The sequence below is a fragment of the Cheilinus undulatus genome, linkage group 21 (assembly GCF_018320785.1).
Source record: "Cheilinus undulatus linkage group 21, ASM1832078v1, whole genome shotgun sequence".
Lineage (NCBI taxonomy): Eukaryota > Metazoa > Chordata > Actinopteri > Labriformes > Labridae > Cheilinus > Cheilinus undulatus.
This window is the reverse complement of record NC_054885.1, coordinates 4,455,072-4,698,290: the sequence shown is the minus strand read 5'-3', so window position 1 is coordinate 4,698,290 and position 243,219 is coordinate 4,455,072. Positions and strand designations below refer to the sequence as shown.

The 243,219-nt window shown below is 40.2% G+C and overlaps 6 protein-coding genes and 1 long non-coding RNA gene across 10 annotated transcripts; 3 read left to right on the top strand and 4 right to left on the bottom strand.

Moving 5' to 3' along the window:
- Positions 1-25,715: 25,715 nt before the first annotated feature.
- Positions 25,716-51,109, top strand: rtbdn (retbindin). The gene is made up of 6 exons (XM_041816939.1): positions 25,716-25,928; positions 30,160-30,332; positions 33,759-33,858; positions 36,261-36,389; positions 37,691-37,787; positions 46,362-51,109. The coding sequence occupies exons 2-6, from the start codon at positions 30,170-30,172 to the stop codon at positions 46,698-46,700; spliced, it is 828 nt and encodes a 275-aa protein (XP_041672873.1). The 5' UTR covers positions 25,716-25,928; positions 30,160-30,169; the 3' UTR covers positions 46,701-51,109.
- A 14,420-nt stretch (positions 51,110-65,529) lies between these two features.
- On the bottom strand, positions 65,530-67,580 carry junbb (JunB proto-oncogene, AP-1 transcription factor subunit b). The gene is made up of 2 exons (XM_041778495.1): positions 66,765-67,580; positions 65,530-66,390 (listed from the first exon to the last, which is right to left on the bottom strand). Exons 1-2 carry the CDS (start codon positions 67,271-67,273, stop codon positions 65,940-65,942), a joined length of 960 nt encoding a protein of 319 aa, XP_041634429.1. The 5' UTR covers positions 67,274-67,580; the 3' UTR covers positions 65,530-65,939.
- A 2,943-nt stretch (positions 67,581-70,523) lies between these two features.
- Positions 70,524-153,322, bottom strand: LOC121503795. 2 transcript variants are annotated; one of them, XR_005991395.1, is made up of 3 exons: positions 152,992-153,322; positions 84,002-84,302; positions 70,524-70,770 (listed from the first exon to the last, which is right to left on the bottom strand). It is a non-coding gene; the product is annotated as an uncharacterized LOC121503795 (long non-coding RNA). The 2 variants fall into 2 exon arrangements; XR_005991396.1 differs by lacking the exon at positions 70,524-70,770 and adding an exon at positions 83,823-83,910.
- A 12,481-nt stretch (positions 153,323-165,803) lies between these two features.
- Positions 165,804-200,208, top strand: hook2 (hook microtubule-tethering protein 2). The gene is made up of 24 exons (XM_041777861.1): positions 165,804-165,916; positions 166,005-166,053; positions 171,587-171,669; positions 172,471-172,543; positions 172,669-172,719; positions 172,797-172,929; positions 177,256-177,323; positions 177,618-177,683; positions 177,821-177,901; positions 182,295-182,461; positions 183,959-184,099; positions 187,131-187,332; positions 187,485-187,595; positions 188,943-189,030; positions 189,288-189,354; positions 192,584-192,721; positions 195,793-195,880; positions 196,118-196,123; positions 196,274-196,308; positions 196,397-196,479; positions 196,564-196,667; positions 198,005-198,112; positions 198,201-198,272; positions 198,528-200,208. Exons 1-24 carry the CDS (start codon positions 165,891-165,893, stop codon positions 198,654-198,656), a joined length of 2,169 nt encoding a protein of 722 aa, XP_041633795.1. The 5' UTR covers positions 165,804-165,890; the 3' UTR covers positions 198,657-200,208.
- A 4,493-nt stretch (positions 200,209-204,701) lies between these two features.
- On the top strand, positions 204,702-209,049 carry trir (telomerase RNA component interacting RNase). The gene is made up of 3 exons (XM_041817052.1): positions 204,702-205,509; positions 205,848-205,919; positions 208,605-209,049. Exons 1-3 carry the CDS (start codon positions 205,189-205,191, stop codon positions 208,710-208,712), a joined length of 501 nt encoding a protein of 166 aa, XP_041672986.1. The 5' UTR covers positions 204,702-205,188; the 3' UTR covers positions 208,713-209,049.
- An 835-nt stretch (positions 209,050-209,884) lies between these two features.
- Positions 209,885-232,203, bottom strand: ubn2b (ubinuclein 2b). 2 transcript variants are annotated; one of them, XM_041817050.1, is made up of 17 exons: positions 231,528-232,203; positions 226,597-226,725; positions 226,233-226,334; positions 225,767-225,898; positions 225,544-225,650; positions 223,772-224,267; positions 223,175-223,245; positions 222,937-223,066; positions 222,493-222,599; positions 222,284-222,394; positions 221,835-221,978; positions 221,663-221,713; positions 221,539-221,584; positions 218,713-219,990; positions 215,732-215,936; positions 215,066-215,134; positions 209,885-210,442 (listed from the first exon to the last, which is right to left on the bottom strand). In XM_041817050.1, the coding sequence occupies exons 1-17, from the start codon at positions 231,846-231,848 to the stop codon at positions 210,396-210,398; spliced, it is 3,546 nt and encodes a 1,181-aa protein (XP_041672984.1). In that variant the 5' UTR covers positions 231,849-232,203; the 3' UTR covers positions 209,885-210,395. The 2 variants fall into 2 exon arrangements, with proteins under 2 accessions (XP_041672984.1, XP_041672985.1); XM_041817051.1 differs by lacking the exon at positions 215,066-215,134.
- Positions 232,204-235,258: 3,055 nt separating this feature from the next.
- On the bottom strand, positions 235,259-238,693 carry rpsa (ribosomal protein SA). Of its 2 annotated transcripts, none has more exons than XM_041816879.1 (8): positions 238,549-238,693; positions 237,161-237,331; positions 236,964-237,082; positions 236,403-236,648; positions 236,012-236,140; positions 235,606-235,765; positions 235,482-235,517; positions 235,259-235,397 (listed from the first exon to the last, which is right to left on the bottom strand). In XM_041816879.1, the coding sequence occupies exons 1-8, from the start codon at positions 238,676-238,678 to the stop codon at positions 235,303-235,305; spliced, it is 1,086 nt and encodes a 361-aa protein (XP_041672813.1). In that variant the 5' UTR covers positions 238,679-238,693; the 3' UTR covers positions 235,259-235,302. The 2 variants fall into 2 exon arrangements, with proteins under 2 accessions (XP_041672813.1, XP_041672814.1); XM_041816880.1 differs by having other exon boundaries at positions 235,497-235,517.
- Positions 238,694-243,219: the final 4,526 nt, after the last annotated feature.

Sequence of the window (243,219 nt, the reverse complement as noted above, 5' to 3'; positions counted from 1 at the left end):
CAGTAATTATCCAATAGGAGGCTTATACCTATTTGCTTAGTTAAATCCAAGTGGCGACTTTTCTTTGTCCAGGCAGTGTAGTTTTCATTAAGTCTTTTTTCCCCTGACCTAAATGAGACAGTAACTAATAAAAACAAGTGCACATGGACAAAAACTAAAACTAAATTTACTTACATTTTAGTCAACAAATAAAAACGAGACGAAAGTGTTTGACAGAGGCCTAATTTTGTCATGTAGAAAGTCGGGGTAAGTTAGGCATATATCCAGCCACAGCTACTTTGGCTGTGTGGAAAGGTGGGATGAGATATGGGGGAGATCCAATCACAACTGCTTTTGCTGCGTGGTGGCGGGGTAAGATCCAGTCAGTCGACTAAATTTACTGTAAATTTCGTCTAAAACAAAAACAATTTAGACGACTAAATTATGACTAAAATTAAAAGATGTTCCCAGACAGTGCAGTATTGTTTTTTTTAACCTGAAATGTGGCAAAATACCAATTTCATACATTGTTTTTGCAGCAGAAATTTCATGCTCTACACATTGTGCAAATATACAGGTGTCTTTTTTTTCAAAATACTTTTCCTGTTCGTGTATATGATTTGTTGATCAAAATGAGAATAACATAAAAAAAAATCTTTATCAAATTTGCTATATGAGCCAAAATCACAATTACACTTTTTTTTCAAATCTTTCATCCCTAGTTTAATTTACCTAGTATTGCATGGCTTATAATTTAGAATGATTTATTGCTTATGTTTGTTGAATTTTACATAAGATGAGGAACCTTAAAGTAATCATATATTGAATCACAATCGCAATATTAGGGGGAAAAAATCATAGATTATTTTCTCAAATCGTTCAGCCCCTTACACCACTTACTTTTACAGCCTTTTGTTGCCCCGTCCCTACTTTTTTGAAATGTGTTGCTGCCATCAAATTCAAAAAGAGCTTGTTTTCTTCATGAAATGGTAAAATGTCTCAGTTTAACATCTGAAATGTTGTTTATGTTCTATTGTGACTTAAATATGGGTTTATGAGATGTGCAAACCATTGCATTCTGTTTTTATTACATGTTACACAGCGTCCTAACTTTTTTTGGAATTGGGGTTGTATGAAGAGTAAATGCTCACCTATATGTGAGTATCAGGATGCAGGTCACTGACGTCAGGTCAGGGTGTCAAACTAGATGGAAGTTGCATGAAAAGTTCACATGTGCTGGTCTCGTCTACTCATGGGACGTCCTGGATGCATCGTTGATTATGTCAAACTTAAAGAGCGTTTGTTCACATTTAGACATTTTTAGAATGAGATGCAACAAAGCAACCAGGCTGAAATCTGGCTAAAATTGTGTAATGTGATCTGGTCTTTATCAGTAATAAGTTACCTGCCATCAAGGTAGCTTCCCATCCCTAAGTATGCAGAGCTTTTAACCTTAACAGAGGGGAATTCACCACATGTATGTCTTAGCTCAGATAAACACGAGCCAGGCAGCAGAGTGAGTTTCACTCTGCCAATTGTGCAGCATAAAGCTATTTCAGTCTGAATAAATCAATCCACTATCCCTATGACCTTTGTGACCCGGAAAGCAGGATTATTGTGAGAGGAGAAAAACATATCTGCATCAAATAAAGCCTACCAATTTACATGAATAAAATCTACTGCAAATGTGAGCATATTATAATATGTGTTTGCAGAGGGCTGACTTGCTGTCAGCCTGGAAACTATGGTTGAATAAGAATAGATGGATGAGCATGACTGGTGCAAACAAAGCCCCACTGGTCAGCTCGATGTTTCCACCCATGACATTATTTCTGTGATTGACAGGCCGTTGGTCCTTTGGCAGCAGAGCCGTTGCGTAATGCTGCAGGGATTAGGACTTTCCCACACTTTTTATGTAACATATGGTCCGAGCTGCACACATCGCCATGACCTCATCAGTGCCAGACGCAGCGAGAGATCTGCAGCAGAGCGGCGTCCAAACTCTGCCCCTGCTGACCCATTAGAACGGAAATGAGAAGGAAGACTGCAGGAACGCTGCTGTTGTTTTAGCAAAAACTCCTGTACCCATTTTTATCCCGCCTTATAGCTGTGGACATAAATATAAAACACAGCCATGCACATTCAAGAATAGTCATGTGGAGACAAGGCCGCCTATAAGGAGGGAAAGATGGCCCAGCCAAACTGGGGGCCAGCAAAATCATGGTCCATTTTAAAGTTAAGCTGTGGTATTTCATATTTAACCTGAATAATAACCACTCTCATCAAAAAACAAATATCGTTTTGGTTTATTTAGCTGGTAAAAAGGGTTAGATGTGGCAGAAATAGGCAGAAACTGGCAAAAATTGGCATATCAAATTGTGAAATGTGGTGTAAGAAGTGGTAAAGAGGGGTTAATAGTGGCAATACTGGGTCAACAGAGCCAACAAGAGGCAGAGAGCGGCAAGGTTTGGTTTAGAAGTGGGAAAAACAGGCAGAAAAAAGTGGTGGAAAGAGTTTAAACTCTTGTGAGGCCTGGACATTGATGGTCAGAGGTGCCGACTGGACTCCTTTGTGACGACTTCTCTGTGTCGCATTTTTGGGTATCGTTGGCAAGACTGTGTGTCCAATGCCGACATGGTAAGGGGAGCAAGGATGGGACGGGTCGGCTGCTGGATACAGGAGTGGCAGCTGTGCTTCTGTGGGCACCTGGAGTTCTTCCCCATCCCTGATCCAGCTCACCAAATTCAGGGTGCCCAGCTGGGAGGATACCTAAGGAGACGGGGCATCAGCCTGTCACAGGCCTGGGTGATGGTGAAGTATCGAACTGACATATGCTCCCATAACTGACCTGGTTCTGTCTGGACCACCAGTCAGAAAAACCCTGGACTTTCAGAAAACACAGCTGATAAATGAAGCCACGCAAAAGTGCCAGAGTGTGCATTTATCTCTAAATAACTGTCAAAGAAATAACACAGTGGTGACGATGCTGAATTTAAGGTTTAAAAAGGCTGAAGAGGAATGATGAACTTCAACTGCTTGGACAGCAATTGTCTGACAGACAAATAAGACTAGATACTACAGATGTCCTACTGTGATTTTTCTCCCTCGCCGTGACAGAACGGCTCCCAGATAAACAGATCTAGTCTGAAAGAGCCCCAGTAAGCAGGTCGTTACTTGTTAGACTAAATGGAGCTGTCAGGATCGTCTTACTGGCAGTAAGAGAGCCATGTTGTCTGAGCACTGCTGGTTTTTTCTTTGTTCTGTGGAAACCCTCACAAACAGACCCTGTCAGCACCCTCACCGTGAAGCCTTTCAGGCCCTTTTAGCTGTCAAAGTCACGAGCGATGTGTCTGTCGCAGCGAGGCTGCTGGCAGCAGAGCTTATTGATTCCTGCTGCGGCTTGGGCTGAAGTGGGCCGACTGTAAAAACCCAAACAGAGGTGGAAGCGTGTCTGCGGAGACAGTCTTCGCTGAGCCTCATAATGTCGTCATTACGGCCACTGCAGGATGAAGGGCTGGGGCAGAGCGGAGGCTGAACACAGAGGGGATGCTGCTCTAATACCCTCTTACATAAGGATTTTGTAATCACTTTGAGTTTGGACTCTAACAGCTGCTCAGTTTTGTCTGGAACAAGAGAGGATGTTTTCCTGAAGGACAACCCGTCCCCATTATATCACCTAAAAACAGACTCTAACCCTCTCTTTAAAGCACATATAAACATTTTCATCCAACAAATGGATGGATCACATGACTGGATACAAAAGAGGTCACTCCTAGTGCCATGAGAGAAAGATCAATGCGTATTTTATGATTGGTTTTTAGCATCTTTTAAGAACTATTTCAGTGTCACCGCCTAGAACAGGGGTGTCAAACTCAATCACAGCAGGGGCCAAATTTTAAATTTGGGTCCAACCTGAGGGCCGAACAGTGTCAACATTTAACCAGACACTGTCAACCTCATTTTCAGCAGCAATGACTTATGGGGGCAAAAAACATTGATAATAAATGATTTTGAGATTTAAAAAGTAAGTTTAAAGGCTCAAAATCTGAGATAAAAATTCAAACTCACCTGCTCAAAAGGCATTTAACTCAAAACCATGTTTTCTAAAGGCAAATGTATAAGAAAGAAAGTTTAAATCATGATTCTTAAGGGTCAAAACATGAAATAAAAATGTGAATTCATGAGTTTTAAAGGTCAAATTATGAGATAACTTTCAAAATCATTGGTTAAAATGTCAAAGCCTGAGAAAAAATAAATAAATTTTGAGTTTCACAGGTCAAAATATTACTTAGAACTTAAGACTGAGGGCACAAAAGATCAACTTATGAGACCAATGAAAGTAAAGAGAGAGAAAATTATGAGGTCAAAATATTACTCAAAATTATTAAATTGAAAATCAATTAAGGTTAAAAATAAGATAAAAGTTCAAAAATATGAATTGAAAAGGTCAAAATATGAAAAAAAAAGTAAAAACCACAACTTTGCCGGATAACTGAGATGCAAAATCAAGAAAATGAAATTTATTTCCCCACATTCCTGACTTTTTATCTATTTACAGTGCTTCACAAATTAATTAGACCACCTGTCATGTTTGTCTCAGAGACCATCCAGCATCATGAAGTGCTTTAATGCGGACTCTTTCATTTTCACTGAGCTCTCCACGTTTTACCATTTTGAACAGGAATGAGGAATTTCAAACTGAATTCACCCAAATTTGAGCCGGCTCACTGGGCTTCTCTGAGAAGTCAGAAATGAATCAAGCATAACATTCAACCAGTAAAACTCATTTTTCTGTTCAAGAATTCAAGTAAATAACTATAATTTGACATATTAATCAAGAAATATTAATGTGCTTTAATATTTTTTCAGTTTTGTTTTTTGTAAATCAGTAAATTTGAAAATTCATGGATAACAATAAAAATTATATTTTAGCATTAAAAATATCATTTGGGTTAAAGAGCTTCTACATATTGGTGTATTAACCATTGCAGAAACATCAAAAATGATTTTGGTAATTACCAATGCTGTTCATTTAGGGCAGCTATGGCATAAACCTTACTTTGGGTGGTGTAATAAATTTGTTTAGCACTGTATTTTAACTTCTTCTCATTTTTATGACAGAACTAGGATATTTTAAATCATCAGGGTTAGGTTTACATGTTTAAACTGGAGCAAACTGCAGACTGCAGCATGTCTGTGTATGGAGCTATTATTGTTGCAAAACTATTTGCAAATGTGTGTGGAGATTTGCAAATGCGTTTGCCAATTTGTATAAAGATTTGCAAATCTACTTGTCAATTAAACTAGAGATATTAGGGCTGGTTAGGCTGGAGATTTATGGAGCTATTATTGTTGCAAAACTGCAAATGCGTACAAAGATCTGAAAATGTAGAGATAGATTTGCAAATGTGTGGACAAATTCACAAATGTCTGTACAGACATGCAAATGCGTGCAAAGATTTGCAAATGTGTACAAAGATCCACACATGCATGCACAGATCTGAAAATGTGCAGACTAGTTTGTAATTGTGGAGTTCGTTTATTGTGGTTCAGAAAACTCACTATTTTTGCTTCAAGTTGTCAAAATGCTCATAAGCCATCAGTTACAAGCCTCTCAACTGGCTGTCATACACATGTGACTGTTGCAACACTTCTGTCACGCACGATCTACAAATGTGTACTCAGATCTGTAAGTGTAAAAGCACTGGGCTTTGTTGCCCTCAGTGCAGGCTCACAGGCAAGGCTGCCTTCCTCATAACATAGGCAACACACGGATGGAATGCAGCAGATTTGTGCATGCATTTGTGGATCTTTGTACAGTTTTGCAAATCTTTTTCAGGTTTGCAAATCTTTACACACATTTGCAGATCTGTACACACATTTATTGATTTGTCCACTTATTTGCAAATCTATCTGTGCATTTTCAGATCTTTGAACGCATTTGCAAATCATTTTGCTACAATAATAGCTCCATAAATCTCCAGCCCTAATATCACTAATTTAATTGACAAGTAGATCTGATGTTGATTTTAACCATTTAGAAGACTAAACAGTCTTAGTCTGATACTTACTGCGGCTGTCGTTTTTTTTTCTAACCTGATGCTTGCCATACACCACCTCTATTATCAAATCATGAAATTTAAAAACTAATGAAAAAATCTACAGATCTTTAAACATAAAGCTGCAAAATAAAGGGATGTTTCTGAAACCTGCTGTCTCTTTTTCTATATTCCTCCACCTTTTATAAAAGAATCAAAACAATTAAATATTAATAATTTTAGTTAAAACACTGGGTATTTGGGAAGAAGCCCAGGGACAGGAAAATTTGAAGACCTAGCAACAGCGAGGAGGGTGGGGCTCAACAAAGAGTGACTTCACACTTCTTTGTCTCGTTTCTTCCTTTACTGAAGGATGAATTAACATTAATAAAATCATGAAAAATTATTTTAATATTGCATCCTCCCTCTGGTGCTGCTGACATGTTGGAGATTAAAGATTTTCACGCCTACAAAAACAATCGTTTTGATTATTTGGATCTAAATTGTGGGTTATGGTGATAGTTCTCTGCTCCAGTGATTTAAGGAGGAAATAACACACACATGGCTTCATCACGCACACACACATAAACACACACACGGTATGAGAGCAGATGGGACACTGATGCTTTCCGGGTCACAGCTTCCTCTCCTCCAGCTGCAGCATGGATAAAAAAAAATCAACTGTACAGAGGCCAACTCTGAGTGAACCCAGCATCAGCACAATGACTTATTTATGTAACAAGTACACACTTTAATTATGAATAAAAATCACTCAGTCATGGATCAGGTGTTACCACTGCAGTGGAGGCTTACAAAAGAAGTTTCTGTTTTTATTAGGATCTAGAATCTTTATCACCAGTTTTTGCTCACAGTATTTAGAGCTGGAGCACCGACCTAGGATCAGCAAGGACCCTACTGTATTTGTATGCATCATATTTCTGGCAGAGGAGTTGCTAATGTGGAGGCTTTAACACACTCAAAAACTCACTTAACTCTACAGGAAGTTGCCCCCCAGTGTTTGTATTTTGTTGGAATCGTGAAAGTCCATTAAGCAGGGGCCCTAAACACGAGATAGGGGACTGGGTAAGGGCTACATGCATGAAAATCGGTACACACATGCATCATGATTAGATGAATGAAAAAGCCTCTTGGGGCCATCGTCTAAAATTTACAGGAAGCGCACTACAAACAGCTAAGTGTCAAATTTTGGCATTTTTGGACGATTTGCAAGTTTCATATTTTGATGAACTACTTCAAGGGATTCCAGCCGATTGACTCCAGAATTATTTTGCTTCTACTAGACAACCTGGAGATCAAAACCTGTAAGAACTGTGAGTTTTCACAATAGGGCAGGGCCATGACAGGAGCCCAGACTTAAACCACTTTTTGTACATTTTTTCCAAAGAAAATTCACCAAAAATGTCTTATAACTACTTAATGCTTTTGTCAATAACCACCAAACTTCACAGTGATGATCACACACTGATCCTGAATACATTCAATACAATCAATATAATGTGTTTGTCACAGCGCCCCCTTCTGACAACAAAACATTTCTGCATCTGATTTTTTAAATCTTCTTTAAATATTCAGCCCCTAAACACCATTCAGCCTAGGCTTGTGATTTTTGGTCTGCACATGGGTCACCATAAGACCTGCAAAAAAGTCTCTTGGACCCATGCCCAAATCCCAACAGGAAGTCCACCAGCTTCCTCCCAATTTCAAAATAAGGCATTTTTGATGGTGCCAAAAAAGTTAACCCTATCATAACTTTAGTACACAATATTCTGCGATCTTCTGCTCTTAATTGCAAGAGATTGGCGTCACACTGAGCATGCTCACATGCAAACATCTTGGCATAGCGCCCCCTACTGGGAACAGCAAGTGGCACAAATGGGCCATGTCTCCATTCCTCTTATTGTCCTGTTGAGCTCTGATTTGAAAGAAAGGCCTCAATAATTGGCCACAACACAGACATGTTTCATTGAAGGATGTCTCATTGGTGATAGAGAGCATTTCAATATCTCGCCAATTAGACAGGAAGTATGTGAAACTCTCAAAGCAAACATCTGCATTCAAATCACATGTAGGATCAAGGTCTGCCCATCAAAATATTCAAAGGTGTTTCATCGTTTTGATGTAGCACCCCCACTGACAACAGGTGACAGGAAGTGACAGGAAGTATGAATGTTTTTATGAAGCTAAAAAAGAAAATCTGAAGACGATACTGAGCTCATTGTGCTAAAAAGCAGCAAAAAGACTTTAAAATTTCTTTTGTATTTCACTTATATTTGCAGGAAAGTGCTATTTGTACCACACCAAAAAGTGTGCAGACTCTTAACAACTGGGTCAGATTCATTTCTAGAGTTTCTTTTGGGTGAATCATAAGTTTGTGTGGACTTTTAGCATATGTAGATGTGCAAACATGCACACAGATGAACTGCTTGTGTTTAGGAGACCCTGCATCGATTACAGCTATCAAGAAGATGTCTGTCCTGTCCTGTTTGGCTTGTATTTTATAATCATTACAGTGAAGCTGTGTGACTTTCTGAGGGTAATTCTTCCTGTAAACTCAAATAGATCACACCTCTGCCTCCTAGTGGTAAGAAACATAACTACAACTGCATATCTGCTGCACGGTGCTGTCTTTGTTTTCTCTGAGCAATGAATGAAATTAATTAAACCATGTAATCTATATTTATCTTCCCTCATAGTCCTCTGTGTGCTTCCTGTTGGATTAAACATCAATAATCCAGATTTACAAGTATATTTATTGATGTTTTCCCTCCGGTTTGATTTAATTTGTGTTTGATTTGATTCCTTCAGGATATATCCTTGTCTAATCCATGATGCTTAGAGGATGTTGGAGCAATGTTTGGGTCTATTTTCACACTGAATGTCATTCCCTGTATCAGATAAATCAGAATGAGTTCATCTTAATCCGTAAGACGATCAGAGGGTTATGATAAAGGCAGAATTACACGCACACTGACTGCTGCCTCATTAAATTAAGGTGTGTGACTTTTAAATCTGGAGGTTTGTGTTGATATTTCTAATAAAAAGAGATGTTTTTGATCGTTCTGGTCTTTATCTAATAAGGTCGAGAGTTGAGTAGAGGAGGGTCAAATTGTTTCCTGTCCCGTCTTTGTGCCCCAGTCTCTAATTACACCCACAGGCTGACGTCACCAATTAAAAGACTAGACGGCGGCAGCAGCGAGGGCATTCTGGGTAATCTTGCTGGCCTGGGTGTCTCATCTTTAAATCTGGAGGTGCCAGTCCTGCTGGCAGCCTCGAGGCCGGCCCAGCGGGAAGTCTCTAAAGCTCCTCAGAGCTGGAGCACGGCGCTGCCCCGTAAGAGGATTGTTTCATTCAGTCAGGCCAAAACTCACAGATGAACATTATCAGAGCGACACAGCAAAGACAAACACGGCACAGTCAGTAGATGCTGAACACTGAGATAGACGACAGCAGAATATTAAAATGTATACTAATACGAGCAAAAATCAAGCAAAACGATTTTTTTAAAAGCTTCAGTAATTTTTAATTTGAATAAATATGAGATACTTGTGCAGGAATGAAAGGATAAACATTCAGTGAGGGACCCTTACTCTGAATTAGGCCCCTACAGATGAGGACAAAATTAATACTCTAACCATGACGATGTAGTTTTTCTAAAGTATTTCCCAGGTGCTTTAAAGCTGGAAATTTTAAGACAAATTTTCCAATCATCCTAGTTTTATTTACTCAGATACTAAGAGTCAGTTGTGCTTATTTTTGCTGGATAAAAGCCTTTGTTGAGAACATTTTAAAATCAGTATGTTTACTTCTACTTAAACCAGAATAACAGTGCTTTTTCTTGAATGTTCTGACCAGTGATACTCAACATGTGGCTTTGGAGCCACATGTGGTTCTTTTGTGATTATTTGTGGCTCTTTAATGTCTTAATTTTAAATATTATCCCCCCAGAAAACCTTAAAAAAGGGAAACCTTTTTGCCATTCTCACCATTTATGCCACTTTTCACCTATTTAAGCTACCCTTTGCCATTAAATATCCCTTTTTCCTTTTTTTGGCCATTTTTGCTCTTTGTTTTTGCCACTTTTCCCCAATTTGTTCCACTTTTTTTTTCCCATTTTTGCCCTTTTTATAACTTTTTTTTTTGCCACTTTCTGCCCATTTAAGCTACCTTTTGCCATTAGAATACCACTTGTTTCCTTTTTCACACATTTTTGCCTCTTTATTTTGGCACTTTCACCCATTTAGGCTACCTTTTGCCATTAAAATACTACTTTTTTCCTATTTTTTGGCTATTTTGCAACTTCTTTTTGCCATTTTTTCCCATTTTTGCCCTTTTTATAACCATTTTTGCCACTTTTTGCCCATTTAAGCTACCTTTTTTGCACTTTCTTTTTGCCACTTTCCCCACATTTCCCAGTTTTTTGCCATTAGATACCACTTATTTCCTTTTTCACACATTTTTGCCTCTTCTTTTTGCCATTTTTCAGCCATTTAAGCTACCTTTTGCTATTACATACCACTTGTTTCCTATTTTTTGCGCATTTTTGCTACTCTTGACTGCTTTTTTTGCCACTCATTTTTGTCACTTTCATTTTTACTACTTTCTGACATTTTTTTTCCCGTTTTCACCCCATTTTTGCTTCTTTTGACTATTTATGCCACCTTTAACTTATTTTTATTACTACTTTAAGCCATTTTTGCCACTTTTCACCACATAGATTGTGGCTCTTGCAAAGGTATTTTTCAACAATTTGGCTCTCTGGTTGAGCAGGGTGGAGTGACACTGTTGTAGACAGTCCCTGCTGGCCTTCTTTTGGTCGTTCTTCCATTGATTGTTGGGGTTTTTCTTGTCAGACACACTTGCACCATGAGTGAAGTTATCCACTGAGTTAGGATATGTGAGTATAGCTGGCTTTTTTAGTGCTAGCAGTGCTTATTTCTAATTCATATCCAATGCAGTCCAGCGCTCTGAGTGCTCAGTGCTCTGGGCAGAAAAAACACCTTCAGTGTCAGCTGTTTTTGTTGCAGTGCTTTAAGCGCTCTCAGCTGAAAGCTGTTCAACTTTAGGAACAGCACTGCTCTCATCAGTGTCACTTCTCCCTCACGTGATAATCAGGACTTCTGAAATCGGGACTGAATCTGACAAATACAGAAGAGAAACTGATCTGACTTGTCTGCGTCTTTTTTCGAGGGTAGTTTGAGATCTGCAGCTGCTGCCTGTGTCAGGACAGGATTCATTTACAGTGAAAAGGGAAATATAAAAACGCACAGAGCTTTTTTAGAACATCATAGATTCTACCAAGGAATGTGGGATATATTTTTTGTAATGTAGCAATAATAAAAGCGCTCTAAAAATCACATCATCAGCACTGCCCACACAAAAAAAGCAGTCACACGCTCCTAGAGTTTGCACCTTGACTTTAGGTGCTCCTAAAGGACATATAGCCTAGTCTTCAGCAGTTGTATTGCCTTGCTAAGAGGTTTCCTCTCTGTTCTTTCCAGAGGAGACCTTCTTCACCACAGATTTTCAAGAGTTAAAATATTTAACACTTTAAAAGTGTAGTTTAACTATATATAGAGTGGACCAATATAGACATTTTTGAAGTGTTAAATTTAACTCTATATGAGTTTAATTAACTGTTCTTTTTTTGCTGTGTATTTTCCTTTATTATAGAGGTGTGACTTTACTGAACAATCTGGTTGGAGACCTGTTTAATTTTTTTCTTGTCAAAAAGGAAAGACCAGATTTTACTGTACTAACCTGACACACCAGATGGATTTGTTTTACACCTCCATCTGGTAAACCACTCATAGACAGCGATTAGGAAAGGGAAGAGCGTTTGAAAAAAACTCAGATGGTGATTGGATGAACGTTCTGTCTGTCACATCTTTACGGGCCAATCAGAGCAACAAAACACATGACGTAGCCACTACCATGTCTTCCGCCATATTTGCACCGGCCTCTTGCTGCTGCTTGCTATGTCAGGACTCTGCCGCCCCTGAAAGTACCGCCCCTCATCGCTGATTGATCCAGTCACTTTCTAACCGGGCCCAAACGGTTCAGAGCTTTGCAAGATGGATTCACCAGTGAGAAACACGGAAACGGGTGAATTCATCTGCTTTGCAAGGTTACATCTCTTCAGTATCTATTCAGAACTCAGTACTCTGGGGTTCTGGAGGTCTTTAGACACATCTCTCACTAGTTTTCTTTCCAGTCTTTGAAATCTTTCTCTTCCTACCTCTGCCAGACTGGTTCTGGACTGTGTGGCTCTCTTCTTCATGATCCTTCTCACTCCTGTTCTTGACTCTTGGAAATGCTGTGATAACTTTGTAGATCCTTCTCCTGCTTTGTGAGCATCAACAATTCTTTTTCTCCAGTCTAAACTGGTTTCTTCTCTCAGTTTGACTTGATTTTACAAGTGGGGTTTTGTGAAATGAATCAAAGTGTTTTAAATTTTTCAGATACTTGAGTCCTTTCTTTTAATTCACGAGGCAGTCGTTGGTCCTGAAAAGTCCTGGCTCTGTATGACAGCAATGTTGAGACACTGCAGAGAGATCAGGGAAGTGAAATAGCAGCGGTGTTTGTCTTTGAATCTGCTCCCTGAAGGTGACATTTCAGGAGAGGGATGGGACAAACACAGTTGTTTGTCTGGATATTGTTCTTCCATCCATCTGTGGCTGCAGAGTTTGAGCTTTTAATACAAACATGATCCCGTCTGAACGCCTGTCATGACACACGTCAGCAACAAAAGCAGCACCCGCACAGCTCAGACGTTTCCTCAAAGACATCGTCCAGGCCGATCACGTCTCAGTCTCATCCTCTGTTTGCGTTTCTGTTTCCGCCTCCTGATTTCCTTCAGCTGCGAAGAGGAAATGAGAAACAACAAACAACAGACTGCTTCTCTGAAAGCAATAATCTGGATATGAAAGCGAGGATGAGGAAGACAACAATGTATAAAAAGAGCTGCCGTGAAGATGAAACAGGAAGTTATTATCAGGCTTAGATTGATCATAAAGGTGCAGAGTCTAAAACGAGAATTAATGCCAAGAAATGACACTGAACACTAAAGCAGTCTCATGAAGTTAAAGCCCATAAAGGTGGGCTACTATTCACATTCATAGAGGTATTAATACAACCATGTTTACCAAAAAAGTTTGGATACCGTATCTAATGTTAAAACCCTATTTTTGATGGAAACAGCATATTAAATGAGTAAAATAAGCAAATATAAGTCAAATCTCATGCCAGCAACATGTGTCAAAAAAGGGCCATGTTTATCCCTTTGTGGTGTTACTCTGTAAAAGTTTGGGCACTAAAGGGGTGATATTCTGTGGTATAAAAGTACATTTTTCCTGCCTAAACCACCAACGACTTAATTATACAAACATCCCATATTTACACCTGAAATAGACTGATATTTACAGCCAAAATAGGTTGATTTAAAGCCAATAAAGACTTTTTTACAACTGATATAGACAGATTTTTACTGTCAGCAAAGGCCAATATATACAGCCAATATAGGATGATATTTACAGTAAAGTTTAGATATTTATAGCTAAAATATATGACAATATTTACAGCCAATATAGACTGATATTTACAGTTGATTTAAGCTGATATTTAATGGCCAGTATTGGCCAAAAAACAGCTGATTTAGGCTAATATTTACAGCCAGCAGAGGCTGAATTTACAACTAATATATACCTCATTTTAAAGCCATAATACAGCTGATATAGGCATATATTTTAAACAACTATTGGCTGATTTATGGGTCCATATATACAGCTGATATAGGCCGATATGAAAAGCCAAAATAGTTGATTTACAGCCGATAAAGCCTGATGTAGACAGCCAACAACAGGCCAATATTAATACCCCTTATAGGGTGATATTTACAGTTTATTTAGGCCAATATTTAAACCCAGTATAGGCCAATATTTACATCTGATATAGGCTTATATTTACAACTGATATGGGAAAATATTCACAGATAAAATAGACTGATATTTACAGCTGACAGGCCAATATTTACAGCCTACACAGGGCAAAATTTGCATTATGTAAGCTGATGATAACTGTAGAAATAGGCCAATATTTACCACAAATAAAGGCTAATATTTAGAGCCCATATATCAACCAATATAGGCCGATGCACAGCTGATAAAGGCTAATATTTACATATGATTTAGACAAATTTTTACAGCCACCATAGGCTGATATTTATATTTGATTCATGCCCATATTTACAGCTTATATAGGCCAGTGTTTACAGCTGATATAGGCTGATATTTACAGCCCATATAGGCCAATGTTTACAGCTGATATAGGCTGATATTTACAGCCCATATAGGCCAATGTTTACAGCTGATATAGGCTGATATTTACAGCCCATATAGGCCAATGTTTACAGCTGATATAGGCTGATATTTACAGCCCATATAGGCCAATGTACAGTTGATACAGGCTGATATTTACACATGGTATAGAAAAATTTTGAAAGCCACCATAGGCCAGTCAATATGGACTGATATTTATAGCTGATATAGTCCGACATTTGAAGCTGATATATCCTCAAATTTACAGCCAATACAGGCTCATATTTACAGCCAATATAGACCAATTTCTACAGCAGACAGACAGGGGACATTTCTGAAAATGTTGAAACTTCACTCAAACTGTGTGAGCTGTTAAAAAGGACAGACAGGTAAGCATATAATTTCCCTTCCAGTTAATCTCAGTTTATAACGTATAGCCTTCAATCCTCTTTGAAGATTACCTTCCACATTCCTGTGCTGAATATCTTCCCTCAACACTTTGGTTATATATAAATATAACCTGACAGCCTATGCACAACTTTATCCCTATTTCCAAGCCAAAATAGTGTTAAACTGTGCTGTTTTCATGAGATGCTATTGGTGCTTCATCAAAGTTTAGAATGAGAATTTGACGAGGACTGTGGGCCTAAACTGATGGTGAATAACAGGAATTGGGCAAATCAAGTTGTAATTCTGGTGCTGACTAGCTGAGAAATGATTTTAACCATTTAACCAGATAATGCATCCTTAGTTTTAGCAGGAAAAATAATCTAGGTTAAAATTATTTATTATTTAGGTCCAAACTTGATGTTTTAAAGGCATTTTTACTGCATTAGGACATTTCCAGATGCTGTTATAGACAGCCTGTCTTTGGCGCTGACCTTGGTCCTGAAATACAAGCACACTCAGACTGAGTGACTTCCGCTCGTCTATTATCGCCTCCCCAGCTGTACAGTTCACACCCCAGACAGTAGACCTTGTTAAATCTGTCCGTGTCCTCACAGGTGTTGTTGACGTACTCTGGCACCCAGCTGAGCCTGAGGATTTGGCGTGTCCAAACGAGGCCGAGTACATAAAGAGGATGAGGTAACGTTGTGTTCAGACAGACAGAAGCACTGATACTGAATTCACAGACACTTCCAGGAGCTGAAGGAGCCGTCAGGAGACATGGAGCCCATCACGCAGACCGCCACGGCAGCAGTCCCTCACTATCAGAGGCAGGGTTGGAAGTTTGCAGTGAAGAGAGGAGCTTCGTCACAGTTTGTGGGGAGCACCATCATGGTTTTGTCGACTTACGCTGTCGCTACTCTGACTATGAACTTTGGCAAAAACCTCCAGGAGCGAAGGTGCAGATCAAATGGCAACTAACAACATCAGACTCAACCTCTTCTGCAAAGAAAGGACAAAAGAGCTGAAGCAAACTTTTTTACCTCATCTCAGGTGGCTCCAGCCAACTCAGCTCAACTCTGCTGATGAATTTCAATCAAGAGATCAACTCAGCCTGCAAGTCTTGGTCCTGGCTGTGGATGAACAGCAGTGACAAGGCATCAAAACCTTACATGCAGTGCCACATTTAACCACAAGATGGAGCACTGGGACTTCCTCCCTCAACAACAAACCACAGGATCTCAGAAAATCCTCTGCCAGCTCTTCGACACAGGATGGAGATGCTATTGAACACAACCTTACCATGCATTACAATAGAAGTGTATGCAAATGCTTTTTGAGTGACAGTCAAAATTTTAATACCTGTCTGTTTTTTAGGATGTTTTTCTATTCCTTTGTGTCTGAGTGACAGCAAATTTAAGATGTCTGTTTTGTGAATAAATTCATTTTCTTGGATGTTTGTCTGCTGATAGAAAAGAAAATCACATCTGAATGACTTTGGATCAAAATACTGTCATTGAATAAAGGATGAAACACATGCAGATTCTTTTTCTGTAATGGTTTGTTGTCATCACAACCTTGATGTGATGCAAACTAAGGCTGTCAAAGCTCAAATACTATCATACTTTTTTAATTCAGTACCATTTTAAGGTCATATAATCTCCATTATTTCAACAATCAGTGGGATAATAGAGGACCGATTCTAACACAAGAGAAAGATGGAGCTCATCTATTGCCACAGACTGGCAAATAGATTCTTTAGCAACTCACAGAGATGCAAAAACATTTGTTAACTATTTTTTCTTCTTTCTAAATAATCAATACATAACCACCATGCATGCACAAGAGAGACATCTTCAATAGGAGGTCCCTCCAGAGATTGCACCCTTTAAAAAGCAATGTCTTGTGTAAAATATTAAGCTTTTCATTTACCGTTTTAGCTTTTTTTTTTGCTGGGGATAATACCCCGTACTTCTGCACGTGCAACTCACCTGCAGGCTTGCAGAAAATCAAGTGCAATATTTCAATGACAAATGGTTTTTTTTTTTGCCATCTTTGCACAAAGAACTGCTGCAGGGTGGGGTGACCCCTCTGCCAACACTACCACTTTGTTGTTGTGTAGGAAATACTGACCTTTAAACTCCAAAATATAACTGTTCACCCTCTAATCCAAGTGCAGGTTTGCACCAAATTTGACAAAAATCTCTCAATGCATTCTTGAAACATTGTGCTCAGCAGATGTGAGATTACAGCGACCTTTGACCACCAAAATCTAGTCAGGTCGTTCTTGAGTTAGAGCGGACGTTGGTACAACCTTTGGAGAAAATCCCCCTGAGTGTTTTTGAAATACCACATTCACAAGAATGGTCTGGGAGGACGGACAAATGAACAACATAAAAACTGCCTCTGGCTCTGGTTGCTCGTGCAGAGGCATGAAAATCAGAGATGTGCCTGTTGTGATACCAATGTTTAAAATCTGACTGTATAGCTGTTGCAGTGGTTTAGGACACCCACTCCCATTCCTCATTTTGCCTCGATTGAGTAAGCCCACTTCTAAATAAAGGTATACCAAATCAAGACTATTCTGCACTGGATTGCAGAAACCATCACTCCTTTTGGGGTCTATTCCAATATTCTCTTTTGCATTTGACCATGAAAACAGATCAGAGTTTGTCCAACAGGCGGCTCAATAGAGAAAGCTCCTCTCCGAGTCAGCAGTGCGGTGTGTCAGATGCCAGAATCAGATTGACTGTCACTGGACACAACGGATAAATATTGGCCCCTGATATCTGTTTGTGCTGCATTGTTTTCCCATTGTGGATGTTTGCCAAATGTGGTGATTTTTGCTGATGTAGAACAAATGGATGCGTGCACCCCTAATAAAAATAATTAGCACATCTGTCTCATGAAACAAAGAGGAGCACATCTAAAATTGTGCAACTAACTGTGCAACTTAGGAAATGCATAGGAGTTTTCTTTTTTCAAATTGAATGCAAGAAATTAACCAATACTGGATGCAAAGGACTTGTACTAAAGGCAGACATAGACTCATAATAATCTGGCTTAAAATCACTCAGCATTCGTAATGTTTGATTAAAAAAAACAGCAGTAATAATCAGATTCTTTTTTCAGCTGGTCCTCTGGAAACTACGGTGGCCCTGAAGGGCAAAAGGAATAAATATTTCAAAAGCACAAAATATATTTCACAAAACACAAAAACATTTCACAAACAAAAATAAATTATTAACTGGACTCATCCTCAAAAAAAAAAAAAAAAAACAATCACTAAACACCTGTGGAAAAACAACACAAAAGTGTGGATTTCATCAAATAACGAGCATAGTGACCGCGTTTACATGGACATGAGTATCTCAGTTATGAGTCATATCCCGGTTTTTATCAGATTTGCATCACACCGACACTTTCTGCTCGTGACCAAATTTGCAATGGAAAATTTGTACGACAAATTTGCTGACAAAATATCCCCAAACTGCAGCAAAAGCTCTGGTAATGCAGCAGTTAGGCAGCCTCTTCCTGACAAACCCTTTAGTTTTATTATTGAATTTCTTTTCTTGTATGTAACTCACTTATTTTACCTTCTTACTTTAATACTCTTACTAGTTTCAGCTAGCATTTCTAACAGTTTTGCCATTAATTTATTGCTACAGTAATAATTCAACTACAGTGTTTTACATTGAGCTAACTATTTTAGGCTGTTAGGCTACTTCAAGCTAGCTTGTATGACAGTTTTCCATTTGTTTCTAGCTACTAGCTTTGTCAACTGTTAACCCACTTTATTTTGGTCAAAGCTGAGTGTAAGATACCATTATTCAAATCACTACAGGGGTAAGCTGTTTTAATCATTTTCCCAATTAAAAAAAATACTTAAAAGTGTTAAACTGACTTTTTTGATCATTATTCCATAGAATAAATGTTAGGCAACTTTTAAATCATTTATATAATGGCTTTGGCTCCTCAACTTTGGAATGACCTCCCCGAGGAGATAGGGCTGGCAGATTTGGTGACATCTTTTAAATCACTCCTTAAAACTCACTTTTACAGACCTGCTTTTATGTGATGTCCCTTCGATGTATCGATTTTATCACTTCTCTTGTATTTACACTGCTATTCTTACTATTTTTATAATTTTACACCCTTCTTTCTTATCTCATGTCTTTACTTCAATATCTCATCTTTACCTACCTAAATCTCACTCACCTGTCCTCTTTCTATTATATTTCTGTCTTGAATCTCACCATTATTTTATCCCCACTGATGTGATGTCCTCATCATCTTCATCATCTTCTTGTATTTGTTTGATTGTTTGTTTGAATATACAGTGCTTAACAAATTTATTAGACCACCCTAATCCTAACCAGAGTCAGGTTTATGTCACAGCTGCCCTAAATGAACAGCACTGGTAATTACCAAAATCATTTTTTATGTTTCTGCAATGGTTAATACACCAATATGTAGAAGCTCTTTAACCCAAATGATATTTTTAATGCTAAAATAGAATTATTATTGTTGTCCATAGAGTTTCAAATTTACTGATTTACAAAAAAACTGAAAAAATATTAAAGCACATTAATATTTCTTGATTAATATGTCAAATTAAAGTTATTTACTTGCATTCCTGAACAGAAAAATGAGTTTTACTGGTTGAATGTTATGCTTGATTCATTTCTGACTTCTCAGAGAAGCCCAGTGAGCCGGCTCAAATTTGGGTGAATTCAGTTTGAAATCCCTCATTCCTGTTCAAAATGGTAAAACATGGAGAGCTCATTGAAAAATACATTTGTTAAGCACTGTATGTTATAAGGCTGAACGATTTTTGGAAAATAAAATAATCTAATTGCAATTTTTTCCCCCCAACATTGCAATTTAATATGCAATTTTTTTAGGGTGCTAATCTGATGTGTTGTTCAACAAAAATAAGCAAGAAATCGTTCCACATTATAACAAGTACAATATTAGTTTAGTTAAACTAGGGATAAACGATTTAGAAAAAAATATATATTGAGATTTTGGCTCATGTAGCGAAATTGATATCAACTCCTATATTGAAGGGGAAGATAATCATTTTTCATATTATTTTCTATCATTATTATTTTGATGAGGAAAAACATACATGAACAAAAAAAGTAATATTTTTGTAAAAAGAAAAATAAGTGAAGACACTTGAATGTTTGGACTATGTGTAGAGCATAAAAGATGAAAAAAGACTGTATTAAATTGGTATTTTGACACGTTTCAGGTTGAGGAAATCTTTTGTGTTCATCTGGCCAATATTTACAGCTGATATATAGAGCCAAAATATTGGCTCTAAATATCAGCAGAATTTTTCCTTACTTTGCACAAAGATAAGTAAAAGTTAGACTCTCCTAGTTTTGTCTGTTGACCCACTAGGAGAACTAGTGCTCGTTTCTGGATTAAATCCCAGTAAATCCTTAGCTGGACTGACCCCTAAGTCAGTCCAACTACATAAAACTCAGACAATGCCCCTTTTTCTTGAAGATGTAAATATTATCCGTCACATTTAGCTCTTTCAATCATCCGCTCTCCTCCTAATTAGTCATCACAAACAAATTTGTGACTGAAATTCACAAACAGCTACTTCTTTCATTAAAATGTTATGTGGAGCTGCAGGCGTCTGCAGAAGTAGGCTACACCCCAGGGTGCAATTACTCTTTGTTGGGAATCCCTGCCACACAAGCCAAGTTTAATTCCCGAAGCCCTCTAGAGTTTCATGACAGGTTCTCCGCCTCTCACCTCTCTTTTCCAAACTTCATGATAGTTAAAGTGCCTTCCTGGAGAAATAGGCCAGTGGAACAACAACTGAAAGAAACTCTAACAGGCGGAAATGAGTGTTTGTCAGTTAGCGAGTCGACAGGGATGGTTGGCTGACACTGTGTGCCAGCGGAGGGGCGGCCTAAGGCTGGAGCGCAGGCAGTGACCCAACCCTGATAAATGAGAACGACAACAAGGGTACACACAGAGCAGCGATGGACTGCTTTGTCCTTGTTCTCTCTGTTCCATGAATAGCCTTAGCACAAAGGATATCGTTATTTCTCCTCTAATTACCAGATGGAGAGCTGTTTGTCTGCCTCTCGCTCCTCTGCTCTCACCCCCAGAAATAAAGTGTTCAGTGGGATGACCCTCAGCGGTTATGAAACAGTCTGCTGGACAACAGGCCCCTAGCGAGCCCTCATTTCCTCCTTCAGCTCGTGCGGTATGAAACCATTTTTATCTATGCTGATTTAACACCGATTCGTCTCGTCGCTTCCTCCTGCTTCTGCATGTTTCTGTTGCCAAAACTAATCACGTCCAAGACATGTCACCAATTTCACATCTCGGTTTTAGGCAGACGTATCTAGGCCACGCAAGAGACTCTCCATCTGCTCTTCTGTGGCCAAAAGCCTTGGAGGTCACTCAGAGAGGGAGAGAGAGAGAGATGCGCCCGGCCGGGGATTAGACTGCAGCACCGGGTCCAAGAGGAGGTGAGATTAAAGCCAGGAAAATAACACACAAACACACACCATGGAAAAAACGCACACTGCTTGGCCACACTCATGGGGCTCAGTCAGTCTGAAGAATTAAGAACAACTTCAGGGGGTTATTTGTTTCACACTAACATTCATGTATGCAAGGGATATTTACGAGCATTTTAAATCACCAAAAATAGCTTCAATATATGAAGAGAAATGTGCAAAACTTTGAAAAGATGCAAAATATGTTCCCATGCTCATGCTACGACCTTCAGTTTATAATACTCTTTTATTCTGCTGCAGGTTTAAGGGTTTTAGAGCAGAAAATCCTTTTTAGTATGAAGACAAAGGCACAGATAAATAATAAAATGGGCATTTTAATTCAGTGAGACAGCCCTAGTTTGATAGTGATCTGCCTTCAGGGTGTTTCATAAGAAGAGAAGTAGAGATTTTTAGTCCATCTCCACAGGGATGTGCGTTTCAAGGAAATTATTGTCCCTAACTCTCTGGTAATCATTCGTAGAAACATTTAGATTTCTCACAGAAGGAACAGAGTTTACTTCTGAGTTTATTAGCTTTTGGGTAAAGCATAATAGACGCTGCTGTTGATAGACTAACATTCAACGTGGCGTCATGGTCATTATAATTTCAGAAATGATCTGTTTAACTTGACAGTTCTATGTAAAATAGACCATACAGTTAATAATGTACCTTAACTGATTTATTCAGTGTGACAGACAACACACAAGCTATCAGTGCTCTTCTTCTCTTGCATTAATAAAGTTAAGTCTTTAGGTTCTTCTCAAACTGTTGCTATACCACAGCATGATCCAAGCTAAACGCTGCACTGGCAGCAGCCATTGCTATCGGCATCCAATGCAACTAAACCCCACCCGTAGCCACTGGTTTGTTCTCCTGAATTGGTCCGATCAGTTTCCAGGGGTGTGGGTGGGGGCCAGAGTCAAGCTTGACACATAAGTCAAATGTTGCTCGCTAGCCAAGGTCAAGCTGGATGGCTTTTTTTTTTTTGTCCAGGCCTTTTCAACCCTGGTGATGCACCCACGGACCACTGGTGGTTTCTGGGCCCTTGGGACATCCACAGCACAACCATGGGCTTGTGGCAACCCTACTAATCATCATGGTACCCTAGGCCAGGGGTTCTCAAACTTTTCAGCTCGTGACCCCCAAATTAAGGGTGCCAGAGACTAGGGACCCCCACTGTACCTGAGGGTGGTAGAAGCATAGTTGAACACAGCCTTGTACATTCAAGAACAGTCATATGTAGAGTCACATTTTCAGGATTTTTTAAAGCTTTATTAGAGCATAAATCTCACCAAATGACCATGTTTTTATTTTACATTTAATTAATTTTATGCATATGTATTTTTATGAAAATGGGTACACAATTTTGGATCTTTTAAAAATATTCTTTGTTTTTCTGGTGACTCCCTCCCTTGGGGTCTCGACCCCCAGGTTGAGAACCACTGCCCTTGGCCACGCTGGCTCTCCTCATCCGTCTCTTAATCTGCCATAAAGGTGTGGACTTCCTTATTTTTCAATTGATTATTTTCCCATACCCCTGGTAACATGCAAGGACATCCAGAACACTTCAGGGTTGTGTGAATCCTTCTTACTGCCCTGCGGTTCCTTCAGGCAGGCTTACTCGCCATTACGAGTTACTTCAACCTCAGTTTTTGGTCCAAACATGCCTAAACGTTCTGCATAGTGCTGTATATCACTTACAGCAGTGGTTCTCAACCTACATTGGGGTCGGGATCCCCATGGGGGTCGCGAAACACTGAAAGGGGGTCTCCAGATGCCCTAAAAAAATTATGAATATTTTTAAAATTACACTGTTGCCACTGTACACCAATTTTGCCAAATTTTAAGCCCTTTCATCATTTTTTTCCATCAATTTTAACACAATACTGCCATTTAACACCTATTTTTGTCCATTTTAAACCATTTCTGCCTGTTTTTGTCACTTCTAAACCAATTCTTGCCTCTTGTGCCTAATGTTGCCTTTGTTGACCCATTATTGCTACTGTTAATTTTTCCCATTTTAACCACATTTCTGTATCAGATATGCCCATTTTTGCTAGTTTAACCAACTTCTGTCAGTATCTGCCTATTTTTCCGTTCTCAGTTAACCCTCTTTTGCCAATTTATAGCAATTTTTTTAATCCAATTTTACCAAGTTTCCACCTATTTTTGCCCGTTTAAAGCCATTTCAGCGACTTTTTAACTCCCTGTAACCACTATTTATGCCCATTTTTGCCTTTTATTCAGTTATTTCTTGCCATTTGCAAATTTACTTATTTTTGCCACTTCTAATCCATTTCTGCTACTTTTAAAATCCAATTTCATCACCTTTTCCACTATGATTTTACCATTATTAGCCCATTTTAGCTATTTTTAACCAGTGTTAATGAAGGCTGAATAATTTCCACAAAAAATCTAATTGCGATTTTTTTCCCCAATATTGCAATTGCGATTTAGTATGTGAGTCTTCTAGGTTACTCAACTTGTGCATTTGTACAACAATTTGTGCAACAATTTCAAGCAATAAATCATTCTATATCATAACCTTCAATCATTCAGGAACACTCATCATACATTTAACTATTTTACTGCAAAATGGATACAATAGAGTTTAACTTGGCGGAGAAGGCTCTGCTCTAAAGATGCTCCCTGGGTTAGTCAAGCAGCATGCTTTGACTTTTTCAAGGAGTGCACAGCTAGAAACCCTCATATGGATAGATACATAAATGACAATGTGCATTAAAAACAAAGAAATAAGGAGCGCAGATGGTCGAGTGGTTTAAGGCGCTACCCGTGTACGCAGGCGGCCCGGGTTCAAATCCGGCCTGTGGCCCTTCATCGCATGTCTCTCCCCACTCTCTTCCCTGCTTCCAAGTCTATCCACTGTCCTTCCTCTATCAAATAAAGGCATGAAAAAGCCCAAAAATAAAACTTAAAAAAAAAAAAAGAAATTATTCTATAAGCAATTCATCTGTAGTAGCATGAATCTGAATAGGAGGGTGCAACAAGCTTTAAGCTATAAAGGAGGCAGCTAGGGTGGAGGAGGTGAAGCCACAGCTGGGAGTATGAACTAATGCAAGCTTCATCAGTATTAGAATGAACTAGTTATTTCTGCTCATGTTGCAAATTTAAAACCCATTGCTTTATTAAAGGGGATTATCATTTCAATGTCACTTATTTTGACTAAAACAAAACATACGTAAAACATGAAAAGGAGGATTTTTTTAAACCATTTTTTAAAACGTGACTCTTGAATTATTGCATTATGTGCATAAAATCTCTGCTGCTGCAAAAAAGGAATGCATTAAACTGCTATTTTGACACATTTCAATTTCAAGAAATTTTGCAACTTCTGTGATCTGTAAACTGCAGCAGGCCATATTGTGATTTAATCTAGTTTGTGATTGATTGCCCAGCCTGAATGTTAATTATTTTTTTAACAAAAGGGCTTAACATTTTTAAGAAGGCAATATACTACACAAATGATTGAAGAAAGATATTTGTTTCTTTGATAAAAGTAGTTATTTTCTCAGGTTAAAGTATGGATATCACTGCTTAACTTTACAATAGGCTGTGATTTTGCTGGCCCCCAGTTTGGCTGAGCCCCAAGAAAGCTCTCCCATTTGGGCACCCTCGTCTGCAAATGACTTAATTCTTAATTGTACAAGGCTGTGATCACCTCCAGGTAACAGTGGGGGTCCTCGGTCTCTGGCACCTTTATTTTGAGGGTCGCGGGCTGAAAAGGTTGAGAATCACTGACTTACAGGACAAAACATTGGCAATTTCACCGTTGAACAAGTCTCTACCTGCCATTTTTGTACTAAAGAGGTAAACTAGGAGGATAAAATCTCCAATCTAACAAACTTTACTGCAGTGGTTTATTGGAAACGCGCCAGTCATCCAGTATTATAAAAGAGATAAAATGAACTCTTATGTAATTTCGTGGCCTTACTTGCAAGGTCACCAGCTCTGGGTTAAATGATACAAAATAGTGCTCTGTGGTAACAATGAGCCCCCTCGAGTTCACTGTGTTCTCTGTCCTCAGCAGAACGTACAGTATTAATACTCAGCCTTCTCTGACCCCGCCATGTGGAAAAAGCCCTGATCTGGGGGGAGGGAGGGGGAGCGAGGGAGGACAGGTGTGACTCAGCAGCACCTTTATTTGATACCTTTAAAAATGGAGGGCAGCATCTCTCCATGTGGGTTTGAGAAATCTTTTCTGTGCTTCAGTGTTGTTTTGATTAACGGGGATGGAAGGCTGTCAGCAAGGAGGATTTGGTAAACATCTCACGGGAGATTAACAAGGAGGGAGTCTTTTCAGCGTGTGTGTTTGTGTGCAGGAGAGAGAGAGAGAGAGAGAGAGAGAGAGAGAGGGAGGACTTCCCAGCGTGGGGCAGAGGGAGGGGGTGAGCTGCCTGGTGGAAAGGACCGAGATGTCCTTCATATAAACCGGTGACAGAGTGTCGAGCGGCGGTTACAGGGATCACAGCGCAGCACGCAGAGAGAGAGAGAGAGAGAGAGAGAGGAGGACGTAGGAGCAACGAGAGGAGCCGCTGGATTTACAGCACAACACCAGAGAGACGGAGGAGAGACTCAGCTACAGGAGAGCTTTAAAAAGAGAGGAAACTAATCCACACTGAGCATCTTTAACCCACCGACAGGTAGGAAATACACAATGATCCTGGACTGATTTTACCACAAAGATTAAGAATGATATGCTCTGTTAGGATGCTACATTATTAAGGATATATCAGTAAATCTGAACTGTTATTTGGGCTGTATTATAAAATATTGTGGCACAGCTGCTACAGCCAATGACAAAAATACTCTGAAGTGCCTGGAGGTCAGTGAAAACTCACTAATGAGCATCACCACACTCCATAAGGGGGGGAAGATGGTTTTTTTTTTGGCAATTTATCCTCAAGGTTAATCTGACAACTCTGAATTTAATGCATTTTAACTCTTGTCTTATTTTAAGGTCAAAAACGCCCCGCCTCAGTCAGTGTTCTTCACTTTTGTCGCTCTTCTTTTTCATTTTTATCTCATGTTGTTTATTCACAATGTAGGTAGGAGAGAAAATGAGTGGTTTTAGTTGAAATCCTCATTTTGCATTAAAGATTTATTCACAATATCCCTATTCTTTGTGAAAAACTTCAATTCATCTTGTGATGGGGAGGTTGCATGAACAAAATGTGTTTAGAAAAGTGAAAAAAAGGCATTTTGATCAAATACAGAACCTACAGTGTGCCTTGCATTGCTTTTTTATGAAGAAGTTTGATTTTTTTAATCATATATTTTGGATTTAACTTCTTTTTTTACTCATGCAAACACCTCTAAACAACATGAATTGAGCACCTGTACGGGCACTATGAGGACTCAGCAGCACTTCTGCTCTTAACTTGACCGTTCCCTTTAAAAAAATGCATTTATGGCAGTTCATGCACATTTCTGTGACGTTTTAAATCTGTATGACTATCTCTTACAAAAATACCATTGCAGTAACTTAAGCAGTATAATACCAACAATAAACCCTCCATAGAAGACAACCACCTTACACTTAAATGTCTCTGCAGGGTGTGGAGTGAAAGTTTAGTTTATTTGTAGACGTCTTATATCCCTGAGATGTTCCTGTCACAAGCAAGGGATAAACGTAAGACCCCATGACCTTGACCTCTGACCTCCAAAATCTAATCACTTCATCCTTGAGTCATAGCGGACGTAAGTGTGAAGTTTAAGAAAATCCTTTCAACAACTCGAACAGACGGATGGACAGAAAACTGAAATACCTCAGGCTCTGGCTGTCACTGGTATTTAGGTATAAAAATATTTGCTCTGATAAATATATGACTACAATGATGCCTGTAGAAAAAGGAGTGGTTTCTGGTGATTAAGGGCAGTGATTCTGCACTGTAAAGAGAGAAAACTCAAATATCAACCAGGTTTGTGATGAATGATAAGTTGTTTGTTAATGCAAAGAAAGATTTGGGGCTTTAAATCTGATTTAGCTGCAGAGATCAGTCTTTTTCACCCTTAGGACAGAGGCAGTAAACCTAATATCAACACTACACAGGGTTTATGAAGGATTATTCCCATATCAATTCAAACCTTTATTCTGAGAAGGACGTTGAGGTTTCCCTGATTTTTAATGACACAGAGATGCAGAAAGAAACTCGTATAATGAATCACAAAACAACAGAAGAATAGATATCACATAAAAAGGTTAGAAGAATGACAGAAACAAAGTTATTCTGTCAGTTCTCCTTTTCCTGGGTTTTAAAACTGCTTGAACTTGCAGCTACCAGAGCATTTATTTTAATAAAATAACCAAAAGTACAAAAAGATATTTTCTAAGGGGTTAAACGCTGTAATACTCGATGTTTAAACCTTATTTTGTTTTTAAAGCTTAGGGATAGCACAAATCAACTCCTTGACTATGAACTACGGCTGGACAATTTAGAGTAAAAATATAATCTCTATATGTTTTTTTTCCTTTGGCCAAAAAAACCTGGTACAACAGTCACAATACCAGAACCATAAACTTAATAATTCTAGTAAAAATCAAAATATACTGTAACTTGTTCCATACCACAGCAACTTAAATTTGAAGTCACAGACGCCCAATATGTGATGATTTTTTGTTTTTAAGTTGTTAAAAATGCAAACTTTTACACACTTGGAGAAAATGACCTCTACACTGCATCTCCAAAAGGAAAGAGGAGAGAAATATTGGAAAAAATGGGATTTCCATAAATGAATAAATTCCTTATTTTCATTTCAGATTGTCAGACTAGGTTCATAGGCGCTGTGTGTTGTGTCGTTTATGTTTACTTTTATAATTTTGAGATTGTATTGTACCTACCCTCGTCCTCATCTGCTTTATGTTCATTTATATCAAAAATAAAAAAATAAAAGATTATAAAAAATGTTATACACTTAAAAACCACGTGTTTTAATATAATGAAATTCAGATTAATAATGATCAGTGGTATCAAAAAGTCTAAAATGAATTTCGCCCTTTCTTCTTACCAGTTGCCTCGTTTTTTTCCAAATGTTGCCAATACATTTGTGCAATTTACACATTCTGCAAGAGTTTTCATGCAATTTTTGATCATTCTAAACAACACATCACTCAATATTGGATTTCTAGGACTTCTATTTTCATTACTACATATCAATATGATTTGATTTTTTCTTCTAATGATAATGAATACAATGATAATTTCCATTTAGACCAAATATTTCAAACTGATCATTTTGAGTTTTATAAGCGTATTAGAGTCAAACCACAGAGCTTTAGACCTGACATCTATTGTGCTTTTCTTGGCTCAAGATAATCTGAATGTATGAAAGGATATTGTCTTACTCTATTTATCTTTAAATTATATTGATATATCTTGAAATGTGATATATCTGCCAGCCCTACCAAGAGCTATACATTCAGATTTGCTGTAAAGTGTTAATAGTATAAAGATAGCCATGAAAATAAGTTTAAACTGGAAATAAGGAACCAAAACTCCCTGTATTTCTGCCATTTTCACTACTACTTGATTTTTCTAACATGTGTATATGTTAATCTAGTTATGTGAGGTCAGGCTCACTCCTGACCTGTTTAGGACCATGTTGCGACGTCGGGCAGATTTCTTAAATTCGTGACATGTAGGCTACACATCGGTCCGCCTGCCCGTCAGATTAAACATACAACCACGCATGTCATCCTGCTCAGCACGGTGCTTCAGTCCCACCTAATTAGCCTCACCCTGGCTGTACTGGGTCACCACATACAGAGATAAACAGGCTGAGAAGGACGTCTTACTCGCACATCATTACTCACCATAGGGCTGGGAAATATGTCAGGATTTTAGATGTATCAGTAGAATTTTAAACAAGATATAGACAGTATTGTTTATATCAATTTAGTTTATGTGGCATTTGAATAACATTACAAATGTCTTCTGACTTTATCCGTCCATTTTTGAGTGCAATGTTAAATTACTTAATTAATGATCCCAGGCCTAATGCTCTGTGTAAAGATTACTGCAGTCAGGCCTAGAAATATATTTGAAATGTTTGGTCTAAACGGGGAATTGTCTTTTCAGTTATTTAATTGAATTTAGGAGCATTTTTTATCACTAGAAGAAATCAAATGATACCTGCTACCATTGCAAAAACAGGAGTCCTAGACACCCTATACTGGGAAGTCAATTACTGTTAATAATCACAAACTGCAGTCAAACTCCTGTATATTAATTGTGCAAAAACATTGGAATGTTTGGAAAAAGAAGACGTGGATGTGGTTAGGAGCGAAGGTGCTTGCCAGTTCCGCCTACTTTTCCAAATCTCACCGACGTTTTAGTGCAATTAAGACAGTTCTCTGTATTTTTGGTGGAAACTCTGAATACATTTTTGCTCCTTCTTAAACCAGCAATCATCACAATAATGTAAATTAAATCATAGATATTGATCATTTGAAAATGTTATACAATTGTGGCATATGTACAGGAGTTTGTCTGCATTTTTTGATAACCTAAATAGAAAAATGTTCCAATATTGGTTTTCTGCATCTTCTTTTTTGTTGCTATTGTATCAACAGGTTTTAGTTTGGTTTGATTTTACTAGAAACTATTAAAAGTTTATAATTCTGTTTATTAGTTAAGATAAATATTGTGTATTACCGTTCAGCTAAAAATATCAACAGCAGGAACAACTTTATATACATAGTTCACACCTCATTCATGTATAAATGGAAGTTTTGTGTTTGTTTTAAAAAGAATGATTAATGCTATTAAACTAATAAATGCCTGATTAAAACTAACTCTAAAAAATGTTTATTGCCGCATCCTCAGCTTCATTTGGAACTCACTGGAACTGTCCATTGTGCTGATCTCTTTTCAGACCTGTAAACATGGCGGTGACCTTTCACCTTCTGCTGCTGATCTGCTCATATTTGACGGCTGCTCTCATTGGTGGAGCTCAGAGCTCAGAGGGGGTGTGTCTTCAAGACGGAAAGCACAAGGCCACGCCCAGCCCAGAGCCACACCTGAGGGAGTGTGGGCTGTACGCTGACAGTGAGTGACTGTTGTTTTGGTTTGATTCACAGAGGACTGTGAGAAAACCATTTTACATGACTTTGGAGCTATTTAAGGACCTCTCATTGCCCAATACTGCAGCATTTTTAGGTTTTATTTCTCAGGTTCCTGTATGTTCAGGTGTTGTGTGTCATGTGTGTGTCCTATATTATTCTGCCACTGACATAGAGCTGCCAAACTTCATTTTTATCATTTCTATACCAGTGGAAATAAAGATCTATTCTTGTCTAAATCTGATTAAATACAGATCAAGTTTTTCTCTCTACTGTTGCCCAGTTTTTTGCTTTTGGCAGCTTTATGTTAGTGATCTGTTAATATATTACTAGCAGTGAAGTCCAAACTGCTCTGGGCTGATTTCCTGTATTTGGCTGATTATCTGTCTGTTTTTTTTAAACTGACAGCCTCATCTCATGCATCTGATTGACCTAATGTCACAAGGAATAAGCAATCAACACTGAAGTCACACTTTCACAGAGCACCACTTCCTGTTTTCCCACTGCTTGCCCAGTTTCATTTCTAGTGTTTTTAATTTTACTTTATTATTTTTAATCACTGTTATTCAACGTATACAAGTTATCAAGCAGTCTCCCTCTTTAGCTTCTGAGCTATAATTTGGCTACAAAGTAATCCAAAAGTGACTGCATAAATATTCACCCCCCCTTAAAGTGACTGCCCTAAATCAACAGAGGTTCAGCCAAGTGGTGCCAGTAGTCTTAAAATTAGTGAAATGGGGATCACCTGAGTGCAGCGAATGTGTCTCAGTGATTGCAGTATAAAGACACCTGTGTCTGGAAGGTCAAGTCACTGGTAGCCAGTATTCCTGGCTTCCATTACATCAGGAAGGCAAAAGAACACTCCAAGCAAGTCAGAGAAAAGTTTATTGAAAAGTATAAGTTAGGGGGTGGATGCAAAAATATTTCCAAGGCTCTGAACATCCTCCAGAGTTCAGATAAATCCATCAACAAGAAATGAAGGAATATGGCACATGTGTGAATCTGCCTAGATCAGACCATCCTCACAAACAGAGTGAGCGTGCAAGAAGGAGACTAGAGAGAGAGGCCACCAAGACACCTATGACTACTCTGAAGGAGCTCCAAGCTTCAGCAGCTGAGATGGGAGAGACACCAGTCAAAGCTTTATGGGAGAGTGGCAAAGAGAAAGACACTGTTGAAGAAAACTCAGACTCCAGAAGGCATGTGGGAGACTCCATGGTCAAGAGGAAGGAAGTTCTTTGGTCTGATGAGACTAAAATGGAGCTTTTAGGCCATCAGATGAGACAGCAAACACTTGACATCACCACAAACACACCATCCCCACTGTGGAGCACGGTGGTGGCAGCGTCATGCCGTGGGGATGCTTCTCGGCAGCCAGCTCTGGCAGGCTTGGTTGAAGATTTATGTTTCTGCAAGACAATGAGCCGAAGCATACAGAGAAAGCTGCAGAGAAATGGGTGAAAGACAGCAAGGAAAATGTTCTGGGGTGGCTGAGTCAAAGCTCAGACCTCAATCTAAAAAAAGAATTTGTGGAAAGACTTATAGAGGGCTGTTCATCTCTGATTAAGCTGTTTTGCTCAAGCAGTATGGAGTAAAATAGCAGTGTCCAGATGTGCAATCCTGATTGAGACCTATCCACACAAATCTGTTTTCGCTTTGCACTTTGACAGTTATTTTTATTTTTTTAGTCAAAAAAGCCATACCATATTGATCATGATTGATTTATAAAATCATAGGAGGGGTTAAACATCCAAGGGGGTGAGTACTTTTAATAAGCACTGTATGTGGGAAAAATTAAAAATTCATTCCAAACCAAAGCTCAGGTCTCTCCCAGACTGCTTCAGAGGAAATTACACCTCCTAATTTAGTGTAATTTGTATGCAAGTGGTCATGAGTTTGAATAGGAAATATTTGTTGCTTTTTATGCAAGAACACCAGTCATTTTCCAGACATTAGAGCTAGACATACAGTGCTTAAAAAATGTATGAGACCACCCTAACCCTAACCAAAGTAAGGTTTATGCCACAGCTGCCCTAAATTAACAGCATTGTAATTACCAAAATCATTTTTTATGTTTCTGCAATGGTTAATACACCAATATGTAGAAGCTCTTTAACTCAAATGATATTTTTAATGCTAAAATATAATTATTGTTGTTATCCATGAATTTTCAAATTTACTGATTTACAAAAAACTGAAAAAATACTAAAGCACATTATCATTTCTTGATTAAAATGTAAAATTATAGTTATTTACTTGCATTCCTGACAGAAAAATGAGTTTTAGTGGTTGAATGTTATGCTTGATTCATTTCTGACTTCTCAGAGAAGCCCAGTGAGCCGGCTCAAATTTGGGTGAATTCAGTTTGAAATTCCTCATTCCTGTTCAAAATGGTAAAACGTGGAGAGCTCACTGAAAATGAAAGAGTCCGCATTAAAGCACTTCATGATGCTGGATGGTCTCTGAGACAAATATGACAGGTGGTCTAATACATTTGTTAAGCACTGTACATAAAGTATGGAAATGCTGGCCTCTTAAGATATCTGATACCGCTGATTCAGTGCAGTCTGTAAAGTGTAAATTGGATTAATAAGGTGTTAAATTGCACCTGAGCTGTGAGGGTCTGTGGCACATATGAAGGTGTCAGCGAGTCCAGCTGTGTAAATTAATGTCCTAATGAGCGCCCTTGTTACACATTTTCTCTTCTTTCCTGCTCAGAGCTCCTATCGCTACATGTCACTTTCACACATTCATACACAGATGGCAGAGGGTGCAACTCAAATGTGTCAGTCACACTGATCTAAATATATTCACACTGTGATGGTTTTGCCTTCAGAGCAGCTCCTTAGCCAGCAACACTCCAGCACGTAGAGAGCAGGAGCAGGCATCACCCCGCCGATCCATCGATTACAAAAGGACCCTCTCTATCAGCCAGCCTCAGCTGCCAGTGAATTAATTACTGCAGCAGCAGGTTTCGGACTGTCTGGAGCTGTTATGCTGAAAATGGTATTGCATCTGCAGAGTCTGAGCTTCATTATTAAGTGGAGAAAGAGCCGCCCTCTCTCCTCCCTGCCTGTCTTTTATATGTAGTCTGTAGTGAATGCTGTCAGCATGATCACTCGGCCCTGCAGCAGAGAGGAGGTGCTAACAGCTCCTCTACAATTAGGCACATTTAACCAGCACGGAGTGGCACAGCTCTACAGGTGTGCGAATGCTACTAGCATAAAATCCATTGTTAATCAGACCTGGATGGATACTGGGCAGTTAGTGATGAGATGTGATGCACCACTCTGGTGCTATCACCTGCAGGGATCCGGTCTTTGTGAGTCCGACTCTATGTATTGTCAAGCTGTGATGAAAATTTAGAGTGTAATCTCCTGACTGAATGTGTTTCTGTCTTTGCCGCCGACAGATAGCTGCTGCACGGATGAAAACATCCAGGATATCTCTCACATTCCCACCGACACCAACAAGAATGAACCCTGGGACAAATGTGGACCCCTGAGCACCGAGTAAGTCTCAAAGACTGGACCACATAAATCCTTTAATCACAGCTTTTTTAATTTCACACTGCATTATCCATAATGTGTATATCCTTTATTCTAAATTGACTTCATGGCTCTGTATTTAAAAAGTAAATGGACTTGAGCTTGTATTTATAGCTTTCTTGTGACATTATGCAATCATGGAAATGTCCCAAAGTGGGAAAGATCAGCTTCCTACTGCTTTAAACTAGAGTTCACAGTTTTGGTTGCAGAAAAAAGGTTATTTCTCTGTAATTTAACCTGTGGGGTACCTCAAGGATCCATTCTAGGTCCTGTTCTGTTCTCCATTTACATGCCACCTCAGAAACACAACCTCTTGTATCACTTCTAGGCCGATGACACTCAGCTTTATCTCTCAACCATTCTCAGGTCTCTCCAGGGATGTTTGATAGGGTTCAAGTCAAGACTGGTCCACTCTAGGGTCATTTTCACACCTGATAGTCTGGGGGACTCGGTCCATTTTGGAACAGGAATGGCAACATTGTTGCACTTTCCTTTGGTTTGGTTCACATTCACACCGCTCTCTTGGTCAAACAGACCAAACTGTCTGAACACCTACAACCTCTGCCCGCTAGGGGCGCTGTCGCCACGAACAAACGGCGACCACATCTCCACATGGGATCTCTGGAGCTCAGTCAGAGTGACCATGGTCGCCTTTCTTACTAAGGCCCATCTCCTCTGATTACTCAGTTTGGCCAAGTAACCAGCTCTAGGAAGAGTCCTAGCTGTGCCACGCTTCTTCCATTGGAGGAGGCCACTGTACTCTAGGGCAGCGGTTCTCAACCTTTTCAGCTTGAGACCCCCAAAATAAGGGTGCCAGAGACCGGGGACCCCCACTGTACCTGAAGGTGACTGAACACAGCCATGCACAGAATTAAAATACTTTAAAAAGAGCTAAAATTGGTTAATAATGGCAAAAAAATGTTGGTAAAGGTGGTGAAACTAGATTTTAAAAGTAGCAGAAATGGGTAAGAAATGCCAAAAATTAGATATAAGTAGCAAAAAATGGCAAAAATTGGTTAAATTGGCAAAAATGGGCATATCAAGTGGTAAAAGGAGATTTAAAAGTGGCTCAAATGGCGTTGAAGTGGTAAAAATAAGTGGAAATTTGGTGAAACAGGATGAAAATTGATACAAACTGGCAAAAAAGGGTTAGCAGAGGCCAAAATAGTCAGAAACAGGCAAAAATGTGGCTTAAAAAGTGGTAAAAGAGGTTAATAGCAGCAATAATGTGTCAACAGTGCCAACGATAGTCAGAGAGTTACAAGATTTGGTTTAAAAGTGGCAAAAACAGGCAGAAGAAAGTGGTGGAAAGGGTTAAAAATTGACAAAAAAATTGGTTTTAAGTTGAAAAAATATGTTAAAATTGGTAAAATTGGTGTAAAATGGAACAGTGTGATTCAAAAATGTTCTTAGAGGCATCTGGAGGACCCCCTCTCAGTGTCTTGCCACCCCAAATGGGGTCCCGACCCCAACCCCCCAAGGGGTTGAGAACCCCTGCTCTAGGGAACCTTCATAGCAGCAGAATTTTTTGCAGCCTTCCCTAGATCTGTGGCTTGACCTTTGGCCAGTTCATGGGAGCTAGAACTAACAATAAGGAATTGGGATTGGACTTAATTTCATGGGCTCTACAGACTTGAAACAATCAGATAATTCAAAGAACTTTACATTACAAAATGAGAGTACAAACTGCACCATAAGGAACATGAAAAAAGAAAATGCATGTAAAAATCTGTGAAATACATGAATGCAGTTGGTCAGTGGTTAAAATTATGTGACTTTACTTTGTTCATGACGAGTTTATTCATCTGTTTATTCTACCTTCTTGACCCCCGTCGTGCAGCGGATGGCGGTACGACAAACAAACAGGTTCTTCTAGAAGTTTCCTCCCACTGAAAGGAAGTCTTTTCTTGCCACTTGTCCCATGCAGTGGCTCATTTAGGATTTATGTCGGATCTCTTTAAAAACACGCTGAAAAAGTACAATCTGACCTATGTTTAAAGTGGCTTAAGGTATCTTTAGCTGTTGTTTGGCACCATATAAACAACAAGTGATTTAATTGATTAATCCCGCCACTACCGTCTAGGCTGGATTTATCTCTGTGTTAATGGGTTAATCCCGGAGTAGTACAAGATACCTTGGAGCAGAATTAGGGCAGAGTGGCAAAAAAAGGACAGGAGAAGGATGTCGGAAAAAGTATTAGCACAAGGAAAGAGCTTCTCAGAGACCCACACAGGGGATTAGAGACATCAAACTGCATTAAAATACCAATGTTAACTCCTCTGTGGAGTCATCTTCAGCTGACTCAGGCTTTAAGGTCAGTAAAAGTTCACTTTGTTTGCCTGACTGTTCCCCGTCTCTTTTTTCAGGTGTGAAGGCTTCCTGAAGCGCGTGTCATGTTTTTACCGCTGCTCCCCAGACGCCGCCCGCTGGCCGCACCCCCACCGCCGCTCCTACATCCAGGCCGTCCCGCTCTGCCACAGCTTCTGCCGTGACTGGTGAGGCCGCAAAAACACGACTAAAACAAACTAAAACAACCCCAAAACAGAACGAGTGTCTGTCTGTACGAGGTGTCAGGAGAGAGATTATCAGCCAGTGGAACAAGAGCAGACTGTGCTCTATGTCACAGGTAATAAGGTCACATAAATCAGGGTTTTCTTACAAAGTAGGGAAGCAAAACTCCAGAGATGGTGTTCAAAGAAACCTCTGAGGATTCCTGGGGAAATAAGAAAGAGCCTTGAGTCGTGTTATCTCTGATTTTAGACACAAATAGGACTCTTTACCAGCACACCCTCAGGATAGTTCAAGATAAGTTTAAGACTCTTCTGTGATATTTTAACACCACTTAGATAGAAATTTAACAGCCTCAGTGGGCCTATTAGTTAAACCATGAATTACATAACCTGAAATTAGTATTGGTAGTTAGATATTGATAGAAACTCCAAAAAATGGATTAGGTTATAAACATTTTAAAGATTATAAATTAATTTACTGGATGGAAATTATGCACAAAGATGCTCTCAATCAAAGCAAAAGTCAACAGTAAAGGTTGCAGGGAATTATGGGAGTTATTCCCTGCTACTTCAGCCCCACCCTCCAATAATAGAAAACAAACCGATACAGCAGCAGAACAGCAGCTTCTAGCTGCAGTTCATGCTTCCTTTAGTTTTTAATGCATTTTAAAATTCCACTACTTTGCATTCAAAACTGTTTTTGTAATTTTTACTTTTTTGTATTGTTCAAAACCAAATCTGTTTTTATAGGCTGATCAAAAATGTTAGCATGAACTAAAGCAGTGAAAAAAGAACTTGGATGGATTGAAAAGGAAATAAAGGAACAGTAAAAGGTAAATGTTTGATATCACAAGATGAGATTGACTTCTGACTTGTCCACTGAGCTGTCTGTGATTTTTTTTAAAAGTGAAATGAGACTTAAGGAGCAGTGGTGCTCTTATTTTTCATCACTAAGGCTGCAGGGAGACGCTGACGAAGTATAATCAAAGTGTGCTGAAAGGAAAAAAAGGAAAAATGTTTGCACTGATTGGGAACACTAGTTAATTAAGAGGATTAATCCTACAGTCATATCGGCTGCTCTATGCAATATTCTGAACTACTTTTTCTTCCCTTAGGATATTTAAAGATAGAAATCAAACCCCTAGTTTATCAGACACTCAAGAACTTGTGCTTGGAATGCAAAACTCTAAAACTTGGTTAAGCTCATCTTTAAAATTCAGGCTAGCTGTGCAACGGCTATTTCACACAAAAATACACATTTTCATAGGTTGCATCTGTGTCTCTAGGTTCGACGCCTGCAGGATGGACCTGACATGTGCTCGTAACTGGGCCAGAGACCCCAGAGGACAAAACTGCACTGGAAACTGTGTCCAGTACCAGCAGGTAGGCCTGGAACTAGGGCATTTATGATCCACTGCCCACATAACTTTTGTTTGTTTGAGCATCCTGACTTAGCAGGCGATATTGTCCATCCAACATTTTTCCCCCATCTCTTCTTTGGCTTTTCTGGGTTTAAATCCTTTTTTACAGACCTTAAAGCTCAGCATCTGAACCATGTCAGTGCAGGAAGGAGGTCAAACACTGAGAGTGTGGAGTGTAAAGTTAGCAGAGTGGGTAGTGAAGGGTTAACGGTGCAGGGCAGTGCTGTGGTCTGAAGCATGAAAAGGCCTGACCTGCTCCAGTGAACAGAGACCAGCAGAATGGTTCAGAAAGAGAACGAATTTATCCATCTATCTATCATCTAATTTCTTTCTTTTTCAATTTTTATTACAATATCTTACATTACTTTTAATTTCATGCAAATACCCTCCACTAAATTCTCATTCATTTTTATGCTCCTAATACTGATCTACTGTCTTATCTTTGTCTTCTCTTTCCTTTCATTCTTTTTCTGTCTATCCTAAAGTCTTTCTCACTTCCTCTATATTTTCTGGTGTGCTTCTTCCATAAAATGAAACCAGTTCAAACCATTCAGACATCAAATATTCAGCTAAGTTAGGACAACATTAGTCATGACTTTTCTAAGGTATGACATTCAAACTTTTAGAGATATTCAGCCATTTCTAAAAAAGTTGGGACAATTAAAATGAGTGGATGGGACGTTCTAAACAGGCACATTTGTGTTTGGTAGATTATTTCCTTGTTGTAACAGTGCTTCTTGACAATAAATCTTATACCAGTGGAAAGCCTGTCAATTTCCCTTTTAAATGGTGCCACATTTATAAGGAACATGTATTTGTGGGATGAGCAGCAGAGCTGAGTATGTGGGTTGCACCCATGAAAAATTAGTCAAATCTTCTCTCTTTAACAGCTTATTCTGCTGTTTCTATTGACTTGTTTTGAGCTTCTGGTACCCTCAGAAGGTGCCTGAATCAGACCTGATTGTCAGCACCTGTGAGCATGGGCCCTGCTGAAGAATCGACATGCCATGTTTGTGTGATCTTGATAGGACTGGCGAAATTGGGCACCTTCAAGCTGGTGTTACACAAAAAACAAGTTGCGGCATCATTTGGAGTGAGCCCTAGAACCATCTCCAAACTGGGAGATGTCAGTAATAGGCCGCAGTGGGCATCCAAAGAAGACTGTTTCCTTACCCTATCAGCACTCAGGAACCATAGGCTGTCAACTAAAGATTTGCAGGATGACAACTCTCTGCCCAAACAATCCAGAACAGACTGCATGCAGGTAATCTCCAGTCTCATAGGGCTGCCATGACTGCCCTTCAGTGTCAGACTGTTTATGCTGGTGTCAGCAACACATGCACTGGAACCTGAACATGTAGAGGAATGTTATGTTCAGTGATGAGTCCAGCAGCTGGATTATAAGGTCAAAGTGAGGAGAGGACGTGGTAACACCATGCTGATTGCTGGACCAATAAAGTAACATCTTTTGGTGGAGGCAGTGTGATAAAAAACAATGCCTGTGTCCGAAATCACTCCCTATTCACTTTATAGTGCACTATATAGTGAATACGCCATTTTGTAGTAGTGTCCAAATTCTGAGTGAGTATTGTTATTCACTATATAGTGCACTCATTCTATCCCACAATGCATTTTGAAAAGTGGTGAGCAACCGATGGTCTCTAGCCCAGCAATATTTACAATCGTGCATAGCGGTTGCTGCTCTCAAACATGACGGACGAATGAGAGGAGCAGAGGAACACATATAAAAACTTTATTTAATACTTTTTTGTTTATTGGTTTTAACCAAATCTGTAAGAAACTGTTGAGGATTTAAAACAGAGTAACTCTGAGGGTTACAAGATATGAGACCATCATCTTTAAGCAAAAACAAGTTACATTACACAAAAAATGTACACTATTTTGCCACTAAAGACACAAGCTTTTTTATCTCTTATTATTTCTATTTTTGGGGGAAAATACATCACATTTAGTGCCAATTTTCAGTGAAATTCTACAGTTAATTTCAATCCTCAGCCGTTGTCATCGAAATCTACGAGCCGTCGCTGCTAAACGTTCGAATTGTGAGACGTAACCTCCTTAGCAGAGGTAATAAACAGGCTCTCCAACGAGATAAGATTTATTTCCAAGAGGCATTGTTACAGCAAAGAAATAATCTACCATACACACGTTTTCTTAATGTTTGTGCAAAGCTTACATTTCAGATTAACATTGTTTCTGTTGATCCAAACATCATAACTTCACTGTTTCAGTCCACTCATCTTTATTTTCGTCCTTCTCGTCTCCCATCTCTTCATCCATCTAAATATCTGCCTGTCTTTCCTGTTTTCGTTTTCTGTTTCTTGTCTGTAGATCTGATAGATTATTCTAATGCATCCGACAAACTGAATTTTTGTGTCATTGTTTCTGTAAACGTTAGTGCTTTGTGTGCTTGTTTAGTCCAGCTTTCATTTCAGGCACTGCTAATGACCCAACATGAGCTCCAGTAAATTTAAGTAGCTTTTAAATCAGAGAGTATTTGAACAAGTCACGAATACAGAAATGACTCACTGCTTTCTTCACGTCCATGTTAGAGAGACTAAAAACAAAGATCTGCCTCTAGAAATGATTTTGGAGGTCACAGCTGCAAAGGATGCTTTTTGTTTTCGAGCAGCTTTATGGTGTAACCTTACTGCATTTTTGTGGGCTGCATTGAGAGTGAAAAAAAAGGAAAAATTCCCATTAAAACTGCTGTAACTGCATGATTTTTAGGCTTTACAAACATAGAAGACAGTTCAGTAGAAAAAAAAACTCATTAAAGTCTTTAAAAACCCTGAAAAGTTCCCCTGATGTGTGAATACCAAATGTTGGCATGACTTTGTTTGGAATAAATACTCTAATACAGTCAGGGTTTGTAAATGCTCTCTGCAGTAGACATCAATTTGCATAGAGACGAGCTAATGCATTTAAAGGCACACATAGGCAGAGACATTCACCCACTGCATGCAGAAATCCCTGCGGCTCTCCCTCTCGCTCTCTCTCTCTCTCTTTGTCCTCTTTGGTAACATTATTTAGCAGCCAAGGTCTTATTTATCCAGGAGAGACACTCTTTCTGCTCCGGGGTTTTGTTAGAACGGTGTTTTATCAGAACAGAGACGCTGTGAATGTAGAGGCAGATACTTTTAGTATAAAACACATTAAGAGAAGCACCTGTGAGTCAGATATGGTGGTCGATAATCTGAGGAAGAAGAACGGGGTCTTGTGAAATGTTATCTGATTAAATCTTATAGATTACTCAAGTTTTAATTACAGTTAAGATTCTGGCTTTCATGAAATCATCTTGTAAACCCAGATTTTATCCACAGTAGAACATAAACAACATATCAGATGTTAAAACTGAGACATTTACCATTTCTTGAAAAACATTAGCTCATTTTGAATCCGATTGCAGCAACACATCTCACAAAAGTAGGGACGGGGCGGCCATGTTTACCATTGCATAGTACCACCTCTTCTTTTAACATCAGTCTGTAAACATCTGGGAAGTGAGGAGACCTGTTGCTGGATTTTTTGGGAGAGGAATGCTGTCCCATTTTTGTCTGTTGTAGGATTCCAGCTGGGTCTTCGTGCCAGATTTTTCCTGTTATGAGGCTCAAAATGTTTTCTACTGGTGAAAGGTCTGGACTGCAGACAGACCAGTTCAGGACCCAGACACTACTTTTGTGAAGCCATGGTGTTGTGATGGATGTGGTATGTGGTTTAGCATTATCTTGCTGAAATAGTCTAGGCCTTCCCTGAAAGAGACGTTGTCTGGTTGGGAGCATATGTTGCTTTAAAACCTCTCTCTACTTTCCAGCATTGATAGTTCCTTTCCAGATGTTAGAGCTGCCCACGCCATAGGCACTAATGCAACCCCATACCATCAGAGATGCAGGCTTTAGAGCTGAGCCAGGAGAACAAGCTGGATGATCCCTGGTCTGTGGTTAAAAAAAAAAAAATTGTGATTCCTCTGACCACAGAACAGTTTTCCATGTTTCCTCAGTCCATTTTAAATGAACTATGGCCCAGAGAAGGCAGTGGTGTTTCTAGATCCTGTTCACATTTGGCTTCTTCTTTGCATGATCCAGATTTAACTTTGATTTGTGGATGGCATGGCCAAGTGTTCCTGAGTAGGGCTGGGCAGTTAATTGAAAATTAGATTAACTTGCAATATGGCCAGCTGAAATTTTCAAATCACAGAAGGTGCAATATTTCTATGACCGAAAATTTGTGTTATAATAGTTTAAAACTTTTTTTGCATCAGAGATGTTATGCATTACATATCATGCAATCATTTAAGTGCCATTTTTTTAGAATAGTCTACAAAATTATTTAAATTATTAAATATAAGTATGACAAAAACCCTTCAATGCAACAATTTATATCCTATGAGAGTCAAAATCATCAGAATATGATATATATATATATATATATTTTTTTTTTTTAGATTTATTTTGGACTTTTTGGTGCCTTTATTCAACAGAGGAGGATGGTGGATAGAGTCAGAAATGGGACAAGAGTGAGGAGAGACATGCAGCAAAGGGCAACAGGCCGGATTCAAACCTGGGCCACCTGCACACATGACCGCTAGGCCAGCTGCATGCCTCAGCATGGGATTTTTTTAAAGAATCGTTCAGCCCTTGTTTAGGAATAAAAGAAAGAAATAATCGCGTATCGAATCACAATCGCAATATTGTGGGAAAAAAAAATCGCAATTTCCCAAATTGTGCATCCTTATTCCTCAGCCCATGCACTGACTTCCAGCACAGAATCATGACTGTTTTTAATGCAGTGGCCCCTAAGGGCCCCAAGATCATGTGCATCCAACATGAATTGCAATATCCATTTATTTGTTGCAGAATGGTTAATGTCTGCCCATCTTTACCTCTGAGAGACTCTACCTCTCTAAAATGCTCCTTTTATACCCAGTTATGCTACTTAACCTATGTAGTTGCAAAATGCTTCTTTCATTAGCCGGTTTTTCATTAGCAACTCTTACTTTTCCAGCATTTTAGTTGCCTTGTCCCTACTTTTTTGAGATGTGTTGCTGCCATCAAACTAAAAATAGCTAATATTTTCATGAAATGTGTCAGCTTCATTATCTGATATGTTGTTTTTGTTCTATTGTGAAAAAATTGTGGGTTTATGAGATATTAAAGTCATTGCATTCTGTTTTATAACTACATTTTGCCTAGCGCCCAAACTTTTTTGGAATAGGGGTTTTATATCCATTATTATATTCCAATATCATGCCAGTCATACTGTGCATTCCCAGTGATTATTTTGGGAGTCACAATACGAATGTTTCATGCTGCTATCTCTCTAATCAACTTCAGGAACTCTTGTAACTCTCACAGTGGAAAAAGAAAAATCTTCCTCTAAATTTTTTGCTCCTAAACAGCTCAGTGGTTAAAGCCCTCTCTCTTTGTGCTCCTCTTCACTCCAGGTGAAATGTCGTGAGGTTTGGGACAGAGGAAGGCAGAAATAGAAAAGATAAGGACGTGAAGGATAGAGCCCCAGGAAATTTCACCGTCTCACTTATTCGATCTCACCGTGTCGTCTAAAGCCACTTATGATTGTTCTGAATTAGCGTTGGCAGCTAACCCTGTCTGCCCGCCCGCCCGGGGAAGGACAGAGATGTGTGTGTGTAGGTGTGTTTAGGCCCTTGTGTGTATTATATGGTGGGAGAGATAACACCCGAGTGTCAGACGGAGGGTATACAGTGTGCAGTGGAGAGAAATCCTCTTTGTCCTCTGAACACGGTAAATATATTACAGCTTTTTCCTCTGCAAGCGCCCGGTGTGACTCAGTTTTTAATCCCCCAACAGACAGGAGGATGAAAGGAAGCAGACGCTGTTGTGGGGGGGTGGAGAGGTGATGAAAAAGAGAAGAAGAGGAGATAAACAAACAAAGAGGGCAGCAATAAACAAGAGAGGAAGAGAAGCATCGGGGAGATAAAGTGGAAGTGAAGTCAGGGACAAAGCCAGCTATAGAGGGAGACAGAGCGGTGACTTGGCAGCACATCTTAATGAGAGTGTATGAGGCTGTCAACAGAGGCAGAATGGGAGCTTTAACACATGTGAGTTTGAAACTTCACTAATTAGCTTTGCCAACTATGTCTAAGTGTGTATGTGTCGGTGCTTTTACAGTTAAACAGCTTAAACACTGAATGCTGATTTGTTTTTTTGCAGCGTTGTGCAGTATTTCCTTTAATCCGCCAACGTTTCTTATTAGAGAGGAGTGTCGTTTTTCATGCTCCAGGAAACAGAACGCTTGTGTCAGCAGGATTTGGAGTTTTCCTACTTCATAAATAATGAGCGCTGTGATGAATCTACTGTCAGATAGAAATAAAGACGACCAGTGAGGTTAGTTTTAAACTCTCAAATCTTCTCTGTGACAGAAATTCATCCTACCTAAACAGAGAGTTTGAGAACTGCACCACCAGCAGGCTCTGAAAATCCACCCCACTCTCCAACTTTCAGAAAATGTGTGCTGAAACAAGCCGTTCTCAGATTTTCCCCTCATGATGTCATGTGGGGAGTTAGCCCCCCCTCACGTTGGCCCTCCCAGCTTGGAAAAAGGATCCGCCCTCCTCTCCTGATCCTGAGAGGAGGATCAGGAGAGCCACATCCATTTCCTGAGAGGGGCGGAGTCAGACAGCTCCGTAACATTTAAAGCCACAGACACAGAAACAGCAGAAACAGAGGGATTTTGACATGCAGAAATCATGATCTTTCAAAGATGATGTCAGACACTAGTTTAGCTCAGTTGGTAGAGCAGGCTCTATATACTGAGGTTATAGTCTTCAATGCACTAGTTGTGGGGGATTGGTTTCTGGTCTCAGCACATGTTTGGTGCATTCTACCTGCCTCTCTTCAGCTGTCCTATCTAATAAAGGCAAAAAGCCTTATTCAAAAAAAAGGTGCCAAAACAGGTTCATCGGTGTAGGCATTTCAGAGGTAAAATTCCACATGTTGTACCTTTAAGCAGGCAAAGCCGTTCAGATATCAGCCTGAGCTCTCCAAGGCCGTCATGTCTGATCATTTGCTCTCGGGGTTTTTGTGCAGAGGAGGTGAGGAGCGTTACAAAAGCAGACAGAAGCTGCGTTGGAGAGCAGCTGCCAGGTGCCTGCAGGCTGCTTCTAAACACCTGGCAGAGGGTGTTTGTTTTCAAGGCCAGCACTGCCCTCAGAGGCCAAAATCAATTATTCCAGTGGATGTTTACAAGCAAACATGGGATGCACTTGATGAATGTTGCAGGAAAAAATAAGAGCAATACAGTGAAACTAGTTCAATACTACTGCAAACCAGTGTGGGAAAGTACAACATATTTACACCAACATTAAACTCTGATGGTGTGGTTGGTAGATTCAGTAAGCAGCTGTGCTGAACACTGACTACTTTAACATTTTATTTTCAATATTTCTGTACCAAGGTGGTCAGTGTTTATGCATTTATCAGGATGTGATTAAGGGAAGAAATGATCACATTAAATGTTTAAATCATCAATCACATGATACTTTAAGCAGCACTAAACTTTTGTTACTGTAGCATTGCTGCAGCTGGTGATTTTACATGGTCTTCTGCTCTGTGGCTGAGTTGCTGTTGTTCCTAAACTCTTCCTCTTTCTAATAATATCACTTACACTTGACTGTGGAATATCCGGCAGGGATGACATTTCACCAACTGTCTCATTGCAAAGGTGGCATCCATTACAGAACTACGCTTGAAGCTCTTCAGAACGATCCATTTGGGATCACTTATGTTTGCAAATCGAGACTGCATGGCAACAGGTCTGATTGAAATGCCTGGATACACCATTAGCAGATATGGCCAAATACTTTCGTCCACATAGTGTAGATCAGTTCTTGCAAGGGGAACATAATCTCAAAGCGGGTCAGTGTTGTGCATCAAATTAAACCTGCTGGCTTGGAAAAACCTCCATGCTCTCACAGGCTTCAGCTGCTGCAGCCATGGAGGGGAAATGTCGCCCCCTGCTGGCCAAGTGAAATAATGCAATGCACAACACCAAGAGGCTTAATCTAAGCAGCAACACTTCCAGCTCTGCACATTCAGAATAAATATTTTACTGCACAGTTATTTTGGTTTGAATCACAAGACCAGCTCAAAAATACCCTGTTTTATTTTCTTCTGTGTGATTTTTATGGTTTGATTAAATTCTGTTTGAATGTTCTCTCTTTTAATGTGATTTTCCTTCCTTTTCCTGATGCTTTGAAGTTTCTGTAAGCTCCTTTCTTGCTGCTGAAAGGTACTTCATAAATCAGCCTGCCTTGATAAAAGGAGATTACCTTGTACCAGAGGTGATGATGGAGAAACTGATCTTTTTGAGATCCATCTTTTTGTGCATAAAGACTTAAAGTGGTTTCTTTGAGTCTGTGGCAGTTTCTTTTTGATACTTCAGGTAGATTTAAGAAGATGAGATGCAGCTTACCTCTATCTTCTCCCCAAAGGAGGAAAACAACTCCTCTTATAGATTTTGTGTTCATTTCTATGTTTAGATGTACCAGCACGGCAGGGACCTCTGCGAGAGCCTGTGGGGGGACGCCTTCATGACCGTGGAGGACGAGACCGAGGACTCCGGAGCGGAGGGCGGCGGCAGCCGTCCCTGCGGCTGCCTGACCCTGAGCCCCTCAGACAAAGACGTGATCGCCGCCCTGAGGGCCCAGCAGGATGACCCCGAGGAGCTGGACACCACCAAGAGCGGCCTGCCACAGTACCGCGCCCCCTGCCAGACCAAGCTGCCCCTGCCAACCCGGAGCATCAGGAAGGGGAACTCAGTGCTGCGTAAACGCTCCATCGAGGTGGAAGACGTGGAGGGGAGCGGGAGCGGCCTGTAGGGAGGAGGCATAGATAGAACGTTTAGGGGTTCTTGTTTAGATCCTAATGCAGAACTTATCTGGAGTTTGATCCTCTAACTAACCTTAGACCACAAACCGATCTCCTGCTTTCATTATCATCACATTCTGCATTAAATCTGGTGAGTTATCTGAACTTTTACAGACCAAACTTACAAAATTAAACTTTTAAGGCAAACTGAGTCAAATCTTACAGGGGGATTCTTGTGTTTTTCATCCTGGAGTCTGTTATAAACTATATGTTAGGGTTTGTAAATAATCCGTTAGTTCTAAAGGCTTGCATTTGGTTGCTTTAGCTTCGAATATCAGACTTCCATCACACTGTCTCCTTATGTTTAGACACAGAGGTGGGCACGCTTCATCAAAATATAACCAATAACAGCTGATCTGTTAGTTAACTTTATTAGGAATCATGTTCGTGAACAGAGCAGCTGTAGTTCGATGTTAGGAGATCCGTTCGGTGTCGACCATCATTCAGTTATATATCTATCTATATTTGACCTCTGCCTCCTTCCTCTAAAGCTTTATTCTCACATGCAGCCCTGACATCAGGGCATGCTCATTCACACTTGTCCCTCAGGAAGTTTTCCTGCAGTTCGCCCTTCAGTCTGCAGATGAGGGAGGGAAAAATTAGGAAGCGTGCAAGGAAATTTGCTGTCTGCGTGCAGATCACCCAGGGAATTTTCAGGAGCTTGTGCAAGTGTGAACAGGGCTTTAATCTGCTCAACATTAACAGAAATAAGCATTAATGTTAGTGTTAAAAACTTTATAAAGTCCAGCGATCAGCCACTGGGTCATCAGTGTGTTTAATTCTCGTTAGCAAAAAAAAAAACTGCTGTGTTTAAATATCACGCCATGCACAACAAGAAAGTTCAGATTCTTAAAACTGTGAGCATTTAAAGGTCCAACAACTCAGAAGCCACAATCTAAGCACCCGTCAGACCACTGACGAACAAAAGCAATAAGGTCTGAAAACCAGAAAAGTCACATTAAAGGATTTATTTAGCAGCACGCAACCTTACAGTTTAACAAGTCTTCTTCAGGATCGTCTGAGCATGGGGCGCAGGTGGACGAGTGGTTTAAGGTGCGCCCCATGTATGCGGACGGCCCGGGTTCGAATCCGGCCTGAGGCCCTTCACCGCATGTCTCTCCCTCGCTCTCGTCTCTGTTTCCAACTCTATCCCCCGTCCTCCTCTATCAAATAAAGGCACAAAATAAACCTTAAAAAAAAAAAAATCGTTTGAGCATGTTGGCCTGAAACATCACTAAATAATCCTTCAACAGCAGTTTCCTGGTGTGCAGACCTTCTTTATTCTTGTTCCTTTTTGCACCCACCAGAGATGTGGGCATCTTTTTTTGACATCCTACTAAGAGTCACTAAAAGCTCATTAGAAGATCTGTCCTCTCCTGTTCATACCACTCCAACAAAACGGTCCTGCTGCATCAGACAGAATCTCCAAGCTCGGTTGTGGTGAAAAAGCAAATCCCCTGCTGCGCTGGGCTGCCATGCCAAGTCAAGCCAAGCCGCTCAAATTTAATGGAAAAGCCTCACAAGATCCAACACGTCACATCCATAAAGATTCACAGATCTCCAATCATAATAAATAATAGAAACTTTTCTTGATTCAGTCTGAAAGTATGCAGCCTTATGTAGGTGAAGCAGCTTTTCAAAATAAGAGTTTCTGGGGCTAAGAGGAGCATTTTTGGCTGTTACATGAGGTTGCACGCTTTCTTACTTTGTAACTGCCATTAAAAGAGACTTAAATGAACAGAAGTTAACATGCATGTTAGAAATTAAGAGAAGACTGAATGCTGGGTGGAGATGGCTCTCATAGAATAGATCCTGCAACCAGACGTACCGGTAGCAGGAATTATTCCTGGTCTTGGCGCTGTGGTCTCTTCAGCTAGTCTATCAAATAAAGGAAAAAAATTCTTAAAATAAAATAAATGAAAAGCTTAATGGGAATAATAAAGGGATAACTGAACGTGTGCTCATCTCTGAGTTTAGGTTTTTATTGTTAATAAAAGCTAAAAAAGTAATAAAACTAGATCGCCAAAAACATCTTTGAGAACTCAAACAACAATAAAACAAGGCTTTACAACAAACATTAACTGAAACTGTACTTTGTGTTTACAGAAACTTAATAAAATCTAATAAAATTGTAGAGAAAATGTCTGTTATTTCATTGTTGTCAATTTATTTCATGTTTGCTGAGTATTTGAGTGGATTTTTATCTATTGTAAGGTTTTTAGCTCTGCTTTTTACACATTTGTTCATATTTTGTATTTGTACATATTTTACAAACATTTTCTCACTGTTTCGGTTCTTCAGTCTGACAAAGAAAAAACAAAGAAAGTAGTGAATCTAACAAACCAGCATTTAAAACTGAAATGTGCAAACAAAAAGTAAAAATTGAACAAAACTTCAAAGCTATGAAAACTTTAGTAGGAGTTAACTATTGGCTAATTATTGTAGGATTCCACTGCAGCGCTGTTCAACACTAACAACAATCTGAGCCTGTACGCCGTAAAAACATGCACTTTTATGAACTTTACTTTTCACCTGTAATTGCCCCAAAGGAATACATCCTAGTCTTTACAGCTGTGATGCAGCACAGCAAGTCTGACGCTGTTTACAATCTACCCGTCATTTACAAACACAAAAGAGGATCCAGGTTGAAAAATATAAGAATTCCCCCTTTATTTCTAACAATATTTAAGGTAAATATCCTCGTTTCTGCAAGGGCTCTGACCTAAGTGACATGTCATGTCATTTTTCACATTTGATGCACAAGCATTGAATTGCAAGCCGTAAAGAGGATAGTTTTCCTTTTTTTAATTGCATATCTGGTATAAGGTTTTAATACCAGAGTCTGACTCTTAGCTATGATACTAGTAAAACTCTGTCGTATAAAAACCTCTGCTTGTATCAGTATCACAGTGGGAAAAAGAGCTGCCCTAGGCACCAAATGTTGGGTGATTTCTTGATTTTAAATTCCATTAATTGCAGGAAAAGTCCTGCACGCTGTTGAAGTTGCATCCAACATTGCTGGAATTTTGTGCAACTAAGAGTGGTTTCACATTAGAGACCTACCCTGCAAAAACTTTAATCTTAGTGAGTGGATTTGTCTGATTTCAAGAACAAATTTACTTGTTAAATGTCTTGAATTGTGGCAGACAAACTACCTAAGAAAATACATTCAATTTAATGAGGCTTAAGCAAAATCATGCTTGTTTTATAGGCAGAATTTTTTACTTATTAAAAGCCTGTAGAATGTTGTTTTATGCTTCTAATATTTTTGAAATTCTGCAAATCTACTTCCTCAGATTTATTTATTCTGAGTGTTTCCTAACTGAGCAAAGGTATTGGGCCCAAGTCTGGGACACTTGTATGGTTCTGTCTCAGGCACAGTAGGGGGGATTATGAATGCAACTGTGCTCAAGTATGGGGTACTAATCAGTGAGGAGTGTTATAAAACCATCGTATCTGTGCAGCATTGCCTCATTTTATTGTCTGAGCTACACAGTACATGCAGAAGTAGGAAGGAGGGCATCCTTGGCATCTTAAAAATAATGAAAACATCTTTAGTAGCCTGCAGGATGGACTGCCTTGTCTGCACGGAGCACAGACAAATCTAAGCGTGAGCAGCTGCATGAGCTGCTTCCTCTTTCCTCTTTTTGCAGATTTGCAAACCATGCATGCATTTCCGCATGCATCACATGCACAAGCCTGAGCATGAGGAGCATGAGATGATGTGAAAGAAGACCATCGGGGGGGAGATTGCACTTGGGCATAGTACGAAACAATCATGCAGCATGTGAAATTATTCTTAGACTCTTTAGGGGTGTTAACTTTTGGTTGAAATAGAACTGATAGTGGTCCACTCCTGCTCTTTATTCCTAGTTTTCGACTCTCTCCACTGTCCTGTCTTTCCAGTAAAGGCATAAAAGCCCCTAAAAAAGCCTTTAAAAAGTTACGACTTAAGTCTTTTTGAAAGCTTCTGTACTTTTTAACTCCATAGATCATTAAAGCAAAAGTAATTCTGCTATTTTAGAACATGGTATCATAATTTTATTAAACGTGACCTGTATAAAAGTTCTGTTTGACTCAAACGAATCACCAGTGTTGTGACAAAGATGTATGGACTCCTACAGTATTGAGTCAAACCTGATTATCCAGCAGAGTATTCATGGCAGTATTGTTCCTATTATGTACCTGCAACAGCACTTAAACTAGCCTGCTACTCCTCATAGACACCGACTTTAATCTGTGCAGTAGTCGACCATTGGGTACTGTTGTGATGCTGTCGTACACTTTCTAATGGAAATAGTGATTAAAATATGAATGTAACCTAGGCTTTCTAAACGTAAAGGAAACGATGGAGGAATAAAAGTAGACTTGGGATAGGAAAATATATTTAAAGAGTCATCAGATGATGATGTTTCCATTATTCAGTCTTGTATCTGTTAAAGTTCTGTGTTTCTTTTATAACTACAGTATGTTGTGTGTTCCAGCAGTCAGGCTCCGTTAGACTTAAATGTTTTGTATAAAAGGAAATCGTCTGGTTTGTGGTAACTTTGCTGATTTTGGTGTTTCTGTGCTTTACATTTAAAATAAAGACGACATTTCTAAAAGCTGTCCTCAGACTCTCGTTCTTCTGACCACACTCCGAATGTAAAGTCTGCCACCAGGGGGCTCTCAATCAAAACAAAAACAAACGTACGGTGTATTACAGTGGTTTTCAAACTTTTTTCACCCAACGCCCACCTGAGATCGAGTCAAAAGCTTACAGCACACCAAATCTAACGCATGCAAATAGCCCTGTTAATTCTTGTTGAGTCAGGAACACTCTTGAGTACATTTTACCATTTTATTGCAAAATGGATCTTCAGTTTTACCTGGCAGAGAAGGCTCCGCTCTAAAGATGCTCCCTGAGTTAGTCAAGAACAAGGTTGAATTTACTGGGAGTGCGTGGTTAAAACCTTCACCTAGAATCATGAAAGACAATGCGTATTAAATACAATAAAGTTAGTTCAAAAGTATTTTACCCAAAGTAGTATGAATCTGAATATGAGGGTGCAACAAGCTTTATGCCATAAAGGAGGAGGCTGGGGTGGAGGAGGTGCATCAGCATTAAAGCAAGCATTAGTGAAAAATACTTCATATTTAAATGCACCGCTGTGTCAAGACAAAGAGTTGTGATTGGCTGTGGGAGCTGGGAGGCCATCAGCTGATCACGGCTGGGCGTACGACTACCATATCCTGCATGAATTAACGCTGGGTTTCATTTATATATTATCTTCAGTCATTGTACAGTTAAATAAATGATGCATTGTTATACAAAGGTACACCTAGATTTGCACCATTTGAGAACCACTGGTGTATTTACTACACATTTGGTTTGGTTTCTTAAAGAGTTTTATATAAATCCTGTAAACAATGGCAGTAAACAGCCGACGATGGCTGCAGGTGATCATGATAATAAGGCCAAACATCACTGATATTTTCCATCAAAATGAAGCTCAGTGAAGCTCAGACTGGCTCTGTGTGGTTGTTTTATGCTCTAAAGATAATTCTGTTGAAACACGATGCTACCCTCGCTACTCTGTTAAAGTCCTAATCACAGAATACAAATGACAAACAGAGTAAAGAGAATTAAATAAACGCTGCTCTGCTCACATATCAGCTGAGGAGCAGAACAATGAAAGGATCTTATCTCTTTAATTTGTTTCTGTATCATTTCAGCCTTTATTCAGAGACGCTGGTGAAACATATTGTTAAACAAATAAGAAACGGCTTTCTGTGAGGCCAAAATGTGACCTACAAAACTGAAGCTCCCTCTTCATTTCACTTATTAGCTCTCAGACACAAAGAGGATCTAAATATAGCTAAATCTGTATTCATGTCTATGTCAGGGGTCAACTCCATTTACATGAGGGCCGGCTTTTTCTTGACAGACTCTGTGGGGGCCGGACATTAAAATAAACTAAACTAAAATCCTTATTTAGTCTAACATATTCTTGTAAAAATATTATTTCTTTCAAAAATGAATGGAACTTTAAGCTTTTAATAGTGAGGCATTATACTAATCACCTATACTACAGCCAGCCACAAGGGGGCGATTGAGATATGTTGGCTACATATTTCTGGAGCCCCCTTGTTGTCTGTCACTGAGTTTGATGCTAGTAAGCTGCATCATGATTGGTCAGATACACAGGCAGGAAACAGATCTTTTATGTAGATTCTCAGAGACCAATCTTGCACCTTAAAGAGGCTTAAAAATGCAGCTTTAATCAAGACAGGAATGATAAGTTGTTTTTTTTACCATGCCAAACTACAGAATTAAAATACCTGAAAGTTGCTAAATTGTAGGTTTTATTCAAACTTTAAGAAAAAAGTTAAACAAAAGCCTGCCATATTTTTTCCTTCTCAAATTTTCTGAATTAAATGATCCTCCATGGGCCAGATGGGAAGCCTCATGGTAGCAACACATCTCAAAAAAGTAGGGACGGTGCAAACAAAATGCTGGAAAAGAAAGGGGCACTAATGAAAAACAGCTGGATGAGCTTTTTGTAACAAATCTTGCCACTATAACTGGCAGGATGTCTGTCCGTCTGTATCAATTTGCATGATACACCATTGCTCCAAGTGTCCTTGATTCCTCTTAGAATTCTTCTTGGGTGTACTAGCTTGAAACTGGCGCCATAGAAAAATCTTAAATATGTACAAATTTTTAAAAAACCTTTCGCTTCAGTTTGCCCCACTCCCCTTCCCCCTGATGCCTTTGCCATCCTCTCCTCCCTGTATAACACATACGCTAATTCGCCATGGTGTCAAAGAGGAGAAGGCCTTTGCTCAGCTTCATCAGTCTGCTGTATAGGTCTGCATTGGGAGTGGGATCCTGCAGGACCCAACGCAAATCTTGAGGGAGCTGGCGGTAATGTTTAGAAATGTTCAGAGCAGGATTGAGAAAAGAGTCCAGTGCAGGGCTCTAGTTAGGTTAAATAGGCACAGGTCAATCACAAGACTAAGTATAAAAGAAGCATTTTAGAGAGGCAGAGTCTCTCAGAGGTTCATCAATCGACAAAGCACACAGTCCATAATATCATCAAAAGATGCAGAGAATCTGGAGAAATTTCTGTGAGCAAGGCACAAGGCTGAAGGGGCCCTCAGGGGCCACTGCAATAAAAAGAGGCATGGTTCTGTACTGTAAATCACTGCATGGGCTCAGGAACACTTCCAGAAATCACTGTCTCAGTTCTAAAGCCCGCATCTCTGATGGTATGGGGTTGCAGTAGAGCCTATGGCGTGGTGACGGTAATTTTCTGTTGTCCAGAATGGTTGTGTGTGTCTTTGTTTGACCGTGCATCTCTTTTGGATTAGGGTCCATAAACTATATTTACACCAGGGCCCAAAATAAACTTGCTATGAAACTCCTAATGAGTCACTGAAACTACTTAGTTTGATTCATGTGTGCTCATAGATGAGAGGGTCTGAACAGCACAGCATTTATCAGTGTGCTGCTCCTGTGTTCATCCACAAGATGGCAGTGTTCCCCTAATAAACCATGCAAACTACATTATTTATGCCCTCACTGGTGTTCAGCATGAGTGGATGTGGACCTGCTTAAGGGTCCACTCATCAGTTGTTATGTCATTACAATAAAAAACTTAAATATTTATAAAAGTCTGACCACAGAATCGTTATTTTTTGGAGCTTTTAGGATTGATTTATCTAATTAGCATTTAAAGTTACCAGGTCTTTATTTTCTTTGTGCCTTTTATTATCCACATGCTGCTGTGATCTACACTCACCATCCACTTTATTAGGTACACCTGTTCAACAGCTTATTATTGCATTTATCTAATCGGCCAATCACAGGGCAGCAGCCAGTGGATTTAGGTATGTAGACATGATGAAACCGACGTGCTGAAGTTCAGATCTACTGGCTAAAATGCCTCATTTATGGCAGATGTCAGCGGTCAGAGGAGACTGGTTAGAGCAACAATAACTCCAATAATTACAACTGAGGTATGCAGAAGATTATCTCTGAGCACACAGGAGGTCAAATCTTGAAGCAGATTGGACGTTTTCTGACTGGGCTGATCTGAGTAGGTGTGCTCATAAAATTAAAATAAATAAAATTTATTTACCCGGTCTGATTTCTGCTAACATTCACATTAAAACAGCTGATCCTGCAGTATCCTACTGATGCTTTATTCCAGTATAGGTGGGGGCCGTGGCCCTTGAAAGGGCCCAACGCTTAGCAAAGGATGGAAAATTTTGTGAAAGACTTTCTCACTTAAAATATAGGGTTAATAAACATCACATGTTGCAACACCTAAGACAAAGGAAAGTGTGATGATTCATGTCTTGCCCTCTGTTTCACCTGTAAAAGGTGAGTAATTAAGAAGCTACACCTGTTTTGACGTGACCTACCTGTGTGAGAAAGCTTTTAAAGTGCTGAGCGATCAATCAAGATTAAATTTTAAAAAAACATTTCAGCCTGACCACAGCATAATTGTGATAAGATAATTACTTTGCCACATGTTTGTTTTATTTCACAGGCTTTGACACCTGGTAATTCTTTCAGAGCTTGTAATGAGATTTTGGTGTTAAAAGTGACTCTCCATTGAATAAATCACTCAGTGAGTAATTGTGTTTTATAACTGTGACCTGAAACCGATCCAGAGTTCAGGACCTTAGGTAAGGGTTGGAACGAAGACCGACCGGTAGACCGAAAGCTTTGCCTTCTGGCTCGGCTCCCTCTTCACCACAACGGTCTGGCTCAGCGCCCGCAGTGCTGCTGACGCTCCACCGATCAGGCTCCCGTTTGACACCTGAACTCCTTCACCTGAGGCAGAGACTCACTCCACACCTGGAGAGAACAATCCACCGTTTTAGATCAGTGTTCATTTTGACAGCAATTTTTGGTTTTGGTCTTTTGCTTAAATACCTTTCAACTTTAGTCACATTTTAGTCAATTTAACCCTTTAGAGCAGGGGTGTCAAACTCAGGCTATCTCAAACTTGGACCTTCTATACCCATGATTTTAAATTTCAGCGTATATTTTGACCTTTAAAATGCCTGATTTTGAATTCTATCCCATATTTTGACCTATAAAACTTGTGTTTTTATATTTACCTTTTAAAAACTTTATTTTGACTTTTAATAATGTGTTCTGACCTGTTTAACTAATAAGTTTGACTTTCTTTCTCAGATTTTGAGCCTTTAAATTTATAATTTGGACATTTTTAAATCTCAAAATCATGTATCATCAGTGCTAAGGTTTTTTTTTCCATATTTCATTACTGGTGAAAACGAGGTTGATGGTTTATGGTTAAATGTAGACCCTGTTACGCTCTCCAGTTGGACCTAAATTCAGAATCCGGCTCCTGCTGTGACTGAGTTTGACACCCCTGCTAAAGAGTTTTAGTCGATGAAAACTAAAAAACATTTTAGTCTTGATTTAGTCCATAAGAAGTCCTCACATTTTAGTCACCCTTTAGTCCAAGCGTTTACTCTCTTGCCTAAATCTGGTACCAGACCATAGTACTGTGTTCTCTGCACCCTGCCAAACCTCAGGTCCCTGCTTTCTACAGCTGAGAGGTAAAAGAGATACAGATGCATTGTTTTTGACAGATTTACCCATAGTGGAAAAATGTCATGGGTTTTTATTGTCTGAAGAAATCTAAACTACATTTTAGTCTAGTTTTAGTCTTCAAAGATCTATTTTTGGCCAGTCTTAGTCTAGTCTCATGGAAAAAGGCTGTTAAAAATTTATATTCATAGTTTTCATCGATAAAATTAACACTGGTTTAATAAAGGTTAAATGATTCTGAAATCACTGTGAAAAAATTTGAATAAAGATTCACCTCACAATAAGCCAAGATGTTAAAACGCCTTCATAAAAGTGCTAAAACGCCGCTAAACTGTGCTTTTCTGGCTGCAGCAAACTTCCCTCAAACTGCCTGCTTAAAAAACATCCCCCTCCCTGGAGTTCTCCATCAAACTGAAGCTGTAACTTTGTGCTCAAACTTGTGCGTAGCCTCAGATGGCCGCGGTGAGGTGGGAGGAATATTCATGCTCTTCTCGAGGAGATAACAGAGCAGAGAGGAGGCCTGTTGTGTGTCTGTCTGTGGGAGGGGAAGGGGGCTCGCGGAGAGGAAAAAAATCAAACCCACCCAGAGCTCTTCATACGTCACTGTTCGCATCACAGATGTTCCCACAGACACTCAGTGTGGGTTGTGGGCCGAGGCGTGTGGAGAGCCAGTATGGCTTCGACTGGCTTGTGTTTTTTTGGACTGTGTGGCGCAGCATTAGAATAAGTAGGCCTGCTGTGTGCGTAAACGGAGACTCAAAATGATATTTACAAGTTTTCCTTTGAGTAGGAACCCAGGAGAGAGGAGATGTGAGGCTGCTGACCCTGATGACTCTTTGTACATATTTATTTATAATCTATGGAAAACAAACACTTCTCACCTTCAGGTCAAAGCTTGTGTGCAGGAGTGGAAAGATAAATAACATTTACTCTAGTTCAGTGTTACTCAGCCCTCCTCAACCAAAGAGCCAAATTGTTGAAAAATACCTTTGCAGGCGCCACGATCTAAGTAGTGAAAAGAGGCAATAAAAATAAGTTAAAGCTGGCAAAATAGGTGAAAAAGCTGCAAAAACATGGCCAAAAATGAGTGAACAGGGGTAAAATAGGCAGAAAATGGCAAAAACCGGGTCAGACGTGACAAAAAAATGTGGAGAATTGTGGCAGAAATGGGTGAGACATGACAAAAATGACTTACAGGTGGCAACAATGAAAAAAAGCAGTAAAAAAAGCAGGGGAAAATCAGAGAAAATAACTAAAAATGGCAAAAAGCAGCAAAAATGTATGAGAAAATGAGTGTAAAATAACTAAAATTGGCCAAAAGCAGCTGAAAGGTACAAGAAAATGAGTATAAAATAACTAAAATTGGCAAAAAGCAGTACAAAGGTGGAGGAAAATGGGGAAAAGTGGCATGTAATAACAAGAGGCACCTTAAATGGGCAAAAAAAATTGTGAAAAGCAGGATAAAAAGGCAAACTGGTGAAAAAGGGCAAATATGGGATAAAAGTGGCAAAAAAGGGTTAAAAAATGGCACAAAAAAAGCAAATAAGGGCAATGAAAATATACAGACAAAAATAAAGATTGACAATTAAAGCCTGCTGTATAAGTGTGGGAAATAAATTGCAGTAGATAATTCTGAGGTCAAAGTTTCCCTTTTTAATGGTTTTTCCGGGGGAATAATATTTGAAATTTAGACATAAAAGAGCCACAGATCCTCACAAAAGAGCCACATGTGGGTCTAGAGCCACGCGTTGAGTATCACTGCTCTAATTATTGTTATTGAGCAGCTTTCTGAGCCGGTTTTAAAACAGGGATGCTACTTTTACTCACGGAGATTTGGGGAAAAGGGTTAGACTTTGATATATTTTAAAGTGCATCTTCTACTGAGACAAAAAATAAACACTAAATAATAAAAAGAGGAGCCCAAAGAAAACTGCTGACCTCTTTTATTCAGGGTTTCCTGAGGGCCCAAGCATCTAAAAACTAAACTAAAAAAGACAGAAATGACTAAAATGTGACTAAAACTAAAACTAAGACTAAAATTGAAAATAGCCGCCAAAATTAACACTGCATGACACCTGATTTAGGGGCTTCTACATAACTAGCCTATAGTGGGTGTAGTGAAGGGGTGGCGTCTTTTTTCCTAAAAGGGTTTTTTTATGCAGTTTCTCCTCTCATTTTTGTGAAAATGAGTTTCAAGGTTAAATTTGGACAGCTGTATTGGGAGTGCAGTGCAAACCGAGAGCCAGCAGTTTCATTGTTGAAATTGGGAATTGGGAAATCAGAAAATTCCTGAGAACAAGAAAAAGGATGAAGTAAAATCAGAAACAAGATGTTGGCATGGAAATTTGTTATCCTTGTAGGTGTGTTGGCAAACTTTTTCACTGTTGCATTATTTTACTCTTTATATAAAACTCTGGTAAATTCAATTTTTGCATAGAACAATGACAATGATGTGTGTTTGTTTCTAAACATAAAGAAAGAAAGGCATTTAGATGACTTGTACTGACAAAGATGGACGAGAAACTCACTTTTTTGCAGCCAATGTGAATAATTCATTTTCATCAACACGTACAAACCTGGCACATGTGGAATGAGACAAAACACATGCTCTGTTTTCCTGATAAAGTCAAGTTCTCCCTTCATAAAGCACTTCTCCTTGTACATTTTAATAAAGACTACAGTGAATTGTGTCATATTTTGCTGGTAGAAACATTCAGTAAGACAGCAGGGTTTAAGTTTTGTTGTGAATTGTCAAGTACAGGCCTAAGTCCTGTATGGTGACACGCCAGATGGATTTGTTTCACACATCCATCTGGAAAACCTTCAATACTAGGCGTTTGGGAAAGGGCAGAGGATTTGGAAAAAACTCGGAGATTGATTGGATCTGTCACATCTTTACGGGCCAATCAGAGCAACAAAACGCCAGATGTAGCTGCGACCGAGGTGCGCGTGCGCAGCTACCGAGGAATAACGCCAACCATGGCGCCTGTAGACATGTCAGTACACGACTTTGTCAAAAAGAAAACAACTCACTGCTGTTCTTTGTTCTTTTAATGGAGAGATGTCGTCAAGTTCTGATAAAACTGGCACTTTAGCAGCATCCACGCTAATCTCTTCCTCCATAATTGCACCAGTCTCTTGGCGCTGCTTGCTTACGTCATGACTTCGCCGTGTCGGAAAGTACTGCCCCTCGTCGCTGATTGGTCCTGTCACTTTCTAACCCGGTCCAAACAGTTCAGACAGGAGCTTTCCAAGATGGATTCAACAGTGAGAAACATGGAAACGGGCGTATCCATCTGCTTTTCAAGGTTTGAAGTCCTGCACATTTATGTTTAAAACTTAGACTACAGTCTTTTCACAGCCATAGGCAGCCATTTCATTTGTTGGGTTGGTTCAGAATTATTGGCTGTTGCTATCTAAAAGGGAGACGGCTTATTTATTTGAATCTCCAGCTTTGTTTCATTAACAGAAAGTTTTGTATTTGCTACTGTAGATTGCTTTAATCAAGAACTGTGAATTAGACTCATATGGCTGTAAAGTAAATTGCAGAAATAATAAATTTTAGCATGTATTTTTTAAATTCATTTGTTCCCAAAAGGTTTAGCGTTATAATTTTGAACAACCAAGGGGTTATACTACAACTATATGTACAACTATATAACATTATCCCCATTTTTGACACTTCTTTTTGACACTTTTATCCTGCTTTCTCCTATTTTTTTTATCATTTTTCCATCTTTTTTTCTGATTTTTGCCAATATTAGTCACTTTTCACACATTTTTGCCACTTTTGGACAATTTTTGCCACTTTCTGCCCTTCTTTGCCCCCTTTTTTCCACTTTTCTCCCATTTGAGCTGCCTTTTGAAATGAAATGCCTTTTTTTTGCCCATTTCCCCACCTTTTTGCTGATTTTTGCCCATTTTAGTCACTTTTCACTCATTTTTTTGCCTCGGTTTTGCCACTTTTGGACCATTTTTGCCACCTGTTACTCTTTTTTTTAACCACTTCTCACCCATTTTGCCACTTTCTGCCCATTTTTGCCACTTTTCTCTCAGTGTTTGTTGCTTTTGGCCCATTTTTTAAAAACTTTTATCCTGCTTTTGCAATTTTTTGCCCCTTCTTGCCTATATTTTGTTACTTCTCACCCATTTAAGCTGCCTTTTGCAGTTAAATTCCTACTTAGGTCCCACGTTTACATCCTTTTTTCTGATTTTTGCCCATTTTGGTCACTTTCCACACATTTTTTGCAACATTTTTGCCATCTGTTACTAATTTTTTTTGCCACTTCTCACCAATTTTTGCCACTTTCTGCCCTTTTTTACCCCCTTTTTTTCCACTTTCGCCCCTTTAAGCTGCCTTTTGCAATTAAATGCCATTTTTTCCCATTTAGCCCAACTTTTTTCTGATTTTTTGCCACTTTTTGACTATTTTTTGCAACCTTTACCTTATTTTTTTAGTCACTTTCCACCCATTTTGACCATATTCTGCCCTTTTTTGCCACTTTTCTCCCAGTGTTTGCAGCTTTTTGACAGCTTTGCCACCCTTAACTTATTTTAATTGCCACTTTTCACCACTTCGATTGTGCAAATGTATTTTTCAACCCTTTGGCTCTAGTTGAGCAGGGTTGAGTAACACTTCACTAAATGCTAAGAAAAGTAAATAAAACCACACTCTTAATTATGGGCTTCTCAAGGGCCCCTTACTACTGTGGGCCGGGGTAATCAGTACCCTTTTCCCCCCTGTACTACACCCCTGGATGAGGCGATCAGCTTGGATGCAGCTGTCACTGTGTGCTGAGCACAGAATTAAACATGGGGTTCCACAGGGGTCAATATTCAGCCCACTGGTGCAATTAATCTCCATTTTTGTTGCATTTTCCCTTTTCCCAGTTCCCCTTGGTTTTGCACTTTCTACTAGGGCTGGGCAATTAATCATAAATTAGATTAAATCGCAATTTGGCATGCTGCAATTTTCAAATCATAGACAGTGCAATATTTCCTTAACCTGAAAAGTGTCAAAATAACCAGTTTGATACAATCTTTTTTTTATGCTTTACACATCATTCAAACATTCAAGTGTCTTTTTTATTTTTATTTTTTTGACAAAAATCCTACTTTTCTTGCTCATTTATTTATTTTTCTTCATCAAAATGAGAATAATATGAGAAATGATCACCCCCTTCAATATAGCAATTGATATCAAATTGGTTATACGAGCCAAAATCGCAGGATGATATCTTTTTCTAAATTGTTTATCTCTAGTTTAACTTATCTAATATTGTGCTTGTTATAATATAGAATGATTTCTTGCTTATGTTTGTTGAACAACACATAAAATGAGGAACCTAAATAATCGCAAATTAAATCTCAATCGCAATATTGTGGGAAAAAAATTGCAATTAGATTATTTTTACAAATCGTTCAGCCCTACTTTCTACTGTCCTAAACTAAGAGTAACTGACTTCCTCTTTAAATATAGACCTGCTTTTATTTGAAAAGTAAATACAGAGCTTAAGGTGGATTGAACCTTATGACATCACCTTATATGGAAAAAGGAACTTGCGATGGATCTTCAAGGAAATGAGAAGTAAAAAGGTAAATGTTTGATGGCTCAAGGTTCAGATGACTCTGACTCATCCCCTGAGCTGTTTGAGAGTTTCCAAAGTGAAACGAGACCACTGTGGCTGCAGAGAGATGCTGACGTGGACTAAACAAAGACTGCTAAAGGGACAATAAAGCACGAGATAAATCAGTGCACTAATGACGGCTGTGATTAATGTGGTGATGCTGACAGCCATTTTTAAGAGGGTGGAAAACATAAAACCAAAAACATGGCTTTACTTTGTTGAAGTATTCCCACCAGTGGTTTAGGGCAGTGGTTCTCAACGTTGGGGTCGGGACCCCCATGGGGGTGGCGAGACACTGAGAGGGGGGGTCGCAAGATGCCCTAAAAGAACAAAGAAAATTTACTAAATTACAGTGTTGCCACTTTACACCAATTTTGCTCATCTTTAACCTGTTTTTATCACTTTTTCCCACCAATTTTGCCAATTTTAACACATTTTTGCCACTTAAATCCCATTTTAAACTTTAAACTTTATCAAATTTTTGCCACTTCTGACCAATTTCTGCTACTTTTAGAATACAATTTCAACACCTTTTCACAATATTTGCCATTATTAACATAATTTAGCCATTTTTTAACCCTTTTATTTCTGTTTTTAGCAAAAGGGATTTTTAAGAAGGCTATCTACCACACAAATGAATAAAAAATGTACTTCCTTTTTGTAAGAGTGGTTATTTTTCAGGTTAAAGCTCAGGCGGCCTTGTCTGCACAAGATGCTTGACTGTGCATGGATGTGTTCAACCACCTTCAGGTTCAGTGGGGGTCCCCAGTCTCTTGCACCTTTATTTTGGGGGTCCTGGACTGAAAAGGTTGACAACCACTGGTTCAGGGATATCAGAAGTTGTCTCTCTTGCAGTCTTCCACCCCTGTTCTGTGTTTTTTTAGTAACGTTTCTTTCCTATCATGAATATTTAAAACAGACTGCAGTGAGAAGACAACATCCCCTGAAATAAAGGTTTCTCAATAAAAGGGTTCAGAAAATGAGAGCCTGCGTGGGCGGGGTGTGTGATCATGGCAGAAAACAGAGGAGTTGTTATTGGTGGAAATGAGACTAAACTACGTGTGAGATGAAAGGAGGTTAAAGTCTTATTTCTCCAAAACAGGCTGGTGTGAAACCCGCAGACTTCTCCGCGTTAGAAGTGGTTTCATATTTTCATTTGATGCTTGTTTTTGTTCGTCTGGATCCCATGAACACCTTCACTGACCACCGAGGCATCTACTGACTCATTCACCCACTCCACGCGGGACTTTCCTCTGCCTTTTGAGCCCCTGCCTGGTGGCGCGCGCATATTTCTCCTCTGAAGCGTCCCGCCGGAATGTTATCCTTGGCAGCTCGCGCTTCTCCACGCGGCTACACAGATGCTCCCGCGCTAAGGACGCCCACGCCTTCTTTCATTACCCACCCCTCACGCTGAGACGCCCCCGACATTCCTGAAGCTGCTGTCACTTCCCCTCGTGCGCGGATATTTTAACTGAACTGCCATTTCAAGCTCTGGCACACGGTTCTCGATCATGGTTTCGTTTAACAGCCCACTTTTGACATTTTTATCTCCTTCCGCGTGATCTTTGGCCTCTACTTCCTGATAGCAAAGCTGCTCTTTGCTCCCCTCGTGCATGAAAGTTGCTCAATAACTAAAGGAAATTCCGCCACCCTCACGAGCCTCGCAGGTTGTTATCGATACAAAAGAAGGAGGGATCGATTTTTACCTGGGCGGGGGTTCCCAGAAATCCTCCCCTGTGACGCAGTATGCAGCAACATGCCCGTAAATGGACATGCCCGTGCGTAATAAGGAAAGGCCTACGTGCGTGCGTGCGTGCGTGCGCTACGCTCTCTGCGTAAAAAAGCTGAGAACAGAGTGTGCTTGGTGGGAGTTGGAATAACTGTTATGAAATGAAGGAAACTGCCTTATATGTGGCTCTGGTTTGATTTACATTATAGTGTATTATAAAATAAGACTGAAGACTCAGTCTTCAGGAGCTTTAGCGCACTTTTGGACATCTGGATACCTGATTTTAGCTCATTTTACTACATTCTTTCAGTTCCTATTTTGGCTAAATGTAATTTCCTTCCTTCCTTCCTTCCTTCCTTGTATCTTATATTTTTAAACATTTTATGTAAATATCTTTTATAGCTCTAAATGTTATGTCTTGGGTTGCCTTGTGCAGTGGTTCTCAACCTTTTCAGCCCAGGACCCCCAAAATACAGGGGCCATAGACCAGGGACTCCCACTGTACCTGAAGGTGGTTAAACACAGCCATGAACATTCAAGAATAGTCATGTGGAGACAAGGCTGCCCATAAAGAGGGATAAAGGGGAAGGTTTCTGGGATCCAGCCAAACTGGAGGTCAGCAAAATCATGGTCTGTTGGGAAGTTAAGCTTAAAATGAAATAACTTTTGTTAAAAACATATTTAAAATGGTTTTAAAAATTGCTTAATTAGTGAATAATGGCAAAAAATGGTGAAAACGGTGTTGAAATTGGATTTTTAAAGAATATAAATTGGTTAAAAGTGGCAAAAATGAGATAAAAGTGGCCAAAAAATAACCAAAAATGGATTGAATTGGCAAGAATGGGTACAAAAAGTGGTAAAAATAGATTAAAAAGTGGCTGTAACGAGGCAAAAATAGGCAGAAAGTGGCAAGAATTGGTTTAGAAGTGACAAAAACAGGCAGAAAAAAGTGGAGGAAAGGGTATAAAATTGACAGAAATGGGTTTTAAGTGGCAAAAATGTACTAAAATTGGCAAATCTGGTGCTAAAAAGTGATGAAAAGGGTTAAAAATTGGTAAAATTGGTGTAAAGTGGCAACACTGTAATTTTAAAAATATTGGGTTTTTTTCAAGGCATCTGGTGACCCCCTCTCAGTGTCTCTTGACCCCCAATGGGGTCCCAACCCCTAGGTTGCGAACCACTGGCCTTGTGTATGAATTGTGCTCTTGAAATAAACTCACCTCACCTTGCCTTGGCTATACCGGTCTAGGGTCGGTCTCAAATGAGCTGAATCTTCATGTGAATGATGTGAGCCAGCCCCCATTTAAGAGGCTTTTTCCACTTCTTGTTGTGATTAAATACACAGCATATTAACGGGATGATCTTGGCGCCACACTGCTTGGCCACAGGCACGCTTTTGGTGGCATGGTTTTGTAGCAAACAACATGTAAAGTGGTGTTATTCTGGTAATTATGTGGTTTAGTTTAACTATGAGAAAGAACTGCAGGGCTCCAAAAGTCCAAGTTGCACCAAAGTACAACTTGGGCTTTTGGAGCCCTGCAGACATTTTTCTTCCTTATTTCATGTTTTTCTTTCTGCTCAGCACTTGCCCTCTCCAGGTTGGAAGTGCATCTTAAGACTTTCCTGCAACAAGTTTAATTGTAATGAATAATTAGAGTAAGAGTCAAGCACCAATATGAACCACAGGTCAAAAGATTGCTGAGTTTGTCTGATGTTAAGAAGCCAAAATGGTGCCAAATCCAGAGCCGTTTGGGATCTTATCACTGCAGCTTAGTCAGATGATCCGGATCACCAAAAAGAGCTGGATTACCATCACTAACCCAGTGAAATGAGACTAAACAAACACTTGATCGTTTCATTTAAAGACACTTTACTTAAATACACATCACAAATAAAAAAAGACAGTGTAAACATTGGACATCATCGATTTGTCTGGATCAACCAGACAAACCAAATAATTTACAGAAAGAATAAATGCAGCATTGCATGACAATAGTTGCAAAAGTACAAAGAAATACAATAATCATTCCCATTTTCTACCATCAGTAGAGCAGACTCTGCTCAGTCCGGATGCTGCCCTGTTTAAATGGTTCTTTGAGTGATGTCCAGCATCCCGAAGTACCATTTCTGTCAGTCTTTAGCGAGTCCTCACACACAGGCCTCAGTGCTGACCACACATCAGCTGTTCTCCCAGTGCTGCATGCAGATCATGACTCCAGTGTTTTTACTTTCAGTCTGTTTTAGAATTTTCAGTCTCTGCTGTTTAAAACGCCTCCATCTTGCTCGTGAGCATCAGCTGACAGCCGCTGCTCACGTGCGTCAGGACCTTCTGTTTGAGCTGGGCCACCTGATCTCGGAGCACGGACGCCGTGTTGGACAGCCCGGCGTTGTCGCTCTTCAGGACCTTCACCTTCTCCTCCAGCCGGGCGATGCGCTCCAGCTTGCGCCGCCTGCACTTGGTGGCGGCTAGCCGGTTCCTCAGCCTCTTGCGCTCAGCCTTGATCCTCTCCTGGGTCTCCAGGTCGATGGGGGACATTGGGGGAGAGCCGTCGCTGCTGAGGAGGTCCGGCACGGTTTGAGGTTCCTCTTTGAGGGCCACCAGCCGCTGCGGGTGGATGCCTGAGCCCGGGAGGGAGTGCTGGAAGGGCTGCGTGGAGGTGTGCGGGTGGCTCTGCTGGTGTGGAGGGAGGTAGCTGATAGTGGCTGTGGGGTAGCTGGAGGAGAAAGGAGAAGAGGAAGGTTATTATCACTGACAAGAATAAGGAAATGATAATGTTAAAAAACTAGAAATTACTTCTAACTAATGAGCCTGTGCTTGCAAAACTACATAAATAATATATAAATGTCTTTCTATCACATGCATTTGCTTACAGTATGTCTCCAGCATTGCAATTTTAATTTTGCATGATGCTGGCTGCAAAAGTTACAACTTTTGCCCCTTTTTTATGCTATATTCTAAATGATAGTTGCTTATATTCTTTCCATTAGCCATTTAGGATTCATAAACAGAAGTAAAACCTATCAAATCTGCATAAAATGCATTTAAAGCTAAAATGATATTTTAAAAATGGTCGAAACTGATATTCACCTTGCAGAAGAGATGGTGGTGTTGGGGCAGTATGCACTCAGAGTGGTGTAGATGGGAGGCTCAGGCTGCAGGCTGGAGCCGAAAACGCTTGATGGCGCTGCAGAACACGTCGTCACTCCTCCGGCTCCGATGGAGACGTTCGGAGGAGGCATCTGGTTCATCTTGTGCAGCTCGTCCAGAGCTTTAACGAAGCCCTCCGCGAACCCCTCCTGCTCTTCAGTGATGCCCCGGTTGTAGAAGTATTGTCCGGGGGTGGGAGACGTGATCACCCCGTTACTGTTTTGGATGATGAGCCTCTCCAGCTCCGGGGACGCGAGCTTCAGGGACCCCACGTCCTGCTGGTACGGCTCGGGCTCTCTCAGCTGGGATTTCAGGTTGCGATAAGGCTCTGTCAAGTTCAAATTCATATTCTGCTTTAGCACTTTGTAGTCGTGCATGGCTGCATCTGAGTGGCCGTAAGCCAGAAAAGAGTCGTCATGATAAAAAGGCTGTTCCATCTTTGTAGACATGTAAAAAATGTGAGCTTACCAGCTTCTTTTAGAAACACAGTGTCCGTTAATCAACAATGTCAGCAGACACAAGCATCAACTCAGGCACAGGCGTCTCTCTTTCTCTTTACTGTGTCCCAAATGAATTAAAAATCACTCCAAAAGGCGAAAAAGTCCAAAGTCCGAGTGCAACCGTCGCTCAGTGTTAATGTTTGTGTCCAGTGTCCAGTTTCTGTTTCCTTGATCTGTCCTCTGAGGGGAATCTTTAACTCTCAATCCTCTGTTGCTGTGGTGCTCTTGGGTACTTGTTGAGGTGTGTTCAGAGAAACCGAGTTTCCCCTTTTTATAAAGGCATGAGCACGCGCTGGCTGCCAGAGCGAAGCTGCGCTCTGATTGGCCAGTGGGGCTTGTTATCCCCGCCCCACTGAGGGAGACGTCAAGTGACGCTAATGCCGGGAAGAGGCGACTGTAAACAAGCCTGTAGGCAAGACAGAGCACCGAGGAGGGACCACAACGGAGCCTGGTGTCACAAATAGAACCGTATACCTTACTTCAGCATCTTTTTACACATTTACAACCTGAATAAGCGGAGGGAAAACGAAAAGGCTGCTCTTTTAACTCTCTTCATTTGTGAATTTCCGCTGTTAAACCCCCTAAAACAAGCTAATTTTTAATGTTTACGTCAATTCAAATTTCCCCAGACTTCCATACAAGTAGAATCACCCGTTTGTTTCTGTTTCCCTATCCTTTAGACGTGAAAAACAGCCGATACAAAAGACCGGACCACAGCAGAGGAAGTTCTCCGACCTTATATGGGCATGATGACGTACAAGTTCCTCTCCGGGAGAACCGGAAAGCCACACCCACCCGGGCCTCATTCCAGCAGCAATCCTGCTCCTGTCTAAACCCCAACCGAGTGCGAGTTAGTGAGGGACTTTCTGTCTCAGCAGGGAGAATACATCTGTAAACAATAAAGGGTAGAAAACCTCCCATAGAATGTTCGTTTCCTGTGTCTGACTGGGCGTTAAAATCTAGTGACAGACACTGGCAGGGAGTACGGACATAAATGGAGCAGGCACAGGTACATTAAAGGTATTTAATAAGGGGGAAATAAACATGAGACTAAAGGGGTCTGGACACAAATGCATAACCAAGATTAGAGACAAAAAAAGCCATAACAATAAAAAGGTTAAAGACTGAGACACCCAAGGTTAAGGGTAACTACAGTGCCTATGAGAAAGTTTACACTTTTGTTGATTTTTATTAATCAATCACAGTCAATTTGGCCTTTTTAAAAAAAAAAAAAAAAAACCCTGTTCAGTGTCAAAGTGAAAACAGATTTCTGCAAAGCAATGTCAATTAAATAAAAATACATAAGGAAAAATAAGTGACTGCTTAAGTATTCACCCCCTTTAAAGTGACTGACCTAATTCAACTGAGGTCCAGCCATCTGGTGCTAGTAGTCTCACAGATATTGAAATGATCACCTGAGTGAATGTGTCTCAGTGATTGTAGTATGAAGACACCTGTGTCTGGAAGGTCCAGTCACTGGGTGATCAGTATTCCTGGCTACCATTACACCATGAAGACAAAGTCAGGGGATGGATACATTTACATGGTTCAGTCAAATCCATCTCAAGAAATGGAAGAAACATGGCACATGTGTAAACCTGCCTAGATCAGGCCGTCCTCAAACTGAGTGAGGCCATCAAGAAACCGATGACTACTCTGATGTTTCACAGTATATTTTTGCATTTCATAAGGTATGCTTTGGTGTCATAACAAAGCTTGTGCAATTCATCCTTTATAATTCCAGCTAAAACCAGTAAAACAAAAAAGCCCCTATCTGGTAATACCCAAATTAAACTGAATGCTGTGTGTGAAGCATTTGGAGTACAAGCACAGACAAGGTGTCTTTAGAAAGGTAACACTCTGAAGTTTCTTCCCAAACTGCCAGACTCACTGAATCTTCTACTGATATTTAGTAATACAACAAATAAACAAACATACTTTTTCCTGTCTGAATTTGTATTGATAAACAGACCTGTATGTGACTGTAACTGGGCATTTTTCACTTGAAAGCTCAACTGGACTAAAGCATGAAGCCTTAGCTAGTTCAGATCCAAAGCTGATAAGAACAGAACAAAAAAATGAGGATTTTACACCTTTTTTTATGAGGAAAAGTCTGAGTGTTTTAAACTGGAGCCTCCAAAAGGAATGGTAGAACATTTGTCTATATAGCATTGCTAATAATTGCTTGGAAAGACATTATTACAGCAAATTCAGAGGACGATTGAGACAACAAATTTGATATTATCGAATCAGTCCATGCATCTTTATGGATGTAATAATGTTTTTAGACTTCTTTAGAGCTTCTAATGTGAGCTGTCACTGATGTTATAGTTTGCTTTTAGCCTGAGAAAAGCACTAATAGTGTCTGCTCTGGTGGTTTTATCCTGGATTGGTTGACATGGTCAGAACCCTGAGAATCACAGCTTTCTAGTGTTGTAGAATATATGATATATTTATAAATAGTCTTTTGTAAATAGTGGAAAAGTTAAGAAAAAAAACAGCTGCTCATCCATCAGTGGGCCCTCAGATTTTAAAGAGGTTACATCTTTTGTCTTCTATGAAATGTTTTTGTTTTATTAATCTTGTTGCAAACATATGAGTTTCATTAACTAGTTCTGGATCTCCTAACATGGGGGCTGTTGCTGATTTAAATTTTTATGTGTTTTTTCATTAATGTTTTTTTTGTTGTTGTTTTTTCCTGATGTTGCGGGGGCTGCAGCTGAGCGAAACGTTATCTGCAGTTAACCTTCAGAGACCCCATACTGGGATGTCCTTCTACTGCACTGGTGTATCTTTTGTTGATCCTCTTGGTTTTCCGTAACAGTCTGAGTACTTGTGCTCTTATCATATCAGATGTCCTGGTTTCTTCTTGAACAGGATGAGAAAATACAGTAGAGGAACATTTGCATACTCATGTTTGTTTTGTAGACTACATGTAGGGACACATACAGTGTCTTGTTTCAGTTTCTTTTTGCCGTGTATTGTCTTGTTCTTGTTGCTCTTAATAGTTCAACAATTACCAAGGGATCACATCATAGCAGACTGTTTTGTCTTTTGAATTTTCTCAATAGAAAGAGGTTAAAAAATAACTTTAATGTGTAAAGTGATGCCCTAAATTTCAGCTTTGTGTCACAATGCTGTGGTAATATGTGGAAATAGTCATATTAGGAAATGAAGTCTTAGATGTCTTGGCCTCTGAAAAAACAATCCTTTATTTTCCTCTGTGAAGGATTTGTGGTTTGAACAGCACACAGAGGAAGGAAATGTGATTCCTCAACGGTGCACCTGTCTCAGTAGTGGAGAAGGGAACCTTTGTCTGCTGTTTATAATTCTTCCAACGCCCACGCACACAAATGCCTCCAACGATGTATCCCATATCCATGCACAGACAGAACGAGTCAGGTAGGATGCTTCGCTTCAGCGGGCGTTTAATCCTCTGGCTGCACCTGAGGTATAATGTAAGATCATGTTCAACAGTCGTTTATACCAGAAAAACATCAAAATGTAGATGTGGTGGAGACGAGGCCAGAGGAGAGTACACAAGATACAACTGAATAAAAATATAGAAACAAGTACAGGATCAATATGGATGTCTTACCTTTTTTTATATCTGATGTACGCCCACACATCTAGTCCTTTTCACTGTCTCGGCTCAAATATGCTCTATTGGAAATTCTGGCAATTAACTGCCATTAAAGCAATCATTTGACAGTATGACTTATTGATACTACTGCATCTGCTCTGTGTAGCCTATCTATAATAACAGTCATACTTTGTCTGCTCATTTCAACCAGCTATAATACTTTCAGCTAAGTATTTCAAATATTAAACACGACTTCTCCAACATATTTCAATTTTCAACCATTAGTTTAAACTAACTGCTGTTCAGCCATTGTTTTAATCAACAGAAGAAGCCATACTTTAAGCTAATTATTTGAAATGTTTACTTTTAGTATGGGCTAACTTATCAACTGTAAGGCCATTAATTGGAGCTAGCTACTTTACCCTTTTAGCTAATACTGTAATCTTACAATGTAAATGGTTGAGGCGTTACTTTAAACTAACAACTCAAATTTGAATGATCCCTTTAAGCTAACAACTACAACTTTTTAGCCATGACTTTAAGCTAGCTTCTTCAATTTGTAACAATAACTTGAGCTAACTATTTCAATTTCTTGTGCTTCCTTTAAACCAGCTACCACAACTTTTTAGCCTTTAATTTGAGCTACCTAAAACAGCCTTTAATAACTATAAGCTAAATATGCTTATTTCTACCTTCTGTGAGCCACGACTTCAATTTTAAGCCTTTTGATTTATTGTTGCCACGACAAATTTAAACTCTTACTCTCAGCTAATTATTCTGATTTCTAGTGCCTGCTTTTAGTTAGCCACTACAACTGTTTAGCCTTCTTTAAACCAGCCACAAAAATGTTAAAGCTATTACTTTAAGCTAATTTTGACAATTTCTTGAGCCTTCTTTGAGGTAGCTTCATAAATCTTTTAGCTTTTAATTTAAGCTAAGCTAACATACTTCATCAGATACTAGAAAACAGTTATTCTAATTTCAAGTGCCTACTTTTGAGCTTTTTATTAAGCTGAATTTTCACATTTTTTGTGCTTACTTTAAGCTAGCTACTTCCATCTTTCAGCCTTTGATTTAAGCCAGCTTCTGAAACCTTAAACGTTAATTTAAAGCTAACTTTTTAAAATTTAGTGCTTACTTTTACCTTGCTACAACTACTTTTTAGCCATTACTTTCAGCTAGCTCCTACAACTTTTTAGCCATTACTTTTGGCAAACATAAACAACTCTTTAGCCATTACTTAGAGCTAGCTTCTACAAATTCTTAGCAATTATTTTGAGCAAACATAAAAAACTCTTTAGCCATTACTTTGAGCTAGCTCCTACAACTTTTTAGCCATTATTTTCAGCAAACATAAACAACTCTTTAGCCATTACTTTGAGCTAGCTTCTACAACTTTTTAGCCATTATTTTAAACTAGCTCCTACAACTTCTTAGCAGTTAATTTTAGCAAACATAAACAACTCTTTAGCCATTACTTTGAGCTAGCTCCTACAACTTTTTAGCCATTACCTTAAGCTAGGTTCTACAATTTTTAAGCCAATACTTTAAGCTCGTATTGGATGGCAAAATTTCAACATTTCAGTTACTAGTTAATGCTAATAACTTCAACTTTTAAGTTATTACTTTTAGCTTGGTAGCTTAGCCAGCTTAGCCATGACTTTAAGGTAAATATACTGCTGAGTTGTCATTACTTTAAGCCCAGGGTGTCCAAACTGTTTCCATTGGGGGCCACATACAGAAATTTTAAGGATGGCGTGGCCACTTATATAATATCTCACCTCATTATTAACATTAGTAAAACTATTCTAATGTTGGTTAAGATATGCTCAGTGATAAGGCATGCTTAAATGGCTAGTTGATGGCTGACAAGGCAAATGGCCAATCATTTAAAGGATTTTGGGGAGACCAATCAGATTTCAGGGGGCCAAGTCAGTCTGGCTACCAGACATCATTGGTGCTGCTATTTGCTGCTGTAATCCATTACACCATTATAAATCAAGACATGTTATTATTTGTTTCAAAAATTTTTTCTATTTATATTTTTGTCTCAATTTAGTCCTAAAAACAGCCGTAAATCCTAGTCAAAATGTTTGTTTACAATATTAGCATGGTAGCACTGCCTCGATTCAAAACTAAGAAGTATAATACAGTGCAGCACAAGCTTCGTGCTCTATTGAGGGCTATATTTAATTTATTTTAAAGAATTCTTGTTTAGCAAACTGTATCTAAATGTTTTTTCAGACTTTCAGCCAAAAAATCCAACCATGTAATGCTTAGCAAGCTAAGTATACCAACAATTTATCACACTTTTTTGCCAACTATGTAAGCTGCTATCATTTTAGTTGACTTTGTCAACAATTAATAGCATTTTTAGCTAGGTTTATACACTTTTTAACATAGGATTTTACCTGTTTATCACAGTTTTAGCTCACAGTTTCCACTGTTATTCATACCTTTTACAGTTTCAATGGTTTAATGTACCTTAAATAACAACTTCAGCTGTTTAAATGCTGCTTAAAATGCTTAAAACTCCAATTACCTAATAACAAGTTCAAGCAAAATACTTAAGTGTGTCTGTTCTGCTGTTAAGTTTTCATACGAAGTTGCTATGTGTGGAAACAACTGCCTTGCTGGTTATTAACAGTTAAGTCAGGATTAACGTCACGCCCATTTGGAAAACAACTTAGAAGTTCTATCGTCCTTGTCCCACATAAATATTATTTTTTTAGAACATAATTAAAGGCACCATTTTATGATTTTTCAAAATGTAGACCATCAATTAAGACGTGAAATTTGAGTAAACAATACCAGACCCAACAAACTGCCAAAACAAACAACAGCGTCATCATATTTGCTTGTTTCCTAATAAGTGCAGCCACACCTTTTGGTTATTCAACCTTCATATTCTCATCCAACAAATATTACAGAGCTTGTAAGTGACTTTCTCTGGGGAAGGGGGCCTGTTAAATCTTTCTACACCCTTTGGCAGCAAACAGTCAAACTACCCTGTAACAACATGTATGTGTAGGGAAAAAAGCACATATGTAGATATTTGCTCCAACAGATGTGTTTTTTTATGTCCTGGCCTGAAGGGAATAATCCTGTTAGGGCAGAAGTTACTCAACATGTTTTTAAAAACGTCACAGAAAGGAGAATGCAAATCTTCTTGACATGATTTGGAGGGCTTGCAGAAGTGTGACATCACTTGCAGGGTCTCCATGCCGGATGATAATAGCTTTAAATCAGGTAATTCTCTGGCATTTGGAGCGACTATTTTAATTCTATGCCTTTTTGTCAGTATCCATGGGAATATGAATAAACAGAGGAAAACAACAGTTCCTGGCAGTGTTATGCCTCCACTTTGCCACCTCCCTTATAAATTCTATTCTCTGAGCAGCTGCCTGTCTCTGCTGCTGCTCAGGCTTTAGTTTTATTCAGCGTTGCGGTGGAGGTTGACCACAGGTTCACTGACATTCTGGCAGAGCACCACAGTGTAGGGTCCAGAGCGGTGAGTGTTTACGGGAACACTCGTGAGGTGGCAGCGTGCCACGGTGCCAAATGTTCGTCAAAAACACTCCCAACCAGTGGGAGAGAAATGTGTGAACGCTGAGGCAGATGTACGATGTGTTATAGATTCATATGTGATATTGTTTTTGTCCTGAGCAATCAGTATTAGTCAGCCCATTAATTATAAACAGGAGTGCTGTGAATTCTGGGTGGATTCAGCTGCAAACAATGGCATTTGGTGAAACATTTCAGTTATCAGGTTTTTTCAGCTGAAATGTGGCCGGTATCTTAGTCACATCTTGATCAGTCACATCTTTGTTTAGTCTGTTTAGATATAGAGTCCTTCTGTGCAAAGAAGTACAGAAATTCCTCCTCTTACTTCTGCTTTTCCCCCACAGACGTCCAACTTATCAGCAAACACTATTTAGTTTAGCTTAAATGGAGAAGAAAGGCTGTGGTGAGTTTTGAGGTCGTGTAATTGTTGGAAATCTTAAAGGAGAGGGATGATGATCAGGCCAGATGACCTGACTTCTGCCTTCTGAAATCGAATCAGATCTTCCTTGAGTCAGAGTGGACATTTATGCAAAGTTTGAAGAAAATTCCTCAAAGCATTCTTGGGATATCACGTCACAGGAATGGCTTAGATGGGGAAAAAAGCCTCCAGCCTGACTATCAATGGCAAAAAGGTGTAAAAACACACAAATAGCAAAGATAGATGTTGCACAGTGAAGAAAGCAGAGGTGGAAAAAGTGCAAGACTATTTGCTGGAATAAAAGTACAGCTGCTTTGATTAATATTTATTCAAGCAGGAGAAAAAGTGATGGTCTATAAATCTATTCAAGTAAATATGCAAATTTGACGCCTTGCCAAGGACACGCCCTTTGACGAAGGCTAAATTCCTGTAACACATTTCATCATCCATGACTCATCTAGCTGTACGCCAACGTACAAGTTGATTGGATGAAATCCCTAGTTAGAGTTAGTCTAGATATGACCCCCGGAAATGGCCAAAAATGGCCAAATTTTGACTTTCTTTTTCCAAAATGGCAGATTTCCTGTTGGAGATAGAGTGTCGGCCCTTGAGGCTTTTTTGTAGATCTCCCCAAGCTGCATCAGCACACAAAGTTTTAAAGATCTAAGACAAAGTTAAAGTAGGGGGCTTGAACTTTGAAAACTGTTAGGTGGCACTAACGCACTAGGACAATTCTGAGTGGCCAACCTGGAGACCCAAAAAGTATCAACATTTTCCAAAGATTCCTAAGACACGAGATGATGATGGCAAATATTGATAATAAGAAAATCTCTATCAGACACAATTAGGTCCTCTTACCACTAGGTGCTTGGGCCTTAATTAATTTAAAGTTTACTCAAAGTACCAGATAGCTACTTTTTATGTGTGAGGGGTTTGCACTGTAAAGTATGCTCTTTTCTTAGGTCGTTTTCACGCCCGATAGTCTGGAGGGCTCAGTCCGTTTTGGAACGTAAATTGCAGCATTGTTAAACTTTACTTGCGTTTGGTTCGCATTCACACTGCTATTAGTCAAATGGGCCAAACCGTCTGAACACCTACAACCTCTGCCCATTAGTGGTGCTGTCGTCACAAACATGGCGACCAAGAAGAAAAGACAGGCGCAACGAAACCAGAAATCCATTTCCTTGCGCCTGTCTTTTTTCCACATAAACAATGAAAAAGCATTGAATTTACGCTTTGTCTTTGGGTTTCTGCTTTTGCACTGGGGCATAACGAGCAGCCAGCGAGGTGGTGAGCTGCCCAGCATGTCGTTCTTTACATGAGATGAATAAATCAGCACCGACTACGACATGTTGCTATGGCTACACAGACGCCAAGCGAGGTACCGACATGTATTTGAGTGTATTAAATCACATATAAATCCGTGTATTACTACACTTTATTCCACTTCCTGCCTTTGGTTCGCAAGTTGGTCCTCTTAGCTTTCACACCTCAAACGAACCGCACCAGAGTTCTTTGGAAGCGGACCGAGACCCCCTGTTTTCAAGTGGGCCAAAGTCTGCTTGTTTGGTCTGCAGAGTTGGTGTGAGCTTTCCAAACAAACTGGACTATCCAGGAAAACAGACCAGAGTTTGTTCAAAGCAGACTGGTGTGAATGCACCATTACTATGCAATACCAACAAGAGAATATATATCTCCAACAAGGTTGTGTAGGCAAAGTCACACCCTCATAATAAAGTGAAATGCAACAGCTGTTCTCTTGTTATGTGCTACTGAAATTAAAGCCGAACTACTCACCAGTGCCATGGTGTTGACAGAAAGCTTGGACCTCCTTGTTTTTGTTTTAATTTGTTTATTCAGTAAAGGAAGCTTTTTAAGATGTAGAGAAGAACAAAACTTACCTTAAATCTATTTAGGTCAAAGTAACATTCCTGATTTTAACAACCACTCAAAAACAGTACAAGTGTGCAAAAAGTTGGTTCCCAGTAGGTTCTCAATTATCAAGGTTTTTGTTATCCAAATCTTGGTCCAAATAGCAGGAACTAGACTTGACTGAAGTTCTTTAAAGGTTGGTGAAATCCACGCAGTTTCAGAGAAAGTAGAGTCAGGATAAGCGGTCAGGATCATACTAGGTGTGTGGCCAGTCTGTTGGCCAAGATTGGACAAGAGTTTTGTTGCGTAATCTGACATGGTGTCACTGTAAAAGTTTAAAAAAAATGGTGCCGTCTGAGCTGGCTTAAGACGTTTTGCATCTTGTCAATCTCTTAAAGAGGCATCTTTAAGACATTCAGTCAAGTCCAGTAGTCCCCCTTTGGATCAAGATTTACAAGTACCAAAAAACTAGTCAGTCATGGTAATGTAATCATATGTGAATGGTTACTTTCCATCCCTGTAGGAAGATGCTAAAATTGCCACTGAAATAGCAATGTCACAAAACTAAAGAGAAATACATCACTGTCTTGCAGAAATCAATTCATACACAAAAAACTGTTAACTGATAAATGCAGTAATAATGACAACATGGTCTAGATTGGCCTTTTATGGAAAATAGGTGCTTCTAGGATAAGAAATGGCCTTAGAAATGTGGGCTGTAGCTTAGAGTCATGGTCAAAGAAGTGGCTATAAAAACCGCAACTCCATATACTTAAAGCTCAGTTTCTGCAATGCTAAACACGTTTTATTTCCAGCAAATTCAGCAGAATTGAACTCCCCAGTTATTATGTTGTTCATATGCTTTTATTATGAAACAGCCATATCGGTAACAGCGCCATTAGTTTAAGCTGCAAGCAATAATGTAAGAACTGAACAGACTTATAAGAATATCTTTCTGTGAGTTAAGCCTCTCATCACGAGATTGTTTTAGGGAAAAAGAGTAATATAACTGAATCACAACTCTCTTACAGAAAGAGCAAAAAGAATTTATACAGATTTCATATTGCTCACCTGTGCAAAATAGCTGGAGCACAGCATTTGTTTTTAGGCATATTTTGCAACATTTTAAAAAGAAAGATTTGTTCCAGCTTGTTCATTCTGTGCCCCTCAATCATGTTGAGAATGGACCTTTTAACATTTACGAGGATGAAGATGTAAAGCTTGACAGGCTGAGTGAAACTGCAGCAGTGAATTTGCTCGAAAGTAAGTCTAGATGTACTCTAACTGCTCCAGGATTTTCTGTCTAGTCTAGTATATGCATATTTTTTGGGCAACCGTTCAAAGAGTTCCAGGGCAGGACGAGCCGCTTGGCAACAGACTCGGATTTAACAGCCGGGATCGCATGGACGGGCGCCAGAACCGGCTGAGTGTTACCTGCTCTGGTTCCTGGGTGAGTTTGGGAGAGGCAAGGCCCGAGGCGGGAAATGTTTACCGCAACATTAAGCAGAGCATGTCCGTGTGAATGAGCACGTATATCACTTAGGGAGGAGTGTGCATGAGTGAATATTTTTGACCACAATGTGAACATCTGCATGAAGGGAGGAGACGATGGACTTAAAGTGGAATTTTTGTCTCTGTTGTCTCCCACATCCCATCTGCAAAAGGGAATCTACAGAACTTCTTCAGTAAACAATAAAGGATGGATTTATGTCTCTTTTAATAATGTCTGCAAAGGAGATTAAGGAATTTTTTACTACATTAGTGCACAAACAAGTGGATTTAAGCTCTGTTGACTGGTTTTTACATACAGGAAAATCCCCTTAATTTCATCGCCCTATAGATTCTGTCTTTAACAAAGCAGGCTTTCACAATAAGATGCTTATGGTGAGGATTGAGCTCTTCTCCTCCTCTTCTCAACTGTCCCATTGTGTCTCACCACCTCTGCACAACTCTCCTTTTGTCAGAGCCGGGCAGCAGCCTACTCGTCGTCTGCTTTCGGACAGCGCGGGGCCCTTTTGGTTGGCGCTCTGTGACTCAGAGCAGCCAGGGCCAATCAGAGGTCACAGCCCCGAGCTCGCGCCTCGCTTCAGCGTCTTTCCTCTGACCTTCGCAACTCTTCCAAACACCCACTCAGCAGAAAAGGAGTCGGGGTTATCGCAGGGAGAGCGGCTAGGCAAAGGGAAGGAGAAAGACAGGCTCAGTCAGATGAGGTTTGTTTGCGGCTGACTCCTCTGTTTGGACATAATGGGGCCTCTCATCCATAGCGCTGCTGTTCTCCTTTGTGACTGTGGCCACTCTATTGCCAGGTCTATTAATAGAGGGATCCATCATGGTTTACATCACCATCATTATCATCCTTGTCAACATCACATGATGGTGTTTTCCTCCTCTCCACCCAAGATGATGCTGATCTTTTAACACTTGGCCTGCTGATGTTACTCACAACCTAATCTCTGTTTACAGAGTCTAAATTTAAATGTAGAATATGTAATCAGGTTAGGTTTTAGCATGGGCACAATTGGTGCTAACTCTGTATGATGTGCTTTGGTTTATGCAGGAGAAACCGTCTGTTAGGAGGACTAAAAAGGGCACAAAGCTGATCCCACAAGTGTTGAATGAGGTTAAGGTCAGGGCTGCTGGCAGGCCATTTCATCCTCTCAACTCCTAAACTCTGGAGGCAGTCTCTGATGAACTCCGCTCTGTGTGGGCCAGTGTTGTCACCTTGGAGAACAGAGTTTAGTCCCAGACTGTGGAGCTATGGGATTGCCACTGGTTGTAGAATCTCATCTCGATATCCTTCTGCATTGAGATTGACTCAGATGATTACAAGCCTTATTTTTCCAGTAAGGGAGATGCCGCTCCACACCAAGTTGTTACTCTTGTCTTGGCAGTCATGGCCAGCCTTTGAGACTGGAGATTGGCTGTGTGCAGTCTGTTCCGGATTGTCTGGGCGGCCATATTGTCCTGCAAACCTTGACTACAAATCTGTAGAAGACAGCCTGCGGTTCCTGAGTGCTGACAGGGTGAGGAAACATCTTCTTGGCCTTCAGTTTGGAGATGGTACTAGGGTTAACTCCAAATATTGCGGCAGCTTGAAGTTGCCCTATCACAGGCCCATGATCGGCAGCACCTGGGGGTACTAGAACCTCAAAACAAGAGTCAATAGCAACAGCAAAAAATCTGTTTGGCATGAACAGGAAAGAATTGGCACATTTTTCATGGGTGTAACCAACATACTCAGCTCTGCTGCTTATCCCACAAATGCATGTTCCTTACAAATGTAGCTCCATTTAAAAGTGAAATAAACAGGTGTTACAGCAGTGTAAGATTAATTGCCAAGAAGCATTGTAAACACAAATTAACCTACTTTTCTGCCAAGTTTATATTGTTTTACAGTGCCAGTGTGTTATAATCTCATCACAGGAAGTGCAATGTTAGTTACACAGCCTGAAGCATGCCATGCTGCCACTTCTGTGTTTATTCGGCAAACCAAAACCACAAATTTCTCTTTTTATGACCAAAGTCTCTGATATCACCATCAGCAGGCAGAGAACTGAGCACTGTGTATGCAGAGTCTGTGTGTGTGCGCTGCATGGACATTTAGGCATCTTCCATCACAGAAACACCGGCTTGATGCTCGAGGCAGACACCTTTTGCTAAGCCCCGCCCCATTATCTCATTCTAACAATCAGCACACTGTCCAAGCTGCATCATGATGTTATTTCAGCAAATGTAAGACCCGTTAATGTGAGTAAATCCCAGGAAAATCTCTCTCCTTCAGGTTCATACTGTTAAAATAATCCAGAGTGAAGCTTCTCTGAAACGTATCATTTACAGGATACAAAACTGAGACTCATCAGAAACAGTTGAACAAGGGATTAATCCAGAGGATGTTATAAACTAAGTGCTTGTGCAAGTGTGAAAACAGCTGCATCAGAGTCCTTACTTTTTATTGATCTGCTCTCACAGAACAGAGGAACTGAAAATATGTTACCAAAGACATTTACCATAACTCTACTGAGACTTCATTTCCAAAGAAGTAATAAAACTAAAAAAGTGAACGTTGATAGGAAGGATTTTGTAGACATGATACCCAGGAATCTGACTTTTACTTTCACTCTGAGTGTGTTAAAGTTTTATTTTTAGTATCACATGTTTCTTGAGAGAATAGTCAGGCTGGGGGCTGCGCTGTTTCAGTTTCTCTTATTCAGTCCTGAGTAAATTATCCTTTAACGCGTTATATTGTAGTGAAACTGCACCATTATAATTGTGAGCATATCAGATTGCTATCACTTACTTGTGCACAACTGCTTCACACAATGTCAGGGGGACTACAGATGTTCCATCAAAATGCTGCAGGCAGAGATAATGAAGCAGCGCTGTCTACTGTCCTGAGTATATACAGAAAATCTGACATTAAATTTACAACTTCTAAAGACCTATTTCAAGATCGTCTTAATAAACCCCACTGCGTCTTCAACTCCTAATCAGCTACGCTGGTGACAAAGTTTGTGCATTATTTGTAACAACATGGTGAAGGACAATGCAGATAGTGTTTGTTACTCTGGCTGCAGACCGTACAATGCCGGTACAATGTACCATCCCCATCATTAGATGTTTAATGCAATCAGGCAAATTTGCATGTAAAGGGTGTTTTTCCCCCACATAACTGCATAATGGCTCAGCATCTCTGCGTGCCGGTGCGTATTGTGCTGATAAGCCAACAACACAGTAAGAGGAGCATTACAGCTGTGTCTTTTAACTTATTTACAAAGTTTTAGACACTTTTTCGTGAAGCTTTAACAAAGCATCAAACCGTTTGGCTACAAACATGTTTACGCACCACCAGCAACTAGAGCTGACAAAACAGCAATTGATTTCTCAGTAAAAGCGTCTAATAAGAATGTGTGACACATCTCCTATGTTGTCTTGTTTAACATGAGCACTGAGAAATGCTTTAAAGAGAGCTTATAGTAAGCTCATAGTAAACACATTCAACTTGGATGTGATGTCGTTCCCAGCTCCAACATCTGACTTATGGGTAATGGAACGTAGCAGAAGTCCCCAAATGATGACTCTAGCAAATCTGTAAACACTTGTGAATTTTTTATTGGTTCCAGTTTTGAACCAGCACACCCAAAAAGTCTTCTAAGAGATATCAAGGACAATGGGAGCAACAATGCGGCATGCAAATTGACACAGACACGCTGCCAGTTACAGTAGTAAGATGTAAACAACAATGAACTAATAGCATTGATAGCATTTTAACAATAATAATAACAAGAATGTATTTAACCTATATGCAAGTTGGCCCATAAGTTTTCTGGGGCCCGGCAAAACTGTAGGCCAATGGATGTGTGCAAGAGTTAAGCTGTCATAACCATATTCCCTGAATAACAACTACTCTTATCAAAGCAACATCTTTTTCATTTATGCCATAGTATCTGGCTTTCTTCAAATTGTAAACCCCTTTTTATCAGGCAAAAAAAGGAATGGAAAAAATCGTTTAAAAATAAGGACACATGATATTGGATTTTTGCCAATATGCCGATATTAACAGATTCTTTTTACAGATACCAATATGGATTTCTAAATGTGCGTTTTGGACAAGAAATTTAAATCCTTTTGGACACACTTTAAGGTTTGATGAGGACCAAGGAAACAAACTTTAAAACACTTTAAAGTATAAACTGAAATAGGTCTGCTGGTCCAGCCTAAAACTCCTCTAAACTTCATATATGCTGAAATACACAGGCAAAATATCGGATGTAAATATGGCCAGAAATGTTGATATCTGCCGATACCAGACCAATTACTTCAGGCATACCTAGTTTAAAATAGTAAAAATGGATTAAGAGGGGCAAAAACAATTGGCTGAAAGTGCAAAAATATGTGTAAAGTTGCAAAAATGTGCAGAGAAGGCAGGGAAATAGAATTCCAAAGTGGCATGAGACAAAAGCGGTAAAAATGGGTTGACAGAGGTGGAAAGTTGGCAGAAAATAGCTGAAAAAGTGGTTAAATAAGATTCATAATGGGTCAAAATTGGCAAAAAGTAGCACAAAGTGGCTTAGACATGCAGAGAGGGGTAAAAATCAATTTAACGTGGTAAAAAATGGGAATTATAATAAAGCTAATTGCAGATGAAAATGGCAAAATGGGCAGAAAAAGTGGTGAGAATGGATTAATAGTGGGAAAAAATTGGTTAATAGCAGAAACAATAGGCAACAAGTGGCAAAAATGGCCAGGAAAGGTGTGCAAAATGATGACAAGTGGCACCAAGACTTGCACCAATACTACTGATCCAACACACTTACATTGATACTGTCAATAAATCCCAATCGGGGAGGTCCCCTTCTCTAAGTTTGTCAGGGGCCCAATAAAAACCTGGGCAGGAATGTTTGTAGGCACCTGTCAAAGCACTCTAGGTAGCCTCACAAGGCAAAGTTAAAGCAAGACAGGTCATAAAGAGGGGATCAATAAGACATGGGTATACAAAGAGGAAAACAACCAGACTGGCTCTGGGAGTCTAAAACGATGGGTTTTGTAGGAACAGTACTGTTTAGCACATTCTTGATCTTGATAGTAGGGATATAACTGTTAGTAGGCTGTGTCAGGTTATATTTGCATGTAATTTAAGTATTGAGTGATAACATCCAGTGCTGGAATGTGGAAGTTAACCTGCAGAGAGGATCGAAGGTCGGCGGTGCTACCACAGCTAACATTCTCCAAACCAACCACACAGTTTACCAGCTGCTGCATCTCAAACAAACAGAGCTCAGTGTGACTGATCCTGAGTGTTCTCTGAACTTTACATGACAAAATGCAACTATAAATAACATTTAATCAAATTTGAGATTATCTGCCTAGGATTGTGACTAGTAAAGCTGCAGAATCCTGCCTTTTTAAACATTTTTCTAGCCTTTAAATTGGATTTATTTATCTGACAGATAACTGGACTGGAACCATCAACTATCAGGCTTTACAGCAGACATTTATTAGTGAAATGATGGACAAATACTGGATTTAAAATGCAGCCAAAGCAAATAAAAAAAAAAAGATCTGGCTGATCTTGGTGGGAGAACGGCTGAACCTACGCCCATGCCCGTGGCTGTGTACCCAGGAAGTGAAACACTCTGAAATCCAACAGAGCTGCAGTGGAAAAGCTGCACACGTTATATTCTGAGACATTTCTACATGCAGCTGAAATTTTAAACCTTTTAACTAAACTCTCAACTCTTACCATGAAATCCACGCTGACACAGAAAGTTGAACATGTCAGAAAAAGGACTCAAATAGCCCTGGAAGACTTGAAACTTCAGTGCATGCATCAGCTCTGTCACAACCCTTTAGCGCACTTCTTTAGGATAAAAGGGTGGGGGTCAGGGCGGCCTACAGTCAGGCCAGCGGTGCCAAACACAAAGAGGAGTGGGTTTACCTACTGGGGGCACTTTTAGGACTTTTAGCGTCCTGCTCGGTGAACCTGAAAGCTGCCTGATGGAGCTGTGAGTCAGGTGGTGATTGGAGCTTCAGGCAGCGTTTTTCTGCAGAGAGAGAGAAAGAAATCATAAGAATGGTTAGTCAGTCAGAAGTGAGGGTCACTGATGTCAGCACCAGAGGTCAACATGTACAGCTGTGTCCGAAGGCTGCGTTCAACCCTCGTCTGTCCTGCCCTTCTCCTTCTCTCCTGTTTTCTCTAGAATTTTCCACTCATGCATAAAACTCCTCAAAACTGTCTTTATTTGGAGGGTTAGCTGCATGTGAAATGAAAAAAGACCATTTGTATTATGACACATTTAAACAAATTTTTCCTGCCAGCCTCAAAGTTAAAATTCAGTTCACTCAGTACTTGGTCCGGGCTGCTTCTGCATCAATATGACACTGCATAAAGCTCCTTTAAGTTCTTGAATCTGCTTTGTTTGACCACCCTCTGAAGGCTGAGCTTGTCCCTGTTGCTTGAGCTCCTTCTCTTACACTTCTTCCCTTCAGTCAGCTTTTTATGTGGAGGATCAGTCTTCTGGACAAGAGTCGAGTCAGCAGTCTGTCCCATGATTGTGGCTGTGTGCAGGCCCACAGAGCTGGCTGGGCAGCTAGAATGAGTGTCAAGCTAGTATTGGGGTCCGATGCTGGAATTATTTAATTGTGCTACTCTTTAATCAATTTCACCACTTTTTCCATCCATTATTGCCATTTTTTGGCTTCTACTTGGAAATACTTGGACATTCCCATATGTGCAATTTTTTGCCCCTTCGCCCCATTATGTAATTTTTTTTAACCTATTGTTACACATATCTTGCACATTTTTGCCTATTTGTGCCCTGTAGCACCCATTTTTGGTACTTTTCACCCCTTTTGCCACTTTTTGCTCATTTTTGCCATTTTTTACCATTTATTTTGAAATGTTTTGCCCATTTTTGGCATCTTTATCTCTCCTTTTTGCCCATTTTTGCCTTTTTTAAACAATTTCTTCCACTTTTCTGGCATCTTTGTTACATTTTTGCTGCTTTTTGAACATGCCTGAAACATCTTTTTGCAACATTTGCCAATTTTTGCCATGTCATGCATTTTTGCCCTGTTTTTCTCATTTGGGCAACTTTTCAGCTCCTTTTTGACCCTCTTTATATTCATTTTCTGCCACTTTCAACCTATTTGTGCCCTTCAATGTCCATTTTTTTGCCACTTTTAACCAATTTCTCCCACTTTTCAGGCATCTTTGTAATGTTTTTTTCCACTTTTTGTTTATTTGTGCCATTTCTTGCCCATTTTTGGCCACCTTACACATAGCTTTTTCAACTAAATGCCCATTTCTGTCGCACTTTGCTTATTTTGGCCATTTTAAACCAACGTCTTCCACTTTCCATGCATCTTTGTAATGTTTTTGCCATTTTTGCACATTTCTGCTACTTCTTTTTGCAACTTTCGCCCTTTTTTGGCTACTTTTAACCCATTTTTGCCACATTTTTTTGACTCTTCTCACAATTGTTTTGTTCTTTTCAAAAGAGGAGTCATCTAAGTTTTCTCTTCTTAACTTTCTGACATCTGTTTATGATATTTCTTTCCTAATCATTTAATTCAGTGCCCATCCACATTGTTATTATCACCAGTAAATAGGTAATTTTGTTTTAAAGAAATAGGTTTACATTTTGTTAAATGCTTTACTGTACTTCAGCATAAATACATAAATTTTGTTTTGTTGTTGCTTTGATAAGAGTGGTTATTATTCAGGTAAATAAAAATTAAATATCGGGGCTTGGTGATGTGATGCTTGCATGAAGCTGCTCAGCCATGGAAACCCATTTCTGTTGTTCCTAAACGCTTCCACGTTCTAATAATATTACTTACAGTTAATAGTTGGAATATCCTGCAGTGATAAAATGTCTCAGACTGTCTTTTTGCAAAGGTGGCATCCATCACAGCATCACGGTTGAAGTCACTGAGCTCTTCAGAACGACCCATTTAGGATCATTAATGTCTTGTGGCCTGCAGAAAAGAGTACAAAGCAGCTTTTGTGCACCAGTTGCAGCACAAGCCTCATCAGCCCTTCATGTCTGCTGCTTGCAGGGAATTTTCCTGGATGTTTGCTGCTGTATTCACACATCAGCTCACCCTGACCTCTTACAGAAGGTTTACTGGACTGGTGGGAAAAAAAACAGAAAAGTCCAGATGAAGTTAGGGGGGGTAATTCAGCTGTTCTGCATTCAAACACGCAGTTAACCTCAAATATCTGTGGAATCTTCTGGAGTTTGATGCATGTGTGCAGGGTTTGTGTAGTGCAGAAACGTGTAATTATGCTAATAAATGCACAGTGTGCTCTTCGTGAACTAACCTCACTCAGGGTTAGGAGGTGAATCCAGGCAGCCTGCAGCTCAAGAAGACATTTAACATGACCAAGAGGATGAGGGTAAAGGCCGCAAGAAATAAGCTGGCTGCAGAGCTTCTGCGTTTGTGTTTCAGTGTCTCAAAGGGGGATTGATTTAGATAGCTATTTATTTTATCCACACAGTTTTGAAGAGATAAATTAATAAAAAACAGTAGTACACACACATCTGATCTATAGTACACTCGCCGTCTGCCGAGCCTTCCCGTACGCCGCTGTCTCTGTAATGTTCTGGCTAGACCACAGCTACAGCAGCGTGGCGACGACAGGGTCTCCTCCTCCCTCTTTATCCTCCACATGGTCCAAACCTGGCTCTGGTTCTTATTAAAACCAAATTCCTATGCATGCACATGATCAGGGAGTTTTAGAATCTTATAAATCATCGTGCTGAGCGTCCTCTCTGGGAGGTTTAAAAGCAGCTGCTTCATTTCTGCTCTCATCATCAGGCCACTTCTCCTGGAGCATTAGAACATATTTCTAAATAAATCCACACTTCAGGAACTGCCGTCTCATTTCTGTTCCCTGCTGACTTGTTAAACTTTCAGTAGCTTCACCTTTTTGTCAGATAGAAACATGATGCATGTTGTTCCTTAAAACTGCTGTCTTTGGTAGAGGTGCTTGTTTGTCTCCCTCATCTTACTTGGCGCTTTAGAGCCACCGTATTCTGTGTTCATACTCTCAATAAACGTCTGAAAAGTCTGATTCAGGGTTATTTGCCCAGAGGATGCACATGTCTTTTCAGTGATTCATTTCTGGACTAAATTTCGGTTTGTAAAAGTCTGTTTTTGCTCCTGAAAGTGAAACTGCTGCTGTCTTGATCCAGACCATAAGAGAGAGTGTGTATCTCAGTAATTCTAGCAGCCACATTTGAGTTCATTTTCATAGATATTTTTGAAAGTTAGCTTTGTTTTCTGGTCTTTTATTCAAACAGCAACTTCCTAGTGGTAAAAACATGTGGAAGAGCCAAAGACTGCAGTTCTTTGTGTGTCCACTTGAGGCCGATTCCAAAAGTGAGTCAATCCCCATTAGGGCCGATATTTAATTGTCACAATTATTTTCAAATTAATTTTTAAAGCCAAAACTGTGCATCAGATTCTCTATATTTTACATTGTCTTTAATTGTTCCATATGACTGAGGTTGTTTTACTCCTTTTTGCTACTACTAGCATCAACTAGTGGATGTAACTCTGTCATCTTTTCTGGCTGTCAAACTAACCAGCAAGGTTGAGTACCGAAATTTGGCACCGACATGGTACCAGTACCAACACGACTGCACTGAATTACTGCAAAGACATCGATACTCATTTCATGCCCTGTCGGCCCAAATGAAATGCATGCCCACTACTTTTAATATCCCATGTTCTACTGGCATCTTTTGAAGGGGACATGTTATGCAAAAATTGTTTTTCAGGCTTTTCTTACAAAAATATGTGCCCCCTGCCTGTCCACAATCCCCTCAAATACCAGAAAATCCATTCCCTCCTGCCTCTTTTTCTTCACCTTTCAGAAAATGTGTGCCGAAACAAGCTGTTCACAGATTTTCCCCTCATGATGTCATGTGGGGAGTTAGCCCTGCCCCCAGGTTCGGTTTGTCCTCCCTGCCTCCTGATCCTCCTCTGAGGGACGGAGTCAGACAGCTCATTAACATTTAAAGCTACAGACAGAGAAACAGCTAGATCTGAGCAGAGCTGAAACAGAGGAGATTTAGACATACAAAAATCCGATACTGGAGGGTTTTCAGCAACAGACTTCACAGGCATGTTTAGGGGACCTCTGAGACCGATATAAACTTGTCTTAAAGGGGCAAAATATGTCCCCTTTAAGACCATTTTTCTCAAAATTATTGAGGCACTAATTCAGCACTGGCACCATATTACAAACATCGATTTAGCACTGGTATCCCAATTAAAACTGAACCCTATTAACCAGAGTGTGTGCCTTGCCTTCCTCTGCTCCTCACTTAAATTTGAGAGAGAGTGGAGCGGAGCATCCACTGTGATGTAAAGGAAGTGTGGTAACACAATCATTAATGTCAGTTATCATGTTTTCATGATTGTGGGGAGAAAAAATTGTAACTGAACTGATCAGTTGTGTGGTGATCTTTGTTTTTATTGCATCACGGAGAAGAGTTCCACATAAACTTGCAAAAGTTGCCTTAGCTCTGCCTCTTTGCCCGGTGCTAGGTCAACCCAAAGTTAGTCTGAGTTAGTATTTCCGATGGCGACCACCATCGTTAGGCTTCATAACACTTCTTAAACACCAGTGGATGACTTCACTGTTACTACTGTATATTTATGCTATGGATGGATACTGCTCATACCAAAAGCATGCCATCATCAATACCTTCTAAAGCTGTCTGATATTTTTTCCCACTTTTTAATGATACAATCTTCAATATCTTATTAGGGTGCATTATGGACCCAAGACTGGATCTACGTACGCCTGACCCCAAAGTCTGGTTTATTTGATAACAATAGTACTGAATTCTCCACCTCGCCTACATTCATTTGAGGAGGTGGTCTCCAGCTCCATTCCTGTGTATTCCCAGTCTTTAGGAGATGTGAACAGCGTCATGATCCATGATGTGGAAAACTACCAAAACTTTAAAGTACTACTTCTATTTCCTAAGACAGGTGAGCTGGAGAGGAGTGTCCATAAAAAATTGCATGTCATCAGTATATTTCTGCAATTTCGAAAGTGTGCAGAAGTTTAGCTGCAATTTTTGCTGACTGAAGACAAGAATTCACCCAATATTTGGTGTCTAGGGCTTTTATTTATGTTGTTTTTCCTATCTAATCTGGTAAAATGAGTACTGGAAGCTGTTACTATGAGTCAAATACATATAAATTAAAAAAAACTCCTGTCTTATGAGAATCTTAGAGCATAGAGGACCTCGTCTGCTCTCCAAAACTCCCCTTTCCTCTCTGAGGTGTCAGCTTTTTTTCCTCTCTTGTCTGTGTTGAGTCTCATCCTCAGTGTCTGTTCCACTTCCTGGTTTCCCCTCCGAGTCAGAGTCCAAACAAACACGACGGAAACTTTGCCGTTCTAGACATGAGAACGTCAGACTGAAGGCACACCGGAGCAGGGAATCCCTTCAGGGGGGATGAATAATGAGAAGTCATGACCTTGACCGGGGTGACGTCACTGTTTGACAAAAAGCCGACGATGTGCCAACAATGTGAGTTTGAGTCTGTGACAGACCAGTGAGTAAGTCCGAAGTCACAAACGCACCTTTAAATCTTGTTAAGTAACATAAACAAACAGAAACACTCAGTCATGGAGCACTCGAGCTCTTCTCTCTGCTCCCATCAAATCCACCAGGATTTTCTCCGCTGAGGCGGAGTTCACAGAAAAGCTTCAGCCAGCACTTTCTCGGGGCAAACACTCACATGCAAGTTTCTCTGTCAACACAAAAGACCGCAGATTTTACACTTTTTGTCTGCGTAGGCAAGTCCTGGTGAGCCTGAGGGAGCGTTTGCGTGATCCTGTAACTGAGCACCAGGGACCCGGCACGTCTGAAACAAGCCAGGACACAGACGCCCCGGAGTGAAGACGTGCCTGAAAGAATCATCGACACCCCCACAAACACCCACGGATTTATACCCACACCCCTCCTCACACTAGCAGAGCTCCACTCTCTTACTCACATATGTAAATACACTTTAACTGGTGCAGCGCCTCAGCTAAACAAACAAACAAACAAACAAAGCAGCCCTCGCCGTGCCCGTGCTTCTCTTCAGCCTACTCTAAGACGTGTTTTGGCATCTCACCTCAGCTCACAATTACTGTTTGCGTGTCGGACGATGATCTGGTGCAGGACACATGCAGAGGTTGGTGTTAGGAGCGTCTGCAGCGTCTGCTGGGTGGAGGAGAGCAGAAACAACCACAGGCAGCACAATTAGCAGTTTGTGGTCTGTAATGTGGCTCACTAATTATCCACATTTAATGTAGTTCACCTTAAGGAGTGCATTTAGGAAGCTCTGCTCCAAAAATAGACGGTCTACGGGCAAATTAAGAGTCTGCTATGGTCGCAAATAACAGCTTAATTGTTGCATGGCACAGCTGTTTACAAGAGCTTCAAACAGGACTGCTAACTGGTGAGATCTGAGCAGAGAATCTGCATGATTACATGAAATCAGTTTGAAACATATTGGCTTCATACTTGCTACTGAAAAGCAATTATGCTAAAATAGCATAAATGTTTCGGATCATCAAACCAATTTTAATATCTCATAAAGACAACCCAAGTGAATACAAAATCTCAGAAAGAAACACGTCATGCCATGATCCAAAGAAATTCAAGAACAAATGGTAAGTGATTGAAATCTATCAGTCTGGTTATAAAGCCATTTCCAAGGCCTTGGGACTCCAGTGGACCACAGTCAGAGCCATTATCCACAAATGGAGAGAACTTTGAACAGTGGTGAACCTTCCCAGGAGTGATCGACCAGCCAAAATGACTCAAGAGTGCAACAATGACTCATCCAGGAGGTCACAAAAGAACCCAGAACCACATCCAAAGACCTGCAGGCCTCACTGCCCTCAGTTAAGGTCAGAGTTCATGACTCAACCATAAGAAACACACAAAAGGCATCATGGGAGAGTTCCAAGGCCAAAACCACCACTGACAAAAAAGAACACAAAGGCTCATCTCACATTTGAGGAAACATCCTGATGATCCCCAAGACTTCTGGAGAAATATCCTGTGGATTGATGAGACAAGAGTTGAACTTTCTAGAAGGTGTGCATCCCGTTACATCTGGCATAAAAACAACACAGCATTTGATAAAAAGAACATCATGCAGGTCAAACATGGTGGTGGCAGTGTGGTGGTCTGGGGCTGCTTTGCTGCTTCAGGACCTGGACCACTTGCTGTGATTGATGGAACAATGAATCCTGCTGTCTACCAGAAAATCCTGAAGGCCAACGTCCGGCCATCAGTTCGTGACCTCAAGCTCAAGCGCTCTTGGGTTATGCAGCAGGACAACGACACGAAACATACCAGCAAGTCCACCTCTGAATGGCTCAAAAAAAAACCCAACAAAATAAATGTTTTGGAGTGGCCAAGTCAAAGTCAGGACTTAAATCTAACTGAGATGCTGTGGTGTGACCTTAAATGAGCAGGTCATGTTGAAAAACCCTCCGATATGGCTAAGTTAAAGCAATTCTGTGAAGAAGAGTGGGCCAACATTCCTCCACAGCAATGAGAAAGACTCATCAGCAGTTATCACAAACACTTGAATTCAGTTATTGCTGCCAAGGGTGGAACAACCAGTTATTAGGTTCAGGGAGCGATTACTTTTTCACACAGGAGAAGTCATCAGGACATAAAGTTGATTAATTAGTTAATTAGTACAATATGCACATGTGATGAGGCATTTTACCAGACAGCATTCAGCATTTGAGTTACTGTAAGAAGATAAATGATGTCCTCCCGCTGGCAGGGAAGTGCTGTGAGCAGGGTTTTAGCACCTTCTACTGGTTGTTAAATTAAAGCAGGAAGTAAGTTAATTAACAGGAAGTTGTTACACTAGGAGGCTGCCATTTTCTCTTCATGCAGACTGAGGAGCAGACGAAAGTCTCATCTGCTGCCATCCTTGTGTTTGGGCTTGTGAAAGCATCATCTGTAACCCGCAATTTCTCCACTGCAGCGCACACCAAAGCGCCACGGGTTTGGTCAGACCGAAGGCGAGTGACCTCGCTCACTGGAAGTGATCCTAGAGTGCTGCGCTGTGGCGCGCAGCCTTGATCAGTGGGCAGAGATCATAGGTCAATAGATAAGATCAGATCAGAGGTCAAAAATATGCCAACATCAGACTATCTTACCTTTTGGGTATAAGTCCATGATATTATTGCGTCCACCATTGGGTGAGGACATTAGGAAGTTAAAAGGTTAATGTTAGCCTAAAGGATCTGTGGTTTTAAATAAAATTCTTTGTCTAAATGTCCTCAAAAGTTAACTTTTCTTTGTCAGTGGTGCCATTGTAGCTCTGTGACCCACTGATCTCTCGTTCATCCTTTGCTCTTGCTGCAGGATGAGACGTAATGTTGATGGAACTTGAAAAAAACAGATGCTCTGCGCTTGTGACTTCCTTTTTTGGAGCTTTCTGATCAACGGGTATTTACACAGTTTGGCAGCGGCTGCCGATGAAAGATGCGCAGCTTATCTCGAATGAAGCGGCGCTCCAGGCACGTACCACTGACAGTCTGGAGCGCTGGCTGTGGAAATGCTCTGATAGATTACAGCTGGAGTGATGTGCTCTGCAGTACGATTCGCCGGCAGATATTGGCGCAGTCGCTGCATGTGGAAATTGGAGGTAGGATTTTTACATTGTGTTATTTCATACTCTGATATTTGATGACATTTGTATGGAAATGCATGATTAAATTGTTGAACATGTTACTTCAAAAATGATGCATGCATGTGGAACATACATTAGTTGTAGATGACAGAATGCTGTGAGAGCAATAATTAATTTAAAGTGTGAGTCCACGGCAATTTAAACAGGAATTCATTGTCGTTAAAGACATATATGTTAGTTTTAGATTTCATTTTCAGTTTCACTCTTGCTTCATAAATGCATCAACATCGGCTTCTTATTAAAGGGTAAAACTAAGATGAATCCTGACTCTACTGCATTTATTAAACAGAGTTTGGCTTGCCGTTAATTTGTGTCGCCAGTACAAATCACTTGCATGTTTTTTAGTACAGTGACATCCACTTTTAAACGGAATATTTCTGTCACCAGCTGGTTAGACAGACATGTTTGTGCAGTGGCAATAACCCATCATAAAAATGTGGAGAATTGTGCTCTTGGACTGTCAGTTTCTCTTTAAAGATTTTAACCGTCGCTGTCACGCCTTTTCCAGCTTCACACCACCTCAACCACATGTATACCGCAACCTGGCGCCTGCGCCACATTCATTTATGAGGACGTGCAGAGCAGATAACATCCCTTCACATCCAGACACAAATAATGTTCACAGTTTTGTGCTAAATATGCTCACTGAATGCTAGCTGGTCACTTGCATAAGTGTCTTTTCCATCTTTTCATTGTTTGATTATTTCTTAATTGTATATTCATGTGTAGGTCGTTGGTTTCTGCTTTAACCTGCTAACAGAGCAGAGGGGAAACTAAGTAGCACAGGAGTCTTTTTCCCTGAAGTGAAGAACAAACAAACATGCTCCCCTCGCTGTATCTCACTCTGAAAGTTTGGACTTAGTCATCTTCACAGCGCCTGTCAAACAGTTCACTGCTTTGTCATTACTCATCACCGTGTCAGACCGGCAGAGTCAGAGGTGTCCTCTTTATTCACCACGGCTACCTCCAAAATAAACTTTATTATGCTCTTTTTCTTTGTGTAATAATGCAGGTACGGGATGTCAAAGCATGGTATGTTACAGTCCTTTAGACACATCATGTTTTAAAATGATCAAATCTGCCATAACAGTGATCGATAGTATGGAAAAGTACTGAAACGTTCAAAGACAGCTTTTATTGCATAAGAGAGGAATGAATCCATCACAAATTGCATGCAAACTCCTGAACAGTGTTGAAATTTTCCTGCAATTTTTGATAGTTGAAACCATGAAATGATCAAATAAAGGACCCTGAAGGCTAGTTTTGTTGCCAAAGTCTCCAAACAGTAATCTTTGTTATTTCATGTTTACCAGAATGAGAGCTAAGTTCAACATTCAGGTACAGTGACCACCCTAGATGCAGCACATTTGTAGGAGGAGTGGATTTCGCTCAGATGTTACCTCAGATAGCACTCTCTAGAAGCTGTACTGTTTTAGATTTCCACCTGAGAAAAAAAGAGCGTCTGAAGTCCAGGACCTGATGTTTCCTGTCATGGCCGCTCATGTGTTGAAGCGCGTTTTAATGGGGCTTTTTGCTCGCTGTTTCTCTGTGAAGCGCGAGGACAGAAATAGCTGAAACAATGCCCGCCGGCTGGAGGCTCGCATCTATAATGACCCCAGCCTTGTGATTGAAGAGGCCCCTCTAAAAAGGCAGAGCAGGTGGGAGTGTAGGTGGTCTCCCCCCAGCGCTCTCCTCGCGCTGCATATGCACGCACACATCGATGCCCCACAACCCTGAACAACGCACACACAGAGCTGCATGCTCAGAGATGGTGTGTGTGCTGCTGTGGATGCTTTACTCTTCACTCCATCAGTGTCGAACACTCAAAACTATTTCAGACCCTCTTATTTCTTTGCAAGCAGACCCCCGACACTCAATGACAGGCTAAAAAGACTGTTTCATACAGGGGACGTGTCTCACATCTATTATTAGAGCTCTCTCACCTTGATTAAGACTCAGCTAGACTGCTCTTAGAGCAGCATATAGGAGGAACAGAGCGTGCTTTTTGAAGTGCAACTTCAAAAAAGTTGGGATGTTCTGTAAAATTAAAAGTAGAAGTAGGGGCAGTGCAACAAAAGGCTGGAAAAGTAAGTGGTACTAATGAAAAACAGCTGGAGGAGAATTTTGAAACAAATCCGGTTAAATTGGCAACAGCTCAGTAGCATGACTGGGTATAAAAGGAGCATTTTAGAGCGGCAGAGTCTCTCTCAGAGCCAACCCAGGCTGCAGGGTGTCACTGTCAGTACAACGTACCTGACCCTCATGCTTATCCCTGCAGGTGGTGGGCCCACATGGTGGCTCAGAAAGGCAGATTGGTGCAGCGTCTGCAGTTTTTCAGGCACTGTACGGTACCACACCGTTGTGGTGAAGACAGAGGTTAGCCGGAAGGCAAAGCTTTCAATTTAAAGCTCATATTTAGGCTCATATTTAAGGCCAAAAAAGGCTCATTTTTAGAGCTAATACTGGCCAATGTCTGCAGCTAATATAAACTAATATTAATGGTTGATTTGGGCCCATATTTATAGCCAATACAGTCTGATATCTAAAGCCAATATTGGGCAATGGCTACAGCCAATAAAGTCTGATGTTACGGCCAATTTGAGCCCATGTTTCCAGTTGATATAGGCCCATATTTACAGCCACTACAGGCCCACATTTAAAGCCAACAAAGGCTGACATTAACAGCTGATAGGCAGACTTTTACAGCCAACATAAACCAATATTAACAGCAGATATAGGCTGGTTTCTCCTGCAATATTCTCTTGCAATATTACAGCCAACTTACCAGTTGACCTATGTTCCACCCCTCTCCTATCCCCAAGAACTGTAAGTAATGACAGAAAGAATGAGACCCCGGGTTCAAGCTGTTGAGAAGATATTTCTTTAAGATGTCTGGGCTCAGCCTTAGAGATAAGTTGAGGAGCACGAAAATCCAGAGAGATCTCAAAGCAGAGCCGTTTGCATCAGAAGGAGCTGGTTCAGGTGGTTTGGGCATTTGATCAGGATGCCTCCTGGTCCCCTCCCTGTGGAGGTCTGTAGCACCACATTATGTAATAATGCCACATTATGTAATAATGTAATAAATTTTCAATTCATTATGTAATAACACTGCATTTTGTAAGCCACTAAGCGGTTAGGGTTAGGGCAAGGTAGTAGAGTATACCCTGGAGCCCACCTTAAGTCCTAGGGTTAAGGTTAGGTGTTTAGTCTAGATCCCTGAAGGGGGGTTAGGTTTAGGCATAAGTCACCAAGCGGTTAGAGCTAGGGCAAGGTAGTTGGGCAGGGCATACCTTGGAGCCCACACTAAGTCCTATGGTTAGGGTTATTACATGATGCGGCGTTATTGCATAATGTGGCGCTACAAGGTCTTCCAGGCACGTCCAACTCAAAGGAGACCTCTGGGTAGACCAAGAACTCACTGGAGGGATAATATATCTCATCTGGCCTGGGAATGCCTTGGAATCCCCCAGGAGGAGTTGGAAAATGTTTCTGGGGAGAGAGATGTCTGGGTTGGCTTGCTTAGCCTGTTGCCACCGTGAACCAGCCCTGGTTAAGCGGAAGAAAATGGATGGATGGAGTGGTAGACATCCACGGTGGAGGACTATGGAAGGAGGTTGTAGTCAAACTCACCAAGGCTAAGATTAATCAGAAACATTAACACGTTAAAATTTACAGACCTAAGGAGACCCCAGGGCAGACCCAGAATGCGCTGGAGGGATTATATCCATATCCTCTATATCCTCGACTTGTTTCACCTGCTGCCATCGTGACCCGACCTTGGATAAGTGGAAGCAGATGGATAGATGGATGGAGAGTCACTCAGAAGTAAGGATAGACAAAGATTCACCAGTCTGCAAAAAACTGCATCTAGATATTGTGGAACAATTTAGAAAATGTTCTAAATGCTGATATGTTTCTCCAAGGAAGGAACAACCGCAGAGTTCATCAAAAGCAGATCAGTACCCAGGCTCCTGACACAGGAGTAGAGCAGAGGATGGAGGTGAACAGCAGTTAAATTTACCAGTCGAGATCTTCAGCACCACTGTGCGACCAAACATGGTGCTGTGGGCCACATTAAAGAGCTCAGCACTGCTGACTGAGCTCCCAGTGCAATGGGAGGAAGGGTTGAGGTAGCACATGGAAGGAAAAGGCTGAAATACACTGACCTGGTTGCAGAGTGCAGAGAACATGGCTGTTGCACAAGCATCTACCTCAGTGGAGGGCTTTGCGTGGGGCTCAACACTTGATCTGTTCAAAGACCTTGTCTTGGCTCAGAGTGGACACGCCCTAAGCAAGGCAAGCACAGAGGTGGCAGAAGAGGCAGCAAGGGCAAGATTTTGGCTCTGGCTAAAGAGACAGAACAAGCATGGGGAGCTGCAAACTCCTTAAGAAGGCTGGCTGGAGTGTCAGAAGGACATACTTGTTCCCTCCTATCCTCAGCCATTGCACTGAAACAAGCTAACTGGTTTCTTTTTAGCTGAAAGCTGGTGAGTGAACCTTGAGAACCATCTCCCACTGCCAATGTTATATGCTGCTGAAGGAGTGCTCTATGGAAATTCTCCATCGTGAACATTATTGTATTGTTAGATCAACTTTGAAGCTACAGTTTCAAGGTGGAAAAGTTTACATGTTGTTTTTTTATTTAACATTTAAAGTGTGCATTATTCTCCCATCTCTATCTGAGGATCATCTGTAAAACATCAGCAGCCTTAGAGAGCTGTAAACTTTCTCTTCGCCTCTGACTAATAATGAGAGTTGTACTTTCATCTCATTGACGTTCTGAGACAACGCTGCGGTGTGACTGACTGTTCCAGAGTATCTCTCTTCATCAGTCTGAAACGCTGCAACGCCCCGTGACAGCCAAGAAGAGAGCGAGTTTCAAAAACTTAAAGTGCAGACTTGGCCGGTGTCTACAGAGTCAGTTGGCTTCGTGTTTATCCCACCACAGGCACTCGATAACTGACTCTTCAGCTCAACCTTTGCAGTTACTCACACAGAGCACTGTTCCAGCTCTGCCTGTGCGTTTGTGTCCAAGTCTTTTTTGATGTTTTCTGGCTCTAACCTCTGCCAAGAACATTTAAAATCTGTGACTCACAAACGCTGCCGACATCTGATCCTGGATACGCGGGCATGTGCATGGCGGTTCAGAATTAAAAAGGAGAAATCATTTTGGTGTGGAGTGTGGTATTTAGATAAGAAGATGGGTTTCTTTGTGCTTTCTGACAGATCAGAGCAGATGTGTAGGGATGATTGCATGCAGGTGGATGCACAAGCAGATGTTTCTCTAAGCAAAGTGGGTAAAGAACAAACATATAGTGGTTGTTTCCCTATCTGCTTCTCATACCCACACATACATGTATAAATACACAAACATATACCATACAATTATGAAACAAGTGAAGATTTTGTGGAGAAAAAGCTCTACAAAAGCACGTCTGTTTGCAGAAGCTGATAAAAATGACTGTTCTTGCAGGACAGTGCAGGATTCAGTTTTATTGCTGCTGAAGTCGTGATCGTTCCTGCTCGCAACCTCTCTATGTGCTCCACCCTTTTTCACAGACACCACACCTGCTCTCAAAACAAAAACTGATGTTTGATTCATTCTGTCAGCATCTCTGCAACATTAAAGTTTTAGGAATGAGGATGAACAAAGAAAAAGACTTCAGTGGCGTTGGTTCGTTGGGCTTGCCTAAAACTTATATTATTCGCACATACGGCTGATATTTCCAGTCCATACAGGCAGATGTTCACAGCCAGTAGGCCAGTAGGCTTGAGTAGTAGGCCAGTATTTACAGCCAATTAAGGCCAATATTTAGAGCCAATACTGGCCAATGTTTGTAGCTAATACAGACTGATATTTCTGGTTGATATGGGCTCATATTTATAACTGATACAGGCTGATAACTAAAGCCAACACTGGCCAATGGCTACAGCCAATAAAGGTTGATGTTTACAGCCAATATGAGTCAATGTGTACAGTAAATATAGGCTAATTTTTACAGCTGATAAAGACTCATGTTTACAGCCAATATAGGCATATATTCACAGCCAATATAGGCCCATATTTATAGTTGTTATAGGCCCATATTTACAGCCAATACAGGCTGGCCAATGTTTGCAGCTGATATAAACAGTGGGCCCATTTTTATAGCCGATACAGGCTGATGTCTAAAGCCAATACTGGCCAATGGCTACAGCCAATAAAGACTGATGTTTACAGCCAACATGAGTCAATGTGTACGATAAATACAGGCTAATTTTTACAGCTGATAAAGGCCCATGTTTACAGCCAATATAGGCTAATATTTACAGCCAATACAGGCCCCAATACAAGCCTTTATTTACAGCCAAAAGAGCCTCATATTTACAGCCAACCATGGCCAATTTCTGCAGCTGAACATAGACTGATACTAACTGTTGATCTGGGCCCATATTTATGGCTGATTATCTAAAGCCAATATTGGGCAATGGCTACCGGCAAGTCTGATGTTTACAGCCAATATGAGCCCATGTTTTCAGTTGATATAGGCCCATATTTACAGCCAATAAAGCCAAGACATTAGCAGCCCATAGGCAGACTTTTACAGCCAACAAACCAATATTCATAGCAAAATGGGCCAATATTAACAGCAGATACAGGCTGGTTTCTCTTGCAATATTGGCCCCCATTTAAAGCCAGTGAAAGCTGATATTTATTGCCAGTATAGACAAATATTTCCCTTGATATGTGCTGATATTTACAATTTTATTAGCCAATATTTAAGGCAATATAGGACAATATTTACAGCTGATAGGCAATTATGTACAATTAATGAAAGTCTATATTTATAGACAATACAGGCCAGTATTTACAGCCATTATAGGCTGATATTTATAACAGATTGAGAACAATAATAACAGCTGATATATGCCCAGATTCAAGGTTAATATAAGCCAATATTTAAGTCAACGTTGGCTGACATTCACACCTGACAGAGGCCCATACTTACAGCAAATTTACCCCAAAATTCACAGCTGATATGCGCCAATATGTGCAGCAAATATAGGCCGATATTTACAGCAAACATAGGCTAATATCTATGGCTGATACACATCAATATTTACGCAAATGTAGGCTGATACTTACAGCAGATGAAGGCCAACATTTACAGCTAATGTAGGCTGACACAGCAGATAAAGGCCAACATTTACAGCTAATGTAGGCTGACACAGCAGATAAAGGCCAATATTTATAGCTAATGAAGGCTGATACAGCAGATATAGGCCGATATTTACAGCTAACATCGGCTAATATCTATGGCTTATATGCATCAATATTTACAGCTAATGTAGGCTGATACTTACAGCAGATAAAGGCCAACATTTAAAGCTAATGTAGGCTGACACAGCAGATATAGGCCGATACTTACAACTAATGTAGGCTGACACAGCAGATAAAGGCCAATATTTATAGCTAATGAAGGCTGATACAGCAGATATAGGCCGATATTTACAACCAACATCGGCTAATATCTATGGCTTATATGCATCAATATTTACAGCTAATGTAGCCTGATACTTACAGCAGATATAGGCCGATATTTACAGCCAATATACCAAATTTTCACAGTAAGCATATCTCTATTTTTTTTTTCTAGCTTTGCATAAAAAATCCCAAATTTATGCAACCTCCACATGAGAATCCTTGTCTGATTGTAAATGGTTTCACCTTGATGTTTCTGCTTTTTATTTTAACTTTTCTTGTATTGTTATCATTACTGTTGTTTTAATTCTGACTTTTATTATTGTCATTATCCATTTTTGTCATTATTAATATTATTTGGGCATTTTTTAGTATTTGTATGTGTAGACCTAAGGAGTAATAGTAGTACTAGTCACATGCACAAAAATTCACATGAAGTTTACTCAAAAATTGGGGGAATTCCATGTGTTGTTTGCGTCTTAAAGGTGCCCTCTGATTATCAGACCACGCTATGGCAACTGAGTACAGATATTGTGAAAAGTGAGAATTTTCCCAGTGTTGGCATAACCATTTGACCTCTTTTTCTTTAACCACAGAACTCTTGTTTTTCCCCCTCTGACCTCTCTGTTTGCTGTCATCTTTCAATCTGTTCTGTCCCAGTTTCACCCCTTTCCATCCTCCTTTACAGCATGCACCTGTGCTCCTGCTCCCTCTAAATAACAAACCTCACCCCCCCACCACCTCTGCTCTGCCTCTCCCGGATAACACAAACCATCTTGCCGATAGCCTTGATCAGAGGCGCCATGTGCTCCTGACCGTGTTTACTCACAGCGGGGGCAGCGCTTTAGACCGGTACATGCGTGAGTGCAGCCACTTAAACGGGGCCATTCAGAGCCATGTGGACCCAGCAGGTGCCTCTTCTGCACAAACCCTCTCTTCTTTTACTCTTCATCTTCCTCGCTGGCTTTTTTAGACATCCACCCACATCTGAGTATCAATTAAGAAGATCAGAGAGGAGAGAAGGACCTGAGGCGAATCATCTGCAGAATCAAACCTAATCATGTTACCGCTGACTCGCTCACGCAGGTTTCCTCACTCAAGTTTCTCCTGAGGATATTTCATCTAAAGCCTGTCACAGTGTGTACAAAGTCGTATTAAACTTTGTTAATATTGATCGTAATTCTGCATCATGTTTTCATTCAGCTTGACTCTCTGTGGTGCAGTCGTGTCGAGTCCCAGCCACACCATGTCCTTCCCCACAGACACGACTTCCTGTGCTGCTGCGGTACGTTGGTTTTCACACCGGATGTTGGGGGGGCAGAGAGGATGTTCGACTTCTGATCACATCCTGTGGTCGTGTGTGTGTTTGTTTCATTCTGTGGAAGTAGAAGAAAAAAAAGCAGTACATAATAAAAGATAAAGTGTGAACTGATTGTGTCTTTGATTGGCTTCCAGCGCTCGCCGCTGCCGTCACAGGTCACACAGCTGTCAGATTATTAACGTCTATTTTTCCACAGGTCAGTCTTTCCAACTCCCACCAGCTCATCACAACCGAGGTGTTGTATCTTTGTGGGTGTTTTTTATGTGTGACATTTTTTTGATGCAAGGATTTTTATGTTCTGCAGAATCTGAACGTTATCTGCTTCAGGAGCTTCGTATTTTTATGTCAGAAAATAATCACAAAAGGTTCAGAAGGAGGAGAACGATCACCATGGGTCATTAAAATCATGATAGGAATGAAACAGCCTCTGCTTATGTTTAATGGGGGAGAACTGACACATTCTAGTTGAAAATGTAGAATTAGTGTCAGGCTTCTGGGTGGGAAGTATGGTTTCTGTTGGTCATACATTTGTAGGCCGAGCTGCATTGACCAATCACAGATCAGCAGGCTGTGTGGAGAGCAAAGAGAGGCTGTGGTTTGGCAGTTTTCATCTTGTCCAATGAACTCAGGCTTAAAGTGGAAAAATCTCCTGAGCCTTAAATGTTATTGGGGTGGGAGGTTGAGAAACTGAACAGATTCACTTCCCACATTTACATGGAAACAATCCACTGAAAACAGAAACTGTATTTGTTTTCAGTTTCATAAAAAGCTCCATGTTCAGACAGCAATGTTTTAGTAACAACCACCGAGCAACAGACACACAAAAATGACTACAAACGCTTTGGTTTACATAGCAGGAGTGAGCCGCCATGTGCCGACATTTTAAGCTGTGTCCACACTTTCATGTGTGGATCATCATTCCAGGGACCTGATTTGCTGCATTGCCACAAGGCATGGTGACAGCACACCACTTAATGAAACTAACTTCCAAAATTGAGCAGATCAACTCAAAACCAGACCAGAGAAGTGCAACAGAAACTCAACTCCTTTTACCATTTGGGTTGCTTCTCTGAGTGACCTGGGGCGAGCTGTAAAACAACTCAGGAGTCTTCATCGTTGTTGTAGTCCACCTTCTCATGCATGGATGCTGGGAACATAATGCTCAAGTGCAAAAGCCTCAATTTCCACTGGGAAATCTGCATTGCCAGATAACATGGCAACAAAAACAGTAGAGTTTGGACCATGGTATCCCTTTGATTACAGTTATAGACTAGAAAAGCACTAGGAGAGCGCAGACCTGACTGGACGACTGAAAGTCATGTCAGGGGGTGAATATTCCTCTATTCCTCCCAGCATTGTGAGTATTCTCGCTACAATTCTGTCTTTCTCTCTATTATGCTCCGACTCATCTCCTCGACCGGGTATGCATCTTTCAAACTCTACAAACTCCAAAACTTTGAATAGTAAAACACCCAAAATGCTACTGGGATTGAAGTTATTCATGTCCGCCATCTCCTGGTGTAAAGTGGTAACAGCACAGACCTCCACCATTAGCCCTATCTCCCAATAGTGCAGAATCCTTTAAAAAATTCCTGAATGTAGATGGTGATCCGGATCACTCCCAAAATCTAATCAGTTCTTCCTTAAGCCATTTCTGACATTTCCTGAGAATATAATCAAAATCCGTCCACAACTTCTTGAGTTATGTTGCTAACAAACAAACGAACAAACAAACCCGATCACATAACCTCCTTGGCGGAGGTAAAAATCTGCAGGGTAGTGTATTCATGTTTGCAATGAATGCCTTAAGTGTGTGTGTCCTTTTCCAGCTGCAGTAGCACTGCCACTGTTTGAAGATGCTGTAAAAGTGGGCACAATCCACGATCCAGTGTTCAGCCATAAATTCTCTATTGGACTGAGGTCTGGGTTTTGACTCGGCCACTCCAGAACATTCACCTTGTTGTCTTTCAACCATTTCTGTGCGGCTTTCTCTGTATGCTTTGGCTCAAAGTCTTGCTGGAAAATAAATCTCCCAAGCTGTAGTTCTCTTGCAGGCTGACCTTTACAAGCCTTCCTGCTGAGAATCGTTCCCACAACATGATGCTGCCACCACCATGCCTCACAGTGGGGGTGGTGAGTTTGTGGCGATGTACATTGTTTGGCATCTTGTCTAATGGCCAAAAAGTTCCATTCTGGTCTCATCAGACCAAAGAGCTTCCCTCCTCTTGACCATAAAGTCTCCCACATGCCTTCTGGTGAACTCTAGTCCAGATTGAATCTGAGTTTTCTTCAACAGTGTCTTTCTCTTTGCCACTCTCCCATAAAGCTCTGACTGGTGAAGAACCCGGCCAACAGTTGTTGTCTGCAGTCTCTCCCATCTCAGCTGCTGAAGCTTGGAACTCCTTCAGAGTAGTCATAGGTTTCTTGGTGGCCTCTCTGCCTAGTCTCGGATTGGATGGATTTATCTGAACTCTGGGGGATGTTCAGAGCCTTGGAAATGTTTTTGTATCCATCCCCTGACTTATACTTTTCCATAACCTTTTCTCTGAGTTGCTTGGGGTGTTATTTTGTCTTCATGGTGTAATGGTACCCAGGAATACTGATGAACCAGTGGCTGAACCTTCCAGACACAGGTGTCTTTATACTACAATCGCTTGAGACATATTCACTTCACTCTGGTGATTCCCATTTCACCAACTGTGAGACTCCTAGCACTGATTGGCTGGACCAAATTAAACTGACCATGATTGATTGGATTTAACTTGCAGGACACACAATCAAGCATCCTGATTCGGCCCTGAGACTTTCTAAAACAGTCTCGTTGCATCCTGAATCTTTGGTCTGAACTGGACTTTATGGGACAGTATTAAAACAGAGCGAGACATACAGGCGGCCAGAACTGAAGACAGACCGCTAAAAATTGTTAAGCAGGTTGAGACTCAACAAGAGAGACAGGCTGACAGGAAGGATACAGGCCACAATGGTTGTCTGCCAGATCACCAGAATGAGAGAAAAGTAGGAAGAAGTCCATGAAAAGAAAGGAAGAGCAGGAGCCACGGGGTCAGACGGTACACAAAGCTCAGACTGGAACATTTGCACGGATTCCATTAACTTAGCCTCTCTTTTTCCACCTCTGCCATTGTTAGCGAGTCTGAAATCCACAGACAGCTCTGTTAAAACAGAAGGAAGGTCATGGTTATTTTTTTCATGGAGTCAGAGGTGATTGTTTGGTGTTTCCTGCTGTTGATACCAGAGGGTTTAACAGCAGTGTCTGTTTTAATATACCGCTGTTTGTTGGCGCTCCTGTGTTTGTGCGTGTCATGGGGGAAACATGTGTGGGAGTACTCGCAGCCCTAGGAATAGCATTTGCGTCGTAAATGCTCTGTTTAAAACAATCAATATCCACTCTGGATTCCACGCCATCAAGGAGTGTGTGGTTTGATGTGTTTGTGCGTGCACTGCCGTGATGTGTGCGCCCTGATGCGGGCAGGGTGAGTGTGCGTGAGCGTCTGTGTGGGCTGCGGGGCCACCCTCTGATTGTCTCCTTGGCAGCCGCGGAGCTGAAGTGCTCTCTGGGTGCTGAAGAGGAGAAGAAACGCACACGCTCTCCAAAGTCTTTATCGGAGCTGACAGCATCTTTTTCTTCTCTGCACTCATGTTCGGGCGGCGTAGCCTCGGTGCATCTTTGCAACTTTGTGCTGCGTTATGATACTCGGCCCAGCATCCCCCCGCTGTACTCGCCTCCCCTCCTGTTTGATGTGGTCTTTTGAGAACCATGTTTAAAGAAATTCTTGTGCAGCTTTGAAGTCGCTCTGTGTTTCCCACTCTCTCTCTCTCTCTCTCTGTCTTTCTGTTGTTTCCTCTTTTATCTTCTGAGCGACTCGGGAGGGAAACAAGGCTGGTGTGAAACAAGATACTTGCCCCACATTCTCTGTGTACCATGTGTTGTACCTGCGAACTTGAGAAGAAGCTTTTGTTTCCTCAAAGATACGGGTATACCCGCCGCCTCTTTGCCCAAACACGGCGGTCTCTCCTCACAAAGGGCTCGTCTTTAAACAAACGCCTCAGAGCAAAGTGTTGATGTCATTTACAGCATTTATCAAACACCGTTTTCAGAGGCCAGCTACGTCTGGTATGTGTAGACAAATATGCAGGGTGTCATTATGGCTCTTTGCTCTACAAAGACACCATTACTTCAAAGCATTCATCTGAAGCTAAAGACCTATTCACAGGGGAGTCATCCAAATCCACAAACTCTCTCTAATACACAGATGCTGACAGATTCTTCTCCAGACTCTAAACGATGAAACGTACTCTGCCTGGACAGATAAACCATCAGATAAACCCGACATGCTCTGCAGATGTTGCAACATGGGAAGAACTGTTTCCATTGAACTCAGTAGTTGTGCAAAGGCAGAGCTGATTAGAGATAACACAGCTGTAATGACTGGGCGGATTCTTCTTTCAAATAAGCATAAAGTTTTGCACCCCCAGTTCCCAAAAAGTTGGCGCACCATTGTGTAGCTCCTCCTCTTTTTTTAACTACAGCCTGTAAACATCTAGGAAGTGAGGAGCAGGAGAGAAATGTTGTCCCATTCTTATCTAATGTAGGACAGAACACTCCTGGCTCTTCTTTCTTGGATATTTACTTTAGGATGCTCCAAAGGTGAAAGGTCTGGACTGCAGCCAGGCCAGTTCAGGCATGGGGGGGGCTCGACATTTTTTTTGGCACATATTGGGGGGCTCCAAGGAAAAATGGTTGGGAAACACTGACTTAATGCAATAAGGCCAATTTGCATAGAGGGGTGTTTTTCCCCCAAATGCATAATGGCTCAGTGTCTTTGCGTACCAGTGCATACGTGTAGTGATAGGCCAACAACATAATAAAGGGAGCATTAAAGTTTTGCCTTTTGACATTTCTAACAAAGTTTTACTGCATGCACTTTGGTGGAACTTTACCAAAGAATCGCTGCCCCATGCAGACAGACACAGCAGCAGCGACTACAGCTGACAAAACAGCAATTAAACCGCAAACTTTCAGAGAGTAATTCTAACAGCAGCATGTGACAAATCTCCTGTGTTATCTTGTTTAATATGAGCACGGAAGAGTGCTTTGCAGAGAGCTTACTTTGATTAGGATAATAAAGCAGGTGTATCGTCTCATCCAAATACGTTTCCTTGTGGGCGTGTTTCAACAAGGTCCAGTTGTTTTCTAACCTGACACACAAGATGGATCTGGTAAACCTTCCAGATCTTTTTGGGAAAGAGCAGAGCCTTTGAAAAAAAAAACTTGGAGGGTGACTGGATGAACGTTCTGTCACATCTTTACGGGCCAATCAGAACAACAAAACATGTGATGTCGCCGCTACGAGGAGTAAACTCCATAGATAGCATCATAACGTGAACCATGGCGACTGTAGACCTGTCAGTACACGACTTTTGTTGTCTTTGAAAAGAAAACCACTCACTGCTGTTCTTTGTTTTTCTTTTAATGAATAAATGTCAAGTTCTGATAAAACTGACGCTTTAGCAGCATCCACGCTATTGTCTTCTGCCATAATTGCACCAGCCTCTTCTCATTGCTTGCATACGCCACGACTCTGCTGTGCCCCTCAATGCTGATTGGACCTGTCACTTTCTGTTCAGACAGGAGCTTTGCAAGATGGATTCACCAGTGGGAAACACGGAAACGGGTGTATCCCTCTGCTTTGCAAGGTAAGTTGTTTTCTGGCTCTGTCACCTACTCTAATGAGCTCGTAGTAAATCGCATTCAACTCTGTCATTCCTAGCTTTTACATCAGACTTCCGAGGTAAATTGAATGCAACAGAAATCCCTGAATGACTTAGCACATTATAGGATTTTATTGTGCATATTTAAGATTTTCTCATGGCACCAGTTTGGAACCAGTACATCCAAGAGGTCTTATAAGAAGTGTCAAGGACAATTGGAGCAATGGTGTGGCATGCAAACCGACACAGACACGCTGCCAGTTATAGTAGTAAAATTTGTTGCCATGTTGCTCCTCCAGCTGTTTTCATCAATACCACTTACTTTTCCAGCCTTTTGTTGCCCTGTCCCTACTTTTTTGAGAAGTGTTGATACCATCAAATTCAAAACGAGCAAATATTTTTCATGAAATGACAACTCTGTTTTGGTGTTTATGTTCTATTGTGAATAAAACGTGGGTATATGTGATTTGACAATCATTGCATTACGTTTTGTTTGTATTTAATAAAGGGTACCAACTTTTTTGGAATTGGGGATGTAGATATTGGCAAAATGAGGATTCAGACTGATAAAGATTATAAGGGGCTCACTCTCCATCCCTTGTAAAGACACATCCTTACAGTTATTTACAGTCTTTTGCATGTACAAGGTTTTAAATGAATCAGCTGTAAATGTTGAAACTATCTGGAGTACCTGAAGCCCTCTTAGCATCCCATCCGATGCCCAATTTAATGCACTTTATTATCATAAATAAAGGAGCACACATCCGTCATGGCAACAGACGGACAAACAGGAAGCAGCTGTTGCCATGAGACCACCACAAGCTGATCAGCACAGAAACGATGGAGGTAAAAAGGAGAGAAAATAAAGGAGGGACAGGATTTCTGTGGTAGAGGAGTCTAATTAGTGTGACAGCAGACAAAAAAGGATATTTGCAGCATCCAGCCTGCGTTGCTGCAGTGAGAGAATGTGTTTGTCTCTTTTGCGCAATCGTCGTTTCTACGTGAGAGTCTGGGAATAGTCCGACTGACGCACAGAATGACAGACACGCTTCACCGTCCTTTCTCTCTCCCATCGCCCTCCTCTCCCTCCTACACCTCCTCCTCATCTCTAATCCCTCTGTTTCCATCCTCTCTCTATGTCTGTCTTCTTCTTCAGAGAATGCACACGGATCTTCACGTAATCTGATTGAGTGGCTGAGAATAACTCTGGATGTCTCCTCCGTAAAAATTGACCCAGAATAATCAGCTCTGTGTTCACTGTGGGGAATTAGTGTCACGGAGGCTGACACGGCTCTCACCTGTGAAATGGTGTTACGAGGTGGATCGTCTGCCTCTTGGATCGACATTAAAGAAGTCGTTCGCTCCTCCGGGTCTTGACTCAGCAGTGACATGCAACACAAACCCCTACGTGCTCATTTTAAGGCCACCTGACTTTGATCCTGTGCCCAGAAAACAAACAGGAATGCAGCCAAAGCCCCCCACTTTAAAGCTTTTTACTCTCGAACTCACACACACTTAAAGAGAACAAACAATACATGAGCAGATCAGATAGCACACAGTCAACTCCACCTTGTAGTGCATAACCTGCAGCCATTTAACTCCATAAAATATTGTTTTAGCATCAGTATTTCTGCCCCCAGGAGGTGTTTCAACTAAACCAGGACACAGCTCCTGTTTTCCCCTTGTTTTTTTCCTGTCTTTGTGTTCTCCATCGTTCCAGCCGTTCATACTCTCTTTTTCACTCTGTTAGCGCTGGTCAGAGCCCCGAAGCTTTCACAATGGATTTACGAGAAAGGCCCTGAAACAGCAGCTCATGTGGCAGGATGCCGAGTCCGATGTGCTCAGAGGTAGCTTCTGCAGAGAGCGTAAAGGCTCGGGCTGTTGGTGTAAACCCATCTTAATGGTGTGCAGAGGTCAGGTGAAATAATGAATCACAGGGAAGTATAAAAATATGTCTGCACAGGCAAATTCAACACAAAATACTACATCCTACTACAGTTTAAAGCTTTCGCCTCTCTTCTGTGGATTTAAGAGGATGTGTCAGATGATTAATGACATTTCCTGTCAGCTACGATCACATCTTGACGTCACAGAGCAGCTGTACTCCACAAGCTGGGTTTGGGCATGTACTTCTTCATCCCTGGTTAATTACTAACACAACAACATCTGACACACTGCACGTCAACAACCAACTCTAGCACCATGTGCTTTCTCTACAACCCCAATTCCAAAAAAAAAGTTGTAACACTGTGGAAAATACAAATAACAAAAGAAAGCAATTCAAATCTCACAAGCCCATATTTGATTCACAATAGAACATAAACAGCATAACAGATGCTGACGCTAAGACATTTCACCATTTCATGACAAATATTAGCTTAAAGGGGCTCTGTGTAAGATTTTTGCTTTAAAACTTCCCACTTTTGAGTATATAATGGTGCGCACTTTATCCCAATGTGAAGAATGAGGCTCTTTATGTCTTCCTTGTTTGCCTGTATAAGCCTGTGGAGTCATTTCTCTGTGAAGAATTCGGGCCGCATTTTCTGTGAAATCTCAATGGTAGTGATATCAGGTCCTACATAACACGCGCACCCCCTTGATCTGTCTATACCTGACAACAGCGTGTTGAATGGAGAAGAGAGAGAGAAACGGCAATGGAGAAGGCTGCTTCCGTGAGTAAACGACTGGCTAGCTCAGCCCAAACACCCACACAAACTCCGCGAAAACATTAAAAAAAAAATAGACTGGCCGTCTGAGGCAGCAGACCCACGCCAAGGTGTTCAAAATTTCGAAGTCCGAGAAAAACCAAACAGGTGCACGGATCATCACGGAAATCTAATCGATTCTTCCATGTCACTATCCCAATATTCCCTGAAAGTTTGGTGAAGATCTGACTTTCTGTTCTTGAGTTATCTTGTACACATACAAACAAAGATATGGAACCCTTTACATATCCCCTGCCAATTTCATCAGCGTGGGTAACTAAGATAGTTTTATCTGCTGAAGCCCGTCAAGCTAAAAGATAGTGTGACCGACGCAGGGGGACATCGAGGATAAATATCAGTGGATACTGCATCTTTTTCTTGCTTCCTGGCACTGGACTCAACTTACTGAGTTTACTTTTTGATACTAAGTTCGTATCCTCTAAATATCTTCAACACATAATGTCAGCTATCTGATATCTGCAGTCGAGGCACCATTATCAGAGCTATGTTTGCCCTGTTGCTTCTGCTCTAAAACACGTCCCATTCAATACACATTACACATGTAAAAAGACAATAAAATTGGTCAATGCTGCACTAAGTAGCAAAGTTGTTTATTCATAAAAATGTTCGCGAAAATATCATCCTTTTTTAATCCCCTCATATGAACCAATATTTAATTTTGTGCCGTGTCCGCACCAGAGGTTCAAAAATGCTTTATTCATTTTCATTTTTAGTTCATAGAACTTGTGTTACTTCATTTACTGTATACATGATGCCGGTAAATCATCTTGGTCTGCGTGTGTATCAGCTGATAAACCGGAGGCTCGTTCATGAGCAAGAAGCGCGCCATTGCAGACAAGCAACACAATGTTGTTGTAGTTCGCCTAATGGCCAGTGGTGTGGCTACACTGATATTTTTCTAAATCTTGCATAGAGCTCCTTTAATATGAATTTGATGGCAGCAACGCCTGGAAATTTAAGTGGTACAAATAAAAAACAGGTGGAGGAGCATTTTGTGACTAATCTTACTACTATAACTGGCAGCATGTCTGTCTGTGTTGACTTGCATGTCACACCGTTGCTCCAATTACCCTCAATACCTCTCAAAAGACTTCTTGGGTGTACTGGTTTGAAACTGGTGCCATAAAAGATCATAAACATATACAGGTTTTCAATAAAATCCCAAAGTGTTGCACCTTCCGCTTCAGTTAGCCCCCCTCCCCGTCTTGTCCCCTGTATATACGGATGTTCCAATACCATTTCCCTTCCCGATACAATTCCGATACCAAGGTGTTGGGTATCAGCTGATACCGAGTACTGATGTGATACTAGTGTGAACTTTCTGGACTGACTGTGCAGACTACCAAATTATTTTAGACCAATATTTGACTCAGATCACGGCTCAACAAATTCTTCTTCACTGTTCTAAAAATGGTAGCCAATGCATTTAGTGCTTTGCGGAATTGAAGAAGACTTGATTTCCGGTTTATAGCACTAACATTTAGCATGGCTAAACAAAAACCAAAAACCAAACAGTATCAGATTGGTGCATAAATTCGCCAATACTGATACCTGCATTTTAAACATTATTTGATGTATTTCTGATACTGGCATCGGTATTGGAATCGGAACAACCCTACCTGTATGACACATAGTTCACTGCCAAAGATGAGACTACCTTCGCTTTCAAACACACGCTAAAAGACAGAAGCTACGATGGGGGTCACGAGTCTGTTGAAGCCACAGGTAAGCCTCTTTATTATTGTTCCTACCACGACTCATTCCTACAATATATTTGAGAACAATTACTTTCTTTCAGAATACTGCACACATTATTGAAAATCCAGTTCACATCCTTGGCTAAGCACACTTTTACTTAGGTTAACTGGCAAAAGGAGCATTTTAGAGAGGCATAGTCTTTCAGAAGTAAAGATGGGCAATTTAGGAAAAAATGTTCCTCAATGTAAAATTGTGAAGATATTGAATACCCCACCATCTACAGTCTATAAAGTCATCAAAAGATTCAGAGAATCTGGAGGAATCTCTATGAGCAAGGGACAAGGCCAAAGGTCAGTGTTGGATGCTGGTGATTTTTGGGCCCTCAAAGGCTGCTAAATTAAAAACAGGCATGGTTCTCTAATTGAAATCACTGCATGGACTCAGGAACACTTCCAGAAATCATTGTCTGTCAACACAGATGGCCATGCCATCCACAAATACAAGTTAAAGCTTGATCATGAAAAGAAGAAGCCATTTGTGAACAGGATCCAGTCTTCTCTGGGCCAAAGCTTCTTTGAAACGGACTGAGGCAAAATGGAAAACTGTTCTGTGGTCACATGAATCAAATTTTGAAATTCTTCATGGGAACTTCAAACATCATATCCTGTGGACTAAAGAGGAGAGGAGCATCCAGCTTGTTATCCTGGCTCAGTTCTAAAGTCTGCATCTCTGATGGTATGGGATTGCATTAGTGCCTATGGTGTGGGCAGCTCTAACATCTGGAGAGGAACTATCAATGCCTAAAAGTACCGTGAGCTTTTAGAGCAACACATGCACCTGACTAGACATTTCTTTCAGGAAAGGCCTCGACTATTTCAGCATGCTAATGCACATACTACATACCACAACTACATGGCTTCACAGTAGAACAGTCTAGGTCCTGAACTGGCCTGCTTGCAGCCCAAGCCTTTCACCAATACAAAACATTCAGCAAAGAAGACCCAGGACTTTTGAGTAGCTAGTGTCTTACATCTCCAGGTTGGGAAAGACATCCTGCCCCAAGTGGAGAAGTTCAAGTATCTCAGGGTCTTGTTCACGTGTGAGGGAAGAATGGAGTGGGAGATTGACAGGTGGATCGGTGTGGCATCGGCAGTGATGTGGTCTCTGCATCGGTCTGTGGTGGTGAAGAAAGAGCTGAGTCGAAAGGCGAAGCTCTCGATTTACCGGTCAATCTACGTTCCTACCCTCACCTATGGTCATGAGCTGTGGGTTGTGACCAAAAGAACGAGATCACGGATACATGCTACTGAAATGAGTGTCCTCCGCATGGTGTCTGGGCTTTCCCTTAGAGATAGGGTGCGAAGCTCGGCCATCCGGGAGGGACTCAGAGTAGAGCCGCTGCTCCTCCTCATTGATAGGAGCTGGATGAGGTGGTTCGGGCATCTGGTTGGATGCCTCCTGGATGCCTCCCTGGTGAGGTGTTCCGGGCAGGTCCCACTGGGAGGAGGCCCCGGGGAAGACCCAGGACACGCTGGAGAGACTATGTCGCTCGGCAGGCCTGGGAACGCCTTGGGATCCCCCAGGGAGAGCTGGACGAAGTGGCCGGGGAGAGGGAAGTCTGGGCTTCCCTGCTTAGGCTGCTGCCCCCACGACCCGACCTCGGGTAAACAGAGGAAGACATATGGATGGATGGGTGTCTTACATCAGACAATAATGGGAAAATATTACCTTTGAAAAAATACTCCAGCTTCTCACTTCCTGGAAGTTTACAGACTTCTGTTGGAAGAAGAAGATATGCTACACAATGCTAAACATGGCCCTGTCCCTACTTTTTTGAGATGTGTTGCTGCCATCAAATTCTTAATGAGCTAATATTTTTCATGAAATGTTAAATGTCTCAGCTTCAACATCTTGTGTTGTTTATGTTCAATTGTGGAAAAAATTGAAGTTTGTAATTTGACAATCATTGCATTCTGTTTTTGTTTACATTTTACACAGTGTCCCAACTTTTTTAGAAATGTGGCTGTATATCATACACATTTTCTGTGTAAGGTCAGATTATTTTTTCAATTGAAAATCTCCCCCATGGGTCATTTCACCTTGTTGGTGCTAAAGAAAAACACAAGACCAGTAGATTCTACAAATTTACCTGATTTAAACAGCATTATTTCCCTTTATTTATTTTATAACTGGCTGAATCATTTAATCATTTTAAACACTGCCACATATCAGGTGTGAGGAGTCCAGTCATAAATCAATCTCAGAGCTTTGTAGAAATCTCTCAGGATGTTTCTGCGATGATCTTATCTCATAAAATTGCTCCACTTGACATTTCCTCAGAGTTTGTCTTTTGACATTTTTACCTCTGTAGTTGATCATCCAACCATGAATGTTTTTATTAACGTTTGTCCACACCCTCTTCATTCAACCCGCTGCCTGTTTATCTGTTTGTGGTTTTCAGCTGATGCAATAAGGCCTGCGGCTGTTTGAGATACTGACAGATTTTGTCACATACAACAGGAGTTTAAAGAAGTCGAGTCATCAAGTTTGGTCGTGTACGTCAATGAACTATGTTGCCTAATCATTTCATAAACCACAAATCAAGGAAGGATTTATCTCGACGAGACTCGAGTTAGTGTGAACGAGGACGAGAAACAGAGCTCAAAGAAAAACACATTTTCCACAAAGACACAGAAGAGATAAGAATAGTTTCCTGAAGTGGGTCATGAGGCCAGCACGAGTGATCTTTCCAGTGAGAGGAAGTTAAAAGGGTCTTTTTAGCCTCATGTCGGCAGATTTTACACCCATACTTCGACGTATGTTCTATAAAAATGACTCCTCTTTGTTTACCACTCCATGCAGTGGGTGGATGTGAGTTCACACGTAAGCATCCAGTGTTGTAATCTCGAAACGATTTCACACAGCACTGACAGAAAATGATGGTAAACCAGTTTATCTTTTTGAACATCTCCACAATCAGATCAGGAGTGGGTCATGGGTGATCTGACCCTGTCAGAGTTATTCTAGGCTATATTTCATGAGTAATCCAACCCAAAATAACGCCATAAGGAAGTGTTATCTTTGCGTTTTAAGCTCCGACGTCAATACGAAGAGAAGTTCTGCTGTGGCATGAGATCAGTGTCACGTACTTCATCTTCTGCTGCTCCGTCTTCTAAGAAAATAGATGAAGAAATGTTTGGTGCCCAGAAGTGAATGCATTACTTTGAGCAGAAATTACCAGCAGAAAACAGAGCAAATTAGATCAGCAAAACTTTCCAGGACATTGGACATCGTCACAGTTCAGCTTTTTAGACTGTTTGCATCGGATGTTGCACAGTCCGCTCCACCCAGTCCCGCCTTAGCCAGGACATCAAAAGGGGCATGTTACTGACTTGACACCAGTGCTAAATAGAGATGAAAAGGTTACCACATTTAATAACTGTGACAAATTTACCCACAGTCATAGGTTCATTTATCATTAACCTGTGCTTTTGTGTCACAGTAAATAACGTCCAAACAGCATACAATGTTGGTTCATTTACTGAGATGAATGGGGTAAAAAAAAAAAGTCCACAGGTCAGCCAGGGATGTTAAGAAACAACTCACCTGCACCTCTCACTGTGAATGTCTGTCAGAGTTCAGAGACACATGGGGCCACTATGACTTTTGGCTGCTCCGATCCAAACCAAGCTGATTTAATTTTCCATCACCAGTTTGGCCTCTCCAGGCTACGCCAAGCCGTGCCCAGAACAATCCTGCTCAGGAGCCAAAACTTTAAAATATATCTGCCGGATTAGCAATAGAACAAAAAGAAAAAATCGTCTGCTGCCATGGGCTGCTGTGCCAAGTCAAACCATGTAGACCCAAGCTGCTCAATGTAAGGGAAAAGCCCCAACAGACAGACAAGAAGCAATAGGATATCTTTAGCTGTAGGACAATCAATTCATAAGCTTGAAGCACATCAGCATCGTGAATCAAAACAAACCAAAATCCAGTCCCTATGACTGCCAGCATAATGTAAAACAAATGAGACTGTGGGAGCAGCATGCACTCACAGGCCTTGGCTGCCCATTTGCCCCCAAAAATGGCTGCCCCAAAAATGCAGACGGTACTGAAAACAGAGTGATGTTATTTTTGCCCAACCAGTTTCTCTTAGATGGTATAAAATTCTCATAACATACTTAAGGTGGAAATAGGATAATACTTACATTTAAAAGTGTATTGAGTGGTCAAAGCCCTGGTTTCCTCCTGATATTGCTCTATTTTTTATCCTGAAGAGAAGGACAATGGTGTGCACTGGATTATGGGATATTCTTGTGGGCAGAGGATACAAATGTGCATTGTTGAAAACTCTCTGTTGGAAGGACTCAGTCCTTTAATGAATTCTGAGGATCCTCAACATCAGAACAGTCCTCCAACAGCAGTTAATGATGTAGTGTCCTTAAAAAACAGCCTCTCTTGGCTCTGAGAAACAACTAGTCTTCTGGTCCTTGGTCGTCTCATCTTGCTATACTCTTGTGAGGCCTAGATGCTGACTCAAGGCCAGAGGTCCCAGCCGGACTCGATTTCACTTCGCGCATTTTTAGGTATCAGTGGCAAGACCATTTGTCATGCTTAGGGGCATAGAAAGAGTCAGCTGCTGGATACACCCTGTGGGTCGGGCCAGGCCTCAGGGGCAGCTCTATGTGTTGTGGAGGGGGAAGCTGGGAAGATACCTGGAGAGATGGGGCACTGGCCCGGTGCAGGTCTGGTTGATGGCCATCAGGAGGTTAGAGCAGTACAGGACGAAGGTTGACATGGTGAAGTGCCAAACCAGCATATGCTCCCATACCTGACTCATCTGTGTCAGGTGCATTGTTCTTAAATTGAAAACTGGCAACTCACCATGAATCTATGAAGTAAAAAATTGAAAACAAAAAAAGTTTTAACAACAGTGTGATGTTAAATGCTTTCATTTTTGTTTTGTGACAAAAACTGTATTTTCTAACATAAACTGAAGCCATAACAGCTTTCTAAGTATAGTTAGGTCTAGATGTGCTTGGACTGTTAAACAGTTTGTAACAGTTTGCCTTTATTTATCACACCATTGGATTTGATATAGAACAATTACCATGTAACTAAACTGTAGATTTTCAGCGGGGTTTGATAAAAGTATGGCATCTACCTTTTAGAATTTACAGCCATCTTATTCAGGGTAATAGTAAATGCAATATTTCTGCAAAGCCTCTGAAGTTAAAGCTGAAAGTCTACACTTCAGCTACATAGTAGATGTTTTATTTCTAATCCAATGATGTGGTATAAAAAGTGTCACTATCCAAACACTAACAGACCTATCTGTATGTGATTTAGGGTCTGTTGATCATAAATAGAATGTCTTCAAAGGACCTAAAGTAGGTTTAAATCCCACCATAAATATAGTTCATTAGTTTTTGAAGCCTTTTTGAACATAAGTGTAAACTGGGCCACATCAATCCTTGGCATTCAATAAGAAAATAGAGCAATTCAATCAAAGAAATCAAGGTCAAAAGAGGGCTGATGTGCTGTTTACATCCAGCATGAGAAGAATCTCTGAATGACTGTACGGTGGCTTATGTTACATGATGATAGTCTGACTGTACTATCAGCATCATAACAGAAAAAATGAAGAAAGTCTTGTTTTTGGGTCAACAGGTTATTATCTTTGCCCCATGTTGAAGTTGTCTGTTTACTTCTGGGAAACATGTTCACATTATTTGCATTTTAACCTCGCGTGCAGTAAAGAGTTCTCCTTTATTGTTGTTTTTAATCTGTGAGGGGTCGTGTGAGACTTACTGTGGTTCACAGAGCGATCAAAGTGACTCATAGCAGGTGAAAACCCCTCTCTCTTTCTCTTTCTGTGTGTGTTCTGTGACCCGGTTAATGTCTGCGTTCGCCTTGTTGACCTGGAGGCCCACACAGGAGCCAGACCACCGCCGTGAAGATGTCAGACCACCGGGGATGACATGAGGGAAGGAGGGGAACGACAACAACATGAGACAGGAGGTTGAGTGAGGAGCGGGGGAGAGAGAGAGAGGCTCTTGTTGTGATCGCCCAGCGGAGCAGAGAGTGGTTTGGTTATTTTGGAGTGAGTAAATAAGATTTTGATACGAGCAGGGACAGACCCACGTTTTCATGTTACACTTCACTGCACACTGATGATACTACAGTCAGTTCATTCATCTCCCCTGTGACTTATGAGGCGCGTTAATCATCCAGGCCCTCCAATATTAAAAAACTGTTTTATTCAGTAGGGTTTAACCTTAAATGCATCATTTTTCAGCAGAAAAACTGATGCAAGGTGGGACATTTTCAAGCTTCTGCAGCATGACTGTTGCAAAAAAGCTGCATCTGTGTTAAGTTTTTGAAGTTATCTTACCTTAAAAAGCAAATTTAACCCTTTCATCCCTAGGCCCTTTTCAGTGTTCAAGCTTAAAAATGACATACCCAAATACAACTGAGTATTTCCCTGCAACTACTACTAAGTCTACATGAATAAGCTTGGTTTCAATGTAATGATAACTCTTTACAGATTTCAGCAGCTTTCCCTGTGGAAGTTCCTGGGGCTGATGGAAAATAGCGTAACTGATTTTTTTGCCTAATTTTTTTTTTACACTTTTAGAGAAAATATCTCCAGTGTTGCTGGTTTGAAATATAAAGTATTGAGGGTGCCCTGTTTGCAGTAAAGTACAGTGTTTAGAGCAGGGGTCGTCAAGTACATCTGCACAAGGGCCGGATTTAGTCTCAACAGAAACTCTGGGGGCCGGACTTTCAAATACACAAAAATTAAAGAAATGTTTTATATTATTTTAGGCATTACCAGTGAGATCTATCCCTATTATCTTTAACACAGCAGGCCACAACAAGAAAGGCCTGAAAACAGAATAGGGCAGACCCCTGAACATCACAGAGAATGGGCCCTCCCCAGTTGTCATTTAGCACCAACATTAACCCTTTTTTGACACTTTTAACCCTTTTTTGATACTTTTTGCCTCCTTTTGCCTCTTTAACACAATATTTGAAAGATTTTAACCCCATTTAAACCAGTTTTCATGCATGTTTTATCCCCTTAGTGACTCTCTTGTCAATTTTTGCCGCTTTTCTTCTATTTTCACCACTTTTTAACCCCTTATTATTACTTTTTTCAACATTTTTTGCAACTTTTAAACAACTTTTTGCCACTTTTAACCCGTTGTTGATACTTTTGCCCCTTGTTGCCTCTTTTAAACAATTTTTGAAAGATTTTAACCCAATTTAAAACACTTTTCATGCATGTTTTACCCCCTTTGTGACACATTTTTATCCAAGTTTTACCACTTTTCTTTTGCCACTTTTTAACCCGTTTTCATTACATTTTTCAACAATTTCTGCAACTTTAAAACCCATTTTTCCCACTTTTAACCCATTGTTGATACTTTTTGCCTCTTTAACCCAAATTTTGAAAGGTTTTTAGCCAAATTTAAAATACTTTTAATGCATGTGTTATCCCCTTAGTGACTCTCTTATCAATTTTTGCCACTTTTGTTCTATTTTTTCTCCTGCATGTTTAACCTTTTCATTACATTTTTTCAACAATCTTTGCAACTTTAAAACCGATTTTTCCTACTTTTAACCCATTGTTGATGCTTTTTGCCTATTGTTGCCTCTTTAACACATTTTTTGAAGATTCTAAACCACTTTTCCTGCATGTTTTATCCCCTTTGTGCCACTTTTTTAAATCAATTTTTCCACTTTTTAACCCCTTTTCATTACTTTCTTGCACTACTTTTTTTGTCATTTGTAACCACTTTTTGATACCTTCTGGCCTTTTTTCCTCTTTTACCATTTTTTGCCACATTTAACCTCTTTTCACCACTTTATCTGGTCATTTTTGCAGCACTTCTGCCAACCTTAACCTTTTCGAAAATACTTACTAATAATGACAGCAGATCTCTGATAAAAAACAGATCAAATGTTAAGTCATGCTAAAACTATTTCAATGTTATTTTTTGTGGGATGGATTTAACAGCTGCAGACATTTAAAGCCAAAAGATACTCTTAAAATTTTCTTTTCCTCCTTTTCTGAATTTAACAATCTTTCAGGGGCCGGACAGGAAGCTTTTAGGGGCCTGATGTGGCCCCCGGGCCGCTGGTTGATGATCAGTGGTTTAGAGGAACTGTAGTTTTTGACATCTTTTCATTCTACTGGTTGTGGTCCAAGTTGTGTTTTGTTTCAGTGGAAAATGTGCTTGTTGGTCTTCAAACTGTGTGTGACAGGACTCTGTCGGTGGACTATGAGACTGTCTTTTAAATGTTTTCCTCAGAGGAGGCGAAGCTAGCCCCATATCAGGGACCTGTCAGGCTTAAAGTGTTAAGAAATGTATTCAAACATGCCGACTAAAGTTTAAAGTGCAGAGGAAAGTCTGCAAATCATTGCATTCTTTTTTAATTAAAGAGGTAGTGAAAACTTTAACTTTTTTTTCAACTGTCCACTGAGGTATCTGACTGAACTATAATAAAACACATCAGTATTGGTGTTTTAGCTGAAATTTGCACCGAACTGATAAATATCTGGATTTTACAGCTTTTAATTAGCTCAAACGGACATCTGCCTTGAAAAATCTTTTCTGAAAAGGTGGGGCTTATGTCAGTTTCTACGTCACAAACTCTATATAAAAAGGTAGAGTGTTACCGCCTCTAACTGACTTTACCATTCAGAGACCACTCCCATCCTCTCCTGCCTGCACATGCACTGTCTCAGCTTTAGTAACGCTGCTGCTGGAGCCAATGGACCAAACAGGTAGTGCTCAGAACCACCAAAGGGGGAAAACTCCTCCACTTTAAAAGATCGCTATGAGGCAGCAGTGCTGTGAGACTCTGTCTGCGTCTCTCTCTGACAAGGTGACATCACTGTCACTCCCGCCTCATCTGGAAAACCCCGTCCTTTTCTCTCCCTCCTCTCAGAACCAAACTGTTCACTTTCTGTGCATTTTTTTAATTACGGAGGTGGGCGGAGTTAGCTCTGAGCTGGGGGTTCACTTACACTTTAATACTTTATAGTGTCCCAACTTTTTTGGAATCGGGGTCTTACAATCTCATAAACCCATATTTTATTCACAACAGAACACAAACAACATACCAGATTTTTAGCTGAGACATTTTATGAAAAGCAGTCGCTCATTTTGAATTTGAAGGCGGCAGCACATCTCAAAAAAGTCGAGACAGGGCCGTGTTTATGTGCAGCATCCCCTCTTCTTTAAACATTAGTCTGTAAACATCTTTAGTCCACAGGATACGGCATCTGTTTGTTCAGCTGCTGTCTTGTGTAAAATGATTGCTGAGAAAGTTATTTTATTGCACAATGACAGAGCTTTTGGTTGGAAGAAATTCATGTGAACAACCCTTTAGTAGACAGGAAAAATCCCAGGAGGCCCAATAGAAAGCTAGCATTTTTTTTTACTATTTTTATTTTAATAGTTTGGCATTTTACAAATAAAAAGACAACAGCAGCACTGTCTGTTACAGTGATGAAACTAGAAAATCGCAGACCTCAGCCATTAGCCCTATCTCCCAATAGTACAGAATCCTTTAAAAAATTCCTGGATCCAGACCGTGATCTGGATCACTCTCAAAATCTAATCAGTTCTTCCTTATGCCATTTCTGACATTTCCTGAAAATGTCATCAAAATCCGTCCATGACTTTTTGAGTTATTTTGCTAACGAACAAACTAACTAACTAACAAACTAACAAACCCTGACGGTCACGTAACCTCCTTGGCGGAGGTAATAACACCTCTTAGTTTTTGTAGTAGGGTTTTTTAAACGTGCCCCTAATTTGTGTGCTCTGTCATGACACCTCACTGTGATTTCCCCTGAAGTCAAACTGTGATGGGCACCATCCGTTGTAATGTGATCTATCATAAAGTTTAAAATCACTTTAATTTCTCTCTAAAAGCTTTTCTGTAGCAAGCTGTTCCATAAGTCTTATTCAAATTGCTGAACACTTTCACAAGTGCTGGGCATGTAATCAGCTTTCAATTTCAATCAGGATTTTAACCTCACATGATGATGAAAACAAGATAATCATGATGAATGATTACTGTGCCACAGGCAGTTTTGTCAAGTGTTTAGTTTCATCTACTTTGGTCATAAAAGTCATTATTTTTTCTGATTTATCGTAATTATAGGTCATTATTTTTTAAATATTTATTAAGTTTTTCATTTATTCCTTTTTCAAAGTGTTCAGAGTCTCCACGTTCACTGAGTGCTGGTGCTGCAGATGTTGTAAAGTCAGCCGGTAATTGTGTTTTATCATCGAGATCTCCACATCAAATAATAATAATCGTGATTATGACTGTTGTCATGATGGAGCAGCCCTGAGTTTGAACCTTAGACAGCAGCATAACAAGTTTCTGCAGTAAAAGATGCATATTCCAAAGAACTGAATGAAATGCATGTAGAGGCATGTTCTCTTTTTACCAGGAGTGCTTGATGCAATGTCAACATGAGTTTAGTCTGCTGCTACTTGTATGTCATTATTGATAATGTGGTTATAATACCTTGTACCACAGGAACATTTGGGGAAGGCATTGGAAATAGGTTACCACCCTGTCCTATTTCAAGTGTACTATGTTTGAGTTTCTGTATACCATTGCTGTGACTTGAAATAGGTATTGATATTATTCTGTATTTAATATATATATATATATATTTTTAAGCTTTTTATGCCTTTATTTAGAGCAGGGGTTCCCAAACTTTTCAGCCCGTGACCCCCAAAATAACTGCGTCAGAGATAGGGGACCCCCCGCTTTCCCTCGAGGGGGGACAAAGGGCACGATGTTGCATAAAGCATTTAAGCACAAATATTTCTTAATAACTATGTTTTTATTTTAAATTGAATTCTTTTTACAATAAAATATCAATGGTATGAGAAGAAATCATATGAAAGTTCTCTTTGTTTTTTGAAAAGCACCCCCCTTTACTGTCTTGCGACCCCCTGGGGGTCCCGACCCCCACTTTGGGAACCACTGATTTAGAGGGTAGAATGGTGGACAGTATTGTAAGCTGGGGAAGGTAAGTGGGGAATGTCATGCAGGAAAGGACTTCAGCCTGGGCCAAACGCCCTGAGGATCTTAGCCTCTGTACATGAAATTATTAGATTTTTCAGGAAATGACATGCTTATACAGAATACAAAGTGATTGAATCGAAATTATAGTTGTTCAACTGTCTGCAGGGCTGATATTAATGTCCACCACTGTTACTTTTAATCTGATATTCATCGTTGAATTCAGTAATCCTGACATCTCACTATCCTGATAATATTCTTATTCATATTTTCTCTGTGTCTGATTGTTTTTATTTGCTCTTGTTGTGATTATGTCGATTTACTGGGGCAATTCGGTGACAGAGGACAAAGTCCCCACTGGTGCTTCATGGGAGGTTTGAATGTCTCCCTCTCATGATGATCAGTCAGTAAACAACCCTGACCTGAATCTAAAATCAGCCCAAACAAACCATGAATGAATAATAACTTCTTCTCTGTGCATATCTGTAGCTGTACACGACATTCATCAGTGCACTTTTTTTTTTTTTGCATAAGTGAGAGCGTGCTGGAGCCCCGGCGGGTCGTGCTGAATGTATTCTGATGATTTGTGTTGATGAGTCAAAGGTGAAAACCCAGAGTCCCTCTGTGGCCCCGGTATCATACCAGAGGCCTCTCCATGGAGTTTTTTAAAAAGGATACAGGAGTTTAAAATCACTAACATTGCTTCTCTTCATAGCACACGGCTCTCACTTCCTCTATCGTCAACCTGAAACCTCTCGCACATGGATATAAGTGATGATAGAGACAGAGAGGCAGCTATTGTCCCATTTTTGAGAGGAAAATTACTGATAACAAAGAAAGGATGTCACTGTGACTTCACAGTAGGGCTGGGCAATTGATTGAAAATTAGATTAAATCGCAATATGGCCTGCTGCAATTCACAAATTGCAGAATGTGCATTATTTATTTAATTTGAAATGTGTCAAAATGCCAGTTTACTGCAGACATTTTGTGCACATTATGCAAACTTTCAAGTATAATTTCTTTTAAAATGGTTTACAAAAATCCGACTTTTTGTTTTTTATTTGCATTTTTTTCTTAATCAAAAAGAGAACAAAGCCGTGTTTTTCTAATGCCTGCTTGCATGTCTGCTGATACACCATGCTGCTGCTGGGAAAGCTTAACTTCCTCCACCCCAGCCTCCTCCTTTATAGCTAAAAAGCTTGTTGCACCCCCTTATATTCAGATTCATGCTACCATGGATTAAGTGCTTACAAACCTGAGGAACCTAGTAATAATCACACATCAAATCACAATCAGAATATTGAGGTAAAAAATCACAGATTGGTTGAAATAAAAGGCATTGGTATCTACAGCTCAAATGTACAAGGGGTGAATTTTTCATACTATTATGTTTTGATTTTGACAATCACTTCCTCTTCTACTAAGGGGTTAAAAACCCCCTGGCATGGGTATGATGGCGCTGTTAACAGAAAGCTTCACTGTAGTTTAATCCTTTTACTTTGAACTATCTGCTGTAGGTTGTTTTAACCTTTGGAAATTGGTAAGATGACTGACATTTCAACATTCTGCTGACTCAAATCTGCCTCTTTGGCTGTTTCTAGATTAGCTAGAAGTTATGTGAAAATCAGCACTTTTACTATAGCAACCACCATCGTTGGGCTTTGTAACACCACTTCAGAAGCAAATGAGGGACATAGACTTTAGAAAATACTGGATAAAGACTACCGCGCCGGTAGTCAAGTGGTTAAGGCGCATGCCATATACGCAGGCAACCCGGGTTCGATTCTGGCCCGTGGCACTATTTCCTGCTCTCTCCCAGCTCTCTCCCCTGTTTCTGACTCTATCCACTGTCCTATCAAATAAAGACAAAAAGGCCAAAAATAAATCTTAAAAAAAAACCTGTCTAATCCTAATGTAAGTCAGCCCTGTAACAGACAGTTGTACCATGTATGTCCTTGTATGTATAACTCATGTTATAGATCAGTGCTTCTCCACCTTTTCAGCCCGTGACCCCCAAAATAAAAGCACCAGAGACTGGGGACCCCCACTGTACCTGGAGGAGGCTGAACACAGCCAAGCTGGGGGGCCATGGAGGTCAGCAAAACCATGGTCCACTGTGAATTTAAGCAGTGAAAACCATACTTTATATCTGACCTGAATAATAACCACTCCTATCAAAGAGACACTATCTTTATTTATTCATTTGTGTAGTGAATAGTATTCTTTAAATGAAAAAAACTTTTGTTAAAAACATAATCATAATGGGTTAAGATGGCTAAAATTGGTTAATAATGGCAAAAAAATGGTGGAAAAGGCGGTGAAATAAGATTTCAAAGAAATAAATTTGGGTTGAAGTGGCAAAAACGGGCACAAAAAGTAGTAAGAGGGGATTAAAAAGTGGCTGAAATGGCATTTAAGTGCAAAAAATTGGTGGAAATTGGGTTAAATGGAATGAAAATTTGATTTAAACTGGGAAAAATGGGTTAAATGGTTAAAATGAGCAATAAAGGGTTGTAAAAAGTGGTTGAGAGTGGCAATAATGGGTCAACAGAGGCAACATAAGGCAGAAAGGCAAGAATTGGTTTAGAAGTGGCAAAAACAGGCAGAAAAAAATGACAGAACGGGTTTAAAATGAATTAAAAAGGGTTTTAAGTGGCAAAACTGCTGTTAAAAAGTGATGAAAAAGGGTTGACATTTGGTAAAATTGGTGTAAAGTGGCAACAGTGTAATTCCAAAAAAATATTCTCCGTTTTTTAAGGCATCTGGTGACCCCCTCTCTGTGTCTCATGACCCCCAGGGGGGTCTCAACCCCAAGGTTGAGAACCACTGTTATAGATGTTAGGTAACATGGATACAGAATACTTTGAGGGTATTATCTTCAAACTTTGCACAAACATCCACTCTGCCTCTAGGTCACTCTGCTTATATTTTGAAGGTTAAAGGTCGAGGCCATTACACCACATGTTCATCCTTTTCCATGTAAATGTGGTAACCTAAGAATGTTTGATAAGGATTTCCTTCAAAGTGTACAAATGTTGTGACTGTGACTCAAGAATGGACCGGTGTGATTGTGGAGGTCATAGCTGAAAGACAATAGGGTCTCATGTGCTTCCCTTGCTTCCTGGGCCATTCTTATGTACACAAGACCTTGAGGAGTATTGTCTTCAAACTTTGCACAAACATCCACCCTGTATCTAGGTTGAACTGCATAGATTCTAGAGGCGATCCTAAGAATGCTTCATAAGGATTTCCTTCAAACTCTGCAGGAATGACCACAATGACTCAAGGATGAATTGAGTAGATTTTGGAGGTCAAAGGTCATAGGCCTGGCTTGTTTTGAAGGGCATTCTTGTGAACAAAATATCATCAGTATACTTTAATGGGGATATTCTTCAAACTCTGCAAAAACATCCAATATGACTTTAGGACAAAGTGATAATGTAGCGGTCATATGTCAGAGGTTAAGGACTTTGGGACTCATGTTCACCCCTTGTCCCTAAAAGCAATATCTCTTCAAACTAGGCACATCCACTTTGCCTCTGCTTGTTGAAGCTGAACTGCTTAAAGTATGAATTTTGCACAAATCTCCACTAAAACTGCAGAGGAGCTGATAAGACTTTGGCATTTAAATATCATAGACACTCAGACTTCTTGTTCATCCCTTGCTTTCCAGGACAATCTTGCAGCCATGACATCTAAAGAAAAGTGTGAAAGATTTTCTTTTAGGGCTGTCGGGCCTCATGTTCATCCCATGTCATGCACCAACTTCCTTAATAAGTCTAGGTAAAACCGATTAGGGTGTAGAGGGTAAAGGGTAAAGACCACGGGGCGTCATGTTCATCCCTTGTTTCCAGGCCGATTTTGTGAGCAGGATAGCCTTAGAAAGCTTTGTGGAATTTCTTTCCGATTTTGCACGAATTTCCAATCTGACTCAAGGATGAAGTGACTTGATTTTGGAGGCTGTACTTTACAGATCAAGGTATTAAGGCCTTATGTTCAGCCCTTGTTTGTCAATGTGATATCTCTAGAATAATTCATAAGAATTTACTTCAAACTTTGGACTAACATCCTCTTTAACTCCAGAATGGGTCACTTAGATTTTGGAGAGCAAAGGACATTAGGCCTCATGTTCATCATGTGCTTTACAGACCATTCTTGTGAACATAACTTCAGAATACTTTAAGGTGGGTTTTTTCAAACTTTGCATAAATATGACTCAAGTATGAAGTGATGCATTTTGAGGTCAAAGGTCATACGTTACGGACTATTGAGCCTCATGTTCATCTGTGTCTGTGAAAGCAATAGCTAAATTATGCTTTGAGGCATTTTTCTTAAAATTTTGCACACACATCCACTCTAACTCAAGGATGAACCACTTTGATTTTGGAGGTCAAAGGTCATTGGGCCTCATGTTCATCACTTGCTACCCAGGACATTCTTGTGAAAACAATGTCTAACATTTGCAGGGATTGCCTTTAAACTTTGCACAAATATCCACTCTGACTCAAGAAAAAACTGAGTAAAATCTGGAGAACATAGGTCAAAGGTCACAGTCATTGGGCCTCATGTTCATCCCTTTCTTGCTAATGTAACTTTGAGGGAATTAACTCAAACTTTGCACATAAATCCACTCTGACTTAAGGCAGAACTAGTTAGATTTTTAAGGTCAAAGGTCATTAGGCCTCATGTTCACCCCTGGCTATTCAGTTCATTCTTGTGAAAACAATGTCTTCCTGATGTTTTCATAGACTATCTTTAAACTTTGCACAAATATCCTCTCTGACTCAAGGTTGATCAGAGTATAATTTTTTACATAGGTCAAAGGTCAAGGTGATTAGGCCTCATGTTCATCCCTTGCTATCCAGGACATTCTTGTGAAAACAATGTCTTCCTAACACTTCCATGGACTGTTTTCAAATTTTGCACAAGGATGATACACAAGGATGAACTGAGTAGAATTTAGACTACATAGGTCAAAGTTCAGGGTCATTGGGCCTCATGTTCATCCCTTTCTTGCTAATGTAATGTCTCCAGAATGTTTGAGGAGTTTGATTCAAACTTTGCACAACTATCCACTCTGACTTAAGGTTGAACAGAGTAGAATTTAGAGTACATAGGTCAAAGGCCACAGTCATTGGGCCTCATGTTCATCCCTTTCTTGCTAATGTAATGTCTCCAGAATACTTTGAGGAAATTAATTCAAACTTTGCACAAATTTCCACTCCGGCTCTTGGATGAGCTGATTAGAGTCTAGAGGTCCAAGATCAGAAGTCTAGCTCATTAGGCCAAATGTTTATCCCTTGTCTGTTACATTTCTGAGTCACATAACCACAGAAAACACCACGGCCATTCTTCTTGACCCTGCATTGTATTTTCACTGTCCACGGATTCTATTCCCCTTGGTGGCGTATAACCACCAGGCAGTGGTTCTAGTTGGAAATTTCAATGTAAATGCACCACAGCTGAAACACCCATTTTGCTACTCTTTAAGTGGCAAAAAGCATTAAAGTCATGGTTTTAAATCCACTTTGTGTTGCCCTGTGAGTTTCTGAAGCGTTTCTGATAGTCTAAAATGTTCAAACCCTGAATACAGCAGTACTAAATTATTATGGCTATTAGTCATGTGGAAATCAAAGGCTTGGTCCACCTGCTGAGGCTCATTACAGTCACTGTGCCATAATTGGTCCATCAATGGTAATGACAGGGTTTAGCTACCGGTCAGTCGTACCTATTTTTAGACATCATTAGCTATCTAAATCTCTCTTTTGGTCTAATCTGATAAAGTACAGAGATCTGTGTTGGTGTATGAGTGCATGTGTGAGGTATATACTTCCAAAGAGAGGAAGGAAGTGTTGAATATATAGAAAACTGATAAAGCAGCGGGACAAACAGCCAAATCAGACCCCTGTGCTCCGTGGAGGAAAAGCAGGCAGAGCAGTGGGAGCTGTAAAGAGGAACGACTGCCTTTAGAAAGACTTTTGACGCTCTCCATCCTCCCTGCTGTGTAATCACAAGGCTGGGTATTGATGACCTGCACATGCACAGATATTAAATTCATTACAGCAATCATGTGCCATATTCTTCCTCTCTCCTCCTCTGAATCAGCCTCTCCACCTCACAGCTGCCAGCTTCTAATCGCTTCCAGATCTCCCGTCTCTTCCTCCCCTCCGTTCCCCTTCCCCGTCTCGCTGTTTTTCTTTACCGTTGCAGACGAACGGGCCAAAGTGGAAGTGGAAATCCGCTGTACTTCAGCCAGTGAGTCAGCTCGCAAAGCACCCGTTTGAAGGAAAACCACAGGCAGGGGGTTTGGAGAAGTAATGGATTTTGTTTTTCATAAATCACAGTCGAGGTTGTCGGGATTTTTTTTACATTTCAAACGGAAGGACTTTGATGAGTGCATTAGTTAAATATGTGTGTTTATGCACAAGGGAGCACATTCAGAGAAATGCTGCTGGAGTTATTTACCTTTACTGGAAACTGAAAGGAGCTGTGTGGGTAATTGCTGTGGGACAGGATCGATGCTTTTAACTTAATACAGGCTTATTAAAGAGTGTATGAGTGGATGTTTATGTGCCTGTGGGTTGGCTGAGAGTCACACTCAGACAGAAAGTTGTATTAAGAATTTTCCTCAGAAGTAGAGTTAATTTTCCCCTCAGTGGTGAGACAAAATAAAGTGTTTCTGTTTAGTTTGAAAGGATTTATGTCTGTTCAGTGTAAAATCAATGGAACACAAACACTTGGAAAGAAAAGAGTAAAAGGTAACACAGCAAAAGGATGAAAGCAAGAAATGAATAAAATGGATGTTTATGACTAATAATGGAAAAATACCAAACATCCATAAAGGGAAAAGTCACAAGGTAAAGATTTTCCAACCACACACAGCTACTGCTATTATTATAAAAACATTATGATGTCTTAACAGCTATTTACCACAGTTGTGAAACCATTTTTTCTGTTGTTTTTCCAGGATTATGCAACGAATGATATGCTCAAAGAGAAACAGGGTGAGCTGATGTTAGTGGCAGCTAGGCTACTGGTTAGGGCTGAAATACTTTGAAAATTATCTATTAATCTGATTAGGGCTGGGGAATTAATTGCAAATTAGATCAAATCGCAAAATGGCCTGCTACAAATTTCAAATTGCAGGAGTTGCAATATGTCTTTAACTTAAAATGTGTCAAAATATCAGTTTAATAAATCAACCCTCCTTTTGGTGTTTTATGTATTTTTAAACATTTTAGGTTAAAGGAATATTTCACCTTAAGCAATTTGAAAATTGCAGTATGGCATGTTGCAACTCAATCTAAATTTTTGTTAAATCGTCCTGCCTTACTTTCAAGTAGGGCCGCCAACCCAGCAAAGCCGATGGATTGCCCAGATTCCATGTCTGGCATCCAGTGGATCCATCTTACAGTACGATACAATACAATACACTTTATTGTCCCTTCAGGAAAATCTGACTTGGACTCCAAGTGCTGCGCTCATAAAGCAAGAGGGACCTGGATGCAGCCGAGGACCTCCACTTAACACCCGAAGTCGCCATATCTCGTCCTCGAATACCGGAAGTCACTTGAACTGAACGTCTTCTTCTTTGTTTTCTTCGTACATCCTCACCATATTAATAGAGGAAAGTCTACCACATAAGAAAATACAAGTAGAAGAAAAATACGAGACTTTTCAGACTAACAAGCACAGCCATTACACAACATCAATTTTAATAAATCGATTTATGATCCACTACATTATCGCTTTGCAGGGACATAATATGCGACGGGAGATTGGCTGGCCGGACGCCGGTGTCACCGCCATGTTGCCTGAGGCAAGTCCTCTATGTCATCCAATACAGTAGACAAGGAGTGTGCACGTTTTTGGAATAAAAAGCTCAAACGATCAGATTAATATATAAAAAATATCTATACATATTTAAAACTGTATTATATATATTATATTTTTTTATTTTAAATCATGGAGTACATCTTTTCATTTAACTGGGAAAATACAAGAAAGTGGGTTTTGCTTTTATGTTTTACTGTCAGTTATTATTTTAACATGGATCATTTATTATATATGATTCATTAAAATCCATGCAATCTCGTTGTTTGAGCTATTTTATTTATGAAGACGTGCACAATTCTTGTCTACTGTATTGAATGACGTAGCGACTTGCCTCTGGCAACATGGCAGCGACGTCAACGTCCGGCCAACCAGCCAATCTCCCGTCGTTTATCATGTCTGTGCTCAGTGATACGTGAATTTGGATCATAAATCGATCATTAAAATTAATGTAACGTTATCACTGTGCTTGTTAACCCAAAAACTCACATAATCTTTGTTGTTACGTGGTGGATTTGCCTCTATTGATATGGCGGTGACACACGGCGAAAACAACAAAGAAAACGTTCAGTTCAAGTGACTTCCGGTATTAGGAGACGAGGTATAGCGGCGATTTTCAGACTTCCATTGTGAAGTGGAGGTCCTCGGCTGCATCCAGGCACTCATGCATAAAGCTGCCAGATAATAAGAGAAAGAGATGGGAGCTACAGGTGGTTTAGTGTAAGTGACTGCAAGCATGTAAATAATGGCAGCCCATAAAGAGATTAGCAGTGATGCAGCTACAGAGGCAGTTGTATCAGAAGTGGATGATTATTCTTTATCAATAGAAGAGCACAGGACATCTTTCTTGGTGGAAAAGAGGTTGATGTTCTCCTTGACTGGTTGCAGCAAGAGTTTAATTTACCACCTGGCTCCACTGGTTTTTCTTTTTTTGGAAGTTTTCACAGCGCAGGCTGGCTTATTGAACTTAACCATTTGGCAAATAATGTGAAATTTCAGAGTCATGCCATGACCTGCACAAACTGAAAAACGACTAAGGCAACTTTCTGGGGAACGTTTGAACCCAAAAATAACTGAAGATTCTCTGCGCCAAAAAGGAGGTGAGTATCACACACACAAGTTTTTAACACAATCATCAACAGAAAGAGAATCACAACAGTAAGGGAAAGTATTACATATCGCATTTTTTCCCATAAAAACTAACTGGCAGCATTTTGTTTTCTAAGTTTTGCTAACCTACTGCATTTGGTTTTAGATCTGGAGGAATAACACCAATTGGGGGCAAAATAAAGCTAGAGGAAAATCTTCTCCCCTCTCTTCTTTCATGAAAATGAGGGAGTAGTGGGAGGTAGAGCAACAGCCCAGCCAGGGATGGCTGAGTTTAAACTCTAGTTAGGGCACCTCAGCCTGTCTCTGCTTCCCTCTTCTTATTTCTAAGATTTTTTCTTTCTGCCACCTCGTGTGCTCTTGTTGTAGTTCTTTTTTATGGACTGAGATGTTTATGGGTGTCATTAGGGGCCAGGAGCTAGGGTACTTAATGTCAGCAGTGTCCTGGATCCTGTCAGGGTCTGTTTGGGCTGTATATGGAGGAGAAGGTAAGGCACAGAACGTCTTTGTATTGTGTTGTCATGGTAGGTGGTGAGAGCTAGCATGGAGGGGGGGTTGCTCTGGGATGCTGGAGTTTACTGTCTGCCCTCCTAGAATGGATGCGATGGGAAGTTCCCACTTGATAAGCCTAGAAAAGCCCTGCTGTTGCAGTGCATGTCAGCATGCATATTTGGGTTGGGGGGCCTGTGAGGGGCCATATGTTAGAGAAGAAAGCATCAGCATTGTTGCTACCCGGATCTTGCATGTGCACAGTCAGGGTTGTGAGAGCCCTGTGGTTAGTTATGTAACTTAGCAGCAGCACATAGGGGCATTATTGAGAGTAGGGGTCTCTGCACTGAGTGTTTATCCTTTAATTAGGGCTGAGGTATCTTGTGTTTATTTACGATGCATAATCGAGCCAGTGAGCAGAAGTTTGGCAGCATTTTTGTTGGTTAGAAACAAGAACTTATCTTTTACCAGATGCCTAGGAAACAAGGTATTATGCTTCTTTTTCCTAGTATTGTATCAGAGTTGAAAATTCTGGTATCCTAACATCCTTGATATAAACATGGAGCACACTCTCTCTCACACACATATATTTTGAGACACTAACTTTGGCTCTGTGTATGTATTTCTTTTAACTAAGTGTTCACAGACAGACTGACCGTCTACCACAGCTGAGAAAGGCGAGAGACGCTCGACCACAGGAGCAGACACTGCTTTATATCAGCGCTCGGTGACATTTTAATGGGAACAACCATCTTTGTGAGGCGGGCCGGTTTCTCCGACTGTTTTGATTACTCACCGTTAGTCATCGGCAGCAGCAGCGGCCGCGTCCAGGCCTCCTGTGCCACAAACCACGACAGGCCACAAGACCGGCAGAAAGGGCACAAAGAGGCGAGCCAGACTGAGACCTATCAATCAAGTGAGGTCACTGCGGTCCAACTGAGGGGAGAGCGGGCCGGCTGCCCTTTTGTCGCACGTTGTTGTGTTGCAGGGGGTGACATCATGCTTTGTGGAGTCTGTCATTAAAGAGTGATAAATACCCTGTGTGTGGAACAAGACGGTGGAAAGAGAAGCTCGGCCCCGGCAGCTGAGCGGCCCCTAATAGAAGGTTAGAGGGTGTTGTTGTGCAGCGTACAGGGGGCCCGCTGCGGAGAGTCCCTAACCACAAAATGATGTCGTTGATCAGTTAGTGGAACAAAGTGCTTCAAGGGCCAATGAGTGGTCACACAAAGAGCTGACACAAAAACAGGAGAAGAAAGTAAAGCAGTAAAATCTGTGGTTTTCTCTATGAAACTTTAAGCACTTTCCATTATGGGGTGCACCCAAAACTGCTGTAAAAGCTCCTAAATTTGAGCTCTGTCATCATTTTACAAGCATTCGTCAGCATGTTGCTGTCACACAAAGACGAAGTTAGCAAGTAATAAATTCTCAGCATGGTAGCAGATATCCACTGACTCATCTCACCCACTGCATTTGACCCGATCGCACAAACTGTTTAACACATGCACGCTCACAAGAACAAACCTGAGTGATAAATGGAGGCTGCTGGAGCCAGCAGTGGTTCTAGGGCTGGGCAATAATGACCAAAAATAACGTTTCAGGAGCTTTAGAGCTAAATGCCAACACAAAATATACATTGTTATTATATTCTGAGGAAATAACAGATGGTTATGGCAGGAATATAAACCTTGGCATCATTCTAATACAACCCCATTTCCAAAAAAGTTGGGGTGTGTAAAATATAAATAAAAATGGAAGCAGGAGTTGACTGATATTGGTTTTTCAGGGCTGATTTGACACCGATTATTTGTAATTGATGAGACTGATAACTGATATTTGACACTGATATGTATTTATTATGATTTAAAAAATGTACTTGATGTTAGGGATGTTCCTAAGCGTCTATTTCCCTATTCAGCTAAACGCCCATTTACATGTTGTTTAACCGACTAATCTAAAGAGGAGAAAACCCCTAGAAAACAGTCAAATTCCTCACAGGGTTATTGTGTCAGCAGGCGTGATGTTAGCCTGATATACGGTCTACAGCATGGCTAGCATTAAAAGCTAGCGTCGCCCGCCTCAGTTCCTCTTTGCAGATTAATATTAAGCTTTGATATTTGGCCTCTTGTCACATTGGGTGAGTAGTTAGACATGAGTTCAACCCTCGAAAGCCTACATACCACCTTATTTCTATTTACTACTTTAGCCAACGGTCATACCGGGTCTTTCTGCCACACGCTAACCGCTAAGCCACCACTGAGCTTCGCACATTTACATCCGGTGAAATGCCAGAGACAAAGGCAGCAGCCATTAACTGAAGCTACAGCAGCCTCTAGTGGCTGGTGGTTCATTACAGTTTAAAAGAGATTTTGGGATTTCAAGCCCGTGTTCATAAAAAAAGATAGGTAAATAGTTTAACCAACTAGTAAATTCTGCGCCGGCTAATTTGCTAAACAATTTTAACCATTTTACAGATTAACTGCGCACATCCCTACTTGATGTTGCAAGACTAAAACTGCATTATCAAAAGTACGAGAGAAATTATGTAGGGTAGCCCTTCATCTATCAGCATCAGAGACAACACACAAGCAGCAGGAAAACAGGAAGTGATTTCACATGCTTACTGTGTCAGTGTCACCCAGACTAAAGTGTTGATTGGCCGGTACACATGTGACTTTAGCCAATCAGAATGTGTTGGATGCAGGACATGTGGAGGAGACTGAAACTAAACCAGGCAGGAAGGGAAACTTTGTAGTGGAGCCAAAGTAGGGCACTTTTTGATTCATAGCAGATTAACAGCGTTATTAATTATCCAGGATGATAATTGGTTTACCCTGAAACAGAAGTCAATGTTTGTCGAAACCCATAAACCCATATTTTATTCACAATAGAACAGAAACAACATATCAGATGTTGAAACTAAGGAATTTTATCATTTCATTAAAAAATATTAGCTCACTAAGAATTTGATGGCAGCAACACACCTCAAAAAAGTAGGGACAGGGCCATGTGAACCATTGTGTAGCTTCCCCAAACATCTGGGAAGGAGACCAGTGGCTGGAGATGGTAGGATTCCAGGTAAGTTTTCTTTGCTGGATTTTTTTTTCTTTTATGTTGCTCCAAATGTGTGTTTTCTTCAGGTCAGTTCACAACTGGACTCTCCTCCCATGAAGCCATGCTGTTGTGATGGATGTGGTGTGTGCATTGGCTTGCTGAAATAGTCAAGGCCTTCCCTGAAAGAGACGTTGTCTGGATGGGAGCATATGCTGCTCTAAAACTCTCTCTGCTTTTCAGCATTGATAGTTCCTTTGGCGATGTGTAAGCTGCCCATGCCATAGGCACTAATGCAGCCCCATACCATCAGAGAAGCAGGCTTTAAACTGAGCCAGGAGAACAAGCTGGATGCTCCCTCTCCTCTTTGGTCCAAAGGACTAGGTGTCTGTGGTTTCATGTGACCACAGAACAGTTTTCCATGTTTCCTCAGTCCATTTTAAATGAGCTGCTGTCCAGAGAAGATAGCAGTGTTTCTGGATCCTGTTCACATATGGATTCTTCTCTCCATGATCCAGCTTTAGCTGTCATTTGTGGATGGCATGGCCAGCTGTGTTGACGCACGATGATTTCTAGAAGTGTTCCTGAGTCCATGCAGTGATTTCAAGGGCTCCTTTGGCCTTGTCCCTTGCTAGCAGAGATTTCTCCAGATTCCCTGAATTTTTTGATATTATGGACTGTAGATGGTAGGTTCCTCAAAGTTGTCGCAATTTTATGTTGAGAAACATTACCTCTGAAAAACTGCTGCTTTTAGATGCATTTTTTCAGAGATTGGTGAACCTGTTTACATCTTAACTTCTGAGAAACCCAGCCTCTCTAAAATGCTCCTTTAATACCCAGTCGTTTTACTGACCTGTTGCCAATTAACATAACTAGCTGCAAAATGCTCCTCCAGCTGTTTTTCATTAGTACCACTCACTCTTATGGCCATCGAAATCAAAATGAACTAATATTTTTTCATGAAATGGTAAAATTTTTCTTCTGTTTCAACATCTGATACGTTCAGATCATCGCATTCTGTTTTTATCAACAGTGTCTTAACCTTTTTGGAATTGGAGTTGTAAATAATATAAATAAAAATAATAACTCTCCATTTAGACTTATCATCCTGTAGTCAGTCAAGCTCTGCATAAACCATACTGTCTGATGAATATAAACAACACTGTCCTACTCTGCATCTTATTCAAACTACACAGAACTCCTAAAAACTGGACATATTGCCCGTCCCTAGGTGGTTCATGTCAGAGCAGGCTTATCTTTTATTTATACTGTAAGTCTTAACTTGTTATCTGCTCAGGTTTCAAACAGGACGATCCCACAAAGCGGGCTTATGAAGGAGACAGCCGTGCAGACAGCTGCGACTCCAGCAGGAACAGTCAAAGTGAGACACTTGTCAAAGGGCCGTTGAAAGCATGACGAGGCAATCTGCCGTGGAGGTATTTGAGCTCCGCGCTGCCACTGCCAAAGGGGGGAGCGCCGGCAGAAAAAGAAAAAGTGATGACTCACCAAACTTCCCAAAATCCCCCTCCCTCCCCCCGTGCTGGTTTACGGGAAAAGGAATGCTGTTTTCTTTTTTTTTTTTTTTTTTTTCTCCTCCAGTCTCAGGCGTTCATCTTCCTGACAGGCTGCGGGGTCAGGCCCCGGGTTAATGTTTGTCTCCGGGATTGTTTCATCCCTCTGTGCAGGGGCCAATCCGCCAAACGGCTTTCATTATGTGAGGCGGGCATTTGGAAGTTAGTTAGCAGTGCCAGGGAGGACATAAATCAAGGGAGCACTCAAGACAGATCAGCTTTTGTTTCTGCATCATAACCAAGCCTTTTATGCCACTGATTCACACCGCTGAGGTTGGGATTTACCAGATTAATTCAGTGTTAATCTAAAAGGGATTAGAGGCTCACTTTAAACGAGCTGCTTGGTTTAATGTTTCCTGAAGAGGTTTTAATAGACAGCACTGTTTTAAGCCTCCTTAAGGATTTTATGAGCTGTTTTGTTTTGCCTAAAGGCTTTAAAGACAGTCATGGGGGCTTTTGGCCACAAAAAAAGACGACAAACAGGCTTACACAATGGGATAAGAAATAACATTTCCTGATATTTTTACAACACTGTTATAGGTGCAAAAACATGTATATGTTAATGAAAACTGGAGATGGAAAACATGGTGAAATACAGTGATGATCATGGTTACAAGGTTGGTTCGGTAAAATAACTAGTAGGCAAAGAAATGACACCTTCTTCCAACCTTCCAACCAAAGTACTAGAGCCTGACAGATATGGGATTTTTGGGCCCATGCCGATACCGATATGTTGCGATACCCGATATATCAGCCGATATATGAAATAACATTAATATACACAGGATATATTCTGTACATGAACACAAATGTGGACATGTGAATTAACAGCTGCATTTATCTTTGTTTATTTCACAAAGATGCAACTTAGACGAGGTTAAACGCTGTGTAATAGTCTTATATTGTGGCTGTGGACCATAGTAGACAGGAAAATGATAAATAAAGAGCCGTATTTACATCATTGTGGCAAATATGCACATAGAATATGTTTAAAATGTGTTTCTTGATAACCCTGAGAAAGGTCACAAGCTTAAATGTGCTTGTTTTACAAAGTTGTTCTCTAAAGATCTACTATTAGTGAACCTTTTTGTCTCCACACTGGTAGAATATGTCACAGGAAGGATAAACACCGTATGAATGCTTTTCTGGTTTGTGCTTTTCAAAGTAAAAGCCTGATTTAGCATTTCTATAGAGAAACTCTGTTCACTTGTACAGAATGCTTTTATTTTGAATAGTTCCTGACAAACTTCCACTGTACACTAAATCAAGTCGCTTTTAGGGGGTTTACTGAGGCAAAACTTATGAAGAAGGAGAGGGCTTTGAGAGCAGGGACATGCAGCTGACACGCAGGAAACTCGCGCCCTGTGTGAAAGCCGCACCAACAGGAACTGGAGTTGACATGCTTGGCACACGCAAAACACGCTCCCAGTCTGAAACAGGCCTCTGAGGGGAGGGGTGCACACCAGCACCCACTGCTCACTGAGAGGAGCAACGACGATACGTGCTTTCACGTCAGAGTCGCCAAAACTCTCCAGTAACACCAGAAAAAGTCGCTAGATTTGTCGCAAGTCGCTTTTTTTTATAAAAGAGTCACTAGACAGGTCTGAAAGCTCGCTAAATATAGTGACAAAGTCGCTAAGTTGGCAACACTGAGGCCCCATCCACACGGAGACGAATTCAGGCGTATACGCAAAAGTTTTTTGTCGTATCGGCGTTTCATCCACTTGGAAACGGCATTTTGGGTGACTGTAAACAATAGTTTTTGAAAACGGGTCCTGGGGTGCATAAGTCCTTAAACGACTACCATTTCATCTCCATGTGGACGGCTATCCACATCTTTCTTGAAACGATTACGTCACATACAGCGTAGCTCCCTTAAGGTGCCTACGCAGGTCCGACCAAAACAATCATGGCGGACTACACAGTTGTGTTCGTGCTGCAAAAGCTAAAGTGCTTGTTATGGCTTTTACGGCAAAATCTGATGCTCCTTTACCACCACCACGAAACGCACACACCGTATGTTCTTAAATCCAACGCGGAGAACAGCCAGAAACAGTATTGCAGAGTCCTTGTTCATGCATAAAGAAAACCTGGTTAGCCGCTCATGAATACAAATATCTGGCACGTTCCATAAATCCTCTTTCTTAGTTTTTCTAATGCTTGGTTAGAACTTTAGCACATCGTCTGGACCATGTCTACATGCCTAGATGTTTTGGTTGCTGCCCTGTGATTGGCTGATTAGATATTCATGCTAAAAAGCACTTCAATAGGTGTACCTAAAGAAGTGGCTGCTTGGTGTATTTTGATACCGGTAAAAAGTGGCATGTGTCGGTTGCCCACTTGTAGCTCTGCCCTCGGCCTTTAGCCGTGTCAGCACAAAGCCACAGTGCTCTGATCCATTCAGACATCACCTGCAATGACTGATCTGGACTCAGGTGAACCAAGTGTCCCCCCGGCTCACGCTCAGCTGACTGAAAGCTGACTGACATGCAGCGACACACACGGCTGCCTGATGCGCTGAGACAGTGAAAGCTGCTGACCACACATGTTGTCACTTCTCTGAACGATCCATCCGTCAGTGAGAACGAGCGCCCAGCCCGTCAGGTCTCTGATCTCCGTTCAGAGAAAACCGGCGCGCTGATTGAGAAGCAGAGCAGCACTCTGAGCTCAGACTCACCCAGCTTTGAAGTTGTGATGGCTATCGCAAGGTCAACACACTTTAAAGGTTGTAGCTGCAGCACAAAGAGGTGCGCACACAAAGAAGAAGTGATAGCAGCTGCGGTTAGGGAGATAATTACAGGACGGGTTCAGTTTTAAGGTGTTTGAAAAAGGAGTTGTCATGTAGGATTAGAACCTTGTTGAAGTTCTTACACCCACAACCTTTAAACTCCTGTTGTAAGGTCAGCTTGAATTCCTCAGCCAAAACGCCTGCAGCTCTGCTCTCTCTAACCGCAGAGAGGAGGCTGATCTCACTCCCTCTGCAGCTCACAGTCACACCTCTGTTACTGGGATCTGTGGGAGAACTGGGCTGTCATCATCTAGGATTATCGTCTTATCTGCTGACATTTTAAGGACTGACTAATATGGGAAATTTAGTAAAGTTCAAAAGTTCAACGCAAAAGTCATCTGGAACTATTCACTCAGGGGTTATACATCTGACAGGTATCAGACAGTCAAATGGTGGCTAAATCTACATTATGATTGAAACGTAGCTCAAAACATGTAAGGAAGCAGCAAACTCTGACCTCCAAAATCTAATCAGTTCACTCTTGAGTCCAAATACATGTTTGTGCTAAATTTAACAAATGTCCCTGATGCATCCTTCAAATATTGTGATTACAAGGTTTGGCCTCGTGTTCATCACAAGCAAAGATGAACGCGAGCATGAATAATCGTTTGATAAGTATCTGCCTTACCTGCCTATAAGTTTGATAAAAATCTGTCAAAGTATTCTTGAGATGTTGCATTTAAAGAAACCAGGACAGAAGGATAGATGGACCTACAACCCAGAAACATGAAGCCTCTAGCTGCAGCTATCAGCAATGCAAAGGCATAAAAATTCTTGTTTTTAATGCAAGTAGATGTACGTAATAAATATTAAATGTGCTCTCAGTGTTGTAATTTGGCCTGTTATCTAACTTTTAGATATTTCTGAAGGGCTGTTTTATTAAGTTCTTGATTTTTATTGGTTTCTGTTTTAACCAGGTTTTACATGGAGCACCAGCTGTTTGATTAAAGTAAAGGTAAAGAAAATACATGTTGTGCAAGGTTGAAGGTGTGGTTGATTTTTTTTGGCAAGAGTTGACAACTCATTAATAAAGTCTCACACCCAGCAAACAGTCAGGAATGGAGCTAGATACTTTTTTTTTAAATTAAGTTGTCATATGTCACATAGGTTTTTAATAAAAAGGCCAAATTAAACCCATTGAATTTTTTGTCTTTATTGGCCAGTTTCTGATAGGGATGCATGATTTTATCAGCCTGTTATCAGTTTCTGCTGTTATTTATAGCTGCTATATCGGCTGCAGTATAAATCATGTCGGCCTTAAATATTGACATGTACAAGTGTACCCTGGCCCGCCCACAGAACTGGCTGGGCCCTTGAAAACCCAGAGAATGAGCCCCCCAGTTGTGGTTTATTGATGATATCAGTGCATGTGTGTTGGATCAGTAGCATTGCTGCTAACACCTTAGCTAATAGTCACCTAATTTTGAAGCTGAAAGTGTGCAAGCTTTGATTGAGTTCTGATGTTGAAATTATTTATTTGTGCTACTCTTTAACACGTTTCACTTTTTCCATCCATTACTGTCACTTCTTTTTGCCACTTTTTGCTCAGTTTTTTTGGAACTTCTTGCCTTTTAACATTTTTTGTTACCTTTCATACCTTTCTTGAACACTTTTGCCATTTTTTAGCCACTTTTGCCCATTTTAGCCCAATTTCACCAATTTTTTGTCATTTTATGTCAATTTTTGCCCTATTTCTCCATTTTTTCCACTTTTTCCCATTACTCTTAAGCCAGTTTTTGCAACTTCATGTCCATTTTAGGCCACTGCCCATTTTAGCTACTTTTCACCCATTTTACTCCTTTATGCTCATTTTTATCCCTTTTACCAATTTTTTCCGCTTTTTCCCACTATTTTGCCCCTTCAAACCTATTTTTGCCACTTTCTGTCTGTTCTGCAATGTTTATGCAACTTTTTGCTCAGTTTTTTTGGAACTTCTTGCCTTTTAACTTTTTTTTTTTTACCTTGTTGCCTTTCTTGGACACTTTTTCTCCCCCAAATTTTGCCATTTTTTAGCCACTTTTGGCCCGTTTTTTGCCCATTTGGTCACTTTTGCCATTATTTTGCCACTTTATGCCCATTTTAGCCCAATTACAAAAATTCTTTGCCATTACATGTCAATTTTTGTCCCATTTCACCACTTTTTTCCCACTACTATGTCTATTTTTTTTGCCTCTTTAAACCATTTTGGCTTCTTTCCAACTCTCAATGTAATGTCTTTGGCCCCTAAATGCCCATTTTTATCCATTCCACATTTTTTACACCTTTTCCCACTATTTCACCTATTTTTGCCCATTTAAACCTTCTTTTGCTCCTTTTCACCAAATGTTATGTTGCTACTTTGCTCTGCTATTTTGCCAATTTTGGACTCTAAGACCCTTTTTTTTTTGCCCTTTTCCACCTATTGTTGTAATGTTTTGCAGCTTTTCGTGCCTTTCTGCCACTTTGTGCCCATTTTGCACTTTTTTTTTTTTTTTGGCTTTTTCCATTTTTTGGCCCGTTTTTCCCACTTCATGTCCATTTTAGGCCACTGCCCAATTAGCTAGCTTTTCGTCCATTTTACTCCTTTATGCCCATTTTTGTCCCATTTTCCAATTTTTTTGCTTTTTCCCACTATTTTGCCAATTTTTGAGACTTTATGCCCATTTTGTTGCCCTTTTTTTCCCACCTTTACCCATTTTTGTCAAGAACGTTCCCCACTTGTGAAGTGCAGTGCTAGAAACTCCTCAGCATTCAAGTACAGGGGACTGCTAATTTGCTTATATTGGCTGATTCATGTTACTTCATGTTTTGTCAGTCAGGGTTCTACAGCAGTAATGTTGGCCTCCAGGAACCACATGACCCACTTGTTTAAAGTCAAACAAAACAGCCAAAAACACAAATCTACCTCTTTATAAGCGTTTTATCAAGATTTTAAATAGTATGAGCGAACCTAGAATCTCTGGTGCCCCCCAAGAGGTCCCAGACCCCAGTCTGGGAACCAGTGAATTAAATGACAGTGCATCCCGCTTGGTGCTGCACAATAATGCACTGTGAATAGTGATTTAACTACTTCCAGCAGTGATTTTAAAGTAACTTAATGCAGTAAATGTTTGACCTACCCCGTCACTGGCTGTTCTGTCCTGTTACACATTTGCATCTCTGTTTTCTTTTGCAGCATGTTTCCGATGGTAAATTCATCAGTGATTCTATTTTGCATAGTTTGGCTTGTTTATCCTGAAGAAGATCTTTAGGGTAGTCTACTTTGCAGGCCACTCTGCATTTTGATAGTCCAAACCAAACCTATGCCTTCTAAACCGAATAAATACATAAAACATGAGATGTTACTACCCATGCATGCCTATTTCAATCTTATTTTTGTCCTCATTTACGTGAACACAGAAAAGAAATGTAAATGTGAACATTTTGGGGATTTTTGTGGGTTATTCTTTGCTGTAGGGTGAAATATATTCAGGCCTAAATTCAGCACATCTTCCCCTTTCATTCCAGCCCCTTTGTATGATCGTTAAATTAAATTTGATTTGATTTGCGGTGCTTTATGTGAAGCCAGTGGAATGAAAAGGAATCCAATTTAACAATCTGAGCAGGATAATGTATGCAGATGCCTTCATTGTGTGTGCTTGTGTGGTTTTGCACCGTGCGTGTGGGGCTAATTTGTTGCTCTGTGTGTCCAACTGGATGAATCCTGATGAGGATGAGGAAGGACAAAGGAATCAGGATAACAAGCCCCCTCCTCCATCCTCCCCTCAAGTCTCCTCACACTCGGCAGGGACAGGGTTAACAGCCGGATCAGAGTCAGGCGAGATGCAGCGTGTTGATGGCGGTGGACAGTCCTGTGTCTGCTGAGTCAGGTGAAGTGTCACTGTGGGTGAAGGGCCGAGGCGTCACTCAGGACACACTTGTTGACAACCGAGTCTCTGACCTCAAAGCCCGGCTGTAATTTAGGCCGTTAGGGAAGGGCATCAATTAGACTAAACATGGCTGCAGAGGACTGAGCGGAGGCTGCACGGGGACCATGTTTGGGTGTGTTGGCTAACGTAGAAAAGAGGGAAGTTGTGCAAGGTTGAAGGTGTGGTTGATTTTTTTTGGCAAGAGTTGACAACTCATTAATAAAGTCTCACACCCAGCAAACAGTCAGGAATGGAGCTAGATGCTTTTTTTTTAATTAAGTTGGCATTTTTTCCACGTTTGCACAAAGTCTCAAATTCAGTTTTGTTTTAACCTGCAGAGGTGGCACATGCAAATTTTCTTACAATGAGAAAATACAGATAAATGTGTCAAATAAAGCCCTAAAAGAAGAAATATTTGATCACCTTCTTTAGTAAGGAAACGGTAGAAAAGCACAGAGTCAGAGTTGACCTATAGAAGTCATGTTGGCTGTTTTTTGCACAGATTATCAGCATAATATCTGTATCAGATAGGACAATGCATATTTAACCTGAAAAAATAACCACTCTTATCAAAGAAACAATCTTTTTTTAATCATTCGTGTAGAAAAACTGATTTAAAAATTGCAATAATGGGTTAATAATGGCAAAACATGGTGGAAAAGGTGGTGAAATTGGATTTTAAAAGTAGCAGAAATGGTTTAGAAGTGGCAAAAATCAGATAAAACTGGCAATAAAAAAAAAGGCAAAAATTGGTTAAAATAGCAAAAATGGGCGTAAATACTGGTAAAAAGGAGTGGAAATGTGGCTGATATTGCTTTTAATTGGAAAAAAATGGGTTAATTGAGAAAGAAAGAATAGGCAGATATTGGCAGAAATTGGTCAAACTAGCACAAATGGGTATATCAGATGGTGAAATGGGGTTAAAATGGGAAAATTGGGTGTAAAAAGTGGGTTAAAGGGGTTAATAGTAGCAATAATAGGTCAACAGAGGCAACATTAAGCTGAAGTGGCAAAAACAGGCAGAAAAAAGTGGTGGAAAGAGTTTAAAACTGACAAAAATAGGTGTTAAATGGTCAAAATGTGTTAAAATTGGTGGGAAAAAATGATGAAAAGGGGTAAAAAATTTGTCAAAATTGGTGTAAAGTGGCTAGCGTGTAATTTAAAAAGTATTCTTAGTTTTTTAGGGTAACTGGAGACCCCCTCTTAGTGTCTAGCAACCCCCAAAGGGGTCCTGACCCCAAGATTTATTTTGATTATTTATTTATTTTTAATGTGGGACAATGCATATTACTGGACATAACATGTAAATGTGCCAGATTGTAGCCATAGGCTAATTTCCATCTGTAGTCCCCGGCAGGTTGATGGTGAGTACAACACAGAGTCCATTAAAAGTGGTTGAGAACCACTGCCCTAGGCTACAGACGCCACAAAAACCTCTGAACAGATTTACAGCCATATATCAGCTGTAGATTTTGAAGAATGTATGAATACACTAAAATGTTTTCTTTTTACATTTTCATGGCTTCAGCTGTGAGTGATGATACTAGAGAGTATTTAGGAACAACAGCAGCCCAGACACAAAGCATCACACAGCAGGGTCAACGAGGTGCAAAGGCCCCACAGTCTGCCGATTCCATAGCTGAGGATTTCTGAACTTCCACTGGCATCAGTGTAAGCATTAAAACTGTGCAGCAGGAGCTCCATGAATGGGTTTCCATGGCTGAGCAGATGCATGCAAGCCTCACTTCACCAAGTCCAATGCCAAGGAGTGGTGTGAGGCTGCTCCACTAGACTGAGGAGCAGTGGAAACATGTTCTGTGGAGAGATGAATCATGCTTTTCTGGCAGTCAGTCTGGGTGAATGTCACCTGTCTGACTGCACTGTGTCATCTGTGAAGTTTGGTGGAGGAGGGATGATGGTATGGGGCTGTTTTTCAGGGTTTGAGCTCGGCCCCTTGTATCCAGTGAAGGCTAATTTAGACAATGCTATGCTTCCAACTGTGTGGCAACAGTTTGGGGAAGGCCTAACATGACTGTGCCCGGGAGCAAAAAGAAGGCTAATAAAGAAGAACTTGACTGGCCCGCACAGAGCCGTGACCTCAACGCCATCCAGCACCTTCAGGATTAACTGGATCGGAGATTACAAACCAAGTATTCTCATCCAACATCAGCGCCTGACCTCATAAGTGCTCTATAGAATGAATGGGCACAAATTCCCTTCAAAACACTCAAAAATCCTGTGGAAAGCCTTCCAAGAAGAGAGGAGGCTGTTATGGTTGCAAAAGGGGATCAAGTCCATAATAAAGTCCATGTATTTGAATACAATGTCATCACAGTCCCTGTTGGTGTGATGGTCAGGTGACAAAAGTGCACAAGATTCATGTATTTCACTTTGAAATGTACACATTTTCTGCAAGGGCAGCATGCTCCCAGACTCCCCTAGACCAGTGGTTCTCAACATTGGGGTCGGGTCAAGACATAAGAGGGGGTCTCCAGATATCCTAAAAAAAAAGTAAGAACATTTTTTTAATTCCATTGTTGCCACTTTACACCAATTTTGCCAAATTTTAACCAGTTTGCATCATTTTTTCCCATAAATTTTAACACTTATTTTTGCCATTTTAAACTCTTTCCATCACTTTTTTTCTGTTTTTGCCACATCTAAACCAATTCTTGCCACATAAGCCAAATGTTGCCTCTGTTGATCCATTATTGCCACTATATGAACCCCATTTTACCACTTTTTATATCCAGTTTTTCCCATTTTAACCACATTTCACTATCTGAAATGCCCATTTTTGCCAGTTGGACCAATTTCTGCCAATATCTGCCTGTTTTTCTTTCTCAGTTAGCACTATTTTGCCATATATTGGTTTTTCTTCCATTTCACCAGATTTCCACCAATTTTTGCCGATTTAAAGCCTATTAAAGCCTAGTTTTTAATTCCATTTTACCACTATTTCTGCCCATTTTTGCCACTGTAACCCATTTTTGCCTTTTTTTTGGCTAGTTTTTGCCATTCTTATATCATTTTTGCCATGTCCAACCCATTTCTGCTACTTTTAAGATCCAACTTCACCATGTTTCCACCATTTTTGGAATTATCAACCCATTTTTTCCATTTTTAATCCATTTTAAATACTTTTTTAAAACAAAATAGTATGGCAGTTTCAAGAAGTCTATATACTACACAAATGATTTAAAAAATAGATTTGTTTCATTGATAAGGGTGGTTATTTTTTTATGTTAAATATCAAACATGGATATAACAGCTTAGATTTACAATAGACCATGATTTTGCTGACCTCCATGGACTCCCAGTTAGGCTGGGCCCCAGATATTCTCCCCTTTATCCCCCTTTAGGACGGCCTTGTCTGCACATGACTATTCCAGAATGTGCATGGCTGTGCTCAACCACCTCCAGGTACAGTGGGGGTCCCCGGTCTCTGGGACCTTTATTTTGGGGGTCCCAGGCTGAGAAGGTTGAGAACCACTGCCCTAGACAGTTTGGAGTCCCCCCTCTATAGCCTCAGAGTCTGGTGGAAAACATTGCAGCAGCATCTCTAGGTTTAAAATTCAGTTATTGTTACAGCCATAAATGAATCAACAGGAGATTAAAGATAAACTGAACTTATCCTTAAATACTGACCAACAGGCCAACAGCCCTACAGTAAACTCTACCTCAGCACTCATTATCTCCACTGCTGACATTAATGATGGCTTTACGGGGTTAACAGGCCTTCAGCAGGCCCGGTCTTGTTCACACGCCTTCATCTGCATCAAACCAGCCAGTAGCTCTGTGACAGCAGCTCCACGTTCAGTCCGCAGCCACCGTGGCTCTGAGACACACTCTTCTGGTAAAGGGTGTGTGAAGTGTGTGTGAGTGAACAAACAGGGTGGAGGACAGGTACACCTGGCTGTGTCTACTAGGTGGAGTGGACTGCACGCTCAGCTATTGTTATGGCTGACAGTGGGTGTGGGAGGCGTGTCTGCAGGTCTGTGAACATGTGCTGGAGGGAGCAGGGCTTAAGGACTGCACCTCTAAGCTGTTATTACTTCTGCAGGGTAATTATTACATTCATGACCGCTGAATGACACCATATTGTACTCTCCAAGGTGTGATATTAACACATATTATACAGTGCATGCACCTGATGACAGCAATATGGCACTAAGATAAACAAACACTAATTAGACAGGCTGCACGTCCATGTACTGTAAAAAACAGCTGTTGTGAGTAAAACAGCTGTTCATGTATTAATTCTAATGAATCTGTGGATGTTTAACCTCCTGAGACCTGAGCTGTTGTTTAGACTACATTTTCAGTTTCTCCCACTTATTTGGAATCAGAAGGACCTGATCAGTTTAAAACCTCCGATGCTTTGGCTCTGACGGTCAGTTTTTGTCGGTCATTGAGAGGGATAGGGGAGTCATTTTTCTCCTTATTTTGATGATGGACCACAGGAACTTGGGCTGGTCGTGGTCTAAGGTGTGCCCCATGTACACAGGCGGCCCGGGTTCCAGTTTGGCCTATGGTTACTCCCCCCATCCCTCCCCAGCAGCAGTGACCTGTCAGCTCAAGAGAAAGGCGTGCACACAACGTCATTTTGTCTTGTCGCTCTGAGTGGCCGCCACGACTGTGACAGACAGAAAGTTCCTCCAATCACCTTCTGAGAATGATCTGAAAAAGCCCCGCCCTTCCCAAACACTTTCTATGGGAATTTTCCTAGATGAATGTGAAACATATCCATGCAACGGATATTTCAAACAGTCAATCTGGGCTGTCAAAAAAATGCAAAAAAATTCCATGTAAATTGCTAAAAAAATATCAAGCAAGTTCCCCAAAATTTCAAAACAAAATATCCCCAAAAAATCCATGAAAATTAAAGAAAATTCCTCTAAGCACCTAAACAGATCACCTAAAATTTCCATGGGAATTCTTGAACATTTCAAAGGAAACACCCTTCCACATTCCCAATCAAACAACCAAAAAGTACAGATTTTTATGAAAATGCCTGAAAGATTCCAAACAAATTCCCTCAGATATCAAGACAAATGTATTTAAATTTCCATGAAAATACTGAAAATTTCACAGCAAAATTTCTCCCCAAACTTCCAACGAAACTCCAAAAAGACTTGAACATATTCCCAAAGTTTCCCTGAAAATAGTTGACATTTTTGAGTCCATTCCCCAAAATATGTAAACAAATGGCCTGATCTTTCCATGAGAAGTCCTGAAAATGTAGAGCAAGTGTTCCTAACATTTCAAGCAGTTTAATTAAAAGCAGGCCGGCCCACAGTATTGGCTGGGCTCCTGAAAACCCCGTGAACGGCCCCTCCAGTTGTAACTAACTGATGATATAAATGTGAGTGATCAGTAGCATTGGTGCTAGCATCCTGGCTAACAGTTACCACATTTTTAGCTGTAATTTGTATGAAGTTACAACTGAGTTGTGATGTAAATTTATTTATGCGTGCTATTTTTAAATCTCTTTCCAAACTTTTTCAGTTTTGTTTTTTTTTTCAGTTTTTATGGACAAAATATAAAGTCCATATATGCTGAAGTACATGAGCAAAATATCAGACGTAAATATCGGCAGAAATTTTGATCTCTGCCAATACCGATATTTGCCTTTTTAAGCTAATATCTGCCGATACTGATATTTGCCTTTTAAGCTAATATCTGCCGATACTGATATTTGCCTTTTTAAGCTAATATCTGCCGATACTGATATTTGCCTTTTAAGCTAATATCTGCCGATACTGATATTTGCCTTTTAAGCTAATATCTGCCGATACTGATATTTGCCTTTTAAGCTAATATCTGCCGATACTGATATTTGCCTTTTAAGCTAATATCTGCCGATACTGATATTTGCCTTTTAAGCTAATATCTGCCGATACTGATATTTGCCTTTTAAGCTAATATCTGCCGATACTGATATTTGCCTTTTTAAGCTAATATCTGCCGATACTGATATTTGCCTTTTAAGCTAATATCTGCCGATACTGATATTTGCCTTTTAAGCTAATATCTGCCGATACTGATATTTGCCTTTTAAGCTAATATCTGCCGATACTGATATTTGCCTTTTTAAGCTAATATCTGCCGATACTGATATTTGCCTTTTTAAGCTAATATCTGCCGATACTGATACCAAACCGATAATATCGTGCATCCCTAAATCTTTTCCAAATGTTGTCTCAGTTTCTTTTACTTCATGCATCCTGGCTGTTCATTTGCTACCATCGATGTAGCTCTGTAGCTCTAAGGGACGCCGTTGTAATGAGCCCAGAACTTTGGTGACTTTTCGGGGTCTTTGGAGATTAAATCCACAGCATTACATCCGGTAATAAACATCTTTTTATCCATTTTCGATCATGTACTTATGTACTTTGACTTTCTTCAGTGGGCAGCCATATTTGTTGACATGCATTGTGGGAATTGTAGTTGACCAGTTGCGTCTCTACTGCTTAGAGGAGTAGAGATGCAGGAGTTGAGAATAAACAACACTGTTGATTCACATGTCCATCATTATCTAATAAAAGACTATTAAACAGCGTTTTAACGTCGTCTAAGTTGCATCTTTGTGAAATAAACAAAGATAATAGAAATATAAGAATTTGTGTTCATGTAGAGTATATATGTGTATATCAATGTTCTTATTTCATATATCGGCCGATATAATTTTAGCCCCCAGTATCGGCATCGGCTTCAAAAATCCCATATCGTTCAGGCTCTAATAAATACATTCACCAATTCTGCGCATCAAAGAGTTAAACCTGAGTTAAAATCTACTTCCCCTTTTTTGACAGTTGTGACTGTCTAGAAAAAGACTAACATAATTTTGATTGTTTTGTTCACAGCCCTAGTCCCAAAAATCAACATGCAGTACTCATAACACGTATAGCACGCACAGCTTCTGTATAAAGATGTCCTCTGCACACTGCTTCACTCCTTGACATTCTTATTCCTTGTACTATTTCTACCAGTCATGCATGTGAATGAGTCAAAATGGCAAAAATCTCTAGATTACTAATGCAGACTGGTGTTTGTATGATATGTTGTTGATGACTTTAAATATCTGAGGGAGTCTGCATGATAATTTATGTGAGTTTTGACATGAGCTAATTTTTATTGTCACTGGGAGATAATGTAACAGAGGAGGAGTCTCACGTTGCTCCGAGCAGAAATGCACCTGATACACTCTTGGGATCGGCCCTAATCACATGGGTACATGGAGGGACTCTCCCAGTGAAGAGCCACTTGTTAGCGGACCACTGTGACTCACCCGTACTGGCCATGTGCTGCATGTTTGTGTGTGTATGACAGACAGAGAGAGAGAGAGAGAGAAGCACTGAAACAGAAAGCAGGACAAAGAGAGCGCAGCAGAAACTGAGCTCTGGACTTTTCCAAGACAAACACAAGACGTAAATCAAAACCTCTTTGTGTGGAGAGTCAAAGCAAAGCGAGCCGAACACAGCAGCTCTACAGAGAGACTGACAATGACGTGTTCGAGGTAGGGCTGTCATGATACCTGGGTTTTAACTTTGGTACAACACCAGTAAAAGACAAGCAATATTAACACCATAGGAAAGGGTCATATGAGTGCACAGAACATCCAATATTCTGAACAGTGTTTAAAACTGCACAAATATGATGGGAATAATGCCGTACACAGTCGTCATAATGAGACATTTTTAACCTATATAAGCTTCTAAGCATTTGCAGCAAACATAAGTCCAAGACAAGCAATACTGGTTAGTTTTCTTGTTTTTAATTGCCAAAAATGCCATAAAACTTGCCTTAATTGTATAAAAATGGGGTGGCAGTTTGGCTTAATTGCTGGAGCAGATGCCCATGTACACTGGCTGCAGTGTTTGACTACTTCTCTCTTCAACGGTCCTATCGAATCAAACCAAAAAGCCTAAAAAATAACATTTAAAAAGTACAAAAACGTATTCATGCAATTTAGACAGTGCTCTTTGATAAGTCTGGTGAATTTTTGTAGGGTTGCTTTACCCTAAATAAGGAAAATAATAATGATTTCAATCAATAATAGTAAACATAACAGAGGAAATATTTAATAACTTACCATTCACAATTAAATACTGTATAGGACAGCGTTACTCAACCCTGCTCAACCAAAGATCTGCATTGTTGAGAAAATGCCTTTGCAAGAGCCACAATCTTAGTGGTGAGAAGTGGAAAAAAAACGGCTTGTAGTAGCAATAAAAATAAGTTAAAGGTGGCAAAAATGGTCAAAAAGTGGCTAAAAATTAGTGGAAACGGGGGAAAATAGGCATTCAATAAAGAAAACTGGGTGAAAGATGGCAAAAATGGGTGCAAAAAGCTGCAAGAAATGAGTGAAAAGTGACTAAAATTGACAAAAAGCTGTAAAAAAGAAGGGAAGAATGGGGGAAATTGGCATTTACTGGCAAATGGTAGCTTAAACGGACAAAAAATTGCAAAGAAGTAGGATAAAAGTTGCTAAAACTGCTGGAAAATGGCAAAAATTGGATATAAGGGCAATAATGGTTGAAATCATTAAAACCTACAGTATAAGTGTGGGAAACAAACTAATTAATGTGATGATTAGTGGGTAATTTTTGAGGTCAAAGTTTCCCTTTTTAAGGTTTTCTGGGGGAATAATATTTCAAATAAAGACATAAAAGAGCCACGCGTTGAGTATCACCGGTATAGGAGATATAGAGATATACGTGTTATTTTATGCATCAAAGGATTGAATTTAACAACTGTTATTTAAAGGAGATTTCAAAATACACAATATTTAGTGTCATCTTTGATAAAGCCTAAAAAATACTGCAATATTAATTCTAGGCCATATCACAAAGCTCTAGGCTTAGATTAGTAATTAAGTATTGGCCTTATACATCAGCTAAAATCCAAAATTGTGCTTCCCTGATTAATAGATATTTGATATTGATCTGAGGCCTGAGTCAGGAGGAAGGCTGCATGTGGACCCCCACTGGTCTACATTGGATCTGCATTGTTGCGTTTGTACAGTTAAGAGCTTGGTGCACTGTTTTTAAGCAACAACAAGCAACAGTAATTCCCTACATTACACATTAAACGAGCCAAATACAGATTCACCAACTACCTTTACACACAGGAATACAAATCAGCGGTAAAGCATCATACCTTCTGTGTAAACGGCAACACAGCTCCACCTAGCCAGCAGCCTATTAGCCTAGCCAACGTTAGCTCCAGATAAAGCATTTACCAGAGGTAGCTTCACTTTTGACTCACTGTATTGATGTCTTTCTCTTCAAAACGCTCCCGTGTTCTTCTTCTCCTCTCAGCTCCGTTTAATCCAGCTAGATGTCTCCGATTTTTGAGTTAGCATGTTCCTTTAATTTCTCCGTGATTCTTCTATCAATTGTTGACAATGACGATGATGAAGGTAAGGCGAACCATATACAGCTAGCCAGCGCGGTTATTTTGTATTTAACTGACAGATTAAAGTATAACATATGATGATATTTATCTAAATGTATTAAACTCATAAATTACGGTAAGTCAGGGCATGTTTCTGTAGTCCAACAGTTCAGATTTCACTGGTAAAGACAGGAGTACAAACCAAATCCAGCGGCACAGGTGAACGTCATCTTCATGGCGCCACTGGAGCGTCATGACGTAATGAGCGCTGAGCGTAACCCCTTCTCCCTATTAAAGCTTCAAACACAAAATACTTTGGCAAAATTTCCCAACTTAAAGGAACTTATAAGGGATAAGCTGCTTCTTTCTCCCCTTCCCTAGTCTTTCCCTTTTCTGACCCAGCGTTCAGTTATTACAGTTATTAAATGATTTAAAATTAATTTAAACAATGTATTACAATACCAAATCATTTATTGTCAAGGTTTTAATCAGACAGCTAATCTAAATAACCACAATTTTCTTAAACAGAACTATATGACAATAATGGTAATAATAATAATTGATATTTTATTATAAAAATCATCAACAACTTTTACATGTTCAAAAATAAATCATCAGTAATTAAGTAATTATAATCATTATTAAAATTATTGTTATTATTACTGTTATTATATTACTGTTATTATAATAATAATAATAATAATTAATATTATTATTATTATTATTATTATTAATATTATTATTATTATCTTTAATAATAATAATAAAATATCATCTAATATTATGATGATAATGACAATATCAATAATTGATATTTAATTGTCATATAATAATCATCCACAACTTTTACATGTTCAAAAATAACCCTTCAGTAATTTTTATTATTATTATTATTATTATTATTGTAAATGTTATTGTTTTTAATAATACAATTATTATTATAATTATTATAACAATAGTAAGAATATAATATTATCTTATATAATATAATAATATTATAATATTATCTTATTTTTTTATTATTGTTTTTTTTTTTTCTTATTATTTAAAAATACATTAATTTAAACTTTTTACATACTCAAGAAATTTTACATCAGCAAAATATTTGTTGAAAAAAAAAGGATTTAACAAATAAAAAACATGGCAGCAATAACTACAGGTTATACAAACAACAACATACATAAACTTTCCCAAAATTGGTGTTGTGACCCCTCAAGAGGGTCACCAGAACCTGACTGGGGTGGAGAGATGCCTTCCAAAAAACAAAACAATTTTTTTAATTATTTCAAATTATATATCTGATCATATTTTGATAGATGTATAAAATGATATGTACTCATTGTTTAGAAAACTATTCAAAAATTGAAATAAAATGGGGAGCAGGTGGCCTAGTGGTTTAAGGCGCTCCCCACGTATGCGGGCGGCCCGGGCTCGAAGCCGGCCTGAGGCCCTTCGCCCCATGTCTCTCCCCCACTCTTGACCCTGTTTCCAACTCTATTCACTGTCCTCCTCTATCTAATAAAGGCAAAAAAAATGCCCAAAAATAAATCTTTAAAAAATTAAAAAAAAAAAAAAAAAAAGAAAAGAAATAAAACCACAGTCATTAGCTGAGATTTATGCTGAAATGAGTCTGCACACTACTAATGGTCTTTTTGGTATGGTATGGTAATGGTAGTTTTGCTTGTGTCACATTTAGACGTTCTAGATCATCAAACAAATTTTAATATTAGACAAACATACCTCGAGTAAATTTTTAAAAAACAGTTTTTAAACATCAATTTCATCTCTTAAGGAAAAGCCATCCAAACCTACCTGGTCTATGTGAGCCTAAATCTAATAGCTTGTTGTTCCATCCTTAGCGGCAACAACTGAAGCAAGCTTTTGTGATACCTGATGAGTCTTTCACATCCTGTGGAGGAATGTTGTGCCACTCTTTTTTGCAGAATTGTTTTAATTCAGCCACATGGAAGGTTTTCCAACATGAACGGCCTGTTTAAGGTCATGCCTCGGCATCTCAATCAGATTTAAGTCCAGACTTTGACTAGACCACTCCAAACCTCTATTTAGTTTATAGTCCATTCAGAGGTGGACTCGCTGGAGTGTTTGGGATCTGCTGCATAACCCAAGTGTGCTTGAAGTTATGAACTTATGGCCAGAGACTCTGGCTCTGACTCTCATGGTTCTATCAATTACGGCACATGCTCCAGGTCCAGGTCCTCCAGACCATCACACTGCCACCACTATGTCTGACTGCTGGTATGATGTTCTTCTCTCTTAAGACTATTTCCCCAAAAGTCTTGGGGTCAATCAGGATGTTGGAACTCTTGGAACTGAAGCCTGCAGGTCTTTAGATGTTGTTCTGGGTTCTTTTGGGACCTCCTGGTTGAGTCGTTGATGCACTCTTGGAGTCATTTTGGTAGGCCGGCCACCCCTGAGGTTCACCACTGTTCCAAGTTTTCCCCATTTGTGGCTAACGGCTCTCAATGTGGTTTTCTGGAGTCCCAAAGCCTTTGGAAATGGGTTCGTAGGCCTGTCAGATGCAGTTAATGATTTAACGAGGGGTCAACAGTGTTTCCACATGGACTTGGCTAAATTATTTTTGGCATTGTAAAAGAACATGTTCTGTTGATTCCTAAGTACCAATATTTACATAATGTGGGGGCAGCTCAGTGTTTTCAGGTCGCTGGTTTACTGTTTCACCAGGTCAGGCCTGAAAGGAGCAGAGAGGAGTCTGACAGCTGCAGTTTGAGCTCTTACTGTGAGTCATACTGCGATATAGATCAATAAGCATGAGGGTGATCATTACCTGTTACATAATATGAGTAGTCCTTGTTTTTAAAGTGGTTCAGACACAACAATGGCTGAGTCACCAGAGAGGAGAGAGGGGCCATAAAAAAGGGGATATGTCTTTAACATGTGCTATGATTCAAATGAGATTTCCAGACTGTTTTTTTAAAGGCAGACACCTTTTTAAAGGTTAACCAGCCTGTCTGTGCTCAGGAGAAGGACACTCCCTGCCAGGTTAGAGAGGTGAGGTTATTACAGCCTACCTGGCCTTAGCACAGAAATAAATCTGTGGTTTTTAGAGCGTAGGTGGAGACAGCTGATAAGAGGCCATAAATCTCTGTTTCTCCCTCCTCTGTTTTACATGTCCTGACAGCGTGTACCCATTTGTGTGACCTCATGTCTAGAAAAGTGCTTTCTGATCAGACTCACGGGTGTTTTTCAGCCTCTGTGCCCACGCCCTCGTCGCTATTCACAGCCTGTCCATCTGTGTTCCTTGGTTTTGTTGTTTTCCTCTCCCTCTAACACCTGGGAAAGCTGCAGGGGAAAAATAAAAACCGCTGCCAGCATTCCAGCACATTCCTGCTCCAAATGCCCGGGCACGGCCGCACATCGCTGGCATTCCTTTATTTAAAGGTGCAGCCCGTCTTTGTCTCTTAACCCTACATCAACCATTGAAATGAAGGAATGTGGGAACTGGCTCTGGCACAGAGTTTTCACAGGTTGTGGCTGAATTTCACAGCTGAACTATGACCTAGAAAGAAGCTCGGTACACGTGAGTGATTCACATATGGAAAATGGCCATTAGTTCATTTGAAACTAATGAGAAAGGAGATCTAGAACCTTCTACATACGCTGTAGTCATCTTTGGTTTTTATTAAGAAGCATTTTTGGCACCTAAACCTTCCTTTCATTCACAAACAGCTGTGATTGGCTCAAACTCACTTACACTATTATATAAATGTGAATTTTGTCTGGATTTCTGCTGGTTTTCACAATCTGTTTATCAAAATGTTTCTGAGCTCCACAACCAATCAGAGCAAGAAATACCAGTGAAATGGTCAGACCTGCCCAGAGAGCGGGCCCTCCCTGGTTGTGATGAACACTTACTTTGTTTTTGGGACTGAAAAGTGAGTGAAGCTGTTATTGGATTCTGATGTTGAAATAGTTTATTCTTGCCACTTTTTAACCTCTTTTCACCACTGTTTGTAAGTTAATGCCACTTTTTATTCTTTATCTGGCCATTTTTGTGTCTTTCAACCCACGTTTTGCAGCTTTTTAACTCCTTTTCACTTCTTTATCTGGCCATTTTTGCAACATTTTTGCCACTTTAACCCAGTATTGCAATGTCCAACCCATTTTATCCACTTTGCAGATTTTTTGCTACACTTTAACTCCTCTGCCATATTCTGCAACTTTTTTTAAACTCATTTTCACTGCATTATCCAGCATTTTAGCAACATTATTTTCTTTTCTGGTACTTTTTGCCCCTTTTTCAATTTTTAAGCAATTTTGCCCATTTTTAAGCTATTTTCACTGCTTTATCTGGCCTAATTTGCAATATTTTTTCCACTTATAACTGATTTTAGATACTTTTTGTGTCTTCAACCCATTTTTGCAACATTTTGCCAGAGTTTTCAATTTTTTCATTAATTTTTTCTGGCCATATTTGTAACATTATTGCCTCTGTTAACCCAATTTTGAGCGTTTATGCCCCCTTTTACCACTTTTAACACTTTTAACCCATTTTTGACATGTTTCCATTACTTTATCTGGCCATTTTTGCAACATAATTGTTGTTTAAAAACCATTTTAAGTACTTTTTGCTGCTTTGAAACCCCTTTTCACTGCTTTTATTTGCTTTTTTTCATTTCTAACTGATCTTTGATACCTTTTGCAACTTTCTGCCTCTTTCAGCCCATTTTTGACACATTTTGCCTGTTTTTTTTTACATTTTTAACCACTCTTCATTACTCCGTCTGACATGTTTGCCAAGAGATTATTGCCCCTTCTAACCCAATCACTCTTTTAATTCTTTTTCACTATTTTATACAGCCATTTTTGCAACATTATTGTCATTCAAAATCCATTTTTGGTCATTTTTGCTCCCTTGTAACCATTTTTTGTTGCTTTTTAACCACTTCACTTTGTCTGTCCATCTTCACACAGACAGAATACTGTTGAGTCTCTTTAGCTACTTTTTATCATTTCATCTGTTGCAGCTGCTAAGTCGGTGGGAGCTTGGACTACAAACCAGAGGATCATGGATTCAAGTCCTGATCAGAACCAGTCTGGAGAGGTGCCAGAGCCCTGCCAGGGGGGCCTCGAGCAAACATCCAACGGCCCAGGCAATCTTTCAAGTGCAACCCCCCAATAGCACATCTGCTGGTTAGTGCATGCACACGGGATTGTGTTTGTGCGTGTGATTGTACTTTATGTGGTAAACATGTTTGAGCACGCTGAACACCAGAGAGTGAAACTGAGTCTCTACCTTCTTCTAAACTGATGTAATAGAAGTTCAGAACCTCCCACATTTGTGGCAGCCTTCCTTGCTGTTTATGAAGACGCCTTAGCAGGGAAGCAGACAAGCACACGCTTTGAATAATTCACAAATGTTAATTGGTCTGAAACCTCCCAGTTATTTAGATTTATTCCACAGGCGTGCCCAATATGTCCATAGATTCTACATCCTATTAGAGGTGGCTAGCTTTCTCCCACAAGAAGTACCCCCACATGAAATGCTCAGCACTGAACTCTCTTTTTCTTCTTAAAGTTTTATTGGCAGCTGATTACCTGGGCCCACAGTAGGGGGGGCCTTGAGACGCCTGCAATCAAGAGTATGTTTTTATTTATTTTTTATTAGCAATAAGTGACATTATTGAATCAAAAGCACCTAAATGTAATCGGTCAACAGACTGAAATATGAATCAAATCAAGTTAAATAAATACCGGGGGGGGGGGTGCTTACAGTCCAGCATTTCAGAGTAATGCAAGTAAATGTAATTTAACCGTAGTAAAAATATTGCTCATATAGTTCAAAAATAAATTTCATTTGTGGCTTGGCTAGCTGCTTAAGGGGGACGCAGTGTAATAGTCTTTCTGGGGCCCTAAAATCCCTAGCTAAACTCCTTCATAACATCATCTTGTCCTGACATTCTTTATTTTTGCCTCATTGATGCAACTTGTTGCCTGCTCTTTCATATATCTGCAGACTATTTGCCTCACTCAACTCAATTTGGCAGCTTTATTTATCCCTGGAGGGGGGCAGCTGGTTCTGAGTAGCTTGTACATAAAAACAGATAAATCACAGTAACAGAGACGGCAACATCATTTGGTCTTCTGCTGGACTAAAATTAGTGCAGCATTCATTTTAACTCAACAGTTCAATTATTTGTGGTCAATCAGATCTTAGAACAAACCCTCTTGTTATGAAGCTAATGGAAATGTGGATGAATAACATCCTAGGATCAGACTAGAACGAGTGCAGTTATTGCTCTGAGAGGAAGTCAGCGTTTTGCCGTTTTGAGCTCCAGTGTTTTTGCAGAAGTGCTCCAAAATCTGAGCAGAAGAGTTAACTGTATATAGGAGTGTTTTTTCCTATTATGCAATCAGATGAACTGAGCGGCAGGCATGCCAACATGGTGGCAAAGTTAGTGGCGACAGAAATGAAGAGTGGATAGAATGTATATTGCTTTACAGGCTTATGGTTTCTTCTCCTGGCTGTTTAGAGGAGAGTAGATATGATAGGAGTGATTAGAGCCGTAAAAAGGTTCAGTTTTTAATCACAGTGAAGATCAGAACTTTGCAGGCAATTGCAATTAATAACATCCTTTCATTATAATTTAATATTCCACTCTTTTGCATTCAGATCTGTTTTTTAAAGATATATTTGGGCTTTATTGTTAGAGAGGAGGATAGAGTTGGAAACATGGATGAGAGAGAGGGGGAAGGAGCCACAGGCTGGACTTGAACCCCAGCCGCCTGCATACATGGGGCGCGAAGACTGGACCAGACTAGTGCCATTTTGAATTGTTCTACCGTCTCAGATTAAAGGTTACTGACTTCCTGTTTGGATACAGACTTTTACTGCTTTTACTGGTAGATGATTTCTTGGGATGAAATACAAACTTCAGTGCACTTTTCCAAATACAATACAAAACTTACAACTCGAATATTAACAACTGTTGTATACAAATATGTACTTAATGTATACAGTTGTATAAATCATCAAGTGCATTGAACTCTCTCTCTCCTTTCTGTTATTTGCGCAGCATCATGTGATTACGGGACAGCCTGCTATTGGCTGACGGACACTCACAGAATACCAATATGGTGGTTAGCATTCAAGCTAGCGGTAACAAATGATCGTAATGCGATTAAAATGGTTAAAAAGACGTTCAGTATCGGTGTGGATTTAATCTTTAAAGTCCCCAAAAGACACACGAGTTCCAGGCTTGCTGAAAACGCTGCCGCATGGGGTTCAAAGGCATCAATAGCGTCAGTGGAAAGGAACAACGGCTAGCTTCAAGAGGAGAAACAAGTATGATGCAGCGGGTTACGGTTCAGAAGTTGTTTAAATTTTTATAAACTGTGTCACTTCTTGTCTTGTACGACAGCGCTGGTCTGGAAGGCGTTTTGATGATCACATTCAGAGAAAAAAGGTCATGCAGACAACATTCTTTGCAGCTGCAGCGGGTTCCTTGGTTCTTCGTCGCTGCGCCAGAAACAGAAGTCCATTCATACAGTGGCATCAAAGAAGAATTGATTTCCGGTTTATAGCACTGACAGTTAGCATGGCTAAATGAAGCAAAATATAAAGTTAAACCAAACGGTATTGGATCAGTGCATAAACTCGTGGACTTGCCGATACCAATACGTGCATTTTAAGCAGTACTGGGCATATTTCCAATACTGGTATCGGTATCAGAACAACCCTGAAACACTAACTTTACTATGGAAAAAGGAACTTGCTATGGATTGGAAAGGAAATAAGGAGGCTGTGAAAAGATAAATGTTCACAAACATGAGGTTCAGATACCTTCTGACTTACCCACTGAACTGTCCTTGATTTTTTAAAGTGAAATGAGACTTTAAAGAGCAGTGGTGGACTTATTTTGCATCACTGTGGCTGCAGAGAGACTGGCGTGGATTACTGTGCAGTTAATTGCATTAATTGTGGACTTTAATGAACTGCTTTAAATGCAGTTCATCTTGGTTTAACTTCTAAGCATTCCTGAATTCCTCTATGTATGCATTTGAGTCTAAAGTTTAGTGCTCTAACGCCGCAGACCACATTCAATCTCAGTGAAGTTTTAAAGTACAGACAGCCTTCTAAAAGTTAGAATATCTGTTTTTTAATTTACTCTTCAGGAAGATTGCACAACTGTGTCCTTCGCGTGCAAAAGGCAGTTTGCACTTAAAGAATTTTTAAAAACAGGAACTATCCCCTTTTTTTCCAAACAACAAAACCGCAAGATTCAAAAAAAGGAATAATTACTCAATCTAAGCTGCTGGCCCTCCCACCTCCACCCTTCTAGTTCCCCCCAGAGGGATGCAAGTGCGTCAGAGAGGGGTTGGAAAAGAGGAGAAGTAAAGCCTTTTGACTTTCAGGAAGGAAGCACATCTGGGGAATAAGGAAAGAGAGAACGGGTGAAAAGAGGAATTAGCATGGAGGAAGAGGAGCTGGCCAAAAATAGTCAGCCTCCGCTTGAGCCTGGCCTCGCTTGTGTCCTTACCACACCTCCTTCACTCAGGCATTAGTCAGCTCTGACCTATCCCTCTGTGGCTGGCCAGCTTCTGTGAACCTCACTTCCTCCCAGGTGTTTTTAGAAGACCCCGTCCACGGTCATCTCCCCGGGAACAAACATTACATGCAATTTACCTCAGCTCCAAACATGCCGTGGAAATAACATGTGCAAACAGATAAAATGGAATGATAGTAACGCATAATCTAAGTTAAACTATAATCAACAGGGAGATAACAGCAGTCAGCAGTGATTAAGGTGTGAGAGAAATGGGTAAACATTCCTCTGGTGAGAGAGAGCCATCCAGAAAAACAGGAACTCTAACCACATAAATATGGCTAAACCAGATGTAAGGAGCTCCTCTGACCAGACCTGGTTTCTGGATAGCATGGCAAATGTTTCATCTCATGCAGGTGTTCTGTAGTCACTGTTTGAGTGGGGCAGGACAAAGCAAACAGGAAGTAGTGGGCAGTGGGTTTTGCAATTGGTCGCCTAAGTTTGATCTGTGAGTTCAGGAAGGAGGTGTGCATACATGCAGACTTCCAGAGAAAGGGCGTGCATGTCTGACAGCACGTTAATATTATGAGACAGAGAGAGGCCGCTGGAGGAGGCCGGGCCGTATTTCACAAACTGGGGTGTATATTTCCACTCAGGAGGCTTTTTTAATAAGTCTGAAAACAGTCTCAGTACCAAAACAAAATATAACAAGTATGAAACACGGGCATAGTTACACATGTAGGATTAAAAAAGACAACTTTACTCAAACTAGTCTGTTCATATTACTCCTAGTGCTCTAAATTTAACATTCTGGCTGGATTTTGATCCCAAACTGTCTATAACAGTGACTATAAAACACCTGTCATGGGTCATGTAAGCACACGGCTGTTGTTAACTAGAGCCATCCAGTGGTGCTTTGAGGAACTTTTTATACACAGGAGAGAAGAAGGACGCCTCCAGAGATGTTATATCACCAGCTGAAGCCAGAAAGAAATAACTTTTACTCTTAGTTTCATATTTTCAAACCTGGGTGAGAAAGGCATCAGTGGTTAGGGTTAGGCAAAGGTGGCCTTGTGCATAAAGGGGCCTGGGATATACAGTCATATGCATGGGCGTAGCACAGGGGGGGCAAGGGTTCTGATTACCCGGGCCCACAGTAGGGAGAGGCCTGCAATGAAAATTGTGTTTTTATTTATTTTCTCTTAGTAATTAGTGTCGTTATTGAATTAAAAGCAACAAAATAGATTGGACAACAGACTGAAAACTAGAAAAGCACCCGGAGAGCGCAGACCTCCGCCATTAGCCCTAACTCCCAATAGTGAAGAATCCTTTAAAAAAATCCTGGATCCATCCCCATGTGCCCCCCACCACAGCATTCGCCGACTACTCCCTCCCCGGTGGGGTGTAAACATGGGCTGTTTTCGAATTGGCCTACTGCATACTCCTGCCAAACGCAGTATGCTGTATATATTGCACACTTCGCACTACTTTTGACGGTAGTATGCCGTATGACTGATTTTTCGGGATTTTTATAGCCGTTGTTTTTAGCTTGACGTATAGTGCAGTGAAAGGACACACTTGACAGCACTTTTCTGGCTGTTACAAGCCGTAGCGGCAAAACAAAAACAACAGTGACCCTATTACATCTTATTTCGCCATAGTAAATGTTAAAAAGATAAAGATTTAAGATAATGGCACTTTTTGTAACCGTCAGCCGCTCCGGTGAAATTTCCCCCACCCCCCGCTATTACAAACTCTGACCCGGTGCTTTGCATTGTGGGTTACAGTAGGCGAAGCAGACTGGTCCGATGCATACTGTGAAATTTTCCAGAATCAGTACGTCATCCGGGTATTTTTGGCATACTGCAACTTTCGCAGAGTCAAGCTTGACGGCATTGCTGGATTTTCTAGACTGTCATCAGGCAAAGCCATCTTGCCAAGAAAAGTTTGATCAAAGTTCGGATTAATTGATGTCATGTAAAAGAATGTAACGCTATCTACGGGCGGGGTTTAGTTCTACTGAAATTTTTGAAAAGTCCTGCCCTTCCTAAATGCTTGTATGGGAGGTTTCCTAGATGAATGTGAAATGTGTCTATGCAGTGGTGATGTGAAACAGTCTATCCAGTGCTGCAAGTTAGGAAAAATGTTCCACAAGACAACAGTACATAATAATGTCAGAATATTCAGAAAATCTTGAGAAATCTCTGAGCAAGGGACAAGGCTGAAGGTCAGCACTGGATGCTGGTGATCTTGGGGCCCTCAGGGGCCACTGCTTTAAAAATAGGCATGATTCTGTTTTGGAAATCACTGCATGGGCTCAGGAACACTTCCAGAAATCTTAGTCTGTCAACAGAGATGGCTGTGCCTTCCACAAATGACAATTAAAGCATCTTCATGTAAAGAAGATGCCATATGTGAACAGGATCCAGAGATGCTGCCGTCTTCTCTGGGCCAAATCTCATTTAAAATGGACCGAGGAAAAATGGAAAACTGTTCTGTGGTCAGATGAATCATAATTTGAAGTCTTTTTCAAAACCATGGATGCAACCATCCAGCTTATTCTCCTGGCTCAGGTCTAAAGCCTGCATCTCTGATGGTAGGGGGTCGCATTAGTGCCTATGGCGTGGGCAGCTTACACGTCTAGAAAGGAACTATCAATGCTGAGGAGTAGAGGTTTTAGAGTAACATATGCTCCCATCCAGACAATGTCTCTTTCAGGTAAGGCCTTGACTTTTTCAGCAAGACAACGCTAAACCACATACCAGTGTTAATTTTGTTGACTAATTATTTTCTTATAGTTTTCGTTAATAGCCTTTTTTCCCGGGGGAGATCTCTCTGTCTCTCTTTCTCTCTTTATGGGGGAGATCCAATCACAACTGCTTTTGCTGCGTGGTGGCGGGGTAAGCTGGGGAGAGATCCAATCAGTCGACTAAATTTACTGTAAATTTCGTCAACTAAAATGTTGGGAATTTGATAAAAGAACTAGCTGCTAATCTTGCCTTGGAAAGGCTTACATATATTGTTAAAAAGAAGGACAAGAAATTTGCCTATTAATGGGGTGCGTATATGGTTTTCTTGGAAAACCACGGTCCTGCATGATTAGATTTTTTATTCTGTGCTATAACTGTACACTGCTAAAGTCTGTTTTTATAACTTTATATCCCAATATTCAATTTATGTTTATTTTCATGTATGTGTTTATTGTATTTGTATCTTTCTGACAGGGTTGGGGGAATATTGTTTGCTGATTTGTTAAAGAAAAATAAAAAATATATATTAAAAAAATGTTGGGAAGTTTCGTCAACTAAAACTGGACTAAAAATGAAACAATTTAGATGATTAAATTATGACTAAAACTAGAAGATATTTTTGACAAAAGACTATAGCTAAAACTAAATTAAAAAGTGCTGTCAAAATTAACACTGCCACATACCACACCCATCACAACAGCATGGCTTCACAGTAGAAGAGTTCAGGTTCTGAACTGGTCTGCAATAGAAAACATTTGGAGCAACCTGAAATGAAAAATATGGCATAAAGGCCCAGGACTGTTGAGCAGGGGCAAGAATGGGACAACATTTCTCTCCCAAAACTCCAGCAGCCGGTCTCCTCGCTTCCCTGACGTTTACAGACTGTTGTTAAAAGAAGAGGAGATGCTATGTGATTTTTTTTTTACTTGTTTTACTCACTGTGCAGCACTTTGGTAAACGTAATGTTTTGTAAAATGTGCCATATAAATAAAGTGGATTGGATTGGATATATAACATTTAACATGGCCCCGTCCATACTTTTTTGAGATGTGGTGCTGCCATTAAATTCAGAATGAGCTAATATTTTCATTAAAAGGTAAAATGTCTCAGTTTCAACATCTGATATGTTGTTTATGTTCTGCTGGGATTAAAATATGGCCCATATTTTATTATGTCTGGTTTCTGAGACTTTTTTGTTGTAATTTTTTGTTGTAAATAAGGTTTAGGTGGTGATAAATAAATGTAAATAAATTAAACTAAACGTAATTCTCCGTTTTTGCTCCAAGTCTTAAGTCGCCATCGTTCTAGAAAGCTTAAAAACAACAGAGGGATAATATTATGATCCTGTTTTTCATTATTTAGTCTGCTCAGACCAGACAAGCTGACCCGTAACGTAATCCGTCTCCGTGGAAACGCTCTTAATACGGAAGCTCGCTAGGATAACAGGAGCCGAAACGCGAAGGGGGTTGGAGCAGCAGGAGGCCGTAGCTGGACGATGACTGACGTGGAAAGTGTCAGAGAGTGAGTAACAAACTTCAGCGGAGAAAATCAGACTCTAAAGTATAAATATCGGTTGTTTTTGAGCTGCCGTGAGTTTGTTTCATCGCAGCAGGATGAGTCTGGACAAAGCCAAGCTGTGTGACTCCCTGCTAACCTGGGTAAGTTTGATGTTAGCTTTGGCTAACCGCCGAAGCAGGTGTTTGCAATTTACAGCGACGTGTAACGTCACTTGTAACGCCCAAACCGTGCTCAATCGACAACTATCCGTTATGCAAGCTTTCTACATAAACGTACACCTCGTAGAAAGTGGTGAATGGTGCATTTGGAGGCTAACTTTCGCTAGCTAGGTGAGCTAACTAGTTAGGTAAACAGATTGGAAGTTTGCACCTTGTGGTCTGCTTGTTATCGGTAGCTGTTTCAGCTGTGTCAGCAGAAGTTTACTGCCCTAAAAAACAAACCCAAAAAGCCCAGTGAAAGCAATAACGTGTAATCTACGGCTAACCAAAGTAGTAATTTCTAAATCACAGGGGAAATCCACCTGTTTGGCACTTTAACACAGAGGCGACTTAACTGAGACACAAACTAGTATTAATAGCTTTCCAAGTAGGTCTGTAATCCCCCACCAGTCATTTAACCAGTGCTTTCAAAGACTCAGCAGCTTCAGACACATTAAGAGACCAATTTAAATTTACCAGCATCATTGCAAGTGGATACTAAAGCTAGTTTGGGGTTTTAATGAGAAGGTAGGAAGTGGCATTTGGAGGAAGAAATTACTCAAAAGATGTAAAACCATTTATGAACTAGGGTGTCACAAAACTAGACTTTTAACTTAGATTTAAGTCTTGTAAGAATTCAATAATATTGACACAAGTCATAGGCATCCATGCTTGTTTTAGTCAGCAAAAATTACAGGTTAACCCTCTGGTATCCTACAAATTGCTGTCTCATTTTCCTCCTAGTGTGCAAAAAATGCACAGGGGGGTTATTACTGGAAATAAAAAAAGTTATATTAGTTTATTTTTAATTGTTTAATTTTTACCTCGTTTCATCACCTTGTGCCATTAACAAAAATGACAAATACTCAATAACTGTCATATCTTTTAACCCTTTAATCGCCATGTTTGTAATGTAAACAAACAACATTTTTTTGATGGAAAAAAAAACACAAATTGATTTTTTTCAAGATACTACACTGAAAGTGAATAACTTATTTATGGATGATTGCAGCCTGGCATATGTCATTGATTAGTAGCAACACTGGTTAAAATGCATTATTAGTTTTTTTTGTGAGGTCAGTTATTCTAAAATACTCATGATTTTCACCCTTCTGTACAAAAGATGCACACCTTTAAATCACGTTATAAATATCATACATTTCAAAATTGTTTTACTGTTATTGAATGATATTTTTCTCATTTAAGGTCAGCCCTAATCATAAATGTCAAATACTCATTCATTTTAATTTGAAATGCCATGTTTCATTGATGATGTCACTGCATTTTTAGCTGCAAAATACACAAAAAAAATCTGATTTGCACTTAAAAAAAACCTCAGAGAGTTAGTGAGAAGGGGAGCAGTGGGCAGTATAACACTGAAATCTGGTGGAAAAAACATGTATTTCCTGCCTTCGCCCATATATGGTAAAAGTGACATCACAGGGTAAAAAAATGGTCCAGGTGCAAATGTAAAGCCCCAACTCTCAAATGAAGCCCAGAAACCAGAAAATGCATAATTCATGCCTTAATGACGCATGGATCAAAAGAAGTGGTTTGAATGGGTTTCAATGCGCATATTTTGCACACCAGGGATATTAATGCTATAAAAAAGGTTTACTTTATTTATGTTGGGCTGATTGTTGTGACTGGGACAGAATTTTGAAAATTGTGCAAAAATTAACAAAAAATACAACACATGATAATATTAATTGTGAAAGAGGACAAAGTTTTTTAAAAAAATATCAACTAAGTGTGCATTTTTGGCACAAGGGGTACCAGAGGGTTAAGTCCTGCACGCTGCACAAGTTGTCTGCAAAGTTTAGCGATTTAAACAATAAGCAGGAGCGCATTAAGTTTTTCTTAAAGTTACAGGACTTTTTGATGTTATCAATCATTTGGATAACAGAGATTGTATTACTCTCAACTAGAGCTCTTGCATTGCAAAACCATACCAAAAAACCCAGAGGCTCTCTTTTTATAAAATGCTTTAAAAAGTTTTCGATAGTGTATAAGTTTGAGCCAACATTCTCTTGTGTCACATTTTTACCAAAAACTCACTAAATTCCTTGGAGAAACTACCCGTCTGTTATGCTGTATAGCCTAGCTTACCAGCGACACAATTCCTTCCTAAAGGAGCAATGCTAACTGAAATCACTGGAGGCTAATGTCACTACTACTGTGTACCTCATATGACTTGGCTTAAAAAATGCTGAAATATACCTTTAAAAAGATTTGCCAAACCATTAAAACTGCTTGACAACGAATTGTGCTTTCATGTTTTTTAAACTCGATGATACTCCACCTGTCCTGTGGTTTAACTGCCTGGTCTCAAACAGATTGGTTTTCAAATCCTTAATGTGTCTACAACTGGGCTCTAAAAGTCCTGGATGAAAAACAAATTAGGTATTAGGGCTGGGCAATTAATCGAAAATTAGATTAGATCGCAATATGGCCTGCTGCAATTTTCAAATCCCAGAAGGTGCAATACTTCTTTAACCTGAAATGTGTGTTAAAATACCAGTTTAAGGCTTTACTTTTGCAGTAGCAGAGATGTGCATCTTTGGAATAGTCTAAAACAGTGGTTCTCAAATTGTGTGGCAAGGTACGCTAGTGTAGGTCTAGGTGTGCCGTTGGTATTTGTACCAAACGTTATTACTACAACTTCTAACCAGACCTGCCACAAATCTAGCTGGACCCCTGAAAAATCCCACAGAATGGGACCTCCTCAGTTGGGATTTATTGATGATATCAGTGTAAGTGTTGGATCAGTAGCATTGGTGCTAGCATCTTGACTAACAGTTACCTCATTAAGAGCTGGAAAGAATGCTAAGCTATTATTGGGTTGAAATTAAGTCATGCTATTTTTAGCCAAGTTAACCATTTTTTCTACCCTTTTTTGACAGCTTAAACCATTTTGCTGCTTTTTAAGCATTTTTGCCACTTCTTATTACTACTTTTGACCCATTTTTGTCACTTTTTGGAACTTTTTGCCACATTTAACAACTTTTGATATTTTTGGCCTTTTTTGCCAGATTCCCATCACTTTTAACCCCTTTTTACCACCTTTTAGCATCTAGCCCTTTTCTGCCACTTGTGATCTATTTTTCCACCTTTCTGCCAATTTTTGCGCAATTTTGCCTTTGTTTGACCCTTTTTTGCCTAATTTTGCCTTTTTTAATCACTTTTAACCCATTTTTACCATTGTTTTACAACATTTAACCCTTCAAGGCCACTTGCAACCCACCATTTTGACACTTTCAAATTCAACATGTTTTTGCAAATTTCAGCCCATTGTTTGGGCACTTTTTTTTTTTTTTTTTCTTTTTTTAAGATTTGTTTGGGCACTTTTTTTTTGGCCTTTTCATGCCTTTATTGGATAGAGGAGGACAGTGGATAGACTCATAAACGGGGATGAGAGTGGGGGAGAGACATGAGGCAAAGGGCCTCAGGCTGGATTCAAACTGGGCGGCTCGCGTACATGGTGCGTGCCTTAACCACTCGACAACTGGTGCACCCATTGTTTGGCCACTTTTGACCAATTTTCACCATTTCTGACTTTGTATTGCCACTTTTGACCAATTTTGCCATGCTTTTTCATCATTTAACCCATTTTTGCCACCTTTTTTTCCACTTTTGCCATCTCCATGATGCCCCAGTTGTCTGGGCCCCAGAAAGCTCTCCCCTTTATCTCCCCTTTGGCCACCTTGACTGTAACATTATTTAAAAAGTCTATTTTGTATTGATTTAAATATGGTGTGCCTTGAGATTTTGGCTTAACCTTAGGTGTGCCTTGGGCAAAAAAGTTTGAAAACCACGGGTCTACAAAAATCCTACTTTCTTCACTTTTGTACATTTTTTTTTATCAAATATGAGAATGACATAAAAATGATCAATGCCTTCTGTGCAACGGTTTATATTCAATTTGCAATACAAAATAAAATCATTACTATTAGATATATTTTTTTTTATTATTGTGTAGTTTCTTATATAGAAGGATTTCTTGCTTGTGTCTTTTAGAAAATACATTAGAAATAAGAAATAATCGCATATCAAATCCCAATGTTGGAGAAAAAAAATTACGCAAATCGCCCTATTAGTTATTAGCCTCAGTAATTTCATTAATTTCCACTATGCTAAGTTTGTGTTTGGTCCTTTGCCTTTCTGCACATTCATAAGGAGACTACAGAGCTGCAGCAGATCCACCACAGCAGCTTCAAAGGGAAACGGTCATTTTATTTTGCAAAACATCATGAGCTCAGACTCTTTATCTGTGAAAGAAGTCAAATCCTGGAACTTCCGTAACACCATCACTGCACCCACTTTACCTTTTCCCCTTTTTTAATCAACTGTTTTAACCTTTATTCTCATAAAAGCCCTTCTAGGGACAGGTGTTATAAATTAGCATTTGCTATAAACATCATGATACTTGCATAGGATGGCTGCTCTCAGTTGTCTTTGTACACTATCTATCCCAAACAAATACACTATAAATAAATAATAACTGTCCTGTGTATGAGAAATGCTCTACAGATGACTCCAAAATAAGAAGTTCCCCAAGAAAGATCAACTGTGTTGAAGCAAATGCATAAATTGACATCAAAGACAGGTCACTGAAGATGACTGTGGGTGTGCTTACTTCATAGGTATCCACAGCATAGGACAAGAGCTTGTGGAGATATAAAATAGGCAAAAACACTTGGTAAAGTTGCATAAAAAGACAGAAAATATACAAGGGATTTATGTCCAAAAGTCCCAGAAACAGTCCAGAGCTGCTAGTTTACAGCTAAAGTAAAAGATACTGATCCTCTGCTAAGAAGATGAGGGATGAAAAACAAGCTAATAAATGCTCAACTTAAAGGTTTCTGAAAGAATGTTTCTGCTGGAGCTGAACGATTTTGGAAAATGATCTAATTTAGATTTTTTTTTCCACAATATAATTGCGATTTGTTACGCGATTATTCCTTAACGTTCTTTTATTCCTAAACAAGGACTGAACAATTCTTTAAAAATATCGGATTATGAGGATTTTTGACTCCTGTTACAAATTGGATATGAGTTGTTGCATTGAAGGGTTTTTGTCATTCTTATATTTAGTAAGAAAAAATGACAAAAATGAAGAACACAGGATTTTTTGGTAGACTTTTCTAAAAAATAGCACCTGGATGATTGCATGATATGTCATGCATAACATCTCTGCTGCAAACAATATATATTAAAACTGGTATTTTGACTCAAATTTCAGGTCAACGAAATATTTCACCTTCTGCAATTTGAAAATTGCTGCATTTCTAATTTTTGATTAATTGCCCAGCCCTAGTTTCTGCATTTAAATGCAATTTAACACTAATGAACAAACTATTGAACAATAGTTTTGACTGTGGTTCGTGTTGGTTTGGTGAAATATTTCTTTGTATGACATGTTTCCACATTTTAAATGCTTCCTTTGCAAACTAACTGGTTATGTGTTCATTTGCAGCTGCAGACATTTCAGGTCCCATCATGCAACAGCAAGCAAGACCTCACGAGCGGAGTGGCCATTGCACACGTGCTGCACAGAATGTAAGGCATGCATATGTCATTTAATAGAATATAAAAGCTCTGGAGGGTTTTTGTCAAATGCCTTCATCCTTTAATCACACAGGGATCAGCAAGATGTTTGGGATAATAGAAACTGATGCAGAGTTATAAACATACATATAACAGTTGTTAAAAGTTTTTGTTCTGTTTTTGTTGTTATGAATCAAACATGAACTCGGATGAAACAGCAGGTCATTCAGCGCCTACATGCTCAGATTTGCTTATCTGTGTGGTTTCCCTTTAAATCCTGCAAGTAAATAATCTATGCAAAATTCAAACCACCTGAACAATAAAGTCTGGATTTGTGATGCCAGCTTATTTGCAACCTTTTGTGGGATTTTGTGTTTGACAAATGTGGTCTGAAGACATTTACTTTAATAGTTTTATTGGCAAACAGATGTGCAGTGGCTAAATTTGAAAAGGTAAATATTTAAAAATAAAAATGCATGAAATAATAGTTGCAAAATAAGAGTTGCAGTTATAAAATAGCAAGATAGGGGTTTTTTGTTGGGACATGAGTGGTCCATATAAGCACAAAAGCAGCAGTTTTCCTATCTTGAAGGTTACCTTATCGCAGAACTTGCTGCCTAACTTCCTCTTTTATTTCACAGTGAGAGCATTCTGTCCACATGTAGCTTTAATGAACTGTTCCCCTTAAATGTCAGCGTTGTTATTTGAACAGTAGCACAGGACGTCGATGCCCCGTGGCCCGCTGTGAGTCTTCTTGTCCAGACATTGGCCGTCCTTGTCGTCACCAGAGTTCTCTTGTGCTCTCATTAACAGAGACCCCTCTTGGTTTAATGAGACATGGCTGGGCAGGATCAAGGAGGAGAGCGAGGCCAACTGGCGCCTCAAGGTAATTTGTGAAACAGCTGGATATGACAGAAAGCCTCGTGGTTACTAAAAAATGACCAAGACGTCTCTAATATCATACCCTGATTAAAATAAGGATCATGATTGTAATCTCTTTTGTCCCTTCAGGTCAGCAACTTGAAAAAGATACTGAAGAGCATGCTGGAGTATTATCACGATGTAAGGACACTTTATAACTCAACTTTTCTACCTCTAGTTTGATTTCCTTAATGCTCAGTCTTTCCTCCCATGAACAGGTGCTGGGTCATCAGGTGTCAGATGAGCACCTGCCAGACGTGAACCTTATAGGAGAGATGAACGACGTGACTGAGCTGGGGAAGCTGGTACAGCTGGTGCTGGGCTGTGCTGTTAGCTGTGAGAAGAAACAAGGTAAACAGAGCTGTAACGGAGACTAGAAAAGGCAGATGCAGCCATTTGTGAAAATATCTCAGAGGATTAACTCAAAGTTAAATCACGAGGCTGACTGTAAGCTGTACCCACACCTACAGGGTTACTTTGGTTTTGGTAAAGAGGGGTTTTATAAGATACCTATGGTATGTTTAAAGAAGCTACCACAACACAGAGGCTAAAGTATGCAGCTCTGTGTTAATGGAGTTGTGCTTGGAGGTTTGATGTTTGAGGTTTGATGCGACCACATTTCCCCCATTTTAGCCTCACTCCACTGGTTGCCCATACAATTTAGGATTAATTTTCAAATTCTTTTATTTGCTTTTAAATCGCTAAATGGTCTTGCCCCGCCCTACCTCTCTGAGCTTCTACACCCATACACACCCACCCGCTCCCTCAGATCAGCTGATCAGCTGTTCCTGAAGGTGCCTAAGACCAAGCGGAAGCTCAGAGGGGACCGTGCGTTTGCTGTTGCGGCTCCAAAACTATGGAACGATCTACCCCAGCACGTTAAACAGGCCTCTTCTCTACCCGTTTTTAAATCTCTTCTCAAGACCCATCTCTTTTCTCTGGCCTTTAACACACAGTAGTCAGCAACTTTTATATTCATTTGATATTTTTTATGCGTGCCTTTTCATGTTACTTATGTTTTATGTCTTTTAAATTGATTCTGTATTTTATATGTAGTGCTCTTCTTTTATATCTTGTGAGCTGCTATGTTTTTTATGTATTTTTATTTATTCTCCTGTACAGCACTTTGGTCAACTGTTTTCAAAGTGCTTAACAAATAAAGTTGGATTGGATTGGATTGGATTTATATTCAGCTGTTGCTGTCTTAGGCTGGCAACACTCTACTTGATTTTAAGCCTGATTTAAGGCCAGACTTTGCTCCCCCGATGATCGTTTTCATGAGCTGTAAGCCATAATCATCAAGATTAAAATGAAGAATCTTGAAATATTTCCCTTTGTATGAGATGAATGAAAGTTGCAAGGCTAAATAAAAACAATGCACTACCAGCACAGCATTGCATAGTTTGTAAGAGGACTTCCAGGTAGATGTAACACTAGCAATGAATTCCCAGCAGACATCTCTGCGACTAAAGCAAAGACTAGAAAATATGAACAGTCATACCTCATCGGCTTCACCATGGCTAATGAAAACCACTAGGCCTTCCTTTAGCCACGTCCCTTCTGTGTGAGAGCTTTTCTCAGTTTATGGAGACGGGTGGGGGGGGAGGGCTTGAAAATATTTCATCTGCCAAATAAAGCTTTGGAACCACTGACTCAGCAGAATATGATGAAGGTTAAATGGTAAACTGAACCATTGTTTTTTAAACACAGGCTGGAAAAACACATGTTCACACATTTTTAAGATCATGCTTTTGGCATTTTGTCTATATTCGATTTGGCAGTGAGGTATGAAGGGAAATATTCGGTGAAGAGTGGGGATGACACGTATTAAAGGGCTGAACACATGGCCCAATGAGGCAAGACTTAGGCTCCGTTCCATTTCTTTTTATGGCACCTTCCCCTCAAGAAAGCAGGAATTTGGGGAGAGGGGTTGTCGTTTGAAATTTTTAGGGAATTTGTTTTTCTTTGTTTCTGCCATTTTCATGGAATTTTGAAGAATGTATCTGTAGAATGTTTTGAATTTGCTGAGAAATTTTAGGGGGTATTTGCTTGAATTGTGTCAGACATTTGCAAGGCTTTTTGAAAAAGTTTAAGTGAAAGATTCAGCCCTTTACCTACTGAGGCTTAAAATAGTGATTTGGACATATTTTGTTATTATGGCTGTAAAATAGTCAGGAAATGCCCTAAGTCTGAGAGCTTTGGTCCCTTTTCCCAGGAGTACTTGAACTTGACTTTTTCAACATCCGGTTAATGATTATTGCACATTATATGCAATTGTCAACAGTTTAAAAGAAGAAAAACAAGAAAAACGGATTTGTTTTTCATGGCTTTTATGAGAAGAAATGTCGTTACTGCTCATGAAGTTTTGATTTGACATTTGAAATGTAAACCTATACATGTTTAGAACAATCACCAGTCATTTTTTGAGTCTAGGACTCTGGGTGTGCAGAAGAGAACTATATATGCTTTTCCCATACCTCAGTTCAGAAGATGCACCCTCCAAATCCCTGTCCTCCTCTATCAACCTTAGCGGCTGTTTTACCGTTCTTGATGGTCTTCCTGGCATTATAAATGTGCGTAATAAAACACAGACACGCAATGCCACTAATGCTATTTTCTGAAAACAAAACACCGCTCTCGCTCACTCCCCTTTTACTCTCTTTCTTCACTCTCCTTTCTCACTTGTCTTCTGCCAAAGCTGACGTTTTCGCGGTGCTGTTCGACATTACCATGATATGTATATATACCACACATCATATATTGCCGGAAAGCACAGATTGTCAGCTCTCTGTCGGTGTTTAAATTTAAGTTGTTTAAATTGAACGAACTTTTGAGGAGTAACGGTGTTGAGAATCCGTGTAGCTGTCTTTCCAAACTTCTTGTGTATTGTTATGAATGCCCACATTATATGGTTGCGAGTACCATAATGAACCATCTACATGCGCATGCCCACAATTCTCAACTTTCCAACACCGTTGGAATTTTTCAAATCGGACAAACTTTGACGGAGTTATGGTAATAATACTCCAGACATATAAAACACATCACCAGTGCCGGCTCCGTAGGTAAAGGGTTAAGGCACATTTAAATGAATGTTTGGGGTACTTTTTATGGGATATTTGAAAATGTCTGATTTTACACAGAAATTGGAAAGAAAAACTTGCAAGAAATTCCTGTTCAAAGATGAGGCTGATGTTTTATCAGACCCTACTTATCCAATTTAAGAGGAAGAAACTAAAAATGCTTTCTAAACTAAATCTCAGGAGGTTGAAGCCAAATGTGTGCTAGCAAGTTAAAAATGGGATCGAAATATATGTGCAGGTAAGTAGTGGATAAATGCAAGTTTACTAAGAAGCTGTTTGAAATGAGGCTGAGGCCAAAACATGTCAACATTTTACAGGATTTTGCAGATAAAAAGCAGCTTTGCACTGAAGCTTTTTTCCTAATGTAAAACTAGTACATAATTTGTTAATGTTAGCACTGCTAGCATCTCAAAGAAAGCTTTTTTTGTATACTATAATGACAGATACTGTCCGCCTTTTTTTTACTTGGTCACATTTTTATCTTACAAGCTAAATAAAACATGCATGTAACTGTCACCAGTGTAACTGATTAGAAACTAAGGATGCAATACGGTTGTAAAACATGTTGACATGGTCTTGAAAAGAGTCAGAGTGCCAGAGACGGGGGACCCCCACTGTACCCTGAAGGTGATTGAACACAGTCATTCACATTCAAGAACCTCATAAGGGGGGAGCTTTCTGGGACCCATGTTTAAGTTGGGCTGTGATATCCAAACATTTAACCTGAATAATAACCACTCTTATCAAAGCAACAAATATCTTTTCTCATTCTTTTGTGCCTTAGTATATAGCCTTTATAAAAATGTTAACCCATTTTCTTAAAAACAGAATTAAAGTGGGTTAAAAATGGCTAAAATGGGAAGGAAAAGTGGTGAAATGGGATTTTAAAAGTAGCAGAAATTGGTTAAAGTGGCAAAACAGGTGGCAAATTTGGTGAAATGGGATGTTAAAGTGGAAAAAGTGGTTGGGTTTGAACTGGCAAAAATGGGTCAACTGAGGCAGAAAAATAGGCAAAAATTTGCAGAAACTGGTTAAACTGGCAAAAATGAGTGTCTCAAACAGTGAAATGTGGTTAAAAATGGTGTCAAAAGTTGTAAAAAGGGGCTAATAGTTCTAATAATGTTTTAACAGAAGCAACAATAGGCAAAAAATGTAAACAATGTGTTAGAATATGTTAAAATTGGTGGCAAAAAAGTGATAAAAACAGGTAAAATCAGGCAAAATTTGTTTAAAATGGCAAAGTGGGTAAAAAGTGGCAAAAAGGTCCAAATTGAGCAAAAATTGAGGAAAAGTTGCCCATGATAGTGGCATAATTAGGTAGGTAAAGTGGTTAAATGGATATTTTCAATATAAAACCCCATAACAGACTCACTTTTCGGCTACCAACTCCCTCTATAAAATCTGAACTATCCCTTTAAGAGAGTTTAACAAATAAAACAGATAAATTTGATTATTTGTTGTTTTATGTTCAGTCTTCTGAACACGATGTGTCTAAAAGAGCTGCTGTGTTTGTTTGTTTGATGTGTAGGAGACTATTTGTGTTAATCTGTATTTGGCAGCTCCTTCACTGCTTTGTGTTGTCTTCTAATCACAGAGCAAATCCAGCAGATAATGACACTTGAGGAATCTGTCCAGCACGTTGTGATGACAGCCATTCAGGAGGTGAGCGCTTATCCTCCTGCTTCCCTCTATTCTGCATTAATCCCAGCTCTTAGTCACGCTTAATTCACAATCAAAGAAATATGGATTGGCATAAGACCCTGAAATGCTGTTCTGAGATATTTCAGGAATGTTTATCGTGTGTTATTGGCACTCTAAGATGTTGTACTATTAGTGGGGAAAAATAACCTCTTCCTGGGGAGTTATTCAGAAACCAAATAAACCTTTTTTTTCTGGATGAGCATTTTCCCCATTTTTAGTCTTGTCATTGACTTTCTTGTGGCTGCTTTGTTCCAGCTTTTATCAAAAGAGCCCTCATCTGAACCTGGAAGTCCTGAGACCTACGGGGACTTTGACTACCAGGTGAAACTCTTTCATTCCTCTTCTAAATATCCTTCACATCATTTTGCTTTTTTCCTTTTACCCTTTCGTTGATGTTTCCTTCCTTTTTTTAGTATCACATTTCCTTTATTTCCTTGTTTATCACTTTTTGTTTGCAGTCAAGAAAGTATTACTTTATCAGTGAGGAGGCTGACGAGAAGGAGGATCTAAATCAGCGCTGTCGAGACCTGGAGCATCAGGTTTGTACTCTTAGAGTAGCCAAGGTCGTATCTGATGGGAATCTCCTGTAATCCAGAAGTTATAATCTCTAATTTCAGCCCTGGTTGAGTTAGTGACAGGTGGGGATTCTGGTCGTTGCATCGTCATCTGTTGGATCCATTAATGTAGGTGTAGTAAACAGTCCCTCAAAGACCAATAGGCTTGTAAAACATTTGTTTACAGTCAAGTCAAAAAGCTCCACACTTTAAACTGTTGTGCAAAAAACACTTTTTCAGGCTTTCTAACACAAATATGTACCCCTGATCTGTCCACAATCCCCTCAAGTACCAGAAAAAATCCTCTCTTTCTCCACTTCTCAAAAAATGTGTGCTAAAACAACCTGTTGTCAGATTTTCCCCTCATGATGTCATGTGGGGAGTTAGCCACGCCCCCAGGTTCGGTTGGCCCTCCCCACTTGGAAGAAAGTTCCGCCCTCCTCTCCTGATCTTCCTCTCAGCTGCCAGCTGTCAGGGGTGGAGTCAGACAGCTCAATAACATTTAAAGCCACAGACACAGAAAAGGCTCGTTCTGAGCAGGGCTGAAACAGAGGGGTTTTCAGACATGCAAAAATTCAATACTGGAGTGGTTTTTCAGTAACAAACTTCACAGGCATGTTTTAGGGACCTCTGAGACCAAAATGAACTTGTCTTAAAAGGGTAGAATATGTTCCAGGATTGGAGGAGGACTGCACAGTGAGGCAGTGGTTTGCACTGTCGCCTCACAGGAAGAAGGTTCCTGGTCAGATCCTGGGCCTGTCTCTGGATTTTGCATGATTGAGCAAGAAAACACTCAGCTGTGTGATGCAGTTACTTGGAGATTTGGTGAACCTAGGGATAGAGAGAGTCAGACTTTCTCCTTAACTTATCAGTGCACATAAATGCATTGAACGGTTATTTCTGAAAATAACGGTGATAAACGGTATCAGAAACAGCATTTTAGCTCATGAAAACCTTAAAATTGAAGCTCTGAGATGTCATGCTGTGACTTGGTTTGTTCAGTCTTATAGGTCACCTGCCATGCTGTCAAAGCAGCAGTGGTTCTGGTTTAAAATGAAGCTATATCACCTTTTTAAACACTCGACTTTCAGATACTTGTGGCCTAGTTTTGCTGCTGTGTGGTTGTGTCGTTTTTGAATGCCTGCTGCTTCGCGTGCCCTGGCCCGTATTGATCAGCCCGCCTGAGACTCTGTTTGTGTTCCCTTGGCTTGTGTTTGCACCGCCGACTGAAAGGGGACTAATTTAGTATTTTTTAAAAGATACAAACCAGTCGATAGTTGCATAACATCAAGATAAAACTGACACATTGCCTTGGGATGGAGCGGTAGCCAACAATAATTTGTACTGCTCTCAGCCCACTTGTTTGTTTACTTACTGAGCCCACGCGTCAGGGATTAGTCATTTGTGTTGTTTTCAAAGCTATTTACCGCTCCTGCTCCTGTGCTACAGCATGCAATCTGTCCTTAAAGTTCAGTGTAGGGTTTGCTGTGTTCAAACTGGAAAGATGTCCAGAGGGTGAGTTTAATATCCCTCTATTTTCTCTGTAAGGACAGTGTTTAACTATATCATGGCCTTATTAAAGCATGAACATTTTGTTAGGGCTGGGAATTAAGTCCAGTTTTGAGATGTACTGATATATATTCAGACAAACAACATACACATGTTCCAGAAGGAACCAGTAACAGTGCTATGAGTATTGCTAACATGATGATCTATCTGATTTAATTTAATTTAGGAGCATTTATATCAGCAAAAATCAAATGATATGGATACAGCAACAACAAAAATAAATGTTCTAGACCCCAAATATTTGGTAATTTATGCTTTTTAATGATCAGATATTGTAGGCAGCAGGTAACGTACTGTATGAATTGCCCAAGTGCAGTAGCAAAATTTGGAATAGAGGGTGGATGTGGCCTGGAGCAAAGGTTTTTCTTGCAGGAAAACTCTTGCATTCTGTCTAAAATGCATAAATGCATTGGAAACCTTGACAAAAGAAACTGGAACAAGCAAGGAGCAAGGGTCTTCTTTTCAGGTGAACATCTTCTCTTGGACTTAATTGCACAGATGCATTGGCAACTTTTGGAAAACTGGGTGGAACCAGTGAGGATTGTGAGAAAACGTTGTACCTCACCAGTTCTACCCACTTTTCAGACGGTTGCCAACGTATTTTTGTAACTGAAACATTGCTTTTTTTTTGCATACACTGTTTAAATTGCGCAAATGCGTTGACAATATCCTGAAGACTGGGTGGAACTGATGTGGAGCACAAGTCTCCGTTGTCAGCAAACTCCTGCATGTTGTCTAAATTGCACAAATGCATTGGCAATATTTGTAAAAGTGTGTGGAACTGGTGAGGAGCAAGGGTTGTCCTTCACAGGAACATCTGCACTCTGTCTTAATTGCACAATTATTTCAACAATATTTAGAAAAGTGAGTAGAACTGGCATGGACTAAGGGTTTTTCGTGCCAGCAAACCTCTTCAAGAGGACTTAATTGCACAAACAAGTGTACAACATTTGAAAAATTGGGGAGAGGTTGCAGCCAAACTTCTGCATGCTGTCTAAATATGTTTGCAACATTGGGAAAGTGGGTGGAACTGGCATGAAGCAAGGGTTTTTATTGCAGGCATACTCCTGCACAGTGTCCGAATTGCATGTTGGCAATATTTGGAGAAGTGGTTGGAACTGGCTAGGGTTTTCTTTGTCTTCACTCAGTCTTAATTGCACCAAATGCTTTGGCAACATTTGGAAAATTAGACGGAACCAGTGAGGAGTTAGAAAATCCTTTACCCCCTTTCCAGCCCACTTTCTGCACACCGTCTTAATTGCACCAAATGCTTTAGCAACATTTGGAAAATAAGACTGAACCAATGAGGAGTTAGATAAACTTTTACACCTCGCCACTTCCAACCCACTTCTGCACACTGTCTTAATTGGGCAGTTATGTTGGAAATATTTGGAAAAATGATTGGAACTAGCATGGATCAGTGTTTTTTTCTTGCAGGCAAATTTCTGCCACAGGTCTTAATTGCGCAAATGTGTTGACAGGATTTGAAAAAATGTGGAAGCTGCAAGGATCAAGGGTTTCCCTTGCAGGAAAACTTCTGAATGCCATCTGAATTGCACAAATATGTTAGCAACATTTAGGAAAGTGGGTGGAACTGGCATGGAGCAAAGGATTTCATTGCAGTCAGACCCCAGCATGCTGTCTAAATTGTACAAATATGTTGGCAACATTTGGAAAAAGTGGGAAGAACTGTTACCTCCCTTGCAAGATAACTTATGTACTCTGCTTAAATTGCACAAATGCGTGCCAGCATTTATGAAAATTAGAAGTGGTGACGAGCAAGGGTTTTCCTTGCAGGTAAGCTGCACACAGTCGGAGAGAGAAACCCTCACTTCTTGCCAGTTTAACCCACTTTTTCATATGTTGCCGATGTATTTTTGCAATTAAGACAGTGCTCTTTTGTTTGTTTGAAATGGGACTGAAGATCATTCAGTTTCTGTACTTTTTAAAATCTGCTGTTCATTAGAACAATGGTGGTTTTATCATTTTAAACGTGGTGTTAAAGATGTTGGAAAATATTTCCAACCTCAGAAATGTTGCCGATGTTTTTGTGCAATTTAGACAGTTGGAAGTTGATGCTTTGCATTTATGCTTATTCCAAACAGAAATTACCCAATTTTGGTTCTTCTATGATGGTTTTTTTTGTAGTTTCAATATGGGTAGTATATTTTTTTCTGGTATCAAATCAAAGTTTATGGTTCTGGTATTGTAACGACCACTCATTACTTATTTACAAAAAAAAATACCTACATGATTTTTGGTCCGTATTGCCCAGCCCTAGGTTTTGTTCACATATTTTAACTCTTAACCTCAGCCTGTCTCTGTCAGTCCAACTGTCTCCATCTGCTTGAAGTCAGAACATTTCTCCCTCTGACACAGAAACCATCTGATCTAAAGTCCTGAATGAGCTGTGCACATTCATCTTTTTATAACATGAACATCTTTTTCTGACCCTGGGGCTAATGCTAACAAATTCACTATTGAGACAGTCCCATCTGGCTGATAGCATTTACACCAGCTGACTAACTTGTATTTGAGCATGTGAAATGAGAATAAAGCATGTGTTAGAGGCCGTCTGAGCATGAGGGGTGCTAGGTTTGTTGCTGCATTTCTGTTTTACATGTGTCTGGATTTCTCTTTTTTTATATTAACAGAAGAAGCAAACTTTTTCTGCTCTTTTTGAACATTGGTGACTCTTTTTCCTTTCCTTGTTCAGCTGTGGAATCTTCACTTTATCTGCCTTTCTCGTAGCTCTGTCAGAATTTTTTAAAATTCAGTCTTCCTCCTCATCGTTCCTCCTCTGTTGCAGTTGTCGCTGGCTCTGGATGAGAAGTCGTCCCTGCAGGCAGAGACCCGCTCCCTGAAAGAGAAGCTGAGTCGCTTCAACGGTCTGGACGCCTCCACCACTGCCATCACGGGCAAGAAGCTGCTGCTGCTGCAGAGTCAGATGGAGCAGCTGCAGGAGGAGAACTACAGGTACAGACAGCAGACTCACAGTTTGGCCTCTTCAGTAATAAACTTGCTGATATTTAATTTGTGCAACTTGAAAAATCAGCAGTCAAAAACTACTGTGACCTAGAAAAAAAAACTATTACAACGTAAGAAAAACATTACAGACTATGAGAAAGTAGATTTTTTTCGACACACTCTGTTTGGAAAGGGTGAATGATGAAGTCAAACTTATCTAGTCCTACCTCTTTTATCCAAAAACCAAACTCATATGATTCAATGCCAAAGCATTCAAGTTTAGAACGAACCAAAAAAAGCAGCAAAACTACTTTAAATAAACATCACTTGAAGGATTTGCAGTGTGTTTCATGTTACGTCTTTCTTCTTCCATTTTTAGCTTGTTTTAAAGCAGACTGAAACTTATACTGTTGCCTCTTTATCACCTACAAAAACTTAAGCAGAAGTGAAGATAAAAGGTACTTTTGTCTGTCACCAGTGCCTCAGAGAAGCGGGGATTTTACGGCACACTGCCAAAGGAGTCTTTGTCAACATTTTCCACAGCAGTTTTTCCAGTAAATGTTACATCAGATGTTCAAAGGAGGGGAGGATGTTTTATTCTCTGGTCAGAATAACCCACATGCCCGCACAGGACATTATTGGCACAGATAAGCGACACTGGTTTGTCCAGAGGGGCAGAGCTGGAAGGTTGCAAATTGCATTCACTCAAATTACTGTGCTTGCGTTCTCTTCAAAACTGGGGATAAATGCAATACAATAAATGCTAAATATAGAAGTGTTCAAATGAGGAATTCAAATTTGACATGTTTGGAAAGTGTATTATCCAAAAAAAAAAAAAAACAATTTTTATTCACCTGATTAATTGTTAACAATTTTTGGGGGGGTTGGGAAGTAGCTGAAGAGGGACAGGGAATATGGGGAGAGCAAGTGGAAAAGGCATGTACCAATTCCACAACAGAAACAAGAGTTTAAAAGGTCCAAGTTTGAGATATAAACTGAAATTCTCAGTATAAAAGGAAAAATGTGAGATAAAATTCAAAAACATGAGTTTTAAAGGTCACAATATGAATAAATAAGATAAGAGATGTAAGACAAAATCACGAGTTTCAAATTTTCAATTGTGAGTCTGAATACTAAATAAAAATCCAAAATTACAAGTTTAAGTTGTAATTCTGAGATGCAAAATTGAAATATTAATTAAAAACACAACTTAGTTTCATTTTCCCACATTCTTGACTTTTTAACCCATTTATTTTTTCCAAATTTTGATGACTTAAGGATATTTCAAACCAACAAGGTTAAAATTACATTTTTATACTGGAGGAAATCTACAGACCTCATACCGGTGGGCCAGTTGTAACAAAAATATATGATTTTGTGCTTTCCTGGTCCCCCGTCCCGTTAAATCAGGCAAATTCTGACACGAAGAGCAACTGTAATTGTTGAGTTCTCTTGCCTCATGTTTAATCTCCACAAACCTCTCCTCTTGCTCCATGTGGACCTCAGATTGGAGAACAGCAGAGACGACATGCGTGTGCGTGGAGAGATCCTGGAGCGAGAGGTGACGGAGCTGCAGCAGCGTAACGAGGAGCTGACCAGCCTGGCTCAGGAGGCCCAGAACCTAAAAGACGAGATGGACATCCTCAGGTAAGAGCAGCGCTCAGTGTTCTTAGAGATGAGTTTCCTGTGGAGGCCTTCGCACCAGCAGCCTTACACTCTGTGCTCAGCCAAACTGAAGAAAGTCACGCTCTGTGGGTGTGCAGTCACATGGACACTGAGAGGTTTCTGCTTTATTTTCCAGTACAGAATTTCAGATTATGCAACGTCAAACGAGGGAAGACTCAACACATTGAGGGCTTTTTAAAATGCCACTCAGTCATCAGTAACACCTTCTTTCACTTGTTGGGATTTTCTCTGTGGGAAAATATCAAAAACACCAAATTAAGCACCAAACTTTTTAAAAGAGCAACCTGCATATTAAAATAAATAGCCCATATTAGATTAACATGAATGCCTTTTATATGTATGTTGTTAAAAAAATGACTAGATTTCTACATTTTGAGAGTTTAGAAATTGTTGTCTGTCTTCTTCCCTTATTGTTCCGATTGCACTCGCCCTTATTTGCATCACAGTAAATTTTTCTTTATTGTCCTCTTCAGTAAAACTGCACTGAGTTAAAATGAAAAAGGTTTAAGAAAGAAACTCCAAAGGAAGTAGAACAGTGCAACCATTGCCAATGCAACCCCCAATTCAAGGGAGAAACGTTAGCGTGCAGCAGAGGGCAACCCAGGTAGTGAGAGACACAAATACAGCTATAACGCAGCATCTTTTATTTTAGTTATTATTATTTGTATTAAATTGGTGCTTGGAGTGCACTGCTCGAATATGAAATCCCTTTTATCATCTCATTAAAGTGCACATGAGACAGCAATGTCTCCTGGGCCCTAGAAGTTGTCCTTTATGTTCTGACTTGCTGATTTATATTTCCCCACCTGCTGACTTATTGTCAGGCCTGGCCCACTGAAAAATTTAAAGACAAAATAAAACATGACCCATATTGGAACCCAAGAAGCTTGTGCTCGACTGCATTGTACTTTTTATCTTCAATTTCCACATACAAAGGCTGCGCCATGATCCACTGGCGAAATGCACAGTGGAGTAAAGTCACTCCCTCTCTAGCCAATCGGAGCAGTTCCACTGCTCGCACTCCTGTCCGGCTCCAGTGCGTCCCTGAAGTGCTGTCCTACCCGCTTCATATGAGATGCTCTGCGTATCTATTTTCAAACCACATCAATCCCCGTAGAGTAGATCAATCCACACAGAGCTACTATAGCAACTATGGCATCCACATCCTTTAAGCAAGCATTAACCTTTAAACTTCATAACATACTCACCTATGGTAGAAGCAATAAACTCATGGAATCATGTTGAAGTGAATGGCAAATCAACCCCAAAAAGACAAAATAATCCACTGTTGACAGACTACTCCTGCATGAACTCTTGTCTCAAGTGGGTCAGAGTTGTGCTGCATTGCTCTAAACGTGCTTCCAGAGTGCCAGGTCGCTCGCCTTCACCACAGTGATGTGGAGTGTGGCGCAACTGGTGTATGTGGAATTTATTGGTCGGTTTAGACACTAGGCAGTACAGCTGTGTTGATTCTGTAAACAAAAATTTTGACAAGAATTCAGTGATATTTTATTTATCACTCCAATGAGAGAAGAATAAATGGTGAAAACATATTTGCAGCCAAAATGACAAAGATCTTTCAAACATAATGTCCTGATGAATAAAGACACAAGGGTTGTAGTAAATAGATGCACAAATTGTGGTTATCTGCTCCCTTCCAAGATCTGAGTTAAAAGAGCGTATAGCTCTACTTTTCAAGAACCAACACTCCAAGTTTGAATTTGGGATGAGCCGTCAGCTCTCTGCTGCACGGAGCTTCATACTCGTCCTGACCTAGGCAGAGCCACTCTCAGCCAGGACAGACCAGGACTGCCCTAAAATTTGACTGGGCACTTGAATTCCTTCTCAGTGATTGGCTTTTTGTCTTCTTTAATAGGAAGCTGTGATGTAGGCTGTTTTTCATTTCATTAAATTACTAAACAGACTTAACCTACATTGGATTTGTTTTACTAGCTTTAAAGATGAGGGATCTGAGAGTGGCCCAGTCTCCTTGATATTTTTCTGCTTGTGTGTTTGGACACTCCAGTTCTGGATAGTTATCCCAGAAATCCTATGAATATTGGCAGGTGCACGCTGGTCAGTCCAGTACAACATAATGAGATAAAACACCTTATTATGCTGCAAAAACCTTTTATGCTGATTTTGAAGTAAATTTAGACTGCTAGGAGGGTACAGTGTGAATACTGTCACTGATTAGGTTATTAAAGGGATATTGCACAGTTGTTTTTCTCATCATGGACCCGCTGATTGATCAGTGTGTGGGTGCAGTTTCAATCAACCATGTTTTCTTTAGCTCTCTACACTTCTAATAAAGAGAATTGTTCAAAATAAACAAATAGCACCCAAATACACAGCTCCAAATTTGAAAGAGTAGTTTAATAGAGCTCTGTTTTTGTGCAGAACTATGAAAAGCCATTAAAAGTAAGCCACACAAATGCTTTGCTCCTGGTTTTCCATTATAACCATGAACTCTGGCTTTTCTTTGTCAAATCTGTGCATGTTTTCGGTGTTATAAAACTCCCTGAAACACATTCTCAGCAGCTTTAAATAGTCACCTAAAACATTGCCTCCAGTTTGTCAAATATTTGGTGAACTACTGAGCCTTTTCAAAACAAAAAATAGCTGGGAGCTGCTAACATAGAAACTTAGATAAAAGTGTTGGAAAGAAACTTGCTCAATGTTTTGTCTTTTTAGGGGATTTTATTGACCGAATCAAAAATGTAGAATATCACAGGCCTACTCCTTTAAGCAGGAGTTCATCTATTATCAATTTCTCCTCACAGAAACAACTCCCACACAGCCCACACACAGACGTCCATTCAGCTCCTCTCTGACATCTGTGTTGATAATGTGAATTTCATGCATTGACACTGGCTTGCGTCAGAGTTGTTTCAGCAGTTAGGTACATTTCCACACGGATATGTTTTGTTAAAAGCCGTATTCCTGTTCTGGTACTTGACGCTGCCCACACAGTGCTCTCCTCCCCCCTCAGGCACTCGTCTGACCGGGTGAACCAGCTCGAAGCTCTAGTGGAGACGTACAAGAGGAAGCTGGAGGACCTGGGAGACCTGCGCAGACAGGTGCGCCTCCTGGAGGAGCGCAACACTGTGTACATGCAGCGCACCTGCGAGCTGGAGGAGGAGCTGCGCAGGGCCAATGCTGTTCGCAGCCAGCTGGACACCTACAAGAGACAGGCAAGCAGAGAGGAGCAGGAGGAAGAGGAGGAGGAGGGGGTGATACTCGATGTTAAACAGCCTGGTTCAAGCACGTGTTTGGAGAATGTTACATTTATTTTTATAAAGAGCTCCTGCCGACGTAGACTGTTGCTATGCTCTCTGACTTGCAGGCACACGAGCTTCACACCAAGCACTCAGCCGAGGCCATGAAAGCAGAGAAATGGCAGTTTGAGTACAAGAACCTTCACGACAAATACGACGCCCTGCTAAAAGAGAAAGAAGTGAGTCTGTGGAAACTGTCAGGGAATAAATGCTCAGTGCAGAACACTTAGAAATGCTTTTACTGAGCAGTTTTATCAGCATCACTTTATACTGGCTCTGTCTCCTATCATAAACACACTCTAAAGGCTATTTATAGACCATGTGGTGGCTTCAGGAAAGGGAACCTAGAGTCACAGACTGAGGGTTGCTGAACTCATATTTAAAACATTTTAAGACCTTTTCATGAGCTAAACAAAGAGCCATTAACACCATTTCACACCAGCATGATGATGCTGCTGCTTTATAGATTTTATGCTGGACTCAGCAGCATTGATTCCCTTATCCCCAAATTAAAAGTTTTATTTGCCAATCTTTAAATCGCTTTTAATCTTCTTTTTCACATGTAATATACTGCTGGAAATCTAGTTAATTGTTACAGTCTACAAAAAAAGAATAATCTGTGAATGCTTAATAGCGTTGATTTGATGAAGGGTTTCATTTGCCATCTAAAATGTACAGGGAAGCCTTAAAATAGAGACATGATGATTTTTTTCTGTTAACATTAGTGTCTTTCACATCTGTATTGGACATGTACACTTGAGGACAAAATTATTAAACCCCCACTGACAATTCCAGTTTTTCTCAAATATTTCCCAAGTGCTGCTAAGCAGAGTGGAGAGTTTTTAACACAGCTTTTCTTAACATCCTAGTTTTATATTTATTCTCTCACATTTTGTAAATTAAAACATCTTCTTTGTTGTCTAATGTCTTTCTGCATCTCCCACTTCTCTCTTTCTGCATCTCCCTCTTCTCTCTTTCTGCATCTTTCTCATCTTCTCCCTTTCTGCATCTCTCTCATTTCTCTTTCTGCATCTCGCTCATCTTCTCCCTTTCTGCATCTCCCTCTTCTTCTCCCTTTCTGCATCTCCTTCTTCTCGCTTTCTGCATCTCCGTCTTCTCGCTTTCTGTATTTCCCTCTTCTTTCTGCATCTCTGTCTTCTCTTTTTTCATGTCTCCCTCTTCTTTCTGCATCTCTGTCTTCTCTCTTTTTGCTTCTCCCTCTTCTTTCTGCATCTGTCTTCTCTCTTTCTGTATCTCCCTCTTCTCTCTTCCTGCATCTCCCTCTTCTTCCTTTCTGCATCTCCCTCTCCTCTCTGCATCTCCCTCTTCTCTCTTTCTGCATCATCTTCTCACTTTCTGCATCTCCCTCTTCTTCCTTTCTGTTTCTCCCTCTTCTTCCTTTCTGCCTCTCCCTTTTCTCTCTTTCTTCATCTCCCTCTTCTCTCTTTTTGCATTTTCACCTCTTTCTGCAACAAAGAACTTATAAGTAGTGAAGCCTGTGTTCTTCTATGTTTTGTGTTTTCCAGCGTCTGATCTCTGAGAGAGATACACTCCGGGAGACAAACGACGAGCTCAGGTGTGCACAAGTCCAGCAGAGGTCTCTCAGTGGAGCCGGTGAGTCCGGTCAGGAAGAGAAACTCAACCTGAATACATGGAAATAAATCTAATAAAGCAGTATTCCTCTTGATGTAAAGTGTGTAAGATCTAAGTGTGTGCAGCTGACTGTTGTTTAACCTTGCATAGTTGTATACATGCTAACACGTTCTCTGATGTGTGATTTTTTTTTTCACAGATTAAAACCAAAATAAGCTGATTATTAAAATGTGTAAAAGTAACCAGCTGACTCCTAATCTCTCACTCTGTCTCTACAGGAGGTTTGTGTGACACTGATGTCACAGTAGGAAACCTGGCTGCAGAGATCATGCCTACAGAGCTCAGGTTTGTTATTCTCTTTCAGACATGCTGTGGGGGTTTATATGTAGGTAGTAAACAGATATAAGGAGAAATATAACCATGTAATCAACTGAGGATATGACACTAGGCTCATGATTTAGTTTTTTTAAGATGTTCTGGTTTATTTTAAAAGGGGTTTGTTTTTTGTCCTGGCAACGCTCAGTTTTAATGCAAACCCAGTGTAGGCCAACATTTTCAGCGCTTGGCATCATGAGTTTGGAGAGATGCTCTCAGCATCAGCTTTTTTTTTTTTTTTTTTTTTTTTTTTTCATGTTTTCTAGGTGTTCTTTCCTTGAATGAAAGGGAATATCATGCACATGGAGCTATTTTACTACGAAAGGAAATAGAAGTCAACTTTTGTTACTTGGCACCAGTAAACGCTGCTAAGAAGCGCTCTAAGATTGGGGGCGCTGCCAGTGCAGGAATTAGTGGCTGTGGACTTAGGCCCTTATTCTTCTGCAATAAAAATCCAAAATTACCCTTTCTCTTCTTTCATTTATTAGTGTTGGCGCCGGAAAATCCACTGTGGAATTCGCACTTTTAATACCTTTTTCCACTTAAAAAGCCAGCTGTGTCTTAGATATTGATGTGACTAATATATCAATGTAAATTACTGAGATGAAAGTCGTCAGTACCCGAATAGCCACAAGCTGCATGACACCTAATGCAATACAAAATTGATTCAAGGGATTTTGTATCACAAATGTCTGCTGAACTGCTCAGAATGTGCTGGAAGACATAAAAACTCAGACCAGGCTGGCTAGACCGGCCACTTTTAACAGCTTTTACTCCTCGTTAGTTCATAACTTCGCATTTAAAAAAAGTATGCCATAAAGTTAAAGAAAATTGTGTGTCCTGTCAGACACCTTTTTAAAACTTTTGTTGGAAGTAAAAGATTTTCAAATTAATTCTAAATCAGATTTATTCGGGCTGTCAAAAGATTGTGATTAATCCCAGTATTTCTGTAGTAAATGGTGATTAATTGACCCCCTCATGTTGCATTTTGAAATTCCTGTATTTTCCAGTCAAAATCTTTTTTGTGTCATTTTGGATTTTTCAAATCTCTCAAATAAGGGGAACAGACTTCCTGTTTAAAACAGACCTGCTTTATAGGTACAGTAGGTCGAAGATTAACCATGAGCCATGAAGTTAACCATGTTAAAAGGAACTTGTTATGGATTGTAAATGGAATAATGAGACATTTACAAGGTAAATAAGAACACAAGGTTCAGATATCTTCTGGCTGCTCCACTGAGTTGTCTGAGATTTAAAGGTAAATGAGACATTAAGGAGCAGTGGTAGATTTAGTTTACATCACTGAGGCCGCTGTGTTGAAAAGGACAATAAAGCTTTAGGATTAAAGAAAAAATAGTGCACTAATTGTGGAGGTTGATTAATTGCAATTAATGCAAATAATCTTGACAGCCTTAAAATTTATCCACATATTGTGTAAGACTCAAAATTTAGGACACGTTTTTTGGTGTGTTTTTTGACTGATAGCATGATAAGTAGTGCTGTACTAAAGACCATGCTATCGGAGACCGAGACAAGACCATAAAAATATATTTTTATAAACCATGACAAGGTTGACCAGTTAAAAAGCAATTTTAGTTTTCTTCTTAATAAATCTGACAGATAAAAACAAGGTGTCTGCAACTCTTCAAAGAACAGCATGCAAAATTCTCAAATCTTAACCAGTTGGTTCAATTAACTTCCTGTGAAAAATAAATCCTTGTATGTAATTTAAAAGCCACTGACAAGTCCTGAATTATTTTGAATATCTAAAAATGAGATGTTGATCTAGATTTGTCAGGTGAATGAGGTCTAAAGTAGGTGTTCAGAGGGATTTCTGACTAGAAATAAGATGGACTGATGTCTGAGTTTTTGCAGGTTTAGCTATTTGTTGTTTCAGCAAGTGCTTTTCCTTATTATCACGATAACGAAGTTGAAGAATAGCAGATCAGTGCTGGTCTCAACCAGTTTTAATGGAAAATCCCAAGTCCAGCCAGTCCGACCCCGAGACAAGACCAAGACATTAAGAAATGTGGTCTCGAGACCAATCTCAAGACCAAGACCGTTCTCGAAGACTGCAACACTGATGATAAGTACAGAAACTTGAAATGAAACTACAACTGATTCATAAGACAGGCTGTGCATATGAGGGGGATTTCCTTAAAAGCCAACTCCTATAATCTAAATTTCACCCTGGCAGTATTCTGATACAGAAATGTGATAAATGTGCAATTCAGACAGCCTGTAGGAGTTTGGTTGCAATTTTAATAACTCTAAACAACAGTATTGGGTGCATAGGACTTACATTTTTTCTACTGTTGTATCAAAACAGGTTTTAATTTCGCTTGATTTTTTTCCTAGAATTGCATCTGAGTTTAAGTGCCTGGTATCCTTACTATTGCAGCCTTACTATGCACAAATTGATGCATAAGAAGAGCTGCAGCCCATTTGTGACATGGAAGCACATGAAGCTTTTAAAATACACTGAATTTTCTAAACTTTGTTTCACCTTTTCGTTCATGTTATTTAGGGGTTTTTTTTTTTTTTTTTGAAAAATTGGGCCATTACAGCAGCTCTAACATGTCTAGCATCCTCCTCAGTCCTTAAATCGTGATCTTTACAGCTTCTGCATTCTCTTAAGTGAGCTGGATATCTAACAATGAATGTTAGAACAATGTTTTGGTGTGTTGAGCTTCCTAGCCTGGTGCCATTTACATGCTACTGTTTTTCCTGTGCATTGTTTGCTAACCTCCATGTTCATTCGTACTTGGAGATGAGACATGATTTCGCCAACCCAGTCACTTTTTAACACGTCCTTTCTCCAGCAACATACGTCAAATAAGAGAAGCTAAAAGCAGAAATCTCCCTCTACTGTTACCTGAACTTCACTTCTTTGTAACACTGATTTAAATCGCCCGTATTTGTAGAGTGAGGTATTATATCCCTACATGTAAGTTCACAGAGGAGATTTCCTGCCTGAATTTGTGTCAAACATGCATCCATGCCACTATCTGGCGCCCACTTGTGCTCTATATTAATCTTCTATAGTCGGAGGCCTCCTAAAATAGCAACCTGTGTCAGAGCTGCACATTTGTCCGGGGCGTTGTCGGGGCTCGGCCAACTGCCCCGCCGCTCTCTGACCCACTTCATTTGTCCTCAGTGCTCCTTCACCTCCTCGTTCTGCTCTTTCTCCTCTGACCAGGGAGACGGTGGTGCGTCTGCAAAGCGAAAACAAGATGCTGTGCGTCCAGGAGGAGGCCTACAGGCAGAAGCTGGTGGAGGTGCAGGCGGAGCTGGAGGAGGCTCAGCGCAGCAAGAACGCCCTGGAGACTCAGAACAGGTAGGCGTTAATTGAACATGCCGTCCAACTGTCTTGGTGTGAAGTAATCGTTCCCCTTGTAAGCCACCATATTGTGTGTTCCTGGACGTTGGGCAGCCTGTTTGGCTGATGGGAGGAGTGATATCTGCCTAAATGTCAACCCCCCCCCTCTGGACTCGGTGCTCAGCTGAGCTGTGTGGGCCGCGCTGGCGGACAGACAGCACTGAGCCAGATTGTCCCTCCACTCAGCGAGCGTGTGCGTTTACATGGCTGTGGGCATGTGGACATGTGGGTGGACTGTGTGTGTGTCCATGCAACACCAGGCCCAGGGTGTGGGAAGCATCCTCAGCAACAGTAACAGGAGGAGAGGAGTGGACTGAGCATGCTTAGTAGAGTAGAGCTGTGAATGGCCAGGCAGTACAGTGATGTACACAACCTGCAGCAGATGCACAGTACCCATGATGCTTTGCAAACATCTTCCACTATGATTACAGTAAAATTACTGGACAGTAAATCTATGAAATAAAGGTAAAATAATTCATTTTTGGTTGCTAGAAGAAATATTGACATTTTATACCTGAAGGTTTTGAAAATTGGAACATGATCTTTCCTTCATGTGCAGGTCAAAACCAGCAGGAGAATTTCCAACCAGTTTATTTAATAAAGGCACACCTTTATAATGAAGTGGAAGGCTTAGACCTCCTCTTCTGCCATTTAATTTTTCCTTTGTCTCAGTAATTGATGCTATTAAAGGTAGCAAAGCACAGTACTTCCCCCAAAACATACCTGAATGTAAATTTGCTGTTTTTAAAAACTAGTAAAGAAAAACCCACAAGTACATTAAAAAAGATACTCAATTACAGTAAAGTCAGTAAAAATCAGTTACTTCACCCCTGCCAAAATCACTAAAATGAATCCTTCGTCTGCAGCCTGGATGAGCTGTGTCACATGTTTAGTCTGTTTTCCCAGAGCGGCCCACTTTGTTTCAGTCCAGTTTTATCACAGTTTAGCTCATTAAACTCTGATCTTACCCGTTTCCTCAGCTGATGAGCAGTCCAGTCGTTGTGATGGGCAGTCCTTTTAAAGATCCAGATCATTCTGCTCAGCTCTGTAGAGTTAGTTACCAAACAGCTCTTTATCTGGTGCCAGTGTAGCTTCTTAAATGTGGATTAAATATCGACAAAGGATGGAGGAAAGGATACTGGCCCTCAAACAGGAGCTAGCTACAGTGGCTCACATTAAAAGCTGGTTTGTAGCTCAGGCTTGTTCATGAATGGCACATCTTTTCTTGGTTGCTTTCCCAACAAGGTTTATTCGGTTGATGGTGCATCACCGTTTTGCCTCTTATAGTACAAGACTCCTCTCTCCCTTTACTTGGCTAGAAGATGCTGAACAGGGGTCATAAAGTACATTTGCACAAGGGCCAGATTTAGTCTCAACAGAGACTCTGGGAGTGGGACTTTCAAATATACAAAAGTTAAATGAATATTTTGGTCTGATTGAAATATTATTGTAGTCGGATTTGTATTTTCAGTGAGATCTATCCTTATTATCTATAAAGCAGGGGGCCACAAAGAGACGGGCCTGACAACAGAGTTGGCTTGGCCTCTGAGAATCCCATAGAATGATCCCTCCCAAAACTGGGATTTAGTACTAGTATTAACTCATGTTGTTGATCAGCGGGCTAGGAAGTCTGCAAGACTGTTTTTTTGTGATATTTATCACCTACACACCAAGTACATCAGTTTAACTGTGGAAAAATCCCTTTCTTGGTAAAGTGTAGAGATCGTACTCAATGTGTTGTCTTTGGATCTGTCCAGGCTTGAGCCTTTTTTAAAAGACTGGAAAAAACTTGGGGGTGATAATGGACAGAGATTTAAAATGGATCTGCAGATAAATGCAGTTTTAAAAGACCGTTTTTATCATCTTCGTCTTTTATCCAAGGTCAAGCCCTTTTTTTATCTTTTAATGATTTTGAGAAGGTTGTGCATGTTTTTATCTCAACTCGTCTTGATTATTGTAATGCACTTTATTTTGGTGCCAGCCAAGCCTCTGTTCATCGTTTACAGCTCGTTCAAAAAGCCACAGCTCATCTTTTAACTAGTTGACATAAATATGACCATATTTCCCACATTTCAGCCTCTCTTCACTGGCTTCCTGTGTGTTTTAGGATTGATTTTTTTTAACTTAGAAATTTGTAATCTTGCTGGCTCCACCCTATCTTTCTGATCTTTTAAAACCCAATATTTTACCTCGGATCCTCCGACCAGTGTCTTCTGACTGACCCAAGGTCGAGGTTAAAGCTCAGGGGCGGCCAAGCTTTTTCAGTAGCTGCACAAAAGCTCTGGAATGCTCTTCCTCTTCATGTTCGCCTGCCCCTCTTGCTGCCTGTCTATAAATCACACTTAAAAATGCACTTTTACTCCCTGGCTTTTGGCTCTGCTTGAGAATTGGCTTTCATATCCTTTCTGGTTTTATTGATTCATCTATGTCCTCCAGTTTTCACTCTTGTCCTGCATTTCAGTTTCATTGTTTTTAACTTTTATTGTACAGCATATTGTTTTTAAATGTGCTTGATAAATAAATTTGGATGGGATTGGTTATGTAAAAATTGGATATGCAAATAATTGCAGCGTAGAGGTCCATTTAGCGCTGTAAAGTACCAACTTTTCTGCGTTCCCTTTCATTCCTAATGGCTGACCCCCACTTCCTGACCCCCACCGGACATTCAGGATCACATGATTGCAAACAATCTATGTTTTGGAACACATAAGGGCATCATAAAACTCTCTAAAAGACGATCCAGAGCTCCGCAGAAGAACTCAAACTTTCTCGGGTACCATGCCACCTCTGTAAATGACTGCACTGACTGCAGGCTTTCTTATTCTGTGTATCTGTTTTAAAATATTTTGCCACTAAATTGATTCACCACACAACTATATCTCTCCTTCTCTGCACTGCTGTAGTCATACTTTTCATTTTCTGAGCTGTAACTTCTATGACTGATGGTTCAACATAAAAGCAAGATGGGAATGTAGATTTTTTTCATGTTTTTGTTACTCATTTATATATTCATCTTTCTCTTTGCGCAGGTTAAACGAGCAGCAGATCTCGGAGCTGCGAGCTCAGGTGGAGGAGCTTCAGAAAGCTCTGCAGGAGCAGGACAGCAAGACTGAAGATGTGAGTGAAGAGACCCAATCAACGATCAGTTCCTGTGTTTAAAATCCAAACATTTGCATGGCACTCCTTAAGATTACTGATCTGGACGATTGTCTGTTGAGGATTGCAGTGATCTTTTTACTTTGATACATGTTGTGTGGGACTTTAACCGTGTTTGCTGTGGTGATCACTGTTAACGCCTGCCCCTCTCTTGTCTGTCTCTCTCCGCCTGCCGTCGCTCATCTCTGCCAAAATCAGGCCATCGTAAGTACGGCCCCCCACCCCTCTGTTCCCCATGATTTTACTCCTAGGAGCTTGATTTTTGCAGCCTACGGGATGTCTGTTTGTGTTGCTTTTATAGAAAACCTTGGTGTTATTTTAGACTAATGTGTTGCTTTTCTTTTTTCTTTACAGTCGTCTTTACTGAAGAAAAAGCTCGAGGAGCATCTGTAAGTCCTCAGCTGTTTCTGATGATTATTTATACTTGTGGCATCCAAAAACAGCGTAAAAACATCCCTGTGGTGTGTTCTGTTTCAGAGAGAAGCTCCATGAAGCTCACTCAGACCTCCAAAAGAAAAGAGAAGTAATCGATGACCTGGAGCCCAAAGCAGACAGCAACAGTACGCCTTTTCTACCAAATCCCCAGCCATGATCTCTGGTTTTGTTTCCTTCATGCTCACTTTTGTTTGTTTTTTTCTCCACAGTGGCAAAGAAGATAGATGAACTCCAGGAGATCCTGCGCAAGAAGGACGAGGACATGAAGCAGATGGAGGAGCGATACAAGCGCTACGTGGAGAAGGCGAGAACGGTCAGTCCACAGAAGCCGACCATGCTGTACACAGCATGTGGCTCCAAGATAAAAAGAGATGGTTATTTTTTTCACAGCTTAAAACGGACACTCCAACGGCTTTACAAACAAGAATGTGGTGAGAGCAGTGTGGAGTACTACTGTGTTTTTGTTGAGCTTAAGAAAGCTTCAAATCCCTCAAAAGGTTCTTAGTGAAATCTGGGAAATTTCCCCTTAAACAGTTCACCTCGGTTGGGGTCATTAGGGCTAAAAAGACAAGTTGGAAAAATAAATAAACATAATGTCCAAGAGCATGACAGTTTTATGCAAAGAAGCAGATATAAATGCAGTTCAACCTTTTCTGTTAAACGATGCCTTTGTTGTTTCTAGGGTGGTGGATGTTGTCAGTTTTTTCTCAACTAGGTAGTGTTAATTTTGGCGGCTATTTTTAACTTTAGTCTTAGTTACAGTCTTTAATTAAATGCGATAAAGTTTTAGTCACATTTTAGTCATTTGTTTGGTAAGGGCAGGGCTTTTAAGAACATTTCAGAAGGTGATTGGGTGAATGTTCTGTCACATTCGTGGAGAGCCGATCAAAACAACAAGACGAAATGAGGTAGTAGGCATGCTCAGCTCCAGTGCTTACCTGGTTTGAACAGCAGGGGTTGCCAGTGGCTAACATTCATGCTGAAGCCTGTTTGGGAGATGTGCAAATACATCTCTGCTAAAAAAGAAAAAAAAGCTCTTCATGTGGCTTTTTTTAAATAACGAAATGTGGTCGACATCTGCTCAAACTGAGGCTTTTCTACTGCTACATCTGAGCTGGTGGCAGCCATTGCTATCAGCTCACAGTCCAACTTAACCCCGCCCGTAGCTACCGTCTCATTCTCCTCAAATGACGCCGATCTGCTGCTTTGCAGGATGCAGATGACCTCTGACGTCCCCACTGAGCTGTCTGAATATTTAAAGTGAAAAGAGACATTAAGCAGCAGTGGTGGACTTATTTTACATCACTGTGAGAGCAGAGTGATGCTTCAGTGAGTAATATCCAGCTGCTGCCTTCAGAATAGCATGTAATTATTGCAATAATTGATCTACAATGTGTTTCTTGAATATTAGCAGTTAGGTTTTAGAGACATTTCTGAAATTGTGGGTAAAATGAGCAGTTTCTATTCAAATTTAACACTCTAAAAATAAGTATGACCACATAAGTTCCACAAAATCCCCCTGCTCACTGAGTCCGCCCTGCATCTACTTCAATAAGCCAGCTATGCATCTTTATCTAATCTAATCGTGTCTATCTCATATCTGCCCCTCTCGTTCTCGGGCTAAGTGATTTCTTTTCTGTCCATGTGCAGGTGATCAAAACCCTGGATCCTAAGCAGCAGCCGGTGACTGTGTTTCCTGACGTTCAGGCTCTGAAGAACCAACTGACAGAGAAGGAGAGAAAAATCCAACATCTGGAGGTGAGAAAATTTCAAAATATAGTGGCACATGAAGTCATTTTACCCCTCTAGATCCCGCTAAGTCATAGTAATATTGATCTTTTTACAGCATGACTATGAGAAGAGCAGAGCCAGACACGACCAGGAGGAGAAACTCATCATTAGTGCCTGGTACAACATGGTGAGTGAATGTAAAGATGCATGAAGAAGCTGTGTTGAACTTTTTGTTTTTTACTTAAAAATTAGGGATTGGAGTGATGGTATGTGCATCTATAGGAGTCGTGTCTTACCTGCATGCGTGGCTGTTTTTATTAAAAAACAGTTGAAAGTAGGGATAGTAGGGATTTTAAATATTATCTATTAAAAGGAGAGTTTAAGGAGGATTTTACAGCACGGAGAAGTTCTCACTCCACACTCCTTTTTCTCTCTGCTTCAGGGGATGGTGTTGCATCAAAAGGTATCCGGGGAGCGTCTTGGCCCCCCCAACCAGGCCATGTCCTTCCTGGCCCAGCAGAGACAGTCGACCAACGCCAGGCGAGGCCTCATACGACACCAGCCCAGATAAAAACGAAGAAAACCACAAAACTGAACCCCCTGCACCTTTTTGCCTTTTATACCTCCACTGGATCGCTGCACCATAGAGCAATCCTCATGCTGCTACTGCCCCCTGCTGGCTCTTAACGGTACAAGAACATCCTGAAGAGGAGAGACACTACTGCGTTTGACTCTTTTATCAGAGGAACAGGAGCTGATGGAGGAGACGGAGGGCCTGAGAAGAGGCCCACTCACCTTTTAAGGTGACTTTTATTTCCTTTTGGACTCTCTCTGTTTCTTTTAAACATTTTTTAATCTTTTTTGTTGAACTCTTAAGATGAAATGTGAACTAGGTTAGTCAGGCTGCAGTTAGAGGAGCTTTAGGGGCATCGTAATGAATTTTGCAAAGGCTGGAGAAGCTTTAAAGTCACAGAGGAGTGAAATCAGACAATCTCAGTCAGCCATTAGTACATCTCATTGGTTTTTGTTCATTTGTCTGAACTTTATCTTTGCTTTTTTTTGTCGCCTTTTTGTGTTTTGAGGTGAGTTTGACTTATTGAGGGACTTGGTTAAGGTATAAAAACCATGAGGGTGTGTTAATAGCTTTTCCCCTCTTTTATACTCACTGAAATAATTTCTCTGAACTTAAAATTATTTAATAACGGGTAAGAAGCTTCACTTGAAACACCAAAGCACTTTCCTAGAGGGTGGATTATTCAGTGCCTCATAGAAGGAAGAAAAACCCTCTTTGGATGAGAGTAAATGCTCATTTAAACCCTTTAGTCTCCTCTAACATGAACATATTTACCCTAAATAATCCTTATTTTTATTCCTCTCTTGATTTCCTTTAAATTTCCTTATTTGATTGTTAGAAATTAGACTTCCTTCGCTTTTCCCAAAGATAAAAACAGGGTGTCGGTTCTGGGTTAATTGCACTCATCACTTTAAGCTCCAAAAATATCTTTTAAAGGCATATGATTAGTGAAATTTAAACCCTCGTAGTTTATCACGAAGACTGGAAATCAAATGCACCGATATGATGAAGGCTGATAAAAACACTAAGAATATTGGATCAGCTGACCACTGTTTACCGCTGCTAGATTGTTTTTGTTGACTGATGTGGAAGGAAATTCACTCATTAAGCTGGAATCGTGAGGTGAGCCTGTTGTAAAACGGTGCACATACCAACACTACATCTGCCTTTATTTAAAATTAATTCTTTTTTAATGCTCAGCAGACGTAGTCGTTAAAAGTCTCATATCAGAGCTGCTGTTTGTGACTTGTCCTCTCTCCCTGTGAGCGTTGGTGCTGTTTTCTACAAACCACAGTCCTGCTGTCGTGTGCCGGCGTTTTTCTACTTCTGTTCATTATTTTTTGAGTTTGTATTTATGGTGTGAGTCACTTTCTTTTCTGCACATTTGCATGGTTTGAGGGGTTAATTTTTCAGTAGTTTGAATCATATTTAATGGTTTTGTAGATGATAGCACAGCGTACGTAGCACAGGGATTTGAGGCAAGGTCAAGGTTTGTAGTCCAGTCTGTTCAACTTTTGCACTACAAATAAATTCAATCTTAAGATAAAAATGATGCTCTGGAGTTTTCTTTGTCTTTGAATTAATTAAAAAACAATGTACCAACAGAAATCATATCAATCTTTTTTAAGCTTAATGGGTATCAATGATAAATAAATCTTAAGAAAACAACTAAAAGTCAAGGAAAAACTCTGAAGGAGGAGGCTTTCTGGGCTTAGTTGGCCCAGGGGTCTCTGGAAGCAGCTGATGGGTACCCGGTGGCTCAGAGGGCTGAAGATTCAGCAGTGATGGAAACAAAAAACCCGGGTGTAGGACTTTCCACTGGCCCCAACGTTGTTCAGGCAAACCATCCAATGACTTGAGGCTGATTTATGCTCTATGCATGCATGGAAATAGATTTGTACGTTTACAACAGGGGTGTCCAAACTATGGTCCGGGGGCCAAATGCAGCCCTCGGTCCATTTTTGATTGGCCCGCAGCAAATTCTAGAAATAAAGGGAAATATGGCCCATATGAGATGATGAAGCTCGTGCTCAGCTGTATTGTACGTTTTTTAGTTTCAGCATTAGGCAGCGGTACCATGTTGATTCTGTAAACAAACAATTTGACAAGAAGAATTAATAATGTCCTGGTGGATTATTGCAGCAAATGGCAGCACCAATAGCATTTCAGGGGTGGAGCCAGTGGAAGCCAGGGCCAAACAGGGCCCCTGAAAATGACTGTTTATTTGCCTGGTCAGCCATTAAAAAGCCATTTAGGTGTTTTCAGTTGCAAAGCATGTATTAACTTACATTGGATTTGTCTTTCTTACCTAAATATCCTCAAGGCAAAGAATATGAAAGTGGCCCCACCATTTCTCATTTTTCTGTATGTGGCCCTCAGTGGAAAAAGTATGGACACCCCTGGTTTAGAACTTCACAGCCGTCGTTACCCCCACTCCAACGTGCCTGTGTTATGTTGGAGTTGACATTGAAAACTAGACCACTAGAGGTCACAGTGTATCAGGGAACTACCTTGAAGCAGCTCCATCCGTCACTAAAGAAAGAACAGTCCGTCCTTTAAGTCAGCTGTTCTTATATTTGTCTGTCTTTGTGCTTAGGTGAGCTAACATCATTGATATGTTTGTATTTTCTCATAACACTCTCAGTCTTTGTCCAGATTTTCTCAGAAAACTCTTAAGTTCCATATTTTTCCAAAATTCTTCTTCGTTGTGTTTTGCTAATCTGGGTTGAACTTTTGGCTCCATTACTCAAGACTGACCCACGGCTGGCGGTGGTGATGCAACATTTGGGGAACCAACAGGTCCTCTGAAGAGGAGGAGGCAGAGCCCGAAGATCAGGGGGAAGACTCCTCTGTATCCGTGTCTGAGGTTGCTGAGATGGTCAAGAAGCTCCCCAGTGGCAGGACGCCGGGTCTAGATGAGATTTACCCTGAGATGCTGAAGGTTTAGGACAGTGAAACTCAACCTGTGGCTCTTTTATGTCTTCATTTGAAATATTATTCCCCCAGAATACCTTAAAAAAGGAAAGAAATTATCCACTGAAAGTCACTTTAATTACTTTGTTTCCCACAGCTTAAATTTCAACCTTTATTTTTTGTCTGTATACTTCTATGGCCCGTTTTGCATTTTTTTGCCACTTTTAATCTACTTTTACTGCTTTTGGCCCATTTTTGGCCACTTCTCTTTGCCAATTTTTGCCTGTTTTTGACACTTTTATCCTGCTTTTTGCCCACTTAAGTTGCCTTTTGCCATCAAATGCCACTTTTTCCCCATTTTAGTCACTTTTCACTCATTATTTTGCCACAGTTTTGCTGCTTTTTGACCATTTTTTCCACCTGTAACTCATTTTTTGTCACCTCAACTATTTTTGCCACTTTCTGCACTTTTTTGCCACTTTTTCTCCCCAGTTTTTGCCATTTTGTGCCTTTTTATCCCCTTTTTACCCATTTTTGCCAATTTTGACTTAATTCTATTGCCACTTTACCCCATTTTTTCCCCCATTTTTCACCATTTAGATTGTGGCTCTTGCAGATATATTTCTCAACAATTTGGCTCTTTGGTTGAGCAGGGTTGAGTAACACTGGCTTAGGATGCCATCATGGCTGACATGTCTCTTTAGTGTCGTGTGGAGATCTTGGACAGTGGAGCGGCACGGTCACTGCTCAAAAGGACATATTTGAGTGCTGACTTCTCAGTTTTAGTTACACCTAGGAAGAGCTGGAGAACGATGCTGGGGAGAGAAATTTCTGGGCTGACATGTTTCACCTGCTGCCACCATGACCCGGCCTGGATAAGCAATAGAAGTTGGATGATGTCTCAACATTTAGAAATATTTTCTAGTTATTTTTACCTTTTCTTAACATTTCAGCTTATTTTTTAATATTTAGAGTTTTTTTAGACAGTGCACAGGAGTTTGACTGCTATTTTTGATGATTCAGAGCAAGAAATTCTCCAACATTGAGTGTCCAGGACTTCTGTTTGTGTGTCTGTGGTATCAAATGGGTTTCCTTATGGCTTTGTCACCAATGATAAACGCTCCTAAATCAAATCAAATAAATAAAATGATAGTTCCCAGTCTGGCCTAAACATTTAAAATTATCCTTTGTACCTCTATATATTGCCCAGCCTCATGTAACAGTCCGTAATGACTAAAACCTTCACTAAAACAATCTGAATCTCAGAAAATAACACTGACCCGGCTTTATCGTGTTGATCTTTGTTGTGAAGAAACTTTTAAAGGCCAAACCGATGAGTCAGGGTTCTCACATCGTTGGTGCTACAGGCTGAGCAGTTGTGTGAAATGGTGAAAGTATTGTTTTTCTGTCACATCACTCTCAACAAGAAAGTCTCTGATGACTCGAGAAAACGGCGTAACAAAATCAACCACGCCGACAGTTAATCACCAAATAAATCATGAGAGATGTCGCACCAAACTCTCACTCCAGATTAGTGTTTTAAAAACTTCTCTCTCCATTCTTGTTACTCACAGTCTGCTGCACGCTGCAGATTACAGTTAGTTTGCCTGATGAAGGTCGAGAGCTGAAAATGTTGACAAGAAAATTATCTTTAAGGTAGACAGTGTGCAGGAGGACACTTTTCTCATCTTTTTGTCTTTAATTTTGTCTTAAAGAGTATCCAAAATTCAGGAAGAGGGTTGTTTATGCTGGTGGGACCAGAATGATTACTTAAAAGAAACACAACACCAATCCCAAAACGGGGCGCTGTATAAATGTATATAAAAACAGAATGCAATGATGTCAAATCTAATAAACCCATATTTTATAAGCTAAAGGGCCATGTTTACCATTCTGTAGCATCTGCACCTGTTGCTGGAGTTTTCGGAGAGGAATATTGTCCCATTCTTTTCTGATCTAGGATTCTTGCTCAACAGTCCTGGGTTTTCTTTTCTGGATTTTTAATTTAGTGAATTTCTAAATGTTTTCTACTAGTGAAAGGTCTGGATACAGGCAGGGCAGTTCAGGACCCGGACTCTTCTCCTGTGAAGCCATGCTGTTGTGATGGATGTGGTATGTGGTTTAGCATCGTCTTACTGAAACAGTCAAGGCCTTCCCTGAGAGAGACGTTGTCTGGATGGGAGCATATGTTGCTCCATCTGCTTTTCAGCACCTTTCCAGATGTGTAAGCTGCCCACCCCATAGATGCAGGGTTTAGCACGGAGCCAGGATGACAAGCTGGATGGTCCCTAACCTCTTTAGTCTGCAGGACGATGCATGGTTTCCATGAAGAATTTCAAATTTTGATTTTTCTGACCACAGAACAGTTTTCCGTGTTGCCTCAGTCCATTTTCAGTGACCAGAGAGGACCGTGGTGTTTCTGGATCCTGTTCACATCTTCTTCTTTACATGATCCAGCTTTAACTGTCATTTGTGGATGGCACAGCCTCGGCTTGGACAGACAATGATTTCTGGAAGCATTCCTTAAACCCATGCATTGATTTCCAGCACAGAATCATGCCTGTTTTTAATGCAGTTTGTCCCTTGCTCACAGAGATTCTTCCAGATTCTCTGGATCTTTTGATGATATTATGGGCTGTAGTGGTAGGATATTTGAAGTCTTCACAATTTTACCTTGGAGGAACATTTTTCTGAAGTTGTTCTGCTATTTTTAGACAGTGAACATCTGCCAATCTTCACTTCTGAAAGACTGCCTCCCTGAACTGCTCCTTTTATACCCAGTCATGTTACCAAGCTGTCGCTAATTAGTTGTGAAATGCTTCTCCTGCTGTTTCTCATTACTACCAATTATTTTTCCAGCCTTTTTTTGCCCTGTCCCCACTTATTTCACTATCAAATTCAAGATGAGCTATAATTTTTAATAAAATTGTAAAATGTTTGTTTCGACATCTGATATGTTGTTTATGTTCTATTGTGAATAAAATATGGATTTATGATGTTTTTAAATAATTTCATTCTGTATTTATTTACATGTAACAGTGTCCCAGCTTTTTTGGAATGGGTGTTGTGCAAAGTTATCGCTGTAGTTACTCTCTGTCCAGCAGGGGGCGCCACTGCTGCGGCGTGACGTCAGCTCAGAGGAAATTAAACATGGCGGACAGAGGCTGAAGTTAACGATAAGCGTAGGTGAAAGTCCACAAACCTACGGGTCTGTGCTTCAGTTAGTCGAAACTTTTTGATCAGTTTACCAGCGTTGTTGTACTTTTATTCACCCGAGAGAGATATCTGGTCCTTACTTTGAGTTTAGTCGTCGTTTACAGCCTTTATAAACTGAATATTAGCTGTTAGCATTAGCCACGTTAGCAGTCCGACCAGCGCCTGCTTTTGTTTTTGTCTCACTCAGTTACGGACTGACTCATAGGCTGGTTTTATGTCGCCATTTTTTGATAAATAGTATTTCTGTGTGCAGGATAGAGTGTTTCAGAGATAAACAGACGTTAGAGGTTTTTATTTCTATCCTGGGTGTGGTCCTATCCATCCTGGAGAAAGCAAACTTCGCTAAAGCAGACTTTAACTCCTGGGGTCTCCTCTCTGCCAGCACCTGGACTGTATTTTTATGAACATTAAATCAGGAAACATGGATTCAAAGCGCTCTCACAGTAAACCTCAGAAAAGCGGAGGTGGAGGCAGCAGCGAAGACTCCAGCTGCGGCAGCCCGGGGTCCCCCTCCAGCAGCCCGGCGCAGACAGCCTCCGCAGCCCCGGCGGTGGTGGTGGCTCCCGGGGGTAACGTGTTCGCCAACGACGGCAGCTTCATGGAGATGTTCAAGAAGAAGATGGAGGAGGAGCAGAGGAAAAAAGAGACATGTGGAGGAGCGAGTGCCACCGAGCAAGGACACACATCAGTGGAAAAGAGGCCCCCACCCGTGGCGAGCTTTGTAAGGGGTTTAGCAGTTGTAAGATGAGATAGATGTAGTTTAACACACCTATTAACAGTCTACCTGTAACTGACATGTAACTTTATACACCTTTGGGTGGTATCATAAACATTTAAGTACTGTACACACTCCAGATACTTCTGCTATTCTTGCATTATTGTGTCAATGTTTAATATCTGCAGACCAGTCTAGACTAGGGATGCTCCTCTCTCATGATGGTTTCTCTGGTGCTGCGGTCCCAGACTAAATGTAGACCTTCTGCTCTGGTGTAGTCTCCTTCTTGGAAGTCCATCTGAAGGGCTCCTATAACGGTTTCAGTCTTCTATCCCCTAACCCAGGTGGGGAAGCGCAGAGGCGGGGTGTTCCTAAAGACCGGCATGGTTGCGAAGAAGCAGAAAGTAGACTCAGAAGTAAGTATGGTTGTCAAAATGCTGTGGTACTTTTTCAATAATTTGTTAAGAATGATACAGAACCCTTTATTTTAATGCTTGATTATACTTTAAAACACCAAAGCTCAGGTGAACCGGCAGATCCTCAGTTGTATTTTAACTCAGAGCTGTAGAAAGAGAGAGAGAGAGTGCTAACTGGTCTCTCAAGTCCTTTTGTAGTCACCAAAACATACAGAATGCAAGTTTGTGTCTCTTACAGCAGTGGTTCTCAACTGGTCCAACCATAGGACATACCACCTACTGTACTGTGATTTAGGGACCCACATTTCTGATTTTTATTAAATTAACTCAACAAAAAATGCTGAAATTTGGACCTTGGAAGAAACACAACAAAACGCTGAACAAAAAGACTGGTTAACACTTTGTGTGGACATGCATGCAAACATATTATTTCACCATTATAACACATTTTGTGAGTGAAGATCTGAGGAAAACAATCAGAATTGACTAATTTTCCGATAAAATAAAGTCTACGAATGGATGTTTGCCTAGGGCTTCAGTGTTAGATATATCCTGCCTCTTTTTTTCCTGAAACCAGTTCACGACCCACTGAAAACAGGATTACGACCCACTTTTGGGTCCCGACCCACCAGTTGAGAATCACTGTCTCACAGCACTGTGTAAAAGCCGATTGGAATCAAAAGTATGAAAAAGATTTTGTAGCGATGCACCGATTTTAAAAGTCTGGGCTCATGCTGATACAGATTTCTTCAATTTCCGTTTAGTCGCTGTATGTAAACTTATCTGAATCTGCAGTTAGCTTTGCTTGCTGCTTTAATAAAATTGGTAAAACACAACAGATAAACACTGGCAGCTGATCTATTCCTCACCACAGTATTTGCAGAAGGCCGATGTTTGTCAAAATTACATTTTCTAATACTTAAATTGAATGGATGCATCTGTGCATCCCTAATATTTTGCATATCAATTTCAGAAGATAGCAAGAAAACCCCTGCCCGCTGTCAAAAATGTACCAAAACATCTGCAGCTCTTCTACACTTCAATATTTCTTCATCTATTAGATTGTGCAAGAATTTACCTGCATTTTTAGTTATTAAAAAGAGAAATTCTTGGTATTTGGTGCTTAAAACTTGTGTCTTTGTCGCCACAATAACATAAAAGATTTTTATACTGTTTGAATTTAACCTACAGTTTTCTAAAGTTTATGTTTTGGTGTTAATTGATATTTATGTTCACGACTCTAGAAATCTGTTTTTTTTAGTATAATATACTTTTTTTTAATACAGCTAGGGATGCATGATATTATCGGTCTGGTATCAGCATTAGGGCTGGGAAGTTAATCGAAAATTAGATTAAATCACAGTATGGCCTGCTGCAATTTTTAAATCACAGAAGGTGCAATATTTCTTTGACCTTAAATTTGTGTCAGAATACCAGTTTTAAACTTTTTTTTGCCACGGAGATGGTGTACATGACGTATGCAATCATTCAGGTGCCATTTCTTTTAAATAGTTGACAAAAATTCCTACCTTCTTCATTTCTGTACTTTTTTCTTTTTAAGTATAAGAATGACAGAAACCCTCCAATGCAATAATTCATATCCACTTTGCAATACGAGTCAAAATCTTTAGAATTAGACACTTCTGAAGTGTCTATTGTTCAGCCTTTGTTTAGGAATAAAAGAAAGTAAAGGAATAATCACATATCAAATCACATTTGCAATATTGGGGAAATCGCAATCAGATCATTTTCCAAAATCGTTGAGGCCTAATCGGTATCAGCAAATATCAAAATTTCTGCAGATAAATAGATCTAATATTTTGCCCGTGTATTTTAACCTATGTCGACTGTAAATGTTTCCATATATACCAATAAATTAGTGGAGTTTTAGGCTGAACCAACAGACCATTCAGTTCAGATGTTTTTCTTTATTTATCCTTATTCTTAAAACTTTAAAAGTGTTTTTTAAGGACTAAAGCATCCTCAAACCTTCAAGTGTGTCCCAAAAGGACTGAAATTTCTTGTCTAAAAAGCGTTTTTAAATATCAGTATTTGCTAAAATGAGTCTGTAAATATCAGATATTGTGCATCCCTATCTCCAGCCCTTGCTGTGCCACTTTCTCGCTGGGTGTCTGCGCACTTTTAAAGTTAAATTTGAGACATTTTAAGACCCAGTCAAAGTTGAAGCTTTTTGGATTTAATGTGGGATCCAAATGCTTTGAATTCTATAATCTTAAGTTTTAGTGTTTTGCATATTTTGCAGATTGGCTTAAAATATGATAGAGGATCTGCAGTTGTTTTTAAAGCCTCATAACTGTCAGTTAATTGAAATTAGGATGGTACTGCTCAAAAAATACACAGTATTATGAAGTATCTAAGTGTTGAGCATTTTGACAACAGCTGTCTGATAACTCATTTGCAATCAGCGTAGACAAAGTAGTGTTTTTATCTTGCTCCTTGTATATATCACATTGACTGAACTACTTGTATGTTTTCAGATTAATACAATAATCATGTGCCTCTAAGGAAAATCAATGCTAGAACTGTTGTACTGGATAGCTTTAGATGGCACAGGTGGTTGGTTTTATGTCTGAGGTGTAAATGTGACTCTTTTGGCTCCTATTGATGAAATCTTGGACTTGTTTTTTCTCTCTGTGGCTGATGTCTCTACGTCCTCTCCTGCAGGCCGTTCCAGGCAAGAGCGATGCTTGGTCAAAGTACATGGCTGAGGTCAAAAAGTACAAAGCTCATCAGTGCGGTGACGACGATAAAACCCGACCGCTGGTCAAGTAGGTTTTCTGAACGGGACGCGACAGTGTGTTTGAGGGGAAGCCGATCTGGGAGATGCTCCGGGAGAGCTGGCTGATCCGGATCCTTCTCACACTGCCAGTTCACCTCCTCATCTACAAACTGCTTAGATCAACACTTTTCCCTCTTTTTTTTGTATTGTTTTTGTCTTGCTTGTTATTTGTTGGACTCTGGTAATGACCCAGTGTTTCATATTTCCATTATTGATCATTATTGTTGCATATTTTCAACTTTGTCTCATGTCTGGTTTCAGTCAGTGTTCTTTAAGGAGGATTTCATGAGCCAAACTGAGGTGTGAATTAAATCAACACTGCCCTTTCAAGCCTGCTGTTGTTCCTTTAGTATTATCAAACCAGCCGCTTTCACACACGCACTCCTGAATATTTCTAAATTCAGGTGTCAATAAAAACTCAAGATGGCAGGCGGGACAGCAGCGCTCAATGCCACAATCACAATTTTATATTAATGCCAGATGTAGATGTAAGAGAGGACAGAACCGGCCGCAGGATTTCAACGCCACCATCCCCACCTGCAGTTTATTTCCTGTTGTGTTCAGACTTCCAGTCCCCTAGGCCTCTTGGGAAACTTTATAAGTGTGCTGTTAGGTGAAATTCCAGGTTAAATCCCATCTATCCAGTTTCTTGTTGTAACTGGGTCTCGGTGAAAGCAGGTTAATGAAGCTGACCCAGACGTCCCTCCCCCCAGCGTGTTTTTAGCCCTCCCTGTGGTGCTCCCAGCTCAAAAGAGACGTATAATCTTTACAAGATCTGGGTCTACCCTAGGGTCTCCTCCAAACAGGAGGCATCCTGATATGGAGTCATTATTGTTGCAAAACTCAAGAGAGCGTATTTCAACATTTTGAAAGCACGATTTCCGGATTCTGGGTTCAGATTTTCTCCAAATTTCCATTAAAATCTGCCTTCATGTCAAAACTGCCTCGTTGTGCCAAGATTTTCTGTTTTTGCTCCAAATGCCTGCTTGCTCTCAAATCTTTAGTTGCTCATGAAACTACCGATCAGATTTGGTACCCTGGATTTAAGCATCTGTGGCTGTATGTCCAAAGGAAGCCTGATTTTTACTACTGAAAGCATCTCTGTCATCTGCTTTTTTTATGTAAAACCTCATTAAAGTATTTCCACCTTGAATTAAAAACTTCATTGTGAGGGAAAAGATTTTAATTAAAAGTAGGATCGAGTTCTATACAGTCACGAATTCATCCAAGAATTCAAGTACAATGAAAAAGTGTATAGCTCTCATTGAAAAAAGCTCAAATTCAATTTGCAGTTTACATTTCTTACAGGTGATAATTACATCAGGATAAAAACAGCACCAAATAGACACACTGACCATGCATCAGAGAGGGAGACACACAAAGGCACACGTCCGCTCCCACTAACCAAACACCTCCATATTTGCACGCATTCACACCTAAAAACCATTCACTCTTCTCCCTGTCCACAGTGATATAGGTCTATCTTTGTAAACATCGACAAACTGGCATTTGTCATTTCATTCTAATTTATCAAATTGTTTAAAAAGATTTAACGTCGGTTTTCATGATAGTGAGTGTGCTCGTCTCAGAGCCCTGGGAGGAGTCTGCAAAAGTCAAACTCCGTCGTGATTTGTCCAAACTATTGAGCATCCATGTGGCGTTGAGATCTGGCTTTATCATAGCGTCTTCCTCTTAGCGTCTCCTCCTTGGCTTTGAGTGACATCTAAATGGAAAACAAAGAGAGCTTTAGGGGTTTATACACGAAACAAGCCCAATAAAGATGCACAGAACGCATGCAGGAACAAACACGAGCAAAATACAGAAACAGGACCAGACAGACGGAAAACACCAAACATCTAAAAACAGGGAGGCACGGGGGAGGACGAGGAGGGACGGGGGAGTCGATGGAGCAGGCGTTTGGCTGGATCCCATTCTCCACGCTCACAGACTTTAAGGCTCAATTAACGGCAAACTCACGTCATGAGTCAGCAGGCTTTCCTGTGAGTTCCCTGCAAACATGGCGAGGATCATCTAGACCAGAGGTTCCCAACCTTTTCCTTTTTATTCATATCTAAGAAAAGCTAAGTCCCCTAGGACCTGCTTTGAAAAATTCTACATCAATTTTCATTGGCAAAATCCCAACATAATAAGCCGACTTAATAGATTCTTGCCAGAAGATCTAAACTTAGCAAAAAGTAAGTAAAGCAGTGTTTGTTTCCTTTTAAATGGTGCCACATTTGTAAGAAGCATGCACTTGCAGAGCTGATTATGTCCCATTCAGTTTCTACATCTTCTCTACCAAATCAATGCAAACCAGCTTATTTTTGACTGCCCTTCACCACCAGCCCTGTTGCACTGGTATCTGAACATACAGAGGCACGTTACGCTCAGCGATGAGTCCAGATTCTGCAGACAGCACTATGCTGATTGCTGCACCAATAGAGTAACATCTTTAGGTGGAGGCAGTGTGATGGTGTGGGGCTGCATCCTGGTCATCATCGGAGTCAATCTCAATGCAGAGAGATATCAAAATGAGAATTCAAGAGTAGAAAAGCAGCTCTCTCAAACCATTCGGGTTTACTCCTGTATTCTCTCAAATGCTAAATAAACTCTTCTTTGCATTGGTTCCTACATGCTGAGACATTTTTAAGTCTTGTTCCTGTGTCCAAACAGAAGCAGAGTTCTTCCACACACTACTGAGCCTCCTGTCTGTTAAACTGCCAATATGACTTGTTTCTTCAGACTTCATTTATCCAATCCACCAAACAAGAGTCAATAGTAGAATAAGCTGCTTGGAACCCACATACTCAGCTCTGCTGCTCATCCTACAAACGCATGATCCTTAAAAATGTGGCTCCATTTAAAAGGGGAATAAACAGTCTCTACATCAACTACAAAAAAAAAACACTGTTACAACAAAGAAATAATCTACCAAACAGAAATGCCCTTCTTTTCATGTCTAAACTATCTATAACTATGGCAGCACACAAGGGCCATTCTACATAATAAAATATGCATCATTACAGAACTTTTTCATGTAGTCTATAACATACAATTAACCTAAAAAAACACTAAAAAACATGAGTTAAAACCAGGCTGCATTAATACGCACACCACTCAACCAAAACTTTTTAAAGTTCTTTTTGATTTCATTACAACATTAAGTCTTTTGGGTTGGAGTACATCAGTCTAACCCATCTCAGCTTGGCAGAATTTGCCCAGTCAGCCTTGAAAAAGTGCTCCAAATCTGCCTGATTACGAGGTCGTTTCCTGTCCACAGCCCTATTCAGGTCAAACCACAGGTTACTAGAAGGATTCACATTCTTGAGACAAATTCTTCAAAGACTTTTTTTTTTTTTTTTTTTTCTTTTTTAGAATAAAGACATTTTATAGGAATCTCCTTAAATTTTGAACAACTTTGGCAGAAGTTGTTCCTGAAACATCTTGACCCCTAACCAGCAGTTTCCACATAGGATGACTGCGCCGCGCACCGAAGAGCCGCGGGTTTGGTCCAACCGAAGGTGAACAGTGCAGCCCTGATCAGCAGGAAGAGATCACGGGCGAACTGCAAGTTCACGCAGGAATAGTACATCTACAGCGGACTATTTTACATTTTGGGGTTAATTTATCATCCTTTCTGGTATAAATCCATGATCTTATTGCTTCTGCCACTGGGTGAGTGCATTAGGAAGTTAAAAGGTTAATGTGTGCTTAAAGGATCTGTGCTTTTATGTTAAATTCTATGCGACTTCCTCTTCTGGATCTTTCTGATTGACGGGTATTGATGCAGTTTGGAGCTGAAAATAGACCTGCAGCGTATATCGAATGAAGTGGAGCAAAGTGTCGGTCCAGGCACGCGCCGCTGCCGGTCTGGAGCGCCAGCTGTGGAAATGCTCTAATAGAGCTTCTAAGGTGAAACACAGCTAGAAGAAGCAAGGACTTTTAAAGGGGTATTTCAGTATTTTTGCATAGAGGTAGAAGCAGCGTTAGCCTTCAGTAAAATCAGTGAGCATTGCTGGTTGTATCGGCCAAGAAACTAGGCTATACAGCGTGACAGATGGGGACAGCTTCTCTGCAGATTTTAGTGAGTTTTTGTAAAAATGAGCCACAAAACAATGTTAGCTCAAATGTGCATACTATCAAAAAATTTTTAAGCATTTTATTTCATACCCAGAAGGCTTTGGCTACTGTTTATGTGCTCTTGCATTGCAAAATAGTGTCTGGGAATAAAATAAAATGCTTCTTAAGTTTTTGATACTGTGTACGTTTGAGTCAAAATTGTTTTGGGGCCCATTTTTTACCAAAAAGTCACTAAATTCTGCAGGGAAACTGTACCCATCTGTTAGCTGTGTAGCCTAACTTCTCGGCCGGTACAACCAGCAATGCTCACTGAAATCAATGGAGGTTAATGCAACTACTACTGCTAGGTACCTCTTACCTTTAAGGTATTTAAAATGTCTTGAGAGATAGAGAGATAAATGATAAACAATTACAGATCTTTGACACCCTAAAATTTACATTTTTAAAATTAGCTGCTTGGTAAATACAAAAGTAATTAATATAGGTTGCAGCAACAAGGGTCTAGAAAGAGAAGCAGATGGGAGTCTAGACTGAGAACATTCTCTCTGAACTATAGTTGTGTTTTAAAGACTAAAATATGACTGCAGACATTCAGTTCATCTTGGACTTTCTCAGTGTAAAGTGAAGCATGGATGGCGAGACTCCTGTTGAGCCAGGCCGGTCCAAAACCTTTATCTACTTCTGGTGAAGCTGTTGTTTTGTAGATTTGCCATGCTTCTATGCGAGTATGGTGTTATTTTTGGTGGATCACAGAGCTGTTTTTATGTCACACGTCTTCAGGACTGATGGTATTGCATATTTATTACATTGCATTTTCTCCCATCTAAGTCATTTAAACTGGTGACTGACATTTTAGAGCAGTGGCTATAGCTCCTTTCTTGCACTCAAACCTCAGTCAACATAGCCATGTATTCTGTTGATACCACCCATCAAACATAATCAATAAAGGCCAAGACTGAAATAAAAGTTGTACTCTATTCTTCTTATTTGGCACAATGCTGTGATGCATGAGATGGTTGAAATACTGCATATGAAGGTCTCTATCAGGATGGACCCAGCCTTTTATTTTATTTTTCAAGGCATGAAAGAGCCACAAAATCATCACTGCTTTTTCCCTTCCAGTATGTGACTGCTTGCCTTTTACGACAATTTTTGCAGTAAATAGAAAAATAAAAGAATCAGTGTGCAAGGTCTGATTGCTCACTTTTTATCTGATTACTGATGGGAAAAAAAAATTGCATGCAAAGATCAGAATTTTCACCTTTCAGTGTGACAATGACCCAAAGCCTTCATCCACAACTACAAAAGTTGGCTTCACCAGAAGATAGAAGTTGTAATGTGGCCCAGACGGTGCCATACCTGAAGCCTGCAGAAAATCTGTGCAGTAAAAATACTGAATTACAATTATTCTGACTAGCTATTTTGATGATTTTAGACTTAAAGAGTGGCATCATTATTCTGTTTTTAATTTAAAACATATTACATGATTGCTGAAGGGTGCACACAGATTGAAGAGTATGATTTTTGGAAAGTTCGGCACAAGCAAAGATAATTTATTCTTACATCTGTGTATAAAATGTGCACCAGGATACCTCTGCTGCAAAATATTCAAATTAGACTGGATCTAAAAATGGACGTTAGACATGGATTTCACTTCAAAGAGACATTGCATTTGAGTAAATTCAATGCAATTCCAATAAAATTTGGATTTATTATTTAGCTCTACTGTGGACTGACCTGAAGAGAGTGTGCACAGGAAACGCTGCAGGAATCTGAAAGAGTCTGATTGCTTTTGCAAGAATGAGCTTGGAAATTTTGCAAAAGTTGAGACAGATTTCAGTGAAATTAGAGGGCGCCCCACAGAGTTTTAGTCCAGGGGTGTGCATATTTATGCAGCCAGGTTTTTATCATTCTGTATCAAGTCTTCCAAAAGGATTTGGTTTTGTTCTTCACTTGATTTGTTGATGTTATAGGCTATATTAAAGGTGGAACAAGTTCTGCAATTACGCATATTTTTTCTCATGTGGCATTTTATCAGTGCTGTGTTGAATTTTTATATCCTCTGTACATGAGGCCAGCCTTTTGCATCCTGTTTCCAGGCAACCTGTGATAGTGATAATGACAGTGTGGCCTATTTCTCATTTTTATAAGCCCTAACAGACTTGCAGATTCATGCCCTGCAGGCCTGACGGCACAGAAGTCTGTGAGGGTTTAGGGTGGAGATTGGGATGGGGCCGTTGAAGGTGGAGGGAGCGTCAGATTTTACCTGAGAAAGCGAGCTGCAAGTGAGGAGGCAGAGCAACCTGAGACCCTGACTGGAGACTCTTATACAGATCTGAGGAGACAGGACAGGAGACCAGGAGGGAGACGGGGGGAAGGGGGGCAGATAACAACCCAAAAAAGAAAGGAGGGGAAGAAAAAAAAGGTGGCACAGAGGTGGAGGACAGGGCCGAAGAGAAGAGAGGAAACGGACAGATGGATCAGAGGGAGACAAAGGAGGAAATTTGGGGGGAAATGGAGCAAACAAAATGGAATAATGTCAAACAGGAGAAAAATCACAGGCTTACATTTGACACACAATATGGTGATAAAACAATGATGCTCTAACATAGAACACAGAACAAAAACCCTATACAAGAACATCGAGACGAGACATGGCAGGGCACAGCACCCGCCTCATGTGTGCAAATATTTCATTTAAGGCCATGAAATAATCCTTAAAAAACCTAGGATTCTTTTAATGTGCACTCACTGTCTACCTCTTTAACTAACTAACATCTAATCAGCCAATCACATGACAGCAACCAAGACCTGTAGGCATGTAGACATGGTCAAGACAAGCTGCTGAAGTTTAAAGTGAGCATCAGAACTAGGATGACTTGGGCTGATGTGTACAGTGCCTCTGTGTGTTTCTGCTGTGTGCATCACTCACTCTGGGTCAGGGTAGAGAACGATGCATTGCTACTTGCTGCAGAGCCGCTGCCTGCCGTACTCGAGCCTGCCGTACCCAGCGACGGCAGGTTTAGCAGCGAGGGGAACTGGAAGGGCAGGGACACGGGCACCAGGCCTCCCAGCATCCCGAAACCCAGAGGAAGAGAGGAGGAGCCCAGGAGGTTGCCGGTACCTGCAGTGGAGACCTAGGAGGAAAAGTTTAATACGTTTAAGAGAGGGAAAACTTCAGATGTTTCACTCACAGAATAGAAAAAAGCTCCTTAGTGCATCACCAAACTTTCAAAATAAAACTTTTTTTCCTTTTCACACTTCAGTAACAACACAGTCCAAGCAAAGCCCCGGAGTAAAAGCTCCACTAAGAGCAGGGGTGTCAAACCCAGTCCCAACAGGGGCCGGATTCTGAATTTAGGTCCAACCAGAGAGCGTAACAGGGTCGACATTTAACCATAAACTGCCAACCTCATTTTCACTAGTAATGAAATATGGAAAAAGAAACACTGATTATAGATGATTTTGAGATTTAAAAATGTCAGAATTATAAATTTAAAGGCTCAAAATCTGAGATACAAAGTCAAACTTATTAGTTAAGCAGGTCAAAACACAATATTAAAAGTCAAAATAAAGTTATAAATGCAAATAAATGAAATAGAAATTTAAAATCACGAGTTTAAAAGGTCAAAATTAAATGGGATTAAATTCAGAATCAGGCATTTTAAAAGTCAAAATATAAGCTGATATTTGAAATCATAGGTTGAAAAGGTCCAAGTTTGAGATACAATCTGAAATTCTGAGTATAAAATGAAAAAATGTGAGATAAAATTCAAAATCATGAGTTTAAAAGGTAAAAAATAAGAGATTAAATTTAAAATCGTGACCTTAAAAGGCTAAAATAAGAGATAAAATTCAAAATCATGAGTTTAAAAAGTAAAAATAAGAGATAAAAGCCAAAATAATATTTTTTAAAGGTCAAAACATGAGATAAAATTTAAAATCATGAGTTTTAAAGTTCAAAATATAAGATAAAATATAAAATTATTACTTTAAAATGTCAACAAATGAGATAAAGTCAAAATCATGAGTTTTAAAAGCAAAAATAAGAGTTAAAAGCCAAAATAACGTTTAAAAAGTAAAAATATGAGACAATATTTGAAATCATAACTTAAAAAAAGTAAAAATGAGAGATATGAGTCAAAATTATGGGTCTTAATTTTTTAATTGTGAGTTTTAAAGGTCTAAGTTTTAAAGGTTTAAGTCTAAGTTAGGATTTGAAAAGGTCAAAAAGTGAGAAAAAATTCTAAATCATAAGTTTAAAAGGTAAAAATTTGAAATAAAATCAAAATTTAGGATTTTTAAAGGTAAAAATAAGAAATAAAATAAAAAACAATATGTTCAAAAGGTCAAAATATAAAATAAAATTTAAAACTTTGAGTTAAAAAGGTAAATATAAGAGATTTAAGTCCTACTCATGAGTTTCAGAATTTTAACTGAGTTTTAAAGGTCAGAGTTTTAAAGGTTAAAGTCTCAAGAAAATGTTCAGAGTTGAAAGGGTCAAAAAGTGAGATAAAATTCAAAATCATGAATTTAAAATGTCAAAATAAAAATGGCATTCTAAAAGGTCAAAATTATGAATTGAAAAGTCTAAATACAAAATTAAAAGCCAAAATCACAAGTTTAAGTTAAAATTGTGAGATGCAAAATTGAGAATATTAAACTAAAGCAAAAATTAGTTTATTTTCCCACAGTCTTGACTTTTTGACTCATTATTTTCCCTTTATTTTTCCAAATTTTGATGACTTAAGGACATTTCAAACTAACAAGGTTAAACTTTTAAACTGGAGGAAATCTGCAGACCGCAATAAAATATATGATCTTGAGGGCCAGGCCTAACAGTACCACGGACCGGATTTGGCTCCCAGGCCTCGAGTAAGAAGGAGAAAAAGTCAAAGTTCTCATAAAGAAATGTAAAATCAGCTGCCTATATCATACTGTATACATGAGCCATTAAGGAAGCCATGTGGGTCAAATTAGTCTCTTGATAGCGTAGAAAAAAGTCCTCTGTTTAGAGAATCAATCAAACGATAAAGGAGAGTGAAACAGCATGAAAAGATCAGGAGTGACCGGCCTTAATTGCAGGTACAAACACATTGAGAGAAACAATGAAATCCAGTAATCAGCCCCCGTTTGGAGGAGGTTTGGGACACATTTGTGGACATTTGTTTGGCAGTTCAAGCACAGTATGCGAGTCCCTGGCCACACTGAAGGACCACCTACTCTCTGTGTCGAGGCCAACAATGAGGCCAGATTTAAAGTTCCTGATTTCAAACTTTTCCACAGTGCGGAGTTAAAGCATTCTTTGTGTCTAGACTTTTACTTTTTATCATCCTTTGGCTCTGTTATTAGTTTTTATACTGTTTTAAGAATGTCTAAACTGAAACAGAATGTGTGTTCATTGCAAGATAAACAGCCCATGATTTGTCAAGCCACAGAAAATTTTGTTTTAAATGTTTTATTTGAAATCAAACTTTCTGAGCTCTGTTGAAACAGGCTGCTCATAGATTTCTTTGCATTCACTGGTTTGCACTTACAATCCTGACACAGGTGGACTCCAACTAAGGTGTACAACCATCTCAGCAAAGATCAGGAGAAATGCATGTACTGCACTTTGCAAAAAGAGGTATGCTATGTGGACTGAAAATACGGGCAAAAAACAACTTTTTTTATTAAACTTAATGTGCAAAAACTACTGTTGAACACCGCCCTATTAGTGCATACAGTTTCATTTCTTCAGCCCCCTGCACTATCTGCACACTGCTTTCTTTCCTCAGTAATTTTTGTTCTTATAACTTCAGTTCATATTCCTGTTTCATCCTGGATTTCTACTGATGTGCTGTGTATGAGAGCACCGCTAACAACCACATTCCCCTGGAGATAAAGTCAAGTATTTCTGATTGTGTCACAAACCTGTGGTAGCTGAGAAGAGACGGATGAAGTTGGGAGGGAGACAACCGCCTTGACCCCCTGAGGTGTGCCTCCCCCTTGTCTCTGACGCTGCCCCGAGCTGGGGGAGGCGGCTGTGGGGGAGGCACTGGATCCTGAATGCTTGCTTATGGAGACGGTGTTTATAAGGCTGGTGTTGGTGCTGCTGTTGTTGGCGGCGGTCTTCTGGCTGCTGGGAGGCGTGTAGCTGCCTGGCCCCGGCTTGGTCGCCCCTCCTTGGGCTCCTGAGAACGGCGGGCGGAACCCTGCTGGGCTTTTGGGCGAGTACTGGTGTATGGAGGGGGATGCCTGAGAGCGGGGCGTCAGGGAGACAGAGGGCGAGGATGAGGAGACGGTGGTGGTGACGGCGGGGATGGAGGTCCGTGGGGTGAGTTTGACGATGGGTGGGATGCTGCTGTGGGTGGATTTGGTGAGGGTGGCGTGCATTGGGGTGATGAAGTTGGACTGCGGCTGGGGCTGGACTCCAGGGAGGGAGACGGAGAGTTTGGTGGGCGTGGTCTGGGGTAGGTGGGGCGTCTGGAAGGTTTTGGAGGTGATGTGTGAGGCAGACTGGAGCGTGTGGAGGCGGGACTGAGGCGGCGTGATGATCAGAGCGTCACCACTGTTGGCTTTATTATTGCTGCCTTTGAGGAGGCCGGACGGAGGCGTGGATACCCCCACCTTTGACCCCGGCGCCACTAACGGGGACGCAGTAGGTGGTGGGCGTGGTTTAGGAGGTGAAGCTGAGGCAGGCATGTTAGCTTTAGCCACGCCCACACTTAAAGTTCTCTGAGCGTTCAGCACTGAGTGCCTGGGCACCTGAACGGCGCCCTTCACCCCGCCTATCCCCTCCACTCTGACGGAGGGATGAGGAGAGGTGGCGAGAGAAGGGGGGCGGGGCTGAGGGGTGGAGGGAGATGCAGAGGTAGAGATGTAGTGAGGAGCGCTGGAGCTGGGAGTGCTGACAGAGTTCTTCTTCTGGTGCTGCAGGAGCGGCGAGCCATGGAGGGAGGAGGGGGTGGGGGCGGTTTTGGGTCGTTCGGGGGAGGGAGGGCTGTCTCCTTGGGCGAGTCCCTTGGCTGCGTTACCCAGAATTGCCAAAGCCTGCGAGATTGAGTCCAGAGAGGGCGCTGTCAGATCGTCGTCGAGGGAATCCAGACATATGGGCTCAGCCGGCGACTGGGGCGGTCGCTTGGCAACCTGAGCTGCGGGGGAGGGGGTGGCACCTGCTGAAGGTGTGGACCGCTGAACCCACACAGCCTCCTGGGAACACAGAGAACAAAATACAAATTTAGAACTATCACTAATGACACGTTTAGAGCCAAACTACCTTAGCACTCTGAGCATAATGCAGCTTTTTAGTGGAATAATTCACTTTGAACTTGTTTATTTATTTATCTATTTATAACAAAAAATCCTTTTCACAATGCATTGTGGTGCATAGATGCAAAAGCAGCTCATAAACAATGCTGACAGACCCTGCGGACCTTAACTACTCAAATAATCACCAGCTTCCCTTTCAAATATGGCTGTTTACCGTGTATTTCAACTTTTAAATGGCGCACTTTTTCCTGTCTGAATCACATGTGACACGACTCAACAAAACAACTCTACTGTAAGGACTACGCTGGCGCATCAACATGGAAATACTCCTTAATCTACATCATGCTGTCTGCTGACACAAGGTATATCCATAAAAGTTGACACTAAATATAAGGTCATTTCTTAATACACACTCCCTCTAAATCTCAATTTGTAACCCGTTATATTGGTGACAGTTATGCGCAAGTTTGTTTACATACTAAATTTAAGTTGTTAATATATGAAAAAAAAAACAAAACTAGAATTGTTTTACTTTAATAGCCTAAACAAAAAAAATGAAAATTAAACAATACTTTAAATTTTTTATGTTATAAAATCAAAAGTCCAACCACTGTTTTCATTTAGGTTTGTTTAAAATCCTTCCTTTGACAACATTCTTAATCTATGATTTTGAAAACTTACAATTTTTGAGTTTCTAATGTCAAAATTTAAGACTTTATGAACCTGGAAATTTCAAGTTTTTTTTGTTAAAAGTACATTATTTAAATCTCAGAATTTCAGAGTTAGTTTTCTTGTTAATGTCCAACGTTATAATTTTTTAATTTTCTTTTTATTTACTAAAAAATAAACAGATCCTCTACATTTTTTAGCTTTTAAGGTGGCCATTATACACCTTTGTACATTGTGTTTGTTATCATGACCTATTTTCTTTATTTAAAAGATATATATACAACTAATTTTTAGGGATGGACAATATTATTGGTCTGGTATCGATATCAGCAGATATAAAATTTCCTGCAAATATTTACATCCAACATTTTGCCTGTGTATTTCAGCATATATCAGCTGTTTTAGTCTGAACCAAAAGACCTATGTCAGCTGAGGTCTCTCTCTTTATTCATCCTCATTCTTTGACTTTAAAGTGTTTTTTAAGGATTGAAGTGTTTCCTTGGTCATCCTTAAATCTTAAAAGTGTCCAATAGGACTGAATGTTTTGTCCGAAAAGCATACTTAAATATCGATAGCGGCTAAAATGAATCTGTAAATATCGGCATATCAAATATCGGCAAGAATCCAATATGGTGCATCTCTACTCATTTTGACATAGTCAGAGTTCTGCACCCCCCTGAAATCTTTGACGCCACCCTCTAGGGGGGCCCAGACCCCCTCTAGGTCTGGAACCACTGTTCTAAATGGCTGGAATTATGGAGGACTGTCATTTGAGACAAAAAAGTAAAGTATTAAAGTTGACACAGAATCAGGACTAACCTTTGGCTTTGGGGTCTTAGGAGTAGGAACGATCTTTTTCTTTGCTCTGCAGAAAAAAACACAAAAGTGAGAGAAAGCCAAACCATCAGACAGTCAGTAAGAAGGACAGGGTCCTTAGACTCACGTGTAGCCTGTGATGTGACCGTGAGCCATGATACTCTCCTTGAACAGCATCCTGTAAACATAAGACATATTAATGCTGAGGGATTTTACTCCTTGTTCAGCCAGTAAACATTCAGTAGGCTGCAGTCTGTCATACAACACCGCAGACTAGTCGTCTTGGCAGAAAAACGCACCTGGCCTGCATCCAGCCTTTAGGCCACAGAGGTTTGACTTCAGTCTCCATGAAGGCTTTGAGGTAGTCCTCGAGAGAGAGCGAGTTCTTGCCCTCCAGCTCATAACAGCCCAGCTTCACCCGCACCAGGTTACACAACAACGCCCTGAGAGGAAAACACAGCATAGAGTGAATCCTCGGTTAATGCAGAGAGGGTAGAAGGATCTTAACAGTCACATTATCAAGCTCAGACTTTCGCCATTTTACATATAAACTCTGCAGAAGCAAGCAACAGTTAGCAAAGTTACAGTGGCAAGGATTTAAAGCTTTTACTCCCATTTTATCATTTATTTTTTTTGTTTGCATTTTGCATCTGACGGGATGCATGTCAGGTCCTTGTGTGGATCAGGTCTCTCTAAATTTACAGACCCTTTCGTAAGAGAAGAACTTCCCTTTTCTGGTGAAACTGACCTGAGTTTGTCATCCCAGACAAACTTCTTCCGAGGGCCCATCACCCTCTTCCCTGGCTTCTCCTCATCGTCGTCCTCTGACCCGTTTTTCTCTCCCTCCTCGGACTGCTGCCTGGGAACACAAACATCAACATACTGCATCAAAGCACAAAGGGTCCAATCACCTGTGATCAAAATAAGACTCCCAGCTGTCTTGAGAAGTGTCCTTACTTTGCCACTTTAGCGATGCAGTCCATGTTGTATCGAGCGATCTGCTCTGGCATCACGCTGCACACGGCCAGTTTGAGCTTGAGTAGCGGCGTTCGAAGGCGGTCATCCTGATGGATGTGGAAAATTAGAAGACAAGCACATCTCAGTTTATTTAACAGAGATGAATAAAAAGCTTAATTATTGCCTAATTAAAGCTCTTGGGTTGCATTATAGTTGATAAAATCATCTTTTGCTTTCCACACAGACTGTTCTCCCTGCAAACAAGCAGAGCAAGCAAAAAGGCAGCTGGAAAACACTACCGGGACTCCGAATGGAAACGAGAACTCTTCAGACACCAACAGTCATGTCGCACGCCTACAGACTCTGTTTTCATCCACGGGATCTGTTTATAGAGATTATACCTGAAGCAGCCTCGGGTCTGAGAATAAAATCCCTCCCACACACCTGTATGTTCAGACTGAGCTTCTTGAGGCGTTTGAGCAGAGCTTCTTTGTTGCAGGGCACGAAGGCCTCCAGATGAGTGTAGACGGCTGAGCGCACCTCCGCAGGCTGCTCCTGGACCTGCAGCTCGATGCTGACGCACGCAGAAACACGCAGGCAGAATCGCACACGTCAGACATTAACATAGATTTACATTTCCTCCTTACACCGTCTTAAAAATGTAAATGTAAGCTGTACTCACTCCAGGAGGATGTTGTTCATGTCCAAAGTGAAGAATTTCTTCCTGCCCTCTTCGTCAAACAGACGGGACGCCTGTGTGGACAGAAAATGTTAGAAAGTTGATGCTTAGGCAGTCTTGTCCAGATTTCTGTTACAAACTAGACAAACGGAGCACTCAAAGTTTAAAGAACTTGGAAAATCTCTATCTTAATAGTTCATTTTTTGTTATTCTACAGCCTTGGTTCCCAACCTGGAGTCCAGGAGCCCCACAGGGGGGCATGAGATCTCAGGGGGGCAAAAAGGAAATAATGAGCTGATTAACTAAAACTGCAAGACAGGTTGTCAAAATGTGATGCTCTTTGATACAAAATGCTTTAAAACCTTATTATCTTTTATTTCAAGATGGCAGTCTGCAGGACTTTAGGAAAATGCCAATTGTTGTGTGCCTGAGACTTCTATTTTGTTGCCATGGTATCAGGACATGCATTGATAAAGTTTGATTTTCAGTAGAATAAACCGAAGTTTAAAATTTTGTCAGAGTGATAACCCTTCTCTGCGTCTAATCCTTAATCCCAGCATTAAAATCAAATGAGACTGAGGGTGATAAAGATGTTCGTACCGCTCTCAGGTCTTCGATGCGTTTCAGGAGCGGTCCTGGCAGACCGCTGGGCAGCGGAGGAGGCGTCATTGTGTTGCCCTGTGACACTCTGCTCCCGCCCGCTTTGTGTCCCATCCCGAAGGAGCCGTTCTCTCCCTGCACCGGACTGGACGGCTGGGGGGAGTCCAGCATCCCAAAGTCCAGGTCGCCCATCATGTCCTGCAGTATGTCGTTATTGGCCGAGCCCAGCAGCGACATCACAGCTGGGTCGGGGGTCAGGTCGGTTATGTTGCAGTCATTGCCGCCCGCAGCCTTGGTGTGGGCGTTGAGGAGAGCACTGTTGGCGTTGGGCACTTTGGCGTTGGGTCGTTGCAGACCGGCTGCTCCCATGTTCTTCTTTCTCATCTCCTCCTTCTCTCGGGTGAAGCGCCGCAGCATGTTGGCGAGGTGCAGAGAGTCCTTCAGCAGCTTCTTCTTCTTCTTCTTCTCTGGTCGGTGAACATTCAGGGCTGTGACACTGCAGGAACAAACGAGGCAATGAGCAGAAAGACGTTAAAAGATGCACTGAGAACAAGGAAGGATATCAGGATCTATGTGACAGTGCTGCTGGAAAATACCTTTACACATACACTGAATCTGAATTGGTGCAGAAATAAAGATCTACATGAGTCTAATGAGCTTTAAGGTAGGAGATGCAGGTGAGTCTGAATGAGGCTTAAGATATATGTGATGTTAAAGTCTGCCACCCTGTTTAAGCACTGCATTGACTGGGATTTATACTCGTTTTTAGGCCTTTAGATATCAAGTTATAATCCTTAACGCTTTGTGAGTACGCACCTGAATGTGCACTGAAAACAGTTTTATTTCTGGGATGCTTTTATCTAGACAAGTGTTAATTAACATGTGGCTCTTTTGTGATGATCTGTGGCTCTTTTATGTCTTAATTTGAAATATCATTCCCCCAGAAAACCTTAAAAAAAAGGGAAATTTTGACCTCAAAAAATGTCCACAGCAAGTCATTAATCAGTTTGTTTCCCACACTTCTACAGTTGTCTGACTTAATTCTCAACCTTTATTTTCTATCTGTGTATATCCAAAGCCCTCATTTGCGATTTTTTCTTTTTCACCCTCTTTAACTTATTTTTATTGCTGCTTTAACACTTTTTACCACTTAGATGTGGGTTGAGTAACACGGATCTCGACATACTGTTATTGTAGAGTACGGATGCATGCACTAAAGTGAGTCTTGGTGTCTGAATGCACAAAACACATTGTTAATGCTACATGTAAACACAGCCTGTGTGGTGTATGCATGGAGCAGAGCAGGGGCATTTTTAATATTGTCAAGTTTTGATCCTGATGAATGGACCAATAAATGAACAGGATTACTTTTTAATTACTTCACACACAGTCTTGTAAAAACAAGAATATTCTGTGCCCAGGATAGCAGAAAACACCTACAAGCCTGGGATGAAAACCCAGTCATTTGGAGCAGCTGCTCTGCTTCATTTCACATTCCCTCCCCTCCTTTTTATCTTTCTGCACTCTTAAAAGCATACAACAGTATTTAAATGAGGTACTGCAGCGTGTGGAGGCTGCTGTTTACTCCTTTCTCTTGTTTGGACTTGGAGGGTCTGAATCTGTGTGTAAATCAGCGATCAGATGCTTCTTACCTCAATGTCAGGTGGTTTTCCTACAAGCCCTCAAGGTTATCTTGATCCCGCTTGTGCATCTTTAATGTCTACCTGTTTTTTGTTCGTCTTGGTGTTGCATAAACTTCCACTGAGACTCACCCGCTCTTTGGTACTTTATTCTTTCTTGGTTTCTTGTCCTCCAGGATTCCACCATCTTGCTTTTTCCGCCGTTTTTTAATCACCCGCTCCTCACCATCTTTCATCTTCTGCAGACACGAGAGATAAAACGGTCAAAAACAATAACAGCACTTAATAATCTTGTATTCTTGTTGTTATATAATGTTTACTTCACTGTGTGTCTGTGTAAAGAGAAGGACCCTACCTTGAAGTGATTATCTGCTGTGCTCGTGTTTTCTCCCTCAGAGTCTGATGCTGCTCTGAACTGCAGAGTTCCAGTGTTGATGTAGAAGCCGCCGTGTTTTGTGGTGAGAGACGCCGGCACCAGCTCGTCATACTGATGGACAGAATACACAATTAATCATTGATATGTTTGCTGCTTTTGCAAAAGTGCCAACCACTGCTTAAAAAACAACAGAAGAATACTAAGCTGTAAGCACTAGTAATAAACAATCTGCAACCATCCAGACCCAGCAGGGATTTATTTTGAAAGTGCGCAGTGATGTCTCAGCAGCATGCTCCCACAGGATTTGACCAGCAGGATCCTACTTTCTATGCAGCTCTCACTGCTAAGTCTTTCACTTTTATTCACTCAAATTAAAGACTGGCTGGTTTTAAGAGTTGTACGACATGAATAATAATGTGTACAGGGTGGAAAAACATGAACTCACAGCCTCTGAATTGTCAATAAACGGGTCGGTTTCATCGTAGCCATAGCCGATGTCAATGAGATCCTGCATCCTGTCCTTTTTCTTCTTCTTAGTGCAGCCACCCTTAAAGAACAGGAAAGAAACAGAATTAAAACACATCCTTCTGCATGCACAACAAGTACACAGCTGTAAAAATATTTTCCCATCAAACAGAAGAGCTGGCATGCTTCCCTCACAGTGTTTCAGAGAATATTCAGTCACAAAATAACAATTAGGGTATTCAGGATTTGTATCTGAGCTTGAAATGGAGCACAGGCAGCAGGAAAGCAGTCATTTTCAGGCTAGAATAAACACTAAACACTGATGCTGAGTCCGTCTTACTTACATATTTGTTTTCAAACTTGCGGGCCAGCTCTTCAACCTCCCGTCTCTCCCTGTCGTCATCAGCAAACGGGTCGTTGGGGTCCAGAGGAGGAGCAAGTCCTTTAGGGAGAGTTGAACCTGCATGCTTTACCTTAAAGACAGGGACGAGATAAGAGAGGAGTGAGTGTGCATATTCTAAATCTCCTACAGCTTGATGTCTTCTTTAGCTAAAAGGTCATTTAACAGAAGATAAAATCTGCTTCACATTAGGGGGCACATTCAGAGAAACGGCAGCACTTTAAATGCAACCTCAGGTTTCTAATAGGGATGCACGATACTGGATTTTCACCGATATCGGATATGCAGATTTTTACAGATTAATTTAGCTGATACAAATATCTAAATATGTTTTACATAACTAAAAATTCAGTCACAATTCAAGGGTTGAGGGTGACAAAAGAAAAACTTTTTGTCTTAAAACACACTTTAAAGTTTAAAGAATGAGGATTAAGGAAGAAAAGGATCTCAACTTACACAGGTCTGTTGGTCCAGCATAAAACTCCACTAACTTTTATATTCACAGCCAAAATATTGGATAGAATATCGGCAGAAATTTTGAAATCTGCCAATACCGATATCAGGCCGATAATAACGTGCATCCCTAGTTAATAAATACAACTTTCAAACAGAATAAAGTTGATATCCTATATGCAATTGAAACAGAGAAACTCAATAGCCAAAGCTGCGGTGTATCAAACTTTAACTGCATATTTACGTGCCTAAAAGTCAGGGAAATAAGGACATGATTGACTTAATAATAATATATAGGTATTAAGCAGGGCTGTCACAATTAATTGAGTTAATTGTGATTAATTAAGGTCCACAATTAGTGCAGAAATATCATGATTAATCTCGTGCTTTATTACCCCTTTCAACACACGTTGGTTAAGGCCACGTCAGCATTTCCCTGCAGCCACAGAGATGTAAAATATGTCCACTACTGCTCCTAAATTTCTCATTTCACTTTTAAAACTCACAGAAATTCACACAGATGACTAAAAAAGTAGTATAGTATAAGACAGAAGGGACTGTCACCTCTACTCCCTGTCAACCTCATTTTAACTCCTTGCCTCTTGGCTGTTTTTTAATCGCTACTGTCTTCCTAGCTTTATCGCTTTTATCTCTTTATCATTTCCCTTTTATTTACCTTTGCAATTATATTTGTCAATTTAACTGCTTTTGCCGTTTTAGAGCTTGTTTTCTGCTGCTTTAGTTATCTATTTCTGCCCTCTTTATCTACATTTCACTGACTTTTAATGTTTAGCTCTTGTTTCTCTTTTAGCTTCTCGCATCTTAAATGTTAGTCCTCTCAGTCTCAGCCTGTGTAGCTGGGTTCCTGCACTGCCTGGGTTCCAACTTGGTTCACTTGTTTTTATGGTACTTAGTCTGTGTCTTGTCTGCATCCTGACGATGTCCATGATGTCTTTGTTGTGTAGTATCACATGATGTCTGCACTCTGATTGACGTCTGTGATGTCTTAGTTTGCATGGCATCACATGACGTCTGGGTTTTGATATATTTTGATAGTGATGGATTATTATCTCGTTCATATTTTGGTTAGTTCTCTAACTGTTTTGGATTCTGCTGATGTTGTCAGGTGTCATTTGTTCTGTCTTCTTTGTCCTTTATTTAAGTTTTGTTGCTGCTTTTCTGTTTGCTTCTACACATGTCAAAGCACTTTGTAAACCCATATTTTTAAAAGTGCTATACAAATTAAGTTATTATTATTATTATTATTATATGAAGCAAAATTGCAGCATTTACCATGAAATGAGACACAGGTCATGTAATTTTTTTTCTTGTTTTCAGGTCTCACACCAGAGGATCATTTATCATAAAAAATGAGTACATTTAAGTTATTCTAATCTTCACTTGAGTGCCAATAATGTGGCTTATTTCCATTTTGTTTCTTTAACTGAGGAAATACTTGAATTTCTTGTGTATGCAGTGTCTGACTAATCCTTGAAATCTCTGGATACAGAAATGCTGTTCACTGCTGTGCTTCAGGTTTAAAGCTGCCTCTTTCACTTTCTTGTTCTTTTTATGCTGCTTAGCAGCAATCTTTGTATGCCTGCAGACTTTCACATTACTGAATCTTAAAGATAAATTTCTTCTTGGGCTGGCCCCGACTTATCAGTGGGAGCATACATATTCAAAATATCTGTATGACCACAAATGTGAGAGATGTCTGTAACTAGAGTCAGTGGGGGAAAACTTAATATCCCACTCCTTCTTTGACAAAGGAACTTAAATTTAAGTCAATTTCTTTTTTGAAAGAAAGTTTGTTTGGTCCAAATGATTTCTCCTTAACATTTAAATGTTGTTAGATAATGGATTCAGATCTATAGTCATAGGATTTTATGATCACTGTTCTGTTTGACACTGAAATGCTTCTCTTTGAATGGTTTCTATTTGTTTGCAGGAGATGTTCATCAGGATCTGTTCAAAGTTTTTACATATTACAGGAAGTTTTCCTTGCAGCAGCTGCCAGGTGCTTGCTTATCAGCTGATCGTTTGGTAGCCCAAGTACCCGTACTCATAAAACACTACAGTTAAAGTACTCGGTATCATTTTCCATCATCATGCCTGCCTCTCAGTGTTTGGGCCCGTAGGGAAAATTGAAATTGGTGATATTTTAACATAAGGATAATAAAAATAGAGCAGACTACAAACTCTGCACTCATGAACTGTCAAGAGGAGCAGAGCTAAACACCCAATGGAAATAAACAAGCTTTCAAAATAATATTAAGAACTGTAAAGGTACCATCAAGTATTGTTGTCAGTGTTCAGTATAAGTAAATACCCAAGTCTGAGTACTTGAGTACTGAGTACTCCATGAGTGTCTGATGCAGAAAGAAACCCCCTATATCTGAAAGTTTATTTGATATTTTAGGTCAATATATAATACGTGAAGCCAATATTTTGACGGTAAATATCAGCAGAAATGGTCCTATGTTCATACCGATATTATGCCACTAACACTGTGCATCCTGAATAAAAATAATAACTAACACTCTTTGAAAAGTGGAACTATTTGGACCAAACATTTTCATATGACTCCAGAGGTGAAGCCAGGTTCAGCCCTTTCTGTTCAGTGGCAGGCACAGAGTTTTTAAGATGTTGTCATATATATTTCCAAAGGGAGTACAAGATGAGAACATTTTGATATGTTGATGCGGAAAAATACATTTTTCCCATTAGTAAGACTATTAGGAGTATGCCTACTATTTGGTCTACACGGGGAGTTATGATCTTTTCAAGTTAAGAGCATTTATTAATAGTAAAAATAAAATAATCAATACCTGTGTGATACCACAGCAACAACATTAGAGGTCGTACTGGTCCCGACTAGGCCCACACCAGCATCAGGGCTTGATATCACTTGCAGTATGATTTTAGCCTCTTATTATTTGAGCAGATAGGCAAAGCTGACGTCATGTCAGCAGTTCCGTGATTTTTTATGTAAATAAGGAAGAGCAGACAAGAAACCAGACAATGTTACATTGTCTATGAGGTGTGACGATCAGCTTATGAAATAAAACAAATTTTCAAAATCAAAAACAGAGGAGGTATTATCAAAACTTGATATCTGTACTCAATATTAGTGAATCCAAATGTAAGTACTAAAAAGTGGTATCAGTACACACTACGGATGCAAGACATCGGATTTCAAAACTATGCAGTGCAATTACATATTTGCATACAAACCTGCAGTTATGTATGCATTAATCCGTGCTTGAAAAGTTTACAAAAATGCCTGCTGAAAGGCCTTTAAGTTTACAATAGTGCCACTGTGGCACTTTGTAGAAGTATCTTTATTTTCCAAAAGGGAAACACTTTTACTTCTGTATTTTCTATGCTACTTCAAATTTGTATGCTTTGAAAAATACACACTTCTAAACTAGGGGTGCGCCGATCAATCGATCGGTGCTTATTTCCTTAATTTTGGGGGATTGGTGATCGGAACTGACATAATTGAGTAGTTTGGACAGCAATGCTCTGAAAGTTTCATTTATATTTGAGAGAACTACCTCATGTGCAGTTAAAACAACACGTTTGTATTGTTTCACAGGTATTGTTCAGTGGTTTTCAATAAAATAAGATCGGAACATTGAAGGTGTATGCTGTCAGTTATAAAAAAAAGTCGGTATCGGCAAAAATCGGAGTCGGCAGGTCAGGCTTTTTAAAGATCAGTGATCAACCAGAAAATTGCAATCAGTGCACCCCTATTCTGAACTATCATAATTCTCAGCATTTTCCTAGATAACCAAACAAGCAGACTGGTGATACCATTTATATATTGTATCATAATGGCAATATTGTCCAGTATAATTGCAATCACACATTATCATATTGTGCAGCACTAGTGCATGCATAGTCATACACACACAATACTGGGCTATTTCTTGTTTCTGATCATCAAAAATTGCAGTGAAACTGCACAGTCTAAACTGCACAAACACATTGCCAACAATGGAGAGTGGCTTAATCTAGCAGCATATTTTCCAAATATTGCCAATGTTGTGCAGTTTACACAGTCCTCCTTCTTTCTTTCGGAAACCTCCATACAAAGTTTTGTACAATTTAAACAGTGTGTTGGAGTTTCTCTGTTATATTTGATGATTCAAGACGAAAAATTACCCAACATGAGGTGTCTGGGGCTTTTGTTTCTAATGATGTGGTGTCAAACTGGTTTGATTATTACTAGAACCATAATAAAGATAGTTAAGTCTGGTCTTTTGACAACAGTTTGCTGTTTCTTTACAGAAACACACACCAAAACAAATAGCTCTCATTGCCACTCAGCTAAACAGTCAGTTGTGATTGTTGTTCCAGACCAGGACTCTGGATCTAGACCACATCATGGTGCCTGTCTGTGTTTTACTTTCTGACCTGAGTTTGGGGGTTTGGCTGGACCAGCTCGCCGTAGTTGAACTCGGACGATGATCTGTCAGTGGGCTCGGACAGAGTCAGGTTGAGGCGGACTGTGGGTTTCCTCTCCTCGGTCTCTGCATCGTTTCCTTTCCTGTTTCCAAACAGACCCCCGCCGCCTCCTGCTGACCCGACCCCCGCCGCACTTCCACCTCCATCTTTCCCAAAAGTGATGTCGGCGGCCTCATCTTCGCGGCGGCGCTTCTTGTTGCTCTCTTGCGTCGGCGGAGAGGTGTTGAAGGATGAGAGGGTGACGAACGGCACTTTCCTCGGCTCTGCCATCTGACCCTCTCCGTCCGACGACCGGGCACACTAAACTGGGGGCGCCGCTCTCCTGTGAGCCGCCGCGGGGCTGGAAACCTGGAGACGGTCGACAAGTAGAGCTAGCTAGCTTCTCTGCTAGCCTAGCTTCCTTAGAATGAGTGCTGCAGGCAACACAATTACTTTTATCTCCTCTCAGCCCGTTTTAATCCATATAGAAATATTCCCAGGAAAGACCCCGCCGCCTACGAGGGACTTAAACTTTGAGAATCGGCAGTTTTAAGCGCTTCCATTAAATTAGTAGTTAGCTACCGCAAGGAGGATTCTGTAGTAGCCATCTTGATCATTATTATCATTATTCAGTGGCAGGGCGTGCGCGTGAAAAGAAAGCGGAAGCCGGGGAGGAAAGAGAACACTGATTGTCCAATCACAGAACAGAAACACCATAAGGGTGACGCCCACTTGACACATTAGCGCGAACGTGCGGGAGATGATTGTTCTGCACGCGCGGGATGTACAGGCCCTGGAACGCCTCTTTACTGTCAACTACAGAGAGTTCAGTCAGTTTAGCTGCGTTTTAAACCACATAAAACAAAATAAATCATATTCATTAAAAAATATTTCAACCTGTGCATCCTCAGTGAGTATTTTTTCTCCCGAAAACGGGATAAATATATCCAATGTAGCACAAATAATCTGTCTCGGGGAAGAAAGTACGGTGCCTCTGAAGGTCATATGCGAAAGCATTTCATTTAACATGAAATATGTTAAATGACAATTCTTTTGGCCTTTCACAGATTGTTGACGATTAAACAAAGTAGTTTATTTCAGTAAAATGTTTTACATGTACAATGGCGTGTTAGGGCCACTCGAAAAAAATAAAAGAGAGAAAAACAAGAAATTTCCCATTTAAAGTCATATATTGGGGTTCAGATAGCCTAGTGCAGTGTTACTCAACCCTGGTCAACCAAAGAGCCTAATTGTTGATTTCTTTTATTTTCTTTTTTGCAAGAGCTACAGTGTAAGTGGTGAGCAGTGGTGAAAATGGGTTAAAGTGTCAATAAAAAATAAGCTAAAGCTGGTGTGACAAAAAAAGGTCAAAAAGCAGCAAAAATGTGGCTAAAAATGGGTGTCCAGGGTAAAATAGGCATACAATGGCAAAAACTGGGTGCAAAGTCACAAAAATGGAGAGAAAAGTAGCAGAAATGGGTGAGAAGTGACAAAAAATGTGTTACAGATGGCAAAAAAGGTCCCAAATTGGCAAATGAGGTGGCAAAAAAATGATGGAAAGTGTTTCAAATGGGCGAAGAGCAGCGAAAAGGTGAGCAAAATGTGACAAAGTGACATTTAATGGCTAATGTTTTTACTGACAAACTGAATGGATCCTTTGTTTTAATTTTTAAATTGGTCTTATATGCTCTTATGTATGTTTTATGATATATATTCACATGTTCAATAAAATATTTCTGCTTTTGACTTTCCAGTTTACATTGTCAATGTGTTAAAAATGCTCTATAGGACCTTTCTACAGCTCAATAATAATGCTGACAGAAAAACATGAATTCCTACTGATAACATTATAGGGATGTTTTCTGGATGACATACTATGTTACTATCACGTTTGTCTTATTGAGGGGTAAAACATGTTAAAAAAATGTATTTATTAAAAGTGATACATGAATATTTGGGCTGAATTTGTTCACTTCATTTGTGTTTCCCAGAAAGAAATGCTTTTCTTGAGTGTCTGTATGTGAAATCAATAAGTCTTAAGTGGTATGAATCAGTATGTTTTGACAGGAAATTGGAATATTTATATCTGCGTGTGTCTCTCACTTCTAAATCTATCTCCTCAGTTAATTTATGCTAAAAATGATCAATTAAAAATCTAGATACCTTATTTTATGTTTGGGGTTTATTTTGATTTAAAACATACAGAAAGGGTTAAAAACCCTCTCTTGACTTGTGTAGAATAATAAAACATCTGCAGCAATGGTAAGCCCTCTAGATCTAGAGCATATGGATCAAAGAACATTCAACTTTAACACTCATTAATAGTTCAGGCTCTCTATGAAGCATTTACCTTTAGTAAATACATTAGTGACAGTTACTACAGGTGGTTTTAGCATTAAGCAACAGTAGGTAACTACCTGGGACTTTGTGCTCCAAGATATCATCTTTATAAGGTTGCATCCAACATTAAATATACATCTGATGTCACTTTGAATGATTAAGATTTATATTTCTATGTCATTTAGTGGCCAAGAGTGAATAGAATTGCATATATGTGGATTTTGATTATCCATAAAGTCCCTGGGGAGGACTCATCAGCAAGGGCCAAGCCCTCAAAATTCTCTAAAATATCTTCATACCATTCAACTACAGTAAGTTTATTCCTATAGACATTCAGGGAAATAATTGGTGGATTGCTGCTGGGTAGCTTTAGTTCTGATTTAAAGTCCTGTTGCCTGAAACGAGATGCTACTTAATATTTTGTCCATTCACTTTGACTGGTTTTAGATAAACTGTTAAGGGCCTCAAAATTCACCAGTGAACCACCTTTGGTGGTAATGGCACTATAGGGTGTAGTATTTAGTAATTTCTACTGTTAATAGCACCGTTACTGTTTGACTTCTAGTTGCTCATTTAACAGCCATTTTAAAGGAAGTTTCTTTGAATTTCCGCCCACTTATTACTCACAGTGCAGCTCACCATTAAAAAAAAAAAAAAAGAATTGACGATGCAATCTGGCAAAATTCCCTGGAGGATCCCAGTTCTCTCAAGTTCTGACACACGAATTTCTTTTAATTCATAGTGAATAGTTCACTTACTTGGCTAGGGTTTATGCCTCTTTTCTTTAGAACTGTTAAGCATTATTCTAATGCACTAGATACATTCCATCCATCAATAATTCATAATTTCCCTTTAGTTGTATTTTGATAAAGCAGAAGTTGAAGTGTCATACTGGGGTGGTAGTAACAGTCCGTTGTACATTGGGTAGGGAATCTGATCTGTGGTTTAAGTTCCAGTACAAACCAAAATACCACTAAGTAAATTCAAGATGCATGTGCCCTACTGGAAGGATATGCACTCAAGAAATCCCTAAAACCATTGACGCCCTTCAAATTAGCCTCAAGTAAATTATGCAGATCAACGGGTAGCAAGAAGCCATAATTCATCCTAAGAACTTTATGTACAGCCCTTAACTGCACACATGACCAATGCATCCAGCATATTCAATAACATTTAAATTAATTCCCTTCTACAATAAAGATTTTAATCATTGCAATCTAGCATTGTTGATCATTCCCATCATAAAAAGATCCACTGGCTTCATCCTGTTATCTTTAGCTTTATTTCATGTTTAGATGGCCCACTGCCGGCTGGAATAATTCTGCAAGAGCAAAATCAAATAAATCAAGAGAACACTTCAGTCCAAGTGTAGAAAAACACTTTTATTGTGGCCATATTCATTGATTTAAGACCAGTCAGCGGTGGCGCCACCCCAGTCAGAAGTCTGGGCGGTGGGAGCGGTGGACCAGTCCTCCGTGGCGGGCTGAGTACTCCAGTCCTCTGCAAAAACAAAACAAGAACCCCACTTGGCATTAAGTAAAAACAAGAACAGTTATTGGCAAGTTTGAGATTTCAGAAACTCACCAGAAAATACTTCACCTGTCTTAACTGCTGGAGCGGCTGTAAAAACAAAAGAAACAGTTAATATTTAAACATCAAAACTCGCAGAGTTCAATACAAGACTCAAGTGAATCAACGCGGATCTTACCTGCTGAGAACTGCTGGATGGGCACAGATGGGACAGCCACACCCTCAGACCAGTCAGCAACCTCAGGCTGAGCAAACTCAGCAGCAGGAGCGCTCCATTCTCCCTGGAACTCCTCCTTTCCAACGGCCTTCTCAGCTGCAGCCTGCTCCTCCTTCTCAATCTGGAAAGAGAACGTGCATTAGATGCTGGGCCAACAGTCCTCTATCACCTATATACAGCCTAAAGGTGTACAGCATGTTTTACAGGGCTGCTGAATGCTTTTAAAGTCAACTTTTAACTAAAACCCTAAGAAATGGATGGAAACGGTACATATTTGAAGAGACTAAAGGGTGCACCGTTTGCACAAGTTACCCAAGGCAACAACGCCATCTTGTGAAGCTGTACATTTATGGACTTCTGGCCTTACCTCCTCTGGATCTCTGTAGAAGTAGAGATCAGGCATGACCTCCCATGGGTGCTCACGGGAGATGGTTCCCCTCATCCTGAGGACCTCTCTGGCCAACATCCACCACATCAGACCCACAGAGTGGTGACCCTGAAACAGTCATATTGATAAAAGTGAGCCTTCATATTGTGCACGGAAGGAATGAGAGTCAGTTCAGCTTAACTGTGGCAAGACCTCTTCCTCCAGCCTCTGTGAGCTCAGAGAGTAGAACTGAAGAGGTCCAGCATTTATTTAGCACACATCCTACACCCAGCACTGCACAGACAGGACAGCGCCGGGCTCTAACAGTGTGCCACCTGTTCAAATTTACTCAAGGATCAAGTCTAAACATTTTTTTCTCCAGCGTTCTCACCTTGTTGTTACAGGGGATGGCAATGTCCACGTATCTCAGAGGAGAGTCCGTGTTGCACAGGGCGATGGTGGGGATGTTGACGTAGGAAGCCTCAGTCAGTGGCTGATGGTCAGCACGAGGATCCGTCACAATCAGGAGGCGGGGCTCCCTGAAAGCAGCCTGGATCTGATTGGTGAAGGTACCAGGGGTGAAACGACCGTGGAAGGTGGTGGCTCCGGTGGCAGAGGCGAACTTCAGCACAGCTCTCTAGAACGGCCAAAAGAAACACGTTTAAACCAAGAAATAACTTTAGAAACGATGATCTTTTATTGCCAAAGTTCAACTGTGGCTCAGGTCACTATCAAACCCCAGTCATGGGACAGCAGTCCTCATGGTGTTAGCGAAAACCCGGCACACTTGCTCTCGCACACTTCCGACACCGCAACACCGACATCGGTGCCCGGCTTTAACAGTGTGCTACTTAAAACTTTATTACCTGTGTGTAACTGAGCATATTATTAAGCACAGCAGCACAGTTGTCATTGCACATGACATGTGCAATGAGGTTAAGTTTGACGTTACCTGTCCAGTGTTCCTGGAGGAGATGACGCACACATCAGCTGGGTTTTCAATGGCAACGATGGCCCTGGCAGCCAGCAGCAGCTTTTCCCAGGTTTTCTTCAGGTTGATGATGTAAACACCTAAAGATTGAGAGCAAAATCATCAACCATATTCACTGATCTCTAACATAATGGCAGGAGCATCTTTCAAACACTCACCGTCACTTTTTCTCTTGTAGACGTACTGCTCCATCTGGAAGTCCAAGTTGGTACCTCCCAGATGGGTTCCTGCAGCGAGGAACTTCAGCACATCCTCCTCCTTCATTTGAAGGACATCCAGACCTCCGGACATCGTGACCGCTTTCCCTGCGTTACGAGTTAGTGGGAGAGCTGGGAGGAAGACAGAGAATTTGGTGAAACACTCAAATTAGCAAAACAAATTGACCATTTAATCATCCTGAATCCTTCAAATTTTGCACACCAATTGACCATTTAGGAGAAAAATGTCTTAAGAAATTATATAAATATCTTCCCTCGACCTTTCTTTGGATTCTTTTCATTCACTTTGGTCCTGATCAAAGCCACCAAATATCTATTTTGAGAATTTTAACCCTTTGGATGCCCATTAGACTACAAGGAGTCACTGTTGGATAGTATTAAGATTAACAAAAATTAAAAAATAATGTTGCACAGAGGTTTGAGCAGGTGCCCATATACACAGGCTAGTCTTCAGCGTACCGGTTGCAAGATCAATTCCCAATCTCAACGCTGTTTAGTGCATGTCTTTCCCCCACTCTTTGCCATCTCTTCAGGTATCCAATCAATACAGGTAAAAAAAAAAAAGGTCCCAAAATTTATTGAAAAATAATGAAAAACTGATGCCAGGTGGCTCAGTGTTTTTGTTCCAGGCGTAGTCCTGGACAAGTTCATTAAATGTAACAGATTTGCATGCATAAAAATCAATTTTGTTGCCAATCTTTTGCACATCCAAGACTATAACTGAACATTTTTCTGCTCTATTATTTACTCAGAAAGCAATGGGTGCATTGCTAATCTAAAAAACTGGAGGCTGATCAGGCTGCAGCATGCTGCTGAGGGGGAAGCGTGGTGTTTCGGTTTAAAGTGTGACCGTGTTAACAGGTGACCTCTAGATTAATTAGCGTTATAACGTTGTACGCAGACACGTCTTTAATGAGTAGCCAGTTGACACGGTCACTTTTCACACCGCGACACCGGCATGCTAGGAGACGCCAGCTAAAGGCTACCAAGCTTTCCACTACCTTTCAAATCTAGATATCACACTTAACAGCAGGAGTTTATCGTTACATATCATTTTCATGTTCTAAAGGAGACTCTGATTTAGCGCAGAGTCTTTAAAGAGTCGTTAGCATCACTAGCTACACAGGAGAGGAAAACCGCGTGTACGTGGCTAACACGTTAGCTATGAACATTAGCATCATAAATTTTATGAAATTTAAGTCGATAAAGACGACACAGCTCGTGTTTCCACAGTCGTGTGGGATGTTTTATAGATGCTTTATCATTACTTGGTTTTCACAGTGTCTGTTAATGGGCAATTAAGGAAAAAAAACGACTTTAAAACTCACCACGAAACAACGCCGTATGGAAATCTGACCACACGGTGAAAAAGAGGGCGCTGGGAGGAAATGACGTAGTATAAATACCAGATTTCCGAGCCTGTGATTGGCTGGCTTTTGTGAATCGCTCGGGTGCCATTCCTTGGTTTGACCACTAGATGGAGTAAGATACTCTGTGCAGTTACACCGTTGGCAGAGGTTACCAGAGGTCATCCCGCTGCTCGGATGAGGCTCCCATATTAAGACAATGGAGATGGAAAGACCATATTAAGACAATGCTGAGACGCTGACTTCTCGGTGAAAGACTGAACTGTGTTGCAACTTTATTTGCTGGAGATAAAGAGTTCTGGGGAAAGAGGACATAAAAGTACACATAAGTGACACAGCGAGTTGGGAAATAACAGAAATGTAAGGTTTAATACTCGGAAAGATGGTTATATGACTTTAAATGTACGGGACGAATTAGGACAGAACAACAAGTTTACGCCTATACGCCGTATTTTTACTACTATAATCTCAGATGAAAGTATTTAATTTATATTTAATATTTTATTTGTTTGTTTATGTTGCTTATCTTTGATATTTCACCTCATATATGTTTGTCGCAGGTTCAAATAAGCAGGACAAAATCAGTAAATGTGATTTAAATAAAACTATTGATAATAATCTTTATTTACAGTGCCGATTTTGTAAAATATGCTATTTACAGAGGCAGCAAAATAAAAGAAGCTAGTTATGAAAACTAAATACTGACAATATTTAAGTTGAAATTTACCCAGGTGAAAGCAGAAAAGGCTGATAAAAGTATATTTCTACAATCTGAAAGGAAATTATTCATACTTAAAGCCTATTGTATCATCAAATATTTACATTTATGTTCTACAGGATCAGAATTTCTACCAATTTAAAAATAGTTCTGGTGGTTATTACCTTTATTTATTGGCTTAATTTAAAAATCCAATTTTCACAATAAAAGTCCTTTAAAATAACTTTTTTAAAAGTTTCAAAAGTAAATTTTGAGTTAAAATCACTTCAAATAAATAGGACTAAGATAAAACTATGTCTCAAAGGAGGGTTTTCAGAGGTTGTTGACTCTGCTGACATAATCTAGATAAAGCATTTTGATTTGAGGGCCAAGGTTCAACACCTGCCACATAATAATTACAATGATTTAATCAGGCTTCATTTATCACTGTCAGTATTAAAGAAATTATCTTATCATATGTCATATAAATGGTTAGGAATCAGGCCGTTCTGCATTGTGGATGCTTAAGTGTGGCCCTGGGTGAATAAATATCAGTATGAAGCCCTTCATAATTTAGCTAAAAGCAATCATAGTGATTGAACAAAATATTTTGAACTATTTCTTTCAGGTAAAGCCAGATAATTACATCAAATACCCAAACATGACATAACAGCATTTGCTCATAAGCTCCTAGAAGAGCATCAAAACTCAAATTCACCAACATATCTCCAGACTTAATGAAACTCTTCTGGCCCACAGCAGACATTGTTAGAAACTTCATGCTGTTTTACTACACAGTAATCCATCGGTTTGTCTACATGGATCTACTTTACTGTCTTAGATGTAAATGAGGACATTGTGGGAGTTTTTGAGCAGCTTGGACCTTGCTGTTGGGTCTAAGGCAGTGGTTCTCAACCTTGGGGTAGGGACCCCTATGGGGGTCGCGAGACCCTGAAAGGGGGTCTCCAGTTTCCTTAAAAAAACTAAAAATATTTTTCAAACCTGTTGCCACTTTACACCAATTGTGTCCATTTTTTTAACCCCTTTTCATCATTTTTTTCCCACCAATTTTAAAACATTTTGACCATTTAACACCTATTTATGTCCATTTTAAACTCTTTCCACCACTTTTTTCTGCCTGTTTTTGCCTCTTCTAAATCAATTCTTGCCACTTAAGCTTAATGTTGGCTCTGTTGACCCATTATTGCTACTATTAGCCCCTTTTAACCACTTTTTACACCAAGGTTTTCCCATTTTAACCCCATTTCACCATTTGATATCCCCATTTTTGCCAGTTTAACCAATTTCTGCCAATTTTTTATTCTCAGTTAACCCTTTTTTGCCAGCTTATTTAAATTTTTCAACCCATTTCACCAAATTTCTACCCATTTTTGCAAATTTAAAGCCCTTTCAGCCACATTTTAACTCCTTTTTACCACAATTTCTGCCCACTTTTGCCACTCTAACCCATTTTTACCTTTATTGTCATTTTATCCAAATTTTGTCATCTGTAGATAATTTCTGCTATTTTTAAAATTGAACTTCACAACCTTTTTCACCATTTTTTGCTATCATTAATCCATTTTAGCCATTTTGAAACCATTTTAATCCTTTTTTAACAAAGTAGAATGATTAAAAGAGATTTTTTTTCTCTGGGGAGAGTGGTTTTTCAGGTTAAATATGAAGTATGTATATCACAGCTTAACTTTACAATGGATCATGGTTTTGCTGACCTCCATGGGCACCCTGTTTGGATGGGTGCCAAAAAGCTCCAAGAGGGTCTGGCTGCAGACTTTGAGCAGACCTCTATAGTGAGGCGTTCAGCAGCAGACCTCTACACTGGGGCCATGACAAAGGCTATATTACCCAAGCTGAAATTGCATGGTTTGGTAGATTTTCGATCTTTTTTTTTCATAAAACTGTGCTGTCATGTAAAACATAGGACTGCAACTCAGGCACAGTGCGTCATTGACCCAGTGAAGAGATCCACAGCTCAGGCAGCGTACGTCATTGCCCCAGGGTAGAGGTCTGCTGCTGTACGCCCCAGTGTAAAAGTCTGCTACTGAATGTCCCACCTTAGAGGGCTGTAGCCAGAACGCCTCTCAAAAGCTCTCCCATTTCTCCCCCCTTTATGGACGGCCTTTTCTCCACATGACTATTCCACATTGTGCATGGCTGTGTTCAACCACCTTCAGGGGCAGCGGGGGTCCCCGGTCTCTGGCACCTTTATTTTGGGTTTTGCTGAAAAGGTTGAGAACCACTGGTCTAAGGGACCTTTGTGGATAATCACAGTCCACTTGGATGCTTTTAAGATTCACTCCTGGAGTCTTGTTGACAATTTAGGGCATGCACCTCATTCCTCCATGCACACCTACAGTGTAAATCTAGAGGCCCGTGGGACAGGAGGCCCCTGGCACTTGTTTGCTTGGTAGTAAAACTGCCCATGTGTGCACTTTAGGGTCTCAGCAGTATTGTGGTGACCTTTAAATGTGTAGTTAAAATTTGTTAAAAGTGTTAGAATTATGGATTTATCAACCCAGAGATGACTGATAAACATGCATGAACAATGCCATATTCAGTGTGGTTGACTATTTCAGTGTTTAACTCTGACACCATCAGTGTGACGGTGATCATGTGTATTTATTTCAGTGGGATATTTCTCTGTTTCACTCCTGCTACAGCTGACTTACTGATAACTCAATAGCTCTGTCTGTGAGACACTCTGTCAGGACATCCTCATGAATTTAGTCCCATAAGTGAGGCCAAAAGTCTTCTTACTCTGTGGCTCTATCATTTTTACTGTTGAATAACCTGTGAGGACTCTCCCGCCTCTAAACCACACAAACATTACTGAAGCTGAGGACACAGGCTGACTCAGAGGGCTGCTGGGTAATGATCTGATGTGTTGATTCAGTAACTGAGTTTGGACGCATGTCAAGGACAGCTGGAAGGTTCAATCTTACAAATAAGGTGAAGACAAAGTGGGCTGAGGCAATAACATGTTTTGGAGTTGATTTCTGGGAAATATTCAGCACACTGTCAACACACAGAGTCCTTTTGGTCCGATGCCATCCTGATTCTGTTAGTAATACGACTCTGAGGCTGATATAGTTCATGTTTTAGAGTTTTATTTTTGAAGAATGTCAGACTTTCTTCCTCTTTGTTGTCTAGTCGTCTGATTGGCCTCTATGGAGAGCCCTTTAAGTCTGTGTTTGATTTCAGTGATACCAACCAGCGTGTAGCTCTACTAGTACTCTTAATTGTAGTTCTAGTACTCAGTTTTCACACACTAGTATGAGACTAGGCCTTACTAGTAGACAGACCCGTCTACAGATGTGGCTGTGACCTGAAAACCCCAGAGAACGGGCATCTACAGCGGTGATTTACTGATGTATTAATGTGTGTGGTGGATCAGTAGCATTGGTGCTAGCTAGCCTGGCTAACAGTTGCCTCATTTTGGAGCTGAAAGCCGACAAGCTGATATTTGTTCTGATGTTGGAATTTTTTTTTTATTTGTGCCACTTTTTAACATTCGGATTTTTGACACTGTTTTTGCCCCTTTTTCACCAATTTTGTGCAATTTTTTGCCTATTTCTGGCTCTATTTTATGCATTTTTCCACTTTTTAAATTCAATTTTGTGCAACTGTTGCCCACTTTTGCCACTGTTTTGGTTTTGCATCATTTTTGTGCAGTTTCTGCCTATTTTCAGCTCTATTTGACCAGTTTTACCACTATTTTTACTACTTTTGATCAATTTTGTGTAATTATTGCCCATTTCTGTCTCTACTTTACCTACTTTTGCAACTATTTTTGCAACAATTGTCACTTGTGTTAGTTTTTGGACCATTTTCACCTCTATTTTTACCTATTTTGTCTCTGTTTACCTACTTTTGCAACCATTTTTGCCACAATTATAAATTTTGTGCAATCGTTG

Excerpts from the sequence above, each read along its gene's own strand:
- junbb (XM_041778495.1), bottom strand. The coding sequence starts at position 67,273 with ATGTCTACAAAGATGGAACAGCCTTTTTATCATGACGACTCTTTTCTG. Across the intron at positions 66,391-66,764 it reads ACCACCATCTCTTCTGCAAG|CTACCCCACAGCCACTATCA; the intron begins GTGAATATCAGT and ends TTTCTCCTCCAG.
- hook2 (XM_041777861.1), top strand. The coding sequence starts at position 165,891 with ATGACTGACGTGGAAAGTGTCAGAGA. Across the intron at positions 165,917-166,004 it reads GACGTGGAAAGTGTCAGAGA|CAGGATGAGTCTGGACAAAG; the intron begins GTGAGTAACAAA and ends GTTTCATCGCAG. Across the intron at positions 187,596-188,942 it reads CCCTGCTAAAAGAGAAAGAA|CGTCTGATCTCTGAGAGAGA; the intron begins GTGAGTCTGTGG and ends TGTGTTTTCCAG.
- rpsa (XM_041816879.1), bottom strand. The coding sequence starts at position 238,678 with ATGGCACCCGAGCGATTCACAAAAGCCAGCCAATCACAGGCTCGGAAA. Across the intron at positions 237,083-237,160 it reads CTACAAGAGAAAAAGTGACG|GTGTTTACATCATCAACCTG; the intron begins GTGAGTGTTTGA and ends CTCAATCTTTAG. Across the intron at positions 236,141-236,402 it reads CCATCCCCTGTAACAACAAG|GGTCACCACTCTGTGGGTCT; the intron begins GTGAGAACGCTG and ends TGACTGTTTCAG.
- rtbdn (XM_041816939.1), top strand. The coding sequence starts at position 30,170 with ATGGCGGTGACCTTTCACCTTCTGCTGCTGATCTGCTCATATTTGACG. Across the intron at positions 36,390-37,690 it reads CACAGCTTCTGCCGTGACTG|GTTCGACGCCTGCAGGATGG; the intron begins GTGAGGCCGCAA and ends CTGTGTCTCTAG. Across the intron at positions 37,788-46,361 it reads ACTGTGTCCAGTACCAGCAG|ATGTACCAGCACGGCAGGGA; the intron begins GTAGGCCTGGAA and ends TTCTATGTTTAG.
- trir (XM_041817052.1), top strand. The coding sequence starts at position 205,189 with ATGAACATTAAATCAGGAAACATGGATTCAAAGCGCTCTCACAGTAAA. Across the intron at positions 205,510-205,847 it reads CCCCACCCGTGGCGAGCTTT|GTGGGGAAGCGCAGAGGCGG; the intron begins GTAAGGGGTTTA and ends CCCCTAACCCAG. Across the intron at positions 205,920-208,604 it reads AGCAGAAAGTAGACTCAGAA|GCCGTTCCAGGCAAGAGCGA; the intron begins GTAAGTATGGTT and ends CCTCTCCTGCAG.
- ubn2b (XM_041817050.1), bottom strand. The coding sequence starts at position 231,848 with ATGGCAGAGCCGAGGAAAGTGCCGTTCGTCACCCTCTCATCCTTCAAC. Across the intron at positions 225,899-226,232 it reads TTATTGACAATTCAGAGGCT|TATGACGAGCTGGTGCCGGC; the intron begins GTGAGTTCATGT and ends TCTGTCCATCAG. Across the intron at positions 210,443-215,065 it reads CTTGCAGCTCGCTTTCTCAG|ATGTCACTCAAAGCCAAGGA; the intron begins GTAAAATCTGAC and ends TTTTCCATTTAG.